General features: G+C 39.4%; 7 protein-coding genes and 3 long non-coding RNA genes across 22 annotated transcripts in view; 4 read left to right on the top strand and 6 right to left on the bottom strand.

Moving 5' to 3' along the window:
• Positions 1-5,710: 5,710 nt before the first annotated feature.
• Positions 5,711-10,563, bottom strand: LOC111857876 (uncharacterized). Of its 3 annotated transcripts, none has more exons than XR_002841459.2 (4): positions 9,678-10,563; positions 9,288-9,359; positions 9,061-9,196; positions 5,711-8,800 (listed from the first exon to the last, which is right to left on the bottom strand). It is a non-coding gene; the product is annotated as an uncharacterized lncRNA (long non-coding RNA). The 3 variants fall into 3 exon arrangements; XR_002841460.2 differs by having other exon boundaries at positions 5,711-8,797; XR_002841458.2 differs by having other exon boundaries at positions 5,711-9,196.
• A 4,907-nt stretch (positions 10,564-15,470) lies between these two features.
• On the bottom strand, positions 15,471-17,730 carry LOC111857926 (ras-related protein Rab-39B). Its single transcript, XM_023839182.2, has 2 exons — positions 17,372-17,730; positions 15,471-16,488 (listed from the first exon to the last, which is right to left on the bottom strand). The coding sequence occupies exons 1-2, from the start codon at positions 17,584-17,586 to the stop codon at positions 16,074-16,076; spliced, it is 630 nt and encodes a 209-aa protein (XP_023694950.1). The 5' UTR covers positions 17,587-17,730; the 3' UTR covers positions 15,471-16,073.
• Positions 17,731-20,181: 2,451 nt separating this feature from the next.
• Positions 20,182-29,084, bottom strand: fam167aa (family with sequence similarity 167 member Aa). Its single transcript, XM_023839183.1, has 3 exons — positions 28,786-29,084; positions 23,016-23,809; positions 20,182-21,582 (listed from the first exon to the last, which is right to left on the bottom strand). The coding sequence occupies exons 2-3, from the start codon at positions 23,376-23,378 to the stop codon at positions 21,319-21,321; spliced, it is 627 nt and encodes a 208-aa protein (XP_023694951.1). The 5' UTR covers positions 23,379-23,809; positions 28,786-29,084; the 3' UTR covers positions 20,182-21,318.
• A 4,718-nt stretch (positions 29,085-33,802) lies between these two features.
• Positions 33,803-40,598, top strand: clic5a (chloride intracellular channel 5a). Its single transcript, XM_023839327.2, has 6 exons — positions 33,803-34,045; positions 37,171-37,280; positions 37,421-37,546; positions 37,984-38,090; positions 38,467-38,633; positions 39,326-40,598. Exons 1-6 carry the CDS (start codon positions 33,983-33,985, stop codon positions 39,485-39,487), a joined length of 735 nt encoding a protein of 244 aa, XP_023695095.1. The 5' UTR covers positions 33,803-33,982; the 3' UTR covers positions 39,488-40,598.
• A 22,021-nt stretch (positions 40,599-62,619) lies between these two features.
• Positions 62,620-114,533, bottom strand: runx2a (RUNX family transcription factor 2a). 3 transcript variants are annotated; one of them, XM_023839149.2, is made up of 8 exons: positions 114,380-114,533; positions 114,057-114,181; positions 93,465-93,727; positions 91,351-91,507; positions 86,341-86,445; positions 74,147-74,323; positions 71,183-71,344; positions 62,620-66,658 (listed from the first exon to the last, which is right to left on the bottom strand). In XM_023839149.2, the coding sequence occupies exons 2-8, from the start codon at positions 114,112-114,114 to the stop codon at positions 66,165-66,167; spliced, it is 1,416 nt and encodes a 471-aa protein (XP_023694917.1). In that variant the 5' UTR covers positions 114,115-114,181; positions 114,380-114,533; the 3' UTR covers positions 62,620-66,164. The 3 variants fall into 3 exon arrangements, with proteins under 3 accessions (XP_023694917.1, XP_023694916.1, XP_072554931.1); XM_023839148.2 differs by lacking the exon at positions 114,380-114,533 and having other exon boundaries at positions 114,057-114,334; XM_072698830.1 differs by lacking the exon at positions 114,380-114,533 and having other exon boundaries at positions 66,536-66,620; positions 114,057-114,337.
• On the top strand, positions 93,628-179,740 carry supt3h (SPT3 homolog, SAGA and STAGA complex component). 8 transcript variants are annotated; one of them, XM_072698834.1, is made up of 12 exons: positions 93,628-93,766; positions 99,228-99,331; positions 141,497-141,581; positions 155,145-155,231; positions 155,715-155,808; positions 159,981-160,114; positions 166,749-166,824; positions 167,866-167,978; positions 168,530-168,640; positions 169,251-169,436; positions 170,467-170,577; positions 179,210-179,740. In XM_072698834.1, exons 2-12 carry the CDS (start codon positions 99,228-99,230, stop codon positions 179,249-179,251), a joined length of 1,143 nt encoding a protein of 380 aa, XP_072554935.1. In that variant the 5' UTR covers positions 93,628-93,766; the 3' UTR covers positions 179,252-179,740. The 8 variants fall into 8 exon arrangements, with proteins under 8 accessions (XP_072554935.1, XP_072554938.1, XP_072554934.1 ...); XM_072698833.1 differs by lacking the exon at positions 93,628-93,766 and adding an exon at positions 95,671-95,770; XM_072698835.1 differs by lacking the exon at positions 93,628-93,766 and adding an exon at positions 95,783-95,945.
• On the top strand, positions 113,027-119,811 carry LOC140578326 (uncharacterized). Its single transcript, XR_011982426.1, has 2 exons — positions 113,027-113,063; positions 116,819-119,811. It is a non-coding gene; the product is annotated as an uncharacterized lncRNA (long non-coding RNA).
• A 22,194-nt stretch (positions 179,741-201,934) lies between the features above and the next one.
• On the bottom strand, positions 201,935-213,309 carry cdc5l (CDC5 cell division cycle 5-like (S. pombe)). The gene is made up of 16 exons (XM_023839348.2): positions 213,128-213,309; positions 212,458-212,561; positions 211,496-211,657; positions 210,949-211,076; positions 210,329-210,428; positions 209,583-209,801; positions 208,936-209,080; positions 208,067-208,255; positions 207,770-207,918; positions 206,891-207,053; positions 206,590-206,754; positions 206,180-206,260; positions 205,823-206,065; positions 205,247-205,444; positions 203,020-203,232; positions 201,935-202,634 (listed from the first exon to the last, which is right to left on the bottom strand). Exons 1-16 carry the CDS (start codon positions 213,170-213,172, stop codon positions 202,527-202,529), a joined length of 2,412 nt encoding a protein of 803 aa, XP_023695116.1. The 5' UTR covers positions 213,173-213,309; the 3' UTR covers positions 201,935-202,526.
• Positions 213,283-215,292, top strand: LOC140578325 (uncharacterized). The gene is made up of 3 exons (XR_011982425.1): positions 213,283-213,466; positions 214,113-214,182; positions 214,493-215,292. It is a non-coding gene; the product is annotated as an uncharacterized lncRNA (long non-coding RNA).
• Positions 215,293-261,361: 46,069 nt separating this feature from the next.
• Positions 261,362-288,358, bottom strand: part of LOC111857877 (kelch-like protein 29) — a 115,654-nt gene continuing 88,657 nt past the window's right edge. For both annotated transcript variants that reach the window (XM_023839094.2, XM_023839093.2), the window contains exons 8-13: positions 287,232-287,430; positions 279,673-279,855; positions 278,858-279,038; positions 271,579-271,772; positions 265,209-265,353; positions 261,362-262,535 (exon numbers count right to left, since the gene is read on the bottom strand). In XM_023839094.2, coding sequence (XP_023694862.1) covers positions 262,352-262,535; positions 265,209-265,353; positions 271,579-271,772; positions 278,858-279,038; positions 279,673-279,855; positions 287,232-287,430 — 1,086 coding nt within the window. In that variant the 3' untranslated portion in view covers positions 261,362-262,351. The remainder of the gene's footprint in view (positions 262,536-265,208; positions 265,354-271,578; positions 271,773-278,857; positions 279,039-279,672; positions 279,856-287,231; positions 287,431-288,358) is intronic.

Here is a 288,358-nt window from a genome sequence, read left to right as displayed (position 1 = left end):
TTACTGCATTACTTTGCCCTTGTGCTGTTACTTAGTAATACTTTAGCTTTAATGTCACTCTATGTGTAATTTTGTGTGTGACTGATTAAACTGCTGGTTAGCTATGTTTTTAATTTAAAAACTTAAGTGTCTGCGTCATACTGTGAAATGAAGAAAAAAAGTGATCCATGTGTTCTTTGCCATTATTGGTTTTGAATTGTGCCAACGCATCAGCTAATATTTTCATCTACGCAAAGAATGGGTAGAAACGAAAAATTCCTGGCTGATGTTATGCACAGTTACTGTTTTTATTTTGTTGGTGTTGCTTTGCCAATAATGTGTACTTTCAGAGACCGCTAATGAGAACCAATTAAAACGAAACTTGTTCGTGTTCCTGACCTCCTGGTGCCTTTTCGTTAGTAGGTGCTTTGACCTTACGAAACCAGTTCAGCAAACAACAATGCCAGTATAGTTATTTCTGTAAAACCTACCAGTGCAGCAAGAGGAAAAATGTACATAAACGTATGTAACATAATGACATTAGAATATATTATGCTATTGTACGTTCCACTGTTATTATGGTATTATGGTAACTATGGTATTCCAATGTATGTAAAATGTTAATGTAACTGCACAGAAAAGTGAGCATTTCTGTGTAGGATTTTACGTAACAGTTCTCAGACTGACAAAAAGATTTGAAAAGCTAGCAAGGCAATACTGGACATCTGCTGCTATAATTAAATATAAATATTAAATATTAAAATATTCTCTTTCAGACCAGAATTTATAAAGATTAGAAAGCCCTAGTTCCAGTGTCTTTTATGTCATTTTAAAAATAGTTTTCAATTCTTTGTAACTTCCTGCCAGGAAAATGTTTAAGCAAAATTAGGGATGATTATTCATTGTTAACGTCTTATGAAGCAATTGTCTTGGATATTAACAGAAGATTCCTTAATAGAATGCATATATATTATCATGCTATTGATATTATCTTATTGATTTGGGCCCTTTCACCTTCATTTTTTTCCATTTCATTTTAGTCCGGATGTAACTTCATGATTTAATTGAAATGTATGGTGTGTAATTTTGTCTGTGTTAATGTTCACACTTCCATAATCTTGGGATGAAGGAGATTTAAAGTCTATAATCTGCTTTTAAGGTGTACGAGTCCAGCTAAATGCATTTTTAGTGCAAAGATGAGGTACATAACTCTTATAAGGTCTGAATCTATTACTTTGCACTAGAAGGTTCTTAATAATTAAGGTGAACATAATTTTATTTTGATGGATATTTGTTTTGTTTTGTTGACTAGAAGTTAAGCTGGAATTAGAGGGAATGTATTTTTCCATTTAGGCAACTGGTGCTTTTTAAACATATTCTACAAAGGTGCTACCAAATTTGAAATGAAGACATTGCTTGGATCTGTGTCCATTACAGCAATGCCAATTTTAGAATCTGAATAAAAATTTGCTAATTTGTCTTCTTCCTTTAAAAAGAGGTGCACCTCCTGATCACACATAGCAAAGCGATATCTGTTGTTTTCAACATACAGAAATGTTCATTTTATTATTGCAACCTAATTTAAAAATAGCGAATTCATTTCAATATGTATGTTCAGTATGTTCTCTTATAAAGCGTGTCTTAAAAACGAGGATTTGCTTCCATAAGATTTATTAGGTAATGGTTAGAGTATGGCAATGTTTGCGTTTGTTTATCTGCAATTGAGAAACATCAGCTGAGAAACATCAGCTGAAGTGGCCTGTTTACAAATGCATGTAACACACACACCTGAAACACCTGGATACTGTAACCCTCAGTTCTCCTCGTGTGTTATCCTACAGGTGTTTGTATTGTTATTCTTCCGCATTTGTCAACTTAATAAAAAATACAAATAAAATGCTAATTTAACACCCCTTAAAACATGTTAAACTGTCCTGGTTAAACAAAACCAAAGTGGCGAGTACAATAAGAAAGTTTTGAGGAGAAGCTTGAAGAAATAAAGATAAGAAATTATCTTTGCTCACCATCAGAGGCAATGCGGCGAAAATTAAAAATTTAAAAATTAATTAAGGTATAACTTGACTTAGGAGGTTTCTGACTGTTTGCCTCAACCTCATTTTACCATAGTCTCTGTTATTTCGATAGCGCGATTTAGGTGTTTTTCAGGAGCGCAACTATCGCGTTATAGGAGAACACACAATATACATATTTCATTAAAATATTAAAAAATATTCCTACTGTTGCTGTCTGGGGTATTTTTTAATATTTAATGTTTATTGTGTTAAACTTTGAATTGTCACTTGCCAGTACTTTGTTAACTGACTGAGTTTGTAATTTATAAAAATTAGATTACACTCCCAGCATAAAATTTCTGCATATATTTGTAATTTTTTATACTTTATTTGTATTTATAAGAAATTATAATTACACTTAATTGTAATACACTTCAGTTAAAGATTCAAAAAATGTTCACTTTAAAACCCTTTTTTTCTGATGTCCAGTATTGCTGTCTCTACGTATTTTTGGGAACAATATCAACAAGGTGCTACAACTGAACCTCATTTTTTATGTTTTTTGTTTTTAGGTGTAAAGAGAAATGTTATTAGAACTTCCATTGAAGCCTTATTATGAGAAAATGTGTTAGACTGTTTACCCCCAAAATTAAACAAAAACGAGTGACATTGTACATAAATAGTAGAGACAGTAGTTACTAAACAGTAGTAATTGTATACATATATGTACTGTATAGTGTTAACTAGTTATTTTATTTTTTATTAATTTCTAAAAAATACTTTTCTTAAGGTGTGTTTTGAAAAGTGTGTTGACATGCAAATGTGAATGGATGTGCAGAAGTATATGACTTTATACTAATGAAATACGGCATTTTGTTGCATTCCCAGAAAAACAAAAAGGTCTTTATGAACATGAAAAATGACATTTACCTTTAAGCACACATCGCAAAAGATTGTACCAGGTGTGTTGTCTGTTTTCATATAACCTGGCTATCAGATCTTTGTTTTGTTTGTTTTTTGTTAGGTTGTTCTTTGATATGTTTAATGGATGTGTATCTAACAAGGAATACATGCTGAGGATTGCTTAATGTTGTTTTAGCAACATCGTTGCTTAGCATTTTTGATGTTGTAGATTCTGGCTGTCTCTTGGGCTGTGTTGGCAATTGTATTAAAAGATTATGAGTATGAATTATAAATACAGTTCAATATCATAAGCATTGAATATATAACTACAGTTACTGCTTTCGCAGTTTTCACAAAAGGGAAAAAATATTTGTGGTAATTTATTATATTTGAGGGAAAGTAGACTTTTCAAAATGATTACTTAAGCATGTGGCAATGGACACTGTACTCTATCTGACAGGTACCATGGAAAACTATATATTTTTCAACCATAAAATGCACTTTCTCACCTTGATGCAAAGCCACAAGTCAAAACTATGCAACCTCTCAGTTTTACAATTATTTTGGAATATCTGCTTGACTCTCCGAGTGCAAGCATTGTCCATAAAACAGGCATTATTGATTTTCAGTTCCCATTCAAGGTGAGAGTGCTTAATGCATCTTAATGAGTCAAACACAAACTGAGGCAGGAGCACAGACAAAAATGTGTTTGGGGTTTCAGTCCATTTACTCAATTGTTTTGGCAAAGTTGTCTTATTGTTAGCAGTACGTTAGTATGTATGTCTTTATTGTCTCTGTGGAAGTTTGCACAATGGAAATTTTCCCCAAAATCCACATGACGGGCATATCAGACAATGAAGTACATCAACAGGTTTGCAGATAAAAATTTGTTAATGACGTGTTTTGTCATTTTACGTTTTTCTTAAGTTTTTTTCTTTGCATGTGTGACATTTTATTTATCTGTACTGTCACATTTTGTTTGCTTTAACCGTCATAAGAATTTGAAGAACCTTTAAATGACGCTCTTTAAAATAGACTTTAAAAATCTTGAAACATTTCCAATTAGTTCACACAAACCTAATAGGCTAAAGAACAATTGGTGAAATTCAAACTATTTATTTTTATTTTTACAGCGTATATACCCAGGTGTACAGCGCATTTGAATGACAGGTAATATGTCCATATTTACTTCTGACTTACATGTTCCTAGGTAGCTATTGAAATAACACACAAAAGAATGCGTGATTCATTACTGTCTTTCATTATTTAGAGTTTTAGGGGTTTTTTTCATTTCCTTTTATGATAGTCATTCCAGTTTTGAAAAAAAAATAACATGCAGCTTACATCACACGTTTGAATACCTTCATACTACGGATTTTGCATAGCTAGTGTGAACTCATGGTGTTTGTAAGACCTGATAGTATTATACCGGACAACTTTCCTTTCCATGTAGCTCTTTTTCGAGACTTAACAGTTACCAGCTTACTGTTTTTCATTCAGAATTTCTCTGGAAAAAAAAAAAACATTTTTGAGTGTTCCTTAGTCGCACCTACCTCATCTATGTCGTATGAATGTGCGTTTCTATGGGTATATAAAATCTCACAAGTTATGACCCACACTATAACATGTATTTACAGCACAGTCCCCCTTCTAACCATAAACAGCAATATAAACAAAATAAAAAGTCTCTGCGTATTCTTTCTACAGATGAATTAACTATACTGCACCAGCAATGCAACAGTTCACCTCTTGAGAAATAATTCCTCTCTAACCCCTCCTACTCCTCCCATATTATTTTGGATCCTCAGATATTTTTTGCTAATTAGCAATGTTGGCTATAAAAATATAGTATGCTATGAAATTATTGGCACTTAACCAGTAGTTGTACGTCTGTACGTCCATATTTGTACTTTCTCAATACATTTATGCATACCTCATTTTTTGATTTTTAAAAAACTATATTGGCATATAATTTGGCTTATATAGCTAATACCTGGTCCGTGCTGAACAATAACGCTTTTTAAATGAACTATTTCTGATAATTTGGCTTCAACGAGTAATTTGTGGAAGTACCATTTGTGTGTGTGTGTCTGTGTGACATTTTTGTAACGGACGCACACTGACAAAAGTAAACAGATGTTAAATCTCTAGACAGATGAAATGAGACATTAGTTTACCATTGATGAAAGCAGCAATAGTTTGCCATTGACATTACATGACGAAATGTAGAATGGCGAAGTTAAATAAAGTTTCCTAATAAGTTTTAAATGTAAATATTGTTTATGAAAAGATTTCACTGAAGACAACACAACTTTTTTTTTTACTTTAACTTTCTCAATGATGAATTAACTATTCTTAAAATTAACTAAAGTGATTCCCCTTCTTTCCATAAAGCTAGTTTTCCATTAAGGACTCCCAGATTACTGTGTGGCCATGTTTCATCTTCTGCCTTTGTTAGATTTATTCTGAAGAAGGTTATGAATCGCGTTTATGTCACAGTTCTATAAGTGACTCTTGATGAATACTGACATGTGAAACCCAGTAGAAAGTTCGAATTAGCTCAGCTGTGACACATCAAAGTGCTTAACTCAAAATCAGGATTTTATATAGCCAAATATAAGCTTTGTTTGTTTGTTTGTTTGACTGTGTGTGTGTGCGTGTGTGTGTGTACGCGCGCATGAGTTTGCCCTGTGTGCATACAAATATCATATAAAGGTCAAATGAACATATTTTTGTAATATATTAATGGCAGTACTTTCAGTGATAAAAGGTTTTATTTTCTGAGACCATACTTTGAAATACAAAACACTAGTAACTGTGTTGCAACATTTAACATTTAATAATCCACAAAAATACATTATTTTTCAAAGTTGGATGAGGAAGCTTTTCTGCGTGCATATTTAAAACAACAGGTCATACTACGTTTTACTCAGGCAACGTGTAAAATAGTTTCATGATCTTATAAGCATGGCCAGAATAGGCCTTGAGATGTGTCATATTTGGGAAAAAAAAGTTTTAGTTGAATTTTATTACTTTCTATGTTTAGTCTTTTGTCTTGATTTTTTTTCTCAATTTTTCCTGCCGTACTGTGAATCTTTTGATCATATCAATAATTTTCATCGATCCATCCAAAGTATTACTCATCATGTTGCATTGATTTAGAAGTTCTGAACTAATAAATAAAGAATTATTTTTGTTCCTGAAGATGGCATAAAATGTCATCCAGAACCTGTACAAATCAAACAAAAAATGTATATGTTGTGTTCAATATCTGGCGGTAAACAGATTGGATGTGTCTTTCTGATGTAACAAACGCATAATGTCAGTGTTTGATTGTTTTGAAATATCTTTACAATGTAAATCTAGTTAAGATGTTTGTGTAATCCTGCATGGTTAAGATGTATTTGGTGCAGAATTGTTGGTCTACAGTGGAAGGGGTGTTTATTTATTTATTTTCTTGGATTATTACCACTATTGTTATTTCATTTCATTAGGCAGGTCTGTTGTGCAATGGTCAGAAAATGTCACAATTTTCCCACAGAAAAAAAATATTTACATGTGTCTGAAACATCTATTATTTTGCATACTGAATTTCAACCATAAACGAAATATTTCAGTTGCATCAGATCAAAACGTAAAAAGGGAATCCAGACACATCCCACCAGTCTTTAATGGTCCAGAGGCTGCAAGTGATTTTTCCATTTTTTCCTGCAATGCAGGAATTTAAAATTCAATTAGTCTTATTCATTATTATGTTCTAACATACATGCTATGACATTTCCAGATTTAATAATTCCATGTCTATGTATGATTTTCTTTTTTCCCCTAAGTTTTATATAACAATATATGACTGTCTTCCCCATGGACTATAATGAATGTATTGAATGCATTAAAACATACACAATGGCCGGTGCAAAATTTATTTATATGTATATATGTTTCTTTGACATTGTATTGAAACTTCAAAAGTAATGTTTCATTTTTTCCCATTAATTAATTAATAATTACTGTATATTGTTTCAGGCAAACAAGCAAAGTCAATTGTTCCACAAAAAGTAGTTACTTCAGTATCAGTTATGAATTGGTCTGTTTTTATTATTATCTGTACTATGTCGGTTTCTGTAAGATTTAAACAACTTTATGGGTACATTTTCACGTGAATGATAACTAAAGAAAGGATAACTAAAGAAAGGATAACTAAAGAACAGACTATGTACAGGCTCATCTGCATAACAGAGTATTTATTTGAATTTTGTATGTTTACATTTTAGAGCATTACAATGTTGTGACTGATGTAAGCAAAATATATAAATGGTTCCTTTTTTAGAAAGAAATCTGTGTTGTCGGTTTTTTTCACACAATAAAAATCCCTATACTGTATATACTTGACATATCACCTTTTCACCACTAGTCTGGGTTATTTCCTGGGGTGTGCTGACAGCTGAAGCTCATTGACAGCAGAGTCAGTACAAAAACGGAGAGATGACAGATATCTGTAATGAGGCAATATAAAAAGTAGGTTGTTTGTATATCATGAGGTGTGCTGATGAAAATGTACTCGCAACATCCCATAAACACAAAGTGGAAACCGCTTATATTGATCATGGTTATAGTGATCAACTGCTTATACGGATCAAAAAGTTTGGGACAGAATCATTCCTGTACAAATACTGTTCAGATAATTAACTTATTGTAATCAAGTATTCTGCTTACAGTGTTCATTTTTAAACATGACAACATATGGAAAAAATTAAAACTACATTATTTTGTTTTTACTTTACTTTGATCGCCCTACTTTGCCTTGTCTGCTTCTGACTAGTTACGTGAGGCTAATGCTGCGCTCATAGAAAACACGGCAAGAAAAAGAAAATCATTGACTAATATAGACTCATCAAAACTTATGATAAACTGCCAAAACTGAGCCCACGAGATGCAGCAGCAAAACTACAATATAGGATATTTTATCTACAGTATAATATATTACTGTGTAGGCCTATTTGAATTATACACAGTTCAGTAATTTGAAAAGCGCTTGAAACAGCTGTACTGTATTCTGAATCAATAAAATTCAGTACATAGCAATGCTCTCCATTTTATTACCTTGTATTCATATAATAAATATTCAAATGTCAGTTAGATGGTAATCTGCCTGAGACATAAGTAAAAAGAAAAAAAATCGGTTAGAATTATCGCTATAAGTGTTTTCCCCTGTAAACGACTGGGTTGTTTCAGTTTTTTGGAGATGTTATTACATCCCTCACAAGCTCCACAACAATCATTATGCCCTCCTGACTGAGGCGGTATCCTTTAAGAAATTCAGCGCTCGTTTAATGTCTCTAAGACATTGCGACACGGATTGACAGTAGGCATTTCGCAACTGCTTCTGAATTGGTCTTAGTGACTTAGGAGTCCTCTCAATTACTTTTTAGTTCTCCCAGTCTTAGGTGCTACTTTTATGGCTAAGCGGCTTTGTGAATTGCTCTTAGTCAGAAATTTAGGAGTCCTCTTTTTAGGACTGACACAACCATAATTTTTAGGAGTTTCTCCTACATCGACAAGTTAAGAGCTACTTTTAGCCTTAAGATTCTTTTTCTCTTTTCAACAGGTCATGGAAGCAGATTATCTGTTTTGTTTTTTTCTTTTCTCCCTTTTTTTTTTCTTCTCCTCTCTCTCCCTCTCTCTCTCTTCCCCCCTTCTTCTCCTTTGTTTCCCCCCCCCCTCCCTCTCCTTCTTTTGAGGAAGTAAATAAAAATATAGAATACATAAATAAATAATAAAATAAATAAATAAATACAAATAAAGTAGTCCTCCACAGAGGGGGGATGGAGGAGGGAATAGAGAGAAAAAAAAAAAAAAAAAGATAAGGCTCCTTGGTGAATCTTGATCTCTCTTTTCAGTCATATCTGCTATGAACAGATAGGAAGTTAAAGGTCACCTGAAGGACACGGATGAAGTAACACAAGTGATAAATAAAGTAACACATTAACCAACCATGGTGTCTCACCAAAATCCATTTTCCCCTCTTACAACAGCTACTATTTTTATACATAAACTGAATACAGGAAGGATTTTATTGAAATATTTTTGTTTCTTTCAAATCTAAAACTGCCAGTGTCATCAAGTCAATCTCAGCATCAACTTCAGAGACAAATTGCTTTACACTTACTGTTTCGTCAGGGTGATCTTGAGTGCATGACACCTAGAGAACAGTGCAGGTCTAGTTAATTCACCTATTTGTGTTGGATCACTAAAGAGCTGTAGGTCACTTCATCTCCAGAGTCATTAAGCTGTCGTTCTTTTGACTGTAATGAGCAGAAAAGAAGGACGCTGCTGTGATACATAATTTCCCCAAATACTGTAAATCATATGAAGGACAAACGAAATTGTACTTACAGTCTTCGATGAGCGATTTGCCTTGATTACAGCAGTGCTGTCTGTAACTTCATTATCATGGTGTGTATCCATCTTAGCAAAAATATACAGTCACAGTTCAGAAAACAACACTGTTACAGCCATTGTCATTGACAGCCTTCTTCAGTAATGCTAATGAGTAAAACTGAACAGCAAGCAAAAAGATATCAGATCAGAAGTGATGGCAGTAAAAATAAAAATTAAATAAACTATTTTGAAAAAAAATAGTTGACTATTTTATATACATAGATATAATTGTATATTATTGTAAATAAAACTTTATTGTAATTTATTGTAATTACGTTATTGCAATTTATTGCAATAAAAATGGATTTGTTGACATCCATGTATCACAGTGTGATGTTAACTTACTCTGTTGCTTTTTCTTGTTCTTCTTTCTGTAATAAAGTTAATAGAATCATTCTACACAAATTCACACCAAAAAAAAAAAAAAAAAAAGATTCTTTGTGAATACAGGCCCAAGTATAGGTTTAAATTAACGCTATTATTGAGCGTGCAGTGCACTCTGCAATTTACACCAATCAATGCCTTTCGCACAAATCTGATTGGATGTGCGAGTGAATTTTTAAATTAAGCATCTGTGGTTTGGCTTTTTGGACTGGTTGAGTTTTCACTAGTTTTGCACTAAAACTATTGCACTGTATACAGACCCAAGACCCATTTATACAGGTTAATTCTAAATCTGATCATGGATCAGAATAGGAACTTGCTGGTTTTATAATGCTTACATTTCCAACTCTGCCCCGCGACCCTTTCAAAACTTACCATGACTCTAATTTTGGTCGTGACCCATGGGCTGCGAATCTCTGGCATAAGCTGTATCTCTCTTGGGACGTGTTGATGTACCTCTTGGATTCAATCCCTGACCAGCAAGGCACCCCTGAGATACCCTGAGCAATGTAAGGCCCCAAGCCCTGCTCCCCGGGCGCTGAATTAGCTGCCCCCTGCTATGTCACATTGTCACATATGGGTTAAATGCAGAGAATCCATTTCGTTGTTGTGCTGTGTGCTGTGGTGTATCAACAATGACAATTAATCACTAAATTCAAAATTCATTAGTCCCTCCTGCCTGCGGCTGGCTCCAGGCTGCGGACCTTATCAATGGTTCTGCTCTTTTTTCAGATTTTTTGTTTTTATATCGCACATTTGTTGAGAGTTACTCTGCCATGCCAAATGCATGCCCATCAGAAATCTGTCTATATGTACACTACCAGTCAAAAGTTTTTGCACACACTGAGATTCTCTACATTAGCAGGTTACTCACTTAACATTTACTAAAAACAGACTCAGTATATATATAGACATATAATTTTAACAATATTCTGTTCTGTTGCCTAATAAAAAACTTCTTGACATTTTTTTACTCTTGTCTGGTTGGCATTGATGTAATCCAAAAATAATTAAAAGTAATTAGTTGCATTACTTTTATTTTGAGATACTTAGATTACGTTACTGATTGCATTTTTCGACAGGTACCTAGTAACTGTACCGGAACACATTTTTTAAATAACTTACCCAACCCTGTTTATAATGAACTAATTAAGTATGATTGTGCAAACATAGCGATAGTCATAATCGCTGTGTTTTTTTTTAGCCTAGTCCAAATTTAGTAGGAAACAGGCCTTAAATACCAGAGGGAGACTAACTTGCAGAGTCTGTTTCCGCCTTTGCTCTGGTTCGCCACGCACTCAGAATATGTCTCAAATGAATTAGCATGTTGGACTTGTGTCCAGCAGCAGTTCGGTATACTCTCAGAAAAAGGGGTGAAAATTTGTACCTTTGCTTGTCACTGGGACTGTATCCTGAAGGGTCTCCAATTGTACCCTTAGCTGTAGGTAACAATACCTTTTAAGGTACAGAAATGGACTCTGAGGAACATTTCTGTACCATTGATGGTTCATTAATGCTGTTTCTACCTTTGGGATGTTCCTCAGATTCCATAAATTTCTGTACCTTTAAAGGTACCATTACAAAGGTACAGCCCCAGTGACTCCAAAGGTACCAATGTTTACCCTTTTTATGAGTGCATTCAGAAGTCAGTCAGCCAGTCTTAGTCTTATCAACTACTCTCTCTCGCTTTTTGGTGTTGGTGAAATTTAATTGGGAAACCAAAATGCTCCCAAACTGCTGATTATGACTGACTGTAATCAGCTCCATAACCAACTCACAAACCGTATTTGCACACTGTTTTTGGTGTTGAACATCTACTTCTGAATTTAGGTTTCATGCAAAGAAATGCATTGATTCATTAATTGTTCATTAAAGTAACATAATGGATGGCACACGATGAAAACCTAGCATTACATCCCTCATCAGGAAGTACGGATGATCCTGTCTGAACCTGCAAAACACCATTCCTCTTTTTGGCCCTCCTTCCATTGACAAGCTGAATAACAGCGAGTTAAATTCAACAGAGCATTCTAGGTGTTACCTAGTTGTTTTGATTTCTTGGGTCTAAACTCTGCAGCCTACTTCTCATTTAAGGAATGAATCCAGTGGATAATAGTATATGAATGCAGATGAATAACAGTTCATCAGCCCAGTGAATGTGTTTAATATAACTCTGCATCTTCAAAGAGGTTTTTGTACGTCATTGTTAACTTTTATCTGAAAAGAGAATTTTCAGGAATAATGTTCATTACAAATTTCACATTTTTAAATGTTATTCACATATAGTTTGACTTCCTCTGCCAGCCACTGGAGGAAGGGCTCCTCCTTTTAGTCTGGTTCCTCCCAAGGTTTCTTCCTTCTGTGGGGTTTTTCCTTGCCACTGTCGCCTCTGGCTTGCTCACTGGGGACTTTGGGTGATGTAGAGCGCTTTGAGACGATGTAATGCTGTGAAAATGCGCTGCATAAATAAAACTGAACTGAACTGAATAGTAAGATTTCAACCAAATTGCTGCAAAGTTTGGGTCATACTGTTATAAACGAAATATTATGAATTGCAAATTCATTGGTGGTTTTCAACAAGGCCCTTTCAATTACTGAGTTTCACTTCCAGAATCGAAACTTTATGCAGTGTTGTTAGGAAAACTGTAAGTAGGGCAGCTGGGAGTGGCCCTGGACTTGCTGACTATGTGGTGATTCATGGCAGATACACTGGAATTGCTGGTTGAGCACAGGCAGTATGTTTCCAGGGTGCAGTGGGGACTGGTGGAGAGAAGCCAGCAGGGATGGGATCCCAGGCACAAACAGGCACTGCACACTGGTTCTCTTCCTCATTTTGAAAGTGGTTTTAAAAGTTTAAAGTTTAGCATTAGCAATGCATTAGCATTAATGACATCAGACTTTTCATTATGGACTGAGGACTTTTGCACCACTATTTGTGAAATGGTTTCATTTTTTTTTCCTCGTAATAAAATCCTAGGCTGCTAATTGGATCAATTTAGTAGCAGATTTGTAGAGACCGAGCAGCAGATTTAATCTGCATTACAGAAAATCTTATCTATATTTGCCTACTGCAACACCGTTGTTTAGCTTTTCAGTAGGTACAGGTATGTCTTCTGCATATGATAATAAATATAATATTTAAAAAGTAAAAATAATTAAAAGACATTTATTTTGAATTGATCTCTCAGAAGGCTTGATATGCAAATGGTTGGTCACTAAATCTTTTACCTGTTTATTGTCACTTTTAATATGTGTAAAAACTGTATCTATGTAGATTAGCAGTTCTCTACGGACTCTAGATGGTGCTGTGATTTTATTGAATTGTGTGTTAGACCTTAGTAGAAACACCATTTTACCAATAATTATATATATACACTCACCTAAAGGATTATTAGGAACACCATACTAATACGGTGTTTGACCCCCTTTCGCCTTCAGAACTGCCTTAATTCTACGTGGCATTGATTGAACAAGGTGCTGAAAGCATTCTTTAGAAATGTTGGCCCATATTGATAGGATAGCATCTTGCAGTTGATGGAGATTTGTGGGATGCACATCCAGGGCACGAAGCTCCCGTTCCACCACATCCCAAAGATGCTCTATTGGGTTGAGACCTGGTGACTGTGGGGGCCATTTTAGTACAGTGAACTCATTGTCATGTTCAAGAAACCAATTTGAAATGATTCAAGCTTTGTGACATGGTGCATTATCCCGCTGGAAGTAGCCATCAGAGGATGGGTACATGGTGGTCATAAAGGGATGGACATGGTCAGAAACAATGCTCAGGTAGGCCGTGGCATTTAAACGATGCCCAATTGGCACTAAGGGGCCTAAAGTGTGCCAAGAAAACATCCCCCACACCATTACACCACCACCACCAGCCTGCACAGTGGTAACAAGGCATGATGGATCCATGTTCTCATTCTGTTTACGCCAAATTCTGACTCTACCATTTGAATGTCTCAACAGAAATTGAGACTCATCAGACCAGGCAACATTTTTCTAGTCTTCAACTGTCCAATTTTGGTGAGCTCATGCAAATTGTAGCCTCTTTTTCCTATTTGTACTGGAGATGAGTGGTACCCGATGGGGTCTTCTGCTGTTGTAGCCCATCCGCCTCAAGGTTGTGCGTGTTGTGGCTTCACAAATGCTTTGCTGCATACCTCAGTTGCAATGAGTGGTTATTTCAGTCAAAGTTGCTCTTCTATCAGCTTGAATCAGTCGGCCCATTCTCCTCTGACCTCTAGCATCAACAAGGCATTTTCGTCCACAGGACTGCCGCATACTGGATGTTTTTCCCTTTGCACACCATTCTTTGTAAACCCTAGAAATGGTTGTGCGTGAAAATCCCAGTAACTGAGCAGATTGTGAAATACTCAGACCGGCCCGTCTGGCACCAACAACCATGCCACACTCAAACTTGCTTAAATCACCTTTCTTTCCCATTCTGACAATCAGTTTGGAGTTCAGGAGATTGTCTTGACCAGGACCACACCCCTAAATACATTGAAGCAACTGCCATGTGATTGGTTGATTAGATAATTGCATTAATGAGAAATTGAACAGGTGTTCCTAATAATCCTTTAGGTGAGTGTATATATATATATTAGGGGTGTGCAAAGCAGCCGGTATTTGTATCTGTATTTGTATTTGTTGAGGGGGGAAAAGTATTTGTATTTGTATTCGAGTAAAATTCAAAATAGGCGTAAAAATCCAGTTTTTTTGCGTTGCACTTCTAATTTACGCTATAGTGTAAGTATTCTTTAATTATATCCATTATAATAATTATGGATATGCAGTAGACAGAGTAACTTAAACGTACCATATAACTCCTACAAGTGCATACAATTCGACACAACTACACAAGCATTGTTTTAACCTTTTTAACCAAACGTTAACATTACTCTGTCAACAGCCTATTGTCTAAATTAGCGAGCTAACAGAGCTACGTAAACAGAGCGAACATGATAGCACCTGATTGCAGACGTCAATAATGCAGCGTAATGGAATAATCTCCCGATCAAACTCTGCTTCCCGAAAGTTATAAACTGCCTCCGGAACCCAGTTAAGGTACAAAAATCTATTCAACAAAAATAGTGATACAGTTAAGTCTTTTTTCGCTCAGCCGAGCCTTCTCTGTTACTGTGTGGAGCAGCCTGTGTCAGTCACCTCTTTTACAACCCCCCCCCCCCGACTCCTGAACTCACTCACTCACTCACTCACTCATCCGGGCATGCACTGCGGTCTCAAGAGGAAACGCAGCTTTTTGATATAAAGTTTTTCTTGTTCCCGAATACAAATATTTTTTTAAGTATTTGTTCGAAATAAGTATTCGTAAAAAACACATTATTTGTGCCTTTCCGAATACCGTATTCGGGTTCGGCTCCACCCCTAATATATATACTGCTAAATATGATACTGTACATACACCAATATAAATAACACTTTCACCCATCCACCCATCCATCCCTCTCTATTCTAATCAGTCATCCTCATCATGGTCACGCACGGTCTGTTTCCTCCAACATTGGAATATAGAAGACGGAATAGCGCCACCGCGCCGCTTATCATGGTACTTTTCCTTCATCCAAATAAAAGCATTTAGAGTTCTCAAGCTGCGATCCGGTTGTTTGTCGCTCTGTCTGCGGTTTTCATTTACGATTTCACTGCGGTTTTTATTGACGATCGTTATTAACCCAACAGTCAGTTGCTATGAGTACATGTGTTCCTGTTGCACAGGCATTTAGCCAAATCTAGCCAAACAAGTTTATTGTTATTATGTTGTGACGGCTTCTCACTCACAATTGTATTACAAACGTTTTCGAAAAGGAAATCTTAAGTGGTAAATAGAGTTTTAACAGATGCTAAAAATGAAACAATTGTATTGTGATGAGTAAATTCTTTAAATCTTTTTGAAGATGACTGAAAACTATTTGGGAACATATTATCAGTGAAATTTGTGCAGATACGTAAGCCAAGCAGAGTTAAGCTACTTTTTTTCCTGGAATACTTTGGGCAGAATACAAAATGATGCAGACCAAAGCGAAAATAGTATTAACTATAAAAGTAACAAAATAAAATACATAGACAGGATTGCCAACTTTTTTCAGCTGGCTGGCGTGAGATTTGAAGGTCGAAACAATGCTGCACGCACATGCATTTTGAAGTATGTAACAGTTTTACTACCTTGTAAATAGTCCGTAGGGTTTGGTTTGCAAACCACCCCAGTGCTGTTGATGCAGGTAATTTTAAGTTTATAATGGAATAATATAGATTTGCTGTCAGATTTCTTGAAAGGGTGAGCGTCACGCTAGATGCGTGAGAGGTGGCAACCCTGTATAGATGCTGAGAAAACCATCAGGCACAACTCTTCTGCTGAATGATTTCCTCATCCTTCCAGAAAGGTAGTCCAATTGTCAGTCCTTGCCAGCCCTGGTCCAAGGGTATCTTTCCTTGGTTTAACCTTTTGTATATCACTCTGACGAGACTCTCAAACGACAAGCCAACGTTGACGTTCTCCTTGGATGAGACTTCGACGTAGCCGGCCATGTCCAGCTCCTTAGCCAGTGCCTCACCCTCGGCCCTTCTGACCTGCCGGCGAACCAGCAAGTCACTCTTGTGACCCACCAGCATGAAGACCATGGTGAATGGCTTGACGTAGTCCATTACTTCTCTGTGCCAGTTCCGTATATTCTTGAAGCTCTGGCGCTGGGAGATGTCAAACATCAGAATGCAACCCACTGAGTTCCTCATGTAGGACTTAGAAATAGACCTATAAAATCAAGTCAAGTCAGGTTTATTTCTACAGCACATTTTCAAACACCAAGGTCAATCAAAGTGATTTACAGAAAATGAATTGAGAAATAAAATGCATAGAGTTAAATGGACATAAAATATGACAATTAAAAATTAAAAGAAAAAGAACACAAAACATTTAAAAACATTAAAAGTGGGAAAGTGCCGGTTGCATAAATAATGTAAAAGAAGAGAATGTTTTTAGCAAGGACATAAAAGTAGTAACATTTGGGGCGTTTTTATGTTTTTATGTAACTATAACGAGGATGCTAATCTTAAATCTGCACATGAAAAACTACATTCGCATTTATATATTTTGCAGATGCTTTTGTCCAAAGTGATGTGAGAATCAAGCAAGTATCACAGTACAAACATATGGCTGTTAAGGTATGAACTAGGCCTAAGTGCAGCTGGGCTGAGCTACCAGACAATGTCTAATGTTGTACAACAGTGATTCCACTGTTGTCCCGTCCATGGTGGACCCAAGCCTTGTGCCCTGTGCTGCCCGAAATAGCCTTTAGGGGTCCCTGCAACCCTGACCAGTGTTTGGAAGATGGATGGATGGATTTATAAATTTGATATCATGATTTAATATAAAGCATTGGCTTTCTAATGCCAGAGGTGACCTTCCAAAGGTATGGGAAACATTAAGTGCAGGTGTGTGTGTGTATGTATACATATACATACATATATATAATTCATAGATGCACACCCCTAAATTGAAAAATGAGTGAAACAAAAAACTGTGCTGTGGTCTTTTAATTTTTTCCATGGCTGTGCTTATTAAATACTATATAAGAGTATATGTAGATAATATGTAGGTTATCGACAGCATGCTGCCAGACAGCTACAGTACTTACTGGAATCTCTCTTGCCCCGCTGTGTCCCAGAGAAGCAGCTTGATCAGGATACCAGGGTCAAAGTCAAGGTACTGGACTTTAAAATCAATTCCCAATGGACTCAAACTGGCCTCTTCAAACGTCCCTTCAGTATAGCGTTGTAGAAGAGATGATTTCCCCACTGCTGAATCACCAATGAGGACAATTCCGAACCTCAAGTTCCATTGTACTGCCATTGTACTTTAAGTCACTATTTTAAGTGCTTTTTTAACGCGTGGATCTGAACAGAGGAGTATTACCTGAGATGATCTCCAATATCTCTGGTGGTTGGTGTGCTCTGTCTGCCTTTTAAGCTTTTCTTTAGTCTGTAATGGCAAGTACTGACAAGACCAGTTAAACGTGAAAAAGCAGATATCCAAACAAAGCTTTCACTGTACCCGCCTCAATACTCTGCGTTATTCATTTGGATATATTGCATGCACAACTCCCTCCACAATTATTGGCACCCCTTGTAAAGGTTTGTAAAAAGGGTTAGAAAAAATCTACCTTTCAGTGAAGTAGCTTCATCTCACACTGAAAAAATTAGAAAAATCCAACCTTTCTTTGAAATAAATTTATTCAAAGGAAAACAAATCCTTCATCAAGAAATAATTATTTTTAACAAAAACACATGTGCCACTATTATTGGCACCCCTGGGAATTATAGTGAACAGCATGTAACTGAAGAATGTTTCCCCTGTAAATTGTACATCTTCTAGCTGATTGGAGTGAAAAGGAACCTTTAAGTTGTCATCCATGACTTCCTGATTAACTGGGGTACAAACATGAGGAGACACAGAGGCCAAATTCCCTTAGTCATCCATTAACATGGTAAAGATAAGAGAACATAAGAACCAAATGAGGGAGAAGTGTGTTGACCTTCATAAGTCAGGGAATGGGTATGAAAAATGGCAACTCGCATGAAAATGTCTATTTATACTGTTACAGAAATAATAAAAAAGTAGACAACTGGAATTGTTACAAAACAAGGATCACTGGTGGTGAATTACAAGACAAAGTAAAATCTTGGGGTTACCACGTCTCCGAAAAAAAACTGTCAGACACCACATTCATTCTAACGGATTATTTGGATGGAATGCCAGAACAAAAGCTTTCTTTGTCAGTTAGCCACAAACGTAAACACCTGGAGTTTGCAAAAGACTATTACAACTTTGACTGGAACCAAAATTCAATGGTCTGATGAAACAAAAATGGAGCTTTTTGGTAATAAACATTCAAGGTGGGTTTGGTGTAAAAAGAAGGATGGATATAATGAAAAGAACCTCATCCCAGCTGTAAAATATGCTGGAGGTTCTGTGATGTTGTGTGGCTGTTTTTCCACCAAAGGCCCTGGAAACTTTGTTATGGTACATGGCATTATAAACTCCATGAAATGTCAGGATATTTTAAATCAAAATTTTGCTGCCTGCGTCAGGAAACTAAAACTGGGCCGTCACTGGATCTTCCAGCAGGACAATCATCCTAAGCATCTGTCCAAATCAATGCAAAAATGGTTAGCTAATTAACAGAATCAAGCTTCTGCCATGGCCATCTCAGTCCTCTGACCTGAACCCCACTGAAAACCTGTGGCTGAGCTGAAGAGGAGAGTGCAGAACAGAGGGCCGAGGACCCTGGGTGATCTGGAGAGATTCTGTAAAGAGGAATGGTCTCAGATGCTCTGCTTGATATTCTCCAACTTTATAAAATGCTATAGGAGAAGACTCAGTGCTGTTATATTGGCAAAGGAAGGTTGTACAAAGTATTAAATGCAGGGGTGCCAATAATTGTGGCACATGTGTTTTTATTGAAAATAATTATTTCTTGACGAAGGATTTGTTTTTCTTTGAATAAATTTATTTTAAAGAAAGGTTGGATTTTTCTTATTTTTTCAGTGTGAGATGAAGCTACTTCACTGAAAGGTAGATTTTTTTCTAACCCTTTTTCTTACAAACATTTACAAGGGGTGCCAATTATTGTGGAGGGTGCTTTAATACACAAGCGAAGTAATTTTGCAATGGTATTGCAATATACTGAATTTTGTTTATTGCATCATTAATGTGAAAAGTAGGCTTCCTGTTGCATGGACCAATCAAAATAATTCTATAAATACTTTTAATGAATGAATACATCAAGGTATTTATTACTTTTGGTTTCTTTTGTGATATTTTCATTCTCTAGAATGAATTGTAAATGTAATGTGATTTTTTACTTTAAAACATTATTTGGATTTCTTGTTATTTTTTTCATGTTAATTTCTTCAGTAAGCTACTGTCCTGTTGCCTTTTTCACATCAGTAATAATGTAGGTTTTCTTATTGCTTCTATCCACAATCACAAGCTTCAATGTATTTCTTCAAATTTGTAACATAAGTGATTTGTTTCAATTCCCGAAGGTGACCCCCCCCCCCCCCCCACCACCACCAAAAATAATATACAGTTTTTGTCATATTTTCATTATACAACCATATTGTCACGCCCCGCTCCGTCCGCTCCCGATGTGTGCCACGCCCACCTCATTACCTCCTGTTTCGCCCTGATTGTTCTCACCTGTGGCTCGTTGTCCGTGGCTTGTCTTTTGTATTTAGTCCTCGTCTGAGTCAGTCTTCCCCAGACTCGTCATTAATGTTGCCTGTTGTGCTTCCCCGGTCCCGTCTTCCTCGAATAAACCCCATTCAACCCGACTTCCTGGCTCCGTTCCCCTGCTTCCCTGCTCGCCTCTCCGCAACCGTGACACATATGACTCATATCTAAAATTATTTTTTAAATGACGATAAACTCGATAATAGTTTAAAATAAAAATAAACAATGTAAATATTTATTGCATAAGCTCGTCGTGACATTGCTGATATTCTAATTCTGTAAATTCTGTAATTAAAACCAATACAACTAGATCAAACTGAAATGTTTATCCACACCAGGAACACTTTGCTGTGCTTTCCATAACATATACATCACGGTGTACCGTATGATATTACATATCGTAATATTTAATAATATTATATAAGATTTAATTAATCACATAAAAGCCCGAAACTTAAAAGAATAAGACATTTTAGTGCCACACCACTAAAATCAACCCTGCCACTACGCTTTGATACAATCACAAGTTCAGACACAATCATTGTCACACAGCATTAAGGCGTTTACTCACATCACATAACCACGCTGATAGCATGTTCTACATAATTCATAATTTCCAAGTGGCTGGCAAAGAGAGGTTAGCAGGGCCTACAGGTCTGGAATTTTCCAGAGTAATCAGTGTGTCACACATCAAGCTGGCACTTATGAAGCTGGGTGGGAGACCAGAACTACTAAACATTTTCCAGTGCATGTGGACCTACAAGAACATGCTGTGAAATCTACTGCTTGGTGGACAATTCTCCAGAGCACTGGTTCTCAAACTGTGGTATGCATACCACCAGTGGTATTCAGAGCGGCGCCAGGTGGTATACCAGAAGACCATGGTAATTTGTTGTGTGCACTGAAAAAACAAAATATCATAGCTACATGAATGCTGGCCTGGAGTGAAGCTCAAATCTTATCACAAATAAACTAATCCCTGACATTTCAAAGCTTTTGCATACCAAAGAAGCTCACCCCTCACACTGAAATGGTGTTTTTGTGTGTGCCAGTAGTACAGATTTCAGGTCCAGAGAGTAAAAATTCAGACCAAGATTTTGTTTCAACCAACCAGTTGAGAATAACGAGTCACAGTCACAGGGTGTTCAACTGGTTGGTTGAAACAAAATCTGGTTCTGGATTCATACTCTCTGGACCTGAAATCTCCACCTCACACATGCTCACACATATTGTATTCAGACTAAGAGAGTTGTTTAACCAAGTAGTACTTGGTCACGTTGATTTGATCCAAAGTGGTACATAGTCCAAAAACGTTTGAGAACCACTGCTCTAGGGCCGCTCTTTAGCACACTAGCAGAGAGAAAAGCGACGGGTGTTGATGTTCATCTTCGTGACGCCGATGACTTTGAGGGGCGCTGACAAGCTGAAGCCTGTGCCGACGGGGAAGTCGCAGAGCAGGTCCGATAGCTCGTCGCGCTCCTCCAGCTCGAACGTGGCGTCGTTAAGCATCTTCCGGTGGAGGCTGCACGTCTGCTCGATCTTCAGCTTGTTGATGTCACTGCGCAGGCGCATCAGCTGCCGGGCCAGCTGCTGGTCCTGTACTCGCATCTCCGTCTATGGCGTGAAACAACATCTACGTATCTCAAGCATGTTATTGAGGACCCTTAGGATTATGTCTATGGTTCCAAGCTTTGTAAAGGAATGGTTATCATAGCTATTATAGCTCAACAAATGGAGTTTTGCACTAACACAGTGGTTCTCAGTCCTGTTCCTGGTGTGTCCCCCCCCCCCCCCCCCCCCCCCCCCCGCTACAATGTTTTCACTCCAACCCTATCTTCCCAGGCTCAGATGGTCCTTAATAGGCTAATGATGAATGTGGCAGGTTGAAAGCAGCATGGGTTGGAATGAAAACATTCTGGCAGAGGGAATGTCAGGAATAGGATTGAGAACTATTGCACTAACAACACAAAGGTTGTGAGTTCAAATCCCAGGCAGCACACAAACTATAAGCTTCTACTGTTCAAATAAAATTGTCTGAAAATGAATTAAATGTATTCCTGGGGAAGTAATACAAATCCTGGGGGGCACTCCACGAAGCCGGACTTCTTTATTAGCCGGGTAACTTAAGCCAAATGTAAGGAATGTCACGTACCTCTCTTGCTATCGGGCAGTCTCCATGTTTGGCTTAAGTTATCCAGCTAACTGGGAAATCCTGGGAAGTCCTTGTGGAATAGCCCCCTGGTGAATAGTTCACCAAATAATCCATCGGTGCATTTTCCCTAACCAGTTACTCAAAGCAGTGTTTCAGTAAAACCCTGGAGCCACTCTCACAAACCACAGGCCCATGGGTGGAACTTCATTCTATATACAGCTCTGGAAAAAATTAAGACCACTCTACATTTTTAAACAAATGTGCATTTTTAAATTCTGGTTTAATCCTAGTTCTGCTGGCAGAAGGTTATGCTGAGCAGCAGGTTGCTTCCAGGTTCAAAATTTCTAAGCCAGAAATACACAAGAACAGCGTGAAGCAGGAAACACTTTCAATGACCAGCAACCTTCCAGGTAAAGGAAGGAAGTGATGTTTTATCTCCAGAGATGACTGTCAACATATCCGACAGTTTCGCATGAATTGGAGGATGACATCAAGTGACCTTCAAAAGGAATGGGGAAACATTAAGTGCAGGTGTGAAGTGCACTGCTAGGACAGTTCATATCAGGCTCCTAGAAGCAGGACTGAAGTCCCATAAAGCAAGGAAGAAGCTCTTCTTTAATGAGAAGCAGTTTGCAAGCTGCAGTTTGCAAAAAAATATATATTATTCACAGATGCACATCCATAAATTGAGAAATAAGTGAAACAAAAAAAACTGTGCTGTGGTCTCTTAATTTTTTTCTCCAGAGCTGTGAATATTAGAATCATCACATTTTTTAAAGTACATACAAACAAAGCATAATCTGTAGTAGATATAAAACTTTCAGAACTGGACCACAGTCACTCAACATTCCTTTAGTGTAGAAATCAGAACAAACTGTAGGTATTGGCTCCTTACCAGCTCCTTCTTGACCCAGATCAGAGCCTCTTCAATACTGCCAAACCCTCTCAGACCCCCTGAAGACAGACTGCCGTCCTGTATGATTGCCGAGCCGTAGAGCGGTCGTTTTGGCCACCTCAGGGATGACAGTGTCTTGTCCTTGGGCCCAGCCTGTTCTTCCTGACCTTTGAGGCCCTTCATGCTCTTAGCTTCCAGCTGAGCCCTCCACTCCAAATAAGAAGGTTTCCGTATATCCAACCTCAGCTTCTCTGTCAAAGCCTTCAGCTTTCTAAGGTGGTCGTCATGGACAACAGCAACATCCTCCTGGTCACTTTGACTTTTGTCCTTAGTATTGGTTTGCGGGGGTGACACTTTATCCATGGTCAATTTAAGAAAAAACACACCAAAGATCCCTAGAAAATTTCTGAGAATTCACTAATTGTCAATAAATCAGTAACTGTTATCCGTGGTAGTTCTGCCTTCCGGCATTTATTAATGAGATGTTTTAATTGACGTTAAGCTGACAAAACATGGAAATGGATTTCAAGACAGGGATCAATGTTCATCCTGTACTTTATTTGGCAGGTCTCACTAGTATTTAGCAGTTCATTTTGCGAAATAAAACTTGTTTCATTTCATTCAGAAATGAAATACTAGTCTGGATACAGGTAAGAGTGCATAATGGAAATCTAATTAAAGCCATTGTAGTTCATTGTGCTTATTGTGTTTTGTGATGTATTAGATATGATGTTCATCCAGAGAAAATAAAAAAGTCCAGACAATGAAGAGGATGTCCGTGTACCAAACCAGTTCTATAAAAGAGAAAAAGACATACATGAAACACTCTATCTTCCATTTTCCTGGATAGTAAAAGATTTAAAAAAAAAAACGTGTTCATGATTGTTCATGAAAAGACTTTTTTGTTGTCAGTTTGCAAGTTAATCATGAAAAGTTCATCCTTCATTCATCCTCGTTTTGAGTCTGCATTTAAAGTAAGTTTCAGTTCATGCTCCTTCAGCTCCTTTACTATAAGTGGAATGTAGAATTTCCTCTTATTCCTGTCCTATGTTAAGCCTGTTTTCCACAATGCATGCTTTGCTGCAGCAATATATTTGCTCATCATGAAACATTGTAGGATTCCTAACATCACAGGCTATTCACTCATGCTTCAGTTCTGACTACTGCATTATGGGAATCCAAGACCCAGTGCTGCTGCTAGTTGGCGCAACCATCTGTTGGCTTCCTATGAATCAAAACCTACAGTAAATGACACATTCTTAAAATTGATAATTCGTAAAACAGATAAAAATGAACATACAGCAAGCTAATAAAAACCTAAATTAACCAGGTGATTCGATAGTGAAAATAAATATAAAAATATACTAACTAGCCAATAACTTAATCCGTGCCTCAATCCAAATTTTTAGATGACATTGAAAGCGTAATTAATTCTCAGAAGCGTCAATTCACTAATCAGAAAAAAAATAACAAAACTGACCTAATCGTGATCATGTATCATAGCAAAACAGTAGCCTGCTCCCACCAAAATTTACATCCTTACTGTATATGAGCAGGCCGTTTCCACAACAACAAACATGACCAGATGCATCATCACTTTTACTCCTGAAAACTTCCTGGTCCAACAACTTCCTTAATTCCAGTGTGGCCGAGCAACGCAGGCCAAACATTGTGAAACCATCCGGTCTTCCCATCCAGACAATTGCTCAATTATTGCTCTTGACTCTTCCTCATAACTTTAAAATTATAATCATGTCTGTGGCACATTCAAGGTTTATTTTCGGGGTTATTCCGGAGACTGTCAGGCGGGACCCCAGCCATGTGTTTCCAAGTTTCTGCTACCCTGCTGGAAAATGATTATTGAATCTGGGACAACCATCTGCCTGCTAAACTGGGAACCCCAGGAGTGCCGGCATTTATAGCTTTCTTTTCCATTTGTCGCCTGGTGCATTTTCTGTCCAACCGAGATGGCACCCCACTCACTAAAGGATGCAGTTTGTAGGTGCCTGTGAACTACGTGGCCTTTTTAGGGGAAACAATATTAATGACAAGGAGCACTAATAGAGGGCATGTAGAAACAAAATAATGGATTCATTCTTTAGAGTGACTCCACACTATTCCAGGAAGATAGCTCACGCTGCAAAGAAACAATAGCTTCCAAAATGACACAGGTCTTTTAGTTTCTGTCATTAAGAAAAAGATCATTTATTAGACGAGTTCAAGGGGTGAAGTTTGTTTTCAACTAGTACATCTCTGCTTCTTCACTGACCTCACTGCTTCTTTGAAGCACAGTTCTGAGATATACTGATTTATATTTGAAGTTACCAAAGAGATACTTCAGAATGGTAATATGGCAGGTGTCCGAGTTTTATTCAGCAAATATTACTGCCATCCAAATTCAATAACACATTTACATTATGCATGCCATGTCATTTCTATATTTAAATGTCTGTCCAACACTTCATCCAACCATCCACACATCCATCCATATATCTCCCTTATATCCTCCCTCTATCCTGGTCAGCCTCATGGGAAAATTTAAACGTATTAACTTTATATATACTTCTGAAGGATACCTCACCGGTAAAAAAAACACAGCTGACTTTACAGACCTATAAACCAGTTTCATATGAATAATCTCTGTGTAGCTGTTGCCTTCCCAGTGATAAAGTTCAGCACTAATCACTCCCCCAGAATGGTCTCTATGGTGTTGGCAGGAGGCCTTGGAATCATAAGGCAGAAAGGTCACAAAGGTTTGTTTGTCACATTCCATACAAGCTATTGGTGTTACCTTGAGTGGGCACTCACAGCATCTACAAAATCACCTCTCTAGGGCTCATAGAATTTTCCAGCATTGCAACAGATGCATCCATAAGACGTGCTTCACCCAAGCTGGTTGGCGTCTCCAAATGAATAAAGGCCTCTACCCCATTTCATACGCAGAAGGTTGCTGACATGTCCAGTGTGGATCCAGTCATATCTTGTAGTGCTATTTTATCCCCACTCAAAAAATGCTTTCTGTTAGTTGAAAAAACCATGGAAACCATTATTTCCCTTGGAGACATCAATGATGATTTTCATAATGGGATATATTAACCTGATAGGAAGACTCCTACTGTTCATGGGGCAGCTTTGTTTGAGTGTGAGAATAAGTTTTACTCTCCAGCCTTTTTAACCAGATTGCATCAAAGCCTCTGAATTGCCTGAGAACATTTCTGTAAGTCCTTGTTTTCCACAGACCAAACCATAATTGTGCAATAAAAGGTTTTGGATTCTGATGAACAGTATAAAAACTCAGTCTTAACTTCCTTGATTTAGGGTAATCACCTAATCCATATCAGGAGGGACCCTATGAGCTACGACAGGTTTTTGTGTACTGCAAGTTCAACTATTTCAATTAAATGGACCCAGATTGAACTTAAGCACTGAACTCGTGCTGCGTGCTGATTGGTCAGTCTCCTATAATCATGAATGTATTACTAATGTTAATGTGAAACAGATGGATGAGTCTTTTAATCAAAGAAACAAACCAGTCAAAGCACAAGAAGAATTGAACTAATTAGCCAATCACAAGAGCCTTTGAGCTTTAAAGTAGTTTGTAAAACCTGAAGTAGCTCATAGTGTCCCTCTGACAAGGATTAGATCACACTACTTTGATTATGCAGGCTGAATGCCTAACTAGATAACAAGTACTAAGGCAAATTAATTAGAGGAGGAGGGAAGTGCAACATGTGTTCTCTACCTAGTTAATGAGAGTTAACAAATCTCCTCGACCGCCATGTCAACACTGCTCAAATACTACAAATACTTGCCACATTTTTGGTAGCTTTCTAATACAGCTTTAACATCTGGAATAGTTGAGAGGGCCAGTGTTACCTGAGACGTCATCCAAGTCTAGTTCAGTCTATAAGAAGAGCCGTTGTGTTTTATGAATTTATCATTCACTCTGGAAAATCCATTAGACTCTGAATTTGTTCAGCTGGAATAACATTTGGCGGAACTTGTACTATTGCTATAATACATAAGAATGCAGGGGCATATTCTTTTTCTGTTTGGAATGTCTGTTCATTTAATGATTATACATACGTCGTGGGTCTCGGGAAATTAGGGACATTGCATTTATTATTTTGTCAAATATCTATAACAAAAGCACTGATGAAGCACTGGTATATGATAAGCATGTTATATAAACTTAATGCTACAGATCTTTTCATGAGGCTGGGGAAGTTTTTATATCACTGACAGGCAGGGGGCGCTGTGAGGGGGGGGGGGGGGAGGTTAGGATGATTCCAAGTGCAAAATAATTGGAACAGAACTGGATTGGTCTGGGATGGGGGCCCAAAATCTCTAGAGACACCCCTGCTGACAGGTGCAAGCTTAAGTTCAGAGGGGACACAGTCCGGTGGCCCCGGGATCAGGGGGTCAGTAGGGCTGTTATTGGGGGGGCTTTTCAGCAGATACATGAAACTTGTACATCTGTCATCACCACTGTTATTGAACAGTAGACACAGCAGTACACATATTAAAATAAATACCTTCCCTCCCCCCACTCAAAACTAAAAGTTTGTTTGCATCTAGCTCACTTGCCAAAATATATAATAAATGTTATGCTTAACAGAGATATTTCATAGCATAGTCGGAGTCCAGCCAGGGGCACCTATACTTTCTGGGGCCCCTAGACTTTCTGGGGCCCCTGACAAATGTCATCCTGGATCCCCCTCTAAATTTTACATATGATTTTACATATTCAAGGACCCCTGTAAAGTGTTGGCCCCCCTGAATCTGCCAGGGTACCCATACCCCTACTATACCCTGAAGAACAGGTACCTCTTATTTAAACTCAGAATGCACTTTAAAGTTCAATGCCGTGGGAAACTAACATTATATCTAGGATATGTCTCGCAAAATAGGTAATTATATATTCTTTTTAAATGACAAACTACAGTGTGGGTTTATACATGATGCATGGCTATGAGAAACATTTTATACTTTTCTGAAACTTTGTCCCACATAAGTGAATGAAAAAAAATCTCTTGGGAGACAGGACCAAAGTACCTTTTCAAATTCCCGTCTGGAGTGAACTAATTAATCACATTACCTCGGTTAGATCCTTACCGCAGCAAGGAGCGATACCTCAAGTAAAGGCTTTATTTCGGGCCAAAGCATCCGGGAGACGCTACAATGCAGTATTTGTGCACAGGGCTACACTGCAAAGACCCGCTTCAAGGCCACGTAAGAGAGAGGTAATGTAGTCGGTGAATTGACGCCGAAACTCCCACGAACCGCATAACCTAAGCCGCCCCAGACGTCTTGCAGAATAAACGGAGACTGTAAGTGATAGGCTGAGACTAGCGTCTTGTTTGGTAGCCTACAGTTCACATAAACAGGACAGGCGTGCCATCTGGCGTGTAAGGCAGGACCAATATTTTTTAATAAATGATATGGAAATCCACAGTATTATAATTACAAATACATGCGCTGCTCACTACCAAAACGTAGCATTCAGCATTACAACATTTTGATTGCTTGACAACACATTACGTTCAAACATTATAAAATATGAAATATAAAATATATAAAATATTAAACGAATGCTTAACGATGGTCATTCAATGGCAATGATTCGTTAAACAGGAAGAATACGAGCCTATGCTTATTATTTTAACGCTAATAATTGTGTTGTTAAAACAAGTCATGCATTAATTCATTTTTTCCAGTGATTGGATAATGAACAGAAATGCAATGATAAAGTGCAAGTGCGCTGACTCACCTGTTTTTCGCTGATGCGCCCTTGATCCAGCTTTTCTTCGCCTCCGTATTAAAGACGCGCCTGATTTTCCTAATTGACTTAACAATCCATTATTTCATCCAACACGATTCGCATATCACGTTAGTGCATTGACTCTCCCCATTCAGAGGTAAATTTAATGCATAATTTTGTGCATCGGGGAAAAGAGGAGAGGGGGCGTTGTCAGGTGCCGGCTGCCCGCAGACGAAGCAGTGATGCGCCGCGAGTCTGCGAGCTTCGCCCGAATTGCTGCAATGTGCGACTCATCTAAGGATTTATTAGAGGACCAGACATATGGCACAGCAAGCAGTGGGTATTCACAGCGCAATGGCGCTGTCCTAAAGCCGTCCGATTTAATGGCTTTCTGATCATATACTGTTCATTCCATGTATATTTGTTTATTCAGCAAACGCATTTTACCTTCCTGTCGTACGGAAAATGCTGCAGTGTAGAATATTTGTTGCACAAGTCTGTTCTGGACAAGACTGCAGCCATGTAGTCAACAGTGGGTTGGGGGGGACCAAGGCCATAATTATAATATATATTGGGCGGGAGAGGGGGGGGCATTCTGAGCACGTCTGAATATCCCCCAATATATATTATTCTGGGATGAATCATTGTTCATTGCATATAGTTTTATTGTATGGAATTGAAAGCAGGGATATTGCTAGAGATTTTGGGCCCCATTTAAGCAATCCAGTTATGTTACAAATTTCCTAACTGCAGCCCCCCCCCCCCCCCCACTGCACCCACGGTTGGTAGTATTCATATCGTTTCCTATGAGTTTCTGGGGAATACAGGAAGAAAAAGATCATTGCTTTGAAAACGTGACATTATAACCACCTGACTTTTGAAAATCGACGAATGGTTATCTAAACAAGGACCTGTAGGAGTCCTGATTCTTTATTGATTGAATTTAGTTTCCATTTGGGCGTTTCAAAATAGAAGGTCAATCCGAGACGGCCAAGTCTGAAATCAATGGCAAAAGGGTAAATCAAAAGCGAGTTGGCTCTTTATTCTGACTCTTTTAAGTGAAGCTTGGGAACTGGTGTGGTCTGTTCACCTTAAACACAAGTGATTATACAGTGGGTGTAGGGGGCGCCATTCTGGTCAGAAAAAAATGCTATTTGCACATATTACGTTCATTGAAATTAAAAAGTACTGTAACATTATATTTGAAAATATGGATTGTGTTAATCATATCAATGTGTAGTAATAATTTAATCAGAATTTATGGGGGGTCTTTAAATTGAATGTATTTACTAATTTTTGTGTGGATGAATAACTGGTTGAGCTCTCTCACCTTGCACCCCCAGAAGAAGCTTAGCTTCATGTTAGAATGTCTCAAAGAAGAGAAGATGGAATGTGTGAAATAAGCATTCCGGTGTACCTGCACTTATACTTGTACAAATGGCAAATAAAGGATCATTTAATTTCATACTGCATCCTGGTGAAAGATGAAGAACACCACATGCCTGCTCAACGCAGTGCAATATCGTGAACCTCAAATATAACAAACTTCGTTTTATACTTTCTGTATGCGTGACTAATGTATTTTATTCTGGTTACATTTCTTTACATAAATGTACAGTATGTGCATGCATCGGTAGAAATTGCTGCTCATCTAATTGTACTAGTGCAACTGCGCATGTAGAATGAGCATAAAAATCCAGAGCTTCTCTTTTCTGTGTGCTGATCTCACTGTGATGTCAGAAGAGGAAGGTAACACTGCTACCTCACAGCTCCAAGGTTGGTGTTTGAATCCCCCTCTGCGCTCTGTGTGTGTGTGTGTGTGTCGGGGGGTGTATGTATATATTACATTGTGGGGACCAAATTTGTTTACAGTCCAGCCCCCACAGTATCACAATATTTATATTTTTTTTCATGTCTACGATATATAGCCTAGGCCAAATGTCCCCACAATGTGATAAAATCTGTTATTTTTATGTTGTGGGGACTATTTTTGGGGAAAAATGATTTTATTACTTACGATTACTTTATTTGCGGTTAAGGTTAGGGCTAGGTAGGGGTTATGGTTGCCATCCCATAGAAATGGATGGACGGTCCCCATAAAGATGTGAAGTGTGTGTTTGTGTGTGTGAAACATTGGCATGGTGTCACTGTGTCATGCGTGCTCCACCTGGGTACTCTGCTTTCCTCCTCCTCTCCGAAGATGTGCAGTTAGTCTAATTGGTGTGTCTGCTGCCTGTAGCTTGTGAGTGTATATATACCCTGCAGTGGGCGGGCAACCCGTCCAGGCTGCATGCCAGCCATTTGCTCCAGGCTGCAGGACGCTGCAAGCCTCTCTGTGTCTGCAAACCAGGTAAGGAATTGGAAAATTAATGAATGGTTGAGACCAAAGTCAGTCAGATTTATATTGGGTAGGGCTGATTGAAACTCTGATCGTATGCCAAATTATTCTTGGAATGCAGGGATGCGCAATGTCCTGGAAATATGCCGTTCCGCTATTCAGCAGCAGTAACATTAGCCAGCAACAAGCTTCACCACCACAACCCCGTCCTGTCCAGTTGGCAGCACCTTGGCTGGCAAACTGTACTGCTGGCATCACATCTTGGGGGGATTTTTAGTATCGTCATACCATCCTGACATTAACACGGTCCATACTGTGGTATACGGTATTTGAACTAAAATACCACACTCTACCCAAAATACCATACCTGTAAATATCGCGGTATACGGTGTTACCGTAAAGCCCGGCACACACCGGCTGTGTGGCGTTTGCATGTCGGCTGTGGAATGTTCATTTTCATTTCGGCGCCCATGTTAACAGGTTACAGAAACCGCACTGCCTGCCGGAGACACGTGTGTCAGATGCGACACACACCTCACAGCAGCGGCGAGTCATCTAGAGATTTGGCCTATTTTTCATACGTGAGGTCAGCGGTTCTCAGGGGAAATAGACAGCTACAAGATCTGTTGATAGTCAAACTGACGTCATACCAACATTACATAACTGACATCTTTCACTATACTTTCAACGTCTAGGCTATATATCATAGACGTATCTCTCGCTCTGAATAAGGGTAGACAAAAATCATGTGACTGCTTGCTGATTCAAACTGGTCAGCTTTATGGTCTGTGGATTTCTACACTAAACATTCTATTATTGACGGTCATTATCAAAGGTAAACTCAATGTAGAGAGACCAGGCTTGCAGTAGCAGAGCACAACAGTGAGACGAGCAGTGTGTCTGGGCCTGGTGCCCCCTGACCCCCTGCCTCTGGATGCTCTTCATCCTCCTCCATGTAATAAATATGCCTAAGGTGGGATGTCTGCTATCCATCCATCCATCCATCTTAAGAACATAAGAAATTTACAAACGAGAGGAGGCCATTCGACCCATCAAGCTTGTTTGGGGAGAACTTAGCTAATAGCTCAGAGTTGTTAAAATTGTATCTAGCTCTGATTTAAACGAACCCAGGGTTTTAGCTTCTGCTACACTAGTAGGAAGACTATTCCATACTCCAACTACACGCTGTGTAAAGAAGTGTTTTCTCAAATTCAGTTTAAAATGTTAAAATGTTTGGCTGAACAGCATCAAGATCTGTTAGAATCTTATATACCTGGATCATGTTCCCCCTTGATCTCCTTTGTGTGAGGCTGAACTGATCCAGCTCAGCTAACCTTCCATCATAAGACATTCCTCTAAGACCAGCAATCATCCTTGTAGCCCTACATTGAACCTTTTCCAAGGCAGCAATGTCCTTTTTAAGTCATCTAGAGATTCAGCCTGCTATGGATATACCAGATATGTAACTGCTTATCCTGTTCAGGGTCAAAGGGGATCCACAGCCTATGGGTGCAAGGCAGGGAGCAAACCAGGATGGGGTGCCAACCCATCACAGGACACACTCACACAGGCAATCTGGAAACTCAAGTCAACTTCAGTCTGTTTTTGAACTGTGGGGGAGACCAGAGTACCCATAGGAAAACCCACGATGACACAGGGAAAATGTGCAAGCTCCACACACATGAGAGACTCGAACCCTGGTCCCAGAGGTGTGAGGCGACAGCACCACCCACTGCACCAACATGTCACCCCCATGCTGCTATCAATTTATTGGAATTTAATTTTCCAATTAAGAAAATGGTTGATTGCCTACATGCACAAATTATTTATACAGCTATACTTAACATATTTAATTCCCTTACGTTGTACAATGTGTTGATGTATAAGATTAACTAAAAACCTACAAATATTTACCTACTGTACATTTGTCTATGACAAAGTCATGAAAAGATGTCTTGCAGGCCGGTAATTTGAGACCCCTGCTCTACAGAATCCAATGATAAGTGCTAAATATCCCTTGGTAATCACTCTAGTTTGACATTTGGGACTTCAGTGTTAAACAAGTTCAGATTTTAGCTCTCTAAGTATGTTTTTAAGGGTTTCAGAGCCAAACACCTAACCGAAGCTAAATTCATATAAAAAAAATTAGCAGTTATTGGTAGCTTCTGCTAAATTTTGTTGTGGTTTATCAGTTTAGCGTTATTGAATTAAACCTTGGAGTTAGCAGATTAGCGGTTATGGAAGCTAACTTTTCGGTTGGCTGTGCCCATCACTGTATATAGTATAAAGATCTTCCTAACATCACAATTAGAATGAGAATAGTATTATGCAGATATTTGAACTGATTATAGGAGAATGACTGACCTACTCCTATCTGGTTGAAATCACTCCCGGTGTTTTAGAGCCCAATGAGCTTGCAATGAAAAATCTGCGATGAGGGATTATGACGTCAGTCATGCGTAAGAGTTTGCCTACACTAACCTACAAAATCTACATTACTGTGTCCTCACCCATTCTTAAAAATGAATGTGCCATTAAACCAGCTTCGGAAGAGGCCACATGCACCACAGCTCAGGAGGCTGCAAGCTCCTCCTCTCCTCCACGTTTGACCTGCCAGGCATCCTTCCACCCTCCTGGATATTTTATTTCTTTCCCCTGACATCGAGTCCCCAAATGCACTGACAGCTGGGCTCCAGGTGAAGCGGCTACTGCTAGAGCTAATTTAAGCAATCATAGTGCTGCAAAAAGACAGGGATCGTCAGATTGCCTGGACAAAAGGAAACTTAGGATGTACGCAAAAGGGACAATAACGGACGAGACCTGACGCGCCACCGATCTTGGGACCGATAAAAGCCGGTAAAGTTAAGCATGGCAGACGACTCTTCCATAAACGGGGAGGACAAGGACCCTGATGTTGAGCTTTTTGTGAAGGTAAGACGAGTTTGCGTGTAACTCGTCAGTAACAAAATTAATCTATTTTAAAATGATGCATAACAGAAATGTTATAAAAGCCATCTGAGATCCCAGTGCGTTTTTATATTACCGCAAGAAACTTCTAGGTACTGAGCTTGCATCCCTCTGTTTAAAATAAGGCTCCCGTAACGTGACACTTGTGATAGAGTTACTATCACACCTTGCCCAGTGCCCGATTCCTGATGTTGTGTGAAGAATGAACGCCATTCATTGGAAGATGTCCGATGACTACAAGAACACAGGTCGCCATAAATTTTATATAATGAATAATTCTGATAGAATTATTCTTTTTCTTCATATTTCGATATTTAATCTAATTAAATATGAATCTTTTTATTAATTAAAGATGTATCTTTATTTCTACTCTGCGGGTTAAAGCTTTCACACAAGTTTAGAAAGTACCTCTATATACATTTTTTTCCCCGTATACTTTTTTTCGTTCCCACACACGTGACATAGAATAAGACGTTAAGTTTATGGTTTATTATCGTAATGGTTTTATAATTGTATATATATATCGTATCAATTTTGATAATGACTCGATCTGGAGGCAAGGGGCCATTCAAATTAAGACAGTATAAAATTTGTTAATTAAATGAAATACATGTCCAGGATGCTGGTCCTATTTGCAAACCAAAAGAGCTTGGCAGTTTAAGCACTGCTCAGTAACAAGTGTGATGACTTCTGCATGAAAATGGAATGATCGTAAATAATCAGTTTCAATTTATCCGTTTTGGAAGAGTAAACGTTTCTATGAAAATGGATGATTGTAATTGACTGGGTTATGATGAACAAGATCAGCTTAGTCGCCTTCAATTAACCACCCACATACCTGTTGACCTGCGTTTTTCTGCACCGTGGCTGTCCATCAGTTTGCAGTGGTAGTAGCTTATGTTTATTAAGGTGTTTGTGCGTTTGCGCAGCAGAGAATGTGAGTATGTAAAACGCCAATGCCTGATAACTCCGACTTGCAGTTGTCCTTTGTAATTCTTTGAAGCAAGTTTATATGACATTTGTGGACTGGTCTGTGACCTCATCAGTTCTACACTCCTGCCATGCACGATGACTATACAGTGTCCAGTTAAAAATAAATAAATAAATTAATTAAATAACAGTTACTCTCCAACGTGAATAGGCCTATGCCAATACTGTTTAAAGTCACCAATTTCTAGTCTTCCTTTGAAGGGCTCGGGGAATAAAGTTCTCTGTTTCTTCCCAATTTTTGTAAGTTTTGTGTTATAATTCCTTCTGGAATACTCACTAAAAACACTTCTAACTTCGTGTAAAAATGCAACATACAAAAAATGTAACTCCATGCCTATCTTAAAACCCAGTCTTCTCAGTGACATTTTAGTTATGTCAGTTAAACATATCCTGCCTTACCATTACACACTTGTCTGAATTCAGATGACCTCATAATAAACAAAGAGCAACACTTTGTAAATTTTTAGACAGCTTGAGAAGCATTTAGTTTCGTTGCCATGGCCCTAAAGCTAGTTTGAAATAGCACTGAACTTTGAGAGGTTCATAAGCTCTCCCGTACAACCTTGCTCTTTGAAAACTCTTACCTGTCCAGCAGCTAACATAGCAAGTAATGGAATTTTCATGAATAATTCAAGTGCTCTTCAGTCTTCAGTGACAGGATTAGATTTCCAAATTTATCCCTCGTAAAAATGTGATACCCTTTGATTAGTATGCAAATTTGCTTATGACTCATTGCACAAATAGAGTTTTTCTACGGCTTTATAGATATGTATCTCAAAAATAGCCCTGCATTTTTGTATACCATTTACATGTTAGTTTTAGCCTGTGTTGGGTTGGCAGCCCATCCTGGATTGTTCCCTGGCTTGTGCCCATGACTTCTGGGATAGGCTGCAGACCCACCACAACTCTGAATAGGAGAAGTGGTTACAGAGAATGGATGGATGGATATTTAAAAAAAAAAAACCTGCCTCTGAATGTGTGTGTTGTGAACTTACCTGCATGTAAGGGTACCATGTCGTTTGGTTTTGCAGAGCTAGCTTTACACATAATTGCCTTCCGTTCGATCCAGGGTGGTCACTTTCAGGTATTATGTGGATATTTTGGCAGTGAGGTTACGGTTGTTTCAACACTGAGCCCACACACCGGTGTAATCTAACACTCTCCTTGCACTGCTGTAGTCCTAGTGGACACATTTTATATCAATCTGGTCTCTTAATCCTGGATGTTTTTATCCATGCTGGTGAAATAATGCTTTCCATTCAAGCTTTCCATCGAATATTTTTTGTCAATGATGATAAAATTGATAGTTATTTCATGCAAGACAGGTCCGGAGACATCATTTATACTGCTAATTTCATTCTGTCCTTAAACGAGGGATTAAAGATGAATATTCTGAAATGATTAAATACATGCATAGAAAAAAATAGACGTCCCAGAAAAATATAGGTATATTTGTCTTCAATATTTACCTGTATCTTATCTTAGTTATATTTGTCTTATATAAATATAAAACCATTACTCATTAACTAGTATGTAGGTAAGAATCACTGGAGAATCACATAGGTTTACTATATGACCAAAAGTATGTTTACACCAGTTTGACCAGCATCTCATTCCAAAACCAAGGGTATTAATATGACGTTACTCCACCCTTTGTTACTATAAAGCCTGTACTCTTCTGGGAAGGTTTTCTGTTAGATGTTGGAACATTGCTGGTGGGATTTGCGGCCATTCAGGTTGGGTATGGATGTTGGCTCATCAGTTCTATTTCTGTGAGCTTGTGTGGCCGACCACTTCTCAGCAGAACTTACTCCCAGGAGTTTTTACCTGCACAATAATTTCACATGCTGTTGACCAGGACAGATCAAGCAATGAACTGACTTATTGAAAAGATGGCATTCAATGATGGTGCCAAGTGGAAAGTCACTGACCTCTGCTGTATGACCACCCATTCTGTTGCTGATGCTTGTTGAAGCAGACTGCATGATTGTGTGCTTAATTATGCACCTGTGTCGGCAATGGGTGTGGCTTAATTGGGCAATTCCTCTAATTAATAGGGGTCTTCACATAATATATATGTATGCTCATGTCTTTGTCAGGCAGGAATTGATGGAGAGAGTATTGGGAATTGTCCTTTTTCCCAACGCCTATTCATGATCCTGTGGCTCAAAGGTGTGGTCTTCAACATCACCACCATTGATATGAAGAGGTATGTCATAGTTCAGCCTTCAGGGCACACCGGGCTGTTTATTATGCATTGTGTTTTCAAAAAAACGAAGTCAGCCTGAGATGAAAAACACTGGTAGAAAAGGAGCTTCTCGGGCATCAATGCCTTTTTATCTTCTGCAGAAAACCACCTGATTTGAATAATCTGGCCCCAGGAACTAATCCACCATTCCTCACATTTAATGGAGAGGTCAAGACTGATATCAATAAGATTGAGGAGTTCCTTGAAGAAGTCCTAGCGCCTCCCAAGTATGTAAACCCAGGGGCGTCAGAAGCATTTTGAATGTAGGGGGGACACACTGGCATAAAACTAATATTTTATGTTAAATGTGGGGGGGTCCAAATGAATAATTACGAAATGTGAGGGGGACACATCCCCCTCAGATTTAAAGGCGGTGACGCCCATGAGTAAACCAACCAGAAATGTGTTTTGGCTGCTGTACTCTATACTCGCAATCAGAAGGTCATGGGTTTAAATCCAATGTCTACCAGAGTGTTACAATTGGGCCTTTAAGCAAGGTGCTTAAGCCCAGTTCTTCCAGAGACACTGGACTATGTATAATACTTCTTGTGTTTTGGTGGTGTGCTTCTTCAAAAACCTAAACCTAAAACTTGTACATCCCATTATACTTACCTGTCAAAAAACTCACCAGCAGACAAATAACTAAGCAATTATTTTTCTTTAGGTATCCTAAACTGGCCGCAAAGCAGAGGGAATCAAATATTGCTGGGAATGACATTTTTGCCAAATTTTCGGCATACATCAAGAACACAAAACCAGAGGCCAATGCTGGTTAGTAACGGGATAATATATGTCTCACTTTTCCCTATATCTTAATCTCTTCAAAATGTTCATGCAAATTGGATGCGAGGCTGTTTGAAATAGGAACTTTTAATTTAGTGGCTGTGTGTTTAAGTTCCCTCCTTTTCATGGTGCTTCCTGACAGTCACAGTCTGAGTGCCAAAGAAAATGTGAGCCTGACATTATTTACACATTATTTCCTTCATGCATTATAAATATTGAACGTTTAGTTCAATACGGCGTTGAGTCATTCCATCATGACCGTTTTCTGATTGTAAGCATCACGGAATATTTTAAAAATTATACTGCAACCAGTAATGTTACATGGCCAGATTTTGCACACTAGTAACCCAGTTGCACCACACAGCTCTGGAGAAGGGACTGGTCAAAGCTTTGAAGAAACTGGATGTCTACTTGAACACCCCCCTTCCTGATGAGGTCACAGAAGATACCAACAGCAGCCGGAGGTTTCTGGATGGGGATGACTTGACTCTGGCTGATTGCAACCTCCTGCCAAAACTACACATTGTTAAGGTGGATTAATGACTTTCACTAGTTACGTACTGTATACTATATTGCTGTAAGTGGGGTGGCTAGCACTGTACACCTCTGGGACCAGCGTTTGAGTCTCTGCCATGGCTCCATGTGTGTAGAGTTTGCAGGGTTTCCCTGTCTCGTCGTAGGGTGTCCTCCATGTGCTCTAGTTCCCCCCCACAGTCCAAATACATGCTGAGACTGATTGGAGTTACCGAATTGCCCATAGGTGTGCATGTGCGTGCGTGAATGGTGTGTGAGTGAATGGTGTATGAGTGAATTGTGGGAAAATGTGCCTTGCGATGGGTTCGCACCACACCATGGGTTGATCCCTTCTTTGCATTTAAAAACAGAGAGGCTAATAGCCAGCCTGATGTGACGAGGCAGTTCATTCCACAACCTGGGTGCAAGTACTGGATGGACATAATCTACCAACCCAACAGTCGATATCACATTATATAAAGCTTCATGCTTCTGTGTCAAAGCTAATAGCTTAAAATAAGATTAGTAGGGACAATTAATGTACATAAAAACAAATAATGTAGATAAAAATAAAACACCTAAACTTATTTTTAATTAGGCCAATTTTGAGACTATTCTTTTGAAAAACGTGTTCAATAGGAGAAGATAATTCTGCTTGTGCATTTTGAGTAGTCACATACTTAAATTCGTTTGCTTGCTTGTCGTTTAAGATTGTCGCTAAGAAGTACCGTGACTTTGACATCCCGGAGGACATGGCCGGAGTGCGGCGGTACCTACAGAACGCCTATGAACGAGAAGAGTTCATCAACACGTGTGCGGCGAACCAGGAGATGGAGCTGGCCTACGTGGATGTCGCAAAGCGGCTGGCTTAGTGAAGCCGCCTGGGACCGTGGCAGCAGCTGTCGCATTCCCATATCTAACATTAGACATTTTTATTTGTGGAACATGCAACGAATGAGATGTTCTATCACCCTTCCAGGCGACTCAAACAATACAGAGAGACCATAATAGAAATATTAGCTTACTAGATTTTTATTAGCTTATGACTCTGACCATTATAAGTGGTTGGAGGATAAGTTATAATACACAAAGAGCAGGTTTGCACAAATTTATTACACATCTTGTTGTTCATTCAAGGTTTTTATATAATGTGATGTATAGGGAAGACGATGCATGGACATTGAAAATATTTTGTTTAACTTTTTAGCGTGAACAATATTCCTGTATGTAAATGCACAGCAGGTTGAGTTGTTGTCTTACAGTTCCAGGGTTTGGGGTTCAAATCCAGACCCAAATTTATGCGTGTGCAGTCTCTCCATGTCGTGTGAGTTTTCTCTGGGTACTGTTATTTTTAAAGACACACACTAAGATAAATTGGCGCACGAGGGTGTGCACGCCCTCCGATGTACTCATCACATCTAGGGAGTACTGCTGCCTTCTGCCTTTTGCTTCCAGAGACAGGCTCCGCCCCCAATCCCCATCCAGGATAAGTGGACAGATTACAGCATGTAAATACTCTGATTGCAGCATGTAAATACTCTTTTAATTTGAATGTGTGATAGTACAAAATCTTCCTTTTCTCTGTAACATACATGCATACGTGCAAACTGGACAGCTGTTTGATTTAAAGATATGAATGGGATATAAAAATATTGAATTCTAGTAATCTGATTCTTTTATTGTTTTATTTTAATAGTGATACTTTGTATATAATTTGTGCACATAAATAAAAGAAAAGGAAGAGTGTGAATAATAGGGTAGAACGTATTGATTCTGAAATGTAAAGGAGTAAATTTAGAAAAAAAAGGCAGACAGCACAACCTGCTGGTAATCAATGGTATTTTATTCTTCAGATTGGAAATTAGGTATAACGATGGTCCAGTGGGGAGCACTGTTCCCTCATACCTCCAGGGTTGGGAATTTGAATCCCACCTCCAAGCTCTGTATCTGAAGTCTGCATGTTCTCCCATAGGGACATGGCTCTGCTGGCTAAGCCTCTATGCAAGATGAGGTGAAGAGGGAATTGGACAAACAGATGAAAATGGATGTTCTGTAATTAGTGCCTTTTCCTCTACATGGATTATTTTATTGTATTGTAGTTAAAAGACACAGTCACCACATTGTTTACTAAATTGGGCGTTTTTAAGCTATATTCAGACATAGACAATGTAATGTTTGATACCTACGTGAGAGGAATGTAGGATTTAAATAAACCTAAATTGCAACACGCATATGTATGGTCATGACTTGTTTTTGTCGTAATTAGAAAACTTGTCACGCAACCAGAATTTCTGATATTCAGATTACATGTAATCTATTCACGCCATGGGGTAAAATGGCAATTTTTTTTATATATGCATGGTGGCATGGGCTGGCCATCTAGTTCAAACTACATGTCATTGGCTCCACCTAGTGGTCACAGTCACAAAGTACGGTAGCCTTAACCAAAAAGCCGTAAGTTGGTTTGGAGGTAAGGCTGACCGCTGGCGTAGTGCCTAACACTGTTGCCTTACACCTCTGAGCCTGAAGTTCTCATGCATGATCTTCCTGTATCATCTCAGCCCAGTACTCTGATTTACCCCAGTCCAAAACACGCTAAAGTGATTTGGAGTTACCAAATTGTCCGTAGGTGTGCGTATGCGTGCCCTGCTAGGAGTCAGTGCCCCATCCTGGGTTATTCCCTGCCTTGCTCCCATAGCTTCCAGTATATGGCCTGGAAACCCAGTGATGGCTGGGTAAGACTGACCAAATTCGATTCCATCTTTTATATATTCATTTGTTCATTGATTTAAGACCGTACATTTATTAATCAAGTTTGCAAAAATTCAAGATGATATGCAAACAAATCACCTAATTACACTGATCCCCAGTTGACAAAACTGAAACAACATCCCGTGACAGTTACTTACTACTGAGATCATTAACAGATATTTGCTAATTCCCTTCTTAATCTTAACTAGTCCATGACAGGTTACATGTAGCTCTTACACAAATAAATCGATAACAAAAATATCTATATGAATAGCTTTTCAACCACAATAAAAGACAAATGTGTAACAACCAGCACAGGTTGTTTGTATTGAGTGCTTAATGTAATATTTTGAATCAGTCTTTGAATTCTATCCTGCCTCCCTTTGTCTATTTCTGTTGCGTAAATCCCGGTGTGGAAATAAACATTGTAGCTAAGGTATTGACACGGTTATTGGAATTATTCTGTACGCGCAGATTTTTGTAATACTCAACGCGCAAAGAAAAAAGCGAAAGTCAAACAAAATAAAATAAATACATAAAAATGGGCCAAGGCATCAAATGTTTCCTCCTATCCTGTGGCTTCTGTCAACAAGTCGTGGCTTTAATGCCTTTGACATGTGTTTATTTAGTTTGCTTCTGCTGTTGATTCTCCGTTGGATATTCTGGCTCTATTCTCCCACGTTGCATATTCCGCCCTGTTTTGCGTGTTATTAAGAAACACATTCCGCTTCATTGGGATGGAACTCAAGGGCCAGGCCGTTTTCATACTTCTGTTTAAGAAAAAAAAGTAAGCCGCTGTACCTGTACTTTGACGTTCTCTCTCTCCACAAAGCTGTGGGCTTTGTCCTTTATTATTGTTATTATTATTATTTTACATATGTCAAGAGGTGAATCGAGAAGTAATAAGTGTATCTTTTCACCTTTTTGTGTAATGCATCTCAAGAAGCTGTTGTGTTGTGTGTTGTGTTTCATCCAATATTCCATATATGTTACATTTTTTTATTCAGTATTTAGTTGCAGAACCTTTTTGTGATCCAGCTGCAAGGTTTCATAATGGCATATATTTCAGTTAAAGGGATTTTTTTCATAATCTTTTTCTGTACCTTTTTTGAAACCTGAAGTGTTGTAGTGACGCTGATGCTAAAAGCCATGTATCTCTTGGGTTAAATCTTTGAGGTCAATGGTTAAGTTAAGCCTTTGAGAAAGACTACAGTTGGGCACTGCCAATACATTCCTGAGTTTGTTTTTCAATGCCTCATGGCGTCTGCTTGAACTTCTTCACTGTAATCCTTTACAGTGTAATCTAAGGCATGTTTTGAAGTATTTCATAGTTTGTGGCTCAGATAGCACTGACATGCGATAATTTAATTGTTGTACATTGTCTAAATGTATTGAAATGTGTCTTTCCTGATATTTCAGCAACGTAGTGCCCAGGTTAAATGAGGTATAACACATCGGTTCTTCTCATCCTGTCGATGATGTGTTGTCCATGGAAATGTTTTTGAGAGCTATTCTAGTTTTCCTTTTACACAAAAGGTTTTAAGTACCTTTACCCCCTATCTGTTGGTTTAGATATTATGTTTACAGGCAATAATGAATCGTTTGATGTTTTAAAACTTCAGCAAGCTGTTTTTTGGTGGGTTATGGTGATATTTCCATGTCTTGGTCTGAAAGAACTTGATCATCATTACTCTTTGGATTAATTGTAGATTAAGTATAGCTTTTGTAGAATGCGAAGAACATGGGTGGAAAATTTGCAAGAAATTCCAGTTTTTTTTTTTAATCTAATGCAAGTCTGTGAAGCTTCCAGCCATTGATAGTTGTTCATGAACAGTTGTTCATAGACCTGCAGGGATAATCATGCATTTTATGTTTTACATTGTCTCTGACACAGACACATTCCTGACTAATTTCAATCATTTTATAGTTCAATCATTTTTAATTTCATTTTTAAAGGACACCTGCAGAGGTTTACTCCTGTTAGTGCAGTTGATGTGTGGATCCTGGGGAAAATCTAAAGCAGAATAATTTTTGTTGTTATTTAATTACTTTTTTTTTTTTTTTATTGCTATGTAGTAACAGCTCTGTGTTTTTAAAATGTTAAAATAAGCCAAACAATGTGCATTTTCTGATTGGCTCATGGCATTCTCTGTTTGGCTCATGGTAGTCTCTGATTGGCTCATGGCATTCTCTGACTGGCTCATTAAATTCTCTGATTGGCTCTTGACATTCTATGTTAAATGGCAGCTTTTTCAGTGAAATTCCAGGGGACATTAGTGGGACTCCTGTATTGTCACCAGCCAAGATGTCTATGGCATCCAGTTGCGCATGTACCGGTGAAGCGTGAACGATATTCACAGCATACAGGCTCCCACACATTATGAGGTGCTAATACTCAAAGAATAGGTGCTAAGCTGCTGTAGAAATGTGGACGCTAATGGCAAAGGTGTGTCTAAAGCCTGGCTGTCAGAATTAGAAACGTGCAGTTGACACAAGTTCGCGGATTTCGTAGGCAATGGGACATCCCAGGTGCGCTGCGCTATCCTCTAATTTGCATGCTCACGTTCTGCAAGTCTGCTCAGTAAACCAGCCCCCAGACGGAAAAGAAAAAAATAAAAATAATAATAAAAACTGACTCTGCAGAGTATGCAAGGCTGTAGGGACTCTTAAATACTCATGCTCTGTATCTGGGGGAAATTATAAATCAGTTCCACAAAACTATTCTAGCTGAGTTTCTGCAAATGTTCGTAACGCCCGCGTCCGGCGTCTACAGTTTGGCATGATAGTGGCCTCAAATTAAATTCATTGACTTTTTATTTTTTTATCCCGGAGAGAACACCCACGCGCATCTGTCAGGAATACCGGCGATTGTGAAACTTAACGAGGGCCAGTGGTGCCTTGGGTCCTCCCGGTTTGGCCGTAAATACCCGTACTGGCACGAGACGTAAAGCTAGCTAATGGAGTGACTGGCGTTCGAATCGCCCTTTGAATTGGAACGGCGGCGCTCGCCGTGGGGGGGATCAAACATTAATGTGGAGGAAAATGGCCGGGGAAATACCGCGTGATCAAAGTGTTTGCTTGCTGGTCCCTTCATAGAGCCGTTTTCAGTGGGAGATGTTGAAATTGATTTTGGCCGCGTCCCCGGTACAGTCCAGCTTAGTGCAGCCCTCCAGTTCAAATGGCAACCGGAGAATAACACTTGGGACCCAATTCCCATTCACAACGCTCCAGGGTATGGAAGGAAACAGCAAGAGAAATACCTTACAAAAAAAGCTCATGTCATATTTTCTGCCTGTGTGTTTGTAACACAGTCTTCTTATATGCAAAAGTGAATTGATTCTTATATCTTTTGATTAAAACTGATTTAATACCATAATTCTTTCTGAGGCTGGTAGAAGGGACTCGGAGTCATTTCCTGCAAGACTAGCTTCTTTTTTATTTTGTTCTGATTTATTAGAAATTGTAGCCCCAGGTCTGCTTTTTTTTCTATGAATCTGGCTTTTATAAGAACCATAGCAGGAATAGCATCTGAAGGCAGCTTTGTTTTAAGGTGAAACAGCCCCTTTCCTTCATTTTCAGTTGGTTTTTGCTCATGGTAGGCCTGTAGGAACTCAAATGTAGTCTAAGTTCTTTGTTTAATGGGCATCAGTTATCAGAATCTGCCTGACACTGTATACCTCCATTTCTTCTTCTCTGTCTTGATGAAAATGTGGACTGTCTGGCAGCGAGCTGGGAAGGAACAAAAATGTGAACTGTCTGGTGGGTCCCCAAGGATTGGGTTAAGGAACGCTGGCTTAAGTAAGCTGTACTGTGTCTGGGAGGGTGGATTTTTTGGTATAATGTTTGTTGATTACCGTAAGTTCTTTTATGTTGATGTTGTTGACATTCGGTGCAAATCTGATGCAAGAATGGCAAGGAAGCAAAGCTGGAGTAAAGACTGGCAAACGCAGCCATATAAAGCTTGATTTTCATACCTCTGTCCTAGACAAACTGAAAAGCCAATGTTTCAATTAGTTCATTAATGGATGTACTTAGGAACTTGTACTTTGTTTCTCAGTGTTCAGAGTTTCTGTGCCATCGCACAAATGAGGAGTGTATACAGGCAGTACCCAGGTTACAAATGAGATCTGTTCCCTAAGCCTGTCTTTAAGTCGAATGTGTAGTTAAATCAGGGCAGGTACATGTGGTCCTTATTTAGCATCAATTAGTCAAATGGTTTTCTTAGTATATAGCATATATTTTATCTTTCTTTGCATATAAAACCCTTCAGAAACACTTCCAAATATACCAATATACTAAAACTGCTTAACCATAATACAAAACATAATAATAATAATAATGATACAGTAATAATAAAAGTAGCCGACAAACCACTGAAGCCGCGGAATGTTTTAATGCAAACCATTTTATTTAACTCAAATTTTTGTGAAATAGGCTTTTTAGCAGTCTGTTTATAAGTATGACTGCCTGTATGTTTGGCGTGTGTGTGTATAGAGTGTTTGGACAAAATAAGAGAAACACCACATGAGAAAGGACTTTGATGAACTTTGAAGTACCTAAATCACATTTATGTAGCTATAAAGGTGAATCATATTCGGGTCAGTGCTAATGAGCCATATGCGGCAAATATAAAAGATGTCTGGGTTATTGTGGGGCATGACAAAGGAGGGATGATCCACATAGTGACTTGCAACAAAAGGGGTTCATTTAACAAAATAGAACACAAAGGGAGAATTGGAAAACAAAGGGTCCTGGAGAGGTCAAAACAAAACCGGTAAGACAGAAACTAAGGCAGGAAACAACACCAGGAACAACAATACCAAAGGTAGGGAGGAACACAACAAGTAACAATGACATGGGATAACTACAACTAATAATCATAGAGCAACACTGGGATACAGCCACAATGGACCACTGAGGAACAGAACAAGAGCAGGCACTTAAATACACTACAAACAAGAAGACGAAGGATAGGTGAAAACCATAACCAAATCAACCAATCACTGAGGATTTAGGGCAACAAGGAACAGGTGGGGTGTATTATAATTATCAGGCACTAGAGACTAAGATGCATTAGCAAACACTGAGGGCTATCTACACGAGGAGAGACTAGGAGCACAAGTAAAATAGAGCATAACTAAACAAGGCATTGGCAGGGTAACCGTTAACAAGGACACGCTCGACCCATTGAGTTACGTGACGGCCTGGGAGGCAGGGAAATACACTAGAGCAATACCAAATGGGATGGCCAGTGGGAATTACTGGTCAAACGGGGAAATGACACATGGGACAGGGCCAAATGGGCACAGATCCTGACAGTCTGGCAGTCAAACTTTGATATATGAGTTGTCAAATGTGCATGAGGCAAAAATAGGGTTCCAGAGAGGTCAGTAAGTGGGCATCTGAACTGCAGGTGCATCAGTCACAAAAACCGCTAAATTATTTCAAGGGGAATGGTCTCAAAAATCATGACAGCATATGACAAACAGGAACAAACTACAGTGGGAGCTAAACAGTGCCCGTTTATAGCTTCAAAAATGACCACAGAACTGATTTGGCACTTCTGTCACCCAGTCTGAACTAAAACTGTATATTGTGAGCATCAGAATGCTGCAATTTATGACAGGGCTACCATTTGAAACCACTTTTATCCAAGGTCACTGTGCAAAGATGTATAACCTGGTGTAAGGAGCACAAAACCTGGACCCGTGAGTGAAGAAAAAAAGTAACATGGTCTGAAGAGTCGTCTTTCATCATTCTTCCAACATCTGGGCAGGTTTATGTATGAAAAAAGCCAAAGGATGCCTTCAGCCCACAATATGTTTTGGTATCCCATGGGATTCATTAGGTCTGATGATTGTTCTCCGTGGTCTTATAACAGTCAAGGAATATAAGGACATTTAACAGGACCAAGTGGACCCTATGAGGCAAACACCTCGCTCACGATGTTCCTGTGCTCCAAGATGATAATGGCCCTTTACACACAGTGGTTTCATGAACATCAGGATGAAGTCAAATGCCTCCCATAGCCTCCTCATACAACAGATCTAAAGATCATTGAACCTTTATGGGAAGTTCTGGAGAACAGAATGCAACGTAGATTTGCAACTCGGTCATCCCTCAAATAGCTGGAGGCTTTTCTTCTTGAAGAATGGTCCATTATTCCAGTACACAGAGTTCAAGATTAGTAACAACATTATTCCAAGAAGCTGTTTTGAAGGAATGGGTGGCCATACTACTTATCAGGTTTTTGATATTAATATTTTGCTCTGCGTTTTTGTTATGCCCACAGTCTGTTTGTTTGTGTATTTTGCATTACATTTTATTTTGTGTATTCCTTTATTCAAAGTGATGTACCAATAAGAGAGCTTGGTGAGGAAGTCCCAGAAGCCATGGGGGTTTAGGGGCCTTGGCTCCGGGGCCCTGGCTCAGGGGCCCTGGCTCAGGGGCCCTACAGTGAAATCACTCTGCCAACCGCAGGATTTGGACCAACAACCTTCCAATCACAGACACAGCATCTTAACCCAGTGAGCCACACACCGCTTCCAAAAACCCAATTGGCCAGGATTATGACCGAGGCTTCCTGCATGGCAAGTGAGAAGTCTGGCACTAAACCAAAGTATTTTGGTTAGAAATCATTGTTTGCAAATACTGACAGTTAATCATGACTCATATTTTTAGCTAATATAAGATATTCGGGCATCTTACGGTTTTCACTACCTCAGCACCTCTACATGCTATAGGTCAATTGTCTAAAAGTATCCAAAGTGGAAACATTTTTACAAGGTCTTACTGGCTAAATTCATAATCATGGTATAAAAAGACTCCACCAATAACCCACCATTATCATCTCATTATGCAATAAACTTCAAGTTTGCTACTTCCGCAGTTTTAACCTCTGGTAAACATGGATTCTTTCCATATAATTCCAAGGGAAATATCTTGTCTCTGTTTAAACAAACACAAATATGCAAAACATATTTCATCACTATTATCATCATCCTATTACCACTGCTTTTCCTGGTGAGGGTCACAGTGTAAAATAAATGTATCTTTTAAAATTACTTTAATAAAAACCTGATACGTTTTTTTTTAACTATGTTGGAAACACATGGCTTTCTCTATAGGATCCTACAACAGCCTATAACTTATAAGAACGACGCAAAAAGTCAAAAAGTAATAATCGAATGAAAAATGGCATTAGCGTTTTTAATCAAGTTCTCTGTTTTTTTTCCCAGTTGTGATTTATGCATGTTACGTTCATTAGAGAGGAGAATAATGTTTCAGCAATATTATCCCAGTTAAGCGATCAGATTGGCAACGTCAACAGAGAAACACGAGCCTACTTCTGCGATGTTGGTGTACTGGTGCCGAGCCTCTGGGGTCTTAATTATTGGAGTTCCTGCAAAGGAAGCCTTTTCACCAAGTTGCTCAGTTCCAACACATTTCTTTCACTGGAAATTTAAACCATATGCATCGATGTCTGCAGACTCTATTCAGAGGAGTCTGTCAAACTTGCACTGGCCCCCGCTTCCTTGATTATTTAAGTGGGATTGCACCATTCGCTTCGCTGAAATGTCTGTGCCCGACTCTTTCAAGTCGCCGGCGGTCCACGCACTTCTCAGTATTGGGCTTTAATAAACACGGAAACAAAAAGATGTACATTTTAATAGGTCGTACTCGTACAATATAAGCCATTACACTTAGCACGAGAGATCACTTGAAAAGTACCGCTACTGTCATGACATATCCTCTTCTTAGGAATGAAAGAATATAATGATTACATAGTTAGGATATAGTAATATCCTAACGCTAGCAAATTTGGAAAAAATGACTTGCAGAAATGCCAGCAAATTATTTTCCGTATAATAATAGCTTGTGGGCAGTACAGTCACTCAGCAGGTAATTAAGCTAAAATAGTTCTAATCTGAACCCTTTGTGCTCTGTGCAATTTGCATGTCCTATTACGCTTTTCAGTCTGGGTGTCTCCATTTCCTCCCAATGACGTGGCGTTAAGGTGAATCTCTTACTCTGAATTTGGTTTAGCACGGTAATACCTGCGCACGTTTCCCGGTGACGGAGCAGCCAGCCTCCCATACAGCATGTACTGTAAGCCACATTAACCCAAATGCTGTCGATGACTTTTGACCCCGTATCAATAAGCAGCTGCGTGACATTGATGGATGGGTGGTACTGCTTTGCAGGGTTGCCAAATTGGCAGACTTTGTTGTAAATGTTATTTAATGTTTCAGTCGTCATGGCTCCTGAAAAAGTAGAGCTCTTGTTCAAGTTTCTGAACTCCCACACAGTACATAAACCATGCTTTTCTCTTTCTTGCTATAATCTCTCGTCTGATCTATAGCCACACTTGTGCTTCGCACATATCCATCTAGCAAGCAGCAAGATTCGTCGGGCCTTAGCACACTACATTTCCCACAGAGTTTATTTATGCTACTATAATTATGTATATATTGATTAAATCATGAATATTACAATCATTATTGTTAATAGTATATAATAATAATATAATAATAATAATAGTTTTATTTATATAACGCTTTTCATAAACTAAAGGACACTTTTCAATTCAACAAAAACACATTTAACAAGACACTACAAGTTACATATACTGTACAAGAAGACGAATAATATTCATTGAAGAAATGAATGTGTTTGTAACAGGAGCTTGAAATGGATAATAGATTTTTCCTCACAAACATGGAAAGCATGCATTCCAACGCAACCCATCGCAGATTATTATTATTATTATTATTATTATTATTATTATTATTATTATTATTATTATTATTATTCATAATATTATTATTGACATAACTGGTACGCAAGTACGCATTTACCTTTAAAAGCGATACATGCGGCAATCGATTGTTTCGATTTGCGTCGGCATGACAAAGAAATGATCATTTCCATTACATTTGCGGTATAGAGGTTAAAATACTGATATGACTTCTTGTCTTATCGACGCAAATGCACATGAAATACGTACGTATTCACGCTGTTACCAAAATCGATTGCCGCACGTATCGCTTTTAAAGGTGAATGCGTACCTGCGTACCAGTTATGTCAATCCCTGATTATTACATATGTCTCCCCTCAATCATTACCTTTTTAGCCACATAGCTCGGGACTCATGCAGTACTGTATTGCATATGGCAGTAACTCTGAATCATATTTCTATGTTCAAGCAGCAGGTTCCTGTGATCATGAAAAAATAGAGTTGAAATGGCTCAGCCACACATCTTTATCTTCAGCATAAACCCTGACAAGAAAATCTCTGGGTTTATATGAGTTTAATATTTTCTGAAACATCTGTGATTGCATCTGCAAGCAGACAATTTGTTGTGACATATCCAATTGTGGCAGTTTTATTTATTATTTGCGGTCTAAATTGAAGGTATTTTCATAGATGAATTAAAAATCTTTTTCTTGCTGAGGCAAGCAATAATTCATAAGCTTCTTCACTACGCTGCACAGCACTCCTCCATGTCATTCTACCGTACAGACAAAGAGTTCATGAAATATGAATTATATGATCCCCAGTGTTGAATTGACTTCTCATCTAGGCTGTACCCCAGCCTTGTGCCCAGCTGCCTGGGACCGGCTCCAGGGGCCTGTATCATGAAGCAGGATTTCTTGCTTAGCCAGACAACTTGTCAGATTTAAGGTAGTCTGGGCCATGACAGTCATTTACACAGTCAGTTTTAAATGGGTTACCACTGACAAGTTATCTGTCTACACAAGGAATGTGGCTTTGTGACGCAAAGCCCTGGTTCCCTGGCAAACCTGACCAGGATAAACAGAAGATGGATGGATGAATCATATAAGTTTACAGTATATACATATTGATCTGTATGAATTTGGAAAATTTCCCACTCCCTTTTCAGTCTTTTCGATCGGTTATCATTTAACTGTGCAATCCTTTTCAGATTACACAGTTATAGTTTTGTACTTGATATGTTGCTGTTTGACCTTTGCATAGACGTAATATACCCTGGGCTCACAAGTCAATTGTCACTACAATTCCCATTTGCTGACATGGTGTGCCACATCCAGTCAATGCTGGGCTTTTTCATGGGTCGGACCGTTTGGGTGGCAGACCGGAAGCCTCTTTCAGACTCGGTTGGTTGACATTTTGCACCTTGCTACTGCTAGGAACTAAGGCTGCCGCGCTTCCATGGAACACGTCACATAGTTCGTAGATATTCCATAGACAGAAAATGTGGGATCATGGTGCAGCGATCTCCTGTTAATATTTATTTTAATTATAAGCTCTTCTGATGACTTATCATGGGAGTGTACAATCTGTCGGTGTGTTAGCTGAGTTTCTGGCTGAGGTTTTAAAACAGCCCTTTTTTTAACCGCTTCAGATAGACTTCGCTCTTCAGAGACTGCAGAGGAGGTGTTTTACCGTAAAACTCCTTAAGAGCACTTTTAACAACATTAGTTTTGGCAAGGAAAAAGAAGTAACCGTTAAGCAGAGTTCCAGAGTAATGGAAAAAATTGTTTTTTAGATTCAGTTTTTTACCTTAGCTTGCATTTTTTTGTGTGTGTGTTTTCTTAAAATCATCTTTGAAAATTGCTTGGAAAGCTTTTGAATCCAGAACACAGACCTTTGCTTGGTCTTGAAGTTTTCTATAGGATTTCAAGTGATTTTTCTCCTGTATTGATCAGTCTAATATGCAAATGTATTCTTCTTGTTATTATCAATATTATTATGATACTGCATATTTCTTTTTCAGTGTCTCTTAGACCAGTGTTTCCCAACCCGGTCCTCAAGGACACACAGACAGTCCACATTTTTGCTCCCTACCGGGAGCTGGGAGGAAGCAAAAACATGGACTGTCTGTGTGTCCCTGGGGACCAGATTGGGAAACACTGGCTTAGACATCTTCATTAATTTTACAAACATAATGGAAACATTGCAGATATCGTAATATGCCAGTAAACAAATCAGAAGTTTCTTTTTGATAAACCCTCAGCAGTAATATTTCCCCTGGTCAGCGATAACTCATTTGGTTAAGGGTAGCGAAATTAGAAAAAAGCAGATTTCATCTTGCTCTGAACATACAGCTACACAAAACAGACCTGAGGTCCCAGAGAGTCTGAAATATATATTAATCAATGCATCTTTGAAACCGAGTTGCACATTTGAAACATCACAAGTAGTATGAACATCCTGATCTTGAAAAATTGCCATGTTGAAATGTTTTTGAGGCCCACACAGAAATCAAGGGATCCTGGGGAATAAAGGGAATCTTACATAAAATTCCACTCAAAAGGACCAACGATCTAATGAGCATTGAGAAAAGTCATTCAGGTGCTTTCAATTCATCGGTTGGTTTTAATTTGTCTCGATGGCCGAATCAACCACGTCTCCTTGAAGAACCTTAATAGTTCATCATCAGATTAGTATTTTGAAAAATGCCATATCGCATTTTATTTGCAATGTGCCATGCTCTGGTGCAGAGAGTCCTTATAAAGGCCAAGGATATGGGATGATCCACGGGAAGACAGTCTTACAGAAATGATCAGAAACATCGAGAATGATGCATTCCGTAATGCCAAGAAGCACATGCTTTCTATGAAGTGGCCATACATGTACTTAACATGATACACGTGCAGGCTGCCCCCCTGGTTTTTATACATGCCAGCATATGGTGCCCTGTTACAAAGGCTTAATGAAATCTTTCAGCACAGAATGGTTGAAGCTCTGATTTCCATAAAAGAACACAGAGAATGAAAATGATGGAAGCAGCGGATGTGGTTTTACGTGTCGATCTCCTGTGAAATGTGTTGTTTTTACAGTAGCCTCCTGTTCACACCAATAGATATTTTGTTACTTTACCTTTTATTTAAAAAATGAGGATTGGCTATACGTATTAAAAAATGGGTTAAAGTGTTCAACTTCAGTTCAACTGCGATGTACTGCCTATTCGGTTTTGTAGCATATTGTATAGATTTATTTATGGTAGCTTGTTTCTTTCAATGAAGAATCTACCTGTTGAGTACAGATCATTCTACCCTGAGTCAAACGGCGCACATTGTTTTGCTTACACATACGGGACATGTTGTATTAACCTTGGCTCCTGAAATAGGAAGTTCAGGTTTCTGATGAACAAATGGTGCTGGAATGACCTGAGATCAGATGAAGTTGAAAGGAAGATTAAGTAAATAAGATTTTCAAGGGGACAATAGGAATCCAAGCTCTCCACAATGTTTTGGGTTCTGCGGCCAATCAGTTTTCATAGTCTTGGAAGTTTGATCCAAGAAAGATTTTTTAATTAAAAAATACGCATTTCTCTTCTTATAACTAGTTTATTAAGTGACCAATCAAACTGACTTCCTATATAATGTTTGCTGTCGTATTTCAAAATAATGATCAAAATGAGTACAAATGATAGTCCTTAAGCCTATATTTAAAAAAAAGAAACTTTTTCATCAGATTAATCCTACACACACATAATCTAAAAGAACATCTAGGAGAAAGGGGTTTGTGTTTGGAAACCTTAGTATTTCCAGTGTTATACCTTTAGAAAGCAAGAAATTTTTCACTCAAAGTAAACAGCCTTAAATTACATCTTATCGTGAGATGAAAACATTGCATGTGCACATTTGAGGAAACTGTCAGACGCTTGTTTTCATTTTCAATATTTTCTGGCATAATCTTCCAGCTGAAGGTCTTCATAGACCTGGTATTTGATATTTTGGCATGTCATAAAACCGTTTTTATTATTTATTTGAAAGTCTAAGATTTACCAGTTTGGAAGTCCATTCCACGGTTTTGAATGTTCGATTTTATTTTAAATCGGTGTACAGTAATTTCATTTGGAACAACAAAAGACACGTTCTTTGTGATTTGCGAAGGATGTTGTTGATTTGTTGCATTAAGATTTCAGAGAGTTTTGTTTCTGATGCAGAACACAGTGTAATGTTACAGTTAATCACTGTTACTTTAGCATTAATGTGTCTCTGGATCTCCCGTAGGTACCAGATCTGTTTACTGTAAATAAATTGCAAACATTTTTATACACAGCACATGTGCAGCTCTATGTATATAAGTATATTTGATACACGTCATATTTCAGACAACAATGCTGCATTGTACACATGAATTTGCATGTATATGTATATATGATACATGTTTCCAAGACCCACGATGGTGTATAAACTGTATATACAATAATGCTAGAAGGCTAAAAGTGGGGAACGTGAACCTGGTCTTTTTTCCATGAATCCAGAATCGCTGCCGCCAGACAGACATTATGGTTGGGTTAGTATTATGGTTTATTTTCTAACTAAACACCGCAATAGCTCACCGTGTCATAACAGGGGATCTTCCCTTCATATGGAATGGTTTTGTTGAAAGGTTTGGCAGTGAAGGGATTGGAAGCAGGGAAAAAGCGGCAGCAAACTGGGAGCACTGGTATATGGAGTCAGTTACTGGTGCAGCCCCAGAGTATATATGGGTGCAGATTGGTGCCAGCTGTGAATTTGTTGGTTCTGTCAAAGGTCGGCGTGCAACGGAATGGGGTACAGTGGAGTTGAACTAAAGATAACTATAGAAAGCTGAAATTTCTACTGTTTTGTTTGGAACCACCAACAGTATGGGCATACAATGTGTGCTAGCAAAAAAGGTTTGAAACCACTAAATTGCACTTTTTAAAAACCTTTTACTTGAAATGTAATCATTTCGACTGTATTTTTGCCGTTTCGCCAAACAGTGTGTAAATTGTGGTTGCAAATGTGGCGCTGTAGTCGCGGGTTTCTGCTTTTTCGTACTGCAACATTGTCTCGGCTGGAGGGATGGCGACTCGCCAGCAATGGCAGCCCATAACTGGAGTCGTTTAGAGCGACTTGTGCTTTTAAGTGACCAATAAGGATACAGTTTTCACAACTTGTAACATGTCAGTGTTCCAACGGCACTGCATCTTTCCAATCTTTCAGTTTACAGTTCAATGGGAGGAGGTGAAAAGTTATTTTCTTGCCCCCCCCCCCCACCACCCCAAGCCTTTACACAGGCCAAAGTGAAAACCTTTGAATGCCAAGATTGTCTACCACGGGCTTTCATCTCGCGGAATCCACAGTCCCATCAAGCCTTCTTCCTTACACGCCCAGGTCCAAAATCACTCGAGCTCAGAAACTTCTGGATTTCATTTTTGCACATTCCAGTGTCCTTCTCCCAAGCCTCCAACTTGCTTTAAACTCTGTGCTTCCTGTCCCAAATTATCTGACAGGCTTGCTAAAAAGCTGCTCGATTTTTTCCTGCAGTGAAACCTGCGTTATTAGCTTTGGGCACGGGTCAAAGGTCAAGGCAGGTGCTCAAATTTCTATGTACTGTAGCTTCCAAAATCTAATCAAATAAATTTTTAAGGAAATGCCACAAGTTCCCCAAGTGATTTATTTATTTATTTTAATAGTTTTTGTTTCGTTCCAAGTGTTTTTCCTCTAACTGGGATATTCCAGAAAACAATAGTTGCCTTTTTAAAAGTTCAATGGTGTGATATTGTCTTATCGTTACAGGAACATAACGTGAACCAGAGTGGCACGAAGGATTAGCTTGTCTCAGACTTTCGTTTCCGTGGCTGGCCCGTTGCCGTCTAATATAAGGTCCGGCCTCACGCGGTGCCGTGTGGTGCGCACTTGGCATGGTGAGAAGGTGAATTTGAAGGGCTGCAGCCATGTCGGTGTCGTTCTTGGCGTGTGCGTGTACTGGGGCTCTGGCACTCACACATGTTCCAGTTTCCTCATCTTAGTGTTATAACAGATTTGCTTTTACCCTTCATTTGTGTTTCATCCAAGGAAAGTTTACACGTCTGATTCTATGCTCTCCTGCACTATGTCAGTTTGTCATAATAATGCATTTACACAACGGGATAATGAGCCTGGATAAGGTACACTGACAGGCAGTGACAAGGCCAGATAATCCCATTCATGGGCTTGATATGCCATGATGTACCAATATATTTCGTTTTAAGCATAATGGAATTAAATTTAAATTGTGTTATATACTGTAGGCCAGTTTAGTTACACATGCATTTGAATGCTAACATTAGATCAATGGGAAACACAGCATTTGTGTTTATCTTCGCAATTAGCTTTTAAAGCATTTGAATATTTGTTTCTTTCATTAAAAAAACAATCTCAATTATGTTAACAATCATACAAGTTTGTGGACTTATGTTCTAGAGAAGATGGAAGTCCCTTTTTTCACCTGCAGAGCACATCTTTATAATGAGTGGGATGTGGAATACAGATCCATTTATTAATAGGGAACCAAACACGTCAGTTGCTCTAACTGATTTCAACTGATATGACAAGCAAATCCAGAAACACTCATGAGGATGGACATATAGCTTAATTGTATTACTATAATTATGTGTGTTTGGGTCTTTTAAGTTTACCGATAATGGTTGAAAAGGGGTTGCACTGTTTTAGTGGGGGTCTCTGTGGTTAGCACTGTTGCCTCACCCCTGTAGGGCTGGGGGCTTGAATCCCAATCCTGCTCTCTCTGTGGCGTTTGCAGTGTCTCTGTTGTGTGGGTTTCCTCCAGTTGCCCTGGCATCTCGTCCGTGTCCCCCTGCCTCATGCCCTAGGCTGCCTAGGATAGGGCCCCCTGACAACCACAGACTGCAAAGACGATACAGGATAGATGGGTATTTCACAAGACTTTTGTGCAATGTTTGTATAAAATTGCTGATTTTACACAGAGCCAGAACATTTTACACACTCTTCCTGAACATTCACAAGAGTGCAACAGTTCTCATTTCCAACCAAACACAATGTGCAGAATACATCAATGCAGAATGCAAGATCTATACCCCCTGCTAAAATCAGTAGTAACTTATTTGTCTCCTCTTATGACATATTCATTATTTCTTAGTGCATAGTATAGTATAGTATAGTATAGTACAGCATAGTATAGTAATATCCTGTGATTCTTCTATCACTGACCTCCTCTACTCAGGTTATCTCTGGCCTTGTTTTTTTTCTATGTGAAAGGAGCTCAACAAAAACAAAAACCTAGAAAAGAAAAACCAATCAAGAATTCACTTTCTCTTAAGATCTGGAGCATTTCTGCATTCTGGTGCAGAGATATTCAGGGAACATTCTACCTAATGGAGAAACACACCTGTATTTAACCAAAGAGTTGATAACAGGTGCGCTGAATACCCCACTCGTTAAAAGAATTCTAATATATTAACAATAAAGACATCACATTAGAGGAAAGAAACAAAGCAACAGCTCTAGCTCAGATTAAAGTTTGACGAAAGTGTATATATCTGAAGACTAATGCTTCACATTCTCGTTCCTCATTATCAAATTCAAAAAACTCTCCTGGTCTAGACCGACCTCCATTGACCTTGTTTTCGTCTGACTTATCAATCAGGTATTAGGTTCTGCAAATTAAAGCTGACTCCTCTGACCTCCTGAAAGTCAAATGCAGTGTGCACCGCTAAGATTTCACCATTATATTCTCAATATTATTCACAGACAAGGAGCCATTATTTTCACTTATGCAGTTGACATGCAACTCATTGAAACCAGATGAAGGATTACCAACTTAGAAACTCAAACAGGCTGAAGGACGCTCTCTCATGTACACACATATGTGCACAAAAAGACATACATATATGGGCATAATATAACTAATGCAATTTTTTTATAATATATATATCTTACACATGCATTATTCTTTTCATGATGACTAGGCACACACCACTAAAGAAACTATGTGGTGATTAATTAGTTTCCTGTTTTATAACTGCCTTTTTATGGGAAATGAATTGCTAGAAAAATTAAAGGTTCACTGTTGTAGATTCTGGTTCATATTTCTTATGGTTTGTGAGTAACTAAGATATATAAATGAAATGAACGAAATGACCATATGAGGTAGCTAATGGAAATCTTAAAGGGTAAGAAGATGGTTAACGGCACAGACTAGGGTTTTCAAACCCTGGGAAAAATAGACTGAGAAGGGCCCGGGTATGAGTATAGTTCATAAGTCTTAAGCAGCCCACCTGGTCAGAAGTACTTTACATGAGATATAACGTCTGGCTGCATTTACGTGTCAAAACATTTCTTATTCCCCAGTGTTTCTGCAGTCACTGCAACTCGTTCTACAATGAAAAAGAAATCGGCTTTTGACCAAAGTTTTGAACAGGTCATCGAGCTACTGTTATCCCCGATTCTCTCCAGGCCCGAGAACATGTCTCAATATGCTTAGCTCCCCATTAAAAAACGTGGAAACTTCTAGACGGCTTTAACGCATGAGATGCCTCTGATTGGAAAAAGACATCGGACCCTCTGCTCAAAATCCTTCCACCGCCACACGCATATGGGCTTGCAGCAGGAGAAGAGATTAAACTCTCATGTTTTGGTTCGCTCTGAAACATCCACGGTTGCCTCCAGCGTGATGAAAAGGCTTCCGTGGATCCCGCTATCCAACGTAAACGAGAACATGGCGAGCCCTTGCCAGGAATGCCAGCGCGCCGTATTCACAGTTGCAGTCGAGCCACCGGGATCCTCCGCCAGTCCCCGGCTGTTTGAGTGGAGGACTTGCCAGAGGCGTCGCGGGCCGCCTCACACGAGGTCTCCCACAATCCTCCCCTTCCTTCAGACCGCAGTGCAGCTTCCTGCCAACGCGCTGTAAGTGTTTAGTGACTGCGGAGCTGCCGTCTGCCCTCTCCTGTGCGCTTCACACTTCATTTGTCCGGATCGCTCCCAGTGGCAGCAAATATTTCACTGGGACCAACTGCCAGGCTGGGTACGTAAATCAAGAATGGCGGGGGGGGGGGCAGGGTTTGAAGCGCTCGGGACAGCCCAGAGGGGGCACGGGGGGTCAATTTTTCTCGATCAGTGTCCCCCCCACCCCCTTCCCAAAAAAAAGAAAAAAATTTTTTAAATCAACTTCTAGAATTCTGCTACAGCAGATTATCCCTAGATGTGTGTCCAGCAGATTGCGTCTGGACGTGCGCCAAGCTGTTTGGGACAGCAGATTACAGATTGTAGCTGGCTGTGACCTTATTCAAGAAAAAGGGCTTAAGTATGAAAAACGGTCAACATTCGGTGAAACCCAAGCTCTCGTATTTCAACGGAGTAGAAAAATATAGGAAATGATGCATAAATCAGCATTCCTAAAATAAAGACTGAGAGGTGAAGGGAAAATACACAGGCTTCTTGTTAGTTTGGGCACGAAGGATCCCGGATTATTGGGAGGTGATAGAGCTGAAGAACTCGTCGAAGCTGAGTAACAAGTTGTACCTCGGTTTATTACATTGTGCATTTTCCTTAGCTTGCGTATTAATCAATTCATTTATACGGGTTCTAAGATTGGAATGTTTGATGACCATCAGTAAACTTTAAGAGTCACTCTGGGGTTAGTAATAAAAATGTTGCTCGTGTTGCAGAAATAAACACACTTTTAAAAGAATGTCAAGGATGCTGCCTGCTTACATGATTCATATTTTTTTGTAAATTATTAATAGTAATATTCATTTACTTTACAAATAAGCCTGCAATGTGTTTGGGGTTTCAAATTGTTTGACATATTCTGAGATTCTGAACTACTTTTCAAGGACCGAGCTGTACTCCAGCCGAACCACAAAGAGACGGTTTTCCATTGTAGAATGTTAGCCGTACAGTACCTGAGCCGTAACCACACCGACATGGCCTGGTTTCCTGGCCAAAGCATTACTAAACTGAGCTGGTGGCGTCACCTCCGTCAGGTTGGTCGAAAGGCACAGAGACATTAGTAGTATCACACATCGTGATATATCGATGCATCCCTCATAACTCGGAACTTGAAAATTTCCAGCCACCTACATGAAAACGTACTATAGAACAGCTGAACGGAATCATTCGTAATATGAATTTACGCAAGCTAATGCTAGCGTTTGATCCTAACATAACACAGTGGTTCTCACAGACATGCTAGCAGAAATTAGCACACAGTAAATCATGATGTACACCGTGTGAACAGTAAATAAGCATCTCTTTGGTTTTTACGTCACTGTTGCTCTCCAAATCGGGCAGCGCAGTTTCTTCGCCGACCCTTCTGCAGTGGAAAATTGAAGTGAGCGGGAACTGTTCTGTAACTAGTGCCTCTTTGTGGTATGGGTTGGGTGGAGCCTGGTTCCTGTCTGCCAGTGGAAAAGCACCATGGAATCGCATTCAGTAGGTTTCCAGTTCAAATCTTGTGGTTGTTAGATTGGTTTCACCATTGGGCCCTAGTACAAGGGTCTTTAACCCCAATTGCTCCAGGGACTGACTCTGTGTTCTCATTTGTATATCGCTTTGGATAAAAGCTTCTGCTAAACAAATAAATGGAATTATATATCCATCTATCCATCTGCACTGGATAAGTGCAGTGAGTCTATTAGATCAAGTATAAAGCAGAAGGATATGCCATAAAAGCTTAAGTGACAACAGAACAAATGTGAGATAAAATGTGTGATATCCAGACAGCAAAACATCATAGAATTTCAGCAATAAATTCTCATGCTGAGATGGATTTTTCACTGTGCATTAATATGAATTTCCCCTCTTCCCTAATGTCACTATCAGTGACTTTCTGTTGATGACAGTTTTACTGTTAGACAAAAAAAGCCTCGCAGCCAGTGCTCTGCGCTTTTCTGCTTGTGGCATTTAACAGCGATCACGAAAAGCCGTGGATGACTCTGGTGATACAAGCACCATGTTGTTTTCTGCTTCTTGTTAAAAGCAACTTCAATATATCTGTCTCATATTACATGATTATTTCCAGCCAAAGCTCGCCAGTGAGGAACAAAGTGGACAGGCGATGTGACACCGAAAAAGCCCTTTATTGTTTTTTCACAAAGTCAAGGCAAGATGAGACCAAAATGACGTCGGCTATGTCACTGACTGCTAAGGAACAAGAGGACAGCATCAATAAATCAATGGTGATGTAAGTGCTGCAGTGCTTTGAAAGTCATACTAAGTGTCTTGAGCAAAAATAATAAGCACAGGACACACAAACATTGCCATTTATTACTTGTTTTCTCCCCTTTGCTTTGTAATTGCAAATCTACATATATATTTCTATATCTATATAGAATGATGTGCCCAGAATAAACATTCAAGCAGGATGAAATGAGCAGACATATTCATATTTTTGTCCTCCTGGTTCGATTGACGGGGTAGAATTTTGAAACCCAGGTCAAATTTATCCACACCGCAGTGGCATGGAAATCACCTGAACACACACTGAATATTTTCTTTGGCTCTGCGAATGGTTGTAGAAATACAGCAGGCAGGCCTGGGTTAAGACGCTGACCTCTCCTACAGTAAGAGGAAGACAGAATGGAATGTTTTTCACAGTTACTCCATGCAGCAAATGTCAAAGTCCTACTGCAAATGCGGAAGCCATGCATTTTATAATTCTATAATTCGCCTAAATATCTTAACATAAATAATTCATACAGAAGTATGTAATCGACACATTTTTAAATTCGGAACAGTCATGGAGAAGAAAAGGAAATTCAAGTAGTCCTTCACCCAGCAGCCGCATTTTAGTTGTATAAGAATCAGACCATGAGCGCATTTGTACCTGTATGTATGTGCAGAATTTGTGCATCAGTGCTGTCCTATGAAAAGGACTTTCATACGGAGGTGGTACGGCGGCTCAGTGGGTAAAACCCTGGCCTCATACCTCTGTGGGTGGGATGGGCTTCCTCCAGTTTCCTGCTGCCATTAGGTGAATTGGTGTCTCTGAATTTCACATCTGTGTGAGCACTGGCACCGCGACCAGGGTGTACCCTGGACTCTTGCAGTATGCCGGTGTTTCCCAGTCGCAGACAGCCCATGTTTTTGCTTCCTAGTAACAATGTGGATTGCCTGGCAGGGAGCTTGGAGGGAGCAAAAATGTGGACTGTCTGTGGGTCCCTAGGGACTGGGTTGGGAAACGCCGCTCTATGCAGTCCGAGATTGGGTGCCCCCCCCCCCAAGATGAGTGATTGAAAGATGGATAGATATTCATACAAAATTTGAAGTTTAATAAGTGTTACTATAAATCCGAGGTGAGGTTTGTTTAACCACAACATTCAGTTAAGAAAACTGTGAATTAAATTATATCCTTATCTTTGGTACTACATTCAATATCCCTTTTTTGTCTTAGTTTTATTGTTTTGAAAAACATGATTTATTGTGTCTTGTATCCAATGCAACTGTTACAGCAACTCACTCTAGGATACTGGATTAATACACACACAAAATGTACGGGCGCATTTATAACAAAAATGCCATTTTTATTCTTGAAAAACAAATATTACAATCATGAGAAAATGTCCAGACAATCTCACTAACTGTTGCTCAATTGTTAGTCCCTTATAATCCAGAAAAAAGACATTCTCACAATCAACAAAGTTTTAAAGTCAATAAAACAAATGGAAACAACTGAAAACATATACAAATTCTGTACAGTATGTGCATGACAAGCAGTGAAGACTATGAAAAGAGTTTTGGGGAGAGTACAAAAAATGTACTTGTTTGTTTGTTTTACAGCAGTTTCACAAAAACAGAAAAACAGAATGCACTGCTATTGGATAGAACCCCCCCCACACACACAAAAAAAAGATACAGATGTTTTGCATGAAAGTATGACTGCGGAATAAGACGTACATTATTTATATCGACACAGATTTATAATACAAAGTTATGCTTGTGTGCTTACAGTTTAGTAAACATTTTGTAAACAATGTTCTTTTCACAGCCAAAAGAAACCTTTACATAGCAAAATACAATGAAAACATCCTGTCTTGAATGAGTTTACTCATTCATTTCTTGATACCAGATATTGTTCTTTAGCATTATAAAAACTCTGTTTGTTGGTGCACAAATGTCTGACGCCTAATATGTCACCCTCTTGCATTCAAGAAACACCTCTTTAGACCAATGTGGACATTGCAGAAATATTCTCAGATTATTGGAAAAACATATTGCTCTCTAGCCTAAGGCTGAATTAATAGCCATTCTGATGTTTATTGCTTTCATGTGCTATCATAAGTAAATGCTTTATTTCTGTGTAATTACATGCTGTAAATAGAATGGCATTTCTTCGTGCTGCATTTCAGAAGACATATGTATATTTAAATCACTTATATCTCTGTCAAACATATATGCTGTGCTGACTCTGAAGGTAAGCAGTTCTGACCCAGTGTAGGCCTTTTACCTACACGTAGTATTTCCTTCCTTTGCAACTTATTAAACGATCCAGATTCACTGCAAGATCACAGATAAATGTGTAAGGTACAGTTTTGTAGTGTTCTAGTACCTTGCTGTAATTATTTTGATTTAGATTATGTTCTCCAACAAAGCTTAAAACACACAATGTCTGACATCATACAATTCTGTATGCATGAGTGTGAATATCCCCTGATGGACAAGCATCCCAACCCCAGCTGCCCTGTGTTAAGCGGTTAGAGCAGTGTTTCGTAATCCGGTCCTCGGGGACCCATGGAGCAAAAACGTGAACTGGCTGAAAGGGAGTTGGGAGGGAGCAAAAACGTGGATTGGATTGGGAAACAGTGAGTTAGAAGATGGATGGAGAGATCTTAAAAGTGGGCAGATCCTGAATCTGAATTCTTTAATAAGGTCGTTGAAGGCTAATTTAAGATTTCATGCAGGTGTTTTTTTTCTTTGATAATGATGGTGTGTCCCCCCCCCCCCCCCCCCCCAGTGTGATGACACTTAGGGGATTAACAAGCCCTTAATGCATTTTAGATGGGCCCCCATTGCCTATGTGACCGACTTTTCCAGAAGCTTCTTCCGATTTAGATATTGAGCAAACAACTAGGATATGGAAGTGCTTCACGTGATACAGAAATACAAAAACTGTAATGAGATAAACCAGGGTGCTGCCTGCAGCCATATTAAATTACACTATACAGAACATCTCAAAAACAAGTGCTTAATATATGAATACAAAGACATATTTTCAAAGCCCTTGTCGCCAGCAATTTAACATCAGATTAAAAATATTGTACCTTTAATTTTAAATAGGTGACATTGTTTAATGGCTGCAACCTTTATGCAAATCTTGAAACTGGACTAATAGTAAGTGCACATGAATATATATATATATATGCAAACACATGAAGCTGGGCACCTATGTTTAGCATTGCAAATAAATAAAATGAAAATACAACATGAAGTAGTTTCTGCTTTTTCAAATTGTTCCTTCAAATTTCTTGAGGGGAGAAATGCCTTTGCATCAAATAAATAAAACATCTTTATAATAGTTTCATAGGTTTTAAACAATTTAGCTATAAAACAACACCCAGAGCATGTAAAAGAAAATTAATTTAAAATGTACCCTCTAGTATCTGAGACAAGTCAATCGGTCAAGAAACATGTTATGTACCGGAACCAACATAAAATAAACTTACCATCAGTTGAGAATACTTAAAAGTATCTGCTATGCCTCCTCTCTTACTCATAATCTGGCTACTCTTGCATGTGTACTGTAGCATGTGAGATATTTATTGATTTTAAATCATAATTTTAAGGGTGACACCCTGAATGGGTAATGTTTGCATTTGTTGCAAATGATGATGAAACTGAAACATAGCGCTTAAAATATTAATGCATTCATCATTGTCGCTATGCAATAAATTCAATATTTCATGAAACAAAAATAGTTTGGTTTCGGATTCTCATTGCATAGTCAATTGTAACTGAACTGCATTGTTGATACAAAACCTAAACACATAAAAAAATGTCTAATGTTCTAGACTTTCAGATGTACGCATTGCACCAACTGTTTAAAAAAAAAAACTATAAAATCAAACAGAAAAAACAAGAATTCCTGATGCCAGTGGCTGCCATTTGCTTACCCTCAGCACCAGGAAGTCAGTAACTCCATCCTGTTAATTTATATTCAGATTAGCCAACAATGACAATATATGCGCAGCCAAGCAGCTTTAAATACACAATTTCTTTGAAAGTTTTGTTTGACATTTTGTAATTTTTATATTTATAATGTTCTTAACTTAATACAAGAAAAAACAACATTTCTTTGGGTACTTAGAAAATAAAACTTAAATTTTAAATTATTAACTTAAGAGATCCTCCAAAAATATAATTCAGGTGTCAAAGAGTTCATTTCCACATACAATATATAATTTATGGCTTTATATTATACTGCTTTTCAGTAAGTCCCAAGTTTTAAGCAAACCATTTAACATATAAATTAAACAATAAAAGAGCAGAAACACTGACAGAACTTATTGCTGGTACCACTGAATATAACAGAACTTCTGTCACACGCATAAATATAAAAGAAGCAAAGACTATCTTTCAGTGTTATCGAATAATTCAATTGCTATAAAAACTATACTCATAAAAGAGCCCTATAAAAATATATGTTCATCGCAATGCATATGGAAGCTCTTTTTTTTGCCAGTTCAGTAATTCAAATGACCATCTTGCTTGCTCACTGATTCTGCAGTGGAATTTCAAAATATTTCAGTAATGCCTTTATTCCCATTAGGTCCTCCTTTACTGCTCAAAGAACATGTCCAAGATGAGTACCATGCTGGATAAATATCGAACGGAAGGATACCTGTACAATTTTAATTTGAATAAAAATTAATGTAGAAACATTAAATGATGCAGCGCACCTGCAAAAAGAAACATTATTTCCCATGAGTGTTTGTGCTTACAAAACATAAATAAAGAATAAGACACTGGTCTTTGACTTCTATCTATTGCTCTTCTCAATGGCAAAAATTGGTTAACCCCAAAAGCTGGATCTCAACGTGTTCAATATGGCCGCCACACGGACTCATCCATTCGCCCACTGGAATTTAGAATGGTCGGTGAACTACTGTGACTTCCATCTGCCTCCACCCCATCTGTCTGGTTGGGGAGGTTGGGGTTGATGAGAGAGCTGCCTGTCGAGGCACTGGTACAAGGAGGGAGCATCCGAGAGGGTGAGCGATCTCCTCCCGGCACCATGGAGAATTGGTATGACCCAGAGGATGTTCCGTAATAGAGATAGGGCGTACTGCTGGTCTGGAACGGCCCACTCTGGTTTTGAGTGGAGCCAGGGTAGGGCGGCGGCAGGTAAGTGTGGTAGTGGGTGGTAGTGGACATACCCAGAGACATCCCTGATGTGACTGGCGTCGGTGTGTAGGTGAAGGTGGCTGGGTAGTGCATTCTGGGACTTGGGAAGCGGCCCTCTGTTAGTGAGGAAAGGCCAGGAAACTGACGGTCAAACTGCCGGGGATCAGAGAACGGGCTAAGGTCAGAGGTACCTAAAATAAAATAAAATTAAAAAATTAGCTGAATTAATCTGATAAATCACATGTAAGTACTTTTTAAGTATTTTTGCTCAAAGGTAACATGAGTAATTAGACTGAAATTCATCCTTAATATGTCTACAGTATGATTTGTATGAAAAATTTGTGAGAAATAACAACGCAATTAAATATTATGAATATATCCATCCGTCCAAGTCAGGGTGAATCTGGAGCCAATCCCAAATACCCCAGGGCACGAGGCAGGGGAACACCCTGGTTGTGATGCCAGGTAATTGCAGTATTAGGTATTGAATGAATTTCATAATAAGTATTTTGTCAGTGCTCCAAATACAGACACATAGGCATAGCTATTAAATATCTAATGGCCAGATGTTCACTGCTTAAATTCACATGGGAACGAGACACGTGCAGAGAATAACATACATAACCTTTGTTTGTGTGATAATAGCTTAATTCGCTCATTCATTCCCAAAGTCATAGATTTTGAACTTCTGAGGGAAGATGATAAGGCCATTACACAGCTCTTCAGTGTTGACGTGTGACGTATAAGAGCTCACTTATTTTTTTACAAGGGGGACTTCCAACACGTACTGTAAGCTGTTTCATTCCTGTGTGCTCATCCACATGCTCTAACACAGACTCTCCCAAGCTGAAAAGAATATTTTCCATAATGTTCCTCATGACTTGGCTGCCAGTGAGTCACTTGGTAGCAAAGAGGAGTATCTAGGTTTCAGACTCCCTGAGCAGAGGAGATTTCTGCCGGTATCAAACTGACATGAACTAAAGGACTTCCACCATGAAGGACTGTGCCAGATTTCTGAAGAGCACTTCCAGATCATCGCTAACTTACTGCCATAGTTTAGGTTGGCTGTACATTGTGGCCAGAAACTTTGAGTCTCAGTTAAATCGTTTTTTGCTACTTTTTTGAAAATACGGACGATGACTTTTGTTTTACCGGTCAAATCCAACGACACGACGCAAGGGAAAGTCGTGAAAAGTTTAATATAAGCCAAAGAGCAGAGAAACTGAAAAATAAACAGGAAATAAAGATATAGAATCATGAGATATTTTTGTGAAAGGGCTGACCAAGCATAATATAATATTTTTTTACTGTTATAATAAAACGTTAGCTGTAAAAAAACATACTTAATTCCATATCTTTTAAAAAGAAAAAAAGTAAATGCTATAATATATATGTATGACCTCTGCAATTCTTTAGGAAGTTCTAATTAATTGTAATAAAATAAATCCATACATTTCTGTCTGTATGGACATGCAAGAGTGCACATTTGTATGAATACTGGAAAAAAGATAAATCAGGTTTCCCACATATGGAAACGGTTTAAGGAAAACCAGTTTCCATGAAACACATAACGAGGTAAGGTTAGGCTCAGATGTGGGTGCGTGTGTGCGATTAGCTGCAGGAACGGAGCGAGCGGCTCTTTCCGACCCATTGCTGGGTTCTTTAGAAATTAAGAAAAAAAAGGTATAACGAGAATGAGGCCTTTCAAACGACGGTGTGGAAACGGGAAACGACGACGCGGAGGGCCTTCTTTCGTGTAACGCCATCGCATCCCTGTCGTAAATCACAAGGCGTCTTCCATGTCACCGTGTCTGCTGCTGGAAATCTGAGGGGCCTCTGTTTATAAAGCCTGCAAGTGGCAGGTCGGCACGCATTCAATAACCATGTGTAGCCAATTAGGGCGTTTCGTGTGTTTGCTCCGTGAGATCTGCCTTTAAAAAAAACAAAAAAAAAAACAACAGGAAATAGTCCTCAAGGGATTCTGGAGGATGACTTTTTAAGAAAAGGGTCAAGGTGAATTATCTTCTGGAGAAAAAAATTACACATCTACAGAGTGCATGCAAATCACTCATATGTTGACAAAATGAGTTGTATAAAAAGTTCCTGTGCAGTCTACTTTGTGAGAAAATCCATATTTCTACAATAATTACCAAGTTGAATTGTGCTATATTTTATCTACCCGAGCCTTCGTTCCACTCAATTACATATTACTGCTGTTCTGAATTCAGCTGATTCCTTGCGCAACTTGTTTTACAATCACCATAAATATTTTTCATATCTGTGCCTTTCTTAGTTCTGTGGGTCTTTGCGATTCTTCTGTACTAGTGCTGATGTTTAGCTGTCTTGCTGGACCATGGATGGAGGATTCATGTGGATTCTGGGTGGGGGTGAGATTGCTACTTCAAATGCCAACATGTTCCACCCAGTGTTAAATCATCATATAGGAGCCTTGGAAATCTAAGTAAACCTAGGAGGCTATTCTGAGTTGAACTCTGTTTTCTGTCTGTATCTGATTCACTAAAGTCCCTAAATATCAGTCACATTTATTATTAAGTACCAGAGGGAAAGGAATGTCTCCTCAGTGCCTGTCAGATAAAGGCAGCTCCTCTTAATACATATTTTCATGTTTCTTCTATATTATAACCCACCAGCACTGAACTGCTCTGCTATCACAGGGGTGGGCAATCTTATCCAGAAAGGACTGTTGGGTATTTGGATTTACGCTGCAACTCCCAAATTATATTACCAATTAGAGGACGGATTGGCTGAAGAGTTGGGTTTGAACAGCTGACTTGAAAGTTATCCCAAAAACCTACACAAACAGTGGCTCTTTGAGGGCAAGATTGCCCACCCCTGGGCTATCACAAACAGGTAACTTCCCTAGAGGCTACAGCAATATGCATAAAATAGGGCTAGTAGATAAAACTGTTGCCTACTGTTGTCAAGCTCTTTGTACATGACAGCAATGGAACAATATGATTCAACAGGGGCTCTAGGCAACAGTAGAACCGGCCCATTTCCTCTAAAACGTCCATCCCAATCAGTATTTAATGTGTCAGACTCTTCAATGTAGAGCATGAGCGCTAGCTGCAGGCCGCTCATAATGAAATCCAACACGATGCTGGCCAGAACAACCACAGAGCTATTGCTGACTTCTCTGGACCTCAGGAAGCTACTGGTTCCAGTCACTTACTGGGATAACAGCAAAGAACTCTGTCCACAGAGCTGAACGGCCAGGACCCTTGTGCTTTTGCTCAACTCACTATACCAAATATCTTGAAAACAGGCAGAAGGTTCAAGATTGTCTTCTAATAGACATCTGCTCTTGAGGCATCATAAACTTTCATAACAACCTCTTCAGAAATGAGGATTATGACCTTCCTATACACTTGAGAACTTCGACGTGAGGGGTTTCAGCAGCGTTTCCCAATCCAGTCCTTGGTGACCCACAGACAGTCCAAGTTTTTGCTCCCTCTTAGCTCCTGGTAGGACTGTCTGGCAGGGAGCTCGGAGGGAGCAAAAATGTGGACCGGATGTGGATATCCGAGGACTGGATCAGGAAACACTGGGTTACAGTATAAGTCCCAGCAGCAAAGTTAAAAGGGGTTTAACTCAAGCTTGGGACATCTGCAAAAAATATGGAACTTGTGGCCAGATGATTATAACAGTTGTAATTGAGGGCAGTCACTGAGAGAAATTTGCCAAGCTCTTAAATATAGGCTACCTTCTTTTCCTGCTTCTCCAGAAGAAAAGGAATTGAACAAGTAAACACTCCTTTTCCTTAGTAGTTGGTTAATTCTTTAAATGTATTTCAATAAAGTCACTTATCAGTATTATGTGTCTATTATTAACTGTGTTGGGTGATTGTGTGGAATAGCAGAGATGGTACACTGTTTTGTAATGAAGACACTGAGAGCTACGGCTTAGCAGAAGGTCAGACTAAATTGTTGTAAAACTCTCTCAGAAGTACTTGAGCAATGTGGCGTCTCTGTCCAAAAAAAAAAAAGGGGAGGGGACATTAAGACCATGAAGTACATGCATCTCTTTGAGGAAAGAACAAAGCCTGAGGTTTCGGAGATGAAAGGGGGATGAAATCTAAACTAATCAATTCCAACAAGGCGGTTGGCTGTAGTTCAAAACTGCCAACAAGCAGCAACACTGCAAAGTAATTTAACCTTCCCCATTTGCTCTAGGCTCAAAGTAGAGAGGGAGGGTGTGGAGCGGGGGCGATGCGGGGGGAAAAAAGAATCATAAAATAACCTGGCACTGAATCAAACAGGTGTACAAAAGGAAACCTGTTCTAATGACTGCACTAGATCTTAAAACAATCTCTCAAATTAGTGCCTATTTAAAGACAGGCAAGTTCTGTGTCCTTTGGAGTATCCTGCACGACATGTACAGTTTACAAACACCAAACCCCTGTATACTTTAAGGACGTCGCATAGACGGAGTCCGATGGACTGAGCTAGCGCCGATTTGCCAGATTTCTTCATTAACTTCATTGGCAGATCTGACATTTCTTTCCTGGAGGAAGGTTGTTTTTAACAGCTTAGGATAATTGTGGTGCGGTTGCCTTTCCACCGTTTGACAGAAACACATTCTTTTGAATACTGGGGCTTTTGTCTTCTTAGTGGGGCCGGGTGGCGGGGGTTGTGTTTTGTGCAACCTCAGCATTAGATTAGGGCGCAGACAGCGCTGCCTGCTCTCGCCATTACCTGAGATTCGTCGCGGCACGTCGCTGATGGCAGGCAGTCCGGTGCCGCGGGTTGATGACAACGGTGCTGTGGAGTGGATGGAGGGTGAAGCCATCTGGCTGAGATAGGGGGGGTAGGACTGTTCATAGGACCAGGGGGGTGAGGATTGAGCTTGTCGGGCTTCTGTGAAGATAAGACCAAGGGAGGAACCAGTGAATATATAATTATAAACCTTAGGGTGGGTATTATGAAGTACCCCTGACTCATGCCCTGTGCCTTCTGGGATAGATTCCAAACTCACCATGACCCTGTACTGGGATAACCAATATGAAAGATGGATGGATGGATATAAATACTGTAGCATAAAGATTTACAATTATTTCTGTTTTCGATTTATATAAATGAAAGGAGTTTAGGTTAACAGATCTAGACGACTCTGGTAGGGCACGTCGACCTACGAAGCAGCGCTAATTTATTGCGCGCTTAATTTTATCGCTCCTCTGCCTGTGAACTTTGAATACATCGACGTGGCTATTCAGAAAACAAAAGAAGTTTGCATGCCATGGTGTAAATCACAAGTGCTCGGTGCGCACGTCTTGAAAGTGCTAAAGGGTTATTTACTTTTTGTATTAAGTGTCAATTAAAATGATCAAAGACAGCGCGTTTAAAATTAGAGCGTAGCTGAGAGGGAAGGTGGAGTGCTCCCAGGGTGGAGTGATGTCACGTGACAAACGCATTCATTCACTTCACCTGTGCCTCAGTACTAATCACCCTAAAATGGCCTTTGTTACTTCCTCTAAGAACGTGCTGCGACTGATGCTGTACCTGAAGCATTACTTCCCTACATCTTACTCCCAATTTATAACCATGCGTTTTTCATTAGGCTCTGTTTTGGGCCTGTTCTTCCCTGCTGTTTCATTAAGCAAGTCTCCAAAACAAAAACCCTAATAAGAACATAAGAACATAAGAACTATACAAACGAGAGGAGGCCATTCGGCCCATCGAGCTCGCTTGGGGAGAACTTAACTAATAGCTCAGAGTTGTTAAAATCTTATCTAGCTCTGATTTAAAGGAACCCAAGGATTCAGCTTGCACTACGTTATCAGGAAGACTATTCCATACTCTGACTACACGCTGTGTAAAGAAGTGCTTCCTTAAATCCAGTTTGAAATGTTCTCCCGCTAATTTCCACCTATGGCCACGAGTTCTTGTATTTGAACTAATGCTGAAGTAACTATTCGGTTGAACAGCATCCAAACCTGTTAGAATCTTATAGACCTGGATCATGTCCCCCCTCAGTCTCCTTTGCTTGAGGCTGAACAGATTTAGCTCAAATAACCTTTCCTCGTATGACATTCCTCTAAGACCAGGAATCATTCTTGTGGCCCTACGCTGCACCTTTTCTAAGGCCGCTATGTCCTTTTTAAGATATGGTGACCAAACCTGTACACAATATTCTAGGTGAGGTCTCACCAAGGAATTGTATAATCTTAGCATTACCTCCCTTGACTTAAACTCCACACACCTGGAGATGTACCCCAACATCCTATTGGCCTTTTTTATTGCTTCCCCACACTGGCGAGAATGAGACATGGAAGCATCAACATACACACCAAGGTCTTTCTCATAATCAGCTACCTTTATTTCAGTAGGTCCCATAAAATACCTGTACTTTATATTTCTGCTCCCTACATGGAGTACCTTACATTTGTCTATGTTAAATTTCATCTGCCAGGTGTCAGCCCAGTACAATCCCTCCATCCATCGTTATGTGAAACTGATTCCCTCACCCTCCATGTTTAGGGAAAGTTTTACAGCAGAACAAGATGAGTATCTTAGAATACTGTAACTACAAAGGTGCTTCGGTTATGCAGCTCCCCTTATCCTAATAATTTGATCGTGATACATTTTGGTTGATAGTTTTTTAAATGGACTGTTTAGTTTTACCGACGCTGTACTAACAGACACCGTAGCTGTAAAAGCGATGTGAGAAAGCCAAATGTAAAACATGTAACGCTGATAAATGGTGTGCAAACAACCTAAATCAGCTTTTACATTGTATCATATACAACTCGGCGCCCCCAATATGCAAATACAGCATGCAAACAGCCCCAGAGCCAATTCTGTTTCCTGTTTGTCTCCTACACTCATAAACAAAGTGCCTGCACTGACTGCATTCCTCTCTGAATCTGGCCTGAGAACGACAAATAGACACATTAATCATTTGAATAAAATACATTTGTATGTTTGCTTTCTGTTGCTTTTCCAGTCTGAATTACAGTTGCCAAAAACAGTTCTATGTAAAATGAAAAAAGGAGAAAGGTCAGAAAGTCATTGACGATTTTAATTTTTACCATACTTAGATGACCTACGCTTGGGTTACAGCTGTGTAAAAACAGGATTACAGCACTTCCGGGAATTGATCTTTTATGCTATTAAATTAGGTATTTAATATTACTGGTAAAATACTACACTAATAGCTAGCTAGTGTATTAGATAATCACGGTCAGACAAAACTGCAAGCTCACGTAACAGTAGTGATAATAATTCTGATGTGATTAATAATACTTTTTTTCTTCTTTACGATGTCACCTCAATAACTACTGACTTTATATAGGCTTCAGTGTGCGCTGAGTGCATAAATCCTCGCAATTGCTCCTAAAAGACCGACAGCGGTCATGGTGCCGATTGTGAAACCGAGGAAGTGGTTACTTTAAACAGATGCGTGTGACGGCCTGCTATCCCAGGCCGTACCACACCACACTCAGCCATATTCCAGACCACGCTTGACCTTAAAGGATCCCCCGAACTGACGTGGGCCAAAAGTTTAATTTAATGATCACTGTTACACCCATAAGCCTGTAAGTCTTTTTTTTAAAGGATGAGAAGTGGCCAAAATCAACCACAGCACCGTGTTTAAGAAAACTTTTTTGGGGGGGGGGACGTGCTGACAGTCCGCCATGTAAGCAACCATATCTCTCTTACCGGATATCTGAGTTTGTCCTTGAGGATTGAAGGGAGTAGGGGCGGCGTTGAGCGACGGACGGGGGCTTTGCGTTGGTACGGCACCCCTTATGGTCGTCTGCCTGAGACGCTCCAGCTCGCTAAGCCGCTCAGAAAACAAGCCTGGCTTTGGTGGGTCCTCCAGCTTCTGTCTGTGTCCTGCCCGGTCAAAAAGAAAACATCATTAAGAAATGGGTGAGATGGTTTAATACTGCATAGCTGTGCAATGATAAACACGCATCACAATAAGAATCTGTCGTATCGGTTGCTGTCGCTCAGGCTATTGGTAGCATGATGTCACAGTGTAAAAGCCTATGCATGCATGAATTTTTGTGTATGTGTGTATACCATTAAGGAATTTATATTTCAATATTAGAAAATGCTTTTGATGCTGAAAAAAATGACACGACCGTGGCAACAAAAAAAAAACCAGCAAAACATAAATAAATAAATAAACACAAGACAGAATTCCTTGACTTTGTTGAAATGACAGTAACTTCAAATCTGATTTCCAACCAAATTAATCAAATTAGTTACTGGCAAACCTCCAACACCTGAAGAGACCAAATATTTAAGAATTCTGTGTTGTTAGTTGTATTTACTGCATTTGGGAGGAGAAAATGGCTCCTGGTGACATCAGCTAAAAAATGTTTTTGGAAAAAAAAAAGTTTGGAATACAATGTAATTAATACATTTTCCTTTGGATGCATAGCCTAGACATAAACAAAATGAACATTTTTGAATGGGATCGCCGTAATTCCATTAATACAATCGCCTCCGCATAAATTTTAAACACTGTCTATAACAACAAATCATATACTTTGATCCACAACCTAAAATTTCCACTGCATTTTGAGACCTAAGCTTTCCCACATTTGGAAAAAGTATGTTCCTGGTGAAAATTTTCTCCTAAAGATCTTTCATGTGGCTAAACTGAAACAGAATCAAAAAGAAAAAAGAGAACAGAAAAGCATTTTTATCCCTGTAATGAAACAAATGCTTTATTTTATTATTCTGGATAATGTATATGTGTCTGTATAAATATGTTATGTGTGTCTATTCAGGGACGTTTTTCCAGCTTTGCAAACTAGGACTCCTGGTCTGTTTTGCTGTAGAAAAAGCTCATGCCAACGAAGCAAGCAGGTAAACATCTCTGTTAACGATGCTTTAGATGTTTAGCCAGAACTTCATACGTAAAACTGAAATCTGTCTAAATGGATGAACTGCTACCTATTTGAGACAGCAATTTTCTACGTAACACTAATAAAAAGCAACAGTAAACCACAGATGCCATGGAGCACAAATGATACCATAAATTCCACAGAAGCTCATAACCTCGTCTGTCCAACTTTTATATTCATTTGGGAGGAGAAAAGAAGGAAAATCAAGGCTCGAACTTCTGGGTCTTTTCATCACTGAAGCAGGTCTGTCTGTCTAAGTGATTCAGTTCTTCTACAGTATTTTAAATAACAAACAGAAGAAGAAGTGAAACAGGCTCTCTGAAGTTCACAGGCATCCAACTAGAAAGACTAGACAGGCAGCCATCAGCCCTGCAAAACCTGATAATGTTCAACAACTACTCCACACGGAAGTCAGGTGTACAAAAGAGTTTGGTGCAAAAGGACAATTGTAGATGCACCACAAAGGGTAAATCAGCCAGAAACACTTGAGCTCTTAAGAAATTGCACCAGCTTCCACTTTGCTAATTACTGTAGTGTCCAAGGGTGTAGGATTGGGTATGGATGGTAAGTACATGTGCCTACTACTACTGTGGGAGTGTGTGTACTTTCGAGGCTGATTTGGGCCCTACCAATGCTGAAACCAAGCCGAAAACACTTTACTTCATTAGTATTCATTATTCAGCAGTCATTATAATGCATTATAGATACCTTAATAATAATGATATAATAATAATAATTCTAATGAGATATATACCTTATAGATACCTTCATAATGCATTATAATGCATTCATAAATTATTGTACACACGGCTATAACTATTTAAATAAAGGCATAACACATTATAGCGATGTTTAATATGCATTATGAATGCTCTATGAAGCTCTCAGTTATAATCCACTGTAGATACCTTCATTAGTGCAGTACGAAGCATCCTTAATTTCTAAACTGCATAAATGCATATAATCCTTTATGAATGCAACATAATGCCTTATGAAGGTATGTATAATGAATTTATTTGACTGCTTTAAGTAAATATCAGCAGTGTGTGTATGTATGGCTTTCGAACCAGGGGATTCATTCATAATTTGACTGAATGAAACAACCCCCCCCCCCCAAAAAAAAAAACAGATTTGAATTTAAATTATTGAGCCCCCATAAAAAAATCTAATTATGTGCTTTTGTTTTCAAGCTAAAAATGATCTACAATATATAGTGCATTTAATTTTAGCTGTGGTTAGTGTATACGGCTTTAACAGTGGGTGTATGGTCTTTACTCAGTGAATGACTAATGACTGCTTAATCATTTAGTAATGGGTCTTTTTACAGAAATCCCCATGAAAGAGAGGTTTCAGAAGGAAAGTTATACTTGGTTTCTGTAAATATTGCTATTGGGTTTTAGATACACCGGCTTGCCACCTAATCGAGCCGTATATATTAATACCCATATCGGATATCAGAGCTAAGAAGTATCGGAATAACAAGCGAGTTCGCGTGCTTACTAATTCCCTGTAAAAATCAATACAAGTTACAGTCCATTACAGTAGCAAAATTTTATTAACATTTCTTTTTCATGTTGGTTTCATTTTTTATTCTTTTACATAAATGTTACTACTAAATCTCTGCTGCTACTATCTTGAAACATAATGCATGGCACTGGAAAAAAGAATACACATGCACAATAACACACAAACTGGATACTTACACGCCCAATGCCACTTGGTACGTTGTTCATTTGTTATGTTTGCACTATGTTTACTACTGTAAACAATGTACATTGTTACTTCATTGTCCAAGCACATTATCCCACTTATGTATCATAGTCCAGCCCCTAATCTAATCTTGTATATTCTTTTTAATTTAATTTTTATATGTTTCATATTTTTTAAATGTTATATCTTCCTGATTGCCTTAGCACATCAATGGTTATTTTTACTTTTAAATTCATATTGTTGGCTCTTCTTACTCTGCTTCTTTATTCTGCACCGTCCAGGAGTGACTTAGGTAAGACGTTTCACTGCATAACGTGTACGTGACAAACGATCCTGAATCTTGAACCCCATTTTATGACCTCATTAACAGTTCAGTAATTAAATAATTTGTATTTAACCAGTCCTTTATCATGTTCAAATAGCTATTTTTGAGTTTTAGGGATATTGTTGAGGGATTAAATGGTGCTTCCTGGATAGGCCTGGAAGGGATTATAATTTTCCTCCATAAGAAATAATGGAAATTGCAACCCCATATTGCACCCCCACTTTGACAGCTGTCTGAGGAATCCATTACACTCTGGTAACAGGATATAGGTATATATTCTATATCACATTTAAAAGACAGAAAATAAAGGCCAGAAATCCTCTTATCAATAGCTGCCCTAACCTCACCAAAATATACTAATTATACTAGTTTGCAAACTAGTTTCTCCATCTTTCATCAAAAAACCATAATAATTACCTATTCACAATGGAATAAAAAAACCATCACACATGTGCCAGTCTACATGACAAACAAGTGAAACATTACACCTATGAAAATTTCACGATACTAATTGATACTTAGTAACACAATATGCAAAAGACGAGTCAGTAACACTAAAAATATGCAGATTGCACATTTTGTTCTTTATGAAATTAAAAATATAATGTGGCATGTTTCCATAGCACATACTAAATTAACTTGTCTGAGACATCTAAATCTGGAGATGCTTCAGTAGATTTATACTAGAGATTTATAATATTCAGTCATTATGGGACTGAGAATATAATACAAGATACTATGAGATAATGATACGAGATGATGCGAGTCCCAGGTGCGCTGTATATTACTGTATATCGCTGTCAAGAAACATGCAACTACAAGAAGTGCGGAATGTCAAACTTTTTGAGTAAAGTGCCAAAAGAGTAAAATTACTGGTCATTGCCAATGGATGCGCATTAGACCTACATTATGAAGTTTAGTTTTCCATTAGCATACGTTCTGATGCAAAAATATATACTGGTTTCATTTCAGGGAGGCTTCACTTGAATCAAATGTTTAATAACTGCAAAGTTACAGCCCCATTCTGTGTGGGTGGCAAGAGGGCTATTGCAATCTTAACCGAACCACAACCATAACACAAGCATCAGACATGTTATGGCTAGACCAGGTGTTGATCCGGATCACATTAGTGCTCGGCATTCAAAGCCAAATCAGGAGACAGGTTCGAGCTGAGATACACACACAACTTGCGCAGTTCGCATTAAACGTAGTGCTTGCCGATAAATGTGAAACGTGAAGCGTCATGTGACCTAAATTGCAAAGCCTTGACAGGGACAAAACAGCAGTCCTTTCATATTACTATGCTGAAAGTGAAAATACCTTAGCAACATACATATATAACAATTTATAAACAAAGACACATGAACAGGGTAACTGTCGAAAGCTTCTGATTTATTGGTTTACTAGTCACAGAAGACTGAAATGAAACAGTGAACTACCTGAGTTTTTCTGTATAGCACTGTTATATGATACATGAGGGATTGAAAATGCGTGAAGGGGAGGCCTTGATCGACCACTGGGGGGTCTAAAGATGAGGAAAGGTGAGTGAGGGGAGAGAGAGAGAGAGAGAGAGAGAGAGAGAGACGGACTGTGGCCTGCAGCCAGAATCCTGTGTGGTCTGCATGTTCCAGGCATCAGAGAGCTAAATCCGGCCAGGAGAGGGCACACACAGCAGCCGCAGCCTCACCGATCCACTGCCCCCCCACCCCCCCGCAGGCAAACTGCCGTTGTGCAGACTGGAAACTTTTGTTTCCTGGAGTATCCATGGAAGAGCCATTTTCCAGAACGACAAGTTTAATTTTGATTTCTAAACAGGAATTTCACATGCTCATGTCTTTACCTTTTATAACTGTACATTCACTCAATTATTTTGTTGACTTTTTGTTTAGGACTAAAATCATACATTATCTGGGCCTGGAACTTAACAGTAGTAGTAACAACAACAACAATAATAATAATAATATGGTTATATTACTGACAGTCTCACAATAGCTGATGTTCTACACTGACACAGTAGCTTCAGTCCAGATTTCAGATGGAATGCAAATATTTTACTTCTTCACATTTTATATTTTACTTCTTCATAAACCAAGAGAAAAAAGGAATGCATTGGTATAAGCAATTTCCTCCAGAATAAAAAAAGTTTTCTGATTCTGATATACAGAGGATGAGGAAGGCATAAACTTTGGAATTCTTAATGCAAATGTACTGAAGAGGTAGGCAGGAGGGCCGGATGCAGATTCATAGAGGCATTTATGTTATTTTAAAAAGAAACAATGGAAACCTGTATTTTTATCACAAAACAAAATTTTGCAGCAATCTTCTGAACTAAATATGAAAAAAATATATAAAATTAAACTAATTCCTTTGTGATTCCAGTGGTTTGTCTTTAAGCATCTGTATTTACAAATAAAAATTTTAAATGGTGTTTGGCAAACAAAAGTCTTTGAGTATAACGCAATAGAGATGGGTGTGAGTTTATGGGTGTGTGAGGTGATTAAATTAGCTGCAACACAAATATATATTTTTTTTGTGCCTGACTCCTCTGACACTAATCTTTTGCTTGCATTGTTGCAATGTATTTGCATGCAAGTACCCCACCCCTATCTATTAATTAAAATAACCCCTATTAATGCTTCAGCTAATGACATCAGCATGAAACCAGATTTCCCCTGTAGTGTCATACCACATATAATCAGGGCCTTTCATTTATTGCACAGCGACAAAGGAAAACAATTCCTCCTTGTGCTAGAAATGGCAAAGGCCTTGTTAGCTGACACTGTTTATGCATTCTGGCAAAATGCGAGTATATAGATTCACTCCACATAGCTTTTTTTTTCTTTTCAATCTTTTTTTTCAGAAGCATGGAAGCAACGCAAAAGCTGTTTTATGCCAAATGCATGTGGCAACTGATGAGACAGGAGATATTCAGTTGCACCAAGACAAAAATATATATATATATATATCAACAGCATGACTTTTCCCTTAAACGTACAAGAACAATTGCGTTCAGAGGTTTATTTGGGGAACATAAACGAAAGTGGAAATCTAATCTCTGAGATTATAATAAAAGCACATAAAAAAAATTCACTGATTGCTGAGAGAACCAGCCGCATACAAGAAAACAATATGCTTTGTATCCCAGCTAAGCATACATGGGAGAAAGCTCACTTAGAAACGACCCAATAAGCACGGCTCCTCCTGAACTCGGAACTGTTACCAAGCAGAATATGTTACTCGACAACCACCAAAATAAATGGTCATTGAACTCTGACCCGGACTATCGTCGGTGTCTTGGCCTTTCATCAAGCTAATGTAAAAGTGCAGGATGATGGTTACCTCTCCAAACTCACTCTTAAACCTGAACAGGAGCTCACTCTCATCATGACCAAAGTCTAAATCTTTTCTTTTATCTCATCAAGACTTATTCAATAGAATAAAATAAATACTAATGGTGTTTCCTGGATTTCCGCTGTGTACCCTGGGTTTGCCCACAGACCAAAGACATGCAGCTAGTTTAAGTGACATTATTAAACCGCTGATAGTGTATGACTATGTGTGTTTGTACCCTGCAATGGACTGACATTCTATTGAGGGTGTATCCCAGCGATCTGCACTGTGCTAGCTGGGTTAGGCCCCAGACCTATCCACATCCCTGATCAAAATAAGTGCTTAGAAGATTGATGGATGGATGGATGGATGGATAATTCATAAGACTTGTAGCAAGTCGGGTGAGAATATTATTTCAGCCAGGCTGCATGAAAAAAATAAGTTATTGTGAAAAAGTTTTAGGCAGTCAAAGTTTAAATGATTAAAGCTATTTATCTTGGTAGTAAGCGTATATTTACTCAGAAAAAAACACAGTTTAACATTAGAACATATATGCAAATTAGTGAAATGGGAATTTCTTCAATTCTCCAAAAAGTTACTGATATCTTGCTGGATGGCTAGGTGAACACCCCTTCAGCTGCCAAACCTCTGCTCAGGGGCACCTCAGCCATTCCATGTATTTGTTCAATTTAAGCGCCAACTCACTTTATTAATTTAATTACTTAAAAAGACAAATTAGGAGGTATTGATTAGCCATACAAGGTGTGTTAGCAGTCGAGTCAAGAAACACATGGGTGTATTGGATGGTTGTTGCAAATTCTGGGGTGATTTTGGCGGAGGTTTTGAAATGGCTAAGCTACAGTAACACGCTTTTATGGACACCATACCTTAGTTTTACATTGACACTAAGATAAACATCATTTTCTCTGACTGCTTAAGACTTTTGCACAGCACTGTATATATGTAAATCAATCATTCAGATTCATTCTGCAGACACTTACGGACCTCAACATTTGTTCTTAACGTCTTCATGACCAACATACCCAGGATAGTATATAAGGGTTTCACTGGGGAAAATTGGCTAACAAAAAGGTTATAAAATTTGGCAAAACTGTCTGGGCCTATGGGTTAATGCCTCTGTGATCTGAGAGTGCCTGACTACTGTATGACTGTATACCGGCATGAAGATGCAGTTATTTCTGTGATGAATTACAGATCTTGGGCTTCTGCACTCCGCCCCCCCCCCCCCCCCCATTAATAAATTACTGTTTAAATCCAGAACAAGATGTGCCATAAACGAAGAAAAGAACAACAAAAGGAGATTATACTATTATAAAACATATACAAGCCCTTTTGATTCAGGGGATGATAGCTTTAGATTGTTTTTCTGAGATCATCTGGACGCATACACTCGCGGCCCTGTGTTCAGTCTGAAGGAATGCGTAAACAGGCAGTAGCTGCCTCACAGCAAGCTCGCATGAGGTTGCACAACGCAGATGCCTCCGCGTGTGTCATTTCCTGCTTGGCCACCTGCCTGGTTCCTAGCAACGGCAACAGAAGATCGGGGAGGTTTGGGCACATGATGCCTAGAGCTGACATTTTTTGACATCTTCCGCTAGTTTTAGTGTTTATGTCTGGTAATTTACCCGATTTATCTGCCAGTGCGTCCACTTGGCGCCTCAACGGGTTTGATTCTCCGCCGAAACATAACGGAGATGACAAAGCATTAAATAGGAGGGATTCCCATTGAGCGATGTGGGTGTCTGGAAAGTCTTCCGCCATTTCCTTCAGACAGATATGATGAATCAGAAGCGGGTTAGATCAAAAGCAGGGAATATCGGTGATTCCATGGGATCCTTTTAATCCAGTAATGAAGGATGAGCTCGGGCTAGTATGAAGCGACTCCAGTTCCTGGTGCCAGATGTGTTTATGGAGAGAAAAAAAAGTTGTTTGTGATGTGATAGCATTGATTCGGGAGCCAAAAACGGGAAAGGCAAATATATTTTATGAATAAGAAACATCTGGGAATAGGCCGAAGCCAGAGCAGTTGGCATGAAGCAATATCATAAAGCTTTTTATTCCTGTTCATATAAGCCCCATTAAAATGAGCTGATGGTAGCTCTACGATAGGCAGTGTAACTCTGGAACAATATTTTCATGGTCCATTGGGTGGAGAAGGCTGTAATTTCTGACTGGGAAGTGAGAAGGGAACAGATTTAACACCATAAATCCCTTCTTTTCATTTGCCGACATCATGGACGCCCTTCTACTATTCTAACAAAATCACACGATTTTGCTCTTTACCTACATTCTCTGTATGGATTTCTCCTTCACTGACCATCATCCACAGCCAGTTACTGATTTTTCATTTCTGTTAGCGTTTGATTCAAAACCTTGCAAAGACGATGCACTATGATGTGCTACGATAAATGGATACAGCAACAATCGAAAAATACCATAACAGCAAATTAGCAGCGACGTATCATTCTCTGCTCTGCCTCTTTTCCCAGGATGTTTTCAATTTTAATGGGAATATTTGCGGTTTGACTAACACACAGTACACATGGGACATAGAAAAGCAATAGATGCATATGTAGATGGATTATTTCAACAAGGATGAAATGTGCTTGACTTCCTCACACCATAATATTGATGATGACAATGCAGGCATATTTCTATGTATCCCTTTGGTTGCCATAAATAACCATATGATCGGCAAATCTTTTACTTTATGAATAAACCTCAGACATTTTCTGGGTGTTATTGGTGCTGGTATTTGTAGCAGGAGAATACCATCTGTTTGATTCAAGAATATATAGTTCATGCATGTTATTGTTTGACCTGATGTTTTTAACAGTTAACATACAAAACATGAAATGGTAAATTAAACGAAAGATAATCACAAAAAAATTGTGAACTAAAGGCAGATATTGAGAGACTAAATTGATATCCGGCTTGTATTTTAATGAAACATAGCTGAATAATACTTATATGTGTGGAACGAATTACCACTGGCTGCAAGAAAACTTCACCAAGTATGCAAATTCTTCACTTTGTGTGTACTGTCTCCTTAAGAGTCATATGAGCCACATCAACGTCAACAGCATTTGCCTAACATCGAAGTAATTCAAAATAAGAGTTAACGCTTTACGTGAACTATACCTTCTTAATGCCTTTATAATAAATTCGTAGAACATTCAGTGCACCTTCATAATGCATTCACAAAACATTCATAAGTAGCATATAAGTATACCTTAACATCCTAACATAGCTTAACAACTTTACTCCCATCAATAATAAACATTATATGATCAGAACAAACATTATAACTGTATAACATTTGTTATAAAAGCATATTAAAGCTGTTAAAATATGTTTAGATGTTATGGTACAGTATACCTTCAGTACATGCTGATTATGAATGTTCTATGAATGCATAATGAAGGAGCACTGAATGTTCCCTGAAAGCATTATGAAGCTACACTCAGTGTTCCCTGAAAGCATTATGAAGCTACACTCAGTGTTCCCTGAAAGCATTATGAAGCTACACTCAGTGTTCCCTGAAAGCATTATGAAGCTACACTCAGTGTTCCCTGAAAGCATTATGAAGCTACACTCAGTGTTCTGTGAAAGCATTATGAAGCTACACTCAGTGTTCCGTGAAAGCATTATGAAGCTACACTCAGTGTTCCCTGAAAGCATTATGAAGCTACACTCAGTGTTCCCTGAAAGCATTATGAAGCTACACTCAGTGTTCCCTGAAAGCATTATGAAGCTACACTCAGTGTTCCGTAAAAGCATTATGAAGCTACACTCAGTGTTCCGTGAAAGCATTATGAAGCTACACTCAGTGTTCTGTGAAAGCATTATGAAGCTACACTCAGTGTTCTGTGAAAGCATTATGAAGCTACACTCAGTGTTCTGTGAAAGCATTATGAAGCTACACTGAATGTTCTGTGAATGCATTATGAAGGTGCACTGAATGTTCCATGAATGCATTATGAATGTACTATGAAGGTACACTTAATGTAAAACGCTACCAAAAAGTACTCACAAGTGAATTCAGGTGATACACATGCTGTAGCAGGGGTAGAACTCCTGGTACATGAGTGTAAGGATGCCATAATATTTTAATATACCTTTTCACTTGCCTGTTGTTTGTTAAATATTTTTTGCAAATCATTAGTTCCATCTAATCAACATATTGAGGTCATAGTCTTGAGTAATTTTTTTTTGTTCTTCCTGCAGGAATGAGGATTAGGTTTTCAACTCATTTATTTACACATACAAATGCTTCAATGTGTACCCATGCATAAAACTGAATCCTTCCTAGCTAAAATAAATATTTAGCTAATATCACAGGCTATAAATCTAAAAGACAAGCACGCATTGTCTTAATTTGACATCAGCCTGCAAGCTTTAAGATAAAATCCCATACATACATAGATCCACAGATATTACTGTTATTTTTCTTATTTATGTGAGTGAGTGTATTTCTAAAGTAAGTTTTGAGTGAAATTTTCCTTCTGATTTCAACCATACTAAGCTGAATCTTTTTCATACTTTCGTGACCTTATTTTCAGTTAATACTATGTTTCAGGGTAAACATTTACAGTTCCAATGTGATACAGAGAATGTTTGCCGTCGTTGTATGACAAACGAAAAAGAATGTATGAGAATCGCATAAGCTCCTCAGTTCACAAAACAGATACGCAAAACGAATTGCGGACACGTTACAGGACGGGATGATGCGATATGGCTGCACAACACAGGACTCTGAATAAGATGCAGTTGCTGCTGTACATTTGTTGCATTTTTGTTACTATAACGTTTCATTTAGAAACATTTCAGAAATGTTGTCCAGAAAAAAATAATCTCTGGAGAGTGACTAATTACCGATCTAATGAAATAATCATCGCATAATCTGGATAATCCAAAAGCAGAATGTACTACATTAGGCCGGACAGCAAGGTATTGTAGAAGAATGTCGAAGAAAGCATTGAGAGACTGGGACACCTTGCATTATACATAGCAGGTAACTTTGGTTTAGAAAGTCTGAATGTTTGTTACCATCAGCACCACCTTATTGCCTGGTTCTAACTCCAGTGGAGACAACCCCCCCCCCCCCAAAAAAAAAAAAATGGATTAGGGAAGAATAAAGGGCTTAACAATTCACATTCTGTTGGCTTCTCCATCTAAGGGTGTGTAATGTAGTTTATGCATCATGTTTCACAATGAGCCTTTTCATTATTACTCTTTTTTGGTCTTTGTCATATTTGTAAATCATACAAGTTCAATGACGAACGGCATGTGTTACGGAAGAAGAACGTCCGCCTAGATCCGGGCGGCTTTCATTCCAGCCGTGTGCACTAACATGCTAAAACCTCCATAGTCACTCTGCCACCATTGGGCCCCCCAGTGTCCTGTTGCTAAATGTCTTGTGTTGTTTTCACAGTTCCCACATTTCATAACGCAAAAGAATGACACAGAACGTCATCGTAACAGGCATTCCCAGCTCTCAAATCCCAGATCCTCCCCTATGTGAACAATGCAGTAAGAATAACACTTTGCCGTTACTATTAAATGACACAGTTGATTGGGTGGTGGTGGTCGGGGGGGGTGTTACTCACGTCTCGGCTCACGTGGGCCATCCACTGTGACTTTAATGGCTCTGTGGTAGGTTGCCACCTGTGGTGGGTTTGTGAACACCGTGATCGTCAGAGTGAAGCTCTTTCCTGTAAACACAGAGGTTGAAAACCATATTAGCGCTATACTCAGCAGCATAGAAACAAACAAACAAACAAAATGGCAAGTAATGGTTACTGGAGTACTGAGGAATGAGTACTGTACAGTATGTACAGTGTAACTCTACTGTACAGTATATAAACCCTATTCCATGTAATAAGAATATCATGAGAAAACTCCACACACGAGAAGGAATTATATATCACTTGAGAAGAAAAGAAGCTAGAAAGTATTTTACAGCAAATATAGCATAGTATAGTATAGTATAGTACAACATACTGCAGTAACTGCATAGCAATAATAACAGCATTATTACTGTTATAGTGCCAGTAGATTTGTTATACTTTTTAAATGTTCCATCCATAAAGGACATACAATAAAAGGAAGAGCTTATCTTCCCATTCGAACCCGTTCCTGAAAACAGCCTCAAAGCTTCTATACCTGTTAAGTCAGCTCACATTTTACACATTATTATGTCATAAAACAAATACTTGCTGTGCATGTTTGTCTTTCAAGCTTGAAACCAAGAGCCTTGGCAAATAGCAGCTATGCCTTAATCAAACGTTAAAAAAATAAATAATAAAAATAATAATAAAAAGCTACAGCCAGTTTGCACATTGCTGTAGTGTGGGATCAGCTGGACTGTAGTGTTGATAATGATGAACAAATTTGGGGAGTGGAGTAAGCAGAAACAAGCACTTGCACTGGTTTCAGCTTCTCCTGGGTTAACCTTGTCTAGTGTGGGTGGAAGCCTTTTATAATCACAGTGTCCAGTTACAGTAAGCGAGCCATATGTCTTAAAAACCATGGGTACTAATCTAATTGTCTCACAGACTAAAACTTAAACAAAGTTACACCCATCAATGGTATGTCTGTGTCCACAATTGTTATTAAATGTACTCATCAAAAATATATTTTAGATGAGGTATCTTCTGTGTCCGTTCAGGTCTAGGTACGCAACATGTTTTTTTTTATTTTTTATCTGCAGCTGCGCTACTCGTACGTTGATTTACATTGGGTTAAATGGGGTATAGCTCCTAGGACCTTTTGATAACTTGGTGGGGCAGCTTACTCAGCAACTGTGCTAATCGGTGAAGTATGCGGACGGTCGGCCGTATCCCATGCTTGGGGCCGTAATCGCTTCCAGAGACAGGAAAAGGTGGGCGGACGCAGTGACTCAGTGAAACGAACAGCCCCACACATCTCAGCCCGTCTGTCAGCCGGCTCAGCTGTGCATACCGGACCGTGACTGTGCCTCTTGTCTGTTGCCATCTTGACTCAAAGTAACCGACCTAACAGGGCAATCGACAAAGCCGATTGCCACTATGCCACTATAATGCCGCTATGACCTGCTCAGCTTGCAATGCTGTAATTATACACACCCGCTCTGCCATTTTCAGAAACTATCCCTGTCAGCTATAAGCGGTATTAGTGACTTTTAACACATTTGTTTAGCTATAGTCTCAAAAGTAGTATTATGACCAATTGCCATAAAAATGTCTGAGTGTGGTCGATTGCTGTCATGTTCTCACACCTAACAGTTTACCGTGGGCTATTTTTTTCAATCGGCAGAATACATTTAGTCTTGTTGTCATACGGCTCTAAGCTTAAAGTGTTACAATGACCCTGCACTTCACTGGAAAAATAGCTTGCATGCAGGGCTATTCTGATCTTATTATGTGGTGCCAATAACATTCAGGGAGATCAGTAATGTTATAATGGCTCATTTAATTGCTACAGTTCATTTGAACAGTGAACCTGTCTAGCATGAAAAACAATAGTCCCTTTAGTACATCCCCCTCCCCTCTTGGTAATGCAGTATTCTGAGTTATTTGTGGTATCTAAATAGAATTATTCTTGGTATTTAATTGTTTAGTGAATCTCTGGCAAAGGCTCAAAGTATTGGCACTAAACATACTAAAGCTAAATTAATAGTTTTGTAGCTAGGTATTGTTTTCAAACTTTCAAAGACCTTATTTGGCAAATTACATCCCAAGGAGATTTGGAAATAAACATAATAAAGAGTATTTTGTTGCAACAGGTCCATAATGCTAGCATTCTGGTACTGTTGAACATTCCGGGTTCTGAATTCCGGGAACTGCCGGGAGAGGGCAGGGGAACATGAGTGTTCTTTAACTCTGCAACGCATGACTCAGTTCCAAGGATCTGACACATCAAGTCGGGGAACAAGTCAGGACTGAGCTCCCTTTGCCCGTCCTGCCTCTGGCATCATACTGCCTGGGATTCAACATATACAGCTGCCTTCAAAGGCTCGGAGAGTAATGGAGAGCTTGGGATCACAGGGAGTGGGTGGATCAGTTTTGGACATAACAGCTCTCATATCAAAAGAGCCATTCTTTATCTACTGTATGCATAAACACCATCTGCACATGCAGAATTAATTATTTTTGCTGACAGGCTATAGAGCCACTAAAACAGACTGTAGCAGTTTTTGATTGACGACTGGCTGTTGTTTACTGTTGACTACATTCACCTGATTTATACCTTTATGTGTGAACTGAGTCTACCTGTGTATCTTATTTATATACACTGCATGCTGTAGGTAGGCAAAAATGTAAGTGAAAAGATATATAAAGACTGCCGCAAACTACACACACACAAACACACACGGATGTGAGATAATTGCATAAATGCATTTTAAAATTTTTATATACTGTGTACGCTTTTATTTTGATACGCATTTGGATATGGATAAGATTGCATCATCTTGGAAAACTGTATAAAGGAAAACTTGGTGAAATACTAAAAGATCCTTAATTTATAGAATAAAGGGTGGCATAATGAGGTACATACTGTAAATAAAGTTTGTGTTTTTTTGTGTTATAACTGACGTAACAGATTCACAGATTCTGCTTACTATAATGTGTCGCTCTTTAGTTATTCCTGTTCTGGCATTTGTTGGCTTCACCGCTTCAGTCATTGTGCGATATTTTATGAGCCGTGATTTTGACCAAGTAATGCATTATAAAAATGGATGGTATTTCATTAGGCCAGCTGTCCATAGCCATCTTTTGCAGCTGTGGTCTGTACCCAACCTTAATGGATAGAGAGTCTTAACAGTTACGTTACAGTTACTGTTATTAGATGACTGAAGGGCATAGCCTTGAAAATCTAAATAGATCTAGCTTTAAATGCCTTTTAAAAAACATGCGTTTCTTTCAAATGAATACAATGTTATAGTTATCAGGTTTGATATAATGACATAAGGTTGGATAATTAGGATCTAGATAATGCCAGTAAAGAGAGACTGGGACTTCCCCCTCATGCTAAAAGGGCTGCTTGATTTAGAGGAAAATTTCAGGTCTAGTTCTATATATACATAGAGCTATTTGGATATCACTATATATACATATCCAAATGGCAAATGATCTGATGCATCTATTTATGTGCTTAGCTTGTATCCAGGGAAAATGGGACTGACATTAAGAACCTGTTTATAGAACCGCTTAGTTACTTTAAGGTACAAACCAGGGATTTGTGTGCCACTTAAAGGGCCAGTGTCCGTTTCGGAATATGAACTTAGAATGACGTTAATCATAACCAATAAACTAAATTTAGGAGATGATTTCACCACAATCTGATGTTTTGGAGCCATTTCGTTTCATGGGCCCCATGGCCCTTTATATGGTATATTCCCGTGCGGCACAGAGAATGACGCCACTACATACTTCATCGTAAGTAAACATAACTAAGTATACATAATATATGTAAGTATACGCTGGGCAAATGATAATGGTAAAATATTGATTAAAATGTCACCTGTAACTGGCTTGTATGCTCCTGCTCTCTAGAGGCACATAAGGCACAGTGAAGCTCACAAAAAAAGCCACATACGCTTATAAGATCATTCCTTATATTCTACAACAATATCTCATATCCTTCCATTCACACTTGCCATATGCTAATGTTACAAGAAGGTGTGAGTAGTATGTATACTGGAAGTATAACGGTAAGCTGGAGGTGCATAAATGGCTAAAATTTTGGCTTTCTTAATATAAAATCAACGCATATATTTGTACCAAGACCCTACTCAACTCCTATACAATATATATAAATACAACATCTACGCTTACCTTTCATTCTACAGCATTCACTCCAAAAATTACACCATAATACCATCCCAAAAAAAGATATGTAACTATACATTAGCAGATAATCAAGTCAAGTGATAGCTAATTTTATGTAACATAAGACTGCTTGAACTGCTGCATTGAGAAACCTAATACAGTCAGTAATATAGTATTATACCCCCGAGGCTTCAATTTTCCCAAGTTAGGTTAACTTTGAAGTTGAACAGAACAATGAATGGCCTGTAGAGGAGGTTACACATGTATCGTGCAACCTGTGTATTTCATTTAATTAAAATTATCAGATTATACATAAAAAAATTTCTGTTTAGTGTATAATCATTCTTCAGAATCTAGTATTTTTCATACTGTGATGGAGCATGTTGTGCTAATTCAAAGTTATTTCTATTGTATGTAAATATAGCATTAAAAATATATTTTTTGTTTCAAATCAATATATTACATATTTCCTGAAAGATTTCATCTTTATTTTTTGTCTTAAAATAACTTTGTTACATTAATAAATGCAATACATTTTGTTAAGAAAATGACATACTTATTAATCAATAAGAAAAAAATATAACTTCAATGGATATAATCAATGTGCAGATGAATGACACCAAATGAATCGATTTGCATGCGCATATATTTCTAAAGCTATTTGTATGTTAGCATTGTGTAACGTTAAACGTTAGCATAACATAAGAATATGAACTTAGACTTGAAGCTCAATGAAACTCCCAAAACGGCTTCTGTGTGGAACCCCAATTAACTGAGCCATGATCTCAAAATCAATAAACAACCTACCTCTTCCACTCCGCCCCACAAACCTGAGGTCATTAAAACGGGCCACTTGGTTCTTCATGACGGCTGAGGCATTCCGAAGCTCCGCTGAGTAGTTTTCATCATTTCCAGCCATTACTGTTACAACTGTCCCGTCTGGCACCTCTCCCAGTGCCACCACCTTCACAAAAAAGGCGTACATGCCACATGAAGAAAGATCAACACGTAAACACACACGCACACACACACACACGAATTTGGCTCAGCTTCTTTTATGTATTAAGCCCAGTGGAAAAACATACTGTTATGAGTTTGTTAAAGTAGATTTTGCATTATGAAAAGGAAAAGAAAAAAACTACTCATCTGCCAACTTTGAAACTTATTGATACATTTTGTTGCAACAAGCAGGAAATATCACATGTAAAACTCATAATGAATTTAGACATTTTATAAATGACACATATTTTACACATCATTATGTTGATGAATCCTCTTAAATATGTTATATACACTTATACATGAAAGACAGGATGAAAGATTACATAACAATACAAAACAGAAAATATATACATATTTTTTTTGTATCTGGCCTATATATTTAGCTGATGAACCATGCAATAGCATATTGAATGGGTTTTCAGTTTTACACAATGCAGAGCCATAACAGAGACCAGTAAAAGATATGTAAGACACATACTAGCAAGCTAAATCATTTAATAATTCAACTTTACAAAAATGCAGTCAAAGCCCCTTTAATTGTTATTAATACTCTGTCAAACAGGTGTTGGTGACTAGTCAAACTTACAATGTTTATTCATACTTTTACATCAAGCAATTACTGCAGCAATTAGGAGGCGGTATTTTGTTCATAAGACCAAAATGGTCTCAGTGGAATTCGGGTCGGTCAACAGGCTTCAGATTCAAGGTTTTTTTAAGTCCCTCAAGACCCTTGTAATAGTCTTCACTGATCTGTTTACGTAATTTGCCGGGATGGAGTCTATTTTGTGAACCAATTCAACGTAAAAATGCATATACTGGATAATCACCCTTTTGTCCATCATAAAGCACAGTTTGCATTCCTATTCACTGCAAAAGTACAGTTGAAAAGAGGCAAGATTTCTCTGTAAAATTTACCAAATAATGCCAAATTCACGGTTGATACCACAGGAACACTCCAAAAGTTTCTTTAAAATTCCCCATTACTCTTCATGTTAAAATTTTCTAATCCTCTCCTCAGTGCACAGCAGACAGCTGGAAAAGGTCTATGCCTCGAGTATAGTCTGAATACAAGTAGGCCTATGTAAGTATATAAAACGTATACGACAAACTAAACACATATGGAACACAAATTCATTAAATAATATATATATATTTGTTTATTAGGGCTATGTATCTATTCATTTTATAACCTATAACTTACAGTACATTGCCCAGGGCTAATTCTTTGTTCCAAGACGTAATGCGTTTAACCACTTTAATACTAAAGCTTTCATTATTGTTAATTTATATGTACATCACGAAGGCACATACAACAGCCGTACTTGATTAATTTATCACATGCAAGCTCATGAGAACTTGAGGACTGCTCCATCCTAGTGAAAAAGTTTCAAACACCGCCTTCCAGACATCACCCCTTGAGTTATTCAATAGCAATCTAGCTGTGAAAACAAGATGCGCATTTGTGTTTTGCTTGTAATAATAGTACCAGTTTTTCTATTATTTAGTCACCCGTGTGCAAATTATTAAAGATGCATGTGATCGTAGCTATGAATAGCGCGGCTTACTCGGATTTCAGGTGTCCCAACATTGCGGTAGGCATGTGAAGTAGGGCTTCTATTTTTAAACGCGGACTATGCATTTACCTGCATTAAAGCTAATTGGGTACCTTTATGTGGCATGCATTTCATTCAAACTCCTAATGGAAAGTCGCACCTAAAGTCATCAAATTTGTTACAGACCGGGCATTTACAAAAAAAGGAAAGAGAAAATAAGAAAAGTTTCCAAAAACGCAATCAAAATTAACATAACACAACATAGGTTAGCATTCAGTATTTTATTCAAAAAATAAAAATGTGGGTATGTTTGCTGAATAGGCAGGATATCAGTGCGTACCTCGAAATGAACCGTAAATAGCTTACCTTGAAGGCTACGGGCAGTGTTTTATTACACCTCCAGTGAGATGGCAGGACGGAGCAAAGGAAATTAGGGCTGTCAGTCCGGACAAGTTCTGCGGGGTGATCGGCGATGATTTCCACCATAGTGCGATTATCGTGCGGCCGGAGTCTGGGCATTGCTGGACTCGCCTCTTGTTGCCCTGTAGCAGAGCTCAAATCGTTCATTTTTCCAGGGACCGGCTGAAGACTACTAGACGGGGGACTGAACCTCCGGCTGGTGCTGGGATCTACGGGAATGCGCATCACAACACTATATATTAGTAAAGGTAAAGTAATTGAAAATATTGCAAAAAAAATCTGTTTTCCTTTAGCGGAGAGTCTCAGTCCCAGTAGACGACGCAAGAAATATTTCGTGCGCTTACGATAACAGGAGAGCGTTTCAGGACTGCGCAAAAATAAGGAATGTGTATCCTTTCAGTCGTACCCAGCAAAACGCGACTGTGAAGTACTCGCTTTCCGAGTAACATAATTCATATAAAGGCTGCTTTATAAGCTACCGACGCAGTTTGCGCCTTAATTCTAAAATAAACTGATTTTAAAATAGGTGTTCTAAATAGTATCTGAAAATAGCTCCAGAAAGGTTTCTGCCTTCGGTAACTTAATCGGCTGTTTTATCCAAAAAAGAAATCAGACTTTTCAATTGAGTGTTACGCGTAGAACTGCTGTGGAAAATCATTTAGTTTTCGAAATATCCTCTGTACACCTGGAATCCAATTGGCCTACAGCAAAAAAATATATATTTATATATATATCATAATAATAGAAAAAGTTCTTCCGATGAATCAATGGGTTATGCAAATTATCAAAAGCGCACTAAACTCTTTTACGTAAACATCATAAAGCTGTCCGGCTTGAAATTGTTTCGTAGTCAACCCCGCAAAAAAATGAGGCGCCTTTAGTACAGGGTTAAAAAATCATCCGAAGAATTGCGGTTGGTTGAATGAAGGTGGCGAAAAAACTCATGTTTTGTGTCCAAAGCGTGTGGTTAGTCTTTGGAGGCAGGGTCTTGTAGTGCTCTGGTTTTGTGGTTTATATATATACAGTACTAGGCGATCATTATGCTGATGAGGCGCAAGCACGTGGTGTCTGAGGGCAGTCATCATAGAGCATTTAAAATAAATAAGGGTGCGCCTGTCCTGAGAAGTTCTCATCAAATGTCTTATCTTACTTATGATATCTTAATCTCAAAATTTGACTTCCTACTACATAAAAATGTCAAATTAAATGACGTGTTATCCCTTATAACCTATTATTTAAAAAATGAAACCGGTCATAGATCTTATGAATAGCGTATCCTACGTAAACCAGCCGAAGAGTTACAAACACATATGAGAGTTTTGCGAACACCATTTAGAGTACAAAACACCAGGTACTTCATATTAAGTTATATTCATCGGAATTTCTGCGATCTGTTCTCTTTGAGGTAGTTCAGTGGAAATTAATGAATGATGAACCAAGTGTTTTCTATTAATTTCACAGGCAGGTTACAGCAGCACATGTTATAATTCTTTTGAAAAGTTTAAAGAATAATCCTCCTTAGTACAAGAACTCAAAGAAACAGCAGCCTAAAGCAGCCCAGAAGCGAGGAGAAATTAATGACTCACTTCCTTTAGTCTCAGTCTGGTTTACAAGAAAAGACAAGAAATATTTCCATTTGGTCGGATGGGTGAGCTGTCGCACAAGTACTGCGTTATTTATGTAAAATAACAGACGAGTTTCGAAGATGGAACAGAAAATAAAGTTACAAGAACATATATCTAGAACAATTATTAGTATTGTTGCTGTGATTATACACTACATTATTATAGTACAGTAATATAAATTCTTGTGAAATATTTGGCACTGATTATCGATACTTAGTATTTTTAAAGAACTGAATATTAGATGAGTCCATCGGGTGGATTTTAACGATCGAAGGACAGGGTTTATGATTATTAAGCATGGCATTTCAGAGAAATATATTCATAACCTACTGTGGCGCGTGAATAATAGTTGACAGTAACTCGCGCCAATTCAAAATTAACACAGACACGCAATTTCAGTACAAACTGCTCGGGGATAGTCCGCCGTCTTTAGAGGATGAACGTATTTCAGTGTGCGACAAAGAAAACGAACTACAGAGCACGCATTCTGAAGCCGAAAATAATGGTTACATAATGAATAAGAACTACAAAATCCAGAGGGCTAACCGCAGTGACGTCAATTACTGAGCCGCAGCTTCTGCATGTTCCAAGATTCAGTGGTAGATTTTTAAGAGGTATCGGACTAAGGTAAGATTGTTATAATATTGTGATATGGCAAGCTGGTGTTTGTCTGCAACCAAGACTTCAGTAATGTGAAACGCTGAATAGTTGCTTGTTAATATATGTGTAACATTTCTAGCCAAACAGCACTGTGCAATTGCAAGAGGAATATATGTAAGACCGAAGAATATGAAATACTCAGGTAATGCCCAGCCAGTCCCGAGACAGCGGTCACTGTACGCTTACTCATATAATCTGAAGTAAAATAAATTCTAATTACACCCTAAAGAGTCGGAATGAACGTAATATTGGCCTTCTGGTAATAGATAATTGAAAAGGAAAAACAAGCTAGGTCTGAAATGGTGAACTAACAGCGGAAGCGAACTCATTGAATAGTTTTTGGGCTACCGTTCATTTAGTCACCAACAATGTGAAGGATAACAGTGCACTTTTGGACAAACTTTGCTTTTCAAGGATGCATTGTAGAAAATCCGCCGGGTTTGTGACTCCTGTATGTTACGTTGGCAATCCTTATTCCAAATTCGCCCATAATAATACTTTATTTTTTTATTACTTTTCAGATAGCATTTTAAAATGTTTTATATGCACTTTCCATGAAAGTTTAATAATAGCCATTTAATATCTGAATTTGCAGGTAATGATTTACTACGAGCAGGTGATGGGATGATTGAAATGTGTATATATTGGGAACTCGTTTTTTCCCTTAGGGTTTAAATAAAAGTGGACAATTGAGGGTCCATTGTTTTCTCAAGGATTTTTTTTTTGTAAGGGAAAGTGCTATGTGTTGAATGGGGTTGTTTTAGAGGTAAGCCTATTGCTGTTATGGTTAGATTTTATTTTACTGAAAAATTATGAATCAAATGTGTGTAAGACATATAATATAGAATGCATTTTAGCTCAATTATGTAATTGTCTCTTTTTTCCTTCATCAGTCTTCAAGGAAGTGATATTTCAAGATAAGCCGGCACCAGATGTTTTAGCTTCTGTGCTAGGTACTTATTGGTTGATGACACATCTTTTAATGCAAACTGGCATCTGTAGAAAGAGAAATTAAGAGTTAAAGCTCCATTAAAGTGTGTAATTAAAGAGGAATATGCACTAAGTAGATACTGCACCCCAATTCTGCTCAATCAAGTTAAGTGCCGTTTTAAGCCTTTGCATGTTGAAGTAATCAGCTTGTCGCATGAGCTCATTTTATGAATATGGTGACCATCTGCCTTCTCAATCCAAACTGAAAATTTTGCCCAGCGAATGTGCGATTACAGGCAGCTATTAGATTTTATGTTCAGTGTTTTATTGAGTGCCATCCCGCGTTCACAGCATTTCCCCTTTTATGTCCATGAAAAGGGAATTGGGACACTTGCGTTTCAGCACTTTGAAGTATCAAAGGATGTTTTTCATCTCAGCCACGGAGCAAGATGCAGGGAGTCGGAGTCGCAGAGCAGGAGGGACTGGTTGTCCCAATTATGGTTTTGTTAGTGGTGCAAAAACTGGATGCCCACCTATCTGAGGTGATCTGGTAATCGGATAAGGGGCTTACCGTAGGAAGACAGTGGTTTCCAGTTCAGCAGAGCTAACAGTCATGGAACAGGTAATATTGTTCAAATACAGACGGCTGAGCGTAATCGTAAAAGTAACTTAATTTCCAAATGTAAATGTTTCTGTAGAGGTCAGTAGTGGGTCTTTGACTGCTTTTGTTTGGGCAGGTGGTACAGCATCCTGTTCTTACTTCCTGAAATCGGGTACCCATGAAATTGAAGGTCTGACTGCATGGTTTGAACTATAAGGTGTCTTGTTGAACATAACACGTATCTGTCTGTGTTCAGATATTTGTTGTCTGTCATTTGTATGATTTATTGTTGGCCTTAAGAGAATCAAAATGCTATTGAAATTAGATGGATGAATGAATGGATATAATTAATTGCAACTAGTGAAGAAACATGTAGATATAAAATCCATATATATTTAGACAGTGTTTGCTTCAAGATATTATTATTAATGTTTGTATGATATGATTCTGTTGAGCTTTTGTTGAAAAAAATTAGACAGGCATGCATTACGATCTGAATATAGTGATTATCTAAAGGATGTTGTAATGCAATGCTAAGTTTGACTCTGTGAGGACTTATGCAAGTGATGGCTTTTGGAAAATTGAATACAATCCACCCTTTGTTATGACGGTCATGCACGTTGTGACATTAAGAAAACATAGTTCTTAGTCATTCCGTTTCGGAATTCAGGCTGGATTATAATAGACTGTCGAGGCCTGTGCAAGAAGAATCGTTCAAAGGAGGGGGGAACCAGGTCTTTGCAATGGTTTACTTTTGCTTCTCCTGTTCTGAGAAGAACTCCACAAGGTGGGGGGGGGGAGTTAAAAAAACTAGTATACCCCTTAATACAGAATCCTGACTTGAACTTCCACATACTTCTAATATTATGGTGTGTAATTAACAAAAGAATGTATCTAAAATAAAATTTAAAAAAAACGTTGATAAATATGAAATGTTGAAAATTTTGTTGAAATTGGAAACTTTTAAAATTGTTTTGTTGTGGAGGACTGGTACCCTGAAATGAATGCCAATGGTACTGATAAACGATTAAAAGGAGAAAAAAAAACGTGTAAAACAGACTTATTGCGTCAAACACAGCAAATATGGCCCTGGTAAGAGTTTTAATGAGGTGTGTTTTCAGTATTAAAATGTATATGCATCTTGGAGTCCCTGCGTGTAAAATTTGTTTAATTGGGGTTCTCAAAAAATAAAAATATTTATTTAGTTTTGGGTCTGGATGCAATATGCTGAATACTTACATAAAACCAACCAAAGCCTGCAATTTGAAATAGTTTTTCCTGGATTTTGGCAAAGTGGGTAACTGAAGTCCGGCGCTATATATTTGAAAAACTGGACAGATTTATGGAAATAGAGCAATTTTTCTCCTTTTGGAATTGAGGGGGTGTGGTGATTTGTGCCCAAGTGTTATCAAGTGATCGGTGAGGCAGTTACCTAAATGGCTTGTTGGGTAAGTAGCAGAGGACTCAGCACACATTAAACATGTTAGAATCATCCCCCCCCCCCCCTCCACGCTGGATCATAAAACAAGATGATCTGATTTAGCAACTCAAGGGGGCATCTTTGTCACAATATTCCATAGAAGGCGTCGCCCAAATGCGGACTCTAATATGCATCTGCTTTTGTACAGCACATCAGCATTAATTAAAAAAAATATATATATAACAATAATCATCATCGGTATTCAGTAATAATGGTAACAATAAGCATCATCATCATCAGATTGATGCAAAAGATTGATTTGGGGTTTAAAGTGAAGTGCTTTTTCCAGCATGTGTTGAAAGCACTTGTATGAAGTAGTTTTGTTAATGTAAATGTTATGGGTGTCTTTTTTTTTTTTGTTTATAAATTTGTGTGGCGATTACTTGAGCACTCTTTTGGTATTTGTGTGACAGATGAGCACCAGTGCATCCAGTCTTGTGTCAGGCAGTGCCACCTTGAGTGCAGCAAGGGCTTCTGGGAAAGCCATAAGCTTCATCCCTGAACTGCAGAGCATGATGTAAGTACCAGCTTGTTTTCAATAACTGTCTCTCCCTTTCATGTGTCTGTATATATATTTATATACATCTATAATATTTATAAAACAGTCTGGGCGCTGGAGCTGGATGCCTTAAAGTAAAGTTCGGCATCGAAAGTTTATTGCACATAAATGAAATTGTAGGAAACCGTTTTGAATGTTTCATTTACGGGTTCCACATGTCTTTCCAAACATGTATGTTAAAAAAATGCGGGCGCCACCTCTGAAGATTATGCAAGAATATGTGCAACTGGTCTGCAACTGGTCCCCACCCCAACCCAACACACTCGCCCGACTCTCGTATTAGTGTTTACAGTGGTGTCAGCCATGATTGCTGAGATCGGGGGAGGATTGAGGGGGAGGTGGGGTTCGAGGCCGGTGGTCGTCTCTTTCCAGGAGGCAGATTTTGCCACATCAGAACCGGAGGCAGAGGGTTGTGTGGGTGTGGGTGGGGGCGGGGGGGATGGGTGTCACGCACGACTCTGAGTGCCATATGCTCTCAGGATATTTCAGACTCGCTGGTGCTTCAAAGTCCTTCAGGAATACATGATCTAAAGCATTGGCTGTGAGCGAGATCAGGAAGATAACAAAGTGCTTGGCGCCACGGTAACAGGCTCAGTAAAGAGCATGAGAGGAAAAGGGGCGGGGCTACAGCTCCTAATCAGGTGATGTGCTATTTGGACAAATTAGTGCAGGCTGACTAGTTTTTATTATTGCTTTAGCTCATGGGGCTCACGGAAGTAAGGATGTCTTAAGAATTTGCTTAATTATGATCTTAGACTTTAATATCCATTAAAGTTAGGATTTTTCAAATACGTTATAGTTATTTGCAAATGCATGCACCATTTCCATAAATTCCTCAAAATCCAAATTTTCCCATTAATGTATCATAATTGAGTTGTTTATATATTTTAAGTAAGCAATTATATAACAAAGTGAACAAGTGCTTTTTTGTATTATCCCTACAAACTTTGCTTTGTTGAAACGAGAAGTACATAAACGTAGGACTTTGGAATGAGTTTCATTTTACAGTCTTATATTTTGCAAGACACTTAATTATAGCTTTATGTGAGGAACATTTTGATGGACTCTTAGAGCCTTCCAATTTAAGAGATTAGTTTCCATCCTTGGCAGGCTTCGTCTAGCTCAAAATGATACAAAGAAATCCTATTCCTCACTTCATCTCAAAGGCCGCACAAATCTTCGCGGCTCCGAATTTGCCTATAATTTATCGTAAGTGTGTAATTATTGTTTTTCATTAGTTTGTTTGCGACATGTACTGTGATGGGAGAGGCGCCTTCGATCCGGCACTCGCCAAGCGTAGCCGTAATTTGTGGCGCGAAAACCTGGCGGACCCATTCCGGCGCGTGACGTTAAAAAAAAAAAAAAAAATGGGTATCGCTGCAAAAAGTCTACAGGAAACGACCACAGTTAAGGGAGAATGAAAGAACAGCAGTGACATTTTTTTATGAGGTTAAAAAAAAAAAAAGGTTTTTGGAGTATGTGTTTTTGATGATGTCTGCTTTCAGTGTGGTAGCTCTGCCAGGAAAACCAAGGAGGAAAATGTAAAGACAATTTCCTCCCGCTCTTATTGCCATGACTGTCTGCCGCCATTTGCCTTCATGGAGGTCCCTTAATTGAGATCACTTGTACTTATAAATAGCAGGAAATTTTGTGGCTCACAAGGGGGGTTGAAAGGGGAATGGAACTGTGGCCCATGCCCCTGAAACGAAAACAACCAAAAATGCTACTGTTTCTCTTTTTAACATCTAATTGTCTCCCTACGTTTTCAAACGCGGTGAGGTAGTAGCCCCCGGTGATGCAAACAGTATTGGAGAACTGGCTTCATTTCATGAGTTGTTATTGGGATTGTGTTGTCTATCTGTTTAGTGCTCCAGCGTATTTATTTGTGAAGAATCATCTTCCCCCACGTAGTAGCATTGTCAGAATTATCTAATACGTGATGCTACTGGTCTGGGTCAAGCAGACTGGAGTCACAACTACAAATTTTCAAAGATATTTGAATTAATTAAATAACCAAAGCTTGAATGGGATATATGTACAGCTGGTAGCCTGCAGGAAGGTGCCAGCGATTTTGCTTTTGTCAGCCCTGAATGAAATTATCAGAAGCTGCCGGGTGTCTGTTCTAGGTGCTCAAGGTGTCATGTGGCGGGGACGAAACCTGGGATTTTAGATGTGCGAGTCCGTCAGGGTCACGCCGAAGAGACGTGGAGATGATTGTCAGCCAATAGGTTTGTTTAAGATTGGGTCCGGCTTTTGAATTGGCTCTCAAAATCTCCTGATATGTAATATTCAAATATGCCCTGAAAAGTGCTTATTTTGGAATAGGGATCCTTGGACTACACACATAAGGTGCTAAAGATAATACAAGGACTCAGAGAAGTCCAACATTATGCTTTACACTTTTCCTTCCTCAGTTCCTACGTTCTCTCCCTTAAGCTGCCCGACCAATTGAAAAATATTTATAGTACATCTGTAGGACAAGGAACTCTGTAGACGTGAAGACTGTCAAGTATTATTTATGATCTGAGTTAAAGTAATATCAGGTTTATGGAGGGATAAATTTGCCAGTTTCATTTTACCTCTTGTAGTTTTCCTCTTGTCGTCATTTTTCCTCTTGCAAAAAGCAGAAATACTTACTGAAAGAGACTCCAGACTGACAGGTCTCTGTAGTACAATCCCCATAATATGTTAAAATGTTTAATTCCTATCCACTGTGTCCAAACAATCCACCAAAAAAATAAAAATGAGTAGAGACGGAGCAAACTGAGTTTGCGCTTATATTCAACCTGGACATTAATTGTTTAGTTTTAATTCGTTTTAATTTGCATTAATTGAACAGCATAAACAATATACAAAATAATTTGCTCATTATTTGATATTAAGCAATCAGTGTTTTGTTACAAAGCACGTTTAAGGAAATGGTCTTCATTCGAGATTCACAGGATTATGTGGCAGTGCTTTTTCTTATTATTTTGCTGCTGATTAAGAGGATCTCTTTAGCGCACATGAGGCAGAAGCGAGTGACGCCTTTCCGATACTTCGGAAGCACTGGGAGTCATTCGCAAACACGTGGCTTTAAATTGCAGTGTCCGTTTGTGTCTCGAAGCTGAACTCCAGGCTCCGTCTCCACTGTGGTTTCTTGGGGCCTGAATTCAGTCATATTCCGAGGCACTCCAGCGGATGCGTGTCTGCACAGTAACATAATTAATGCTGTAATGTACCTAATGTGTTGCTTTTGCTTATTTTTTTTTTATTTTCTTCTGTGCAAAGTGTTGACCAATTCTCAGCATCCTCCCACAGTTATTTTTTTAATATCTAAGACACAATTTGGCGGATGGATTAATAGACTTGGGGATATTTATTTGTGGCCTGGTGTAAGTGGTTTGGTATGTGGGAGGCCGCAATTTTCACATGAGGGGGCTTCTTGGGTTCAGGGGAGAGGGTACTCTCATTTTTTAACCTTTCTCATTGAGAAGGACGGCATGGAGCCTATTAAAGTGTCACCCTCACTGCAATAAGGGCAGTATTGACATGTAAAATTGATTTAGGCTTTAAGGCGTGAAGCAGTGCCAAAGCAGAGCAGAACTTAGAACATTTCTAAGGGGGGGTCCCAGTTATAGGTTGTTATGTGGGCTGTAAATTCAGTGCTCCCTGTACCAATCACTGGACGTTACTGCTCATGCAAATCAAAATGGTTCTAGAATAGAAATTTAGAAAAAGAGCATGCAATTGAATTGAGAAATGGGTAAAACATCTTTTTTTTGCAGTAAACTGTATACATGTATTTTATGTACATTGTGATCCACTATTAATTTTTTATTGTTACCCTTTTTTAATTTTAAAAATAGACAGGATTTGTTATCCTAACGCTGCCAAATGGTATTCACTATTGCACTATTTATTACTATCATTTGACTTTTCACAAGGGGCACAAGACCCATTTAAAATCAGAGCAAACTCTCATAAATTGAGAAATTCTGTGATGCCCATATCGTAATCAATGTACACGATCCGTCTGTGTTGCCACGTATTTAAGAGTTATAATAAAAAATGTTCTCTCTTCTCCAAGTTCTGTTTTATTTGCAGTAGTAACAGTGTTGCTTTCTATGTTTAAAAATGTATTTGTGCATCTTTCGATAAAAGACAGAGGCAAGATCACATGCAGATTTTATTTTGATCACCTGAGGTGGTGGGGTTTTCCTCCTGCAATCCAAAGAAGTGCATTTCTTTCCCTTGGTATGTCCTTGTGTATGTGTGTGTTTGTGCCCTCTGATGGACTTTAACACCGTCCCGGGTGTAACCCAGCCTTGCACCCACTGCTGTCTTGAATAGACCCCAGACCCCTCAGGGACACTGACTAGGGTAGGTAGCTAGAAGGTGGATGGAAATTTGCAAGGTTGTTTTCAGTTTTAAAGCCTGGTGCCTGAAGTAGAATGAGAATAGTTGGTCAGCATGTATTTTAATAATTTTGATGAATTCCTACAGTACTGTCTCGCAAATCAGTAACTCGGAAACTCATGCGCGGCATCTGTTGTTGGATTCCGCTTTGTGAGAATGTGTTGGTGGTCAGAGTTCGTGCCATTTTCTGTGTGCTTACCAGAGGATTCCTAGCTAGGATCCCACTGTGTGATAATTTTGCCAGTTGAATGTCACAGCAGTGGGTTTTTTTGGCATATTTGCTGAGGAACTGGACCAGACAGATCGTGCACTGGGAATGAAGGTAGCTACTGTACCAGCATCAGGCAGATGTCTGGATGTTAAGCTGATAGAAGAATGTAGTGCGTGCTGGTCACACTATGCGAAATTCTGCTGCACGCTACTCTGATACTCGATAACATTTAAAAAATCTTTTGGTTGACTAAGGTAAAATCTGTACAGTCCTCTAGTCATTGGAGGTTTAGAAACTAGGGCAGAGTCATTGTTCTGTTAAACTTCTGTTCTGTTAATTTTGTCACATATATGGTTGCATGCATGAGTAACTGACTTACACATTGCACATCTGTTTCAAAGTGCTGGCAAAAAACAATCAAATGATGTTCTATGCAACAGACCTCGTCACATAAGCATAAGTTATATTGCTAATCATGGATTCCAGTGGATTCCAGGTTTGTTAAAATACAGTAGACGTTTAGAAGTTACATTGGTTTTTATTATGTTTATGTTGCAGTGTTGTAAATATGGTAACAGGTAACGCATCGGTTGTGATTTGTTATTCTATATCCTTAACAAGCATGACCTCTTGCCCTTTTATTGTGCCATTAAGAAGGCACTTAGGCAAGTAGTTTAGCTGAAAATGAAAGGCTTGTAAACTAATGAACTGAATAAGTATGCAATATGCTAATTTCTGAATATATAATTGATAGCATAAAATTTCTACCATCAGCAGAATTAACTAAAATTTGTCAAGCATCATTGAAGCTTCAAGTAAAAGAGTGTTAATACCGTATTTGCCGTCTTGGATATCAGAAGGATATTGGATTGTGTGGGAGGTCTTTTGGCATGAAAGTCAACTTTTCAGCATCTTTTTTTGGGGGGGGGCTTGTGGTATGGTACCGAATTTGAAACCCTTCATTAGTGATATTCCCCCCCCACCACCAGGGGGTTTAAATATACTTGCATAAACGACATTTTATAAAGAATTTGTGTCGTCAGTAATTACAGGGCAATTATGGTAATGCTTTTCGTTGTATGCGCAGCCTTGGTATGTTTGGCTCTGCGTTGCATGCGATTCGCAGCGGGCTGTTCTGTGCCTTCCATTTTCAGCTTATTCGGCAATTATGGTGATGAGGGAAGCTGATAGGTTGGTGTTGAACTTGAAGCATAACCAGAACTTATACCATAACATTATATATTGAGAACAAAGAGAAAAGGGCTCTAGATCGGCGTGAAGAATACACCATTATTTACAAGGTGAAAATATAATTTTCTGTGCTTGGGTACTTAGTCATTGACCGCAATACCACTGTGTAATTGTGCTATATTTTATGACTCTTCATTAATGAAGAGTCTTTTTTTTTTTTTTTTTTTTTTTTTTAAATTTGTGTTCAAGTATGAGAATGGGCTGTCAATATGTGCCTTGTTAAATTTAGCAATTTTTTTGATACTTCTGTGATATTTTGTGCTTTATACTTCACTTTGTTTTTCGAATCTTTAACAGTATCAAGTAATGTTACAATGTTTGTCTGTATCTATTCATATATTCATTCAACAAGTCATTTTTTAATCATTTATTTAATTGATATATGTATATCTGATTTTATGTGGTTCCTGTTGCTATTTGAGAATTTACTGACTGAACTTCGGTCTAGCTCTAGATTGATCTGTCTGTCTGTCTGTATTTGTGTGTATATTTATGTGTGTTAGTTGATTAAGCGTCAGTGTCAATATACAGTAATTGTCCTATCAGGTCATTTTGAAACAGCCCTGTGGGTTTTCTCCCCCCAGTATGTTCCCAGTTGATGCTACTGTCTTTACGGCCACATAGCTATAGCATTTTTGAGCCTTTTCTCATTTTTAAAGGCCCCCTGAATGTTTTTGTAGAGTTCGGTTGAGAGTCAAATTGGAAACAAACAGCAATAATGAGCTGGCTCTCGGACTCTCTGGTTAACCAGACTGTAATTTGGGGCCCATGAAGAACGTCTCATCACCATTGAGTATTTGTTTACCAGAAAGTTAAACTCCACTGTTTCTGCTGAGGCTGCATGGTTCCAGAGGAGCTGCTTTAACCCGTAAATGTCTCCTACGAAATTTTCCAGGGATGGTGAAGTTGATGTTTAGCAAAGTACGCATGTTCTTCTTTCCCTGCATAACCACTTTTTTTGCATGTGTTTCGAACGGCTTTAATTTTAGCATGCTTAGTTATACTTCACATATTTGCCCATTTGCACAACTTTTTTTTTTTTTTGCTGTATTTTTTTTGGTCTTTTGTTCGTCTCTATATGTTGTTTTTAAATGTCTTCATATTTATTACTATTTCGTTGCTCTACAACCAATGAGACATCAAATAGCTTAAGATGACATTAAAGATGCTTTGACTTTGACTATATAAGGCTTTCCCCTGAAAATTATCCTTGTTTTTTAAATTTTAGTTTGAATCACCAAACTTTTAAATTGTTCATCGATAAAACTGAATGTATAGACTTTTAGACATATCACAGTATTTTGGACCTCAGCCATGAAATTTTTGCGTGACATAAGGATATGATAGAATAAATGTTTAGCGTTGATCAAGATTCTGGGGAAAAAAAAAAAAAAGGACCCAAAAGCAGTCACAATTTGAAGTCATTTTCATTTTTGTGAACAAGTAAACGAGTATGTGGACTATTTAATTGGTGAGTTACCTTTTAAATGCCAAAAAAAGGAAATAATTACTGTCAAGTCAATATAAATACCACACAGTTTTATTGTATAAACTTATCTGTCCTTCTTACACAAAGTAGTTTACCTCAACACTCCTTAACAAAGCGAAATCTTCAGGAACACTTGGATACCTATTTTGACACGTTTTTGACTCGTCCTTCGCTCTGCGTCTGTCTGGCTCTTTTTTGTTTCCCCCGTGATCATTTAACATTCTTCCATTTGTTATAAAATCATGTTTATTAATAAGGGCTGTAGCAAAGTTTGAGGAAACTACACAAGGAGCCAGACTCTCGTAGTGTTCAGTATTTGTCAGCAAAATGGCAGCCTCTGTGCGTACACACAGGATCTCTCGCTGCACACAAAGCGCCGTCTATTCATTTCACGAAAGCTATTCTTCTCTCTGTGAACTGCAGTTTTTGAGTTATTTACAAATCTGTCAGAAAAAAAGTACACGACACAAAGAATCCTTGGTTTCATTTAGTTTCTCAATGGTTTTTTTTTTCTCCACTGCTTTTTCTCTAGAGGGACAAAAGTTAAAATCAAAGAAGAAAGGTTTAATAGATACTGTTTGTTCCTTTGGTAGGCCTCCTATTAATTTTGCTATAGTTTTGTTAACTGGCAAAGAGAACCAGCAGATTAAGCAGTCCCACTACAGCCTTAAAAGACTTAAAGTTAGGGACAATAAAATAACAATAGAAGAATTTTAGCAGCTGTGACTGCTGTCATTTTGTTAATCAGAGCAGGAATGTAAGCAGTGTGTCTTTGGTGGCTGAAATCTTTTTTTTATTGTCACCAAAGCTCTCAACCTACGGCCTGAACTGTTATGAGGGACAAAGGGAAACAATGAGATTTGAAGTCTCAGTTTCCTTGGGCAAAGTAAAAGTAAGAATAGTATCTCCCTATCACCTTTTTTTCTGTTTGACAGAAATTATTTGCTGTGATTTTTTTTTTTGGTGGATGGGGTATATTTCTATATTAGAGTTGTTGTCTTTTAATTGTATTCTTGTGAGAAAGTGCTTGAAGAGAAGACAAATAATTCTCTTCCCCCTGGAGGTGACTTTTATCACTCAGGTTGATAACATGATCTAGAATTACTCACCGATTAGTTATTCCAAAATGTCTATGATCACGACGTCATGTAAAATGCCCCCCTCCCCCCGATTTTGATAAGCGTTTTTGCTTGCTTTGCGTGCCTGTGGATTTGAAGGATTTCTCACAGGTGTCATTGTGATTCAGGCCTGTCTGATGACAAATTCATATTAGTCTTTATCTGTAACATAAGTCTGTTAGCATGAAAAATAAGATTTCAAGATTGCTCTCTCTGCCAGATAGTCCACCTCTACCGCTGTGGTATTTTCACCTGTTGTACTCACACGGTGCCCAAAAATTGCAAATGGATATCTTTTTTACGTAGTGTCATCATCATCATGTTACCTTGAAAGGCTGAGAAGGCTTGCCTTGTCTTCGCAACAGCGTATTTGAGTTTTCTTTTCCCGTTAGGTACACACGAGATAATGCTGATTATCGTGGTTAGTGAGTCACTCTTCGATTTCCATTTGAGTTTGACTGCAATTGCGTGGTAATCACTTAATCACTTCCTCTGTTTCTTTACTTCACTGATGCTCCTAAATTAGGCCTAAGGGACTATGAGGCACCAATTAATGTTTAAGTTACGTGCACTGGATAAAGTCAGATGCAATATCATCAGATGACAGTGCATCCATTATTACAGTAATGGCTTTTAATTCTGAAATCTATAAGGTTTTGTAAAACATGTTCTTTTGCTATTATTTTCAAGCACTTATTTTATAGAAACTGCAATTTAAGGTCACAATATTGAAGCTCCAGATCAAACACTAATCAAAGTTCACTTGATATCCATGATGGCCAGTAACTTTTTTGTACCAGTTTGTTGTCTTTGCCCCTTTGTTTACCATTATCTGAAGGACCCAGAATTTGTACAAGTGGAACCTTTTAAGCAATGGCCCACTTCTACCTGAGACGGACAATACAAGCCACATTCAGTGGTATGTTTGTTTTGCAATGGTCACGGTTTCTCTTTGCAATCCATGTTTATCTTTATGCAAATTCAAAAAAGAGCCCATTTTACTTGCAAACATGCCAGGATGAACAAAGTTTAGCAATACCTGTCAAGTGAGCACCATTTCGCTACTGTTATGCAAATGATCTTAATTAGCTTAGTTTTTAAAACAGATTGAATGAATAGACTTTAATTTGTTTTATTTTAATTAGCTGATATCTAGGAAGGACGGCAACATTGAAATACTGATTTTTCAGCGCAGTATGGCTATTTTTGGGGGCAGATCTTGCTCCTTATGTTTTTACATTCGGGTATAGCTAATACCTTCTCTGTGTGTGAGTTTGTGTAGAATTATAAATATTTTCAGGACTGTGCCTCAAACCCAAGGATTTTCAGAATTCCTGTGAAGGTTAAATCAATAAGAATGAAATATTTGGGCCTGCTGCTCTGGGCAGCACAGGTAGCACCTTGTTTAGTGCTTGGATTGCTCCTATAGAGAGCCCCCCCCCCCAATTCAGTCCTAGATGTTTTTACCAGAAAATTCCAGAAGCACTTGACAGTTCTGAGGCACTGGCCTGGACCCCCCTATGTGTAAACTGTGGGCTTAGTTTGCGTTTGCTCTTCAGCTCCTGGGATTTGTGTATCTTAACTTAGGTTTAATTGACATAGAGTAATTACCTATTTTTGACCTTCCCGGCAAAAAAGAAATTTACAGTGACATGAGATGGTTTTAACAAGTGCGGTTTTAGCCTGTGATTTTTTTTTTTTTTTTTTTTTTTTGAGGTTTTCAGATGCTTTTCGGGACCACTCCAGTGAAGACACTTTTCACCAAAGGCTCAGACACGAGATCGTAATTTAAGGGTTGAGGTTTTTCTTGATGTCAAGCAAAGACAATTCACTTCCAGTCAGTTGGATATTAAGTCCTGTGCTGAACATGGAACTTTCTGTTTGGCCGACAGTAGTACTTAAAATATACTTTTATTAATATCTCACCCTCTTTTTAAATTTCTCTTTTTTTTATTGGTCTTCCAATTTTTTCTTAATCATGGTAAATTGATTAGGTGTATATTGATTGGATGGCAGTAACTCTGTCTAAGGAATATGAAGCAAGGGAATCCAATATATTGTACAACAAGTAAAGCGAACAGTTATGCCCTTAAAAATGTGCTGTAGACTGTAGATGAGCTATATTTGGTCTTGCATGTTGAAGGCAATACACCAACCTGTGTCCCATTTTACCCTGATATGATCTGAAGTAGCCTTTAAGCCGGGTGAAAGAGTCCACTGACACAGAGTGTGCGTGTGCGTGCGTGCGTGTGTGTAGCCCTCAGAATAAAGGCGTAACACAGATGAGCTTTGTTAGCATGCGACGTGCTAAAGGAAGCCCGGGCATCAGCTAGCCTTTTGATTTACAAGCTGCCGTTCGTTAATTGTCAGTGACTTTCTCTTTGTTACGTCTAACACTTGAATTCTTTTAAACATTCTTCGCAATTTCAAGGGATTTACTGCTGTTTTGTTGGTGGGTTTCCACGCTACAGGAGTTCTGTTTCTTCGCAATAGATTGCTATTTATTGTTTCCCAGTTGTTCAGTGTTTTGTTTGGCAGGATGCAGCCCTTGAGTGAAGTGGTAGATTATTTTAAGAAGCGCCTTCCAGATTCGCTCGGAACACCGGTGCCTCTGGTTCTGTCAAAGAACACGTTTGAAACGCATGCATGTTGTTGTTGTTTTTTTTAAAGGGGCAGCAGACCTATAATACATATGTCATAATAATAGCTTCCTTTATGTTATTCCTTTATAAATCAGTGTAATGAATATTAAGCTCCTTTTTCCTTTCCCATAAGAAGCCGAAATGGTTTGTTGAATGCCAATAAATGTTTAAAATGCATTTCTGAACCAGAAAAGGAACACCGTAGACATTGATGTGATTATTTTAGTTTTTATTTACTCTCGGGCTTGTTGGGTTTTGGGTTTTGCTTTTAAGGAAAGCAGAGAGGCTTTGGGAGTTGAGAGCCTTTTATTTGCAGGGTTTCTCACAAAGAATGTTTCCAAAGCAAACTGTTACAGGAAGGTGTTCCACTATAAGTATATAATAAGCATAGTCTTTAAATGAAGTTTCTGATTGGCTTAAAATGCGTCAGCATTTGAATTGTTGCCACTTATATCTGCGGGGAAACAGCTTTACTTATGAGAGTCGCATAGCTGCTTCGCATGAAATGAGCCTTAAAGGAACATTTCATTCCACCCTAGAATATCCCTAAAGGTTTTTTTTTTTTGTGAATGACTTCTGTTATTGTCTAGAAGCTGGGGCATGAGCCGTGTGTGATGCATTATAATCACTGGCTCTCAGATCCGCAGAAGTGAGAGGTGACCAATTCCGCTAGAATCGGTATCCACGGTATCATGAATTGCATGTTGAGAATTATATAGCTGAATGTTCCTATTGCCTAACCCCATCAATGACACCGATTTGGGGTACATCCCTACTCACTCTGATAAACAAGGAAAAATAATGCTGACATCCATTTCATATTATGGTGAAAGATATATGCATATTTGCACCATTTTTAAAAAAGGTTTCCTTTCTGACATTCTGATCTACATTTTAAAAGATCTACTTCTAAGCTGACTGGCATAAAAATGCACTCCTAAATACTCCTAAAGAAACACACGTCTTAAAATTTGAATAATTTTCTACAGTTTAAAGACTGTTTAAAACGTTTTAATATGCTTATATAAATATGCTTTCCCAGTCAAGTCAGTTTTGCAGGAGAACTAATTAAGTACTTGCTAGAAATAGATCTATTAGTATTCTGTTATTACTTGACTTTTTGTGCTATCATAACTTCTGTTTGAGGCTATAAATGTATTCAGGTAACTGCTTTGCTCACAAGATAAATTGTCATGACAAAGCTGAATATCTGCTGCTGTAACTAGTTAATAAAATATACACATAAACCAAGGTATTTAAAAAAGTGTGTTTTTAGAAATATTGGTTTGAGCTAGCAGATGTTAAATCTATCCTGAAGGATCATGAGCTTGGATGGATTTATACTCATTTGGCTATGTGCCTTTTTGTTGGGCCAGAGGTCCTGGGTAGTCAACCAGGATTGGTGAGCCAGGGGCAGGATTTGAGGCGTGAGCCACCTGAAGACCAGAGAGACGTGGCGTTTCTGCAGTTCTCAGCCTCTCATTGCCTTTTGTCGACAGGCCTGATTTTCCGTTTTATTGCGTTCTGCTTGGTTAACCTCTGGCCCGGCCCCTAAAAATGCCGGGACCTTGAAGGACGCGGCACGTTCTCCTCAACCTGGGCACACAGGTTAGCTTCCCTTTATTAATGTTGTTTTTCTTTTACGCAGTCGAGTTGTGATAGCAAATTAAAGGAATTAACCCGCGCGGCTCGACCACACTTCAGACCACCGGCGTTATAAATTAGAAGCACATGGACTTCAGAGTGAAAGAACAAGTTTGTAATTGATTAGCGATGGTTTAGGGTTCTTGGGAGCGTTTGTAGGACATCTGTACCCCCTCTTGCAGGATTGCAGATGTTATCAACGCTTTGAGTTCCCTAAGCCATAGGAATCTTAGGATTAGTTTATCTGTTCTTACCCTCATTGCCTTTACCATTCACAGTAATGTAATTTTTTGTAACAAAAAACACCATATTTTGATACTGAACAGGAGAGTGTTTTTGAAGTGATTCATAGTTGACAACTTCAAAATGCTGAACTTGGCAGTTTTCAAAATGTTTTTTTTGGAGAAGAAATTACATAGACTTAATGTAAATTACAGGGCTCATCGCTGTGACTAATATTGACTGTTATACAGTTAGACACAGGGATGTTAGTTGGCTGAAAAGTATTTAATGATCACATTCCATGGCCAAGAATGAAAGCCTTAAGGTCACAAACATCTAAACAATCGAAAATATTATGCTCTCGTTTTTTTTTTAAATTAACCAAGGTCATTTTTGTTTTTTTTCTACCCAAAGTATTGGCATTTTACCATTAAGTACCATTTAAAAAAATATATATATATATAATTAATGAACATGCAGAGTATGCATTAAAGCTTAAATGATTACTGGGGACAGGATTGTAGCATCTCTCAGCTACATTGTGGCTTCAGGATTTCAGTCAACATTTGGCAAGGACAACGATGACAAAAAAGGAGCAGCCAATTAAAAAGTAGAAGCAAAGTGGCAACCGTATGTTTTTACCTTCGTCGGCTTACTCGCGGTACAGCATAGGGAAAGACTCCTTAACGATGAAGGACACCATTGAACGAATGCTGTAAGTTCAATCATGGTTTATTTAAAGGGTCCCTTGCACATTAATGATCTTGCATGTTGCGAATGGAGCTTTGCTTATCTTAGGAGTGTCCAGAAAGGTCGAGAGAGTCTGAGCGTCATATTTTGTGGTGCACTATGAGTCTGGGGAACACGTCACACTCTGCGTTGATGTTATATTTCGTACTGTTCCACATTTCACTGTTCTTACATGTCGCTAATTTTACTTTTTCGTTTTCTGCCGCCGTCAAAAATGTTTTTTGATTAAATGTTTTTCTTTTTAATTCCGACGCGTAATGTCTGTTTTTGCATTTTAGATAAATAGTGTGTTCCTGTTTAAAAATGTGGTCTGTGAGATTTTCTCTACGTGTGAAAAGAGCTCTTTGCAGATGTACCTATCAGGGTGGAAATCTAAAATAAACCAGTTTGAAACGGCTTCCTGATTTTCGAGGTGCAGAGCATGTGTGTGAAAGCTGAAGGTTCAGTAGTAAGGTAATCTCCAAGTGGCCAATACTATAGCCGGGCATGTAAATACTGCAACACTACATAAAACACCAGTCTTGAGACTTTTACCAGACTATAATGTACAAATCCAACATGAAAAATCAAGCAATTCTTACATTCCTTCTATAAGAAACTTCTCCCCCCCCAGCACATCTTGTTTCAATGTAAATTCATGGATTGAAACGGAGCAAATGTTTATTCTTGCAAAATCTCTTGCTCACTTTTCATCGTTCTACAAATGTGGGTTTAAGTTGAACAAACATGTCATCTTCTGGGTACGACTGCAAGCGTAAACACATCGGATTGTAACGTTTTTGAATTGGGTTTTTGTTTTTGCCCCGCAGAACATTATGCCCTATAATTTTAAACAGTGAATATGACTTAAGAGAATTCAACGGCTGTTAAAAGTCTCCACACAATTTTGAGCTTACACTAAAATGAATCATATTGCACATTGAATTAAATATAAAAAAAAGGCTTTAAGTGAACTTACCCCAATAGAAGTTCTGTTGACATGGTGCCACTGAACTAAAAAGGCTGTTTGATGCCATAGTCACTTTTGGTGGTTCTTCAAAATGTTCTTGTCCCTTTGATTTTGATAACCCTTGAAGTTCTAAACTGTGAAGACAGACCATATTAGAGACAGGGTGTTTAGAAGGCATTCATGCAACACAGGCAGATGAAGATGAATTTTGCTGACATTCTGTACATCCTCAAGTAACAAGCAGGTTGCAGGAAGACTGCGTAACTACTTGTTACTGGTGTTTGCAGCGTGGATGGGTGTATTTAGTTGAGTTGTGGTTAGAAAGTACTTACGGACTTGTTCGGTCTCTGAGGCTGGAGTTGACCTGCGCGGATTAACCATTTACACACCGAGGTCTCCCTTCTGTCGTCGTGCAGAAAATCCTGCACCGCACTTGTGGTTCTGTGGTTGTTTGTGGGGCGAATGAAGCATTCACACAATCCAAAAACGCATTAGCTTTAAAACTCTCCTTTTTCCCTTCATGTGCTGTTACTGGAGAGGCTGGGTCATGTGCTCGTGACATCAGAGAACAGGAGTTTAGTGGGCCAGCCTCCTGTCTGTCTTCTTTCTCGACAGCGGTACAGCAGCTCTTCCTGGCACCCAGCTTGGTGGGGGTGGGGGGGGGGTGGGGGTGCATCTTTTTAATTTCTGTGAGTCATCAGAAGGGGTGTGCAAATGAATAAAACCTCAATCTCATTCACAGTCTGAGCGTATGGAAATCAGGGCTTTTTCTCCGATTCTCTTTTTGATCCTGGTCTTTTAATGTTACCGTTCCGGCTGCCGCCACTTATCCGGTTTGTTATCGTATCAGTGGAATTGTGGTCGGCAGCGGTGTCAGTGTAAAAATCTGAACAAAGGTGATGAGTTACAGAAAATCGCATCCCACAGCTGCATGAGTCTGCTTCAGATTTTCCGGCTAGATTAGTTTTTTATTTTTTATTTTTTAAATTTTATTTTAATTGTTGTCCTCCTCCTTTTGTAGCTCATCAGCCTCCGTCTCTTCTTACCCACCTTCTCCCTCTCTGCTGCGCTTCTGTTGCTTGTTATGGGAAGGGGCTGTTTCTCCGGCTTCTGCTGGCCAGGTCGCGGCTCTCTCCCCACTCCGTAACTGCCTTGCGGCAGAGGCGACAAGTCTGGGAGATCCCCAGATCCCACTCCCCCACCCCCCTTCCCATACGGGACGCCCTTCTCTCCCGCAAAAGTACCTTTTTGGAAGGGGCCGGCTCAGGCCCCCGCCGTCTTTTGAAGAACGAGAATTAGAAACTGTGATTCATCAGTCTGTTTCACACGCTACAAAGAAGCTGTTATTTGGCAGCTTGTCAGTTTCTGGCCTCACTTTTCTTTCCTTAAATCTTTCGACTGAAATATGTGTCAAGGTATTTCATTGCGTAATAGAGACTTTTCTTTTTGTCTGGTTCTTTTTTTTTTTTTTTTTTTAGTTACTGTTCAAACTCAGGACTTTTGAAGTTCTATGTTTATTTGGTCTGTAGTTTTTCTGCTGTGTGTAAATGTTAAAAAAACAAAAAAAAAAAAACAGTTACCCTCTCACATTTTGCAGTATGCTGTCCTACACGTAAATAACACTTAATATGGATTTGAAGAGGGACAACCCCCCCCCCCCCCCTTTTTTTAAACTTCAGCCATGTGGTTATGAGATGGTCAGCCAAATGTAAATGAATAATGACGATAATTGCAATTGAATTCCCTTCTTGTGACTCCCAGAGGACATCACCACAGTATATGCTTGGGGGGGGCTTTTGCCGCAAGTCCTCCATAATAATTATCGTTTCATTTTGCATGGCTCTCAGAATCCCGTTGAAGGCCCATCAGTAGTTTTTCCTCCAGATTCAGGGTGTTGTCAATTTAGGCTAATAACCGAACCCATATGTCTGCTTGACGGCCGTCCCATAAAGTCTGCACATGCTCAAAACACCGCACAGTTGAATCCGCGTTCGCGTCTCTTTGATCCGTCTCGGACTTAATGCATCATCCCCCCCCCCCTTTTATTTAGTGAGACCCTTTTGCTAGCTATTTCCTTTGGCATTGTGACATTTTTGTGACCCAATGTGACATTTTCGTCAATTCCGCTATTCCCTCTAGTAACTGACATAGAAGTAAAAACAAAAACGATAAGACGTTTTGTGGACAGTTTTTTCCCCCGTATTTTTCTTTGATATTTATTTTAGTTGTTACATAATTTAATATGCCTTTACTCCTTGAGATATACTCCTTGATTACCCTGATTGGCTTTGCTTATCTGTGATATTATGTAACTGAGAATTAAATGTAATAAACGGTTATAATTGAGCAGGCTAGACATTTAGTATTGTTTTTTTCACTTTCCATTGATTGTGATGGATTCAAATAACCAGTGACTAACAAGGTTTATAGCTGATTCAAAAATGGTCACATTAACTTGATTGAAACATGAATGAATGAAGACATAACTCATTAATTTTATTGATATTAAATATGCATGAAATCTTATTCAATATCTATTTTAACAATTTTTTAAATTTACATTTTACAATTACAACACCATTATTACAGAAACAATTTTGTCCTGATGATTTGTATTATTGCATTTTAAAAAAAATATTTTGTTCTACAGCTAAAGATGTGATTTTGATTTTTTTTTTTCTTAACCGTATACTATATGCAAAACCTTTATTTAATCCAAGAAATGAAAATGAAATGCACATGTTTTCATTCAGATTTTTTTTTTCTTTCAGTATACCACGGAGTACTTGCTGTTTAAAAAAAATGACCTCCATCATTTCCTCAAGGCTTTTCTGTTTTTGTCGTCTTTTTTCTTTTTGAAGTCGAGATGGATATAAAATCATGGAAACTTCAGCTCCAGTGGCTGCAGAGGATGTGGCTCTGCTAAAACAGGAACGTTTTCACCCACAATGCAACATTCGGTGAACTGCCACTTCATAAAGTGAACTGTGAACATGCATGTTTTTAATGAAATTTTTCAAATCTATGCTGCTGGATTCTGCCTTTACATATTAGTCCGAGTAACCGTCATAAGCATCACTCTCTGTCTAATGCCCACTGACATCATTAGCATTTGAAATTTAAATAGGGAGTTGCTGGATGTTAGTTCCTGCATTTATTGTTGCTGTGACTGTTTTTCCTATTCCAACTAATATACAGTTTTAAGTCTTAATGATAATATAATAGTATATATGTAATTTATTAAAATCACTTTAGGGGGAAAAGTAATATCCTGCACCTAATGATTTTAAAATATCTACAAAAATGGCCTCGTCTCACTTAGTTAGTCTGTGTTTGATGTCGATCATGGTGATCAGCAGTCTGTGAGAGGGATGCGCATAGACCTCGCGGTGCCGTAAATGGGTCACGTCGCTTGTGCGCGAGCAGCGGCTTTCTCAGCTACTGAGTTTCTTGGTGGTCTGTGCCTGAATCCAGGCCTTGGTGAGTCTGACAGGTGATACCCGAATATGCCCTCGCCCATTCCGCTGGCTTGAGCAGACTCCTCTATGCCAACCTCAGACCACCAACCGAGTGGACTTTAAAACTACATCTTTTCATGTCTTTTCACGGAGGGTGGTAATAATTATTTTTAATAACTCTTGATTTGACTTTCCTACACGATTTCATAGAGGACTTGAATGTCGGTAAACGAACTGGGTTGTTTTTACTGTGTGTCTTCTAGTATATAATTAGTACATGCTTTAAAATTCGAATAGCCTCAAATGGAAAAATCTATACATCTGAAGAGTTAATATAACTAGGGGGCTGCTGTCATTTTGACATTGTATGCACTTTACTTTCCACTGTTGTTTCGTACAGAATATATTCTGCAGTTTTTCCATATATAATTTCAATAAACATTAATATCTGTGGTTCCCCATCTACGCAACAGTGGATTATATTATTGCTGATGAATTTTAGTAAAGCAGTACTAGATTTTAGCAGCAAAATAATCCTGTTTGGAAATAAAATGTATAAACTAGCCTGCAAGGCATTATGGGTGTTTTAGCAGAGTGCAAGGCTGTTTAGATTGTGGGTACATACATAGTTTTCTATGGCATATTTGAAATGAAAATATATTCTTGCCTTAGTCTGTATATGTATTTCAGGAATTGCTCCCAATTTCTTTCTTGTGGTATTAAAGCTGTTTTTCTTTTTTCCCCAGAAAAGTAATACTGATCTTTCTGGAACAAACACTCAAGCTTAAGTGGTATCCTTGCAAACACTTTTAAAAATAGCCCTGGGATTTTACGAAATTTTGCAACGTGCTAATTTGATTGATTACTAGACAAAAATATTCCAGTATGATTTTGTGAAATGCTTTGCTTTGGTTGCCGACCGCTGAAAATTGAATTCTTTTTTGGAATTTTTTTCCCCCGGTCGATCATGGGTGGTGTACAAGCTAAATTCGCCCCTAGCAACACTGAAGCTGGACCGCTGCTCGCAGATGTATGCGATGATTTTCAAGGTTATGGTCAGGAGTTTGTTTCATTTGCTACTAAGAAATTCTGAGGGAAATGCCCCCATGTTTATATGTTTACTTTACATATATTACTTTCTCTGGCCACCCAGTGCTGTGTCACTGTGGCTTTGGCCCACATTTTGAAGGCTTGGGTCTCTGAAAGCCATTTTTCCGTTCTTATTTTTGCCTACCTTTTGGCCTCATGTTGGTAATGCGGAAATCCTGTGCCGACGCTCCAGTGCATGAACATGCTGTTCTTGTTGTGTGGGAGGATGAGTCTGCACAGTGAGGTACACTGGAGAACCTCGTTACACTTCATGATTCTGGTCATTCTCTGCTCTCTTTGGCATCGCAAGTAACATCGATTTGAAGAATGGACACCTTGTCACTCTTCTGACCTTTATCGTGAGCTGCCCACCTTCCTAGCATTCGTCTGTGGAGGGGCGATGACTCTGGCGCATCTTGATAAAGTCCCATGACTCATTGCCGGCCATGCATAACAATGCATTAAATGTATAGCGGTGTGAGTGCAGCATGTTGGAAACACCGCATGACAGCACCTTTTGTGACAACATAAAAGCACCCATTAGTGCCTTGCGGGACGCTGAGACTCCTGAAGCTGCGCCATAAGTGAGAAACAACCCTGCTTTTTGTGCCCGGTGTATACGATCCCTCTGATTCATTTCTTAATCATAGTCTAGTGTGCGATTCATAATTCAGCTGGTCGTCGCAACCTGAAAGTGGGGGGGAAACAATGTTGCCATTATGCTCTTCAAAATGGAGTTTAGTCTCGTAAGAACTCAGCATCCCTGATAAATGCTGGCAGCCCTCTTGAAAAACAAGCCGTTGTAAGGCTGAGAGCAACAATGGAGGAACAACGGCGACATTGTCAGACAGCCTCTGTGGTTTTATTTGGAAGGCTTTTATGTCAGTTTGTTGGCACACTCCAATGATTTTGCTATAGCTGTTGGGGTCACTTGCCTTTAAGATGTTTGTAATACAATAAAAGTTTGGCAGACAAAGTTTCAGAAATTTTGAAATTGTTTAAAAATAGGTATTTTTCTTCCAGTTCAACTCTGGACGCGGTTCACGTTTGTTATATATAGACAAAACCATCCCTCTGTTAATTCGTTTTGAAGACCAGCCCTTTAGAAATATCTGTGTATTATTCTGCTGTTTCTGGATGGGTAAAACAAACAGTATGTGAAACAAACAGTATGTGAAAGGATTAATAAGACTAATAAAACTTTTCCTATTTTTCAAGTTGGAACTTTTGTGTGATTTTGTTTAACGTTTTGAAAAAAAAATCACAAAAAAGACATCAGTGCTTACATTTGAAAAACAAGTTGTCCATATATATTTATAGCAACTTGCTTAACTTCTGTATCTTAGTTTCTGGGATTTCTTTTTGGAATACTTGGAAATACTTTGTGTTTCAGCTAGATTATATACTTATATTTGCTTAGTGATCATCTTTGATATGTGACTAGTTTAATGTTAATTTAGGCAAGTAAACATTTGGATGATACTTTTCATGGAGTACTTGCATGATTGTTTTCCTTGATTGGATTGTATTAGAAATTGAGACTGTATACATCATAGCTGGAGTTTAGTAACTGTGCGGCACTTTAAAATGTGCGTGACATTTAACCTGCATTGAAAATAATAGTATGTCTTGAAAAAGAAGCCTGTAACGACAGGTTGAATACGACTGTCATTTATGGTTATTTAGAAACGTAATAAAATAAATTTTATTAATTTTCTGTATATATATAAAAAAAACATTCAAAAGGCAATAGTTTGTTGGTTATAGATTGAGTAATCTGGAAGAATGTTAAAAAAAAACAGGGAACAGAAAGATTAGTTTTATTATTCAAGTTTTAACCGCTGAAATGCTACCAGCAGTGTGTGATAGCAAATCCTTTCTGCCTTGTTTCAGTTTAATCACTTCCAGTGATTAGTTTTAATTGCTGTGTTTAAAAAGAAAAACCTGTCACGATTTCAATTCCCTTTAATCACATTTATTCATGAAAAAGGATGCTTGCTTGTTGTTTTCCCGAACTTCCTTTCACTTAATAACGCACTTGATGCTTTTCTCAATTGCACTGCTTTGCACGAACATCGTTTAGCATTTGTTGTTCAGTTGGTTGTGCTCCTTGATCTTTTCCTGCCTTTTAGTTGTGGTTGTGGATGTTTTCAGAATGCAACGGCAAAATGGACCTATAAAATATTTCAAGGAATTACTCTGCTCTATTTTTAATTAATTCAATCATTTGCTTTGGAACTCAGTTGCTGACTGGTTTCTATGTTTACGTGTATGTTTTTCAGTATGTCGGCTGGTCTGGACAGAGACTCTGCAGGGCTTGCAAAATGTCTAAATCCCTGTTATCCTGAAATGAATTTTGACTAGTCCAAATTTAAAAGGGCTGATAATAAAAAACATAGAAGCATCCTGCTGAGAATTCTTATCATTTCAGGTTTGGCAAACCAGCCACTATGTACAGTATGACAGGCAACATTTACTGCCACCAACAGTGAATCTGGAACACAGCAGTCTGTTAGCATCATGAACATCAAAAGGGGAGTAAAAAGTAACCACTCCCAAGTCTCTGCACCCGCATATCCTGGGAGAAATCCATCAACAATTTGCCATTAAAACACACATGTGTGAGCAAATCAGATTTGTTATAAAAAAAAAGCAACATGCACAGTACTGTAACATTAATATTACATCACAGAGCAACGTAATTGCTTAGTGTTACCATTACAAGATGTATTTAACCATGAATACCCCAAAATGTTTCATCAACACTTTTTTGCTTCCTGCCGGAAATTAAACATTTAGTCGCTTTAATTTGCTTCAGTGTTACCCACGACATTTAAAAAAAAAAACAGATCATTTATGATGTCCTCATATCAGACAACAAGGTAATGCACCAAGATGGCGATGAGAAGTGCCTCCAATAAACAAAGGTTTTAAGCAAACACTTCCCAGTGGACAAACCATCATCATGATAAAAAAAAAAAACTCAGTGGGCAAAGTTTTTCCTCCAAATAGCGGGTTAAAATGGCAGAAAAGGTGAATAAAGGAGGGAATGTTATTTTACTTAGGGGATAGTTTCTGATAGCCCCATCGGACCGGGTGTTGTTACATTCTGGTAGCCCGACAGGAAAACTTGGTGAAAACTTGTCCTGGTAGGTCGGGCTAGCGATTTTGTGAGTCCAGCTCTGAGGATGGATATTAGAGCTCTGATGTTAAGTTGTTTAGTTTAACTTGGCATAGCTGGATGGAATTTCTCATACTTCACAGACCCATCAGCTATTAGTTCTTTTTATTTTATCCAGTCATATCACATTGATGTATATATATATATTTTATAACAAATAGAGTGCATTTGGAACTTAGAAAATATGCTTTTAAATTCTGACATTCCTTTTTATTGGAAATGTCTTTTATGGTTAATTACTCATGGTTTTAATGATAATTTTTATTTTTGTCGATTTCCCCTCTGCTGCTGTTATTATTGACCTGATTCCTCACTTGTTAATAAAACTCTTAGATAAATAATTTATATAGTAAGATCACCAGTGTGAGTTTTAGGAGTTTGTTTATGCTTTTAGCTGACCACAGTTATATTACTTAATGCACAAGTAATTTCTTAATAGCTTCTTTTATTGCCTCAAGCATTTTAAATCTTTCTACAGTACATTCTGGAAAATGTATTTACTTGAGACTTTTACATTTTCATCACAATTTACTTGTTTTTCTGATGCATGTACAAATTGAATTGCAAGCCCATCATTGCATAATTCTGTTAAACTGGTGAAAGACAATGTAATTTTCTTAAAAGTAGAACTTGACTGATATATTGGTTGCTGATGAATGCATGCCTCTTACGTTTACGATTAGAAAATTAGCCGTATCACTGTAGAAAATGCTGCATACAATATTCTTCCTGAGTTATAATTTACTCTTATCCTATATGTCTGTAATCATGTTCAAAGGCATACATAATATATCAGTTTTTAGTGATCAGCAGGGAATGGAAAAATTGTATTACACCACTCAAAAAAGATATTGCACATTTAATTTGCTCATGCTTGTGAGTTCAACAGTTTTTGTAAGATAAGGTAGCTTGTTTTAAATTTTACAGATTGACAATCATATCAGAAAATAAAGCACTGTTATATTGGTGTATAATAATGATCTTTTGGTGTAAAATCTGTTGGTGTAAAGTATTTGGCAGAATAAAATTTGTATTAGTTGATATTGGTTTAGCAGACAGCTACTTAAAATACTGGATACAAAGATATATAGGCCAGTTGTACAGTAAGTTAAAACATCAATATCTTTTCTCATGTTGGCTGCCATTAGCAGATTAGTTGTATTATTATTGTGAGGTGTCCTTGTTGCATTGTAGCCCTTAATGAACTAAGAACAGTGTCTATATAGACTTCATTATGTTCATGGCAAGGATTTGGCCTGAGAAATTGAGAGGCTTGGTTGTGGAGATACGATCTTGAGGTTATGGTGATGCATCCAGGCTGGGATAGTTGCCTGATATGACATCACTTGGAAAGAGAGCCTCAGATATGAAGCAATTATGGTATTGTGTTCTGGCAGTATAACGTTGAGATGGAAAAGACCTGTACCGTTATAAATTGTCTGATCTTTATATAAGTTTTTGCAATTGATTATCTGTTAAAATAATTTTCGTTTTAGAAATCATTTGATTGATCACTTGATTTTATTGGTTCAAATTAAATCATTCACTGGTTTAATTTCGTTGGCATCCACACATGCACTGGTTTGCAGCAGCCTGTGCTATTTGCAGTGATTGGTCCAATCAATGTGTGACTCTCCATGTTGCATAGTAGGAACAAACTGGTAGGTCAAGGCTGTTATGTTACTGTAGACTGTGAGGCTGAACTGAGACAACCATTATCTGTAGGCCAGTTTTGCAGATCCTGGGTACTCTTGACAGAGATCCATACCAAGTTTGAGTCTAAGATTTTCCTTGCAATTCAGAACCACTTTACACTGATAAGAAACAAAATAAGCTATTTAAGTAACGTCAATTTCTCTCTTACAGGTTTTATCTTGCGTGTAAACATAGCTTAACTCTAGATTTGCCTTTCTTTCGCATTCTTTGCCTGAAGTACTCGTTTCAACACTCTGACTGTACTGCTCTTAAAAGTGTTTTTTTAACCCAAATTTTAAAATATTAATTATGTAAGAAATTCCGCTGTAATTACTGTTGTTTTCCAGTGCTAATTTCTGTTCATTTTTACTTTAATCTTTAAATCTTAAAATTTCCCCTATCTATAACGTATTTATTACCACCTCTGGCGGCATGCAGTTGATACAGCGTTTAGTACAACAACTTCTGCAAAACAAGAAAGGAGGCACCCCTCAGCTCAAAATATTTACTTTTAAAATTCGTGCTGTTTTTAAGGTCTTGCAGAATTCGCCAGTCCCCTTCACATGCGGCTTCTGTATTTGTTTCCAGTGGCCCTGTGTTGTGTCTTTTGAAGTCATATTTAGGGACTGTTTTGCTGCTGTTATAGCAAGGACACTTAATACAACATCAGGAGTCTGAGGCGAATTAAGAAACTTACTGGAAGGCAAAGTCCCCTGTAAACACATGGTGTGTGTGTGTGTGTGTGTGTACCTCTAGACCCTCCTTAAATGAACAGAATGTATTTTGGGGTTTAGACAATCAAGGGAAGTAATTCTACCTCGTCTTGCATGTCAAAAGTGATGCTTAGCACAGTAAACTTAATTTCTGGATGGAGAAAATCAATGCATGCCAGTTTGATACCCTTAAAAGAACAAGAATATCAGTCTGATTTTGGGAATAGTCATACAGCTTGGAAACTTTCTAACAAGGTACCACAGCTTATCTGCATTATATGTGATCGCAGACCATTCTCTTATTCTGCCAGTGCATCGTCTAACAATATAAAGGCACTTAATATGCTGAATGTTTTTTTTTTTTGTCTGACTGATGCAAACAAGTGATCCAAAATCTGGACTGTCCAGATCCTGGAGTCAGTCAGAGTAAACTTTCGCAACAAAACGAGGTAGCTAGTACAGAACGAAAAGCTACCCATAAATAGGAACTTATAAGAGATTAATATTGAATAGCAACTTTTTGATTACATTTTTAGCCTATCACTATGAATTTGGGATGGGGAAAAATAATGTAATAGCGTATAAAAATAGGACTATGATTATTGCATTCATTTTATTTTGAGAGGAAACACTTTCTGGGTCTTTGCCTCCACATTATTTTGTATGTGACTGTTTGTATGACCAGTGAGCTGCACAAGTTTGCCGTTCACTCTATTTATACTCATTGAATATTGCCATTGGCCCTAACTCATTTAATACTTGGGCTTGAATTTGCATGAGGTTGCTTTAAGAAGGACCACACTTGGATGTAATTTAGGTCTTTCTGTCTGCTTTCAGCAGAGTCTGGCAGTACTTGGAGGTTTTGGCACGTTTTCAGTGTTTTCAGAAGCAGCCTTCGCCCGAGCCCAGCTACGGTAAATGTATTGGGCCCGAGAAATGCTCGCTGTTAATAAAAGCAAATAGTGGCTTTGAGACTGCAGGATAACTAAAAACGATCAAATGGTCTCCAGGCTGCTAATGTTCTCCTTTGAACTCTGAAGACGTAGCCGGCTATTTTATGTCAATTGGCAGATACATTATATGTATAATTCAGTAACGTACAATCATCAGAACTGGTCTGTCTATGCTGATCTCAAGAGTGAGGTCCAGACAGACCTTGGATCTCTTTGTCAGAGCTCTGGAGTGTCAGATAACCTCTCTGGAAATATTTAGGATTTCAGATTACCCACTTTTTACGCACAGCTTTGGGGATTAATCTCTGTGCACATGTGACCAAAGCGTGCAGCAGCAGTATTGATGCTTTTCTTTTTGGGTTAACTGAATATTCATGCTTTTTTGATATGCAGGTGTATTGAAGTGACATGATGGAGGTAGTCTGGGTTATCTTATTCTCCTGAGGAGACAGCGATATGCGACGAATGAAATGCGTCGATTAACTAGGTGGCCAAATTGAAGAATGTCTTCGAACATAACAGCTGGGGTACATTTGTTTTATATTGGCTTTCAGCAGAATGGTAACGAATGACAATGCTTGTGTTACATTCAAGACAAACTTGGTGCTTCATGGTGCATGACACTCTTTTATATTATTTATTACTGCATTTGTGACGTATTTTAAAACACAGGATATTTCCATGAGGAGTGATGTTCTGTTGTCATACTGGCTTTTCAGATTGACTCCCTTTGGAAAAGAAAAGGTATATATGTTTGCAATAATTTCCATTAGAGCTTTTGTGAAGTCAAATCAAGATTTTTTTTTTTCCCTTTTGGTCATAGTTGAATCATCACTATAATTGAATGTTTTGGCAGGTTTTCATTGGCTTCCACACATACATTTATTACTTGTGGAAACGTATTGAAGCCACTTGCGGCATGTTTGCCAATGGCTTTATCTCGCTTACCTGACAATCTGGCGGAACAGGAACTTGATCATCACCCACAGTGAATGGAGCAGAACTGTAACTTTGTGATGTCATGGATAATTTTTCAAATTGAAACTATATGGAAAATTTGCTTAATTTTAACCAGTTTTATTAAGTGTATTTCATACAATGCGTTATGACTAGTTGAAATTTTAAAACTACAGTTGCCCCACCCCCACCTCATCATTTATACCCCCAGAGCTCTGGCCAGGTTACGCAGTTCTTGTCCTTGCAGTAGCCCAGGTCAGTGTGATGTTTGGGATTATTCTCTACTTTGAGCAGTTGGCTCTACTTGTTCCCCATATTTTACGGAACTGCGCAAAACATTTCTGGTTCTAAGATTGAAAAATAATACCTGACTCAAGATTCATGTAAGAGGTAAAACATGTCACTGGGGGGGTCTCCATATTGAAGAACATCTTAAAAGGTCCAGTTCAATTTCAACACTGCGTGTAACCAGGGAAATCGATAGCTAAAGTAATGTATAAACAAAGATGTGCTCACTGGCCATTACTACCACATTACTGTTACTTTAAATGTTTTTTGTTTAATGTTCTAAGTCATTTTTCTGAGAATTCACATTACTGGTTTTCACTTTTATTACAGACCCAGGGAGTGGTAGAGTAAAAAGGTCAAAATTAAGTGTTTTTTTAAGCTACTGGTGTCAAAACTGTGGATTGGCCTTGACCTGCAGGCTGTGTTACACACAGTGTTTTGCAGATTCATTCAAGAGAACAATATCGGAAGTCTATACTGTATTAATTTGTCAATCAATCATTCCATCCATCTTCCATGATTTGTTGCCCACACAGTATAGGAAGACAGGAATTGGTACCTTGCATGGGATGGCAGCCCATCGCTGGGCTCCCTCACAAACTTAGGTCAGTTTGGTGGCTATTGAGAGAACATGGGGAGAACCTCTAAAATCCAGAGAGATACATGGAGTTCTGGGTGGGATTCCAACCCCATAACCCCGGAGGTGTGAGGCCGCAGTGTAAAACCACCCAGCCGGCCTCCCTAACCAAAATAGGATAAAGTCATTAAAATTCTTCTTCGAAGTCTTAGCTGTAATTTAGAGTAACGAATCAGCTACTGCTCACCGAGCTTCTGCGGTTTATCGAAACTTATCATTAGCTAAGGTGACCCTGGACTCTTCCATGAGAGGTCTGTGGTGAGCCGTAGTGCTTCTGGCTACTGGCCTGAACTGCAGCTAAATATTGCTATTAAATATTTGCCTTGTTTGGAAAAAAGTTCTGGCGTATTGATATTGGAATAGTTTAAGACGCTATGGAAAAACCTGGCATTCAGCCAGTTCTTGGGATTCAAATTTTTTTTCATTTTTTTTTTTTTTTAAATGCATATATTTCTTGTACCTAATACTCTAAATCCGGTGGTCCGATAAAAGGATTGAGCCCCCGGGAACATATGAAAGTGCTGGCAGTCAGAAAGTGCGTGAGTCACATCTTTATGATTTCTGGTGAAATGAAATTAAATGAAATGCATGTCTTTTAAGTTTTAAAGAAATGGGTGATTGGGACATGAGATATCATTTAGGAATATTTTCTTTAATTCACTGTTTCTGTTGGAATGTTGATCTCTACTCACTGGTTTTTCATTTGTTGATCAAATGCATGGTATGTTTTAATACCATGCAAAATCACGTGTTAATGTACGTGATTTTTCATGGTTCAGTTTTGGTGTCGCTTTTTATCTTCCCACCTTCCGTCCAACCTGCTTGTGTTTCTGCGTACTTGCTGGTGGCATCTGTAGGTCACCAGGGTTTTTTTTTTGATCGCCATCGTCACAGCTGTGTATCCCCATTTAATGCATTTTGCATTTTATTTATTTAGTGGGCATTTTTATCCAAAGGGATGTACATTTTTGAAAAAGCATGATCTGGCAAGTCCCTATTGCATGTAGGGTTAATAACACACAGTGAAATCACTCTGCTGACCCTAGGATTTGAACTGGTGACCATCCAATCACAGCCACACCGTCCTAACACACTGATCCACACGCCGATCCCAAGGTGCCTCGATCCGCTTGCTGGATTCTTACCTGCCGTGTTCCAGTGGACTTGATTTCAGCCCCTCTTCACCATAAATTGCCGTTTCCCTTTAGCCATTCTTCATCATCTACATTAGTGCCTCCAGATCCTCTGTTGCCACCATCATCGCCTAGCGGTAATCTTCTCTAACATTAGCGTCTCCATATTCTTCAGGCTGCACTCAACAGCTGCGAAAGTCTATTTTGCTGTGCCTTTAACAATATTTCTTTCTTAATAGAAAACAGCACATGATTTACTTTCATTTTTTTTCCTTTTATAGCACAAATGATGATGAGGGCTTGGTATATTCTGGTGGGGAAATCATCTATCTTATCAAAATAAAAACCCTCAATTTTTATTTTGTCGTATGAAAATCAAGATTCCTACTTTGCATACTGTTTCAGTTTCTAGTTTTTCCATCTGTAAACAGAGCCTGTGATTTTGTTTATGACCATGGATTCATAGAAAATATTGAGGATTACTTATTTGTTTAGGGAGCATGTATTAAAATATTTTTTGGGGAAGTAGATGGTGATGTGATGATTAGGGGAGGATAAATATTTCTGTGTTTTGAATATTATGACCTAGCTAATAGTTTGGGGCGGAAAAGTCTAATGACTGCTTAGCAGGTTTTGAACTTGGGTCAGGTAATATATAGGGAATCTCTCTTTGATGCATATTTGAGGTTTCTATTTTGGTCACTGTTTACTACACCAGGGTTTCTTTTAATTTATAATTTAATCGGATTCTGCAGTTCTAATTTATTCATTTACAGAGTTCGAGCCATTGGACATTTGTTAACAGAAAACAGAAAAGTATTTATACCTAAAATAAAAGTGGCAAAAAATGTTGCAATATGTATCCCTGTCGGTCCAAGGAATGCACTTAAGCTGGTTATTGTTTTTGGTGAAAGCTTCAGATATTTTAATTACACAGTTAGGCACAGTATTTTTCAGGCCAGGAATCTTAATTAGATGGAAGATGGTGGCTTGTTTTCACAGTCCCATGGAACCCAGTGTAGTCTTTTGGCCTTTGTTACAATTGAAATTGTCTCTAAGTTGCCGATATATGCATTTTTGGTCTATACATTATAACTGTAACACCCATGAACTGCAGATGATTGGTCATATGACATAAAAATAAATTTACGTTGCAGGTTTTTTTTTCCCCCAGTGAATCAGAATAATATTCAGTGATATGAAGTTTTTAAATATAATATACATTTATATCTCCTATTATTCATTGTTAACTGTTAATTATGTAGCCTGGACAGCTGACGAAATTGGTCCTTATGCTGAATACTGTTAAAAGATCCCACGGTTTTTTAATGAAATTAAAATTAAATGAGTTTGGCTTCAGTTAATTGTGTTTAGTATAACCGTCACCATGACGTGTTGTTGTTTATCGTGTCCAATAAAAGATGTCAATATTGTTGAGTGCAGTGAAGAATGACTCCACTCACATTAAACATTTTCTCTGTTTTTTTTAAAGCAGTCTTTGTTTTATACACAAATGTAGCCAAGAAATTCAGTGTTGTGTGAAAAAATTTGGTATTGTTTAATACATTGTTTGGTATTGTTTAACCCTAATTACTGAAGGACAGGTAGTGTGCATGGCCAAGGAAGTAAAGCGATTCCTGCTAAGCATGCTCTTTCCAAGATTCTTCTGAATCTTTCAGAAATCGCCTACATAATGCTGAAATTGACCTTGAGCGATCAGCTGAAATCTTTGTAGCTAGCTATCTTGAATCGTCCTACAAAAGCTTAGGCATTCTCCATTTGCTTTCATAGTAGACAAATGATTGCATTATGCAAATATAAACAAGGGCCGGCTTCCTTCCAGCAATCAAGTGCAGAATAAGCTCATTTATTGTAAAGGATTTCGCCTTTGTTCATCATCCCAGAACAGGGAATGGAAGCTGGAGGAAAAAAAAACAGTATTGGCTATTCAGTGTAAGATACTGAATTTTAGCGTGGAATTTTCTTGGTTTGGTTTTCTGAGACTATATGAAGAGTAAAATAGCTTGAATGGGCCTCTGATTGTTGTATTTTTGAATAATGAATGTACAGTAGAAATTCAACATGTGTTTGGGATTTTTGAAGAGAAATGTTTTGTCCCCTGCCTGGGATACACTGATCCGCTATCCAGGGTGTTCCCTGTCTTATGCTCTGTACGTTCCAAGATCGTAATCGCCGCTGAGGGGGGTAGCTGAAAAATGAATATTGGAAATGAATGAAAAAAGGAAGGATTGGATGAATGAATGAGCAGATGTTCTTAAATACCTCTGTTGGCTGTTTCTTGGTGGTTCCATTTGGCCTCTTGGTATCACATGAGCATTGATGCATTCTAAGACCCCCTCATTTACATTGAATACTCTCATTTTGTCTACATTCTGGTCTTGCCTTTATGATCTGAGTGTGATTTGAGTGTGAATATATGGTCGGTGGGAAGTTGCTTCTGAAGTTTTCCTAGTAGCTGTGCAGAGTATGTGAAGCTAGTAGCTGTCTAGTTTTGCTGGGAACCTATCCTCCAAACAGAATATTTCTTATGAAGTTTTACCTAAATGTCTAAGTGGACTCCTTGAAGTAATACATCTAGTATTACTCCTTGAAGTAATACTTCAAAATCTCTTGAAATGGAATGTGGATATAGAGATACAGCTAAATTTTATCACGGGGAAACCCCACTACCCGCTGGGCAAATTTTCTTGTTACGATTTAAAATAGCGTTGCTTTTGAAAATACCATCAAAATACCGCACACTGCAGTGTAATGAAAAATTATGAAAAATTAGATATTGCCTCAACCTGATTTTAATAACTTAATTAGACAACACGTACAGTGACATTTTGGACATCACAATAGTAATAAGCAGGAATTAAAATGATGATCATGTCTTGGGTAGATGTGCTTGCAGTTTTTCTAGCTGTTGAAAAAACTATACATGCAGACAGAAAGCTAGTAATTTCCTTTTATAAACCAAGATAAATCAGTAGTAATTCAGGTGTAGTCAAACAAGTATTATGCATGTTTTCCTAGATCAGTAAAAAGTTTAATGATTTATTTTTCCCTTGATAGTTTCCCATGTTGCTCGGTTTAACTTTCACACCCCCACGTTTGTCTAGAATCAAGGAATCTGCGCACATCTGTTTCTCAAATAATGACGTATCACTCTAAACAGAAGGTGGGCTGCCTTGAATTTTTGCTGATGAAAAGGAGCAAAATAATAAAAATATCAGCCTTCTACTTACTGTAATTGGTAATCTTGGTAATGCATAGGAGTCCTTATTGTTGGGGAAAAGGAGCAAGTTTCTATATGGTCACTGTTATGGGTTTGTGGTTTTTAATAATTTTTCCTGGAGGTTTGACTTTCCTAAACTGTCTAGTCCATTAAGCTTGATCCATTTGTGTTGTAACACCCTATCATATATGTCATTTTTTTTCTATGCTGTCTGATGAACCGTTGATCTCTGGGGCTACCATCTCCATCCCTATGGTCTCCTTTGCGCTTCACATACTCTGCACAGCTACTGCACTTGTATTCAGACATTTCCGTGGCTGATTATTGTTCTCCAGAAGCCTGTTTTTCCCCTCATAAACAATTCCCACTCCTTGCATGTGTCACCCATTCCCCTGTTTGGTCCCATAAACACTTTTTTGTATGAGTATTTACTTTAATATGACGAATTGTTCCAAATAAATACGTAACTCCTCTTTAATGGTAATTTCACATCTGTCTTTAGGACCGGCTGTTAACGTTTTTTCACCCCTATTTTTGGCGTTGTGATTACAGTAACTGCTGATATACGTAATTGTCCTTTTTTTTCTTGTTAAACACAATTTAAATGGATTTTAATTAGCCAGGAGCATTTTAAAATGCAAAAATTGAGTATATACTCAATAAACTAGTTAATCTTTTGTCTTAATTATGATTGTACCGCTCTTTGTTGGCAATAAATCTTAAGCAGGATTGTGCAGTAGTGTGTCTTGTGTTGGCCATCTCCACTGTTCACTGAAAGAATTAAAAATGCTTTTACAGTGGTGCTTCCCAATCCAGTTCTCAGGGACCCACAGCCGGTCCCCGTTTTTGCTCCCTCCGAGCTCCTTGCCAGACAGTTCACATTTTTGCTCCCGACCGGGACCTGGGAGGGAGCAAAAACGTGGACTGCTGTGGGTCCCTGAGAAGTGGATTGGGAAGCACTGCACTACAGCATTTCCTAGAGAAGCTTGTAATGTGAGGGCTGCTGGGATTTGAACCCCAGGTCTCTCACTTCTTCAATCAGACACAATTCATAATGTTCTGAAGCTCAATGAGGTAGCAAATTCGCCGCCAATTTCCATGTCCCTCATAAAATGCTGAAGTGTGCATTTGCTATTTAGATTTGCCGTATTTGGAGTAGGTTTTACTATTTGTGGTTTCAGATCCAACCAAACATTGTTGCTATGGTCTAAGGAATAAATGTCAAACAGCTGTACTCTAGTATTTTTAGAGTTTTTTCTGCTTTATTTGAGTGTTGGTTTTGCCTACCCAAACTTCTCTATCTGGTCTTGAATTGCTCTCTATTATTGTATTTCTGGTCACACCAATAATAATTAGTATTACTGTAGTTTTATTGCTGTTGTAATTAGTATTGTTTATTGTTTTAGGCTTTGAGTGATTGATTCAATATTAAAACTGACATTGTGAATACACACACTTGCGATGTTAAAACTTCTAGGACTCTCACAATATTTAGGTGAGAGTGATTAAGGAAACATTGTTTTATGCATCTTTGTTTGTTTGATGCCCTTTAAAATTCTTTCAGCATATATGTGTGAAGTTTGCGTTCCATTTTAGTTCTTGAATATATTTCTTTAAATCTGAAGCCAGTTCAGTTTGCGATTTTGGCGTAAACCGCGAAGCCCTGACTGGGCTTGAAACTATAGTAGAAGCAGCGCTGTACTTTCAGAAGAAGGTTACAACCATCTGATGCCATTGATGCACTGGACCGTTCTGTAGCCTTGGCTCACAGAGAAATGTGGCCACTTGATTTTAGTCACATCATTCCATAATAGGTTGGTTTCCACGTTGGCGAAGATGCTGGCCGCATGACAAGGAGGTTACCACGATACTCTGGACGCATGGGCTGGTGCCCGCCCCCGGATTTTACTGACTCACAGAAGCAAGTCAGCGTGGCCCCTGCGCATATGGAATCACTCTGGAGGACACAGGAACAGGGGGACGGTTTGGATAAATTTATAAATGGGTGTTCTCTCAATACACAAACTTTTGGTGCATGGAACAAACAAAAAAAGCACATTGTGGTCTCAGATGGTAGCAATTCCTTCTATGGAAAAATCCGCTGATGATTAGTTAATCAAGTGCGTTTGATTAGCTACACCTGGCTGCTACTTACCCTCTTAATTCCTATGGAAGCAGTAAGGGTGCACTTCATTTTTCACACACTGCTTCTGCATTTTGGCTTCGTTTTAGTTAAATAATGACATGGTGTACTATGTCGTGTGTTGCTGTTCATCTGAGGTTGTGTTTACCTAATTTTAAGACCGGATGATTTTCTTGCGATGATGTCCTGATGCGTAAAACCTTAGAATTGACAATTGACTTTCTTTTTCACATGAATGTTTATATATTGTGCAAGTAAGAAACTTTTTGATTGTAAGGATCATCTTGACATCTGCTGTATCACTTTCATTTGTTTGTTTGTTTTATTTATTTATTTGACTTTTCAAGGTTGGGGACACCAGATTGTCCACGCTTTCTCTCCCACCCAGCTCCCTGCCAGACAGTCCACGTTTTTGCCCCCTTGGGAGCAGGAAGGGGACAAAAACTTGGACTGTCTTGGAGTCCCTTAGGACTGGGATGAGAAACACTGCCTTAAATTTTCCAATACCATGCTGTCCTAGTATATTATACAAAATACTTTATTACTATCCTGATCTCTGCTTCTGCCGACCAGATCGCAGTTAAAGCTTGGGTCACTTCAATTGTCCACGCATTCATTATTATTTATTTTTTTAATTCTTTATTATTATTATTATTATTATTATTATTATTTTATTACGTTGTTAACCATTGTTCTCTGAGTTCGCAACTGTTTTCAAGACGGCGGTTGTATTGCATTTCAGAGGCAGGTTATTTGCATAACCGATCGACAAAGAAAGCATTTCAAATCCCACCCCAAAGTACCAATAAAGTACCCCACTGGCCCTTTTGCTATATCTGTTTTGGTTGCCCTAACTGAATGGCCATTTGAATGTTTCCTTTCTGTTGTCAGACATTTATATGCCGGTCCTGGATCAATCGTGATTGGCACAGTCATGTTTTGTTGTGTTTCCCTTTCCACTTTGAGTGTAATATACGTTTACATTTGAGGAAAAACAAATCATTGCAGAGAATCGTGATCTCAATTCTAAGCAAAAAAAAATTATGATTCACATCAGGTGAGGATCAGTCCAGTCTTTACAGACACATGTGTCTGCTTAATCTGGAGTATAAAAGTGCAGGCAGAAAATGGTTTGGCTGTACTTAGTATGTATACAGAGGGATTGAGCTAAATAATTGTTTCTCACAGCATGTCCAGAAATTGGCTTGCACAGTGTTTTCTCCTATTGGATGCGGTCAGATCAAATAAGTCCATTGTCGATATGATGAGGCAGCAGTATGTGCCATTTGTGGTCAGCCTTTGCAAATGTCATACGAGCACCTTTTGTCGTATGTCTTTGTTAGGTAAAGCGCTGTACTCAAATATAGAGGATGTATGGCTGGCATTAGCAAATTTTATTGCGAGTCTTTCATCCTGTTCGTGGTACCAGCCAGGTGCTGAGCCACCTGCGGCTTAGGATGTGGTTTTACTTGGGTCTTATTTTCCGACACTGGGGAAGCAGGCTGACTCTGACTATGCAAAGAGAAGGGGGCGGGGCCTCGCTGTCGCCTTGTCAGAGTGCCCTGACCTTCCCCAGTCTCTCCAAACTTGTCATCTTATACTCTCAGCCACCCGCACCATGTCTTGAAGAATGACCGGCTTCTCTCATATGCCCGTCTTCTGCTGTCTGGCTAAGCACCCAGAGGTTCAGGATCCATCCAAGGAGCAGTGTGCCTCTCTGCTGGTGGTCGGAAGGGCGCAAGTTCGAATTCCATCCTCGGCAGAATGGTTATATGTCCGTTGGGTCCTTGAGCAAGGCCCTTAATGAAATGCTTCGGGCAGGTGCTGGATAACTGGCCTGAACCTATGCTTGGATCCCCAAGCTTCTCTCTCAGCTGTACATATGTGTCTCTCAAAGGAGTGCATGCTTGGATATGTGAGAAGTAGCATGGCAGTGTAGCTATACTACCATACTTGTGCAAATGGCAAATTTGAAAAAAAAAAGACATCAGTCATCAGCCAGCCAATCACCCAGCCAACTGCCTATCCTGTTCCCTCAGTCTGCACTGTCACTACGCTGCACCTTCCGACTGGTCCGTGTCGCATCTGTGGTTCTGATGAGGCTGAGATGGAACCATGTCCAAGCAAGAGGTTTTCCTCACTGAAACACTCTTGCAGCACTGGGAAGCACGTTGCGTATTTTCCTGACATAACTGCTCTCAGATCAGAACTGCGATCTATATGACTGTGCATCATTACAGAAATATGTCAGCTTCCTGCTGCACCAATAAAGACGTCAGACAAAAAAAAAGACAGCCATTTTGGTAACAATGTGAGGGCAAACCCATAAGGTTTGGGTCAGGGATCGGGCATCCGGATCTGCGTACGAGAGAATTAGGGCCTTGTTCTTTATATGATTCATAATCAGTCAGGTGAATTGAACGAACGTGCAGTACTGCAGTATTTAGAAGAATTTTTGTATCTTTGTGCAGTTTTCATGCTGTGATTGTTTCCTGAGCACCCAATGGAAGATTGCACTCAATAAATCCCTTCAGAGGTGGGGAAATTTTACATATGTTAACTTCGTTGCAATTGCAGCACAAAAAAACATTATGCTTATACTCTACCCATCAACCAGTACATAGAATGGTATTGATAAAATATGGCAGACTTGTATTCTACATTATCCATGAACATAACCAAGGTTACTTGGTCTATCGTACTTATTTTAGATATTAGAATAGATTTTGATGCTGTAAATCCATCCACTACACTTCTAGGTGTACTCCAAATCTTTTCTAATTTCTTTACAAAACTTGCTCCCAACTGAACCTAAATGTTTGCATCCTTGACATTGTGTTGCTAAGGTCAGGGGAGGTTTCCAGAAGCAAGGGCTTAATTCTCTCCATTTTTAATTGCGCACAGTCGATTAATTAAAACTAAGCACATTCCTTGGTTTACAAGGATCATTTTGGAAGACTGCCTTCATTATGGGGGGAAAATATGGTTAACGAACTTTAGAGCTAGTGGGACTGGCATGGGGGGGGGGGGGGGGCTCTGGGTGGCTCCTCTAAATGCTTCAGTAACAGAAGCTGTGGTCGATTTTAAAATGCTGTTTGTGCGTATTTTCAAAATTACGGACACCAACCATATCCTGTTATTGAATGAATGCTATTTTTACAGCATTGTGACTGGGCCGAGGGCAGCTCTGCAATTCACCTTCCCAAGATCCCACTCGAAGGATGTGATTTAGCCGAATGTTTACTCATACGTCGTAGTGTTAGCGTTACCTTATTAGCGGCATTGCCTCTGTGGCACGAGCGGTTTCTGGGCGTGGCTTCCTAAGTGCACACTAATTTTGCCATTTACTGTGGTCTTGTGTTGGTGCAACACAGCCTTGATGTCGGTTTGGAGTTTGCTATGGTATTTTTAAACAGCCCAGTTCACTGTTGTGCTGGGATCCGTTTGTGGTCATATTTTGCACATTAATGTACATTATAATTGGGACAGTTGACCTCTGATGTTTCCCAAGTATTAGTAGACCTAATTATCGCTGTGGGAAAAGTGACAAGTTGTGATCTCCCACATAAACCATTTTATATTTAGCGTGGTTGATTAGAAATCCATTTATACAGATTAATGTGATCAAAACACACCTGAGTTTCTTAAAGATAATATCTTTGGTCTGTAGCATTTCTTTTCACTCAATTTTGCAAAATACCATCATTTTGCTTCTTTGTTCTGGACTGTCAACCAAAAGTAGGATGTTGATGTGTAAGATTAAGATTTTCATTTAGGATTTTAGGCAGAATGCTTTTAATAGAACCCTTTTGATCATCCTTATGCAAATCACCTAGGCTTGGTCAAAGTGTGCTTGAATGGTACAGCGTGATTCTTGTTAACAGATGTTGTTCCAAAAATTCAGAGACTGATTTTCTCCCTAAGTAGGAGTGATATGCAGTTTGTATGGAACATGAATAGGGAATAAATAAAGTAATATTTCTCAATTTCTGCTTCAGTGATTAAAGACTGTATAAATGATATTTCAGTAAAAATGACACTTATTAATTACATTTATTTATGCTACATTTAGCCTCCTCATTAATTTCATGTGGGAGGAATATTGGAACCAAAATTATTTTTGCCTTTTAAGTTTACATATGGGGGAAAACATTGTACAACAATAGTGTATAAAGCCTTTTTGACAGCATTCATTGGGTGTCGTTAGGTCTGATCACTCGGGGCTATAGTCCCGATTATTTTAGGCCCAATGCCAATCTTCCATAAAAATAATAATAATAATAGTCAAAACTCAGGTAAACTTGACTTGGCCCCTGATTTTTTTCAATAGCTAGAAACGACCCTGCTACACTCCATTTATAGTTTTTTTTTTTTTTTTATGTAAAAAATGTTTTCATGTAGTGTTTATTTTTACTTACTCAGCTTGCCATATTTTTTTATAGCAGTGCTATTAGTCATTTAAATATAGTTGTATTTGTTTTATCTGTTGGTTCCAGGTAGTGTTACATGGTAAAAAGCTTAGAGATTAAAACCAGTTACATATGTGTGCTTTTTTATAGGATATAATTGCATGGTTTAAATGAAAGGTTTTAGCGTTAAATAGAGAAACCATGTAATGTCGTATTATTTTTTTCAAAAAATCAAAAGGTCTCAAAACATTTTCAATGTGCTTGTCTCATTGCTGTCTCTAGTTTGATTGCTGCTATGCCAGATTATGAAGCATATCATCTAAATGTTAAAAATGGCTATAATTTCAAAAGAAAAAAAAACAAACTATTGTTTGTTTTGGCTTTTGTTCCCCATACCATCTTTGCTGTTAGCTTTTGCCACTTTTGTTAGAATAATAAAGTGGACAATTCTGAGTTAGACCATGTTCTGTTCAGCTCCACCCTGTTGATGCAACAGCACATTAGCCTGGAAACTGTAAAGGCAGCTCATTTGGTGACACACATTGCAGATACATTCTGGAATGGAAATATACTAGGTTAGGAGAGTAAAAATAAATTTTCAGCTTAATTGGGGGCATCGTTAAGGAGAGTCACCTGAAATTTGCTGTTTACATGAACCATGCTGTATGATGATGATTGCTAGAATAATTTTTTTTTGATGCTGAACATACCATGTTTTTGAAAATATCTATGTATATATATTATATAAATTTTACACACAAATGTGTATATCCGTATATGTATTGTAGTCTGGTTTATCGCAGTATGTATGATACATTTATTTGAGTGCGTGTATATATTGTGTGCCTGCATATCCCATGAAAAGTTGTCGTAGAAGTAAGGCGAGACCCATGGGTACTTGTGTGGGGTGCACCATATGTGCACAATTATATTCCTGTTTATTGCAGTATGTATGTGATACATTTTATTGTTTCTTTCCATTCTTTCTAATTGCATTTATCAAAGACTTTGATGGGGCTCTGAAACAGAGTTTCCTTTAGCCCTATAAACTGAACTTTATTTTGAAGGCTTTGTTGAGACTACAGGAAAACCTTTTCCTTATTTTTCAGAGAGGGAAAAATGATTGATCATTGTCCAGTCAACTAGTTCTAGAAAGACTGTTGTCTCGATAGTTTCCTGGTCAGAACTGAAGTTCTTTGTGACTAAACAAATGGAACGACTTATGTAACTGGATTAAATTATAGATTTTCCTCTGGAAGTGATTTAGATCTGTTACATTGAAATCTATTTATGTGAAGAACAAAAACGAAACTGGGATGTAATAAAAGATAATTGACAGGATTATGGGGGTGATCTCTGTGTTCAGCTGTAAAGTGTATCTTTCATTTAGTTGTATTTTTCCAGTTAATTTTATTTACAAGAATAGTTAGATTCTACTAGATGGTCACATCTGTGTTCATCCAGTCTACTGCTGAGAAAATGGTTGTAAAAAAATATATTTTATTATAAGGCATGTGTAATTATTAAATTAGATTGCTCAGTGGTGGGACTGTGAATTATAACAGAAGTACAAAAACATTTTGTTGGGCAATAAAAATAGTCACTAGGTCATTTTAGAGAAACGATAAATCGTAAACAGAGGCAAACAGGCACCATCTTATCAGCCCATGTGCTTGACAGGTTTTCCCTATAGGATTAATCTCCTCCTGCATGCAAGACTTTGGTGGCTGCATTAAAAATGGATTAAGCTGGTCCTGTTTCCTTTGTTTAGTGCTACGCGTAGCTTGAAGGGCAGTGTTCAGCAGGAGCTTGTTGGGAAGTGATTCTGTCTTGTATGCGGTTCCTGAGTATTTGGGTCAGCCGGTGTTAAAAGACTCTAATAGATCCAGATGCATGCGATGGCTTTCTTTCATGTATAGAAAACGTTTACTTGCTTGCTGAATTGTTTTAACTTTTTTTTTTTTTTAAACATAATTCATATTTGAGTGTGCAACATTATTTATTATAGATAGACCATTTTCAGGAAGAAAAATAAAATGGTTAAATATTAAAATGTTTTTTATTTCCCCTAATGCTGGTGTAGACTTATTTTTTTTATTGGTATAGATGTAAGATTTGGAACCAAATTTTCATTTTATTTTAGAATTAATTTAAGGGACACATGATGAATTAATAAATACTCTTGGCATAATGCTCTGGGTCCGGGTTATTTTATGAGTATTTTACTTAAGCGTAAGCTTCAAGTAAAACTGTTTAAATACCACATCCCACAAAGTAGCAAAATGAAAAACTGGTTTAATGTTTAAAAAAAAAAAACTGTAAAGCTTTTCAGGAGAATTACATTCAGGCTGTTTTCCCTGAAGTGCTTGTCTCTAGGAATGCCAGGAACTGTCAATGAACCGTCAAGTTGGTTTTCAGGCATTTTTTTTTTATTTTTAATTATTGATGTGTTCTGATACCCTCAGTGTCATCAATGTCAGAGGAAAGTGTCTGTGGCCTTGCTGTGGTTTTAGTTTCTATTGGATGCAACCACTGCACCCATAACTAAGCCCTCACACTGTGAGTAAGCTTGGCATGGTAAATGTGGGAAAAGTCTTTTAAAAAAAAAAAAAAGCTGATTACAAAGAAGAAAAAGGGGCGCAAGGTGGAAGAGATATTACAGATGTGGATTTGGGACCGTAGAGAGTCTTGTGGTTTGGGTTCTAGTAGAGGCCTCTGTGTACTGTGTAAAGGATATGACTTTAAATGTAAGCAGGGATTTACAAAACTGGTGTGCAAGTACACATTCGCCATATAAAGAGATACGAGAGGCAACTTGTTGTCGTCGCAGCGAAAATTCATGCTTTATATGCATTCACACTGTTATGACAAGAAATGCATTTTAACCTTTATACAACAAATGAAGTGCACATTTCCCCATATAAAATGCACGGTAATTTATTGTGATTACAGCTGAAATGCACATACAATGAGTACGCATCTGCGCCTCACACATCACTTTATATGACTGGTGCGTATTTGTGTACCGGTTATGTGCACACCTGAATATAAGTGCTAATATAAAAATATATTGTGACTTGTCCTATCAAAGCCTAAGCTGAATGAAAAAATTAGCAAAATTATTAAATGTAGAATCTGTGTTGGAAAAGTGGATGATGCTCACTCATTTATTTTTGAAATCATTACCCCCAAAATAACGTTTCTCAGTAGTTTCAATGATGTGGCCAAATTTAAATTTCAGTTTATAGGGATGAATCTCCTCTCCTTTAAATTCTCTGATAAATTCTGTGTAAGAGAAAGGACTTAACACTGAAAATGGTTCTTTTGTGTATTCAGGCAGAAGCGGTTTTGGGTTTGCGCTCCACTTTACACATTCTTTAATTCCAGAACCAGAGCTTGTGTTTACAGTGCTTGTTTAGATCGCATTTTGCCCATTGACCACTGTGTCTGTCTAAATTGGAATTGCTAGATTTTCATGTATCTTCCAGTTTCATTTAATATAAATCATATTGGCAATATTGATGATTTTGCCTATTTTTGTGTGTTTTTCAGGTTTGCTTTGGGAGATACTCGCAGACCCCTGCATGAAACTGCAGCTTTGGTGGAGGACATCGTACACACTCAGCTTGTCAATTTGGTAAATAACGCAAATATACATTACAAACCCTGGCAATATTAACCTTAGTTTTTGTACATTTTTCTTGCTTGGCAATCGAATGCTCGTTGCCTTAATACTGTAGGGTGTGTCACACCATGGCTGCTGCGCTCAGAGAAAGCGTACGCTGCTCATTGAGTTGGTGTCCAGTTCAGCTGTACGTGGTGACGTTAGAACTCTGTTGGGGACTGTTGTGTGTCCCTGCTCACAAAGCGGAACAGTCACGCAGATTGTCTAGGTCTCTTTAAATAACAGCACGCAACCGTATATGAAGCAAACCGCGTACAACAGTTAAGCCTGATAAATAATTCAGCATATCCCCATCTATCGGAAAACAATGAAGATTGAAACTGCATGGACTTGTTTATGAAGTGAATGTCTACATAGTTGTAATGCGAATAATAACATCTTTATTTATGTAGCACTTCTTTTTACTTGTACAACATACAAATTGCTCAAATTACCAAAATTATCAAAAAGCAATTCGCTCATGTGTCAGATGAGTATGAATATATGCGTTTTCATGTGACATAAAACTGAAAATATTTAACAGAAAACTCTTTTTTTTCTACTGTTGTTGCATTAGTTCGATTAACTTTATAAAACTATGGACTGAATTTGAATAATTCCCTGTTTCAGGCATGTACTGTACATGGGGTTCTGTCCATTACAAGAACAGTATCTCAAAAAGTCATTAAAATGTCATACCAATCTACGCTATATGGCCAGTCTGTTCCATGGGGCCACCCGACTCTTTCCTCATGTCAAGTACTTTCCAGCTACTTCAGGGAGAATTATCTGTCCGAGGTCAAGTAGGAGGCTGCAACACATGTAGCTTGTTTAACCTTTGACCCTAAAGCATATCATGTGCCCTTGCTTGAAGGAAATCATCTCTTTATCATTTTGACCTCTAACATGTGGGAAGGTGGACTTCTTCTCTGAGAGTGGAGACCTTGTGTGTTACACAGGAGAGCAATAATGGTTTAACACTAATATAATATTTGTATTTCCTTCTCAAACTGTTTTCCCCCTCTTACTCAGCATGATTCTTGATGTGAAACTTGTTTATGGTGTTTTTTCACCTTCATAAAAACATCTCTGTGGCTTTTACGTGATTGTATCTCAGGCAGACTTCAGCTCCACGGAAACGGGGGCTTCCATTGACCACAGGCCGTATGAAATGTTTTTCCTGCTCAGCCTGTGGCTGAATTGCATCATGAAACGAAAGTGCCTTGTGTAGCAGGGCGAACCGCCCAGCCAAATGACACACGAACAGCTGAACACAGACCTTCAGCATTTCTCACTGGAACTCACTGGACATATAGAAGCTCATAATCAAACATATTTATTGCTATTCAGTGTCAGTATCAGGCAGTATTTGCAAAACTTGTAAAGACTACTAAAGCGCTATTAATTATTAATACTAATCATTGCCCTTAACTTACTCAGTACGCATAATTTTGTGTAGAACTTGAGACAATATCTATGCATTGTTAGCAAATATAACCTGCTTTTGGTCTATGCAGTGTTTTTTCCCTCCACTTATACTCCACTGCCATCTGTTTCCTGATATTAAAACATTTAACAGCTGCTTTTCTGGCTAAGAAAGAAGTCACCATCCGTATATCACATGCGGAAGTGGACTCTCTTGTCTTGTTCACTTAATGTATGAATGTTAACTGTCATCTGGCCACCCTATATATCCTGACAGTAGTGGCCAGCTCTAGACAGATTTATAGTAGTGTTATTTCCAGTCAGATGTCGAAAGGGGGGAGAGTACTTCTAAAAATCATTCTGGGCCCCACTTGCCAAACGCTGGAAAGCTGGAAAGGCTGAAATAATTTACGATCTGTTCCCCACCGATGAATAACTGTTGCATGTCGATACTGCGGTTATGCACGGTACACATTGACGTTTTATCGTAATGCTACATTTTGTAGTGTTTTTAATATGTTAATGTTTGATAGAGCAAGTTAGACCTCTGTGATGTATTATTAATAACAGTAATGCAGACTGCAAAAATGCATTTATCGATATTGAAATTTCTGTGCACAGTGTATTTGAACTTTTACTTGAATATTTTTTTTTTTTTAACTGTATCTCCAGTATGTGTAAAGCATCGGGTCAGGGATAGTGTATCGAAAGACAAAAAAATATCCTTCAATGCATATATATATAAATGTCATCTACATTTTATATATTTAGTCTTAATCCTGTCACATCATGGTCTAAACAAATAATTCTTGAACAAGTTTAGAATAATTTGTTGAAATAATGTTTGTCATTGATTATATTTATTTTTCGTTCGATCCATTCCTGAAAGGTATTTATTTATACGCAAATGTAAGTGCGTGGCATTTTGGACCGGTAAGTATTAAACAGAGCATGATGGTGATAACCTTAAATTAATTCCTTGTTTCCTCTCCCTGAGTTTATTATTCTTAGCTTAGGCCAGGTGTAGTCGTGCTGAGTCTACTATAATTGTGTGCATGCTACTTAGGCGAAGACCGCAGTGGTAATAAACCGAATTACACAATAAATTCTTCCCAGATGGCCTGCAAACGTATCTCCCTGTCCTGTCGGCCTGTGTTCAAAGTGTGTCCCGGTTTGCTTAGGTCCACACACACACACACACACACACACACACGCGCACACACATGGTCACATAGCGCATGGCGATTTTGAATGTTTGGGTTAGCCAAAAGATTGTTTCCATCTTGCAGTCCGCCAGATTTTAGACCATTCCTTTACTTCCTCTACCAGCACAGTTATGGACTGTGTTGCGTAGCTGTGTTTTGATAACCCCTTAATTGATGTACAGTTCAGGAAGCTGTTGAGGATCGACTGTGGATGACAACTGTGGCCATTGCTTACTTCATTTTGTATTTGCATAGATATTCTAGTAAATGCAAATACTAAATTATCAAACTTCCTTTAATATTTACATGACATTAATGGTGTAAGGTAACTGGGGTCTACATTAAAGTGCCAAATTGAACCTCAATTTTATCTCTCTGCTGATATGTGTAAACTCTCCTTAAAAGTAGCTGCCCCTGAGGGTGCTCCATCAAACAGAAGATGAAGAAATCAATCAAAAACCACAGCGATGGCAGAGAAATGGAGAACTGAACTCTGTCCCGATCTCCAAAGCATTCATTTTCATTTAAGTAAAATATGAGAATGGCAGTGTGGAGTAATGGTTTGTTGCAGCGGAGGTTTTGGGTTTCTGTGCACCGCTGCAGGTCAACTCCACGCTAAGCCTTCAGTTCATGCTAATCTTGCAGAACATTGACTATGAAAATGTCTTCGTCCAGGTTCTTGTTGGAACCCCAGCCCTACCACTCAGTTCAGAGAAGCCTCATGCCACGGGCCCCAGTCACCGTTGTGCTTCTCCGCAGTTCTCTCACAGATTTCCACACACCGTGCCGACGGGGTGCAATTCGGGGAGGGAGACGGAGTTAATCCGCGGTAGTCGGTGAGCGTGCCGCACAAAGGCTTCTTGGGAACCCCTGCGCTGGGAGGGATCACCGCACGCTCCAGGGTCCTCACATCCAGGGGAGCGGGTTGGAGCGCGCACACACACACACACACACACACACACGCACGCGCACACACACGCACGCACCCAAGCCTGTGTGGCAGTGTGCAAAACCACACAACGACGCGTGGTCCTCATATTGGAACCAGCTGCCTTGAAAACCCCTGGCTCAAGGTTTACGATGTGCCCGGTTCACCAATTCACGCTTGGAAAACACAGAGTAATTATAGTAATAAACGTCTTAGCCGTGTGAATAGATTCGAAGGATTATCATCCATCTTCTGACAATTCATCTAGGACAGGGTTGGGAGTTTGAACGGATTACCCTCATGATTAAATGCATGGCTGACGTTTGTTTAGTTACTTGTTCACTTATCTGTCTTCGGTATTAGCCTTACATTTGTGTGGTATGTTATGAGCAGATGCTGAAATTGGGTTTTGAAACACTTCTAGGTAGAGGAAAGGGAAGGAGGGCTCCACCTCTACGGTGTGGCGTGGTCCTGATCTCAGTTTGACAAAGCGCCGTCTTCTGGTCAGCCATGATTCACATCGGCGTACACGCCCTTACATCTTATTCTTCCAACAAAGGCAGCACACCATATTGTTACACTAATCCCGGTGTTGTGAAATTCCTCTGGTGCCTCACAGCAACAGGTACCTCTTCGATTGTTTTGCGTTCAGTGTGCGTTCCATAAATTGCCATATACCACCGTCAGGGTAATTATTTTTGAAAAGAATAGTTGTGATGGAAAATATATTTTATTGACTCCCGGTACATGATTTATGCCGTATGAAAATATCAAAATATTGATTGAAATATTGTCAAAATATTTTTTATACCTAGATAATGTGATGCAACAGCCTTATAGATGCTCCTGTAAAAGGGCACGGAGTTAGTTACTTGCAGCTAACAGTACACTGTGTTTTCTGCTGTACATACAGTGCTGTGATAAAGTATTCCCTCTGTTTTTTCTTACTCATAACACTTATCTCATAACACTTGTATAACACTTGTTGATCTCCAAACAAATTTAGGACAATATAAAGGACGAAACCCGAAACACGGTTTCATCGAAAAAAAGTCAGTTACTTTGTCACATGGGTGAATTATTTTCCTTCAATAATCCAAAAATTTTGTTTTGCATTTACGGTACTCAGGTTGTCCTTTGTATTATACTAAACTTGTTTGTTGATTGGACACGATTACATGTTATGGATAAGCAAAAAAGTGAGAATTAGCGCTTTGTCCCCGCACTGTATATGATGATCATAGGTACAGCACCTTCCACCTGGGCTTGAACTTTCTAATCACAGATCCATGTTCTTCACTCTCTAGATGCATTGCTTTTGTAAGTGTGACAGGTAGTTAGATCACCATAGACTGTTGCTGAGAGAATTGGGAAGTGTTCAGTATAACCAGTGACAACAATATGCAGTGTGCAGACTGCAATAGTCTGTTCTTGTACTATAAAAGACAATTCCTTCCAGACACCTCTGCAAAAAAAAAAAAAAAAAAGATGATTCTCTAGGTAGCTTGTGGGTTGGAAGAAATGAGTAAATCCTTCATGAGATCATTATACTGACACCTAGTGTTCATTCTTGTCATTACTTCAGTGGTATCACTCGTTAATTCTAGTGTCCTATTATAGGTAGATTATGATTTTAGGGTCTTCCCACTGGATTCTTCAGCTTGTAGAGGTTAAGAGGCACAGATGTGGCATAAGTGTTTCTTATGTGAGATTCTGTAGATAGAAATTAATACAATTAATTTTAGCAATTATCTCTTTTAATTCTTTGGAGGGTTAATTGATATCTCAAAGTGTCAGTTAAAGATTTATCAAATGTTTAGGGAAGCGCACTTATAATTGAAAGATTGGTTTGAATCCCCGACCAGCAAGGCACCCCTGAGGTACCCTGAGCAAGGTACCGCCCCCAAGCCCTGCTCTCCGGGCGCTGAATTAGCTGCCCCCTGCTATGTCACATTGTCACATATGGGTTAAATGCAGAAGACACATTTCATTGTTGTGCACTGTGTGCTGTGGTGTGTCAACAATGACAATCACTAAATTAAATTAAATTAATTGTTGCAGTAATCTTAAACAAAATGTAATCATGAATGTTTATAACATCAATGTAAATCAGTTGTAATAGTTTTAGTGACTTCAATATTAATATCAATATTCAATGTCAATAGTTTACTGATAGATTTGAATTATTGCTGTTTCCGGTCAGCAAATACAGTTAAAAATCTGCAGCATGGTCAGTTTCTTGATTTAAAAATCACACATTCTGGAATTTGAAGCACAATCTTCTGGCCAGAATTTAATTTTTTAACCATAGTGTAACCATTTCATTGAATATAGCTACCTATTTGTCACCAAAAATTTTTATATTTTCCTTTATTTTTGCCCTTTGGATTGATAAACTTAACTAACTAAGCTTGAGTCATATTTGTGTTCGGCTGCTCTTATGGTATAGAGGATTGGTGTTGCCTGGGTGAAACTGACACGCTCTGTACAGTTGGTGCATTCTCGGTCGACTGCCCATGTGCAGGCCACATGAGCGTGAAACCCGCTGCAAAAAGGCATCATTGTGCTGCGTTCTGTCAGTGCATTATTACACGTAATTGTTCTCAACGTTAATCGGCCCTATTCTGAGCAAGTTGTATATTCTCAGGTATCAACGCTGCTGGTTCCCTTTTCACTGAGTAAAACAACACTGGCCTGTTAGCCTTAAGCTGACATTTAATGCTTCGCTGCTCTGGAACGGTCGCCAGAATTAGAGTTCGAATACTGTTTAGACCACAGCGAATGATTGAGTTTATCACTGTTTATTAATAAAACGACATGTTATGCATCAGGTGCTGGTTGTATCTGGACATTGGCTGGCCCTGAATGCTTTTGATTTCAGTGCAGTTCTAAAGTGCAGACTTCAGTTTGATTGACTGCTTACATGGCCTTGTGTTAGACTAAAACCCAAACATCGCACAAAGGGGAAAAAAAGCATTTTCATGACAAGCTACCATTGAATGACTTTGCTGGACTTGCCTTCTTTTCTGAGAATGCCAGGTGCAGAAATTGGCTTGTTTAATTTACCAAGTCTACTTTATTTGGTTCATAGCTACTATTTATGCATGGCCACACATGGTTCGCTGCATGTAACACTATAGTATAAACTCAAATTTTTTTTTGCTTTGTTTTGTTTTTTTTGTTTTTTTTTTTATAAAAAAAAAAGATTAAAATGCTTTCATTGTTATTTCAATTCCTACTCAAAAATTGCCATTTATGTTTTGCTATTTTTTGGGGGTTCTGTGACATAATGCTTGTCAAAAAAGGACCTTTTCTCTGTTGTCTGTTTAGACTTGAGAAATGTCGAATTAGGAAGATCCTTGTCTGATGGACGTAAAGATGCTTTGTAATATCCCCAATAGAACAGCTTCCTAGGTCAGGTCAGGACACTGAAAAGAATATGGTCACCTTGTCTCCTTGCTGTTTCTCTTTTAACATCATGATACACAGATGGTGGTGTTTTAGACAAAAATCCCTTTGTTTTACATCTGATTTTGCAGCTGATTTTATTATTACTAAAATTTTACTCCTTTTCCTTCATTTCCTGTATAATCTGATTTATCTGGCGACTGTCTTTAATGTTCTAATTCTGTGATGCTCTTCTTCCAATAAGTTTAATTATCCTTCTCATTTGTATATTTTCCGGAACTGCTTATTGCATACAGGTTCACGGTGTGGTCTGAGGAAGCACAGGGCACAAGGCAGGGGATGGCCTGGATAAAGGTTGCATGGGATCCACAGTCGCATACTATGGGGTGCTGAGGGACACCAGTTCACTTAGCCCGTCAGAGGTGCCTGCAACACCTGGCAGAAACATCCAAATGCAGGGAGAACATACCAGCAAAACACGCAATTTGGCTTGTAGTCAAGCCCATGTCACAGGTGGGTGTGAAGATACAGTGTCACACTCTGAGCTTCCACTCCAAGTTTAATTAAAACTGATCCCTTTTCCATTTCCTAATTAGTATAAATACTAGTCCAGTAAGAATGGATTCATTTAGCATGTCCCTGGTTGCGTCAGCCTGAATCGAGTGTTCAAGAGACGAGACTAAAGGTGATTTGATCAGACTGATCTTTTAGAAAACACCATTCAGATAATTAATTCATCTAGGCTGAGTGTAATGGCTCAAAATATAAGCCTGTCTATGGAAAAATACATATATATAATTTATCTTGCCCCAGTCTTTATATTCTGGTAACAAATGTTTGAAACGTGTGAAAGCCTGAGTTTCGTGGCTCTTATGTTTTACTCTGAGATTGACAAAAGCAGATCTGCGGTACAGGGTCATGTTCCCATTTCGGAGTTAACAGCTTTCATTTCACCTGATCGTTAAGGCTGCCACTTTTAGAAATGCCAGTAACGTTAGACTGGCAGCCGCAGCTCTGTCTAGGTGTCCTGGTGCACATCTCTACGTAAGGCTCTCGTTTCCCCGATGTTGTACTGATGCCGCATCTGACGGGAAGCTCATTGTTTTGGATCCTCCCCTGTACAGCTATCAGGGACTTTGTGTTTCGGAAAACAGTGATAACACCCCTCGCCAAACTGCATCATTAAAGCCTCAAACACGGGGAAAATATTTTGTCTCTGCATGTGGTTTCACATTCCAGATTATTGTGGCAATGATACTGTTTTGTTTTTATTTTTTGATTATAAAATGCAAACCTTTTTTTCTTTCTTGATACTTGGCATTTTGGCTTTTCTCCAGCTTGTCTCAGCATGCATCCAGAGCTGGTCTGATTCAGACAGACTTTTTCATGCCATTAAATCTTTACTTTCACCATGGTATAACTTCTCGATTATGGGCAGCACGGTGGCACAGTGGTTGGAGTTACCAGATTGCCCGTAGTTGTGCCTGGGTCAGTGGATGGTATGTGAGTGGGCCGTGCGATGGGTTGGCGCCCCATCCTGGGTTGTGGATGGTGAATGGAAGGATGGAACATCTTGATCATTGAAACTGATTGCCTGCCATGTAGACGAGCATGCACACCTTCAGTAAACTTAAAAAAAAACTTTATACACTTATGTTTTGTGTTCCTGTTCTTAGTGATTTATTTATTTTTTTGGCAATTTTCAGAAGGCTGAAAATTCTTTATATTTTAATGGGGCGTCAAGTGTTTTTGGCTCAAGTTCTTTGAAATGAAAGTGACCAAATTCATTTCATTGCTTTTTTAAAAAATGGAAGAAATATAGGTTTATATCTAAATATCGGTAGGTTTATAGGTAAATATCAGTTAAAGCTGATGTTGTTTCTGCACTTCTAGTAAATACCCTCACTGATGTTCGACAAAGTCTGTGAGCTGCATTTCCCTCAGCAGGTGGCATACATTTTACTGAGACGACTTTAGGCCTCATGTGCTCTCTAGAATGTATAATTCAGTAATTTAGGAATATACAGACGCTCCCCGGGTTACGGTGAGGTTAGGTTCTGATAACCTTCTTAAAATATCTTACAATCTTAAAAATATCGTAAGGCGAAAATGCATTTTGATACGGTACACCTAACCTAACAATCATCATAGCTGAGCCTAGCCTAGCCTACCTTAAATATAATTAGAAGACTTACAGTAGCCTACAATTGGCCAAAATCATTATCACAAAGCCAATTTTATAATAAAGTGTTGAAAATCTCATGTAATTTATTGAATAATGTACAGAAAGTGAAAAACAGAATGGAACTGGAATACCCATCGTAAAGTGGAAACATGGCAACACGGACCATCGTAACCCAGGGAGCGTCTGTAATTCAATTAATGTCACTTTATATTAGATTCTTCACAGTTGCCTGGAAGAATGAACTTTGCTTCTCATGCTGGGCAGTTTTTATCTTGCTTTTTCTTTTTTTAATCGTGGAATAGCCGTGTCCCCCCTCATTTAAACAGAATCAGTGTAATTGATCTGCACATGAAGATTGTGGAATTACCCTTTACCTTCTCCTCCGCTTTCTTCAGCATAATTAAATAATGGATTTCATTTCAAAACTTCGCAGTAGCCGCAAAGAAGAAATTGACCTGTTTGTTTTTCTTCGCTGCCCTTCTGAAGCTTGAAAGTCATTTTTATTTTCTTTCCCCCCCCCCTCCACTAACATGACAAGAACCAGCACATTGAAACCACTGTCCCTTGGAAGTGTGTCATACTGTGGAGGAAAAATGCTTTCGGTTAGTGTCACAGAGTGGTAAATCTCCCTCAGCACTAAACACCTGCTATTTCACTCAGTCATCGGACTCATTTCACTTCATAATCACTTCAGTCGTTTCCCAAAAGCAAATTGTGAAATACAAAAAAATCTGCTTTTGACGTTGTGAATAATATTTTATAGGGAAAAACAAAAGTCTTCATGGTTTACAGTGATTCGAATGACTGCAATTAATTTAGATTTTAGATTTTATTTTTTGCGAAGCACGGTTATCTGGGAAAATGTTTTAACTTTTCAAATACGAAATTAAGTTTTGAAAATGTAATTATTTAGCTAGACTATTAGATTAGGTAATCGTGTTGTGTAACAATCCTCCACCCTTAAAACTTTGTCCATGTAATAAATTACCATATGTATAATGTTCTTTAGTTAATGTGAATTTAGTTAGAATTGGGAATACAAATTGGATTTTCTGGAAGTGCAATGAGGAGCATTTGTGAATCTGCATCATCTTCCCACTGTCTGCACTCATTATCACCGTGTGTTTTGTGGACACTGAAGCATCAACTGCAAAATGAAAAGGGAAAAACACAACCCCGGATTTCTTAGAATTATTCAACGGGTTTGATAGCTCAAGCATTCCAGAAATGGTAAAACAGACCTTCGTCCGGAGGCAAACAGCGGGTCTGCTCAGAATAGCCTGCAGTGATAGCTGTATATCCCATTTGCTAAACCCATGCTCTGTAAACAAGCTGTGTTCCTTATATTTTTACTCAAGTTGGTTTATTCTCTGTTCAAAGTAATCGGAAAATTAGAATTAGTAGTGCTTCCAGAGCCGAATATTAGTAATCACATTAATTTACATTACTGTAATTTATTTCACCCAATCACAAGCCATCTGCCATCACCTGTAAAGAGCTGATTCTCCTCAGTTGTACAAACCTGACTGTCAGGAGGCAGAATTACATTTTTTATTTTTTTTTTGGCAAAATACGTGCAGCTTAACTAGCTCGCTATGAGATGGAGTGCAGGCAGAGTAGTATGGGTGTGGTGAGTAGACTGCATGGCTGGACAAAGATACCTTAAAGCTGGGAAGTCTGTCTCACTCTGACAAGCTAACTAGCTAGCTGTGAGAACCAACAGAAGGGTTACTCTGGTACAAATGGTGGATACTTTTGAAGATAATGAGAGTAATGTGTCACGACACACAGGGCCTGGAGTACTGTGGTGTATGGGGCTTTGTAGTCGCTGGCCAGTCAGACTGCCCACGCTGACCCCTGTCTACTACCTAAAGCACCTACGATGTGCATGCGGGTGTCATGACTGGACCTTGGAGCAGTGGAAAAAGGGTTGCCAGGTCCAACGAATCCTGTGTTCTGTTGCATCATTTCAGTAGTCTGGTATGTGTCAAGCATCTGTGGGATGCGTTGAACCAACAAGTCCAATCTGCGACTGCATAGACCCACACAAGCGGTGCTTCCTGCATTGTGTCGTGACACATTACGTCTGTGATCATCATCAAAATTATCAGTCATTTCTGCCATAGCCCTTCTTTTGATTCGTACCCGAAGGGAAAGCCTTCATGCTCCCCCCGCATTGATGTGTTCTGCCCACTCAGCATCCTGCCAGTGGTTCGTGGTCCTTCTCTCCCGGCACCACTCTCAGTAGATACCTAACATGGTTCACCATGAGCACCCCACAAGCCTCACTGTTTCAGAGATGCTCCCACACAGTCGTCTGACTATTAGTCAAAGTTACTCAGATTATTATCGCTGCCTATTTCTTCTGGCTTAGTTTACCGGCCAATATATCACCAATGAAATGCACTATTTTTACAAGATAGATAATTTATCACTTCACATGGGGGTGGACATAATGTTTTGGCTCATTGGTGTATATCCCAGAGCTAAAAAAGCCCTTTCAGAATTATTCTGTCAATCAAATTTATATCTATATAAACATATCTAAGCTGAAAGACATGTTGATATGATGTAAAAGCAGTATTCATGTGATTTAAAGTAAGGGTAGTTTTCTTTTTTAATGTGTTATGTTACTGTATATGTTTACTGTATGTAAATGTCACATGTTTCTGCTGGGTATGATGTCATTGTTATACCAGAAAAATAACAAAATCACCTCTGTGTTACTTGGGCTGTTACTTTTGTTGTTTACATTGCCGTGACTTGACCATGGCTAACCATGGTCTGTATTGCTCATCAAGCCATTTATTTATGTGAGCCCCTGCACCTCTCCATAAGGCCTTGTCTCTGCAGATGGTGTTTTGAACCAGCAGTGCCATTTTTGTAATGTTTGTTTTAAACTATTTAGTGTGATAAAATTGCCGGATTTGTTTGGACTTGCTTAACTTCCCCATACCTCCCCCCCCCCGTTTTTTTTCCTCTGCGTTTATTTCTGTTCTACATAAAAACAAGCCTTGCGCAGCTCTCACTATTGCTACTTTAAATGACCTGCACCTAAACGCGCATGATTGTGTGACATCGTGCTCAGCCTAGCCGCATTTAGGCCCAGTCGACTCCTTGATAGTTGTATGTTTGTAATGTGCTATTTGCCTGACTTGCACATAGCTTTGGATGAAGGCATCTGTTAAACAAAGGAAATATACTGTAGATGCCTCGTGATGACTTAAAAAGGCCCTGAAAAGTTAGCCTACTCTATATCGTTAACCCTGTCAAGTTCTAGTTAACCTAACCTGGGGTTTGTGTAGAACAAGCAGGGTTAAGCATCCAGTGAAAAGCTTGCAGAAAGTTAACACTGTGATCTTTCTGTAGGAAAGAAGTTGCTTAATTTTTAGGCATCCATTGCATTCAGATCTTTGGGAGGACAGGTATCATTTTGCAAGGAAGGCGAAAGTGATAAATGAGGTCCGTCAACTCTTATGAAATAAAATAATTGCAGAGCTCAGTTGAGAAGACATTTGTTTTTTCTTCTGTCCTAACTGCAGGTTAAGAGCGTTGTTTCCATACGATCTCAACATCATTATTGGTACAGCTTAATTCTGGGGGGAAAAAGGAAAAAAATACAAATACTTTTTAAAATAATGCAGGTTCTAGCTTCAGAGACTGTGAACCGACGGGAATCCATAATGCGTGTGGAGCCTGGAAGATGGATAGAACACCTAAGAACCAGAGAAGCTAGCTGTTCCTGAGTGAGCCTTTCACGGCAGGAGTCTGGTGATTGTAGCCACTGACATCTGGGTTTTTTATTTTTTTTAGCGCCATTATCTCGAACCTTGGACGCGGATAGCGGCGGCTCGGCCTGCCTGTTAGCCGGGTTCCACTGCCACACTTGATTATCAGAGACGCGTAATGGTTTTGTAACCGTTAGTCCATTGCAGAGGAAGCATGTCTCCGGCTTAGCATAATGATTTATGGGCCACATCCCATGCCAAGTAAACAGTAGCCAAGATGAAAAGGAATGCAACTTTTTTGCCCCCTCCACCACCTCTTAAAGAATATTAATAACAACCATTGTTGTTTTAGCAAATCTATCCAGGACACACTGTACCGACACGAGAGTTGAAGACGAGTGTCAAACACGCATAAGTGATTCGGAAGCCAAGACGGGAGCAAGACGAGTAATTATATTTGATCAATATTTTCTTACTTCAAAAAACACGTTATAAAGGAAAATACACTCAGTCCATTTTGCCCATATCCGTCAAAAGCAGTTGCCATTGAAAAATTATCAAAAAATAAACCTCACTAAACAAAATAGTTATTTGTTAGCTTCTGAACAAATGAGCCTTCTGGATTATATGTATTTTCTCTGTTTGCTTGTATTCTAGCTCCAGCAAGCAGCGGAGGTGTCACTCGTGAGAGGAGCGAGGGTCATCTCTGCTGAAGATATTCTGTTTCTGATGCGCAAAGACAAGGTGAGCACAGCTTCACACACGTTAGACACCTAGCATCATTCGTGCGTATGCATGCATTGTTTGAGTGATGCGGATATGTGTGCCGTCCTGTTTTGTGTGTCCAGGAGCACCCCTGTTTTGTGTGTCCAGGAGCACCCCACCCAGTGCGTTTATTTGAAGTGTGTTACATGTCAGCTTACAGTTTGTAACATTCACGGTCTTAGTTTTTTTTTTTCTTTATTCTTAGGTAGACGTGAAAATAAAACAACCATGCATTTGAATGTCCAAAAATTAGATCCTTGTTGTTTGGTTTGGTTGTTTTTAATCTGGAGTCTGTGTTGTTTAATTGTATTCCCTCTTTTATGTTTTATAATACAGTATGTATTTAGAATTTAATTGTTAATACTACCCTGAATTTTGTAGTAGTTTCCAGTAAGTAGTTTGGATGGTTTATTGGGTATGATTTATCCGTTTATATTGTTACAACTCTTTTCTTTATGCTAGAAAAAAGTGCGACGTCTGCTGAAGTACATGCAGTTCAGAGACTATAAGTCGAAAATACTCAAGACCATCGATGACGACGATCTGCTTGATACCGGTATGTGTTTCAAGTATGTTTAATTGAAAAGGGCTTGAACAATTGTCTTATGGATTTTTTTGCCCCCCACACACCAGAGCATCAGTATTTTTCTCTGATCCTCAAAGATGCGTGCTTCAAATCTGCGTTCAACATGCTGAAAGCAGAGCACTGTGCCATATTTTTCTATATAAATCGTATGCTAAGGTTGGAAAATGTGTGTTTTAATGTTCTGCCAATACATTAATACTTAAACACTGCAATCATTTGAAGATCGTTGCGATCTCTGAATCCCAAATTTTCTGCCATTGTATCCATGTGCCAGTGCAGTCATTTTTTCCAGTCTGTCTATCAGGCCTCCTTGCAATCATCTTCTGAAGAACTTTATATATAAAAAAAGCCCTCATGAATAGTTTTTCACCGTGTCTCTTTCGGACGATGATACATAGTGACCTGCGATGCCGCTGACGTCATTTCATGCGCCAGTCTGCTTCTGTAACGCAGACGGAAGCTTTAGGGAAACTTTCCAGTTTTTGTATAATGATCCACCGCAATAAATTGTTGATCGCACAGAAATTAAGACAAGAACAGAGTTGGAAAAAAAAAAAAGTTCAAAAATTAGTTATGATGAATCTCTGGGATATTTGCCTCTTGTCCCACTGAAACCTGAGCTATGGAATAATGTTAAATGCAGTGTTTAAAAGGAACAGTCTGGACGTCTGTTGCAACGGAGACTGTATGTCTGTGCATAATTTAGTTTTTTTCTTATTTTTCAGAAGAGATCGTACACAGGCAGGCTGGGAAAAAAATTGATGCGTTGCCTAAATTTGCTTTAATATCAGACACTCAACAGAATAAATGTACGTTGATTAGCATGACTACTTACATTAAGAAAATAGAACTGGAGAAAGTTTAGAAGTTGACCATTTTGTAACTTTTATGTTTTTATAGTGGTCTTGCTTATAAGATGTTATGATATCCATAGAAGAAATGCATTAATATTCTTTGCTTTAACATTACCCGCGTAATGATATTTATTGTTGCTTACTACTGCTTATTGCTTACTACCAAGGATGAGGAAATTAATTTAAAAAAAAAAAGTGTTTTAAAGCTGGTAGAATTGCAGTAATTTCCGTGGTGGGTAGTGTGCAGAGTTGAGTGACTGTTAAATCCCTTATTAGGATTTTGCAGATACAGACGAAGTGTGATTTAAAAAAAAAAAGCAAATGATACAGACACTGCAGAGAATTTGAGTCTGTGATTAGTGTCTGTCGTCATCCAACGGAAGGTGCAGAACAGCAGCTGCTTTGCAGGCTGTTGCTCTGCCTGGGGCTGCTCTGTCACTTCTTGTCCTGTGGCTTTATGTGAGTAGCAGAATGCCCCAGAGATGCATCTATCATGGGCTTCAGCCATGTGACTGCACTGGAAGGGTTTCACCTGTCGCGGGCTGCAGCCATGTGACTGCACTGGAAGGGGTTTCACCTGTCGCTTCACCTGTCATGGGCTGCAGCCATGTGACTGCACTGGAAGGGATTCACCTGTCGCTTCACCTGTCATGGGCTGCAGCCATGTGACTGCACTGGAAGGGATTCACCTGTCGCTTCATCTGTCATGGGCTGCAGCCATGTGACTGCACTGGAAGGGATTCACCTGTCGCTTCATCTGTCATGGGCTGCAGCCATGTGACTGCACTGGAAGGGATTCACCTGTCGCTTCATCTGTCACGGGCTGCAGCCATGCGACTGTACTGGAAGGGATTCACCTGTCGCTTCATCTGTCATGGGCTGCAGCCATGCGACTGTACTGGAAGGGTGTCACGTGTTTCTTCACCTGTCACAGGCTGCAGCCTTGCAACTGCACTGGGAGGGTTTCACCTGTTGCTTCATCTGTCATGAGCTGCAGCCATGCGACTGCAATATAAGGGTTTCACCAGTGGTTTCGTGTAGAAAAACCCTCTTTGAAAACCATAGCATTGCGGTCAGTCCACTTCCATACATTTCTATGCCAAATAACAAAATTAACTGCTTTCAAAATCAGCACTGTTTCACTGTGGATAGTCATAAGTCCAGTGATTTATTGGTTACACCACAATGTAAATTTTGATGTGTGCAATATATAGGTTGTAGGACTTGTATACTTAGGTGCTAGCCAAACTTCACCCTGGATGTCTGTTGTTTAATTATCACAAAATCTTTTCAATATCAATACAGTCCTGCAATGTGATATCAATAAGGCTTAATTATATAAAATATATGAATGCCCATGACCCAGACCAGGACAAATGGTTGGACGATGGGTAGATAGATGGGTGGATTATGGAATAGAATGGACTACTCATATGCAATATTATTTGCAATATTTCTATTGATGTTTTAGAAAGATGTCAAGTTGCATTGGACTTGGATAGCTACCATCAGTCTGCAGTGGGATCTGGGTCTGCTTGGCATACATATCTCCTTTCTATAGTATAAAGGTAAAGCATTTTTTAAGAACTTTGGTCTAATGCCCGAGATGACGCAGTTCCTCCACCCATCCGAGAAACAAAGTCCTTGTGTTTCTGTACACATTGAAAGTAGAAAGACTTCATTTCCATGGAATGTGGTGTTCAAAATGTGCATCTTGCTTCGTCTGTTTATATGATCGAATTAAAACGAAGTTCTTCTCTACTGCAGATTAGCGTTGTTTATTATTTAAGCTAACCGAAATTTTCGGAGCTCTCTTATCCATGTAAACACCCCACTGCATTCAATGTCAAGTTTAGGATGCGCTAAAAACAATAGCAAAGGACTAATTATGTATAACAAAATATTTGTGTAATTTTGAAAGGTTCCGTTTGTACTGACTGGCATTTTGTACCATTTTGATTTAATTGCCCTGTTTACACACAGAATCCGTAATTACAGTCCTTGTCAAGGTTGTGTCATCTGACATCAACCAGATTTGAAAGCTACAGAAGTAGTTATTAAGGTGCCATAAATTCTCTGTCTGATGATTTTATTCTTGAGGAATTGCTGCAGCACGCATGTAATTTGCTGCCAGAAACCACTTTCTTCTTAGTCTTATAAGGCTTTTTTCAATACGTTCTCTAGGTAAATAAAATGACCTTGAGAAATGGTTCTTTGTACAGTAATAAGTCAAACAGTGCATCACTAACATATAGAGAAACATTTTGAGGGATTTTGGTTTAAGGCAGGAGATGCTGCTTTTTTTGTGGGATTAGGAGTGAGACAGTATGGAGAATCGCTTTTCATGCTTGTGCTGTGAAGTTCCGTGGCTTGATTGCTATCATATACAGTAAAATCTAAAGCAATGAATAATACATGAATCTTTTCTCTCATTCATGCAAAAGCATTTTAATGCAGTTATTTTTGAGCATAATAAACTTAAGCCTTGCAACAAAATATGGATCACAAAAAAAAAAACGATTAGTTGTGTCTTGACCTTTGGCCTTCAAATCAGCAAGTTCTAATCTCCAGTTTAAGGAAGTTTGTCACATTTTACCCTGATAAGTACAGTAGTGATTCTGTACTCATCTAAGCCCAGCTGTACTGATGCTCAAAGTTTTAGATGTGACATCCCATTTTCAGTCTGAAGCTGTGACTACTGGTTACAATGTTTGTGTACAGAAAACCAAGTTATCTGTCTGGTTTTGCCACACAGTGATTGAATGGCGGCTTGAACTGTGATTGACCTGCATAGTTTTAAAGATTGTCTTATGTGGTGTTACAACAATACATAATTTAATCCCCACATAGAGAAAGATACTCTGAGAATAGTCATTTCTAGTTAACTAGAAACCTGCCATTTGTAAATTGGAAGGAGCCAGTTGAATTTCTTGTTGATTATTTTCTTGTCTAAGCAAAACCTAGTGTATATATATATATGATATAATGTATGTAGTTTAATCTTTGATTGATCCGTTCTGATTTGTCTTCCGTTCATATATATGATTTATATATATATAAATAAATTCATCAGCTGGTTAATTAAACTTTGAATTTCTCTGAAAAATGACATGGGTTGACAACAGAAAAGTGGGTTAACCCTTAAATATGTTTGCATAACGTCGGTGTATGTGGGGGGTCTCTGCAAGCAGGCCCATCAGGGGTAGGTGTAAACACGCACAGCTGCCTTACAGATGTGTGCAGACTTTCTTTTTTGTTCCCCCTCTTCCTGTCTGCACCCACATATAGACAAATTCAGCAGCAGCAATAACAAAAGACAGAAGCTCGTCCAGGATTTCCTGAGCTCTATCGACCAGACGGGGGACTTCTTGGCCCTGATGGACGAGGATGATCTGGATGATGTGAAACAGGAACGGCTTGAGGTGGGTGCAAGGCCTGTGACTGGACGCAGCATTTAAAAGATTTATAAGAGCAAAGGCTTAATTTTGTGGTTTTGTGGCTTTGTGATTCATAATGCCCTCCCTCCGACTTATTTAATTTGTATCTAAGACCCTGTTAAATCAGGTGTTGAAATTGTTTTATTGACCACAGATCTACCTCATGCAACTGTCAGGGTAGCTTAAAGCAATATAATTATTTTAATTGCGTCACTGTGACCCTAACCCTCCCTTAGGGGGCGCTGTGTGGCTCAGCAGGCTAAGCCTCTGGGCCTATGAACAGAAGGTCACCGGTTCAAGCCCTGCCTCGGCAGTCATGTGTGTGGGCCTTTAAGCAAGGCCCTTAGTGCCCAGCTGCCTTGGTGCAGCAAGGTGGCCTTTTGCTGTGACCCCCAAGCTTACATTCACCTGCATGGAGCGCAAGAGGGGGCAAAGTAAAATAAGAATTTCCCCGTGAGGATTAATAAAGTGTGTGTGTGCGTGTGTGTAAATATGTACACATACTAAAGTCCCACATCCCAAAAAAAAATCACACTGCTATTTGTCTACTCCGAGCTGAAGGTTCTTCAGTACACAGTCATCCCCACATGTATGTAGTTTAATCTTTGATTGATCCGTTCTGATTTGTCTTCCGTTCAGCACAGAATCTGCTTCTGTACTGAATTGCCCCTGCCTGTTCTGCCCTGTCCTCATACGCTTAAGACCAGTGGCAGATCCTGACAAGGGCAAGGTGGGCAGATGCCCAGAGTGCTGTTTTCTGAGGGGGCACTCCTTGGTTGACAACTGTTATCGTCGACAACATTTCTCAGGGGGGGTGGTCACTATTAGTAAGTATTGCCTAGGGCACCACATAGGCCTATTCCATGCATCAGGGGCAACAGCCCAGCCCTCCAAAATAAACTGCTGACACACAGGCACGTAACAGACTCCATGCAGTATTTATTTCACCAGCCACTACTGGCAAATCAGCCAGTGCAGATCTGAACCGTGACCTAGGCTGCAGTCTCTGCCTGGCATTCAGCTTCAACGGGCTCAATCATCCAGGAGCCACAGCGCCACCTATCTACATGAACCTTTCTCTGTTACGACTGTATGACAAACAAAGGTCTCAGTAATGAAATATGTAGGCTGCTAACTATTATTCAGCCTGCTGTAGTGGTGTGGAATCATGGTAGCAGTATGCAAAGCTTGTGGCGCAGAGCATTACAACCAAATCCTCAATAGCCTGTATCAATAACCACAGAACATCTGAATCAGAATGGAAATGTTCTCAGCACAGATATTTACTTGTAAAACAAAAACATTTTTTGTTTTAATAAAATCCTGATCGGAATGAATATAAAAAGTTCAGCAGAATCCTTTTTGTCCCAAAAAACCGCTTTTAACTTTCCAGTCAGAAGATGTAATTACTGTTTTCATTCAGAATCTTGGAATGGCCCAAAAAAGTGAAAATAATTTTACATATTTCCATGAGACATCATACGTCCGATTTCTATTAAAACAAAGTCTCATACATTCTGGATGTAGCCCAGAAATGCTTGGGTTTTCCCCAGATTTGTTCTTTGTGAGTATTTTAATGGGTATGTTTTAGCTATCAGTGGAATCTTCAGGGGGTGAAGCACTTCATCCTTCTTGGCCTCCCGTTTTGTCTTTGCTAACACTGCCAATTGGTCAAATGTTTGCTCACACACCCAAATTTCCCTAAATTCTCTCTACTCTCTTTCTCTCTCTCTGTTTGCCTTAATACCAGCTTCTTTGATATTACTGCTAGGCTTTAAAGTCCATAGTTGTTTCCCTCCCTATAGTCAGAACATAAATGAGATTATTGAATTAAACTTCAAATGTACTTTTATGTGTTTTGTGTTATTTTTATTCCACTTGTAATTACCTAATTCTTAATGTCATTAATGATAATTGGTTGATGACGTAAGCAGATTTTTAGTTAGTTTAGTTTTTCCCTTTGTAAAGAATTACGAAAGAGCCGTTGTTTTATAACAGTCATTATTAGGGCTGAGAATCGGCTTGGACCACGCGATTTGATTAGATTTTGATTCTCAAGTGCCCAACTTGCTTCAGTTTCGATTTGATTCAATTTACCTTTAAAACACATTCACTTATGTGCGATCAAACCAGATTTGTTGTAATAACAGCAACACTAGACACAATGCTGTAGCTTTGACATTGCAGCACAGAGCAATGTAATCGCTTAAGTTACCATTACATGGTAACAATAAGATAAAGATAATCATTATATAATTAATAAATAATACGCGTGAAATGTATACTTGTACTAACCCGTTAACACACAGAAATATTTCATCCACACCTTTTTCCTCTGCATTTGTACCCGGCCTGAAATAAAGCAATTCAACTTCCAGACTTAGTTCCTTTGCTTCAATGTTACCTACAACTTTTGAAAAACCAGATTAGCAATATCCTCATAATGGACAGTGTTTCTCTATATACCATCTGCTTTTATTTAGTTTTTATTTATTTTGTATTTATATAATTTTATATAACGTCATTTCACATTACTGTATGCAATGTACTGAATACCAGACCTGACCTGACTTGTCTTGACTTGCATTGCATTCACATGCTCGGAGTACTCCGTTACTGTGACTGACAATGCACCAAGATGGCGGTGTAAAGTGATTGCACAATAGCATTGCAACCCTGCCATAGGTCTGAGAGAAAATAGTTCCACCTATTTGATAAGAGAACTGATACAAGTAAAATTCAGCAAAAATATTTTCAGTTGCGGGGAAAAGGCCTAAATGAAAAAGATCGGTCTTGTGATTTTGTGAATCGATAGTGAATCATCAAAACCAGTAACCTCAATCAGTAAATCAATATTTTTGCCCTTCCCTGGTCATTGTGAACCTTATTTTAATTATCTGCATTCATTTGAAATGCATGGTGAATTCACCTCATCCATATGATTCATGCTGTTTTTCCTAAATCTCAGAACATACCTTTTCCTGTTCCTGAAATAGATGCAGCTGATGTCTCACTGCTTCAACAGACGGTCTTAATTAACTTTATCCATTTTATGTATTATCAAGAATAATATTAATAATTGGAAAAATAGACGTTTACCAGAAGAACTTGCATGTCTCGGTGGAAACTGTCCTCTTGGGAGTAATCACTGTAGCACTGGCTACTTGTTATATTGTTGTTATATTTTTAGGCATGTAATACAGTAATGAATTGTAGTGGCAGCGACAGCAGAGTAATTAGATTCCCATCTTCTGTTTACAATATCGGATGAATGGGAATTGTTTTCCAGCTTATGGCGGCCTTACATTTCAGGCCTGAAGAATCATTTTTATTGCTGCGGATTAGACAAGGATGGGCTTTTGTCAGCAGTTTGGACTCTGTTTCCTCAGGCAAACCATCAATCTTTCCTTGGACGCAGTAAGATCTCAGACAGTCTGTTATTTTCTGCGACTTTCTCCGCCGTGTTCAGATGGAAATGTTTAGAAGGCTCTTTGTCATCCTGTGTGGGACCGGCATTGTGTTTGCTGTAACGCCATGTTGACAGCGAGTCTTGAATGGATGCTATTCTGGGACTTCTGGGAATATATATTTTACAGACACCCGCAAAACGGCACACGGCTCCAGCCCCCCCCCCCCCCCCCCCCCCCCCTTATTTTTGGCATTAATCACAGGCGAGAATTGTAGGGCACATCCCAGGCTGAATACTAACGAGGGTAAGGAACCTGCATCCAGAAGAGGAACAGGCCACCGCCACCATCGTCATGCCGTGTAAATGTGCGAGAGAGAAAGAGGCAACCTTAACACTAGCCGATTAAATGCAAATAAAGAATATGTCGTGGGACGAGCCAGTTTGTAGCTTTTCTTTTTTGCCTTAGTTTTGTATTCTCCCGAGAGCCAAAAGTTCCTCAATTGCATTTCAGTGCTTAAAAGATTTATTTGATCCTAGAATGAGGAGGAAAAAATCTCACGGGCTTCCTTTCTTGGTCATCAAGAACTTCTTTAAAATGGGACATTCTTTGCTGAGGTATTTAATCGTTGGGAAGAGCTCTTAGTTTGAATCTCTGCGATGCACAGTCTAGGCACCCATCAAATTATAGATTTTATTTTATTGTTTGTTCAGTGTTTGGGCAGACTTTGTAGAAAAGTTCAATGGCAAAAGACTACTTCTTCATTGGAGTAAAGGACATGAAATATCCCAGATTTATAGCTATCCTGAATTTAAATATTATCACTATGCTATACATGCATTAAGAAGAAACCAGCTGCAAGAAGGTAACAGGATTACCACCAGTAGTAGCCTGCTCAGCTATTTTCCCAGTATCGGTAATATAATCCTGGTCTTGGGAAAAGTAATATTTTTAAACGCTCTATCATATTTAGCTCAGTTTAACCTATAAATTATTTAAGTACTTTTTAAAGGGTTTAAGGTCACATTCTTCTGTATTGTTGCACTACTTAATAATAATAATAATAACAATAAATTAGTAGTTGATCTTGCCCAGATGGTGACCAATAAACAGAAATACAGATAAAACACTAACATCCATCCATTCATACTGCTTATCTAGTGCAGAATTGTATTGCGAAACACTAAGAAAAATATGTAAAAGTGACAGTGATGGTTTGAATTACTATGCTGTAGGTGGTGATTTTGCTGTTGCAGCGAAGCTTGTGTTTCTCAGAAGAATTTAAAAATAAAACTCCATGACTGTGAGTTTTGGAATAGGACAGTAGCAGGTCATGCTTCCTAAGGAAATTATTCGTAAATCTTAATGCTTTATTTTTTGTGGCTACCAGTAAGATATTCCTTAGGTTACAGAGTTACAAAAGGAAAAATGAAAACCTCTCAGAAAAACCCTGTATGGACCGCAACACGAGTCTTCGGTATAATCTTTTGTTTTGTTAACATCGTAACCCAAAATCTCGCATTTATCATCATAATTGCTCAAGAGAAAATGTAACGGCTGAACTTCATTTTTTTTTATTATGATTTTTTGAAAAGGAGTTAGCTGGTAGACAATTTTTGACGTCATTCTTCTATCACCCAGATTGCAGATGAAAAGTTCAATCGATAGCTTCTCTCTACGATAGGTGTGCCCCTGTTTTTCACCCTGTTTAACTGAAACCCATAATCTTCTGCTCAGCACTGGTTAAATTGCCAGACTTCAGTATCGTCTTAATGTTTTTATAGGAGAAAAAGATTTAGGTATTAAGCTGTCCAATGCTCACGTGTAAAACAGTGATTAGTGCTGTTCACATGGCACCTGACCTCTTACCCCTCGATCACCTATCTGTAATTCCAGTGCGCTTCAGCAGTCTGACAGATGATGTGTTGCTTGTTGTTTAAAACCTGTTGCTGCGTCTGCGCCTAGCTAGAGGTCTGGACCCTAGCAAAGTGCTAATACTACTCTAAATATTATGCTCTTCACAAACATGTAGGTGTGAGAAATGGCCACTATTGTTCAACTTGCATCAAAATTGGCAGTGTACAGTATATTAAGCTTTTTAAATTAAGTAGTTTATTTTTGCATGGCTAAGATGGATGTTGCCGTAATAAGTTTAAAGGTGTTCGCGTAATTTATTTTTTATTGTCTTGTAGTCGGACTGAGATCTAAGGGCCAGTGCTGATCCCTATCTGCCTGTTGGTTCCTCCCGTGCCACACTTGTCATAGCTGGAATCCTGGGGACTTGAGTGTGACTTGAGTGGTCCTGTTTTTATCCGGGATGGGGGGGGCACTGATAAAAGTGATATGCCCTGGGGTGTTTTCAGTGCAAATGCGAACTCGCTAACTGATCAATTTGGCAGCATATGCCCCAAACGGGACTAGAGACCAGGAACGATCCGGGTGCCACCAGGGGTGCTGTGACATTGATAGCCCAGATCCCACAATCTTCTTATCTTAAAATACGACCTGCTTCGCTTCGAGGTGTCACTGCCACTCTTGCTGGTAAAGGGGTGCGTTTCGACAGACGCTTCCGCTGGACTCCATTTAGCTGCACCAGGCAGCAAATGTTAGGTTTCAAGTTCCCTGGTCGCCTTGTCGTTAATGCTGCTTGTTATGGTTCTATTCAGGTTTTAGTGGAATTTCCGTAAAATTTCCTCTTTCATTTGCTACTCTTTTAATTGTAAAGTGTGCATTTATTGCAAATTTTTTTAAGCGTGTTTTCATTTGGAACTGTTTTGATGTTGATTTGTATGTTGATGCATAATGTCCCAGTGCCAATGTGTCCATCCATTGTGACATAAGGTGTCAGTTTGTTGTAATATAGCCCAGTACATCCCAGTAATCGTCACACATCTGTGCAGTTATAAATTATATCTTTATGGATAAATTCTTCCATTGTAATTGTATTGAGTGTCATACATTATTAATAGGTAGGTGACTAAAATATTGCATTCCCGACAAATGCTTATTACATGCTTGTATTGGGTAATATCCATTTATTAAATGACAATCATGCATGCTTAGATGTGTTTTACGTTTTCAAAGCAGAAGACCTGTTTTAATATAATGACATTTTGTTCTTATAAGTATCCCAAAACACTACCTGTCTCTTGAGGTTTTCAATGTGATTATGATCATATAATTTTGGTTGCCCCCCCCCCCCCAACATGCAGAGAATTGAAAGGCAGACCAGGATGATGGAACCCGCTCAGTATAGCGAATTCTGCGAAAGTCGGCAGCTCAGCTTCTGTAAGTATTCTGCCAGACAGGAAAAGTTTGCATCAAATTACACTTTGCGTCAAATTACTTTTATAGTTTTTGCAAATATATGTAGACTTTAATTCATTAAAATATATAAAGTGTATAGCTGTCAATTTAAACCGGATTCCAGTGCTGTATAGAATGAGGACCCTGGAGACGAAAGTATGGTAACATCTGGGCTGTTGGATGGATTATCATGCATCAGCACGAAGCCCAGCGTGAATATCTCAGCTGAGCTATAGCGCCGGATGCGTTCCTGAGAGGGCCTCGTCTGGAGCCTGGCCGGGGCGCCGTGGCACAGCCACGCCGGGCCACATAGCCGCATTCCTGCCGTAATGGTGCGCTGACAAACCTAGTGCCTCGCCAGTCCGTCCGTGGGAGGTGCCGACCCGCCGATGGGATGTAAATTTCCGAGTCTGATCACGCGGCCCCCTGCTCTCCTCCTGTGGGAGACTTTACACACGGCATCCGTGCCGAAGGTCAGAGATTAATAACACAGTTAAAAGGAAGCGCAAGTACTTAAAAAAAACACATTGTCTGCTCTGATCCACCAACGGAAACTGGAATTACAGTTTCAGTCGTTACCCTCGGCTAGAGGGGAAAGGTCATGTCAGCATATAATATGCTAATACTTTCGAATTATGCGTCATGTGTGATGAACCTTTAGAGATAAGGAAATTTTATGGCTTTTTAAAATTTTTCCATTGGATACCAGTAGCTGCCTGTGCTTTTTTTCTCGTGCTTTGGTTGGTGTTTTAACGTTGGCTTTCGATAATCGTTACCCGTTGAATTGTTTTTTGAAAGGTAGTGCTTGTTTTAAGTACAGTTTGATATTATTGCATGTCGCTGTAAAACCATCTTATAAATCCCAGGTCTGCTTTTGGTCGTTCTGAAATTTGATTATACCCTGTAGCAACCATACAGAGTAATTGTACACAATAACATTGTAGAGAGTAACATTGTACACAATACTGATAGTTCTGTTTTCTGGCCATTTCTCATGAAGAATTCTACTTTGTGGGTTTTCAGCCAAAAAAGCTTCCAAATTCCGTGAATGGCTGGACTGCAGTAGCATGGAGGTGAAGCCCAACGTGGTTTCCATGGAAATCCTGTCATATTTGGCATACGAGACTGTGGCTCAGGTAAAACCACATTATGGCTGCCCCTGCTGAACCCTGGGGGGGACCCCATACAGTCACGGTCCTTTAATTTCCTCTGTGAACTTAAAAGGTTAATTTGAGGTTAGTTGTGCTTACCAGTGATTCCTAATGACATGGAAAAGAAGTTAAGAAAATCTGAAGGATTGGGGAGGGGCTAATTTGATAATATTTTGATATTAAAGGATAATATTTTGACAGGGAAAGCACAAAAGCATCTTGGTAATCTAATTTTTGTTAGAAAAGTAAACCATGAAATAAAATCACAATATTGTGGAAGGAATTACTGATATACAGTATATTTTTGAGGAACTGATCATGATACTTCACAAATATACCTTTTTTTTTTTTCTCTTGGCAAGCATACCTTCTTTTACTGAATCAGTTTGTTATATTTTGAGAATTTTGAATTTCCCAGAAGTCTGTTGCCCTACTTGAAACCGCCGTTATGTCAAAAGCATCACTGGGATAAACACTGGGAGCATGTATAATGAATCTACACGTTTTGTCCTCCTGTTTCTCATCTCCTGTTTCAGTTGGTAGACCTGGCACTGCTGGTTAAACAAGACATGACCCCTAAAACTGGAGACCCATTCAGCCATGCCATTTCGGCCACCTTCATCCAGTACCACAATCCCACAGCCGAGGTATTGCCACCCTCTCCCCGGTCTTCCGAGTCGCTTGTCTGGATGGCATCATGCATTATTCAACATGCGCGTCCCCTGGAAAATATTAAATCCCCACTGTTTACAGCCCAGCCAAGCTTGCGGTAGGTGGTGGTGTGTTGCGGGAACTCTTCTTTCGGGGTTCTTCGCTGTCACTGAAACCGTAAAACCGCTTCTTTCTTCCCTGGGTCAAATCGAGTCAAGGCCGCTGTGGGTTGAGGTCCTTTCGAGTTCTGTGGCCAGAACCCCAAGGCTGTTTCTCATCCAGACTGTGTAGGATTGGTCTTAGTGTCCCCAAGACGAGTACGATCTGTAGGTTGCCGTGGCCGATTGACCCTGCGGGTTCCAGAACAGTTGGAGATTGTGTCCTGGTGGTTTGTACTAAAGGCAGTTTCTCTGAGGTTTAAAATTTCTTTTTACTATTATGACCAAGCCCATTGTTTTGTAAACCGGATAATTGAGAGCCGCCTCTCTTTTTTGTGAATCTGCTCCCAGACCTTGTCTGGTTTTTCGTCAATGTGGTCCATGAGGTTATAAAGATGGGGGAAAGAAATCAAAAATCATTGGAGTGATCGATTGACTGATTGTGTAGTGTCTTCACCAGGGGCAGTCTGTCACTGTGAAGAGCAACCCAGATTCCCCAGAAAATACCCCCCCATCCACCCCCAACGCGCCACTCACTGGTGGCCACCAGGGAAAACTCTTCTCCATGGCCCAAGGCAATGGGGGACTGGTCCAAGATGGGAGCAGCAAAGTCAAGCAAAGGAAACGTAAAAAGGTTCAGAATCCATCAATACAATCTCGTCCTTCAATATGAACTTCTCATTTGTGTGACCACCTACAGTATGTGTGCTCGCTTTATAACTATGATGTTACTTTTTGATGACCACGTGTTATTTTAAACTTTTTAAACTGTTTTTATTTTAATGTCTTATCTAAAATCGCTGACTTGCATACTGATGCTTATTTATCGTTAAATAAGGTACAATATCGGTTTACATTTTCTCATTCTGTTAGGTAACGAAAGCGCTTCCACAGTTTAGAAACTTCACGCAGTGGGACTCATTTATTAATTGATTACAGTCTTAGATGTATGTAATGTAATAAACTAAGAGAGAATTAACTTTTCTGTTTAAATTATCAAAGTGGAATAGCTTAATCAAATTACGTCGCCGTAGACGTCATCTTGACTGCTCTCGGAGGAGGTGACTGCTCTAGTTGCCCAGATGTTTATCTGCGCTGACCCGATTCTGACAGGGCTAACTTGTGCAGTCACATATGGGTTAGATACTTTGGTTCCACTTCCTTGTGATACCCTATATGTAAGCAGTGCCCAGGCTCCATAATTATTACTTTCTTTATCAGAAGAGTTTTTTTTTCCCCTGCAGTATGTTTAGAAGGATATTATTATCTGAACATTACCCGATGTTTTCCGGATGTGAGTTAGCTAATAATTAGGAAATAACGGCAATGCTTGATATCACAGGAATTTAGCATATTGTGCTTCTTTCTTCTCCCTTCAATATATGCAAATTTAAACTCATGCATAATTCTGTGCGGACAGCACACTTGATCCTTTTTTCATCATTGCAGACTTTTTTTTTTTGCACATTTAGCCCGTCTGCTAACATGTGCACGCTCACGGTCCAGTTGCCGTTTCTTGCACACGCTCCCATGCATAAGTCTGGTTGTGTGTGTGTGTGTGTGTGTGTGTGTGTGTGTGCGCGCGCGACTGAGGGACCCCCTCGCGCAGAGCAGAGGGCTGTGTTTTTGATTTAGGAACCATCTCTGGTGTTTGTCTGTTGCAGAGCGCGGCAGCCTGCGGTATGGAGGCAGAAAGTGGTGCCATCCAGCCTGCCCACATCAGAGAAGCTATCCGGCGCTACAGCCATAAGACTGGCCCACTCTCCCCCTTCTCAGTACGTAATAACAGAGCTGTAAAAAAAAAAAAAAAAGGTTATATTTATAATCTTACTGAACCCCATTTTAAAGTGGTCGAACTCTAGCATATTTGAATTGTTGAGAGCAATTTGTGGTTAGTGTAATTTTCTGCATAAAACTGGCATAATGCTATTAGACGGATTTCTGTTTGTCTTGGAAAAGCACGAGATTTATTTATATATTAACTTTTTTTTTCTTTTAATATTCACAATTACAAATTGCATTTAAGTTTCATTTGATTAGCACAATGTGTAATTTTTATGGAACACATTTGATTGATTGTCGTGCCAGTTAGCATTCCTCATCTCACCTGTTTATAACGATTTACCAAATTGTCCTAGAGTAATCCTCCATATGGCTGGGGAAATAATCTGTTATTCTGCATTGTCTCATATTAGTTAAATCTGATGCTGCGACGGTTTAGATAATCTTGAACAAATTCTGCCCACCTTGTTTGATTTTCCCAGCCGCATTAAAGGCGATTTGCGGATTATGCGGAATAGGTACGACATTCATCAGTGGTGTGGATAGGTGAATGTCTGTAACAGTCTAGAATAAGATCTTATTTGTTCAGGTGAGATGGCTAACTGAAGCGTGACACACAGGATTGGGATAAAGGAAAGGAGACTTTCTTTGGGGATATCGCTAACGAAACTGGGAGGAACGCTATGTAAACATAGCCATGTTGGCCTCAGTACAAGGGGAACACAAGAAAGGAAAGGGGATTTCTGCTTGTGGAAAAGACTATACTGGAGTAAACTTGTGTTTGGGCTTAGCAATTTAGCACAGGCTGGGTAACTAGAAAGCTGGTTAATTAGCTCGTCAGACTGTTGTTGTCCTTAATGAGTAGTTTACAGAAGTACACTAAATAAAATCATCCAGGTGATAAGTAATTCTGGAATTCCACTACTTGAGACCTGGAGCAAAGAAGTGGAACTACTGTTGAATTGTTTTTTCCATTGTTTTTATCATTGATGGTAGGAAGGAAGTAGTGACAAAAATGTGGGTATTAGTTATATGCCTGATTGAACAGTAGAGTGGGATTGGTGTGGTAACACTGTCAGAGGTCTTAGGGAATGAGTTGTGGGAAAACAGAAGTGCCAAAAAATCTTGTAGCTGAGCTATCATGTGAATAAGTCATTTACAGATAAGATGCACAAAAAAAAAGAACCTACGACACGCAGTTAATGGCATTTCTTAAGGTGCAAAGGTTGATGTAGTTTTAAATGAGTTTTAAAGCATAGCGGTTTATCAGCGGGGAAGACGAAGAGGCAGCACTGGGCAGCAGCAACACTGAAGGGTGGAGAAAGCGGTGGATGATAGCAGGAGGTCTGTGGGGAGCTGAGCTGGCAGCTGCCGGTACTTTGGGTGCTGGGCAGGAAACGAGCAGGGAAATCTGGGCACCAGCTGATACATCCAGTGGCTCATATGAAGTCTGTGTGTGTCTGTTTTTTTTTTAACTGGTGTAATTGATGTGTAAAGAGAGTTATGTGCTGGCTAGTTTAAGCGTAGATATTTTTGTAGCAGGGTGGCACACTGGCATAGAGTTGGAGGTCCGCGTCTTACCTGTACTCTATTTGAGAGGCATCTTCTCTCTGTGTTGGGTGAGTCACTTCCAGGTCCTCTGATTCCTCCTACAGTCCAAAGACTAATGCAAGGAGGGCAAGGTTAAGTGGCCCTGAGTTGCCCATGGCATGTGAATGTGTGTGAGTGTTTGTTCGTGCCCTGTGAAGGACTGGCATCCTGTCCAGGGTGTCCCCCAGCCCTGTGCCCTGTGATGGACTGGCATCCCATCCAGAGTGTACCCCGTGTGCTGGCTGATAGCTTCCAGGCACAGGAGTAGCAATGAAATGAGTATAAATTTCCAAAAATGTAAGTATTAAATGTCACACATTTAACTATACTTAGTAATTTGGTATGACTGTAATTGTGCTGAAAATACAATTTTAATTTCTCCTCTCAGCTGAGTAAATTTTTATAAGAAATCTCAGGGATAATTAACAGGGAAGACTGCAAGAGTCAATTATGAATAGACACAGAACGATTTGTTTAATAACAGTATAGCAAGGAATCCTCATGGCAGCAAGTGGATTAGTTAAATTAGCTTATATACAGTTCATTATTATCTGTTTCGTCAGGCTAAACAGAAGACAGAGTACAGATGTAACACATTTCACCCCAGTTACACGTTTTTTGTGTGTGATTAAAAAGCCCATTCTGTGTGTGTGGAACTGTGAAATGTGGCGGTAAAGCAAATATAAATGTGCAATATTTTAATTATTATAAAGCAATATTACATCACTATTATAAAGCACTAAGACATGACTGGTAATATTCCATGTCTTTGGAAAACCAAGTGTGTAATAAGTGGTGTTAATAGATATGAGTGTTTCATATTGGCCACAAATGCTGTGTGTCTAACCGTATTTGTGGTTTCCGTTGCCTCAGTTAACATGGCTTTTATTGCCAGTGACGCCAAGAGCCGGAGTGGTATTTTGAGTGTTTATTGCCTTCCGTTCTTCATATCTTAATTCCTTGTGTTACTCAGAGAGAGGAGAAAGTAAAAAAGGACCCATATATGGTTGATCTTGCCTTATAAATATCCCCTCTAGCGATTAGCTGTGGTGTCCTTGACCGAGAAAATTAGCTCAATGGTTGCTTTCTAACTTGCCACTCAAAACATCCTTCCCGGGATTTTATTTATTTTTTTCCGGTTCTGATGTTTTTCTTCTGAACCTTGGTGTTAATCTATGAATGGATTTTCCAGACACACAGGCCATCAAGACTTTAATATGAATGGAGATAGAACTTTTGGCAACCGTAGGAGGCCTCGTTTTTTCCCACAATGTGGTGTATACAGTATGTCTATTTTCAACAATTATTAAACAGAGGTTCTGCCTCCAGGCTACAATAAATTATTACGTTGAATGGACCAAAAGTAGACCAAAAGGAACATTTTTTTTCTCTTTTCTAAAATTCTGTAATCGCCCAGAGAAAGCCAACTTTAGTTATAAAAAAAAAAAAAGGAAATACTGTTTTTTATATCAGTGTCATATGCACTGAATTTTCCATTTAATAACCTGCTTACATTCTGTACACCTCCAGGCATCATTAATGTATCCGTGGTCCTTATTTACCATAGAATTTTCCACGCCGTTACATCAACTCATTCTACAGAAAAAAACAAAAGAGCTTTGCTATGCTAATAATATGTTTCGTTGATGTTGATGCCGAAAGCAGACGGACATGTCATCTTCCCCACCACTGTCAATAAGGCATTTCCTCACCATAAGACATTATAGTCATTCTACACCCCCGTTACTCTGAGGAGCTGGAAATTTCATGTTTAAAATAAGTTCTCAAGTCACTGTTGGCGTAAGTAGTGACGTGAGAGAGAGCCTTAGCATGTGGCTAGAGGGATTTACTGTGCTCTTGTCAGTCACTGCCCAATTTAACCCAATGGGAAATAACAAAGTAACCAAGGAGAATAGGTTAAACCAATGACTGATTGACGGCACGCGATAATTCCACCCGCTGTGGATTTCAGAACCTTGGGTCTCCCCTCTCTGGCTGTAAAAGCTTCTTCATCGCTTGGCAACCTGACCATCGATAGTATCAGAAGAGTTAGTCATTTCTGACGTGACATAACGTGAAGTTGTGACATTGGCGTCACGCTCTATGTCATGGACGGTTAGAGAAATGTGTTGAGCATCACATTGCTTCTGCCATAAGCTTCTGTGGTTTTGTATATCATGTTCATGACAGAGTAAAAGAATTAGACAGTCAATGATATTTAAATGATCTTCATTTTGGTGTAAAACTATGATGTCTGTCAAAGTGTGTCAGCTTAGCCATTTCTAAACACGTCCTTATATTTGTAGTAACCATCCAATACACCAATGTATTTTTTCACTTGACCGTGTTTGGTTATTCAATACCATTAAGTTATTTGACTAATTGTGTTAAATTTCACATCAGCACAATTAATTAACAAATACATGGAATGGCTGAGGTGCCCCTGAGGAGAGATTTCATCTCGCCATCCAAATAGATATGAGAAACTTTAGAAAACGAGATTATTTTTTTGTGTTACTGTAAATTTGAAAATGTTGTAATGCTCATTTTTTTCTTGAGCAAATCTTTCTACCTGGATAAATGGTCTTAAACCTTTTCTTTGACTGCCTAAAACTCCTGCCCAATTCTGTACATTCTTGGCAGCAGTTACAAGCCATCGTGACGTGACATGGACATACAACACGTTTATGACAGCGCCATGAATGTATTACCTGCGACGATATGCATTATTTATTTTGATACTTCATCAGTGGATATCTCATACTTCCTCAGGGGGCAATTTTTTAAACTAAACGTAATTCACAGCCATGTGAAAGACAGTATAGTTAATGGAGAGCTCCTGACCCTAAGCTCCGATTGGCTGGTCCTGGATCAGTTCCAGAAGGACCCCAGACTACTGGTGTCTCTCCCCTTCGTCGTGTTTATCCCCGTCGGTTGTCAGTGGAAGCTGGCAGTCTGCTCTCCGAGTGAAACGTGACTCCCGCACACATGCCTCACTGACTCTCATCCGCACATCTGGTAGTCTGCAACCCCCCCCCCCCTTCATGAATATGCAGGAACGTGAACCGTGTTTATTTCCATTATCACCGCCGCATAAGTGCATTTCCATGCCAGTTTTCCACAGTCGTCTTCTCTCTTTGGTATTTGGATGAGCCGCTCAAACATTTTTACTGCATGTTATCCTCTTAATGCCCCCACCCCTGCCAAACTCGTTCTTACCCCCCCCCCCCCTCCCCACCCCATAGACTTCTGTCTTTGATTGATCGTGCCAGGATGTCAGTTCCTGTTTCCTACATAGCTACACAGCTTTTGTCTGTCCTGTTGCCCAAGTCAGAGATTAATATAAACTACATATTTTAGTGAAAGCAGTAATACTGTCAATGTGCATCATACTGCGTAGATGAGTCACTGAAACATGCATTTAATTTTATTTTATTCTAATCGTTATCGTTCCTGGTTTTATAGTTCAAGGCAGTTGACCAGATGATTATCTTATGCATATAAAGCAGAAGAATAAAGATGCCACACCTTTACCAAACCAACCCAGCACACTCGCCGTTAATTTAGTGATTTTGGCCATAATGAATAAGTACTCGATTTTTTTATTGTACGACAAAGATACATATTATATACAATACACATCTTTGGATGCAAGGTTGTAGTTTTGTATTGTTACCGTAGGTCTTGACATAATACAAACAAGCATGTTCTCATTTTAAGTTTATTTGGAATCATATCCAGATTCCTCTGTTTTGCATCACATTTTTCATATTTAGCAGAAGTTTTATCCAAAATGACATTCAATTGAGAAGACTTGGTCAGATAGTCCCTTTGGAGGCTTCAGGCCCTGCTCAAGGGCCTACGGTGAAACCAGGCCATCTCAGCCTGTGACCTGCCAATCGCAGATGCAGCACTGTAATTCACTGTAATTCACTCAGCCCCTCAGAGTAAAGGTTTTAAGGCACTTGACCTCCGAAAGGTTTAAAACAGAGGCGCTTTGTATGGGACGCACTATGTGTAAGATCGTAGGATTTCAATCTTGGTGTCCGTGCCCCCTTTCCCGTGTGCTCTTGCTCGCCACATGGGGGGTGGCACAGTGGCCCCCTTCAGTGATAAGCATCTTTCTTCTAGGCCTCACTGGTTTCTTCCTCCCTCCCTGCTTCCTGTCAGTGATGCAACGCACTTCTGTCTTTATCACATGAACAGATTTTCGGGGGTTGAGGTTCCCACCAACATCTTTTCATTTGGCTCAGATTGACAGTACCTTTAAAGATATTGATTTAACATTTTACATTAATAATACATAGAGTGCACTGCGTTTATAATACTTGTATGTCATTGTCCTGCCATTTCATTTGCAACAGCCATGTCCCATGCTGAAGAATCCAAGAGCATTACAAACAAACAGCAGCTTAAAAACAGTGTTACCTTGTCATCTTGTTTGTTCTATAACTGCACTGACTAATGAGGCTTTGTATTGTGATGTGTTCTAAATACACTTTACATGCAGCTTGAGAGGTGCATGTAGCATGTAGAGGTAGTAAGACCCAGCTGCTGCCACAGTATCCTCTTTATTGTGCTGTTTTTGTGAGGAAATCTGGCGTTGTGTTGTCGTCCCCCCCCCCACCCCCAACGCCCCATTGTCCCCCCGCAGCCATTGAGCAATAGTTTAATGACAGCACACCAAAGCGTCCTACCCGTCTCTTCAGAGTCGCCGATTTCCAGGTTATTCCTGGCCTGCCCGCAGCACCTAATGGGCGTTACTGTGGGTGGCGCAGTGAAACTCCCACTGCATGCTGGTTTGAGACTTTGTGGCTGTTCACAGTGTTAAATTCTCTTTTGATTTCTTTTGTCTTGGGGGTGGGGGTTCCACATTTCCTTGTAATGGATAACTGTACAAAAAACGAAGAAGATGGGAAAGTCTAATGAACATGCACGGATATAACCTTATACAGCTACAGCCAGTTTTGTGCAGTGACGTTTAGTGACGTTTTTGCAGTGATGCATCTTTAATCTGTATTTTTTTTTCCTCTATTAATTCGCATGAATCCAGCTTGATGTTTCTGATGTGGATGTAGTCAGTGTCCGGGCTTTTCCTCTCGGTTTTTCCATCTACGAGCCGCTCGGTGTTGACCCGCCAGCTGTATTTTCAGCCTTGATCTGCTGCTGTTTGTACATCAGTGGTCAGCAACGGTCTAAGAATCCCATAACAATTCCCCATCATCCACATTGTGGTTCCCAGGATAGCCCCTGAACCCTCGACCTCACCGTATAACGTATGTGTTTGGGTGGGTAGCTGCATGCGACGGTGGATGCTTGGATCGTCATTAAATAAATTATGAAAAAATAGACATAGCTTACGCTAAAATCGGCCAACACCATATTTCCGCCTAATTGAAAGCTGCTGCTGTTTTATGTCGTATCCTTGTGTCATTCTGTGTCGCGGTCCTCTGTTTTTTCGACTGGGGCACCCTTTGATCTCAGGGGCCTCTCCAGCGAGTGTGTTCCTGCATTCCCTATTGTAGCGCCACTTGAAAGCTCAGCCTTCATTTGCAGATGTGCGATGTATTTTAGGAAAATGTATTTGAGGATAGTTTCTGCTTCCTCTGCGGAAAGAATTGCACATATGAGAGTAATTTGTTTTTTTTTTTTTTTTCTTTTTCCTCTCGCAAAGTATAAATAATTAATGTCGGGGGGGGGCAGGGGTGGGGGGGGTTAATGTGACTGTAGTCTAAATTAAAATATATCCCTGAACAAGGAGGGGACTGTTCCTCGAGACAGATCCCTGTTGCTTCCTGTGAAAAATCCACATATTATAAACTTAGCAAGGCAGAAATTCAGTTTTGTGCCTTTCTGTTTGTTTTATTTGTCTGGGTGGAAAAGTGCTTCTCACCGCGTTCTTCCTAAACTCTTACACTGTGTTTTTAAGAGGATGTCCTGCAAATTTGATGATGTAAGATAACAGCATGTTTGCAATTAAATGTGGTCATTATCTTGAGAACGGGTATTTGTTTTTCATTTATATGGGTAGTATATAAACACTTCTGGTATAAATATTTTTTTGTAGGCATGCATAAATCGCACTTGGTGAAGGATGTGGTGGTTCCATGATAATTTTACTGGTTTTTACCATTTCTTCCTTTCTAACGAAAACTATGAAACTTACACTATTTCTACCAAAATATTGATATTCACTTTTTCAAATCTATGCACATAAAACTGGTACTCAGAACAACTGTAAAATCGCTGGGCATTCTTGCTGTTCCAGCACAAATGTGATTTTACAAAATTGTACATTAAGCAATGGTTCAGTCTTCCTGAAAACTATTCTAACTGTTTAGTTAGCTCTGTCTTTTTGTGCTTTAAAGCAATTAATTGCTGTCGGGTTTCTCTATTGTTAATGTTTTTCCATAATCTCTGCTGTAGTTGCATTACGATTCTAGTCTTACAGTACAGATCCCATTTCAAGTACTGTTGGTATTTGTTTAGTTCTGTATCTGATTTGATGAAGGGGGGAAAAAATCACAGAACTGGCATCACAGCAGTCAGATTTAGAGGTTAACCACAGATGATTGCATCACTGCTCCCAAACTACACCAAGGTACAGGCTGGATAAGCAGCCAGTGGAAATGGAAGGACAGACTGATAGATGGACCAGAGTAATGACCAGCGCTCCCAAAGATGACTTGTCTCACCTCATTATACATTTTTCCCCATTTTATATATCTGCCTCCAACTTTAAAATATGTAAATGTTTAACATGCATGAGTACAAGCCACATGTTAACCACATTTGCACTCCCCCCCCCCCCCCCCACCCACTGCCAAAAATCGCTGCTAATCAATAGAGTGGCCGATTATAGCTCTCGCCACCAGAAATGTTCAGATGAAACACGAAATGTGACTTTCCAGCCAGAGTTGTCTACAAATCCGGAAAAAACGGCCCTGCCTCTTGCCTCTGTGGGGCTCAAGTGATAATTGGTAGCAGATTTTCATCCTCCCTCTCTCTCTCTCTCTCCCCCCCCCCCCCCGACAGAGTGTCTACCGTAGGAACGGAATGACTTTCCTGGCCTGCTGACTGCAGCGGACAAAGTGTGGGGGGGGGGGGCGCGGTCCTGCAGGACAGCGTGCCCAGAGGCTCTGCCCCAAGAAGGTTTCGTTTACTTCCCTGTCCCCTTTCATCCCGCCATCAGAGGACGAATGCGTGGTAGAGCGGCCTGAAGCCTCCCTGTTTGTCCTCTCTTCTCTATCTGCCTCTCCCTTGTTCTTTAGCAGGCCTGCTCTCGGGTTAATTGAGGAAGGAAGTGTCGGAGCCCCGCGTGGGTTGGCAGGAATGCGGCCCACGACGGCGTCCTCCGCTGGGCTCTGAATTCCCGCAGTTGGCAGCCCTTCAATGCCGCTGGCAGATGAAGCCTTTTTCAGTTTGAGGGACCCTTTGGCAGTTTAGTGCTTGTCGCAGGAACCCATTCAGCCGCCTGTTAAGGGGGGACTTCATAATAGCTGACGTGCTGCAACAAGGAACTTTTTTTTCATTTCACGTGGCAGCGATTGAGTTAATGTGAGTTAGCGTGTTTCAGAAACCCAGAACCAAAAATTATTCTTTTATTGTTCTGATTGAATGATGCAAATTAGGAAACTTCTGTCTTTTCTTTAGTTTTGTTATTTTTAAATATTCTTGCAGCTGTATTAGTTTTGGGAGTTCGATATGTAATTTTTTATGGAACATTGTCATATAAGCACACATAAAAATGTACCCTTTTGGTCACATATGGATGGTTACATGCAGACACATAATACCTGTAAACAGTCAACAAAGTCTGCAGAAGTTCTGTGTGTAATAACGTTGCATGTGACATTGACCAAACCACATTAATTATTTTTTGTATACCTAACCTTGGGTTCCCTGTTTGAGTTTACGCAGCACTCTCTGATACTTATTGTGAATCGTGTCTTTGTGTATTCTTACATTTGTAGTGTTGAAAATGATGATAAAATGACAGAGATGAACAATTCACCACCCATTCAATAAATTTCTGGTGGAATATGTAACCGGCTTTTGAGGTTACTCAAGTATGTGTTATATTTTCAGTTTTAGCTTAAAATGTCATTAAAAGAGATGTGTAATTATTCATATTGTCAATGTCCTTTAATCATCCTTCAGCTTTGACATTGAACTTTTTCTTTACAGAATATACCTCCAGATGTATATATAATTTGATCGTTTTTCTTATTATAGAACTAGCTGGATTTCATGCAGTTAAATGAAAACTCATCACCTGATAGTAGTTAGTCTGATTCGGGACCTCTTTTGGAAAGCCAGTATTTTATTCCCCTAGGCTATTTATGATACACAATAATTGCACTTGATTTATGACAAAAAGCACTAGTTTGGCCCTATTGTGAGAAGGCGGATCAGTTTCACAAACCGGACAATTAAATTCTCAGTGTTTTTCATTCATTCTGTGACATTCATGCAAGACATTATGTAAGCGGCCGACGCCACAATTAAACATTCTAGGCACTTGTTTCATTTTCTCACGCTACATGGAGAGACATAGATAGGAGCAGAGAATTTTGAAGCTCCAGTTTGTTCTATGAAGCCATTTTTTTATTAGCAGATTAAAACATTTGTTACTTTTTCGACCAAAATCCTCAGTTGTCTGACTCACTAAAAACATTTTATGCTGTATTTCACTCTAAGGATTTTTCCAGTAAGACTTTCTGAAAGTTGAATCACTGTTTCTTTGAATAAGAAAATTGCAGACTTAAAATACATTGGAAGAAAGTGAATTCATTTCCAATTTACTTTAAATATGTAGAAGAGAAAGACCTCAATGTAAATAAAGCATCTGATTACCTAATTTTCCTGTTTTACTGTGGTTCCAAAAATAAAACCCCCAACTTTGAGGTTTTTTTTGCAGTCTTAAGATATCAAATATAACTTTTCAAAAATGGCTTCAAGTTCAGTTTTAATTTTTTTTTCCCCCTCACTGCATAGATATTTGCTTTCTACCTAGAAAACTAGCGGCTTCTCATTGTCGGGATTCAAAAGCCTCTTGTGTATTTAGGACAATGTCCTTATGTGTCAAACAGTAAAATAACATTGTTAAGCTGAGTTAGAGTTTGCTATAATCTAGTATGAATAATGCTGCTAAGTTTAGCTTTGCATTTAAAGGTTTGTATGGGTGACATGGTGGCCCAGTGGTCTGTGCTACCTCATATTTCCAGGGTTAGAGGTTTGAATGTCACCGGTGAGTCTTTGCAGTTTGTATCTATATCACGTGGGTTTTCTTCAGGTACTGCAGTTGCCTCATACAATCCAAAAACATGCACTTAGGCAAATCAGCATCTCTTCATCTCTTGTCTGTAATATGCGAGTATGAGTGTATGCATTTAAGTGCCCTGCAATGGACTGACATCTCAAACAGGAGGGCCCCAGCCATGCGTCTGTGCTGCCTGGGATAGGCTCTGAGACCCCTACACCCAGCAGTTAGAAGATGGATAGATGGATGGATGGATTAATAGGTTGGTAACCTTTTTTTTCTTTAAAGAAATATCGAAAAGCCCTTTCGCAAGAGTAAGAAAAAGTTTTCAATTAATTTGTTTAATTTTATTTACGTGTAGAGTGTTGTTTATGAGCAGTCCTTGAGTACTAAAGATCCATAACAGATACTCCACCTAGTGGTGGTGGAGTAAAACCAAAAGGGGGCAAAAAGATGAGACTTGGATAGTGGGATTGTGTGTAGACAGGTTGTATTTCTGTTTGCTGTTGTTTATTATTTAACTTTAACGTTTTAAAGTTTATGAAGCTTGACCAGTGGAAGAAAAATGATAATTCTCCAGTGGCATATTGACTGAATGTGAATCTTTCGCAAAAATTAAATTTTTCGTAAATATGTACATTTTAATCGGCCATCTCTTGGTCCCGTTCATTTGCATGCAGATGTGCTTGATCATTCTTTCTGTCCAGCCAAGTGTCCAGCAGTCTCTGCTGTATCTCCTGGGGCTTTTAAAACATCTTGCATAATGTCTGCCTGCTCCCATTCATAACAGTATTCGCGAGTATTTGGCCAACCGACCTGAAAAGTCCGTGTCTGAAGGGGGTATGTCTGTTAGTGACTTACTGGGTCCTAATCAGGGCCACACTTTCCCAGGAGTCATGGATTCCCTTAAGGGAGTGATTCTGAATGTCACTGAAGCACAGAGGATGAGATATACCCAGAAAGCTGATAGAAAGTGACATAATTTATGAGTGAAGGCGTCCATGTGCCCCCATCACCACCGATAACATTAAAGCTCTAAAACATCGTTTCTAAAGAAATTTGTTCTCGTAGATAAGATTCATATACTTGTGCGTGGTTAGTGAGAGTAGACATTTTCAGATATGGCACTTATTTGCATCGTTTCCTCCTAAGGTAACTCTAGGCTGGAATCTACTACATCTGAGTTTTGGTAGCTTCATGCTGAGTTTCCAGCTTTGTTCAGGGGGGGTAAGAATGTTTCTATTACAACAATATGGTAGTTTATGAAATGAGCTGCAGCACAGTCTGGAAGCAGATCTGACAGTCTAACGTCTTGACAGATATTGGAATAGATTAGAGATGATGTTCACGTAACAAGCTTGACCTGTTTTGCACGCACACGGTGCTGATGTTAATTGGGCAGTGAGTGGAGCGTACATGCAGCGACTGTTACTGCATGTCTTCTGTGCCGTCGAGCCGTTTAATCTCCTGCAGTTCTTAACTATGTTTTATTAGTTCTCAAAGCCATGCTGTACCGTCCAGCAGTGGCTCTTGGTTTAACTTCAGGACCTACATTTTTTCTTGGTCGTCAAGTCACAACCCAGATTTTAAAAATGTCAAACCAAATTTATTTCACAAAAAAAGCTCTGCAGTAATGGTGAATACACCATAGATCAGTAACAGTAGCACAATGCTTTCATACACTATTAAAAACAGAAAGTCAGAGGTTAGAAATATATATATATTTTTAACCACATACCCTGTGACCCAATGAAAATAGTCCTTGACCTACTTTTTGCTGTGACCCACCAATTGATAAATAGTGGGTAACAGGGTGCTTGAAAGGCACTGGGCATTCATTCTTCCAGGATCTTGCAATGGGCTCTGTTAGCGGAATAGAAGTTGGCACCAAGCGGAGATCCAGTGACACATCATGTCAACGTCTTGCTCACCAAAAGCCACGGTCGCCCTCTGCCCTCTACCTGATGGAGCGATGCCAGTCATCGACCAGCAGGGCAGAAATCCCAGTTGCATTTGGCTAATGATTTGAGCTGACCCAGACTTGAACCGCGGTGTGGATTGGGGGGGGGGGGGATCACTTGGGAGTCTACGTGAGCCTTTTGAAGGCTGCTTGGGGGGTGGGATCCACTGTTAGCAGCAGTTTTGCTCTCGTGCCGCACATATGTGTTAGTTTACGGCGGAATTCTCCTTTCACGTCACCGGCGTGAGTGCGGTTGGTAATTTCTTGCATTAAATATTCAAATGGCTTGGCCATGCTGTATCAGAGATGCAACATGCCCCAGTAACTCCGAAAGCACGCCTATAATATTAAGCATTCCAACATGAAAAGAGAGATGGGGGGAAAAAATGGCAGCATGAATTGCTTTAATGCAACAAAACCCAATTACAGGTACTGAAGAGAGGAGAGCTTATAAACCACAAAGATGAAAAATGCCATCTGCTGTATGGTTTCACTATGGAGGTGTATTCCATTAGGACACACAAATGCGCCAAACCTGTTGCCTTTCAACCATATTCTCTCCAACATTTTACTCTATCCTAGAAAGCAAATCCTGCTTGCACCCAACACTGATATGAATAAATGCCCTTTATTTACACTAAAATATGTTATAATGTGTTTAACTGCATTTGCTCTGTTTATCACTGTTTATTACGTTTTTAATTCTGCTTAAGCACAGTTTGTTTGCTGTACAGACGCAGCTCACTGCTTTGAAAAGCATGCAGAACAATCCCCCCCCCCGACATGAAGATATCTTTGTTTTTCTTTTTTCCTTCCTTTTTTTTGTCTGAGACCCAGCGAGAGCAGGACACACATGATCTTTGTTTTCGGCGAATATTGTCTCTGCCTTTTCCCTCCAGGGCTGCTTTTCCCTCTGTCCTGCCGTCATTAGTGGACTTTGACGCTCCTCTGTCTGCTCGTGGGGTCAGGGTGACACTGCGCACACTTAGTGCATGCTGACAGTTGTGAGCAAACAAAACAGAAGGGAAGAAGCTTGTGAAAATAAATGTCCGAGGGGGGGGGGGAGAGGTTGACTAAAGAATTGCCAGTCTGGGTGTTCCTCAGGATATCTCCCATAATCCTCCTGTTAAAATTTCTTCCTAATAATGTTATCAAGTGGATGGTTTTAGCCAAGTCGGTATTTTTTCAGAATACCTTTTTGACACAATGCGGTAATAGGCATATGCATTTCAATAGGCATACAAATATACGTTTAAGGTTTTCTACCCTTGAAAATTTATATTAATGGTAAATATAATTTAAAAAGCAGACCATTAGCTTAAAAATGTTAAAGTAATAAAATCATTAGTGTTTTTTTTAAGTTATTAATCTGTCCTTTGTTTTATATTTAAGAATAACAATAATGATCTTCAGAGATTTTAGCAGCTGAAATTTTAATCCTTACCCTCCTTGTCCCCTCATATCGAGAGACTGAATCATTTTAAGACCAAATTCTTTACATTTGAGCTGACTTGCGACGAGGTGAGAGTCCGAGATTAATCAATCCTCCATTTGTGTCATTAAAACGCTGCCCTAACAAACCAGGTGACCAAGTAACCCAACCCTCATCTCCACCTACAGATGTATATGCATTCAGCCATTGTTTCCATTGAAGCTTCTTGAAGCTACATTTTTATCCAAATCACACGCTGCTATCAGGCAGCGGGTTGGGACTCGGCGACATTGTGATTTGGGCCCTTGAGCAAGACCCCTAACCCCAATTGCTCCAGGCACTAACCCTGTGCTTTGATCCTCCCTTGTACATCGTGCTGGACAAAAATCTCTGCTAAATAAATAAACGTCAACTGACTTTATAATAAATAAGCAAAGTTCAAGGAAACTGTGACTACACAGCATGACTGAATAACAAGGGAGTTCATCACCCCCCCCCCCCCCTGCCATTTTAGTATGCTTGGTAAGGAAGGATCCTCCAAACTCTTTTGAGTTGCCTTAATCATAGAGAAATAATTCATATGCCAAATTAGACTGCTGCTTCTCTGTTATATATAAGCTGCAGTATCTGCTACACGTTCTGCTTTATTCATAAACAGTTTCACTCTTTCTGTCTCTCAGATAGCAAGACTGAATGGGGAGCTTTGCACAAGGAGATTTCTTTCTGTCTGGAAGGACGGCAATTAAAATATAGACAGTGCGGGCAATAAAAGTGGAGACAGATGCTGTCTTCTTACGACGAGAGCATGGCGCGGAGTGATGAAGTACACCCCCTGAGTGCGTCGCAGACGGCGTTCCCTTTGAGGAAGGATCTTTGGCAGAGATGCGGATGCGTGATTTATGGGACCTTGAGCGCAGTCAAGAATGTTCTGGATGTCCTGCAGCTACAGTACGACACGCATGCAAACATTGAATATTTCATTCACGTAACGTCCACATATGAAACGGCTTAGCCACTAGTCACCGTGCAGGGATGTAGACAACTCATCATATCACTGTGCCGAATATATATATAAAAAGTCCTACAGCACTGGCAGGTCTGTATGTAAAAGCTATTCAGAGTCTTTCATAAATTCCAAATGACCAAATTTGCCATATATTTATTGCAGATCTTATTCCGAAATTTCTGTGATAAATGTTGCATTTGACAAATGCTGTTATTCAAAGGCCGTAATTGTTATTGGAGAAAGCTGAGCAAAAAGTGAAGGTTAGTAGGCTGTCTGTTAAAAATATGGGGGGGGGAAGCATCACCGCCTGTGTAATCAGTGCTCTTAGTCTTACGGATTTCTTTTGATTAGTCCTTTTGTGAGGTTCTGCTTTAGTTTTTACTCCATATGAAAGTGTAGGAAGATGAAAATCAGAATTACTGTAGTTCATTATTTTTTTATCAAAACACTGATTTGTGATTGAGTAGATACAATAAATTAAGTCTGGAGAGACTTATGAATGGATTGGTTGACAGTACATGTGGAGGCTTCTACACTAGCAGTGCTGTGCTCTGCAGATGTTCCAGTCCAGTTCATTTACCCGACGTGGGCACAGTTTCTCATAACTTCACCCTAGAAAGGAACATAGCAACATGAATCCTGGAAATAACTTTTCACACCACAGTGACAAAGTCAACCTCTGTCTGCAACTCCAGGAAGTGTAGCAGAGCATAGTTTGAAAGACTGTACAAAAAACAGTCAGGACCCGACAGAATGGACAAACCGAACTGCCAGTAAATAGACTTAAAAAAAAAAAGATTTCTTACAGTACTGTGCAAATGTCTTAGGCCCAAACTGATATTTATATGATGACATTATGCCTGTAAGTGTGTCACCTTAGCCATTTCAAAACATCTACTAAAATCACCACAGCATTTGCAGCAACTGTCCAATACACCCAAGTATTTTTTTTTGACTCAAACACTACCTCACCTTGTTTGGCTGATCAATACCCAATTGAGTTATTTAACAGATCAAGTTAATGAATTAATAGGGCTGATGGAGAAATTTACTTAAATTAAATACTCTACATTATTTTAGAATGGCTGAGGTGCCCTTAAGGAGAGGTTTCGGAACCAAAGCATAGTTTGTCTACACATGCAACAAGATATCAGTAACTTTTTGGAGAACAGACAAAATTCTTGTTTATTTTTTATTATGTCAGTTAATTTGCATATGAAATTATTGCATTTTATACAGTTACTACCAAGATAGCCTTGAAAACTGTCTTCGATTCCCTGTAACTTTTGCACAGTGCTGTATATGTGGTTTGAGCCAAGAACCCAGCTGTCATAAATGTGTTATTTCTGCACATATATATTAAGTCAATATAATTTTTTTTAACACCTATGTCTAAAAAATCCAGAACCAACTTTATAGAAGTAAGCATTAAGACTAAAATTATTTGAGAAATCATATTGCATTTGCTGCTATAAATTATTCAGCAGTTTGTGGCGTAAACAAGGCTGTAATAAACTGAAGGCACAGACTCTTTGCAGTGACTTTCATTTTTTCTCATTGGCATGGAAACATGCAGGCTTGCAATATTAAACGCAGTTATGGTTTATGTTATGATATGGCAGCATGTAGAGCTGCTCTGGTCAACAGAGTCCATGGAAGTAAGGAAGTAAGGTCTGCGCACCTCTGGTCACAGGATGTGGCCGTAAAGGGCTTTCTATAGGTACTCCTGAGTAAAACTGACAGCAACTCTGAGGGTCCTACTGTCAAATTCTGTGATAGATCATATCTGAAGTGAGATGTTAAAAGTGCTTTTTTAAAGGTTAAATTGTATATATTTGCCTAAATTACTGAATAAATAAGGCTTACAGAAAGATTGATACTTCTTATATTCTTGTATCCATTATTACATTATTTCACACTACAAAGTTTATACTTTAATTTAGTCTGTAAATGCTAAAACGCATCCACTCTGCCAAAAGTCAAGGAGATTTCTACTGATAGGGAATTATGGAATTTTAAGTATGATTCTCCACATGTGTTGGAAGATTTTACAGTCATGACTCAAGATGGTTAGAACTCATTAATCATACTAGCATTTTATTTTTGTTCTGCATTTTTCATTGTATTTACTTTTAGTTGTTGCGTCAAGTTGTGACTGCTGCGTTTCATTATCTGTGATACCTGACAACTATGATCGGTGGCATGTCCATTTGGGTGCTCGCTTCTTCTGGTGGCAGATATCCAGTTTGTAAGTAATGCTGCAAATTCTGTACAGTGTTATTTGTACAGTAAGTAATGCTGTGAATACTGTACAGTGTTATTTGTAAGTAATGCTGTGAAAACTGTACAGTATTTGTAGGTAATGTTGCGAATACTGTACAGTATTATTTATAAATAATGCTGCAAATCACAGTATTATTTGTTCTTTTTTGTTTTCTTTTCCTTGCCGAATGAGCTTAACAGTTGAGATTATGGGTAAAGTAAGAAGTGTCACATTGTGAACGTCCAGAGCTGGAAATATGCAGGGTAGATATGAAGAGTTCATATGGGTTCACATTATTTGAAAATTAATATTAAAGTGAGGATGGTATTGTTTTTCTTTTCTTTTCTTTTCTTTTTTTTGTTTTTTTTTTTGCTGCTGCTAGGCGGTTTCATCCTCTTTTTGTGCTTGGCTTGGCATTTAAAATGGCACTTCAATATATGACACCTCCTGGAAGTGTAGTTTGGCTAACAGAAGTTAGCCAAGGAGTGCGTCGCGTAGCATGTAACACCCACAGCTGTCACTGCACCTGGGTGACTTGCCGTTGACAAGAAACAGATGGCGTACGTGGGAAGGGGGGAAAAAAATGGCATCACTCTTGCTTCAAACAGGTGATCCTTGAAGGAAGCGTATTTATCTTTGTTTGAGAAACTTCACAATGTGGGTCTTCTGACAGATTCTAGAATGCAGGTTTTGTCTTGACGTAGGATGAGATAGGGGAGGATGCTCACGCCGCAATCCTGTTCCGCCGTCATCTGCTGCTTTAAATGAGTAATAAATGACTAATGACTAGTAAATAAGAAAATGACATAAAACAGCAGAGCAGTCAGGCCAACTCATTCCATTAATTTTTGGACTGTTTCAGTTGTCCTTAAATCCTTCATACGAGAGTAACTACTTGTTTTTGATTGATCTGAAATGCATCATATAGTCTGTTCCTGTACTTGTTTCATAACTCTTCCAGGCCTGTCACCTGAAAGTTTTGCTCGAGAAGAATAAAGGAGAATAAATCCCAGAGTGTTTTCAGTTTACTGCGATAAGGATGTTGCCTTAGATATACCAAAACTTCTGTGTGTGCTTATTTTTAGCTTCATTGTTTGGATTCCATTTCAAATTCAAGGCTTTTAGCTTTGCATACTGAACATACGATCATAGCCTCACTGGTGTGCAAATTAAAGGCCCAATACACCCTGATCCGAAGAAGCCTTTTTTTATGCGTTTAGCTGAAGCTAAATTTAAGAACGATATGATGATCATAAGGAAATGGACACAACAGTTTGATCCTCAACCCAGTTTTTTGAACAACCAAAAATAAAAAAGAGCAAATTTCTCTAGTTGGTAGAGTTACCATGTAACACAATAAAACTTACCAGACTGTTACACTGACAGCATAATATCACTTGCTGATTGGGCAACACCCAGACCAGAGAATTTTGAATAATGAAGTAAATGCTCACCTGCCCCAACCAATAGGACGACGCTGCAACCGGCAAAGTGTTCTGGTGACTGATAATGCCTCAGAAGGCCGACCCGCATGGCAACTGTAAGATAACTGTGCATCGCTTGTGTCCAACTTCTGGGCCGTGTGCTTCCAAACCGCTTGGCGCAGACTGTGTCGGGGGGGGGGGGGAGGGGGACAAGTAGACCCTGCCTCAGCTGCTTTGATGGCCCGTCGAGGAACCTACACCTCGGCCGCATGGAAACCAATTGCAGCATAAACGTTAAGTGTGTCTCCCTTGCCAAACACAGTTTAGCTGTGTTTATGGCTGACAGAGGGGTGGAAACTGCTTTAATCTGTTTCCAATATGTGCCATAATTAATACGATCAGACGCGTTTTATGTCTTCTCATTGAAATATTATCTCTAAATGATGTAGCAGAAGGTGAACTGAACAGAGATTGTAGTATTCTGTATAATTTATGTGAATGAACTGCAGTTAAGTACAGTATACTGTAGATGGGAATACATTAATTGTAGCTTCCAGTCTCTAGCCAGGATAGGAGTAACGGTCTGATCACCTTTTCTTGGTCTGAAGGACCACTGATATAAATACCACCTCTATGCTATGCCTAATTGGTATTGCAAGAGGTACAATGATGATACAAGGCAATTTCACCAAATGCTTTTAAAGTTAAGTAAATAGTGATGCCATATTGAATTGTATTCTGGAGGTGCTTCTTTACCATAAATCTTCATTATGACTTAGTATAATAGCTACGTGGATGTTTAGACCTTTATTTTTTTAACAGTTGACCTGAGAAAAGTGCAGTTGTTGAAGGGGCGGGTAATTTGACAATGACACAAGATATATAAGACTTAAAATATTGCCATTTGAAATATAAACGTAGGTTATCCTTCACTGAGTGGAAAGGAATTCTGCAGTAAATCTCACCACAGTGCATTGTGGGGTTCCTATCCAACCTCAGTCATTTGTCAACCAGCGTTACTATTTGAATTCAGATTTTTGCGCGTGCTTATTTGTTTGCTATAAATAAGCTTTACTAAAATGCGACTCATTCAACAACATCTGATAGTTTGTCTGATAGCTTATCTACCTGTTTGTTTGAGATCTGTGGTCAGAAATTGTAAATCACTTGTAAAATAAACCTAAATTGATTGTTATACTGTAGCTCTGGCCCCAGAGAAGGTGAAACAACATCCCCATCTTCTGGAGGGAGGTTGTAATCTAGGACTTAGTTAATTAGTGGAATACTTGCTTCAGTTCGCGTAGCCTGCAGAAAAGGGTTTAAACAGGTAGTTTGATGTTCCATGCATAAAATTTCAAACTTATGTGCATAGGATCTGTGTACTTTATAAGACATGTTTAATTCCAGAACATAAAATTTCATAATCAGTTCATAATCATGATATTTTTAATAATAGCAATAGATACTTTATTGTCCCTGTGGGTAAAATAGATTTTATGCCTCCCTCAGCTTGCTCTTTGTAGAGTAAGTTGTTTGTGAAGGGCAGCCACCTGGAGTAGCACCCAGGGAGCTGGGGGTTAAGGGTCTTGCTCAAGGAGCCGCAGATGTGCTGAGGCTGGGTTTGAACCAGCGACCTTCTGATTACAGGTTCAGCCCACTGAGCCACACGCTGCCTCCAATCCCCCATGAAGAGGGAATAGTTCTTAATTTTTTAAGAATATTCTGATTACTTATAACTGACATTTGACACAAGTACATTTTTCACCGCAGACTTCCGCATTGATTTAGTAACATCTCAAAGTTGGTCCAGGCTATAGGGGCTTTTAATTTGGACGCCCTGTATTGATTGTGAGCCTGACACTAATAAGTTGACAGAAGTACTTGCAGCAGTATATGATTTTTGTAAGGCTGGTCAGGCAGATGTTGTGAGTGGCTTTGCACGGCTGGATGGTGAAAGGTGAGACTGGCAGGGCTGGAGCCTGGCGCAGCGCTCATGCCAGGATGCCCTCCTCCTGACCCTGGAAAAGGCACAGGGAGCGAAAGGGGAATCTGTCAAAGGGCCGCTTTACCTGTGCGGCCGAACAGCAAATGAATCCAGTGTACCACAGATGGGGGGGGGGGGGTCGTCTCCCAGCGGGAACATCTACAGCCAAGACTGAAGCCGTTCAGAATGGTTTTTGGAAAATCACCAAGGTCTTTCTTGTTTATTTATTTATTTATCTTGCGTTTTAACCTCTCGGGGCGCTCTGTGAATGGAAAAAGGGGGAATTTCAAATTTTAGCTCACCTTTTGAACCCACTGAAGCGTAATTGCCGACATAAGTTAGCCGCAGTGGCGTTGCACGGCAAAGATCTAATTATAGACCCCAGTCACACACATGTTTATGTATAACCATAAATCCATATGGCCGAATTGTAAATCAAGTTCAGACAGGACCCAACGCAAAGTGGAAGGTCTTGTTAGTCGGTAGTGGTCTCTGCTGGTAGCTGGTGGGCTTGCTTTGTGCTTCTTTAGGAGTCCAACTGTAACCAAGGCAACTATGTAATCATTTCTTATGGAAAGTTGAACGAAACCTTAAGGCATGGACGAGGGTTACAGTATGGTCTATATCTGTTTTAAAGGTTTAAGAGTTCTCTGCGGGAAATTGGCAGCATAATGAAATACCGAAAAAAGGATGATTTATAGCTTTTTATATTTTATCAGCTATCTAGCCTTAGTATACTCACATGGATGAGTGTTTCCATCACAAGCTGTATGGTTGAATCAAGAAAATAATTTATCAGGTTACTTTCCTGTGCCCAAGCATTTATTAAAGTGGCTGCTTACTCCAGTGTTTTACATTTATTTTGTAAATGATATTCTGGGTGTATACCTTTTTGTTCACAGCTGTATTTTACATCTTCCTCACCATTAGATGTGCTGTGTGGCTGGTTAGAGTCAATATATTATATATTAGGATGAGGAGAATCTTATAAGTGATCCGGGCAGCAACGTTAAAGTTTGCTGGCACCGTTTGAGGCAGCCCTCTCTGCATTTCTCATCAGCGTTTAACGGTTAACCGTCAGATTGTTTCATTTAAACGCTGTCGCCAACAATACAGGTGAATCGTCTGACGTGCAGAATTAAAACGACGTCAAAGAAACATTTGTCAACTTCCTTTCTGGCTCAGGCCTGTGTACAAATTTTGCACCAGTTCACATCGGTCACTGTCTGGTGGTTTCACGCATATACTGGCTGGCATTATTGTTTGCGATCTTGGCTGACAGTGTGGTACATGGAACTGTTAGATTCTCCCATCCAGCCTAGGCTGTAACTGGTTAAGAAATGTATATACTGTATCTGCTAGTGAATTGGTAGCTACTCTTAGAATATATGACCTCGGTTGTGAAACTTCTGTGTCTGTAGTCGAGTCAGTGGCTACTCTTAGAATATATGGCCTAGTTGGTTGTGAAACGTCTAGGTCTGTAGCTGAGCCGGTAGCTACTTTTAGAATATAGCCTATCCTGTAATTACCATCTGCAAGTTTCAATGGCACCGTTACAGAGACCTGATTTCCTCCGTTTAGCTTTGTTTGTTGCTCATCTATCCGAAACCGAGCGTGCGTGAGGTTGCCATGATGGCTGAAACACGGACGGCTGGCATTTTCCCTGACACCTCCCAGTGAACCCGAATATCAGAAACCACAACCCCTGCGTCTGCGGAACAGTCAAAAGAGCCCCGAGAAACGGGGAACCAAGAGCCAGCCTCTGTCATCATTCCCAGGCTGATTGTATTGTTTAAAAACACGGTTGGGACTCTGAGCGGCTTTAAAACTTTTTTTTTCTTTATAATAACGTATAAAGAATAATATGAAAGTCAGACAGAAACTGAAAATGCGGATCCTAGTATTATAGCATGAAACATTTACTTTTACCAACAAAAAAATAACGTAGTAGTTAAACCCCCATGATCTGCACATATTGTATATTCTTATATTCATTTTAAATTAAACACAGAAAATTGTTTCGGAGCAGAAATGAAATGTTTAGCATGTAGCATTTGGATTTGATAAACCGCATGCTCCCTTGGCTGCCGCTGTCTGGCAGCTAGAACCGGAGCAGCATTTACTCCCTTGTTATGGCTAAACCCAGAAAAAAAAAGAAAAGGCGAATCATTCTCATTCAGCTGTGGCATATTTGGAAGCTTGGAAGCAAAGCAGAGAACAGACATTTAAATCTGTTCTGCTCTTCTGTAAATTACAGGCCTGCATTTTTAATTTCCTCTCCACATAATATGTTATTCATTGGTATCCAAACTAAACATTGGCCCTTTGGCTTGAAAAACAAACTCCCCTCTTTTCACAGTTTTTTTCCCTTTCTTTTTTAAAACCTGTCAGAAATATAATTAAACGTATATATTAATCCATTTTTTTAATATAAATATTCATCCATTTTTATATATGTATAATTTGATGTCTGGAAAACTGTCTGCCATTTGACTGATGATGGCGTTTTTCGTTTCGAGTATTTTTGTGGTGTGTTAAATGCCATACCATAAACAAGTACCCATTACATATTCATGAATAATCATTTATAAGAAGCATAAATTCAATGTAGCGGTTGTAGAAAGAACCTAATAGTTAAATAAATAGATTTATTTCTAAATATAGCTGCTGATGATGATAATATGATTTTAATATTGATTTTATTATGATGAACTATTATTATCATTTTTAATAAATATCAATTCCCTTTTATCAGTCTAGTTTATACTTACAAAATGATTTACGTAGTGTATGATTAGCTAAAATCATTACTAATTTATCTGGGTAATGAACTAACAATGGACTTTCAGTGTAATCAAACCATGCCAGAGTTTTGAGGAATTTCTCATCTGTCTGACTGCATGTTGCTCATGATGTAAGTAAATATTATTGTGTATATGTTTAATGAACATGCATAAAGTGTTATAGGGCAGTTCAGATGTTTTAAACCAGAGTATGATCCTGGTCCAAAAGCGCAATTCAGGAGTGGGGAAATCCCAGGATTTCAGGGCGGGAGTCTGTGTTAGTTTTACATCTCACAACCTCAAGGGTGGAACTATCCAGCAATAGCCTCTGTTGTCTTTGGACCAAATCATTATTATAATAATCTGTTTAGCTAATGACTTTGTCAAAAGCAGCTTTACAGTGGCAGGATATTTTGCTGAAGATCGGGAAGCTCGGCCCTTCTTATGTCCCACGCTACCTTCAGAACTGTATTATTAGCTGAGTGCTGTACAGTGACTCCCTCCGTAGCCATGGTAACCTGGCTGGCCATTCACAGCACCTTCTAAGGATGTGACCGGTACCCAGGGGAGGGACCCAGGTTTCCAGGTTTTTTTGTTCCCCCCCCCCCCCCCCCAACTATCCTTGTGTGGTAATGTCATGGGGTGGATTAAGTTCCCTAGCCCCCCTCGCCATGCACGCCACCAGTAGATTGATCAACAGCTGAACGCCTCCATTTTTCTCGTAGAATGTCTGGGGCCCCTGATTTTACTGGGGCCCTAAGCTGGTAGCCTCTCCATTAATCTGCCCCCCAGTACTGTCTGGGTGGTGGTGAAAAATGGGAAATAAACCAATCTGTCCTGAATCTTCCTAGTTATATTGTGAGGTGCCTCCTTGGAGGGTACAATCTATATAAATAGCCACTATTATATCGATCAGCTTTTTATTACTAGACACGGTTAAAAATGGCAATAGATCTTTAACAGCTGTTTAATTTGTGACAGATCTGTGATTGAATGAATAAAAAAAAATAAATGAAGTTAATGTTTACATAGTAATCGCTACTGTGATATCGTTTTATAAAGGACTTTATATTGCTCGTTAAAGAGGGATTTGCACTGTGAAGATTAAATCACAGAAGGGGAAAGTTATTTGTTCTTTGTCAGCATTCCGTTGGAAGAAGCACAAAAGCACATTTCTCTAGCGGAATTTATTTGCAAGAAATGAATGTATATTGTTACATTTTCTGCATAGCAAAGAATCTTTTTTTCTGTTTCATATTCTGTCCCCAGAGAATATGGAACCACACCAGTGATCAGTCACAGAGAGGTTGTGTGGGGTGAAAAAAACATAAGAATCGTTAAAAGCATTTCACATAAATCCCAGCGACTCCACTTGCAATTACAGGCGCTCAAATTCAATTCCAGAAACAGTTTGAATTATTCTATTTGACAAAAGATTTCCATCCAGAGTTATTTAGCTGCATATGGAATGAGGCAAATGCAGTACATTTGATTTGTAACAAGATACTTTCTCCCTTGAGGGTATTGTAATAATACATCAGCTAACAGTCGAGACTTCATTGTGCACTTTTTTGTTTTGTTTTTTTTTTAAAAACCTCCACTGAAGAATTTACAATGGGATAAACAGATCACTGGCAGACTTGAACTGTAAAAAGCACAAAGTCTGAGGAAAAAGAACAGTTAGGGGAGAAAAATCCCTTTGATTTTAAAGGTCAAACCCTGGGATGCCGGCAAGGGATATTCTGCGACAGCACATTAACACTGCAAGTGTTCAGTTTAGTCTCACTGAGAGAACAGTTCACAGACATACTTCTCCCACACAACATACTGCTGTATTCTTATAATATACCAGCATGTTTTGGATTTGACGCGAGGCCCTGTAACCTTACACTAACTTTGGCTTTGGAGAATATTGGTCACCCATGATACAAAATTAAGGTTTTTCTCCTGCCCTGATTTTTTTCGCTGGCATGGTAAATATGTTATTTCAACCTTCTGAAACACCAGTGTCATTGATTGATTGATTGATTTATTTATTTATTTAAACTCTGCACATATTATCCTGTTTCTGTCAGTGTTCTGCAGTATGTTCTACAAAAATGTCACACAACACTCTATCCCCAAACCACCCTGGTTCCTTTTCATCCTTTGCCAGCCTTTTTGAGGATCGAGTTTTCAGTGAAAATATTATCCTCTGGTCCTCGCGCTGTTAATATGAATGAGAAACTTTCACTCATATCTGTATCACGAGTCCCTTGTAATCTGGAAGTAGATTCCTCATGTTCTTTAACACTGCAAGCCAGATGAAGGTCCCACCTTCTAATGTTTTGAATAGTGAAATGTAACAATAATGCTGTGGTTTCCATTATATATGTAGAAACTAGAATAAATAAAGTACATTATATGTATGTATGCATGTGTATGTGTGTGTATACATTGATTGATATACACACACATACATACATATATGCATGCATACAAACATACATACACACAATCTCACACCACTAAATTGTACATATTGCTGTAGTGGAGTGCAGGACCAGTGCTAACATCGTACGACATCTGGGGCTTATCCCCGATTCTCAAAATGAGAGTGTGGTTCTTAAAACAAATCATTTGGGGCTCGTTCAGATTCATTCGGGGCTTCAGCCAGGAAGGTCCCAGCCTTGTGACGCCTCTGGTGGAGTGATTTAGACAGGGGTCCCTCAGAAACGTGTAATTAGTCGCCGTCGATACGCTCTGAAGTGCTCATATCCTGTTGTGACTTCCTGTTTACACTGTTTATTCATGCTAGTGTGGGTCTGATGGATAAAGGAAGCAAAGGATAGATCCGTCTTATCGATTAAAGCTTTCATTTCCTGCCGGCAAATGTACAATTTCCTTTCTGTACAGCCTAATGATGGATGATGTCACTCAAATGAACTTGGGATTATATTTTGTTTCCAGGCCAGTAAGTCGTTGCGTCCTTCAGCAAAAAAAAAAATAAATAAAAATGAAAAGAAATGGAGAATGTACCTCTTTCAGAGCAATATGTTTAAACACATGACTCAGAGGGTAATTGCTGAGAGCAGCAAACACAGCCAGAAATGTATAATACTGAAACTTTGAAGTTGCAGACATTTACTGGGCATTTACGGACATTTACTGGCCATTTACGGACATTTACGGACAATATCCCCCTCCCCTTACATGGGTATGATCTCTCGATTTCCGTCACCTTTAGATAATGTTTGACCTTTGCACGTATCTTCTTCATGACCATGAAATATTTTTACTTGCATATATTATTATTATTATTATTATTATAATTTTATTTATTTGCGCCAGCGTAATACCGAGAGCTGCGGTACTTGCACTTCATTGAAGCCATGTTGACAGCCATTGACTGTAAAGTATTTTCCCTCACTTAATGTTCAGTTGGTATTATTTTTCATATTCATTGAGCACCTTATATCAGATTCTTTTCAGTAATTGCATCACAATAATTTTTATTTGAATTTTTAATTTAACTTTGCATTCTGCTGTCATGGATACACTCTGAGGTGTTTTTTTTAATTATTATTTTTTTTATTTCATTCGGTGTTTTTGCTACTTGGTGTTTCTCCAGCTATGTTCATTCCTAGTGTGCCTTTGCTAAAAACCCGGCTCTACAATGGCATGATTGACTTTTTCTTCCGCCCCACCGCGTCCTTGAATGAACTTTAAAACCCACATTTTGGATCACAAATTCTTCTGTTCCTTATGAAAAAAAATGTTAACGGCCGTCCCTATACAAAAATCACATTGAGAAGTGACTGGCCAATTTACGAGGAGGTAGGTGGCCGCTGTTTCATATCTCACACGCAGTTTTTAAGACGAGTAATATCAAATAGCTAAATAGCACTTAGAGGTTACGACAACATCAGGTAAACAAAGTGTGGTGGTTGTGCTGTGATCTGAGAGCTTAGTGATTTCCAGGCCGCGTTAAACCGTGTTCTTTCATCTTTGACATCCTGGCTTCACAACTACTGAAAAATTTATTATTCTGCACTGCTGTTTATGGTGATTTAAATTACACTGCCAAAGCGGGAAGCTAGCTGAAGCGGGGAAGGTAGTAGCTAAAAATATTTAGCTGGTTGACATCCAACGTTCCTACAGTATAAACCGGAATGTGTTAGCAGAAATAAAATTAGCGTGGTATCTAAACACTGAAATGTACCGTTCGACTGTATGTGATCCAGTGTCAAGCCAACCTAAAGCCTTCGTTTCCGTTTCACCTGCTGCTTGCTTGGCACCGCCTGTAAATCATCGTGTGTTAAAACAGCGGCAAAACAAATGCATGTCTGTGGAAGGCATTTATATGGTGTTTAATGGAACTTTTTTGGAGGGCTGTATTGCGTTTGAGAATGACGTACGTATGTCTTACAATACATTATCTCCTTTTATTGCTGTTGTATTTTTCTTTATTATTATTATTATTATTATTATTATTATTATTAATAATAATAATAATAATAATAAATGTGTTTTTAAAACTAAACTTGAGGGTGAAGAAAATAAAAATTAGGCAGGAGATGGAAAAAAAAAAAAAGCAAGACCTGCAATCTGCCACCTTAGTCTTTCCTCCTGACATTTAACTAGACATGGGCAGTGGGTAGATGAATAGAGAGGAATCCAGCCATCTAATGATGCTTCTGTAGCCACTGGTCACATGACCCAGAACCTTGTGACCCAGCCAGCAGCCTATAGACTCGCTTTTGCAGCTACAGGGAATGCTTTGTTAACCCAGTTACTAGACACGAAGGGCGCTTATAAATAACGTAAAAGTGACACTGGTTTATATTTAGTGGCAAATGCTGGGCAGTTTGATTTAATATTCCGCTGAGATGCGTTCAGTGATTCGGTTAGGGTGATTGGTACTTTGTCATCAGTTGCGGTAAATGAAATCCTCTTTGCCGACCTGCATTTCTATTTGTGATCTCCAGCAGGTATAATATTACCCACTAAATATAGCCCTTTTGGAGCAGCCAGGAGTTTTATTTATAATATGCAAAATGTTTTTTTTTCCGCCCTTCTCCCTCAGTGACTTAAAAATATATACAAGTGTGCTGTAGATAAGAAATTCTCTAGATAAATAGCAGATTATTAGAGTATAGGAGCAAATTTATCAGTCTTTCTCCGTTCGTTTCACTTTTCATCACATGATGCATTCTCCACGATGCATCAGGGACTTTTACACACAAAACAACAAGGATTTCTGCTTGGTACCATCATGTTTTGGGTTTAATATAAGACCATGTAACCTTTGTTTTAGTGAATTTGGACAATATTGGCTTCCTGAGTTACTAAATTAATTTTCTTGTAATAGTGCTAAACTGAATGATTTATCTTTTTACACAATACTTGCCATTTTTGTTCTTTCTTAAAGTGTTCAATATATGTGCTGCCTTTGCCTTGTCTTTTTTGCAAACTTGTGGACAGTACCTATATCGCTGGATGCATTGATTTCCACATGTATAGTAATGCCCTCTTGTAAAAGTTGGAAAATGTATTTTTTTTCTGCTTATTCAAGGATTTGGGGGCTTAAACTCGCACTTCCAGTTTGGCTGGATTGTTGGATTACGGTCTAATGACATCTAGGTTTTATGGGCTATGGCATGAACCAGGCCAAAAGTTACATGTCATTAAGACAAAACGGAGCAAAGCAAAGGGAACCGGCAGGAGCCGCTCGTAATATTTAACGCTTGCAGGAAATGGTTCACAGAAGGAAGAGTGTTTTGGCCCCAACAGAAACTATCTCGGTTTAATCAGCCGATGCACAAACCCATAGCCCATAAATAATCCCCTCCTCTGTGGTGGACAGACGGGCGACGCCGCGCTGCTACATTCGACTCTCCCATCGAGAAAAATAAACCCTCAGAAGATCTAGTGCCAAGTGTGTAAAAGGCGCTTTTAATGGCTCCGACAGTTAGAGGATAGCAAACCTCTTGATCGCTGCCATTTCCCCCTTCAAGACCTCGAAAAGCCTCAGGGGTTCACCAGTGCGGAACCGGTGTATCCTGACTGCCATTTGAATGAATGTCATCATAGTTTTTTTTTTCTTTTTCTTAATGCTGTTTCAAACTGTCATTTTACTTTTTTTTTGGGGGGGGGGGGGACTCCCTCTTCTGCCAAATCCCTGATAATGGTGCTTCCTCTCTCATTCTCCTTTACTGCGGATGATTTTTTGCTGAATCGCTGATAAATTAATCACATGCCGTGACTAATGACTTCGCTTTCCCCCCCCACTTTAACCCTCAGTAGATAAAAGAACGCAGTTTATATGAGCAGAGATCGCCATCTCGCAGCACGTCTGACTAGCCCGTCCCCAATAGGAGAGCTTTGTGTGGACGTAGGACGCCAATCAATCCGCCAGATGCTAACGTGCTAGTGATTCACCTCCGTCGCCCTGAACGAACGACTGGAGCGCTGCCACCTTCTTTCGGCTCAGAGGGGGGGCTCTGTCTGCTGGTCGGCGGCTTGGCGCTCGGGCCCCTATTGCTCATTATCTCACAAAGCATCCTCTGTGCTTCTTAAGTATGCCAGCTGTGGGGGGGGGCGGCGGCTGCAGCCTGATCCCACCATGAGTGCTCTCTTCTTTGCCGGAGAGGGGACAGGGTGGAGGGTGACACCGGTGTCACGTCGATGCCGAGTGGCCTGACCCCCTGTGGTGTCACCAGAGCTGGTGCTGAAGTGCCGATCAAGATGACCCTCCACCGCAGTGACCACACTTCACTGCAATGACCACACTTCACAGCCATCACAAATGCATTAGTGGGTCTTTTGCCAATAGCAGCAACGAAGCCCAACCGAGCAAACATGGTCCCTAAATTCATTTGTGTTGTGATGCTACAGTGCTTTATGTGAAATTGTACATGTATGAGATTAAAACATGACAGTTTAAATGTATAAAAAAACTGACTGAGTGCTCGTAACTGGAAGCATTCCCTGATCTGAGAGGCAAAGGTGAGGTGACACCGGTGTCATTGACATTAGGTAACTATTCCTAAGGGTCCTGACCCCAAAACCAGTTGACAGCACTGTGTGGGTTCAGTTGGTCCTCTCCTGGAGTGAGAATCGCTGACATCATAAATCCCACAGGTTTTTAGCCCATAAGATGGGGCACTGAGAGGGTGGTATGGTGGTGCAGTGGTTAGCACTGTTGTCTCACACCCCTGAGACCTTGGTTTGAATCCCCACCAGGGATCTGTGTTCAGAGCTTGTGATCTCCTTCATGTTTTCTCCAGGTACTGCAGCACTTCAGTCTCATCCTATCCACCCACAGGCAATTTGGTGATGCCAATTCAGCTCCGCATGTTTTTGGGTGGGAAGCTGGAGTACTGCAGCACCTGGAGGAAACACAACTGACAAATGCAAGCTCCACACCAAGAACCCTGGTGGAGATTTGAAGGTCCCAGAGACAACAGTGCTAACCATTGTACCACCACACCACCTCCCTACCGCTGTCCTATCTTATAGGCTAAATACACGCAGAGATTTATTGGTATTACCAAATTGGATTGGACTCAGACTTTTAAGCCCGGTTTCTGCCCCTATTCTGAATTATATCTCACTTTGGATAAAAGCTGCTGCTAAACATCATACATTAGACAAAGGACACTGGGCAAGTCAAATACCATTTATTTCCCAGATGTCATCAATACATTCCAGGTTCAGGATATGAAAGCAAATAAACAACATGTTTTAAAAGGGGAAAAAAAAAACTTCAGGTCATAACTAAAATTTGAGTTATACGTTTGACACTTGCAGACGGCAGGAATGACAGATCTGAGGCGGAGGCCACACAGTAGGCTGGGAACTTCCACAGAGAGGATATGCAAAACAAGTCCCGGGTTTTAAAAAAAAAAGGTTTATCATACAGAATCAGCTCAAAGGTATGTCAAACCATCTAGCGAAACACTTTCACATGTTCCTCCTAAGACTACGGTAAGAGTATTGGTATGCGCCTAATTCAACATGTAGACTATCATGCCGTGTAAAATAGCTGGTTGAAGAAAAACGACCATCTCTACAAATCGACAGATACTCAGCGGGGAAATGTGCGGAATTGATTCCGAAGCGATGGATGATCAGGGTCCAAAAGTGGTAGGTTTTTTGTTGAAGCATTTCATTACAGCCACAATGCCAACGCTGAAGGGAGACTGTCTGGGAACGGCCAGCGCAGAACAAGGGCCTCGGCGGATCTGAAGTCCTATTTTAAAACTTGGAAGACAGAAGGGTCTCCTTCTCCAGGAGCAGGTCTGCAAAGCTCTGTTGGAGTTCCCTCTCTCTCTCCTGCTGTCTCTGCACGTCCTCCCGGAGAGCCTGACAAAGAAAATAAACACAGGGAACGTCATTCGTCCTCTTCTCTTCCTCCTTTTTTGCTGACAGAGCCCACACGCTCTCGGCGTAGAAGGAGCGGAGCGGTGGGCCAGGCAGCCATACTCATCTTGCGAAACGTCTCGAATGCTGACGGGTCAATTTTCGCCTGGTATTTATTATGTCTATGCTGAACTTGGCCTACGTCTGACAAATTCGGCCCATTTCCACAATCCGCCCACTCTCACTTTATCAGTATCTTAGGTGATCTCTACTTGCACCTTTCCCAGAAGCCCCTGGGAATACGTGCCCACAGCAGAAGTAGTAGAATTAGCGAGCGGCCAACAGATGTGTGGTAAACACCGAAAGGCGTAAGTCGGTGGTTGCTCACTTCCTGCCTGCGTGGGATGGCCAGGTCCTCCTGCTTCTTCAGCTCCTGGAAGGTGCGGAGCTCCACCACGGCCTGCTCCACCTGGTCTCCCAGGTCACTCAGCTGCTTCACCAGCCCCATGGCCCTGGACTGGTAGCCTCCCAACAGGATCTTCAGCTTCTTCTCCATCTTTGCTGCTCTCTTGGCTTCTGCTGTCATATGGCCTCGGTTTATCTATAGGCAAGGAAAACGTGTAACGCTCCAGGTTAGTAGGTTGGTAAATAAAATCCATCCATCATACCTACTTGTCCTACCCAGGATCATGAGGGGTGAGGGGTGGGGGGAGGGCACAGAACCCCTTGCAGAAGCTATGGGCACAATCCTTACTGCGGCAAGACAACAGCTCCCAAAGTTGTATGAATTCCCCGTCCAGGAAATACAGTGATTAATAACAGCGCCGACATGCACTTGCACTTAAAACTCCAAAGAAAGTAGCAGAACAGAGCTTACAGTATGACATACAAACAAGAGAAAAGGACACCAGTTAAATACAACCAGGTTCTTTCATTGTTATCTGTATATTCATTTTTGGGGTTGGTCTAGAAGTCAGACAAAATTAATTAAATCAATTCCATAACTGGTCGTCATATAAAATCAGAGCAGATACCAAATGCCTTTGCATTATTCTGTTAATAGCGGTGGAGAAACTAGTACAGTTTATCTAAATAGTTTCAAAGTTGGATGTACAAACTATTCTGAAAAATTTCAAAAGCTGCCACTGTAATATTCTGCAAAGAGTAGCAATTCAGAAGCAAGGAGGAGATCAGGAGCACAGATAGAGGGGAAAACAGCCACAATAATTACCCCTATGCATGACTGACTTTCAAATACTATAACTTTACAACTACCTGTGACTTATGAAAGAACAGCCAGTTAAAACAAAAATATGAACTGGAAAAAAAAGAAGTATGCAGTTCCAACATTAATACATGAAAGCCCAAACATAATGCACCTTTTTTCCCCCCCAGTGTTGGGGGGGGGGGGGGGGGGGGGAGCAAGCAAGCATTTCCCATAATGGGCCTGTTTTCTTACTGGAATTGTTGCCCCCTACGAGTATTCCGGTAAGGAATGGTCAGTTTCACCAACAACATGCTAACGGGCTGCCTCAAAGCTTCGGTGTCCTTGAAAACAGAAAATCAAGCGTATGATAGAGAGCTTGGGGCTGGGAAATGGTGTCCTGGCCATAAAACAAACCATTTGTTTTCCTGTAATCCCAGCAAAATAAGGTACTCTTAGACCGCCCACCGCCCAGAAGGCCTCGCCTGAGCTGTTAATGCTATTGGCCATAACCTCTGTACCTCTCTTGTGGTTGTGCTGGTCTATCAGAGGTTAGTACAGGAAGGCCCCCCAGCACAGACACCCCTAACACCCACAACTCCTTAAATGCAGGGGGCTGTGGTCCACATAAATGTGGCATTCTGCTGCCACGACAAAAAGTGCTGCTAACCACCCCCCCGAATAAAGTGGTGGCAGCCCCTCCGGGCCCTCAGCGCATGCCGCTGCCCAAATCCACCCACCCGTGTGCCCCCCTGCCGGCTCCGCCACGTTTCCGAAGGGGGGGCGACTGCGTAAATACAGTCCTAGAGGCCTTCCGGCATCTCCAGCCAAGGAACGTCACACAAATGCATCCTTTGTGACTCATCCCCTCGATTAACTGAAGGTTCTGGTTCCCCCGGAACGAAACGATACAGCAGCACTTTCAGGATTCGCGTTTTACACCGTGTAGAACGACATAAGCTGCAGAGAATAAGTATTACAAAACTACATTGTTTATAGTTAACATTTTCATCTGGTAATCCAAACATCTCATCAACACCCTGTACCGAATATTATTAGCAATATTCTCATCCATATTCCATGATTACTTGAATATAAAAACTTGCATATGATTAACAATGGTTGTATTACAGCACTATGTAAATTTCATTACATAAAGGATACTGTATTGTTATAGTACTGTAATCAATAACACATCAAAAAAATAGCAGGAATTTTATATTTGTATTAATACTGATGCATCTTCAACTAGCCTTTGCTCAAATTTAAGATGTTCTGCATCTTACTGAAAATAAGTATCCTAATAATCACAAATTAATCAATGCTGCCCCCTACAGGACAAACTTAGAATGACAACCAGCATTTAAAAATGCAGAGTATCCCTTTCCATTCATTCCATTCCAACTCTTACCTCCAGCTTCTTCTCCAGAGACTCGATCCTATCCTTCTTGCTGGCCAGGTTGGCTCTCGTGTAGCGGCCCTGCCCGGCTAGGTAGAGGACCTGGCTGTAGCACTCCTCCCACACCTGGTTGTAGGCCTCGATGGATAGGTCACCGTGGCCCATACCATGCTTGACGACCTCCATCTCCTGAGCCAGAAGCTCCACCGCCTGGCAGGCAAAGATAGCAGACCAGGTTGTCAATCAATCAGGTTGTCGCTCAGTTGACATATAAGCAATACCTGATGCTCGGGGGGGGGGGGGGGGGGAAGAGACACATAATATTTGGCTATAAATTAGTGATAGTACCATTGACATCCACAAAGGTAAGCATCATCTTGGTATTTGATGAATAAAGTTAAAATAACTTGATTACTAACATCATTTAATTACTAGCTACTTGTAACATAATTTATTAAAAGTGCTTATTATGTCCTTTTGCAAGATATCTTTACTAGGCATGAATGGAGTCATTCTGAAACTGTTTGAAAGCATCCTTTCATAAGCTGAAGGTCACGTCGCATAACATTCGCCTCACGCCGGGCTGACCTTTCGGAGGTCCTCCTCAGAGACCTTCTCGTAAGCGTATTTCTCCAGGTACGCCATGTGCTCGGCGTTGCTGGAGCCCGAGCCGGCAGCCTTGCCCTTCTTGAGCAGGGCGTCTGCGTAGGGGTGGTGCAGGCTGTCGTAGTGGAGCATGGTGATCATCTCGCGTTTGATGAGCTCCTCAGCCTGCTGAAGCTCCGTTAGTGGAGGCTCGATGTTCAGAGGCCTCAGAATCGTCTCGTTGACCTTGTTTTCATATGAGTATGCAAGAATTAGGTACAATCAGAAGCATTATAAAACAAAACACCGGCATGTGCACGCAGTATAATTAACGTCAATTAACGTAATAGCCAAACTCACGTCGGAAGGCCTTGGGAAATCCCTCTGTACGGGAATGTGCCTCTGTTTCAGCTCCTTCTCACGCTCAGCGTCTCTCACAGCCTATTAAAGCACAGGATACTGTAAGCTCCTCGCTCATTAGGATTCACTCAAGGAAACAAGGTACACAAAGATATTTAACATAGAAATTTTATCTCAAGGAAGCTACTTAATAAAACCCTAATTGCATGCATCAGCAAAGAGCTAGTTTAATAGTTAAAAGAACACAAAAACACACAATGGAAAAAAAAAAATCCCTGTAACGAAGAAAAGATAATTGCATTTTTGGAGTTTGCACGTTAAGTTATAGCAGTTAATTAAATCCCCCCCAATGAAACTCCACTATGCTCATATGGCAGGTTACATTTAAAAACCCAACGAACAAACCCGACCTGTTTGCGGAGCTCGATTTCGGCGGCGTCCTCCACAAAGCTCTCATCCACATCCTGCTCTTCCAATCCCTTCTCTGCGTTCTCCGGCAGCACGATCTCAAAGTCGTTCTTGGGCAGGGGTAATGCCATCAGGCCCAGCTTCAGCTGTTCCCGGGACTCTTTTTGCTGTGGGACATTTTAGTATGAGTAACATTTACCAAGGACTTTCAAGTTCAGCGAATAGAGTTTGACCTCAAGAGTCTTGGAGTCAACAACCTCAATCTCAATAGGTTGATACTAGGCGCTGGCCCATCACACTCACCAGATGTTTGGAGTACGCTGGATCAGAGTAGTCTATTGTCCCATCCTCTGCATTGATATTTAGTTTGTCTCGTAACGGAGTCCTCAGAGGTGTAACTCCTATGGTAGATTTGGGCGTGAGCCCCCCCTGTGGGGTCATGCCTTCTGATGGATGACTTGGGGTTCTTTTTCAAAACACAACAAAACAAATGGATTTATTCAGACAATGCAATAATGACACCTATTATAACCAATCCCATTTAGTGATTACTTTGGTTGAAGACCATTCGCAAATGCGACATTAAACTAAATAAATTATTTTCCAACCAATACGTGCATTTTGACCAAATTTCATACATTTGAGAATGTACCCCGGAGAGAGAAATATTTTTAAGTAGAACATACAAAATGCTGGTAAAAATATCCACTTCATGAAGGATAAAATAAATGAAGTACGGACAGCTGCAGTAAAGTTAGAAGCAGTCAGGGTCACGCCTGGGCTACCGTGATATTCACTTAGCGACTGTTTTACTTAATGACTTGGCAACTGCAATGGAAATCAGTCGCTAAACGAGGATTAGCTGTGCTTGAGTACCAGATAAAGCCCAGAAATATATTCTGCTCTATGAAGGCAAAACACAGTAACTATGCTGACACAGAGGGAAAAAAAGATGCTTTGCCTTAGTTTTAGTGTGGATTTCACAGTAAATGATTTTCCAACCATTTTCTTCCAAACCGGGCATTGTTGAATTAAGACTGCGTTTCGAGAACAGAACCTAAGAGACCCGAATTCAGTCATAACTGATTTTGATGAAACATGCAGTTGCTGTGTTTTGCCTTCGCGGGGCAGTATTTCACATGCTGTTAACACACTCGCACTATATTCATAGCAAACACGTACCGGAAAGGCGTAGCGAGGACCGTGTTTGGCGTCTGTACCACCTGCCTCTGGGGGGTGACCCCAGAGAAGTCGCTCTCATGGAGGGGGGTGTTTAAGCCACCTTTGAGGGGCGTGTCCACGTTTGTTAGGGCCATCAGATTCTGGGCTTCCTGTTGGAAACGTCACATTGCGGTATTTATGTATAGCCCTATAGGAAACTGCCATGTTTGAAGTCATCGTTGCATAGCAAGATTATACTTAATATTATCAGTGATTGTGGAAAAGGAATGTCTGAGCAGGGAAGGAGGCTGAACTGACTTGGAGAATCTTGTCCTGCGCTGCCGGGGTCTTGGGTGTGCGGAGGGCCATGGTATTGTTGGTGACATTGTACTCTGACAGCAGTGCACTGGATGCCGAGTTGGTGATTCCAGACTCTTCCGCGGTCTGCCGGGCGACCTCGCTGGCCTGGCCCAGCTTCACCACCTCCTCCAGCTCCGAGTCGGAGATCTGAGTTCAAGCACATGCCCGTACGGAATAGTCAGCCAACTTTTCACCAACACATCTACACCAGCTGTCGCTGACGTGGAATAAAAGATCTTCAAACTCAAGGTCTACCAAGGCATAGAGGCATGGTTAGTAGGATGCCCAGTACTTAACCTGAAGGTTTAAAGTTCAAACCCAGAACAAAAATTCACACAAGTTTAGGTCGGTGAGTTTCCCCCTTTGGGTTAGGACTCTGTGGCCTTGAACAGAAGGCTGCCAGTTTAAATCCCAAGGCTGGCAGAGTGATTTCACCATTGGGCCCTTGAGCGAGGCCCTTAACCCTAATTTCTCTGGGGAAATTCTCTGATCCTGCTCTCTGATCCTCACTTGTATGCTGTGTTGGACAAAAGCCTCTGCTATATAAGTGTAATGTAAAGAGTGTAAGCAATGTCACACTGTATTTCACACAGCCAGCACTCAGGATTATGGGGTTTCACCTTCATCAAGGTGCCCGTTCTTGTACCGGCAGGACATTCTGCACATTGTCCTTTGGATTATTTTATTCATTCATTCATATATATATATATACAGATATAGACATAAAAAGACACGTTTGTATGAGTAAATGTATATAATGGCATGCAGACTACATTCAGACGCATTAAAAAATAACCGCACAAAGACCTCTTGCATATTCAGCTCACCTGCGGAGCGGGAAGGACCAGCTTGCTCCTCTTCTTTGTGAACTCCGACACCCCGCTAGTCTGCAGGATGGCTGACGGGAGGTCGGATTCCTTCTTTTTCTTCATCTTCTGCTTGTCCTTTTTACGGTCCCTTTCTTCCCTCTCACTAAGGCGGGGAAGTGAGGATGACATCATCAAGGGCCAAGGTCACCGCATGATGTTTATATATCAGCTTACTAAAACGGTTCGTCTTGGTAAACATTCATCTCGGTAATCACCACGTACTTGCCACACACAAAATCCTTCTCAGAACTGAAATATTCTGTAATTTTCCATTAGATATCTTCCACATGCAAATCTCCTGCCAGTCTCATAACTGCCACTGTTTAAAAATAACATTAAGTACCATACGCCACATTTACTTAGCAAACACTTTTATCTAAAGCAATTTACATTTTCAGAAAGCATGGTCAATCAGTGACTAGAGAAACTGGGACTAAGGATCTTTGTCAAGGACCTAAAAATAACATCATTCTCCTGACTGTGGGATTTGAACCAGCGACCTGCCACTCACAGACACGGCATGCTTACTCTCTGAGCCACACATAGACACTGCACTCCTTTCTTGATTCTTTGATGTCTAGTTTCCCCATCGCATGCTCACTCACCTCCTGAGCTCCCCGTCCAAGTGCTGCTGCCGGAGCCTCTTGAAGTTGGGCTCCAGAGCGTCATAATTCTCCATGGAGGTGTCGTAGAAGCCGAGCGCTGGCTTCTTCTCGAAGGGGATCTCTGCGTTGTAGTCCACGCCCCTCTTCTTCTTCCTCTTCTTCTGGATGTCGATCCCGGCGGCCCGCAGCTCACGCCGCTTCTGGAGGGCAGCCAGGCGCCTGTGGAGGAGAACGTGGCAGATCCCTCAAGATCCCCCAGAAACCTAACAGTGCGCAGACCTGAATGAGCATCACCGATGGTCCCAGCACGGCTCACAAACGACGAACTTAATAGTTATTGAGCAGGTCGGCCGGGAACGGCATAAAACGAGGTAAAGACATTAATTATCCAGAACCCTGAGCTGTGACCCTCAAGCTATGGAGAGCAAGATGGGGTAGGCAAAGAGAAGAATTCCGACATACCAGTACTTGTGCAAATATAGGATTTATGGTATGAGGGGTTGTGCCGACTTAAGTCAATTTCACTTTCTCGGATTTTTGGTGGGGGGCAGTGAAGCTTGTCTATGGTACCACATGGGTTTTAACTGGTATTGAATATAAGCAACTGATTATGAAAATAACATCCAATATTTTATTATGCAAAATGCTTCCCCAGTACCAACACAAACATCACATGTTAATATCTCTGTGGTACACATCTTTGAATTTTCATTACAAGACTCCCTCATTAACACCCACAGACAGACCTGGCCTCTTCCAGCTGCTTCTCTCTGGCTTTCCGCTTGGCCTTTTTGCCCTGGGTGTTGGCCAAGCGAGCTCTGGCCTCTGACAGCATCTCCAGCTCATCTGAACAGCCAAAACAGATTGATTCAGACAGAGGACGGGTGCTCAAGATCGCAAGGCGAGCAACGCGATCTGTACCATTCAAGCATAACAGACCATCTTGCACATCACATTCAACGCTAACAAAATGAGAACACGCGGGAACATTCATTAACATGTTTTGGATAATGTGCCATATATCTAAGGAAAAAGAAAAAGGACTAATATTAAATCAACCGCATGAAACAGTACAGGTCCAAACATGTCAATATGTCTGTTTAAAATTATTAATAATCAACTGGTTTGAAAATAATCAGAGGTGGAAAGTTCAGGTCTAGAAGGTACAAATACAAAACAAGGTTTTGTTTCAACCAAACAGCTGTGCATAAAGTGTCATAGCGACAGGCTACTCAACTGATTGGTTGTAACAAAACCTTGGTCCAGATTTGTACTTTCTAGACCTGAACTTTCCACCTCTTTAATAATACATTAATCATATGTGAATTTCCAGATTCAAGTCAGTGTAACACTGCAGCGGATTTGCCTTCATCCATATCCACAGGATCGGGCCTGGCCGGCTTGGTCTCTGGGTTGGGATCGATCTCGCCGGGTTTGAGCTTGCGAGGGTCATCTGTCCCGTCTTCCTCATTGTCCCTCTGGGCGGCTTTGTCTCTGAAACAGACCACGAATCTCATCGGCACACGTCGAAATAACCACTTAACCTTCTCAATATATCCATTAATCATCCAAAAGGAGATAAATGTTTAGAGAGCCTGCAGACTGAAAAGAAACCATGGCTGGATTGTGCTTCAAGTAGAATCTTGGACAGTAAACTACACCTTATGAAAAGATCAGAAGACATGGGTAAAGAACTTAAAATTCTTAAAAGAACTTTTAAAACCATTTCAAGATGATGTGTTCCCTTCATCTGGCCTTGACTAGAAGATTCAACCATTTTAAAAGGGCCCAGGACTGTAAAATCCTGCAGTTCTTAAACATCAACAAGGATGCCTGATGAGCAATGGGTGGGAATATGACATTCAGCACGAGCACCTACTGTGTCTTTAAATAGCAAATTAAGCTACACTCACAAAAGAAACTCATAGTGTTCCAAGCACTGGGCAGCGGTCCTCCCAATTATAGGGGCGATGGTCCTCCACTGAGTGGGCATCAACTTCGCCAAGTGAAGCAGCTTCTCCTCTTCTTCGCGGGACCATTCTGTCTTCTTGATGCTGGGGTCAAGCCACTCGTACCTGGAACACAACACAACAATTTAACATCACGGTCAACCCTTACAACTCAAACAACAGATATATATTAGTATATAGATCAGTATATGTACATGTATTACATCGATTACACAAACAGGTACTTTATTCAGATATACGAAAGATTGGAACTGCAATTTTATCCTGAATTAGATCTAGAATAAATACTAAAAATGCTATTTGACTTCATTTACATAGTAAACACTTGAGATACAAAGTAGCTGAGATACTGGGGGCTACGGGAAATAAAGACCAATAAAAGATTTAAATTGCTAGTTTCAGCTACTTAATGACTATTTTGGAAATCAAATTTTTCTGTCCTAGTGTGTGAGGAGGACTGCAAGCTAATGAACCTCTGTTGTGGTCTCATCAGCCACTAAGCGCTGGCAAAATAAGTCTGATAGTTTTTTCTTGATTTTTTTTTCTACTTTGATTCTATAATGGTTTTACTTTCCCAAAGAGACTACTCAGCCAGTATTAGACAGATACACTCTTTATTTGATAGAGTAAAATGGCTGATATCAGGTATGGTCCAAGAAATATTTCATGCATTTAAGTACGATTATTTAAGTGGGTAATATTTGGGTTTTATTAAAACAAACAGCGGATACCCTCCTCCCTTCCCCGGAACTCAACCTGACAGACTGCCCTTGATAATTTCCTTCACCAACACGCTACCTGTATACCCAGATATGTGCAATCACTGATTGATACAGAACCTCATGTGAATTACAACTGCAGGACACACTCCAAAAAGCCCGTATGCGCTATTAAAACACACTTACCATCTGGCTTTACACTGTTTGGCTGACTTTCTGTGCAGAAGCGACGCAATTCGCGACCACTGGTTTTTGCCATATTTCATAACAGCCGCCTTAAGGATTTCATCCTAGAAAACATTTGTGCATGGAGACAAATACTGATGAAACGTAATATGTTTAATAGCATAAACAATAGACCATAGAAGAGCCTGAGAAACAACATTAGTGTCATGACCATTCTGAAGAATCGCGTCTACCGGAACGACGTAAAATTAATGAAGTGCGGGGACAAGTAATAGCTGTTAAGGTAATGAGCATATTAACCATAACTGCAAAAATTATACGATTATCAGGTTTCCAACTGAGAACCCAAATGAATCACGCTTCAACAGAAGTAATTAACAGCTTGCTGAAAAGCAAAAGAACAAATGAGTGATAATGCAGCTAAAGGAAAACGTTGCTGTAGTGAGATTGACAGATAGCTCATGAACGCAACTTAGCAAACGGCACATTAAATAAAGTAACTGAACACATTAAACGCAGCAATCAGATGTTTTTAAAGACACACGATAAGTTAGATACACAAGCAGAGTGGCAATAGCTTCTCATCGTTTAGCTAGTTAGCCAGTTAGCATACTCGGCCAATGTGATTAAAGCAGGTGTTGTACAAAAGCGATCGAAAGGATGCACATACCTCGGTGTTCCTCCAGACACCCCCCTTGATCATAATCCGCGGCATTTTGAAAGGGTTATTTCACACTTCACAATGCTATAGCAAAAAGATAAACTGCATTAGCATAAGAAAAATGAACACTCCGACGCTTCAGTACAACGTTGCCAGGAGGATTTTGGGCCTACATGTGAACCGGAAGAACACCAGCTGAAACGGAACTTAAACCTGCCTTCTGCCATAGTTGTAGTCTATTTACTTCTTCCTGTAGTTTATGGATCAAATTCACTGAACTAAATAGTCCATGCAGGAATGAAAACAATCAAAGGCTACCCCTGAGAAGAGGACACCTTTTTCAAATTCGTAAGTTTAGAAATGAGCACGATGTTGTAACTAAATTAAGCACAGTGAGTTAATTTACTTATTTGAAAATAAATACAGTGCTTAACTATTCTGCTCATTGAGTACTTTGTGTATTTTATGGAAATTGTTTTCATTTATCAGAAAACACACATGCGTCTAATTTTATGTTGATAACTGAATAATGTTCAAATTCCTTAACAATTATTAAAAGTCACCAAAATAATTTATAGGCGTTGCTACCATTTACCATGACCTTATATAAAGTTTTTAAAAAGCCATTAGTGTACTACAGAATATGCCACTAGATGGTGATAAAACAATCCAGTGCGGTCCATTCTACTTCGTTAAATGATTTACCCAACTAGATTATGCTGTGACTCATCAATCGACTGTTTTTAAATACAGTTTGTCATTCATACTTTTTTATTGAATTATTCAGTTGAGGTGCGAAAGTCCTGCATGGACTATTTATAACTCGCGGCAGAAAATTGATCGGAGAAAGTTAAATAACAGCAGGACAGCCCCGTCAATGGGAGATTTCACGTAAACTGTAAGAAAGCTCTTAAGTGGGAGAGCTTTCTTACAAAGTAAGTAAGTCTGTACAATGGAATATTTCTAATTTAGGATCTTTCTCTTTCTTCTCCAGAATCAGGTATCATTCTTTTGACAAGGAGGATCATTGAAAGACACGTGTCGTTGAACAGCATGTGTTGAAGGCATGTGTATATCCCCCCCAGTAATTATGTAATATGGTTTAACCTGCTTTTATTTTATTAACAAAGCCCGTTCTGTGTATAGCCATAGGATGTTCTTCAACTGGCGTTCCGTGCATCTGCTACAGCGATCGCTGACAAATATATGACACTGAGTCAGGACTGTACGTTCCGTTTCTGGAAGCTCGTACAGAAAATAAGAGTGCGGGTCTCATATGTCCTGGTTTCAAAGCAGATACAGAAACAGAATATGTATTCTAAAAAGAAAAAAAAAAGGGGTAGTAGTTAAGGTATCCTTTTCCCCTTCTTTTAGCCCATGTCTGATCCCGGGAGGACCGCCAACTTCAGACAGAGCGCACATCTGGCCGCAGCTGCCTACCCGCATGTTAGTCTGTCCCAGCCAAAGAACACCTAAGGTCTCCGGAGGTAAACTAGAACCAACAAAATCTCACACTTAACAAACCCCCGGCGCTCACAGCACCCGTTCTGTCAATGACAAGCGATGGCACGCAGCCACATGTGCATACGCTTGAACAGGCATGACGCACAAATGCAGTGAAACTGTACTGACACTGCGCTAGAGAGGCGTGCTGATAGCATATTTATATGCATGGCGCTGAGTCGCATATCGAAACGTGCATTCAGATTTATGCATGCAGCTCAGCTTCAGCAATGGAAGATGTGCTCATTAACAATGTTCATGTTGATATCCAGCTGGCTCCTCGTGCGCTGTGGCCTATGTTGGCCGTTAATGAACAAGTTAGAGTGGAAATTAACCACGAAGTGAAAGGCCCTTTGTTTTCAGTGTAGGGGAGACCGGGGACAATTGTTTATTTTTTTTTTTCATTGTTATAAAAATGACACAACGCCAAGGAACCTGAGAAAATTGTGCCTTTGGGCTTTAAATGTGACAGGGAGTTATTGCGCATTATCGAGAAATTCACATCTGTGATCTGACATTTTAAAAAATGTGTTACTGTATAACTCCTTTCTGCATCTAACCCGTTCAACAATTGTTGCCGGTGTTCTGTCGAGTTGAGCTACTTTGTCGAGTTAGGCTACCGTAGTGCTCATCGATAGTCCTAACCATAACCCTTACCCTAACCCCTAAAATAGCAAAAATATGGTAATGAGCCCTGAAAATTTTCAGGCTGACATTTTTATGTTAACATTTTAAGGAATATTCAGTTTAATCTTTTTTTTTTAGCATTTTTTTTTGCGTTTTTTGTACAAAGGAATAAAATTACATTTATTATTATTGTTATATAAAACAGAAATTTCATATTACTTTTAACACTTTCTGTGTTATAAATCATTGTTCAGCTGTACCTTGTACTTCATATTATAACTAATTTTGGAAGTTCTTGAACAATACACTGCCATTGACTATAAAATTCAGTGTTATTCACCATTATCCTGCACCGTTCGCAGGCAGAATAAAAATGGATATGCAAAACATTGTTCGGGCTTTGCTATAATTCAGATTCTTTTAGCTCAAGCCGCTAGTTCAGAAAACAAAGTGGAAGAAATTGCCCAGACAAATGTATATTAATAAGCTTGACCTTGGAAGTCCTTTAAAACCCTCTTAGTTCTCACTGTATGCAGTGGATCTTTTGCTGCTGCAGAGCAGCTGCTGAGGAATTTGAAAAATTCACATTTAAGAGCTTAATCCTTTTCTCATAATTGAAAGCGGTAAGAAAACATGAGTGAAACATGGTGCTGTCAAAGTTCAAATACCGCATTTCTGTTAAAAGCCTTAAAGATTTATAACCACAGTTGTTTCCTATTTTTCCACATCCCATGACAAATACTATAATGCAGCCTAATTCTTGCCCAAGAAATATTGTTGAAGTATTATTTGTAAATAAGTGCATCTTGATCTCAGCTGATGTGTAACTTTCTAATTGTTATCTGTGTGAAACATTTTATTTTATTATAGCAAGTTAGAAATTATTCCAGATTATAAATATGGCTGTATAATCATACAGTATTATGCAAGTACATTATTGAAGATTAGTTTGCATAGCTTATAATTTTATGCATTTATATATGTATTTATCTGCAGTAGCAGGTAACTCAGTGAAACAGTATTTCCTCTCAGGGATATATTTTCTTTCTTTGTTACCAGTCCTGCCCCTTAAGCAGTACACCGTGGGTGCCTTAGGGTGTGTCAGCACTTAACATTTTAAACACCAGGCCTGATGAAGTAAAGAGCACGACGGCCCTCGCTTTCCCTTACTGTCAATGCCTTTATATTGTTTGATCAGTAGCGCCCGTCGCGTAATTACATCAGAGATGCCACATGAGAAGACAAGGCCTTTCGCGAGTTCTGACAGGCTCGTCTCCCAGGCAGCTAAGCTTGGCGGGGACTTCATTCCACTTAATAAAGATGTGCTGTGCCTCACGGATCGCTGACAGATCCTACGCAGGCCGCAGCTGCACAAGACCAATTTATTATTTATTTACTATCCGGCATCTTCCAATCTGGGGCTTAATAAAGAACGAAATTGGGGGTGGGGGGGGGGGAACAAAATAGAAACGGCCCAAATGAGGTCAGTGCCAGATATCTGTTTGGTCTTTTAGGAGAAAGTGGAACAAAATTCATTAGGTCTAAGAAAGATCTTTATAACTGCATCCCTGTTGAGACGGCATTTGTTTGTCTTCCTGTTTATGGACGAGGTCATTTGTCTTTGCCGCAGAGGTTTAAACTCTGAGATATGGATGAGGAGCCAATATCCTGGTTTACATTCTGGTGCCTTGATCAGGTTTAAGCAGGATCATTTCTCGGGGATAGGTAATTACTCTGGACAGAATAGGCTTTTTCTTCGGCGAATGTATGTACAGATAAAGTATCTTCTGGGCCAATTTTAACTGGCATCTAAAAAAGGACTTTCCAGCATCTTATGTGTCAGACATTAAAATGTATCTATTATAATACTGTAACTGTCATGCCCTCTGCAGTGCCTTGGAAAAAAATTGCACTTGGTAATAACATTTTGTTAGAATATACTTTTCCACATATTTGCATTCAAAATACCAAAACGCAAAAAGAAACATCTAAAGTTACCAAAACAACACTGTTTTGCTAACTTTAGAAAATGTAATAAAATGTTCTATTAAACTTGCCTGTTGGCCTAATATTAGTCTATTTTTATAATTCTTACTTTGAAACACGTTTGTGAGTTTGACACTAAGTGCGCAGAATAATCACAGGCTGGGGTACATTTCACTCAGGTGACAATTTTCTATTTATTCCGTTGCATAAATAGGGACAACATGACGCAAGCAATGCATTACTTTGAGTTCTTAGATCTTTGGCAGGACATTATTTTTCTTCAGGAATTACAAAACCCTACAACTACATTGTTTCCCATTGTATGAAACTTGTGCTCAAGCTAAGATGGCTTGTGTTCTTTTGTTTTGATTCTTTACATTATTTATTAGCACATTCTGTCCATGCTTTACCATGTCACATGGTTCTGTTTGCTATCTCATATAGATCCAGTCTTGAACATAGACTACTGCAGGTCTATTCAACTCTGGATCTCCGTTCCAAATCCAGGCCTTGTTTTCAGTTCTCCCAGGTAGTTAGTTTAATAATTACTGATTCTGATTGGCCAGAGGCTTCACACCTGGCTCTCTGGTGAAGGAAGGCTGGGAAATGAGCAGTGCTCAGTCCTTGAGGACCAAGAGCTGCATAGCCCTGGCTTACAGTCTTGCTGTTTTACCATTATGATATAGTCTGTCTGGCATATTCAGGGTCTTTGCCAGGACCTCTCTCTTGCTGCACTGTAGATGTTTCTCCAGAAGCAAAGCTCGGAGCAGCCATTAAAAGAACTAAAACAATTTCAGTATCCTATCTTATTATTTTTCAGTTAATTTAGATACTGGGTTTAATATGAATAAAGACTTGCATTTTCCTGTGCCTGTCAATAATTAATTAATAATTCCTATGCCATCTCTGCTTTCTTAAAGTAAAGGGTCATCCATTTTGTGTAGCTACCTATTAAATTCAGGCTCACAGTGAGGCAATGACCATCCAGGATGTGCTGTCAAGATACACAGTAACTATGAGCAATTTAGGGTCGCTAATTCGACTATTGATAAGGCAGGAAGAAGCCAGAGTACTTGGAGTAAACGCACTTAAAGACAGGCAGAACGTACATACGCCACACGCGGAGCCAGAGGTAGGATTTGCATCCCAACCCTGTTGCTGTGCAGATACAGTCAAGTGTAGTTTAATGATGGGATCCATTCTGAGAAATGCGTCGTTAGGCGATTTTGTCGTGTGTGGACATCACAAAGTGAGCAAACTTACACAAACCTAGACCATATAGCCTACACGCCTAGGCTACAGTAAACTTATTTTTATAAGTAGAAAGAGTACACTCTCAAATAACGATAAAGCACAGTATGGTGAGTACATAAACAGTAACATAATTCTTTATTATCATCAGCTATTATTATTATTATCGTACTGTATGACACAGTAGGGTTGTTTACATCAGCATTACCACAAACACGTGAGTAAAGCATTACGCTATGACGTTACGTCAGGTACAGTATGCCCTCCCTAGGCAACAGGAATTTTTCACTTCTGTTATAATCTTGCTGGACCACCATTGTATATTCGCTCCATGCCGAAACATCGTTATGTGGCGCATGACTGTACAATGTTATCAACCAAGTCGTAAGATTCTTTCATAAACACTTGAATTAAATTGCATGTAACACCCCCACCGTGTCTGTATTTTCACTTAATTCTTAAACCGTTCAACTCATTTGACTACATGAGCTCGCCAAATAAAGCTAATATGATTCATACAAGAGATGCAAATATTTCCTGCCCTCAACCCTCCAGTGTGCCCTTGACTTTATCACCTGGCACAATGCACACAGGTTAGCCACTTGTCTGACCACACAAATCATTATTTATTGTGACTATAGTCTCTTGTTTTTTTTCTGTTTTTATAGAACGATTTGACTCAAATTGCATGACATTTTATACTCTAGGTGTTTGCCATTTATATAGATGAAAAGCTGCTGTTTATTAGTGTTTGATATAGTAAAGGCAACACACTCAAATGTCATTTGACTGTCAAATCAAGCATCCTTATTCCTCAGGTTCAGATTCAGACACTGGATAGATAAATATGTCATTTTGTATGTGATCTATAAAAAACTCAGTAATAAAGCTTGTGTGGTATAGATGATATGTACTTGCTGTTATTCAGGAAATCGAAAAATATGACATTAGCATCATACATATTATATGTTATAATACACTGTGCCCTACAATAGACTGCTTTGTGCCTATTGCATCCTGGGATAGATTTGATGTTCACTGCAACCCTGTACTGGATAAGACTGATAGAAGGACCTTATAATATTTGTTGCTTCTTTTTCGTAGCTGTCCTCAAGATGAACTTAGCTTAGTCATCGCAGTAGGTGTTGCATGCATGCTGCGTGTCTGACTGCCTGACTTGGCAAGTAGCCACAACAGTTTTATTCTATACCGTGCATTGAGATATCTTCGCCCAGAACTCTTCCCTCAACTGCCTGCCAAAGTGCTTTTTAATCGCGCTTCATGCAGAACCTTGCAAATCAGGAGCTCACTGGTCCCATGAGAGTGTCCAAGCTTCCCTTAAGCTACAATAATGAAGGTGTTGTCTTGCCGGCGGGGCAGCGAGACGGGGCTGTGCCTTTGGTCACAAATCTCACTCCCGGATTGTCTACACTGCCCTTTATTCTTTGGACGCCAAAGAACACGTTCTTTGGGGCAAAAGAAGTACTTTTATGGGCTGAAGATACTTGTTTGTCTTTTGTTTATTCCATAGCTTGCTTGGAATTTCTCCAGCACTAGGCACGCATAGCTGGTTTTGCATTTCATAGAGCCATATCTGGGCAATAGACGCATCTGTCAGCAAGCCCGCAAGCATTTCCTCTCCCTGACGGAGTTTATTCTTTAAACCTCCATCTCCTCAACTGAAAAGCGCCATTAAGCATGTAATGCATAAACAGTAATTGTTGCCAAGCTAGTTTTAATTAAGCGCATTATTAACGTGTGAAGAAAAATTGAATGGGCTATATTATAAGGATGTCTATTATCAGTCGCGATTATTATCGGTTTTTAGAGCAAAGGTTAAATATGCACTTAGGTAGGGGTTGTAAATTTGAGTTGTCTTGAAGTACAGGGAATGTTGTTTTACAGTCTTCCTTTGCTCCTAATTTCTTTATTATTATTAGAGTAATTAATTTGGTAGTAAGTCATCGTACCCTGGTGTATCAAATGTAAATGACATGTTAATTCAGAAGATAGCCATAAAGTTGTCGTACTGTGGCTCTCAAGGACTGGAGTTTCTAAGACCAGGCACTGAGGGGATCTGCATCAGCGGGTAGCATGTTCTGCAAGGAAATAGGCTTCCGATGAAAAGGTTCAAATCCCATGAAATGGCCTTTTGGTGTTTCCTTAAGCAATGTACTTAACCTCCGCATTCAATTTACATAATGTTTCCATATATTATGCAAATGTTGGAAATATGAAATCTTGTAGAAAGTAAACACATCCCAGTGTCTGATTATTTGTGTTTGTTTCTAAGCAGGAATATGCACATATAAAGTTATACTATTCTAAAAATTATTTAAATGAAGCACATGACATAAAGTAATTAGGTAATGAATCTATTTTTCCAAATAAGTCAAACTAATACTGTACATATTAAATGCTGAAAAATCTCACGTCAACCACATTTGCAAACCAGTTTCTGACTGGTTAGCATACATGTCTGTAACTTAAAAGTGACAAATGAATTTCAGTTTCACAGTTGGCTCTGTCCCTGACAAACTCTCCAAACTTTGCAGTAAGAGTAAGTTTAATGGGCTTCCCATAAGGGGTTTGTCGTTAGCAAGAGAGGGAATTTAAAGATGACAGGCGGCTAAACCTTGCTTAGTGCTTGGATTAGCTCTGAAGCCTTGCATATTCATTTAGTACACTCTCTAATCAAGAAGCAAAACATCATAAATGAGATTGTGAGCCAAGCACAACCATTATCAATGATAATGAGGGTCCTTTCTCTTGGCAATTCCTTTACTGTTATTTTTTCCAGATAAAATGCCAGGATCTTCTGACAGTTCCTTTAAAGAAACTAGGATTTCCATTAGTTGGGCAAATTACTCAATTACCACCAGAGGCAAGACTTTTCCCCTTTTCCTCCCCAAGCTGAAGATGCATTTTTTATTTTATTTTAATTTTTTTGCAAAGCTAGAAGCGGACAACCAGATGTATTCTTCTGTAGTCCTGGCAACAAGGAGAATTGAATCATTTAGTAAATTAGCCCATATGCTAAATATACTGTAGCTTTATATACACACATACATACACATATATGTCTATACATAGAACTACACAGCTGGTTGGTTCTTATGTGTAAGATTAAAAGCCTTAAATTCTCCATACTGCAACTCTCCTGAGGTCAAATTCTTCGAACAGCAATAAAGCAAGAATTAAATAGAGAGAAATTACATCCCTGTGATGTCAGTATGTTCAGCTGAATCGCTCATATCAGTACCGCCCTACCGAAGACTGTCTGCACCTATTGAAAAAGGCCACACTATTGGGTGTTTGCTGGAGAGTATCCCAGACATGAATACCTATTTTTCAACAACATAATTTAGAGTTGCTTACTTTTCCTCTTCCATTTTTCTGAGAAAGAGATGCACATGTTCGATGCATCGTCTCCTTCTTCTCCTCCTTCCCCAGGGTGCCGTGCCATATATCCTTTGTCCTGATTTCACACGCCTGATCGCCAAGAATGACTCATCTGTGGCTTCATTTGTAAAAGTTACACGTCTAATTTTCGTGCGTGGCTTAGTGGTATACCACACCATCCCTGAGATCGGAAGGTCACCAGCTCAAATCCCTGGGTCAGCAGCGTGATGTCACCATTGGGCCCCTGAGCGCGGCCCTTAACCCCAGTTGCTCCAGGGACTCGCTGACCCTGCTGTCTCAATAAAAATTCTTTGGATAAAACTGCCTGCCAAAAAAATTAAATGGAAATACATATCATGTCAACACTTCAGCCATTTATTACATGAGCAAAAATTATACTGTGTGGACTGTTTATTATCTATATATAGGATTTCAGAACAGGGTGTGCCGTATCTTCTTACAGCTCTTTGTGTTTTTCCTGGACTCTTTATTCTAAGTAGATCCCTGACAAAAGAATGTCCTCCAGCGCTCAGGGGGATTTCAGTCTCTAGCACTGCAATGTTTCCCAGTGCAGTCATCCATCACCAAACAATAATAAAGACCTAATTTTAAGGAAAACCATGGTTTTTGTCTTATGTTTTTTTTCTGCTTGTGTGGTTCCTGAGGTGTCAGAGAACATCATTTGAGATCTTTCTTGGCTATTCTGCCTCAGTTTCATCTAATCGATTTCAAGTTGTAGATTCCTGTATGAATATCGTATGATGAAATTTGGCTTCTTGACACTGGGATTCGCTATTAATACATAACTCTATGAATTTTTCATGAATGTCAAAAATGTGTAGCATTGCCATGTAAACATATTGTGAAATACATCGCATTTCTTGCCTTTCTTTTTGGTAAATACAAACAAGGTTAGTTTCATTGCCATTATTATTTTATTGTTTTATGAAGACTTTCTGTAAAAAATGCAAAAGAGGTTTCCTTTATTGAAAATTGCCCCTTTCACTTCAACCATAGCCAATTTGTGCTGATTCTGCCATTAATCCTTCTCTCATTGGTGCATCAGCGTTTTCCAGTAATGGCCAATTACCTGATGTGTTGAGTCGCACTGACTTTAGCGTGCAGATCTCGAAGCCTACCCCAACCAGCTGCTGGAGAGGCAGCCTCAACACACACGCCTGAGCACACGTGCGGATTCTCATGCCTCGGCACAAATGGGGCTTCTTATCTTGTGCATGCAGCTTTTTCGGACTCTGACGTGTTCGCCAAGTCAGTCTGGGGGCCAAGAAGCAACTGGCAGCACCCCAGGGGTGGCTGAGAACTTTCAACATAAATACAAAGAACAACCCCCCCCCCCCCGTGACCAGGAACACAGCTTCACCTCCTTTGCCTGTTACTCCGTTGACCATCTGGGCCAAAAATAAATAAAGAAGCTCTTTTGAAGCTGGAGGGTTTAGCCCATTTAAAAGCGATAAGGGAATCTTTGTGAACAAAGCTTTGTGCAAGTAATTACTAGTTGTTGAGAGATTATCAGCCTGCATTTCACGTTTAATTTTCCCTACACATACAGTATAATGATAGCCTTTATTGTATTACTTCCTGCACTTGTTAGGACTTTGCATAATAATGTGCCTCGTTTAATACTTTTGCCAGGGTCCTTTTGGAACTCTGATGTGCTGATATTATGTTGGGTCGTTGTTTTCTTCTGCGTCGCATTCAGCTCATCCTTCGAATTAATGCATCAGTGGCCACGGAAGCCGCTTCGCGTCGGCTAAGGGGGCGAATGCACCCTGTTTCGGGCTCTGTGAAGGGCTGTAACAAACAGAGTTGATCCCAGCGTTTAATAAAGGAGCTCAGCTCACAAAGTGCCACGGCATAATTAAAACTCTACAAGCGCTATGACAGCGGATGATAAATGAGGCCGAGAGGCGAGCAGGATATCAGTTACTTACCAACGGAAGGGAAGGGAGCACTCAATACGGACGGTGATGTGAATTTTAGCCCATATGCTGTGTATTTTAAGCCTAAATGTTGCATCTGATATGCTGCTGTGGCGCAGTATTAAAATGCATTGTGTCATCAGTAATGTGCACATGCATACAGGGATTCAATGGACCATAAGTGCAACATGGCAACCCGCTAGATGCTTTTGCCCAGAAAACATGGCAGATGAGTGCATAAGGTGAATACATAATTGGTCATTATTTAATAGAATAGTGATATTTTACTCCTCCCCATGGGGAAATTGGGCAGATTTTATATATTGCATCCAGCTCTGTATGAGACGCACAGGTAACGTTGGTGTTTATCACCACTCAAATGTGGTTTGTGGGGACTTGGAGATTCTGGGGGGGCACTTGTTAGCCAAAGTAACTTTTATATATATATATATAAATAAAAGTTACTATAAATAGATATGGTATATATGGTATATATATTATATATATAATAAACACATACACAAAAGTTTCAGGGTCAGACTGCAAGATGGCATGGGATTTGAACCAGCAACCGTCTGATCACAGGAACCTGCAGAGCAACACACCACCAGACACAAACTACTGCTGATGTATGAAACATAAACCATCTTGTAATTTCTGATACCCATTCATACCAGAACCAAGAGCTTGCATCGCCTTTCTGTCCGCCCTGCTCTAATATTGCATTTACTGCTACTGTAGATGATTCTTGGGAAAGGTAGCAGACATTAAAGTGCTTCATTCTTAAATCAAGGTATTCTGCTCAATAACCAGTAAATATCCAATCTGCTAATCTGCCAGGGGTAAACAAATGTATGCTTAGATGTTTTTGTGTGTTTCTTTGGTCCTTCTGTTTTAGGGATATGAAATTAGTTCAGATGCATCATATTTTATGCATTTTAATAATCACAACATGATTACTCAGTTGAAATGCCATGTGTTTTTTTTCCTGATTTCTGTGTGGGCTTAGTTACTCAATTTGCCATGAACTTAGAGTAATTAGATATGCAAGTGAATTCTTCTGCATATTTTAAAACTAATTTTTTATTTTTTTTTTCTTGGCCGTGTCTGCATTTTCCACCATGTTGTGCCTTGGGACACCTCTTCCACTGCTTCACCTGCAATACTCTTCACTGCCACATGGAGGTGTATTGCCCTCCTGAGACTTTTATTGTCTCATCTTGCACGCAAAAATATTTTATCAGTTGGGACAACAATGCAACCTTTCTTTGCCAAGATATATGGCACAAATGCATGAAATAGGTTAAATATTGTTTTCACTTTGGTCTAATTTACTTACGTATAATAGTGTGTTGTGTATAGGTTATTGTATTAGTAAGTTGTGTGAATAACAGATGAACATCGCTGGTTTATTATTTCAAATAGCTCTATGTGTTTTTAATGTTTATTTGATTTCATCACTGACAACAATGAATATGACTTCCTACTAAAATGAAGATATAAATAACTAAAGTAAACATTTTCTTCACTTAGTATGAATTTAATTGAATATCGTAGCACATTAGAAATAGTCAGTGTTTGTTTTATCATCCTGTTTCTATGTTGTTTTTTTCATTTATTACTGAAAATTGTCATGCTGGTTGCTTTCTGATATTTTTATTTTTAGCAGCACTATTCTCTTTTATAGCTTTTAAATGTTTTATCTTCCTATATTTGGTATATCAAAAAGTTAGATTGATTTTCAAGGTCTCTTCCTCCCTGCAGTGAAAACAGAGTCTAGGGACTAGGCTGTGTGTGTGTGTGTGTGTGTGTGTGTGTGTGTGCTATGTGTGTGTTTGTGTGTGTGTGTGCTATGTGTGTGTTTGTGTGTGTGTGTGCTATGTGTGTGTTTGTGTGTGTGTGTGTTCATTGGCAGGGAGAATGTTGGTGTTTGTGTACTGTCTGCCACAATAAAAATAAAAATGAAACAATATGTTTCCACACAACTGCAGAGATTTAAGTTGTCACTGATTTGGGAAATTGGGCAAAAGGAAGCAAAAATATTAGCCTTGGAAGAAACATTTGTAATGTTTTATTATTTATCATGTTTCCTTTAATGAAAAGTAACTGGGAAATAAAATAATGATGATACTAATTAGATAAGCCAAACTAATACATATTTCCTACTAACCAATTGCATTAAACCTAAATTTGCTTTATACAGTCCTTAAATTGTTTGCAACCTTTTTTCCATTAGTGCAATGGCCTAATAACTGTATATTAATTGGTTTATGGATTTTAATATTCAGGTTCATTTTGTACCTTTTTAGGTAAAGAAAACTGTTATTTTTATATGTTGATGTTTTAAGTTACATTTACATTTAAATTACTCTGGAAAAAAAGTAACATGAAAATATGTTCTGGTGCAAAAGCCTTATAAATCAACCACTAAGTTGTAGGGTAGTACAGGCAGCCTTGCAGGGGTCTTCTAGAAGCTTCCATTAAAAACAAATCCTTCTCAGTTCAGCAGCCAGGACATTGTATTCTTTTGTTCTGCTTCTAATGAAATCCTTCTAAGCCTGACAAAGCATTTATTGTGCCACACAACAGCCAATCAGCATCAAGGTCCGAATGTATTTCCTTAGCAAACATGCCTTATTAGCTGTTGGCTGACAATAAAGATACATTTTTACACGGGTAAAATAAACACAAAATCAATTATATCCAAAGTTTTGCCTCCATTATCACTACAAAAAATAGGAATAACTCAGTTTTCGCCATGTGACAGATTTTATTTAGATCACAGTATACATTAAATGGCAGTCTGCTCATGTATTAAATTCTAAACATATAGTTAAATGTGGAAATTTCATCCCAGTCATGCCGTCAATTCCCGTATGAATCTATTTTTCCATATTGTGGCTGAGAAATGCCGAGACGGTTTACCCACTGGCTCCCTGCGGTAGAGACCTGTGTCTGGCATCTTCAGTATCCAACTTTCCCTGGGATCAATTTTAGCCCGTAAATGGATATTGGACCTTACAACAGAAATGTGCCAGTGACAGGAGCTCATACAAGCAGCTATGGTGATAAAGACAATGTGATAATAAAAATGATTAGGACATTGGCTAACAGAGATAATTGGGATCCATGATTGGAGTTATCAATAAGAATGCTGTCAGAGTTGACAATTAATAAAATTGATCTATTATTTAAAAAGAATGTTCATATTCTGAAACATCAAACTCATGCTTTAACTCATGTTTTAGTTGTTTAAACAAATAAAATCAACGACTTTCTAACATTCGTTAATCTATTCTGATTAATTTAGATAATACATAGATCAGAGAACATAAATAAAGATTTAATTGGTTATGTTTGCTTTTAGTCGTTAATTTCATTGTTGTTTCTTTCAATCCAGTATAGTTTATTCGGTAACGGTTTACGTTAACTGCACCTTCATTATGCATCCATAGAACATTCAGTGCACCTTCATAATGCATTCATAGAACATTCAGTGCACCTTCATAATGCATTCATAGAACCTTCATAAGAAGCATGTAAGTACAGTATACCTTAATATCCTAACATGCCTTAATAGCTTAAATGTACATAAATCATAAACATTATATGATTATAACAAGCATTATAATCTTATAATATTATGTTCTTAAGTAAAACAGGGAAATGCTGTTTGACCTTAATATTTTTATAGTGTCGCATTTCCTTGACAAAACTGAAAAAGGGAACTTGAACTGCTGTCAGAATTGTTGTCGTTAGTGGTGAGTTAAAATCAATAGTGTGTTGAGGAGGAAAAAAGTCAACATTTAAAGGGTGAGTAATTGATGTCTTCTATTACATGTGTTCTGTTAAAGAACTGCAGACAAGTCAAGATTTATGGATGCATAAGGACAAAACTAAGAAGCATACAAATGTGAATTCTGCTATCTAACTAGTCAAAGTACCATAATCATAGGATAAATATCACATGATTTATTTAGATTAATAATACAAACAGTTCGGATTTTAGATTAGAGCATAGTTGATGGTTAGAGATCCATGGTTTGTAATAATTTCCTGTTTTTTTTGTCTTTCAGAGTAGTCTGTTTAAGGCTTTAGAATCCAGTGTAGAAACTGCAGTCTCTGTTTACAAGACCTTCTTCTACTATAATGCAGCTGAACTTACTCTACACTGGTCTTATTATTTAAAAATCGGTTATACAGATCGTATTAATTTCACTCAAATGTCACGTTTAATGGTTTTCTCAGTGAAAAACATTCCTTGTATTGAAACACAGTGCGCTTAATGTAGCAAAGCAAATCCTGTCAACATGTGACCACATCATTCTGCAACATCTAGGCCAATAAATTCCATCCATCTTCTAACCGTTTTCCTAGTCAGGGTCACAGACGGCTTGGAGCCTATCCCAGGTAGCATAGGGCACAAGGCCAGGGTACACCCTGAGCAGGATGGCCCAATAAATTATAACAGAAAATACCTGCTTTAAAATTCAGGACAGCCTCAAGTAAATACCTCTTTATAAAGAAAATGCTGGTCACAGAACAGCATAATTCCACTGCATTCCAATGGGTTTAGCCTCTTATTAAAATATTTATCATTTCTCATAAAAAATAAACAGGTGCAGGTTTGGCGTGGTGGAGATCATTAATAGCCATAAACCATTTGCAAACATCAATCCCTGAAATCAGATTTTTATCATGCTGGCGTGTTCTGTATTGAAAATTGCCTAACTGTAGTGCCATGACATTGAATATTATAATCATAACATTAGTCAATATGTTAGCAAGTCTGAGCTACAGAAACGTAAGTAGCTTGTTTGGGGTCTTTTGAATAACATGCAGACGACAGAAGTTCACTAAAGCAGCAACAGAAACTATATAGCATCCAATGTCATTATTATCTTATAGTTAGAAACACAATGATGGAAATCATTAATCAGACACTGATGAATATGCCTGTAAACCTAGACGATATGAAATAGAAATAATTACGACTAATATTATATTACCATTATTTCTGAGTACATTAGAGAAGCTAGCAGACTTCTGTTGGCTCTGAACAGTGGATGATTGTGTGCAGATGGCCATTGTTAGCATGATAGGTCTTTGAAAAGGAGCACTGTAAAACTCGTTTGTTTGGTGAGCCTGGGTCACCCATTACAGTAGAGACAAAGGAGATTCTTTGTCCTCGTCGACTGCCGAATGCTGGTGAACCCATTTTACACCGACAGATGGTCGGAGACACCGTCACAGATTAGTTAAAAAAACAGGGCATCTACTAGAGTTATATAATCCGATGCTGAATGCTTCACAATTTACTTGTTCAAAACTGCTTATGATATTATGTTGAAAATGATATTATTTAGTGGAAAGACCTATGAAGGGACGTAGTTATACATAAAAGCATTTTTTTTTCAGTTATATAATCAATCTTTTGCTTTTTTATCTCCAATGATGACTTCATTAATACAATGTAAAGACAAGGTTTTGTTTGAACAAATTCTCTTTCTCGAACATGTTCAGAAAAATGGCCATTTACCTGGCAAATATTCATCTGTTTACCTTTTTGCTTTCATAATATCTTGAACTGAGCAAATCTTTCATTATACCCCTGATCCATAGCAAATATAAATAACCTCTGAGTTTCCACATATGTCTTGAAAAAGAGATTTTTACTTGGTAGGTGAGTAATTACCGCGGACCGTTACCTTACTGTTAAAATGAACAAGAAAACCAGGTTCTTTCCAGTTCTAGATTTCTCAGGACCAGAGTGTGATCACAGTACGTCATAATCATAAGTCTGGGAAATAAATTGTCAGATGAAACTGTTAGTCACCGAGCTACGGTAAAAACTGAAATGGAATAAAACGAAAACAGCCCACCAAATTACTCAACTTGCCATCTTTCTCCCTCCGATTTCAGTTTGACAAAAAAACAAAAGGCATTGAAAAGTTATCGTCGTTTACGGCACATTGATTTTTTTTTTCCATAACCGGCATAAGGCGATAATTTCTGCTTTATATTCATCAGAATTTCTTGCTTCCCTAATTATATTCATTAAAATCAGATGGTTGCCAGCATGTATCATTTACTATGCCATTGTTTTACGTGCTCCCTCATTTAAATTTAAGAGTTACTTGTTGTGTGGCTGTGGGTGAAAGTGAACACACTTGCAGACAATCAGGGATAATTATGTCACAGAGCTATACTACATTAACGGGATCGTAAGGCAGACGTGAATTATGAAGCCACATCTAGGTGAAGTTTCTTTTTTTATAACTTTACCACCTCTAAATATTAATCAGCCTGTCTGTATTTCTTCTGCATTGCCAGTACCATCTGTGATAGCACGTTACCCATGCCAGGCTGACAGAAAGACAAAAAAATAAATAAATAAATAAACTGTCATGCTCTGTCTAACGTTTATTGTGTCATTTGTTTCAAGGCCGAGGTCGACCTTTCTACCCAAGGCGGCCGCGTGTCGCAGAGAGCAGTAAATTTGCACAGGTGGGGTGCGAGAATCGCTTTGCTGCGTATGTGTGAATCCACCGGAAGTGGAAGGTAGCTCTCATGCTACGTAGGATAAACAGTTCGCTAACTCTTACAGAAGTGATTTCGCTATGAAGCTACTCTGACTGCGACTCCCAAGATTCCTAAGCCCCGCCTCCCATTTACTGTCCTGTTTACTTAACAATAGGGAGGAGTTCTTTGCGCAAGGTTGTCTTGGCGATGACAGCTTCGAATGCCGCAGACCGTGCGATGGGAAGTGCCGCGATCTGTCTGGCCAGTTTGATTAGCGGGCTGGCGGGCAGCTTACTGCTGGACCTCCCGGCTGGCAGCTTGGCAGAGTCGGCCTCGTCGATTTCCCCGCCGAAAGCCCCCCTCCCCTCCTCTCCCCTACCCCCACCCCACCCCACACCACTCACTTCACGGAACAGTACCCATCACGCCTGCAAACATTCTGTCCTTTTCCCGTCGATCTTGCACCTCCAGCCTCCCCCTGTCACAGCTCTGGCGGGCGACAGCCTCAACCGAGAGGCAGCCGCGGCTGCTGAGATTTCCACGGTGCTGTCACTGAGCGAATGCGGTATCTCGGGGGGGGGAATAAACGGTATTGGAGACAAAATGATGTAATGTATGATCTCTATCGGTGCTCTTCGACAAAGTACTTAGCCTGAATTTACCCATTCAGGCATGGGGCTGCTTGAAATGGCCAAAAATGATCCAACTGCTTTAGAAGAGACTGTCAGCTCTGGATTTAAACATTATAGCTGATCAATGATGGAAATTTATTATAGAATATCCCTTTGAGACACCTCATATGTGCTAATTTGTCTTGAACTTGTGAATACATCTGCGTTACAGCAAGTGCACTGAATACCTCACTACCATACAGTACAGCAGTTTCTTCTCTTTCTAAAACTTCCACCCCTTTATATTTCTATATTTACGTCAGAAATTCACTATAGCTGACAGCAACACCATATTATGCTACATAACAAGTTCCTTCTAGTCTGCAGAAAATCTGCTTTTGCATCCCTTCGATTGCTTTGAGTTCTCAGCAGTTTAAAAGGTTTTCTGCGCCTATGCCGTACCAATTTGTTCCTTATATAAGTTTCTTGCGACACAATGCATAGAGACGTGCTTCAGCTGGCGCCGTTTATGTCGGCGTCCTATGAAACTCAGAAAGTCAGCAGGAATTCCCACTACAACTTCTTGATAACTATAGATTTTGGAAGAAGCCAGACATCTTCCATCACATCTGTCTGCAATAAACAAGACCCTGCCTTCATTCCTTGATATATAAGAGCTGATAATGTTCAACCTTCTAGAGATACTCTGAAGTCCTCCAAAGGATATACTTTCGTCCTCTGAAAAAGGCTTTGTATATCGTGTACTTAGTTCCAGAAGGGTTTGACAGTTTTGCTTGAACATTGCCAATGGAACACAGCACAAACCGGATCTCTGAAGGAAGTTCATGGCATTTTAATGTTCCATCTTCTGGGGCTTTTGTTAGTTCTTGTGTAAAGTGCAAGAACTTGCATGTGAAACTCATGGTTAAATTGCTAATGTGTACTTTTAATCTGATACAAAGTAATGGCAATGAACTTTGACAACCAGCCTAACTTTTCTTGAAGTTCCGTCCCTGAGCGTCGCAGCTCTTGGCTGCTATATCGCCACCATTTTGCGTCTGCTTTGAATCATTTCTCTGCGCACAGTATGGTGCGTGTGACTGACCTCGAAAGGAACGGCAGTTCCTGTAGGAACAATCATATCTGTGGGTGTTAAGTGCATGATTCATAACCCAAACAAGTCATATTTTTCAGAACATGGATTGAAAAGATCAAATATAACATTAATTTACTCATTAACTGAGGTACAAAACATATACTTCTACGTAAGCAGACTTTTTTTTTTTTAAATCCACCACAGGCCTACAATTAAAAAAGAAACTACTTCTGTAATTAGACAAATTTGAATTTAATGACAAATTCTCCTTATTGCATTGTGCTGGCAGATAATTAGGTGGCTGTAAATACTATCCGTCTTGTTCTGTCATTTACTTGCTGCCGTCAACGTGTGAGCATTTCACAGTGGGATGTAGACAAAAGCTGGAAAAGTTTGTGCAGCTAACGCTTTGATACATTAACGCTGGAGAGTGTCCAAAAGAAAATCCCTTCATGCACATGCTGCTGGAAGTCAATCAAAAGCACACGGTACTTTTCAAACACTGATAAACAGCACACTCTACCTGCTCTCAGCAGAGAGAATTTGTTTGGAATCAAGATTCACTCGTGTCTGCCAGTTTCCCTCACAAAGAGGATTTGTACAGCCCCGTAACGTATTTTACATAACCTTGTTTAAACGTCTTAATTCTCCTCATGACGCAAAAAAACTCAAGTGCAGATAGAAACGATTATGCTTATTTTCTTATTTAAACTCTATTTTTTAGCTGCTTACAGTAATGGAACACAGCCATAAACTTTTCTGTTTTTCTTTGGAGAGACAACCCCGTGCTTAATCACACCGATTGTCTCTTTTGGCATGGAAGGTTTTTTTCCCCACAATGTTCGTGAAAATATTGAAGTTTTTGAAAACTTCACACCCCTATTCAGTCCAGATGGATTAAGTGTTGCCATAAAGAAAGTTATCAAGCTGTACATATAATATCATAAATTAATTTTCTTTCACAGCTTTAGCTATTTATTACAAGAAGCACATCTAAAATAGACAATTTTAATAATTTATTAATGATTTTATAGTCATAATATAAACTGTAGTTTATATTATGAGGGTTTAAACAACTTGGAGAAAAATAGCGAAATGGAATAGGCCTATTGTGTGTGCAGAGGTACACATTTGGCACATCTGAGTGGTAAACAACGCCCAGCATAAAGCTGTATGGAGTACGGCATATGGTGTTGTCGAGTACATGACACACACAGTTCCCGACACTGCTGGGAAAGGTGTATCTGGCCAAGTTTAGCTCGTAATGATGCCCAGTGAACAGCAATCCAAATCCTGCAGATGGGTCTAACAGTCATAGGAATTGTGGGGCCCAGTTAGAAGCCATTTGAACAAGTCGTCCTTGAGAATAAGGCCAGTCAAAGCCAGTCCTGACGGGACACAACGTCCGCGGGCTTTTTGATTTCAATCAGACAGTATAAGCTCTGTTTTCCGTAATAAAGCACATTTTTCATGTTTGGGCTCAGGGGGGCGTTACGGTTTGCTCGGCAAAACTAAATAAATAAATAAAAACATCTGCCAAAGCAAGTATGTCACCTGCTAGAAATCAGCGGCAAAAATCAGCATTTCATAAACGATAATGAACAGCGTGCAAACACCGTCAGACCTTGAAGATATTTGTTTCTTGCACGTGTTAGTATGTGTGTGCGAGTTAAATTTAGACATAAACTTAGAATCCGATTTGAAAGCCATGCTGTATCCTTCTGGACAGAGCCAACATATTGGACGGCTTTTATTCGCTTTTTCTGAAGAGTTCCCTTCACTGAATCTTGTACAGTTCACTTTAATTGCCAAGCATAAAGTCTGGCTACCTACCTGCAGTGACACCCCCACCCCTTCCCCCCCACCCCGGTATCTGAAAAAGCAATATTCTGGCCAGAACTCCCTAACGGGGGAAAAAAACATAAAATTAAATAGAACATCTGAACTCCGTCCATTTGAGGTTATTGTTACATTCCTCATCATTAAAGGAACATTAGCGGTTAGCATAGCCAGGTGTTTGCCGCATAGGCACATTAAAGGGGCTCTTTATCGATCTTACTCGTGAGCGTACTGAAGGTGCCCCACGCTAAAGCGGCAGCCTCAACATGAGCGATAGCCCCCTAAAATATCCAGGACTGCAAGAAATGGAAGAGAAGCCAACTTACCTGTCAAAGTTTGTGGCAGGGGAGCTGTTTAACAGCTTTATGTAACAGCCTGGCCAAAGGAACAAGGGTTTAGGTGAAAAAAGACATATATATATACAGTATATATACACCATTATAAAAATATACTAAAAGGACATCATTCCCTCTTTATATAGTCACATATACATGTGTATGTTTACTAAAGTTTTGCAGTGATTGTTGCACAACGGGGAAAAATGTTTTTTGGTTAGTTGCTGTAATGTTTAAGTGAATTAGCAGCTCTAAAATTCCCATTGTCTGTGTGTGGGGGTCATGTTTGTGATAAAAATGTTATTCTGACGTTGGGACCACTGTTTTGGAATGTGGAAACTCTTGATGTATAAAATTCTATGAGTGCATTCAAAACACTAATGGTTACTTATGGTTAAGGTTAGGGCTGGGTAGGGGTTAAGGTTGTCATTGCTGGGATTAGGGTTTTGCCCATAGAAATGAATGGTTGGTCCCCACAAAGATATGAATACAAACATGTGTGTGTGTGCGTGTGTGCATGTGTGTGCGTGTGCGTATGCGTGTGCGTGTGCACGCTCCCCCCACAATGGTATCTCATTCTGCATGCACCCCTACATGCGCCCCAGGCCCTACACCACTATGTGATCCCATAGAGGAGAAATTTATTATATTTGATTTTGAGCTTACTTTAGTTACAAAACTTTAAAAACTGCTACTGAAATATTAACTACATAAAATACCTTCTGTTTGGGTTCACATTTTCCTAAGAAATTGTTTTATTTTTTGATCAATAGTACCAAAACACTTTTATATCGATTTTAGCCTCACAATACGTTATTAAATATCTGAAACTTCGGATTTCGTCAAACAGTGTACTGACTTCGTAGGGCCTACTTCGGCGTTTTTCAGAGTTTACCATAACGTGTGACAAAGGAGGGTTTTCTCTGTTTATGTTTTAACCTAAGAACAGGCAAATATTGAATGCGGTTCAAGAGGTCTTTATTCCCAGACAATGCTCCATTTTTCAGGACTATCAGCAGACAAGCGCTAACCGTGACTTTAGCTTCCCCGATGACAAACTCCAAACACGCCTCAAGTTATTCAAGAGCAGGCAGTCATTCCCGTGCTAATTCCCGAAATTATTCTTTATAGATTGCCCACAAAATTAAAAACTATGGTGCCCCGCAAATGATTATTTGACTTATGTTCATTTGCTTGCGCCTCTTTTCTTCAATACGCCCCAGTGCGTTCTTGCACACCTCGGCAGCTAGTAAAACAAATCCTCATTCCCTGGCATCATTATTGCGTGTGGAACCAAGATGCATTGCAATCATTAGAAAGGGGCTTTGTGTTTTTCTAGAATTCCCTGCGCCTTATCCATAGCCGTAATAGAACAATACTTCGTCAATTCACATGCATTATTAAGTAGCTGGATATGATGACTCAATTTCTAGATTCCTTTTTCCCTCCACTGTATTTTATAATACATTTTATAACACAATAGGTCACAGAAACTCAGATTCAGAAACTTTAATGGTCAAAGGCTTTTAAAGTCCAAAGCGATCTTCTTGGTATGTGTTTGTGTGTTCGGTGATGTGCAGTTGCTCCTTACCTATTAGCGTGTTCCTTGGAGTCCATCTGGAATATTAACTGCCCTCATCCTTCACAAAATAGCTTGGCTGCTCTCTGTATTGGCAGCCCTCACAATGAACACCAGACACCTGAGCACAACTCTGAATAATCACTTGATTTTGCAAGGTGACATTTAAAAATGAGATCTCAATTCTAAAGAGCATCAACAAGCTATGGACAAAAGAACGATATCCAGAATCGAGAGGCTGTAAAATGTGATGTATATTCATTCTCAGTTTTTAGTTTACCACAATGACAAAGTCAGCCTTTATGTCCCTATCAAGACCTCCTATTCAGGCTGTGTATGTCTCCAAAGGAAATTAATTAATAAATTTGTGACACAATGGTGTTATATTACCTCTTACTGTCATAAGAAAAAGATTACCTTGAAGTTTTTGAACCATATCGTCCTAGAGAGTACTACTATTTATAGTAGTAATCATTTTAGAAGTAATTTGAAAAATTATATGTGAGACTCAGGGGGGACGTGGATGTTCCGCGGGAAGAGAACGCCCCAAGAGCAGGATCATTGCTCCTGGTCTCTCTCTCTTCCTAATAAGGGAGAACTTACTCTATATCTGTGACAACTGATGTAGAGGTGAGAGGAGGGGCCTGTTCCCTGACCCCACCCAACCCCCACAACAGCCGTACCGTACCCTCACTGTATGAACTAAAAATGAGGACATTCATGTAACCAATGTGGGAGATATATATTATATATATATACTGTATATACACACACACACACATATATATACATTTATGTGTGTGTGTGTGTATATGTATATATGTTTATATAGGATGTACATTTCATTTGTAAGAAAGAAAAATGAAAAATGTCACTGTCTTACTAAACAACAAACGTTATTCTGAAAACTTCTGTTTGAAAATTGCAAATCTGCTGATGGCCAAGTGGAACGTTTTGTGTTATTTAGAGTAAATGGGGCCTGTTCTTCACTGTACATTTTTTTTAATGTAAAATTCATGGGGTTCCAATCAGGTCACCGTCTCTGCAACAATTTGCAGTGCTGATTGCAGATTTTCCATTCCACTTTGCAATTTATAATTAGCCCTGTGAATAGTGAAGTTCCAGTAGAACACATGGCCGGGTCAGATAATCCTAACCCAGAGCAGCACAACCAAACAAACTATACCATTCCATATCATTTATATATGTATTTTTTTAACAATTTATATATTTTTATAACATCATGACTATGTGAATTCACATTCTATCTATCTATCTATCTATCTATCTATCTATCTGTCTATCTATCTATCTATCATTTTGTGGCAAAAAGATGAACATCCTGATGATGCTATTTATGTATTAATTTATTTCTTAAGCAAACGTGCCTGTTCCCTCCCTGGTCCGCAGTCCCACATACATTTTTCTCTCTATGCTGCTGTAAATGCAGTTTAACATAATTGAATTATAATGATTGTTTATTTAGTGTATATAGTACATAGCTGCATTAAAAAAATTGAACCTTATTTAGATTTAGTCTATTTGTATATATAAAATATAAGTAAATTTTCAAAATAATAGTGTCCTTTCTCAGTAAATTAATGACTGGTCCCAGTGATAAAAAGTTCAGAAAAAGTGGTGATAATTATTGATTTCCTCCCGCTGCTCCCCCGCAATTTACTTACTGAGTGAAGTTTGGGATAATCCTCACTCAGAGCTCCGCCTCTCTCTTTGGCCATCCAGAGTAGGAAGCAGAGTAGCTCCTTGGATTAGTTCAATCGAATCACAGCTACTTGTCTCCCAGGGTGTGTCTCGGCCCTGTTAACGGCTAAGAACAGGCATGCTGGAATTTCAGTCAACCTTAAATCCTCCAAACGTGGCAAATGCTTCAGCTGAAATAACGGGCATTTCATTTTTTGGTTCACCTTTCAGCACCTTGCCAGCAGACTTATTCACTTGCTCGCGGTCCAACCTTGTTGATCCTTGCCTGCTTTCACGCTGCTATTCTTGTTCTAATGTATCATTTCTGATTGTGCGTGACGGGGGTCCAGCACAATGTAATTGATTCCTTGGGTGGAAATGGGGAGGTGGGGGTGGGGGGGGTGGGGGTGGGGGGGGTGGGGGTAGGGTGGTGGTCTTAAACGAGCACAAGATCCGGCATGCTGTAGTGTGGCAGAGGAATGGACACATTGGTCACATTGTGACCAATCTATACATATTTGTTACAACCAGTGCTGGTCAAAGCTCATGACGCAGCCGGGCAAACTTCATCTCCTGTTTGCGGGGGGCTTGGAGGGGGGTGAAAAGAAATGTTGTTGACTGGGGGGGAGGGGTGGTGATGGTAAAAGTCGTCGACCTATGGGAGGTGGCAAAGCTGAAAGTTGTTCACCGGAGGAATTCGTCAACAGTTCGCTAAGCGACTCCCCCGCAGAATACACCACTCTGGGCAATCGCCCATCTTACTCGTGCCAGGATCTGCCCCTGCTGACAATACAGCAATATACCAGCTACAACAGAGATTTTTACTTGGACAGCTGGTGCCTTTTCCCTGTATTTATGGAAAAAAAAACAAGTTTCTCTCTCCGTTACCCCTGGACACCAGTCACCTACTCCCATGTGACCTGCCACGGTTTCATCTCTATTCGTTCATTTCCACTAACCAAATGTATGTAGTTTATATTTAAATAACGTTTTTGAATTCTGCAATAGTTAAATAACTTGTGAAAACAGATCATGGCAACAAATATCTAAATTTAAAAACACAGTTATTACAGAATATGAAGTAATAGCTTTAGTCTGACAGCGAGGCCTGCAGAGGACAGTTTCAGCGGTAAGAGAATAACCAGCCAGGGAGGCCAAGAATATCCCAGAGGAACCTGGCTTCAGCGGCCGAAAGACTACTCCCTCCCACGGTAAAGACCTACACGATGACAGCTCAGTTCTGTACCGTTGCTGTTCCTGAGGCTCGGGTAACCAGGTTCAGCCGTGCCACGGAACAGTTCGTAAAACTAGCCAGGACCAGCAAGGGTAGGAAAAAGATGAGAAGGATGGCATACACACACAGCACACAAACCGCGGGCCTCTGGAGAGGAACACTGCCTGGGGAGGTGTCCTTCAGCACAGCACTTGACCGGCAGCCTCGCTTGGCAATGGCATTCGGCCAAAATTAAACACAGCTGAGGACTCTTCCGCTCTGATTGTGGAACACTGTCTAGGAGAGAGTGCAAAGGACTGGGAAGGAGGGGTTGGATACAGCTCCTGCCAGCTAACTACTATCTCTTGATCTATAGACGAAAGCCACTCAGATGGGAGCAGGTGAGAAAGCAGCAGAGGGTGCAGACAGATAGCATTTATCTGCTAACTTTAGGTAGCGGTGCCAGGAGCATTTCAGCCTTTAGGTTTCCCTAGCGATTGTTGAATAAAACGGCTGACCCGGTCCTGTAACACCAGAGTTGCGCTCAGACGCAGGTTAGATGTCGCACCTGGCCCTCTCAATGGCAACGTCAATGGTCAGCATCACCAACAGTCACTTCGACATCACTTCCTCTGTGCCATCTTTGTAATGTTCACTTTACGGCATTAAAATAGTAAAAAACCATGGATCACTTATTGATTTTATTCATACGTGTATCCATTGTAATCGTATACATCTTACTAGCTATTGCATGAGCAGGTGCTACTCTATGTGTAAATTGGCCAAGTTAGTTTGGATATCTGAAGAATTCAAAGATGACTTTGTCACTGTTTCCTTGGTGCTGTCTTTGTAATATTTACCTGAATATTTATCTGCATTAAACAATAATAACATGGATGACTCATTCATTTTATTCATATGCATTTTATTCAGAAACATCTACAGTAACTAGCTATTGTAGTGGCAGGTGCTATGTGTAAATTAGCCAACTTAGTTTTGATATCTGAAATATTCGAAGATGCTTTTCTTGCTCCTCACTTCTGTCTTTTTTTTCCTTATATTTTGCCTCCAGCAGCTTCTTGCTCTGAAACATGGCCATTTATTTAGAAACCAGTATTGTACCATCTGCAACAGGCCTACAGGCATCACATGTACGTGATTTATGATTGCATGCCCCAAATAATAAAGGGACCAGCTGAACAGAGTGACTGCAGCAGTCATTGATTTTCCTGTGCAGTTCACAAAGGCCTCAGTAAATAATATCCAACAATACGCCCTACGAAATGGGCTCTTCTTCTTTTGATTTTCCAAAGAACGTATTCACCACCTACACGGCTAACTTGGTTAATTTCCTTTGATGTAAGTTTTCGAAACATACAGAGATTTCTGCCGCTTCAGGAATTTTCCTTTAAGGGTTACAAATGCATGTTACTCAATACAACTGATGCAATGTTGCTTTGTAAACGTCTGTTATTTCTTTGCTCCTATATCCGGAACTGTACAGTCTGGTTATGTAGGGATTTATTTGGTTGGAAGGGGGGCAAGATTTTCTGTGGTCTCCATACTGGACAAAAACAGCTCCGACCAAGAGCAGATGCTAAGCCATTTTCATGAGCCCTTTAAAACATCTATGAGTAGAGGCTTCATTATATAAATATATCACATACACAACCAAATAAGATTTTGCTGGAGAATGTTAAATTCAATGCTGTACCCAATAAGAAACACAAGTGCAGGTAAAATGAAACAAAGTAGGTTCTCCTTTGTATCTTCAGTTTATTTCATTTTTTTTTTTTTTACTCACAGAAAATGTCCCTATTAGTGGTGCGACTTCATGCAGCAATGTCTTAATAATCTGATTATAACAACTTAAGGATGGAGACAATTAATTAACAAAGAGATTCTGTCACTGCTTATGTCAAATTTTGTATTACATCTAAATTCATTTACTCTTTTCTATCAAAGTGACAAATATCTAGTTGGAATATATAACTTAATAAGTATAGAAATTGGATGCTACATTGGCTTCTTTCTTCCAGGGTAGCTGATTGGAATACCTCCAGCGCACCGTTTGTGTGGTTTGCATATTCTTTCCATGTTAGACTTCTTCCAGACATTCCAAAGACATTCAGTTGCATTATCTGACATCTCAGGCCCCTGTGCTGTCTGGGATAGACTCCAGGTGATGTTTACCAACATACAGTATGTGGTTAGAAGATCGATTGAAGAACAATTGAAATATTCAACAATGACAAGCAATGGCTTTGGTTATTCAATGTTTGTTATAAAGATAGGTCAACTCTTATGCATTCATTTAATATGCAACTCAGTTCAACTTTATTGGTATAGCTCATTTTCACATCATTACGTCGTCTCAAAGAGCAAGCCAGAGGCGACAGTGGCAAGGAAAACCTCCCCAGGAGGAAGTAACCTTGGGAGGAACCAGACTCAAAAGGGGGGGGGGCTACCCTCCTCGGCCCGGCAGAGGAAGTCGGAAATAAAGTCCTGATTTAATACCTATGTACTTTTGTTTTGAAGTTTTTAAGGTCAGGGTGAGCCTGGAGCCCATCCTAAGAAGCAGAGGATTGGGAACCAGGCTGGGAGCAGCCAATGCGGGACGCCAGTGTATCGCAGAGCCAGTGCGGGACGCCAGTGTATCGCAGAGCTCGAACACGCTATGGATATTTTAGTGGCACCAATTCACATTACACAAACTTAGAAAGAATAAATTCCACACAGAGTGAATTTGAGATGGAATTCACACCCCAATCAAGGAAGTATAAGACCAGACAAGCCACCGTGACGCCCATAATTCATTCTACCGTTTGATGTTAAATGCAAAGGATATGAAAGCTGAAACAACACAAGGCAAGCATATTAAGGATGGCTTTTAAGGATGGATTGACTGATTTAATCATCTAAACTTATTATTACCTATTTTTTAATAAAATTATTTTACATTGATGACCAAAAGACAGCAACCTGCAAATGTCACGTCGGCAGCCCCATGCTTTGCTGGGGTGTGACATCACAATAAAAAAGATGACAGCAGAAGGGTGGAATCAGGAAAACTGCAGTTATTCAGCTGAAAGAGCTTCCATTTTCATACGAAGTAGAATGGCTGCACTGCTACATTATTCACTGCACATATCTGAATTAAAAGCAATAGGTTGTGAAACGTCAGTTTCTCATTTTAGGGTAAACTGAAAAAAGAAATTATGCATATATATTGATGCTGCACATAGGAAGTTAAATTATATGGAAAAAAACACAGTAACAAATCTTTACCAGTTAAGAAAGCATTGGTATTCATTCCAATTGCCTAATGGACATTAGCATAATTGGATTTCAGTCATATTCAACTGTGAGACAAGTCTTAGCGATTTTACTTGCTTGCAGTGACCTGGAAATCTTTAAATTAAAACTGTGTAAAATAAGGAACATTCTTGCCAATTTAAAAGTCATTGGACAGACTGGGGGATAAAAGGAAATTATATATGCACATAGATGTGTGTGTTTGAGTATGTGTGTGCATTCCAGGTATACATTACATTGTGGGGTGCAAATATCCCCACAATATGATAAAAATCTGTTATTTTGATGTTGTACGGACCATCTTTTTGGTCCCCACAAGGGGAAATTCCGTGACTGCAATCAAAAAATTAAAAATATCAAAAGACTTGTATTTTGTTTGGTTACTTATGGTTAAGGTTGGGCAGGGGTTAAGGATGTCATTGTTGGGATTAGGGTTTTACCCATAGAAATAAATGGATGGTCCCCACAAAAATATGAGTACAGGTCTGTGTGTGTGTGTTTCTAACTTTCTTAAATAGTACAGAAGAGAATTTATTTCCATCTTCCATGTCATTTATCTGGCAGACACTGGTAATGAATCTGATTGTTAATCCAGACAGTGGACAGTGAATTGCAGTGAAGACTGAAAAGAGATTGGAAACATAAATGCTTTACCTGTTTTATCAAGTAAATGGTGCAATCTATGAATGGAGTAGTATTGAAAAAAGTAAAAACCATCTGAAGTATTTAATAGTAATTCACATTGGAGTCAAAATGGAAAATCTCACTTGAAGCAGAACACATCTTTACACGGTCCATTTGTCCTCATTTTTAAGTTTTGTGTCCAAAAGTGGTCGACCTGGTTCTGCCCCGTTTATATCCCTAAGACAGTCCGGGGCCATGTCCTTTGTCTGAGTATATAAAAAGGAACATCTCACATGCTTCGCAAACCCCCAAGCTTCATTCTCATCCACACTCCCTGCCGGTGTCCCACAATGCAATGCTAGGCATGAAAGCAGAAGCCACAGGTAAACAAAGAGAGCTGAGCAGGGTGTAGACAGACTTCGTCTGCATGGAAAGTAAACAAACAAGGATGAAAGACAACGGAGGATTGAGAGGAGAGGGGCTGGGGCTGGGGCTGGGTCACCCCCCCCCCCCCCCCACTTTCCCTTAAGCAAGGTGAGGTCAGCAATTTGTCTCACAGAGGATTCCATCCATTTGGGAAGTCATTTCAGAGGCGTGCACATTTGATTGGCTCCCATCTATTCTTCCCAGGTCTTTTACTGAAAGAAAACTGCTGACCGTTTTACACAACTCAGTTTTTCCGGAACCTTCCCAAAGTTGTATGAGAGGCGGGGCTCTGGGTAAGTCTGACATCCCAGAAATAAATGAATGCGTCTGGCAATCAAAAACACATCTCCGAAGGCATTTTTCCCATTCAAAGGATATAAAGAAAAGCTAGTGATGCAGACCACCCAAAGTGATGCCTTCTTTGTTTACAAATTCTTCAGGGAGATCAAATGAAATTTCTTACATTTTGATGCCACTCGAAAGCAGCTGAGATTATTTCAGGATTCGTGGAAATATGTTAAATTTGACACCTTTAGCCTTTTCCCTGTACCTACAACAATGTGAGCACAAAATAATAAAGTGAGTTATATATTAATAATGATAATAGCCATCATACTGATAGTCATTAAGTAAATTGTGCCTGATCACTTCCATAGGTTGTACTGCATAAATAAAAATCTATTACTCAATCCTTGAACCTTAATGTTCTGGTGAAGATTAAAAGGAATCTGCCCTATCCTTACATTACGTTGTGAGATTGCTGTTGTTAAGATATGTTCCTATCCAGTTATGTTTTGTCGTACTTGGATGAAAACTGCCAGGAAATATATATGGTCGCACGACTGACTGATTCCTGAAACTAAGGTCAGGAATCAGACAAAAACGCTGAAAGAAAGTAACAGTTTATGCCTGAAAGTTCATTTTGTATTTTTAGCAGCACGCATTGCAGTTCTTCTCTGTCTCGCCGTCTCTTATCTCTTTTTGTGTAATGGGGAGGTCGGGCATCCAGTCAGTCAAAAACTCAAAGACAGTACAGCAGAAACGGCTATGATTGGACCCCAAGGGGTGCAGAGTCCGTTTCATGGGGAAGGTTGCGTTGGACTTTTGGCTGTTGAGGTACCGGGTCCCTTCAATCCATTGTAGTTAACAACAATTTACACAGAACAAAGATAAAAAAGATTATAAAAAAAAAAAAAAAAAAAAAAAACCTTTTCCTAGCAAAGACTTCTGACTTTTTAATTTCGCCAGTGACATACTGTAATTTCCATCTACCGAATGTAGAACTTCAGATATAGTGAACATGAAACTGAACATCCTGCTACTGAAACCTAGGAAATAATGGTATGTAGAAAATGCAAAAAAAACAGAAAAAAATGAAAACTCATAGGCCATAAAAGAAACCAACAGCGATAGTCGACACGAACAAATGACAGTTATTTAATCAGAGTGAATCCAGTTTCACTGATGTGATAGATTTCTGGAGTGAGTGGGATACATCACCACAGCCCTTCAAAGATATGCAATGTCTGAAAATGAATGATTCAACTGCTAGATTATTAGACGTGTAGTTTTAATACCACTTATCCAGAACGAATTTACATTCACGTTACATAAATTTGGGTCAATTCCAGGTAAATTAAATAGCCATTTGTCCTGCATATTAATCGCGGGTGACAATGTACACAGGAGGGAAGTGGTGATCAGTGGAATTCTCGTTCATCAAAGTGGTTGGAAATTTTGTTGACTGCCTGAAGCTCCCATAGATACCTGCACAGGGAAAAACAACCTGAAGGTGCTGCAGGATGATCAGGCGCCATATGGACGGCTGTAAAGATGACCTGGAAAGTGACCTGAAACCTGGGGAGGCCTGGAGGTTCACCTATGGAAACTGGAGGCCGTACAGAAGATGGTGGATTACCTGCGGGGGCCTGGCTGGATCAACATCTGGAGGAGAGCCAGGAGAAAATCACAGAGACCCGGGCTAGGAGCAGGGCCTGATGCAGCAGAATACCTGCGCTTCTTTTGCTTTTCATTTCAGGTGTCGAACCTTTTGAGATAATATTGTCTATAATTCATGGATGCATCTTGAGCCCCTTGGACAGCAGTGGCCTTTCTAGGATTCACAGATTTTATAAAATGGAAGAAATGAATCCAAAATAGCTTATTGCAAAGGCAGTGAAATATTTATGTGACAATTTAAGTGATGATCGTGCGGTTGAGGCATCTATTTGGGGAAAACTATGCAAACTCTTTGAATCAGAGATACTGAATGTTGTAAGCTGTGAATGATTATTTTATTTGTCTAGATGTCTAGTTTATAAGCTAAAATATTGCTCCATGCACATAAAAACAGAAGTGGACCCAAGATGAATCTTAAAGCCAGTGGAAAAAAGGGGGAAATTAAGCAGTAATAATTCTTTACTCTGCAATGTTCGATAGTAAGACTTCTCTGGTTAAAGCAATTGTATTTATTGCAAAGCATGATGGGAAAGGCAATTACTGAGTAAGAATGAAAAATTTAACTTAAATCGGCAAGGCTCGTGTATCAGAAATCTTTCAGTATCAGCTCCATTGGAAACAAGATGTAATCTTAATTTCCCAAAAAGAAAAAGATTTGGGTGAAAACACTGATTTCGGATCCATTTTCTCTCTGGATGACATCGGTTTATCAGATATAAGGTTTGGACAAAGGGTGTGAATGTATTACCGGAAAGCACAGACGGCATCTTGCGGATGCTGTGTGGGACAACGAGAGGGTGGTTTTGTGCATACAGAGGCATTGTGGGCTCATGCATAGCTTAGCCTTTTATGTTTGCCAGCATGGTCGGTCTCCCAAGGGGCTAAAACCTTGGCTTTACAGCCCTAGTCGGTGGGTAGGGATCACACAAGCTGCAGAAGCAGCTGGCAGAGAATGTCTTCGCCACCTGTGGACCTGGATCACAGGCCCTCATCCAAAGCCAGACCCTCTCAAACATTACTGAACACCTCAGCTTAATATCAGTCGGTTGTCAAATGTAAACAGACAGCAAATCCGACAGAGCAATATTTAACAGGTTAATCTGGTGACAGTTGTTTAGTTTGATGCTTCACGCTCTTTTTTTTGTTTTTTGTTGTTGTTCTAAAGCAGTAGTGTTATACTGTGTAGGACTTACGAAATGTTTTAACTCAAGAAAAAAGTAATTGGATTTAAAGGTCAGGATTCATTTTGTTCATTTTTACTTGGATGGGAATCCGATTATTCTGTTGCAAAGAGCAAAATAACTGATATTTAAAAAGCCTCCTGAGGGCATTTTGGAGAATGGTACTGTGAACGTCAAAGCCATCATGGATACAATTCAGCTGGAACTGCACTTAAGCATTCTGTGAGATGTTTTGTCTGTTTGTCTGGAAATTTGCACATTGCAGCAGTTAGCAAAATGTAAACTATCAGTAAAAATCACACACACACAGATTAGGTATCTATGTCTTTGTGGGGCTCTTCACTGATTTCTGTGGGCATAACCCTAATCTCCAATCCCCACTATGACAACCTTAACCCCTACCCAGCCCTAACCTTAATCATAAGTAACGAAACAAAATACAAGATATTTGTCATTGTTAGTTTTTTGATTGTAGTTTTATACAGCTGAATTTCTCCTTGTGGGGACTAAAAAATGTCCTCATAAGGTCATTTGGCCCCCACAGTGTAATATACAGACAACCCAACCCCTCCCACCCACCCCAGCAACCGTCCCACCCACACACACACACAATCCTGTCTGTTATGAAGTTAAAGGGCTATTGTGGCACAGTAATGTGTCACAGGACATAGGGCATCGAGCCCTGTCATGTTTAGGGCTGCGTAGCCACTGAGCATCCTGGCCGTCCACATGATGCAACAGAAAACATGACTCATCAGACCAAGCCACCTTCTTCCACAGCTTCAAGGTGCAGGTCTGACATTCAGACACTGTGCCCATTGTAGATGCCTTCGGCAGCGAATAAGGGTTAGCATGAGCAGTCCGACAGGCCTCTGGCTACTGTGTTTTAGATCCCAGACACCATTTTAGTCTACATTGTGGACTTGTAGTGAAAAATTATCACAATATCTTAGCTTACATTACCAGTCAAAAGTATTGGCACATACTGAGTTTTTCTACATTTACTTAACATTTACTGAAAATGCACTCAGTGTTCTTTGCTAACAAATAAATTTACAGTATTTTCACCATTTGAGTACCTTTATTAGCAAGAAAATATCTTATCATTGATTCATCATCTCCTCTAGCAGTTATAACAGCAGAGAAAATTCAAGGTATTCTTTCTACTAGGGACATTTGTGCTGTTGTTTTGTGAGATGAAAAGGACAGCCTAGAATCTGCATACGCCATCACCATACAGTATAACCAGTAAATAGGATGCCAGGCATACACTGTTACATGTCCTTGCCATGCCCTTGCCATGTCATATATATATATATATATTTTTTTATTTTTTTTTTCTTTTCTCATCGCAAAAGAAACTTCTTCATTTAAAAGTTTGAACTGCCAGTCAAAGAAAAAGTAAAGACATAAGGTACTGGTTTCGCCTTACGGAGGGGGTCTAAAATTGCTCCACTTGGAAGTCGACTGAAGATAATTGTGTGTGTACTGGTGAGAGTCCGCTGAATCGCCATCTCCATCAACCCAGCAGTAGTCCAGCTCTTGGTTTTGGAATGTGAAGAGTAAAAGTGCATTCCAAGAAATTCTAAAACAAAAACAACACACCCAACAGCTTTTAAGAGCAGAATTAACAACTCCAGTCCCCACAAGGAAGAGGTATTTACTTAATCAGCCACAGGATATCGTCACATATATAAACTCAGCTGTGTAGTGCTTCCTCTGCTTTGAGCTAATTCCTTCCCAAGCCAATGAAGAAAGCAATGATATTAACCCAGTGAAAGGATACTGAGGCCATACACACTGCTTCTCCTCTACTACGCATCTGCCAAAGGCTTAGCGCCTAGTGTGTCGGATGCTACTCCGGCACCAGTCCCAGTCGCTTCATGGGATACCCCTTTTCTCAAATCCGCAAGTATTCATCCGCTTATTACATTTGAACACAATTACTTGCTAATTTCTACAGAATTCTTAATAAAGAGCATCGATTCCCAACCCTCGCCAAGTCAATAAACCGCAGCATTTTGAATGCAATCGAAAACATTTGCATTACGGAGGACGGATAATCTCCGGAATATCGAAAGATCAAACAGTTCAGAATCTACCCTTCCTCATGATTCATATTAGGAAGACACACATATGCTAAGCCGTTTAAAATCAAGCAAATTGGATATTATGGCTGACTTTTGACTATATTGCTATCAGTCTATCGAAGTGTTACTTCCCTGGCTCTCGCAGAGACCACCAGCAGAGTTGCTGTGATGGATGGGCTAAGAGTGTTACTGTGGGTGGCAATTCCCCCACCTGCCAGTTGCGGTCACTGAGTGAACAACAGTGTGTGCTAAAGAGACAATCAGACATTTTTCCCTGTGGCTTTGGGGCAGTAAATGTAAGTGAGTGGCAGCAGAGGGAGGTGAGGCCAGTAGGGTTCTCTCCATACAGGTTACAGTGGCCATGGACTTGTTTTTAATGCACAATGAAGGTCAGGTTTCTCAGCACATCAAGAGCTACGGGGTTTAAAGGTCCTCTGGCCCTCCTTTCTTAACCTGCATCACAAGATTTTAGCTCATCCTGTTTTAATGGACCTTTAAATACCTTCAGAGAGAGGGGGGGGAAAAAAAGGTGGAGAATATTGCTTTAGCTGGCGTTGACCTTTTCTGCAGTCATGAAAAAGTGTGGAAGTATAAAATTATAAGCACATAAAGCCTCAAAAGTATCAGGAAGACAATATTCCTGAATATTTTATGTTTTAATGCCTCAGACATTTGGTTTAGAATCTTACAAGTGAAATTTTCCATTCAGGTAGAGTATTATGGACCATGCCATGCATCATTGTTAAACTGCATAATAATATTTATGACTAAAAATCTGTTTCTTTTGAGACTCGGCAGTCCTGAACAAAAGGGAAAGTTAATTCCTGTCTGAGAGGCCAAGGCTAAAAAGAGATTTCCTGCCTTTTGGACGGAGGAGAATCAGGCATCCTTGATGGGGCACTGGGTTTAATCAAGTGTGGAATGTAAGACAGTTCTGTTCCCCTGACAACCTCGCATGTTCGCACCAAGGTTTTGAACTTAATCGAAACTGTTATCAGAATCTGCTGGAGAGAGACTGGCTGGGGTTTTAAATAGTTTACAGGGTAAAAAGACAAGGGATGTTCTAGCATTATAAATGGGATGGAGTATCCTTGTCCCACTATAAGCTACATTAGTCAATCAAAAATTATTGTAAAATGAACAAGCAGCTGTAGATAGTGTGGTAAGAGTAGATTCCATGGTTATTGTACAGGAATATTCTGAGGGCTAACATTAAGGTTCAAATGATAAATGAATGAATGAATGAATGAATGAATGAATGAATGACTTTATTGTCATTACACAGCCGCAGACCAGTGCACTATTCTACAGCACAGTTGTTTTTCTAGGTTGAATCTCAGGCTGAAATTAAGTTTCAAATACTGATCAGTCAATCAGGTGGAGATTAGTTATGTGATAAGAACTCATGAAAGAGGAGGCCTGTGTGTCCATGGAGTGGAAGAGAGGGTTGACTCATTGGTATAACAGTGGCCATGAAGAGAGGAAGAAAGGAATGTGAGAGAAGACAGAAGTGGATCTCAGTGGGAACCTTCTGCTCACACAGAACCTCAGATCACCTGGTAGGACGTGCCTGAGAAAAACATGGTAAAGCAGAACAGAACAGCACCTGTGATATTTAGTCAACAGATGTGGCATAGGTTAGAAAGGCAAAAGGATGTTGTTCTATCAAAATGAAAATTTCATAAGGGATGACTATTTCAGTAGCTTGTCCAGCTTTGATATTTGATTGGTGTACATCACACACTTCATTGTGAAAAAAAGAAGTAACGTTGATTCATTAAGCACACAATATCTTTGTATTTTAGGGAGAAGGGATGGAAAATGAACAATTTTTCAGTTTTAAAAATTGCGATGATCCAGAGTATACTTTTGAAGGATGGTGCAACTTTGCTTACTTGAAAAATATGGGTAAGGATTCAGTAGTAGGAAAACTGGTTTAGAAAAGAGGAGAATAGGATGGAATTGGGTGATAGGTAGAATAATGCAGCAGAAACAGCTTAATGGTGCACAAAGTTATCAGGGAGATGGTAGGTGGTGGCAGAGACACATGAAAGGTTAAGGATAGTTTTTACATCAGTTTCCATAAGTTATGAGCACTTAAGTACTAAACTAAGCAAACTATTACTATAGCTGTCAATTTAGCCATTTCTCTCAGTACTGAAGATTTTAATAGTTTAAAGAGAGAAAGACCAGCACACCATCAGGACCAGATCACAGAATTATTGATGCATTCAGTAGAAATCCTCTTAATTAGATTTAGTGCTAAACACAAGTAGTCATAGGTCTGCCCGGCCACAAGAGGGCAACCTCTGAACTTTGACTTTATACCACCATGGACAGGAGGCCACAAGGCCACACCCACTAATTAATCCCCAGAGGGATGCTCCTGGTGTAAAAAAACTGAGGTCAGTAGATCTCCTTCAAGAGTCCTGGTCCCTGCCTTTATAAAAAGACATAAAAAGAACCAAGATTGTTTTTGATTTTGTATTGTCTGTATTGTCGTTATCTGGGCATCTTTTCTTTGGCATATTCCTTCAGTATATTCCTTTGCATCTCTGCTCCCTCTGTCTTTTCAGAGCATTGAATACTCAGCTTTTTGACCTTCTTTTAATAATCTACTAAGACCTGTCTCTCATTTCTCAACGGGTCTGAGGCTCAACCAATAGGGCTGGAGAATTCCTGTAAGTACCAGACATTTTGGGATACATTAGAATTGGCCTTGGCAGATGTCGATATTAGGAAAGTAGTTTTGAACAACATGAAAATGAAGACTTATTTCTCCTGTAGGACATATTGAACTTATTATCTAATGCAAGGGTCTCTAACTCCGGTCCTGGAGAGCTACTATCCAGTAGGTTTTCTATCCTACCTGGCTTCTGATGAGCCACACCTGTTCTCAGGTAAATACCAGGACCAGATGTGGATCATCAGAAGCCAAGTGGGACAGAAAACCTACTGGATAGTAGCTCTCCAGGACCGGAATTGGAGACCCCTGGTCTAATGTAATCTTTTAGATCAGGGGTGGCCAATCTTATCCGCAAAGGGCCGGTGTCATACCTGTCAAGTTTTGGATTTGAAAATAAAGGAAATTTTCCGGCACCCACCGCGAGCCATCCCACCACCCCAACCAAGCTCCAGTATCCCTTACATTTTAAGACAGGTGTACAAGAAATCTAAAATAACCACTTGTCATTTACATTTTATTTTCATTACACATTTTCTTTTAATTTCTCATGTTCATTCATGTGACTCTCTGGCATTCACTAATGACTTATTATACAGATTTGTTGCAGACTTTGTATCCTTGTTGAAGTCGTCACAGAAGGTGAAAGTAACGTTGTTTTTGGCACACAGCATTGCCATTTTAACCTCCGCATTTATGACCTGGTTAATGTTGTAAATGACCTGCAGACTACTGCAGCTGGCAGTTCTCGCGAGGCTACTGACAGTTCAGTTTGGAGAGGCAGAGGAATTTTTAAAAAATTATATTATAATACGAGAGATTTATGGAAAAATACTAATACGGGAGGACGGCGGGAAAGAGGGGTAAAATATGGTAGTTTCCCGGCCAAAACAGGAGACTTGACAGCTATGGCCGGTGTGTATGTGGGTTTTCACTGCAACTCCCTAATTAGATTACTAATTAGAGGACTGATTGGCTGAAGAGTCCTCACACCTGGGTTTGAACAGCTGACCTAAAGGTTATCCCGAAAACCTGCATACACACCGGCCCTTTGCGGATAAGATTGGCCACCCCTGTTTTAGATCATCTCTACATATAGCTTATGAGCTGACATAGTCCTGGATGGTGACGGCTCATATCACAAAAACATAACTGTTTGCACAACATAAAGCTCAACAGGAAAAAACAGTACTGAGCATGTGAGGGAAACATGAGATAGAAAGAATAATGCCTGGGTGGTACCAGTATACCCACCATGTATTTCATTTAGTTACAAAAATGTATGATTCATCACTTCAGAGCATATTAAAGGGAAACAGTCTTAGGACAAGTCAGATTAAGTGCCCCCAGTTAGTAAAATAGCACTAAAATCTTAGTTTAGTAGCTAAATGGTCTATAAATCACACTACGACAAAATAATCAACGATAAAAGATGTGGTACTTAGCTAGCTAGTTAACGTGGTTCTCTTTTTAGGGTATACTTCGTTAGCTAAACATAAATGCCAGCAGTCATATCACAGTTACCATGTAATACTTTACTAAATTAAAAGAAATGGCTTACCTTCTAGGAAATCCCTCAGCAATAAAATATTTTTTTCTCATATCTGTCTCGTTTGATATTTCATATAACGAATGAGGCACAGTTCATTTCTGGGATATTGCACATATTTGGCATGGCACATTAGTATAGAGGGTAGCACAATTTCGTCAGTGCTTCAGGGTTAGAGGTTTGAACCCTGCTTTCCGTGTGTGGAATTTAGATGTTCGCCTCCTCTTAAGTGGTTTTCCTCCAGATGTTGTGGTTTTCTCCCATGGTTGAAAGACATGCCTTGTGGTCCGGCCCTAGATAAATTGTTGGAAGACGGCTGTGCGGTTTATAAACATTCTGATGTGAAGTGCACTCAACCTGTTCAGACGTAATCAAGACTTTGCTCTTTTTTCTCCCCACTGGTCAGGTAATTATGCATCTAATCAGACCGTTAATTTGCAGCTTTGCAAGTCAATCATGTTTTATTAATGCAATTTAATTAGTGCCTATGGTTGACGAGTTGCTTCTATGTGAAATGCTCATTGCTGCCATTGATTTAAATTAATTCTTAATAAATGCATTAATAATATGGACATGCCTTGACTTACAAATGAATTGTGTGCCATTAGGTTCCCTACTAAAATATCTTTTTTTTTTTCCCCATAAATGATCTAAACAAAGAAAATTAATTTCCAGGCTGCAGGTTAGAGCAATCCAGGCTGTTGCGAGCCACAGGGCATGCCAGAAATTTATTTTTGGTCAGATGGCTCACACACCTCACCAGCTGTACTGGGAATCTCTGTTGCCATTCAGTAATCCCCTGCCTTCCATGACAGACTGCTGTATTTATACTCCATGGTAACCGCGAGAAGCAGACACTTACAGTCAGTGTACGGCCCTGACAGATGACTCCCCGAAACAGACAAGTACACCCACATGTGAAGACTGAAATTTGACATGCACACTAATTTTTAAAAAGTTATTCATAGATTCTTTTTTTTGGTTTTATGTTTTTATAAGCTCTATTTGGAGTCAGCAGCATAATAAACTGCATAGATCTGCATCAATTAATGCAATTAATAAAATTAGTCCCGGCATAGAGCAAAGGAAAAAGCCAGGTCCGCATTCTCACATCAGTTTAGCTTTAAATTGGGTTTATTGTGACAGCTGCTAAATATAGATTCCAGATTCCAGTGCTCAAACAGGGTAAAGACACACACCAGTTGGACAGTTTTGCATTTTAAATATGTAGTGTTCATAATGTCTGTAGTCAGCTTTTAAACCCCAACTTTAAAGGAAATACCTCACCAGAATCAAACGTTACCGCGTTCTTTGATGTCTACCACTGAAAACAAGCCTAATAGCACATAATTTGTCTAATTTCTGATGCTGATATTTCGCATCAGGCATGTTGCCAGGCTAAATGTAATTTTTTCAAATTACATTTTAATTTTTTTTCCCTTTTATAGTCATTATCTCCTGTTTTTGTCACAGCAGAGTAAAGTGGATTTTTTTTTTGAAGATAGTAGAGATTTATATTTTTTTGTATAACGTAGACCCAAAAGATTTATTACCAGGAAGAGTTGGTCAATCAGACCAATATGGTAATAGCTTACCATAGGTTTCCACTAGGAAATTTCACTCACTGTGATGTGGTGTATTGCAGTGCTATGTTGCACTGCTAGTGCCATATTATGGATTACTATAAAAATATCTTCTACCAAACAGGCTTATTTATACCCAGTCAATCTTGTCGTAACAGACCTGACAACTGTTAACACTTGATAACTGATTCTGAACTTTTCCCTACTATTTTTTAATGAAAACTACATATTTTTCATTTTTTAATTTAAAATATTTGTTCTCAAAATAATTTCATTCTTCAGCATCACTATTCATATTTATGATAGAAATAAACTTCAAGTATTAAAGCATAAGCCTTTAGATCAATATGTCTTGACACTTAGGAAACATATTCAAGTGTGTTCAAATCTGCTATCTACTTATTTGCCCAAGTATTCAAAATGAAAAGTATTTAATTTTCTGTGATAGATCAGCATGTACAACTATGCACTTTTTAATACTACAGTAGATATACTGAAATATACTCCCATGAGCACAAACATTATGAGCACCTCCACGTGAAGCATACTGGTTGTCCAACACCCTGTTGGCAGTTCATGGTTCTTCCATCCTCGGAACGCACTCAGTAGGTGCTCACCACGGCTGACCGTGAGCGCCCCACAAGCCTTGCCAGTTCAGAGATGCTCTGACCCAGTTGTCTGGCCATAATGACTTGGCCCTTGTCCAGGTCACTCAGATCTTTATCCCTGCCCAAGACGAGTAGAAGTACCAAATGTTAGCTTGCAATCTAATACATCACAGACCTTGACATGCACCGTTTTTAAGAGGCAGTCAACATTATTAGCTTCACATGGGAGTGTTTTGGCTCATCAGTGAATAACTATTAAACAAGGCATATGGACCAAACTCACGTGCAGCTGATAGAAAAAGAAATGGATTTTAGAACTTCTCAGTAACATACATTTTTTTAAATATACAGTGACATCTGGAAAGAGTTCTTTTTTGATTTTAGATTCATATTAACTGGTTGATTGCTTTAGTAGACTTCACCCTACACTCTAGGCTCCCTGAGGCGGATTCGTAAAGATAGCATATCGTGCAGTTTTCTTTTCTGTAAATTGGATTTTTTTTTTTGTTTGAAATTTAAAATAATAATAAACTGCCTGCGTCAGGCATGAACATCTACTATTCAAATGACACCCGTATTGTCACATCCGAGGCAAATATGGTGTTATTTTTCTATATACAGTATGTCAGAAACGGGAAACTAACTGAAATTGAAGCACAAAAAATATATATAATAAGGATAGGCCACTTGGATGATGTTTGCACGATTAAAACTTTTAAAATGAATTCAAAGATTTTGTTAGAACAATAAATCCTGTGTTGACTCTGGGCAAGTATTACAATAAAACATCAGTCTTATCCCCCATCAATGTTTTTTAATGTTTTAGTATAATTAGTTAGTTTATCAAAACTGCTATAAATTTCTTGAATGTTCCCAATTGCAGTGATGCTAATTTATCACACTGGTTAAGACCGGCTAAAGCACTGTGTAGTCTTACTTTTCAAAAAACATTATTTATTTCAACTGTACATTTTTTGTATTTTCCTTTATTGAAATGTAGGGCACTAGCTGTTTCGCAACAAAGACTCTGTAACGCACGATTCAATAATTTCCTGCACACTCTGCGACATCCGCATGCAGATAATTCAGCAGATAATGTATAATAATTTACAATGGTGTTTCATCTGTTTTCTATCATTACAGCCGGGATGATTATTACATTATGTTGGTATAACATGACCTCCTTTTAAAGAACACATGCTTCCCCGTGTAATAACATTATTTTGCAGGACTGCATAATGGCTTTCAAAATGTGCCATGCATTCTTGCCAAGCTTGTCCGCAGATCTGAAAAAAAAGTGTCTTTTCCATCATTTACCATTTCACCAGTATATCTAATTCCTTTTTAAAGTCTCTAGGGAAGAAACATGTTTTTATTTATGATCTACATTTTTTATTTATGTATTATGAAAAATTTCTTGATTCCTGGCTCATGAACTACGTTTTTTTTTTTTTAAATACTACAGCACAAAGGCTGTTGTAATAAAGATTCAGTTTGTCAGTGTGTATTATGAGCTCAGACTTACCTTTGAAGCACCGATGGGAAATATTCAAACCTACAGTATGACTTTACATTTCAGTTTTGTTCTATGATGTCAAAAGATAATCATGATATTGTTGTTGGACGTCTTCACTTCAATAGTGATCTTCTAGCCCATTTTCATTATGCGGATATTTTTAAGCAGATATTTTTATCCAAAGCGAATCACAAGTGAGTGGTAAGTTTAAAAGTCATTCTTGACAATCTTTACCCCTGTATAGACAGTGATAAAAATACTTCTCTACTGTATATAAGAAGCGTGTCTGACATTTAGCCTAAGAAGGTATATATTGAGCGTTTTCTTGACAACCAGAAGAACTTTTACTGTTCTGAGGGTGAGGGAATGCTTGTCCCACCACAACAGAACTTTAGCCCCAAAATTCAACTTAACTCAATTCAAATTTTATATAGAGCCTTTCACAACAGTGTCGCCCCAGGGCACTTTACATGGGAGTGCAGGGTTCTTCAACTCTGGACCTCGATTCCAAATCCAGGCCGTGTTTTCAGTTCTCCCAGGTAGTTGTTTAATAATTACTGATTCTGATTGGTCAGAGGCTTCACACCTGACTGACAGGTAAAGGAAGGCTGGAAAACCAGCAGTGCTCGGACCTCGAGGACCGTGAGTTGAATAACCCTGTGATACAGCATCATTAAGAGAGAACAATACAAAAACAGCGTAAAGGAGATGAGATAAATAAAGCCAGATGACAATGGAGGAAAAGAACGAAAAAGCTCCCAAGTAGGAAGAAAAGAAAAACTCTGGGCCCAAGGTTAACTGGCTGCCCGACTCCCCCCCCCCCCCCCGGGCATAACATTATAAAAATTAGACAACAGTCCTGCATCCCAATTTTGGGAACGGAAGGAGTCTTACTGGAGTATTGTGCCTCGGAAGCAAAATACTTCTGATTGTTTGGCAGGCGTATCATTCATCAAAACGACAAAAAAACCTTAGCGTGATTCCCAAGTTGGTGACCAAAGGATGGTTGAATAGGTCTGTTCTAACACATGCAAGTTTTGGGAGGTCAAACATAACAGAGTCATGACTTATGCCAGAAACCTAGCTACAAAGCAGGAAAAACATGACGACCTGGACCGGCAGCAGAGCTAACGGTGGGCGCTAAGGCTAATACTCCGGATGATGCAGAGACGACACCTGCGACAGATGAAGCTCCTGCCCAATATCACGGACGATGGTGGTGCTTTCTAATGACACCACAATTAAGTTGTTAAGGGGATTGTGGCAGAGTGGCACTGGCCAGGTGGTGGAGTGTCTCCATTTTCCGTAATTGAGTCACAGATTACAGGCCGCTCTCCATGCAGAGATACTGGCAAGATGCAATTTAATTCAGTAGGAAACCGGAGTTTTGGAGGGGTATAGCTGCACGTCATTATCGTAATAGTGGCATAAAACGTCATGAAAGGAGACAATGGAGCCAGTGTGTGTCTATAATCTGCTTAGACTCATTGGTACTAAGGTTCTCTCTTATCCTATTAAAATCTTGCTATCTGAAATGGAAGCCATTTTTACCAGCTGGGGCTGATCTAAACTGCCAAAAAACTAAATGTGTGACCATATTTTTGGTCGCTGGCGCCCAGTGGTTCCTCTCTGTTTACTCTGCAGATTCAGACTGGATTGCTGCAGAGAATCGAGTCCAAAGACAGGAACGAACACTGAGAAAACATTTATTCACAGCCTGTTTTATCTCCATTGCTTTCTTTTCCAAATTAAGAGTAAGCCACGATAATTAAAAAAAAATATATAAAAAAAATGTTGATCAGCAGTCGGTACTAAAATATTCAGTGATTCAATTTCATTCAAATTTAAAATTAACGTGTAATTATTTCCTTAAAATGATCCCCATTTCCAATTCTAAGTACATTCATTTATGGCTTTTTAGAAAATTAAGATTTATGTAACGCTCAAAAAAAAACATTTTCCCAAACAGATCTGTGCCGATAATACAATTAATCCCAGTATCACAATTCTATTTTTCTTGATTTTGCATTGACACTTTGAGGACTTGTACTGGTATTTATTTATATGCCTATTCATACCCATCGCTACAGTTCAGCTGGTATGAATGCAGTACCTGCTTAATGCTTATAAATAGAGGCAGCAATGAAAGGCCAGTACATCTCACACGGCTCCTTTTATAGCGGATCGAGTCTGTTACCATGCATGCTGGCACTCCGCTTGCTGCGCGTTTGCCAAAGAGGAGATGCGACCACCCCCTGCATCATTCAGATCGGACATGAGGACACACTCTGGCTTTATTAAGAAGCCAGAGTCTCCTGAGATATGAGACATGGTTTGTACGCTGTGCTTCGCCGGAATAAAATATTCCGGAAACACAACAAACCTTCGCGCACATCAGTGCAGGCATCGCCCTGAGGCATTCTCACAGGCCACAAAAAGCACTGACCCATCGCAGGCAAGACTCAATGCAGAGCTCACCACAAAATTAAACCAGAACACAAAAGAGTGCTGCTGTTTGGCTCAGGTCATGGGGTCTGTGACCAGAAGGTTGCTGGTTCAAATCCTAAGACTGGCAGAAAGATTTCGCCATAGGGCCCTAGAGCAAGGCGTTTAACTGCTAACAGCTTGAACCGGCTTGCTCAAGAAAGATATTGCTTTTGATAAAAAAAGGGGGGGGGGGGGGGACATGTAGCAGAAATCAGTGGAGCAATTCATTTTATGTGAAAAGATGTGCGACCTTAGTTTTGTGGAGAACAATGATTTCAGAAGCATTTTAATCACATTGGAACCCTGGTATGACATTCTTTCCCAGCGCATTATCACATACTGTATATAGCTGTTCCAAAATTGCACAGATCTTCCTTCTAAATCAGGGACCTCCAGAGTGACAAATTCCACATCAGAATAACCTCTCACTTCATTTCAGAAGAGCAGAAATTGGTTACATTAACATATTTAGCAGACACATTTAACTAAAGTGACATAATTGAGAAAGAAGACTCAACCTGCTCCTAGAGCAATTTAGAGATAAGGGTCATGCTCAAGGACCCAATGCTGAAACCACTCTACCCATAATAAAACTTGAACCTGCAACCTCCCAGTCAACAGGTAGGACGCCCTACGCTGCTGAGCCATACCTAGCAAAGTGCAAATAAGAGTCACATGTGTGAGTCACACTGGCACTGGCCCTGTCAATTTTCAAGAGCGTACTTGAAGGACGGAACATTGCAGGAGGAGAAGATGTACTTCCTACAGAAACTGTCCAATGTACAATTACATAAACCGGACATGTTAGTCAGTTAAGGCTTTGCCTATAAATAATTTTGTCAATTTTTGTCATTGGAGCATTTGCTCCTTGTCAATTTTGGGATGAACCATCTATGCTGAGGTGGAAGCAAAAAATAGTCCAATCATCCATCATCTAGCTGTTCACCCTGGTCAGGGCTGCAGGAAAGACCTGGACCCTATCCTGAGGCCACGACGCCGGAGTGCACATAGGACTTCATGCAATTCCAAAATAATCCATCCATCCATCTTCTAAACTGCCCGCATGGTCAGGGCTGCAGACAGGCTTGGAGCCTCTCCCAGGCAGCGTAGGGAGCAAAGCTGTGGTACGCTTTGTACGGGATGCAATTGCAAATAATATTCAGTTTATATTTCATGCACACTTGTATTCATAGATGACATCTATTTTGTCCATTTCAGCAAACTGGATATTTCTATTTATATAAATATTTAACACATATAATTGGGCTCCAACATAAAAGTGTAAAACTATCCGTAGAGTAAATGGAGTGAAAAACTGTAATTAGCAAGGAAAACACTGCTTCTTATTTGTCTTCTTTGGGTTTTTTTTGGACTCATTACCTTCTTGCACATCCATCAAATGTCTTGTACACTCCAGTGATCTTTAGTCTGCAGCCGTCTACAAAGAGAAAATAAAATGAAATGCAGAGACACAAAGAAGTGACAACGGCACCTTTGAAGGAGGTTTTGGAGAAATGTAGCAGAGGACTCGGGCTAAATGACTGTCAACAGGCCCCTTTCCTCTGTATTTCTACATTATTTTAGCACTACAGATGCCTGGACACTTCCAACACACTCCTGAAGTTGCATCTTTTACCCAGGCAAGTGTGCCAATCAATAAGGCAGTAAGGTTACGAATTGAAGATTATAGAGAAAGATTAAACAGATTTACTAAACCAGAGAGGGCTTTATGAATCTGGGAAGAAGAAAAAAAAAAAAAAAAAAAAAAAAAAAAAAAAAAAAAAAAACTCACATGCACTGGAGTAAAATAACATCAATACATTGACGATTATACAGTCGGTAATGTATAATGGATTTTATAGTGATTTGAATTAATAAACCAATCTGCGCAATTATGTTCTATAAAAAATAAAGCAAATGATGCCATAGTTACATGAGAACAACACTGCCACTGAGAAGAATATAAATTATTTTGGGGGGGATTGAGTGGTTGCAAAATTATAACGGAATGCTGTCCATAAAGCATAAAGCCTTTGCAAAGCATGTCATCAAAATAAGAAGAACAGTACCTTTATGGAGCAGGCTAATGGGTCTTTTTATGCATAGATATGTCATGATAAATTCTGGTGAAATTCTGCTGGCATATATATGCATCTCACACACATGTACATTAAAATTACTAGTTATTTTATATGAAAGCATAACCTATACATGCTGCATCACAATCACATTTGTATCACAGAATGATGTAACTTTCACAAAACTAAAACCCCATTTCTCCTTGGGTAGAAATACTTATTGGTGGAGTAAAGCTGATATATGCAGTGTACTTACCGGACTTGCATTTACATTGCTTTGGACAAAAGTGTCTATTGATTAAATAAATGTACATGTTGTGTAGAGGCTATTGTGTGTATGTGTGTGTGTGTGTGTGTAATGACCCATGATTAATGGCAATGAAATCAGTGTTCCAATACCCAAACAGATTGCTTTGTTTATCCGTTACCTCAGTCGCTCCAAGTCTAGCTTGCAGTGTCCATTAGTCTATAAAGACAGTCGCCGATTATCAGGAATTCCAGGAATCGGTGCAGTTTAAATAAAGAGCCGACAAAGTTAATTGCATGTTAGGTACTATTGTTGTAATTAAGGGCAGTTGTCACAGACAATTTTTTTTAATAACATATCCTTTTTTTTTACCTAAAAACATTTATACATCTTCAGAGTTCCTAAAATAAACATTTTCTCCATCCCTAATATACAAAGCCCAACCTCATACACATTTCATACCGATTTTGTTTTTACTCAACAGGATAGGAAAAACAACAAAGATATACTAAAAGAAACACAAAATTAAGACAATCTTTGGGGCCTCAAGTTAATTGTGCTTTTCCTGGGTGTAGAGATTGCTCCACTTATTAAATAGTTCATTTTAAGTACATAATCTTCTTTCAAAATCTCCACCATTGCTCTGTTTTTATCTTACAATGTCGCCGATTTCCTGAAGCCAGAATTCCAAACACCATCACTCGTTGCACAATCATATTGCTGGAAATTGCTTTCTTGTCATTGAGTTCACGTTTGCATTACACTGCGAGCTAGCATTTTGCATTTCCTCTGAAGTTACTCTTAAGGTTTCCCTTTTTTTGTTGAATCCGAATTAGTTTACAGAAGCTCCTGCTCTGGCATTTGCAGACCTACCCTTTCCCAAAGCCACAGCGAGGACTTTAATTTGCGCAACTTTTCTTTGTCATTAAAATTATGCTACAATTGTAAAAAGAACGATAAACAGTCCAGTCCGAATAAAATAAAATAAAACAAATTAAATGGCAGAAGCAGAGGTGGTCATTGGGGGGGGGGGGGGTCTGTCTTTCCATCCAACTGACTTAAATTGAATGTAGCTCCACTTTCGAACACCCAGTCTCCCCGCCTCTGGGCAGGTTAAGTTACATTATGTTACATAACTCAAGGCACTGGGCCCTGGATTGGCCTAATGGCAAAGATTAGCTCCCACGCGTCCATGTAGGTGGAGGGGGGGGCAGGGATGAGGGAGGACAAGTTCCACTGGAGGCATCCCGAGACGATCCCGAGAGAGTCGACTCCGGCCCCATCAGCCGCTCTGGATGTACTTCTTGATGACCACGCAGCCGTGCCGGAAGAGCGGGCATGGCATGTTCTGCAGGAGCGTCCACGAGTTGGTGCAGGGGTCGAAGGCTTCCATATTCCCCAGCGCCGGGCCCTCGCTGCTCACGATGCCTCCCGTGGTGTGTATCTTCCCGTCGAGGACGACAGCGCTACAGGAAATGGCGAACACCCAATTGTGATGTGAGGTGATGCAACACACATAAAATCACGAACATTTTAGACTCTCTGTATGGGAATTCTCCGGTGTCCATGTATCTGAAAGTTTATTTCAGTTCACATACTGACATGTGAATTTTAGAGCTAAGGAAATATCCGCTGTCAGTAGTGTGCTCTCAAAAAAGATGAATGAGTTCCTTCATATGGATTTTTTTAAGCACCAAAAATACTTTGGCTTATTGGAGACGAGAAAAAAAAATAGAGGAGATTCGCTTACAGACCATTACATAAGACCAAACAAACAAACAAGGTCCGTGTTTACAAAATCGAATCAAAACCAGTGTTGCAGCACTGTAATCTAACATTGATTTAAATCACAGCAATACATATTTTTTGAATTAGTTATTATTCCACGAGGGATCTGAGTCTGGAACGCACACCGAATTGGATGCCACATAATAAATGAAAAGATAAATAGCGCCAACTCCTCTACAAGCTTATTATGAATGGAGGGAGCACTGCCCAGGCTGGATTATCAAGGGCGGTGCATCTACCACGCATCCATAGGCTAAGCAAGCGAGGACTAATCACTGGACTGAGGGACTGGCACGTAGCCTTGGCTGGAGATAAACATGCCAAATGAAGTAGACGCGTTGAGGGGACCTTGTCGACGGTGCTGTCAGAGGGATCGACACGCAGTTGCCACGCAAAGACAAACCCTGTAGGGTGATTAGGAGGACTTCTCTCCAGTTGCCAAAACGGCACAAAAAATATAGATGGTAAATACGCGATAACAAATGCAACCCCGCGCGGTGGGGATAGCCTCTGAAACAAGATGGAACACCATAGCCTGCTGAGACTTGATCTCATTAGCGAAAACGGACACTCGCCCTGATAGGAAAGGTCCTGGTTGGTCGTATTTCTGCAGCGTTTGGATTTAACATTGTAGAGGTATAAAAGGATTGTAACAAGGTAAGGCACCTGACAAAAAGTCAGCCATTATTAGTGTCATCGTGTGGGATGTCGTATAAGGGTATGTTGTTGAGAATAATAATAGTAATAATAAAAACTGTCTTGCCCTCTCTTTAATGTGCACAGATAACCAAACTAAAGCGGCCTCTTCCATTCAGGAGCTGTTTGTACTGTATCAGCTTCTAAGGAGAAGTCGTCAAGTTCTCTCCTCGTGAAGAGAAGGACTGGCAATCCTAGGGCCTGGCGCAACGTGAGCTGCTTTCAGAGCCTTCTTCAGAGTGCCGTCATCTGAACCTCAGTATGCCTCTGGCGTCGTTATTTGGTTCAGATCATAAACTCACTTGATCCAAAGCAAAAGGGGAAAAAAAAAATAAAAAATAAAAAATGAGGAAGCCGGTGTTCTCAAACTTCAAGTATTAACTGGGGACCGAATGGGAATTACTTTCATAAGAAATGTGCGCTTTGGGGAGTTCTTGCCATTGCAAAACAAACATCAGATATTCAAGAATAGCAGTTAGAATTCTTGTCAGTGCTAGAATGAAAAGATCAGCGGGATGCCTTAGGACCTGAATCTGCCAATGACAGTTAATGCAATGTGACACCTCCATCCCAGCAACAGCCTATCAGTAAGGACTTGCTAGAGAATTAAATAATTAGTTTCTCAGCTGTGCTTTTCTAGTACTGTCCTTCACAATGGGAGGTACTGGCTAATGCATAATTGAAGGAAATGCAGCTTTACTTATGAGCTCATAGACTCCTAGACTGTAGATATATCATATAGTTTTTGTCTTGGTTTCAGAGGCTATTAGATGTAAAAAGTCTTTGTTTAAAAAAGGAAGTTGCTTAAAGTTCCTGAATAAGTGCAGAAATCAATTATGTATGTCAGATGGATTATATCGGTATCAGTCTATATAAAACTCTGGAAGAAACTCATTCTCATTGCAAAGCTGAATGTTGAATCTAACTTTCATAGCTAAAAATTAAAGAACAATATGCTATACAGTACAGGTAGCTGAAATTGTTAGATTGTGTTTTTATCGGTCTGGGACAATGTATTCCTGTTCAATATAGATCGCAGGATATTACAGTTTCCGGAATAAGATTGATCAATCTTTTAATATACCATATGCAATGCAATTATTTTTATATACAGTCATGATTATCCTATAGATAAATTATGTATCTTTTTAAAATGTATGTATGCAATGGGTTTCATTAGTTAAGTACCAGGATATTTTTGTTAAGACAGTACAGTCTACATTCCTTATTCCACACTAAAACCACATCAGGATAAAAGTCAATGAAAAAGTAAAGGTAAATAAAATAAAATAAAAAAAAAAACACCCAAAATGTGTGATATTTTGAAGAGCTTAAACAGGATCTTGGGCAGACTGTGGGGGGGAAGGAGGAACGTATGTTGATTCTTAGCACTTAGCACTTGTGAAATTCCACTTTAGCAAGTCATGTTTTTATAACCTCGGATCAAAGCTGAAGCAAACCAGAACACATGCCATATTTGACACTGACACCCACAGTGAGAGTGAGGGCTTGAAAACGTAGTCTGGCGCCTCCTACAGTATAATGGAGTAAAAATAACTTCCTGGGGTGCCAGAGTCATCAAATCACATGCCTGCAAACCCGGCATCTTCTGCGGCTAACAGTCATAACTGATCACTCGGAAAATAGCCCCTTACCTGCAGAACTGCCTTGAATGGTTCATACTGGGCCCTGCTTTGATGTTGCCCTTTTCTGGGTCATAGATCGTGGTTGCTCTTGCATAGGCTCCGCCCAGAATGAAGATGAAGCCGTTCAGCGTGACAGCAGGGGCAAACTTGTTATCTGTTCAAAGCAGACATGGAGAAAGAGGTTTCGGCGGAATGTCGACTTTTTCCACGGAGGACTTAGAGACGTGCTCTTTTTCTGCAGAGGAATTTGTCATTAAAGTGATTATGCCACAGTCCAAAACACATGTTACAAAGATAAGCGCAAACACAGTTCTAGGGAAAATTTTTGAATGCCAGGATATTTGCTCAGTGAACAGTAATCTTGAATGACATAAAGCTACTTGATTATTTAAACCGATAAGAACTAAGCAACTGACTGTTTAAAATATAAAGTTTTAAGATTTTTATTTTTTTTTTTTTAAAAAGAAAAACACAGAACAAAGTGAATTTAATGCAGCTCTATGGTGTTTACTCTGGGTGTGTGTGGGTGGGGGGGGGGGGGGTAACATTTACAGATATCTGTGATTTTCAATTGGATTAGAATAGTTAAAATTTATGTGTAAGAAATAAAAATTGTCACATTGCAGACTGGCTTTAATTTTGTTTAAATAAGACATTACTGCATCTTGTGTAGGAATAATTCTTCATCTACAAAAATATTATCCCATCCCATCTACAGGGTGGGAAATGAAATTATGCAATTAAGATTTAAATAGTGTTTTGATGCAAAGTTTTATCCCTCGCCTGAGTAATCAGGTACACACAGGGGACTGGATTAAAAATAATAATAAATTACTGCCGGTGTCACAATTTATTATTATTATGTTAGTATAAAAGTGAAAATATTATTTGTATAACTGTACGCAGTTGTTTCTTGCATTTGATTATTTGTACTAGGTAAGATGTTCGGGGCATACAGGAACATTTGCTGTGTGTCTTGGGATAGACTTTAGGCTCAACATGACCCAGTACTGGATAAGTAAATGAAGGATGGATGGATGGATGGATGGATGGATGGATGAAAGATACCTATAGGTGATATTGCAACTGCTAATCTGTCTTGAAAAGTGTATGTCCTGGATTTAAGAATGAGTCTTGGACTTCCCTTAGTATTACAAACATCTCAGGAGCAGCTTGCAATGTTGGTCCATGGTACGCTATTGACGGACCCCGCTTTTCCTTAAAATACAATTATCTGTGCCTGACAGCACGGTTCAATCACATCAGAGCTGCACCCGAAGCTATGAACAAGGGCAAAAAAATACAAAAACACTAAAAGTCAGAAGTCACCATCGGTCATTGAGACATCTATACGTTCCTCAGGGAGAAAGAGCAGTTCAGAGCAAGAACATTAAGCACCCAAGTGATTCTTCTACATTTACACAAAAGGGGGGTGGGGGGGGAGGTCATCAATAATTTATACTTGCATGACAAAAAAAATCACTGTAGTCCTTCATAGTATCCATAAATACTGTATCTTCCTCATTTCTTTGCTTTGTCAGACACTTAAATCTACAAACCAGGGGAGATTGAAACTGAATTTGAAGTACCTTTTAACTTAATACTACTTCACATAAAATACATTGTACATAACACCACACTGTCACATATTTTTTACGCCTCTGGTTTCCGTATTTCCTGACATTTCTTGCTCTGATGACAATTTTATTTTCAGCATTTATTCTTAAAAAAGTATATCTATATAGCTAGAAGGAAATGCAAGGTGCAACCATTTCATTCCTGCAGAAACTATGAAATAAAGTTGCACTTAATTTCACACTTTGTAATAAAATTACTTTAAATATTATTATTGTTATAGTTGAACAGTTCCAAATTCCACAGTAGAGGACCTCACTGAGGACAGAGTAAGAACCTTGGTAGATTCTGGACCAGAACCCAATTTCATATCAGACAAGTGTGGCTGTGATTTTAAGACATCTAGGTCTAAGGCCAGAGACCTACTGTAATCTGTCCAAGAGTTCTCAAACTGAGAGCCTGGTTGTTAAAACATCGGAGCCACAGAAATCATTTGGGGCTCGTTCAGATTCATTTGGGGCTTCAGTCAGACAATATTACTGCATTGCTAAACTGCAGACAGCTTAGCCAAAAACTAAACAGCTAGAATTACTTTTATTTTTAAGTGAATTTTACAAAAGTCCCAGACTCATACCATTTAGTACACAAAAAAATGGCTTGATTTTTTTGGCGAATATTTGATAGACATCAGTAGCTTCCCAGCTACTGGGCCAACAGAGAAGACAAGAGCAAAAGACCGGAGATCTGCATCCTCCAAAAGAAGCCTTACAGAACTTACAGAATGGTGCAATGTGTAAACACAAGCATTCCATTTTTTATTCTCCGTAACTGCTTATGCAATACAGCAGTGTTTCCCAATCTGGTCCTCAGGAACCCACAGCCGGTCCACATTTTTGCTCCCTCCGAGCTCCAGCAAAAACATGGTCTGTCTGTGGGTCCACAAGGACTAGATTGAGAAACACTGCAATACAGGATCACAGTGAGCCTTATCTTATCCGAAACATCACACGGCATGAGGCATGGGACACTCCGGAACAGATGCCTGCCCATCAAAGGACAGTAATGAGCTAATAAACCACATGACACAGAGCCTAGTGGCAAAAAGACTACCGTTATTGTAGGAACAAAAAAGAGAGACAAAAAAGGCATCCCAGTCTCAGTCTGTCTGCACTGTTACAGTAAATGAATAAGCAAACAAAATTTAAAACAAAAACTGATTTCATGACGATTTCAGCTACATCTAGTATAAAACAATGATGCATAACAATCTTTTGTTAATGTACTAATGGAGAGTTGTTTTATTTCAAATGATCCTCACAAGCAACAGTTAACTGTGTGTTAGTACAACAAGACAGTAGCCATCTATTAATTAAGCAAGAACTTTATCAAGTATATAAAATCATAATCAATCTGCTCCCCCACCGTTCAATTCCCTGGTTCAAATATGAAAAAATTACTATATCATTCCCAACCTGCCCCGGGAGAAGAACATGGATCTTTTGCTTGATCTAATTTCCTGCATCTGGCTTTAATCTCTGCGACTACACTTCACAAACTCCTCCGTCTCTGATCTTTGATGCATTGTACCCTTCTCTCCAGCACCCGCACTGGGACCAGTATCAGGAAGAGGCCCCTCATCTGAGGGGGCTTGTATGAAGAACAAACAGGAGGTCTCTGGGAACGTTCTCAGCATACATTTTGCGGGACGCAGCCAGACCCCCCACCCTCACTTAGATTGCGGAGCGTCAGTCTGCCGACCTGAGCAGGTGCAGCTGCAGCTGCAGGTAGGAATCAACAAAAAGACCAATAAACACTTTACTTCAACTGATCCATTTTAAAGACACCAATCATCTTGTAGTCTGCATTTGGTGTTATTTTTAGTGAATCACTATAAGTGCTGACAGTTTCCAGGAGTGGCTGAATATCTAGATATCATTCGTTTTGATAAGGAAGATGGCGGTGAATTAAAATTAAACTGCTTCTTCAAGTGACCCTGCGGTTAAAGGCACAAAGGAAGAGCAGTCGGAATTTGGTGCAAATGGACATTAAAGGGGGCTTGTTTACCGCGGGTCGCCCACAAACTGTGAAACAAATTATTCGCAGGTCGTGCAGCGAAATCAGCTTTCGTCGCTCACGCCATCTCGCCGGCATGTAACGTGTGCATCGAATTGTTGTCATACTTCCCTATAAAGACCAGCATCCCCTTGATCCTGCGCTACTTTCCCCCCTAGCCTGTGATGACAGCTCATTTATACAGTAGGAAAGCAACATATACGACTGACTATACGAACGTGGAGGAAAAGAAAGGAGGGTCACTGGGGGGAGCCGACTGAGCGCATGTGATGACAAAGGGCATGGAAAAAGGCGGACAGCAACAGGATATGAGAGAACTGAAATACGGCACAAACACGTAGAACGGAGATGACATGGATTCTTTTGCTTAGTCAAAAACACTGACCTTCTACATTTATTTCAGAGGTGTCAAAGATGTAAATACACAATTTGCTATTTTGCCATGGCGAATGGTTGGGTGTGAAAATCAATCGCACCATCCGGATTCAATTCCGTTCCAATCACTGATCTAGAAGCGTCGAGGAATCCATTCAAAACACAAGTGAGAGGTCATTCCTGGTGCCTAAAGGAAAAGCATTTCACTCCACCAGGCCTCCACCTTCTCCATTCCAGCCAATATCACCTCACAAACTCCATCTTCACCTTGCCTCCCAGTCCCTATCATGCAGGTCTTTATCATCTTCACCATAGTGCTTATCTAATTTGAGGACCTGAGGTAAACACAGAATCTCTGAGGATAATAGGTAAACAAGGCCATGTTGTCATAATCACTAATGCTGTAAAAATAATCAAAAAGTAATGAAGCTGTGGTCCAGATGTTTACTGAATCACACTGCCCTTGTAGATTGTGAATCATACACAGCACTGTACAAAAGATTGAGGTTACCAAAGAAAATAATGTTTAAATTATCTTTATGTTAGTGTAATTTACGTCTATAAGGGTGTGCTAACTTGTCCATTTCAAAACCTCTCCTCAAGTTACCCCAGTATTTACAGTAACCGTTTAATATACCCATGTCTTTAATGACTGGACCACAAGTATACCATGTTTGTCTAATCAATATCTAGACAAGTTATTTAATTAATGAACACAGAGAATGGCTGGGGTGCCCCTGAGGAGAGGTTTGGAAACCGAAACAGTCTAGCCAGCCAACAAGATGTGTAACAAGTATCAGCTATTTCTTTATTGCATTACTGTTCATTTGCATACAGTATGCATGTATCCCATGCTTTATCAATATTCACTTTATGCCACTTTGCTTTTGCTTTTGTTTTCACTAACCGAAAAATATCCAAAGAGGATTTTCGTTTTTACAAAAAAAAAAAAAACATGGAAAAATCAACAAATGCAAAATGCTATTTTCATCAGCAAATCGATTACAGATACAGTATAGTTATGTACCGCAAAACAACATTTCATCGGCAGACCGCAGATGCGATGCTGGTCCCATAAGATAACAGAGCTGTAAAAGGTGCAAATAAATTAAACACTTGAGCAAAAAAGTAGAAAGATCCTGAGTAGGTGCTTACCACACCCATACCCGCCCCCCCCCGTCCTATCAATACATTTACAGCAGGGGTCTCCAACTCCGGTCCTGAAGATCTACTACCCAGTAGGTTTTCTATCCTACTTTGCTTCTGATGAGCCACACCTGTTCCTGGTATTCACCTGAGAACAGGTGTGGCTCATCAGAAGCCAGGTATGATAGAAAGGCTACTGGACAGTAGCTCTCAAGGACCGGAGTTGGAGACCCCTGATTTACAGTATCCATCACACACACACACACACACACACGTAGGGTAAACATATCCTTATGGGGACCGCTCATTCATTTCAATGGGAAAAATGCTAACATTAGCTATGACAACCTTAAGGGTGTCATGTTGGGATTAGGGTTTTGTCCATAGAAATGAATAGATGCTCCCCACAAAGATATGAATACAACCGTGTGTGTGTGTGTGAGAGAGAGTGTGTGTGTGTGAGAGAGAGAGAGCGGGTTTACCTATCCTTATGGGGACATAATGTCCTTTTTCATTTACTGTATGGGGACCGGTTTCCTGGTCCCCATAAGGGAAAACTCTATTTTATAAAAATCGGTGACTGCTATGTAAAAACTAAAAATGCAAAAACTCTTGTATTTTGTTAGGTTACTTATGGTTATGGTTAGGGCAGGGTAGGGGTTAACCCCTACCCAGCCCTAACCTTAACCGTAAGTAACCAAACTAAATTTGGGACTTTTGGCACTTTTAGTTTTTTGATTGCAGTCACAGGTCTTTGTGGGGACCTGAAAAATGGTCCCCACAATGTAATATAAACATAATCCACACACACACAGACACACACACAATTATGAATTCTGCATTCTGTTTTCAAAATGGTAAGTCAGTGGACTAATTCCAAATGCCTTAATTACCCAGTTACGCTGAGAGGGCACACAACATAAGTTGATGTCTGATTTTATAAAGTGGGAGTTTTTAAGTGATCCGCTTCCCAAACATGAATATTTTTCTAAGGCCAGCGGCTCCAGTAGTGGTAGAAGATCAAAAGGCCAATTCCTTAACTAAGGCCCCTGAAATGTTTCCTATTTTAAAGCAACGGTAATTGCCACAGTAAAAGATTTGGCTTAAATTAACTAACTAAACAAACTGAAAAATGGTGCCATTTAAGAAATGACTGAAATAGTCTGAGATTTTAATATAAAAAATGTGAGATCTTATTCCAAGGTCTTACCAATCATCGGTGACTCTATGAAGCTCCACGTATTTGTTTGAGGTATGAAAGACTGTAGGACGCCTGCTGACCGACCTGCTTCGTTCACCCCACCGAACACGTAGATCCGGCCCCCACACACCGTAGCTGCCGCTGAATAGACCGGTTTGGGCAACGGAGAAACAGTCTCCCATTGGTTCGTGATGGTGTCATACCTGAAATAAAAATAATGTTTTGCTTACTAATCAAAAAGTTTCGCTCCGAGGTTTGCTAAGAGTTCCACCCCCCACCCTCGATGTTTATATAAATATTCATGAATCCAGGATGCAATAGCTTTAAAACATTTCTATTTTTACCTGTGCATTCCTTTCGAATTACAAACAGGTAAAGTTGGGGGCGGGGGGGGTCACACCCTGAGTATTTCATTCATCATAGTTAAACGAGATTCACAACACACCCGAACCTAATCTCTGAGTGGATTGTTTAGAGGATTAACACAATTGCACCAAAGATGAATCTTCCTTAACGTATCCAACAGGAGATACCCGCAGGTTGGAGCTGAAGTGATTGTGCAATATGATATCTGATGAGCCTTTGATTAAGGGCTGTGTGACCCAGATTCTAAATCCAGATTCAGAAGGGCTACAGGGACTGCGAGAGTGGCTGCTTTGGCTGCCTGCTGAGTGACGGCAAATTGGACAGGGAATGAGAATGAGGCGGATTCGCTAATGTGGACTGAAAACCCCAATTTTGCCGCAACATACAAGTCCCCTTATCAGTCAAATCGAAGCAAGCCAATCAGCTGGAATAGTGACATGATAGCGCAATTAAATATATGATATTAACATTTATTATAAATTAATTGCCTGCTAAACGAATAATTACGTGATTTTGGAGTTTGTGTGGAACATCTACCTTTGAGAAAGCGTTACATATCCTGCAACATTCATTGGTTCAAACCCTCACGCAGAAGCCATTGTGTTAATTGATAAAACTTATATGATTAGCTAACTGACCTCACTTTTAATACAATAGTTTAGCTACAAAACTGTTACATTTATTGTTATTGTAATTCCATGTAGCTTAGTTGCTATGCATATATTCCTGCTTAAACCTCCACAAAGTAATCACCATTTTGCTTGCTCATCATTATTAGCCTTCATGTGAGTTTTGAGGCCAAACACGAATATGTTCAATATGTATACCTATGCTGTGTGCATGTAAAGTGCTATATATTGTTCAGCTTACCTTCACATTTAATGTGGTTTCTATACAAAATAATATTTGAAACTCGGGGACATTTTCACAATTATAGGACTAATTTTCGGGTTGAGAACTAGATGCATCTAAAATGTAATCAGAGATGCATTCTGAATTGTTGACCCATCACAGTAACGTTGACATCAGGAAATGGCACAAACTCACTGAAAATAATGGTACCAGCCAAATGCACTTGATCATGTAGTGCATGTGAGCCAACGGCAGGCACCTGCAGGGCGGCGGTGAAAACACATTGCACGTGGCTGAAGCAAGACATGTTGATCTCCCAGCATGACTCCTGTGTACAGATGGCAATGAGGCTAGCCTTAAAAAGGCATGCTGAGACTGACAATATGAAACCGATGCTGAAACTCACGATCTCATTTACAGACATTAGACGTCTAACAGGTCGTAAATAAGTCGACCGGGTGGCTGAACATAATTTTTTTTATGGATCTTTATGGATTTCAGAGGAAAGGGGCATAGATTATACACAGGACGAGAACATCTGGAAGCAGAACTGCTGCAGGGTGCCATGGTTCTCTTCTGCGCCCAGTGAACTTTAAAAAGATATTCTAGTGGTTCTTGCGTTCCACCATTTTGGAATCTTTACTCAATGTCGGTCCAATAACCATTAACAAAATCACCAGAGGTGGAAAGTTCAGCTCCAGAAAGCAGAAATCCAGACCAAGATTTTGTCTCAACAAGCAGTTGAGTATAAAGTCACAGTCACAAAGTAGTCAACTGGTTGGTTGAAACAAAACCTTGGTCTGGATTTGTACTTTCTGGACCAGATCTTTCCACCTCTGCAAAATGTGCATGAGATGTCACTGCATATGGGTTCAAAGGGAAAATACATTTTGGAAGAATGAGAAATATTAGTTTATTATTATTATTTTTCGTTTTAGAGACCAGATAACATCACATGTATAGCTTTAGATACTGTTTGACACAGAATCATCGACAGCGGAGCGGGGAGCACTCAGCTGGTTAAATTCAAAGTATCGCTGCACTTCCCATGGGAAATGTACCATGACACAACTGGTATTTAAGACCTCAGTAACCTGCTGTGAGCTCGATGTGGCAATTCCCTGCCAGGGCTGTCAAGACTTTGCATGGTTAAGGCTGGCTGAACTGTCAACACGCAAGCCGCCTTCCCATTGCCCAAGGTTTATTAATGCTGTGTTTCAGTGACTATGATTCAGGAATATGATCTGTGGTTTTACTGATGACACTTTATACCAGATTTTCACAACAGCAACAATACAATGAATCAAATAAAGATCATTCTGACCTGCTGCAAGTTTTAATTATAATGTACAATGTTCCAGCATGCTAATGGATTTTCTAATTAGCTTCTCATAACTGTTTCCTGAGGCTGAAACGTTTTTAAATACACAAGTTAAATTATAAACAAACAGATAAGAAATATTTTGTTAAGCAGGAGTAAATTGCTTTCCGACTTGACAATTCCCTATCTGTAGCCAATTCGAAACTACAGAATTTTGGACCGCGGGACAGAGCAATCAGTTTGTGTTTGCTCTGTTATTGGACAAACAATGGGAGCGAATGTTGGCTGAAGATAATCATGGAAGCTGAGTTTCAAAAGTTCCTACAGAGCTGAATGAGCAAACACAATGGCTTCCCATTCACTGCAACTTTTTAAGGTAGTTCCGCCACATTCTATGGAAAACACATCCCCAACAGTGGCAGAATACAGGGTTCTGACCACAAGCTTTCGGTGCAGTTATTTAATTATGTATCAACATTTGCACCTTTAATGCCAAAGGTTTAGATACAATACATCCACATCACTGACCATTCTTTCATATTCATCTCATGCACTAATGTCCAGTATTATAAGAAACTTGTCGTTTGTCTTTAATCCTGTTCACTAATTTATAAGAACAATCAAGATAAAGTATTTTTTCTGCGTAACAAAAATAGGAAATTTTGAACAGTTAACGTCACTCACTTATTAAACTGATCAACATGGTAAATAAACCAGTGTTTCATTCCACTAGAGAACTCACTAGAAAGGCTCATACTGGAACTTGTCATTTATGACCAAAAGTCAAATTTTCTTAATCCTGTGGTGTCACCAAAAATAAAAGAAATTTGAAAAAAAAAAAAAAAAAAAAACACAAAACCTGTACTCAATATGATCAATTTACTAAAAAAACAAAAAAACAATGTTTCATTCCATTAGAGGACACTAGGCCTGTATATGCACTTGATGTTTGGTCATAAATTACATGCCAGAGTGTAACCAACAACATAAAATAATCTACTTCTTGTATCTCTACAAATAATATCAACGATTGAACAAAGACTGCTGTTTTTTTAAACATAATAAGAAATCCAACACATTGTCATTACAAAAAAAATAAAATACAAACCGGTTAAAATGGTAGACAGAGAAGAGGAAGGCATTTCAGGAAAGTCTAAGATGCAATAAAGGAGAGCTAATTTTAAATCTCCAGGTGTCCTAAGGAAGAGGAACAGGAATCAGCCAGATGAAAGCCCAGCAGGCAGTCAAGTTTTTAAAGTTCCCTAATCCCATGAAGTACTGGATTAGCCCGATGTGGCTCCCGCGCACAGCGAGAGATTAATATCCGCGCCGAACGGAGAGGAACGAGATTTCTTTGCAAATGGACTGAAAGAAAAGACATCAAAGATCATTTTCATATGTGTATGGAATGCCAGGTAAAGAGAAGGAAGAGAGATTCATCCCACATTTGTCGATGATGAGAATAAGAGTTTATATAATGGAAAAATCTACAGGAAAAGAAAGTCTAAGAATAATTTAGAGAAATGGTCGATTTGATTATTGCCTTTAAGGTCAATAGAGGTGACCTGATTCTTAGGATTTCATTATTGTTATTGGAACAAAAATTGATTATGGCCAGCATGCATGCATGCAACATTTCAAAACGGTAATCAAATCTATAAAAAACAACAAAGCAAACTTTTAATCAACGTGCGACTTTCGTAATAAAGGTAACGATGATTTGCTGTGCCAGCAGTATTTGGAAATTATTTTCATTCATTGAAATTACTAAAGCCTGTCAGAAATCTAGCTTTAAGAAACTAATATACAGCTTAATATTAAAGTGGAAAATGTTGGGAGAAAGGAAAACTTCAGAGAAGATGGATAATGGACCTCAAAATAGGAGTTAGGGCAAGAGGCTAGAACTGTGAGATCTGTCAATAGGCCGAGCGAGAAAGCAACCACAGCTTGGCAAAGAAGCCTCTCGCTATGCAACATTAGGCACAGTCGACCTTAAGGAAAGCCTGACTCACCGGAACTCAAAGCAAAGAACAAAAACAAGCTACTGATATACAGTGACACCCTTATATCATCGCAGAAGTATTTCTTTAAAAAAATGCTGCAATGTCTACCGTGAAGAGTCATACCCATGCATGCATTGTTTGCATTGTCCTCCTTGTGCATTGTCCTCTTTGTATAATACAGAGAACGGTACGTGCGGCAGATCCAGCCTAGTTTCTAGCATCTCTGTAGCATTTCATCAATATGAGAGTCAGGGTTTGGGTAAATTTTCTATACTGTACTTCCTTCCCGTCTGCATCTGTGTACCACCAACTGTTCCAATTATAAATTCCTATATTACAGAACTGTTTGTTCAAAATGGCCGAAAGATTGCACAAAGCTTCGTGTGTATTACTTAATTATATATGTATGTGTCCATTTTAATGCATGCCCTAATTATTGGAGTTCTGTTTACATCTTGCTTTGTTGGTGAACGAAGTTTTACAAAAGTGTGAAACCAGATCACTATAAAAATGCATAGAAACTGAATCGTGACTGTTAAATACTCCTTCTTTATCTATCTGACATTACACTGCTTATATTTTTATTTCTGCCACATTGTCTCCCCCCCTCCCTCTCTTTCTCTCTCTCATCTACTCATCTAAGCTTTCCAAGTATTCCTTTGCGTGACAAATCTGTAACCGAGCGAAAGATGGATATCACGGAATGCACCCAGTCACTTCCTGGGAAAGACCAACAATTCCCGATTCGCTCAAAAGGATGAAGTCAGATATCTGTCCGAACCCTGAAGCCCACGTTCGTAAATCCCCAAAAATAAGCACATGTAAAACACAAAAAAAAAACCCACCAAACATCTACAGCACTACTTCATGGTTTCAATCCACAATCAAGCTGAAAAATGTGTGCTCATGTCATCTTCTATCATATATTCTTCATACTGATCACATTCTCCTATAATTACTTTCATTGTTAAAGGCCTGTTCTCCCAGACCTTCAGAAGAGGAACAAGCATTAGAGATTAAGTCCTTCTCACTGAAGATGAGGCAAAACCGTGTTAGCGTGGTCAATAAAATGTAAGCAATAAGCAACATAGGACCATCGCCTGCACAATGAGGCGGTGCTGAGGACAAGTCTGGCGGTCACACATGACGTTTATGCTAAAGCTTGGCTCAGTCGCTCTCCTTGAGCCGCAACCCGCATTCTTGACCCTGTTACAGATTCTGAAAGGGATGGGCCGGCAGTGAAGCGGATCTCCCTGCCAGACAGCAAGGTGCCAACCGTGCCTAATGTGGTCCAACTTACACGTCGATGGACCTCTCCCCCCTCCTAGAGGTCCCAGCGGCGCCATCTGTCATGTTTGGCCCCGGGGGCAGGAAACGAGGCTCCCAACAAGGACACGATCAGAGGCGGTCAAGCTTTCAGCTCCGCTTGAAGCCTTGTCTGTTCTGGACACGGGCTCGAGGCGCCCAGGTAAGACTTACGATATCAGAGACCTTTGAAATTGAGTCAGGGAACAGCGACTGCACAGAATTCCAGGTTGGGGTTGACGGGGGGAGGGCTTAATACTTCCAGGCCATCCCCACTGTACCTTGGACAGCTTTTGCCCCAGGTGTGTGGGTAATCGCCTCCATGTCGCAAGAGTGTTGGCTTCAATTTCTGCAGTTCCCCTCCCGCTGGGAGGAGATGCCATCCAACGTTCCCGGCCCCAGTTGTCACACAGAGAAGCTCTTAGCAATGAAACATAGGGGCTCGCCTCTCTGACCTAAGCGATGGACCAGTCGCTACACTCCAGCTTCAGTCCTCTGTAGGGCCTGATAGGCTGATCTGATTCTCCTTAGTCTTTTAAAAACACCGAAACCAAAGGAGACCAACTAAGCACATGTTATCTAGGTTCTCCAAACACCACCCCTTCCCAAATGAAGTTTGAACTGTGATCGTCCCAGAGACGCTTTATACCCTTGCAAATGCAGTCAAATGTACAATATAAGCCTCGTAGAAGCCACATTCCATTCTAGTACTGCTAACATTTCTTGCATGGGGAGTAGGTACCAGGATACCAAGAGACATCTGTGCAGGCTGCTGACTCATGCAACTAAGCTCACTAATCAGCCATTATGGCTTTCATGATGTCGCACAGCCAATCATTCAATAAAGGCAACCACTCTACCAATCAGAAATAATCACATTAGCAGGCATAATGTACTGAAAAACAACACATACCGCACACAGAACAGTGCCGATAACAGCAATCATCTATCCAGATGAGGGTTTCAGTCACAGCAGAAACTCATTAATATATAATGGTTGCACTCGCTTGCACCATGTATATTGTCGTTGCACTTTGTTTTGCACTATACTCTCAGAAAAAAGGGTATCAGTCTGTACCTCTGTGTGTCACTGGGGCTTTTAAGGTATAGATATGGACTCCTCAAGGTACTGTACAAACAATGTTAATGTTCCTCCCCCAATGGTACAAAAATATTCCTCAAACTCCAATTCTGTACCATAAAAGTTACAATTAGCTACAGGTAAGGGTATGATTGGCAGACCCTTGAGGGTACAGCCCCAGTGACAAGCAAAGGTATAAAATGGTATCCTTTTTTCTGAGCGTGTATATGTATGTTTGTCTGTACTCTACATACCTTTCTGCTGTATGCACAGTGATTTCCAACTGGGATCAATAAAGTCGATCTTCTCGTTATTTGAATATAAACTCAAGGGAGCAAGAATGAGCAGACTTGACTTTACCTTTCCACATGATCCAGGTTCCCCGCCAACCCAAGTCCTCCAAGGGTGTAGAGTTTCCCATCATACACCACGCTGTTGTGTCTATATCGAGGGACTGTCATCCGGGACACCAGGTTCCAATTATCCAGCAGCGACATGTAACACCACACATCTGACAGCAGAACTCCAGATTCCATGCCACCTACACAGAAAGATGATCCATATGTTAATAAGTTGTGAAATCCACCCTCCCCTCACACGTTCTAAAAAAAATAAAAAACAAAAATGTTGGGTCACTGTCAGGTTCAGTTTCATCACAAAGCCTTGAGAGATCAACTTCACATGAATTAAAACTGGATCATCTAATCTAATGCATCTATGGTGGGGGAAAAAAAAGAAGAGAATGAGGCAAGTTGCGAGTTTTAACTAAATAATAGTTTACGTTATAATGGCCGGAATTAAATCATGGAGCTATACCTGACGTTAATTAGGACATTTGATTTTTGCTGCTTATATTAGAATGCAATTTATTCATTAATACGACTATTGAGATACATCAGATTTATGTCTCACCTTACAAGCAAATGTAAGTGTGCACACTGCAAAAAACACAGAAAAACCAGCACAAACAATACATAATAATATAGATAGATAAATAATAAAATGAATACAAAAACAGCCTTAAACAGGGAGACAGGATGGGGAAAATTAAAATCATTTTTATCCATAGAACTAAAGCGCATGGTTGAGATGCACTATAATGTGAGCTAACTGGTAGCCCAGCAGGGGGCAAAAGACCTGAAACTGACACACCCAAGGCACATACACTGGCATACCTGACAGATAGATATTATCACCCGCTGAAATCACACTGAAGAACTCGCGGTCATAGAAAGGCAAGCTGGCCAGGGGGTACCATTTGTTGTTCTGGGGGTTGAAGCACGTGACGGCGGTCAACGAGCGCTGGTTCATCCCAATGGCCTGCCGTCCGCCCACCAATACGATCACTTCTGCCACACCTGGGGAAGAGAGAGAGAGAGAGAGAGAGAGAGAGAGATAGAGAGAGATAGAGAGAGAGAGAGAGAGAGAGAGATCAGGGCAGTAGGAGCTAACGTGTGCTATGAGGTCGAGGTTTTAGGTGGAACATGGAACAGCCAACGATCATAACTATGGGACAGTGAAAAATGTGGCGAGTCCAGAAAAACTGTAATCTGCATGATACAATATTTGCTTTGAGTTATACGTCCTCATAATTTTTCAAAGCAGTATGAGGTGCTCTGAGCATAAAATGATTAACTTGGCTTTAAACAGCTTATTTTTATAACCTCGTGGACAAAGATATAAAATATTTTATAAAAAAAAAAAACATGCAACAAATTAAAATATTACTTAATTTTGGAGTTACGGCAGTTAAGTCTCCGCCATCTGTTCTCCTGCAGCATCTAAATACAGAGTGCATGTAGTCCATAAATAAAATGTGATTCCATTTAGTTTGGTCTGTTTTTCCTTAAAAAATAAATCATCTGGAACATTGGTTGTACAATGGTACACTGAGCAGATTGCTAATAAAATCCATCTATCCATCTTCCAAACACTTATCCTAGTCAGGCTCGAGTGGAGGGGGGGTGCTGGCTGGAGCTCAGGCTGGGACACACCTTGGAAGGCAGGCCAGTCCATTGCAGGACTCAAACACACATTCACACGCACAATTAAAATACAGCAATTTACAGACACAAATTAGCCTAGCTGCATGTTCTTTGACTGTAGAAGGAAAATGAAGTACTCAGAGGAAACGAGCAGAAACAGGGAACACCTTAACCCCTACTGAGCCCTAACGTTAACCATAAGTAAACAAAATACAAGACTTGTGACATTTTTACTTTCTTGATTGCATTCACAGATTATTATTCAGTTGAGGTTATCCAAATGGGGACCTAAAAATTTCCCCAATAGTAAGGAGGTTTCAGGTTTTACCACACTATCTATGCAAACCCACACACGCAAGCAGGTGGAAGGACCCTTTCTGCAGGATTTCCCTGAGAGTTTGGCCCGTTTATCCAGAGTATTTTTTTCTTAAAGCGCAAGAAATGCATTTGACTTGTCTAGTAAGGGGGGTATTGAGAGCATCACAAGGCTGAGTTCCTGTGCTACAGAAACTATTACTTTCGATTCTCCGGTTGATACCAAGCTCACAAAGCTCAGAGCTCGGCTGCCGTTTCCTAACATTTCCACAGCTGAGCAGGATTTACATGTTTTTTGTTAAACTTGCATTATTTGACTCAAACCAAAGGATGGCATGGCAGCCATTGAGTGCATGAGGGATGGCAAATTCATAGAATAGAATAGTGGTACTTTATTCATCCAGTGTCTTTTCACTTATCCAGTCTGGCATTCCGTGTAACACAGATATATGTTCGGGTAACAACAAATTTTGGGGTCACAGTTCAGGGTTAGGCCACTGTGGCCCAACGGCAGCATTATACTCTCTCAGCCCCAGGATCTGAACCAGCAAACGTCTGATCACAGGCACAGTGACCTGCAGTAACCCAGACAGCCGCACACTGCCCACCAGTCCACCATTTCCGAGCCTGCATCTGACTGAAGTCAGGAACCAATCAGAGGAAATTTAGAGGTATCTGTTAGCAGTTCTACCAATCACAGGAGTCCATTGTGTGTCCATCTCTCCCCTGAACAATCCGTGGACTGCATGTGTTCTCTCACTCTCACCTCTCGTTTTGCTCTGTTTCTTTGGTCAGGCAGGTAACGTAAAATAGCACCGCTGAATTTCCCCGAAATGCCCAAGAGGAATTTTCCCACGGATTTACAAGGCGTAATAAAGAAATAATTACAGCTGCGATACACAAAACAAAGCATTCCAGGAAACAATCTATTCCAAAGCCTAAAAAGGCAATAATGCCTTTCCTCCAAGGTCTAACAAATTGGGCTGTAAATGAAGTTTTACAATGAAGAAACGAAGAAACAATCTTGATTCATGGGGAAAAACTCAAGTGCTACAAGTGACACCTACATATGGGACTTAACCTGGCTTACTTTGACCCAGTAGAGACACTGCCCCTCTGCTGATTGCGAGTCTGCTCACGTAGCCTGTTCAGTGAGGGCACCCATCTATGCATCAATCTTCCATAACTAGTTATCCGGTGCAGCGTCACAGGAAAACACACGGGTCACAAGTCAGAGGACGCCCTGGACGCAACGCCAGCCAGACCCATCACTGACGGCACACATACATCATCACATAATATGGCCGATTCAGATGTACCAATTCCCTTAAGGATGTGACCCCAGGAGGAACAGAATCAGGTTTATTTGGCCAAGTATGTTCACACATACAGGGAATTTGTCTGTGGTTGTCAAAGGCAGTCATACATATACAGTACATACATGCAGTAAAGACAAGACAATGGTCACAAACTGATACTGAACATTAGCACCCATCCACACACACACACACACACACACACACACACACACACACACACACACACACACATTTACATTTACAGCATTTGGCAGACGCCCTTAGCCAGAGCGACTTAGATAAGTGCTTTAAGACTCTACAATGAAATTTTCCCGATACTAGCTCAATAAAACCAAGGCTATGAATACCATCGATCTAACACACACACACACACACACACACACACACGCACACACACACACACACACACAGGTGCGGGAATCAGGCTTTCAGCCCAGGGGGGCGTAAGGCCACAATGCTATGCACTGAGCTGTGGTTTCACTCAGAAAGCAATTAATTAAAAAATAATAATAAAAAAGGACCCCCCCCCCCAAACAGACATCATGCAGCAGCACCCGCTTAAGTAGCCGAGCTGAGAAGACACACTGAGTTATGGTGAGCTGCTAGAGGCTGCAGACTTGACTGTAGGCCATGTTCCCCCCGCAGAGCGCAGTATCACTGGAGTGTATCCGTAACTCAAGGGCATGAACTGCCATTCACGTCCCACTTACTGCCTGACACTTCTATTATGGGATACTATTTAATTCCACCAGTGGAGTTAGAAAAAAAAAAAACCCTAACACTAGTCTTACAATGTCAAACACTGGTACTAATCTCCCCTCGTACATTGTTGACAAAATACCGGCTAGAAAGAGAGACTTATCACTCCTAGATAACACCTGAGGCTGTGAGGGTTATGATGGAATCTAGTAATTAGACCCCTAGTCGTATTACACGTCTGGGGTCTCTGCTCAGGAAAAGCCCGGATCTGAGAAGCGACCTGTATGATTCCGATGAGGTGACACCTTGGAGGTCACAAGCAGAGTGAGCCACCACCTCTGAGTTTTATTCTATCAGCTACAAAAAAATACAAAACAAAACAAATAATGAATAACGGTTCGGAGAACAGCAAATCCCCTAAATCAATTCTCTCAAGAGTCACTTTCATATCTAATTCAAAGTATCTACTCTGGAAAACGGTATCAGTTAAATTACCTAGAACCTATTCAGTTCTTATTTCACTATATTTCTTGCTCTAGAGTTCGAAATCTGAATTTGTATGTGAATTAAAATCAGCATGAATTCGCTTTATGAATGATTTTTCATACTTAAGCAGACTTGCATTTGTTACAGTAATATGTATGAGCAAAAGAATTATACAGACTTGATTATTATTATTTTTATTCTTAAAGGAACAAACACGCTTGCCCCCATACAGTTAAACTTGCTTGCAGAACAGAGGACTGTCTTTCCATCAAGAAATAAAACCCTCCTGTTTTGAAGTATTCAAAGATCTCAAGTTTCAAACACTGCTTGTTGGTTCTGAAAAAAACTCCCATACCAGATCATATACAGTAGGCAACAAATTGCTTTTGTTTGTTACAGCACTCATATGTTAAAATGATTTTTATAACATACTTAAAATGTGTTGCTCTAATGATTTCAATAGTCTCAACTGATCTGCTAGAAATGTGATCAATATTTATTATTGACATTATTCACATCAGCGTAGGACAGATACATATACATCTGCGTGGTTCATGATGCAGCTTAAGTGTTGTGTAAACATGCTAAAATGTTTAAATAGGTTTAAAAAAACCAGTGAAACATTTGGCAAAAATATGCATCTATATAGAGATTTTCATTGCTGGCTGTTACCATGTGGTATACATAATTCATAGATCTATAAACATTTTGTCCATCGTATTGCTCAACTTCACATTTTTTTGTCTTGCAAAAATCATCTCAGAGTTACCGTGGTGAAGAGTGTCAGCCCAACTCCTTCATGCATGACGCAGATGTGGGCCCGCATATGCATTTAAATTGTGACCAGTGAGTGACATTTTTTTGGCCCAGATTTTTTGGAAAGAGAAGTTCTTCCAAGTTTTCAATAGGTAAGCAAAATTGCACTTCACTACAGCAGGTGCTCCATCATAACCAGCTACCTCATGGGCATCTGTTAAGCTTCCTGAGAAGATATCTGGGAATGCAGCTATTTGGAGAGGACTTTAAAGCATGGCCACCATTTTAGACGTGATGTGGAGAAAGAACTAAAGTTTAAAAAAAAAAAAAAAACATGCAAAAAAAAGTAGCTTTCTTTGTTTTATATTCAGGTCCTGCAAGGAAGGATATCTTTTATGTATTTTTGTCGATAAGTAGAATTTATTTCTTTTTTGGCAGTTTAACATTTGCACAGCGTAAGCTAAATTCTCATAACTTGTACCTCAAGGACCTGACTACACTGCTGCTGTAATTTACAGAATTATCAGCGCGCAAATGTTAAAACTGTGATCTTTAAGCCGTATGCTCATTTATAGCCAGCAGGAGACACAGAGGTATGAGAAGTAAGCGAGAAGACAGATTTAGCAGTAATGAATGATGTTTAGCCATGCATTTCAACTGAGGATGAGAGGTACCCCTGTGCACAGAGGACCTCCAGGTATGACAGAGCTTTGACTATTCGCCGCTGCATCATTAGGAGAGGAACGCCTGGGACAAGTCATGACGTCCTGCTAGGCTTGGCTTTCCAGCACCACAGGGGACAATAGGCAGGCAGAAAATACCCTTTGTCCTACAGTTTGTGCTTTTGAACCCACCATATCTTTTCAGGCTGACCTTGTTCCGAAATTTGTTTTTTTTTTGTTTTTTTAGATAACATCTCTTTGCTTGAGAGATTTATCCACCCAAATCAGATGGCTGCTCTGTGCTTGTCTCCAAAAAAAAAAAAAAAAAAAAACCTAACTATATCTCCTGCCCACATTTTAAGTTTGAGGGCAAACAACACAAAAAAATCTCCTCTAAATCTAGCTTCAGGCTACAGCACACCCCACCGCACATTTCAAACTGTAAGGTTATGACCCTGACAGTCACCAGACTGTGCTCCAGATGGTCAATGCAAAACTCAAAAAGAAAAAAAAAAACAATCCACCAACGCTAAAATATCTTACTTCCCAGCAGATGCACAAACACTATTTTTTTCAATATGTAGGAAAAAAAATACAAGAAATTCTTTATTATTAATGCATTTAACTGAAAACCCTTGAGCGTCAGCCACAGAAAAACCCTTAAAGTCAAGAGATAAATTATGCATTTTACACAACATCTATTCCCCCCCCCCCCCCACTCCTTTTGCAATCAAAACATTATAGCTACTTCTAAACCTGCAATCGCAGCATTATAGCAAAACTTATATGTTGTTCCTTTGACTCACAAAACTTCCTTAGTAAACTGTCGACTGCATCAAACTTAGTTTAAAAAGAACATTTGTATAATGGATAATCTTGATTATTTGTTAGAAAGAAAGCAATATGCAGCAAGCATGTTACTACTTTATTTTAATATCGTCTTCAAGGAAACAAACATCGAGCTGCATTTGCTAATATCATGGTTAGCCATCAGCTCAGCGGGTAATTTGTAAATTGGCATCATAAAACCTAAACTGCTGGCTAACATATTCATCCTGATAGTCTCATTTCAAGGATATTACAGCTATGTGGTTATGACTATATGAAGAATTCTATTGTTAAGTCAGGAAATTTAATTTACATATTACTACCACAGGTATTAAAAGAAATTAAGATGTATTTGACTGACTTATTGAACTATGTGTGTGTATATACATATGTGTGTGTGTGTGTGTGTGTGGTCCAGGTGTACCTTACCTTGTGGAGACCAAATGTCCACACAATGTGATGAATACACATTTTAGAAAAATCTGTGACTGCAATTAAAAAACTAAAAATGCAAAAACTCTTGTATTTTGTTTGGTTACTTATGGTTATGGTTAGGACTGGGGAAGGTTTAAGGTTGTCATAGTTAGTATTAGCATTTTTCCCCATAGAAATGAATGAGCGGTCCCCAAAAAGATAGGATTACACAACTGTGTGTGTGTGTGTGTGTGTGTGTGCGCGTGTGTATATATGATATGCTGTACAATGAACTCACCCATTTAGCTATAATGATATATATGTTTTATTATTTTTTTCTGTGCTGCTGTTCAGTTCAATGTCCCTGCAAATTTCGCCTTAGGGAAAATGTTCAACGTTAAAATTTCAAATCCGAAACTTTATTTTTGCGTTTTTTTCTTTTAAAGGGCTCTGGACCTCAGGGGGATGCAGGTACTCTGACATGAGAAGCCACATCCTGCAGGTCGGGACCCGATTTTCACTGTTCGGATTAATTGGGGATGATTTGGGTCAAGGGGGTGCAATGGCGGTTAGCATCATCTGTCATCTCCTTTACTGCGAACGAGCCACCCCAATTAAAATCCTCCCAGACTGAAGCTGCATGGCTGACCCCAGAGATCGTCTGAGTAAATATTCTTTCGCATCTTGTGAATTAGTTATGTAAAGCGTTCATGCCTTGAACTTCTCATGGGGGGGGTAATAATGGCTTGTTTTTACGTTTATTTTAAAACACCTGGTTGCTGTTCATTAAGTATATTAAGCGAATCTCATTTCCAACAATTACACCAAGGTTACCTTGTTACCACAGAACAAGGGAGGGTGCGGCACTCTGTGTTGGAGTCACCACGGATGCGAAATAAAACTTCATAACACGACCACCTTTTGAAAAATGACACCTTCGTTTGTGATATCAGGCCCACGGTTGTCGCTACAGTCAACAATAAGATTTCATAGGAAGCTGTCAGGGTCACATACGTCTCAAATTAGCATTTGCCGTCTCGGTTTACAGTTACCTGGCTACGATGCAGACTTATTACAAAACGACGGGTGGCTAAAGGAGTTTGTTTGTCGTGGCGGCAAGACCTTATTATGTATACACTGACATTTGGCTGAAGAATTCAAATCAATAAGCAGAAGATGCGGAATGGGGAAGCAAAATAAAGCCAAAGTAGCTACTGAATATGTAAAGACTGCTGCTGCTGGGTTACAGGCCGGTAGGGGAGGACCGTACCTGCGGAGAGCCGCGGCCGAGTCCTGGGCGTCTGCATCTCCTGGCGGGCGTGAGGCAGCATGTGATAGCGCTTGGCCTCGTTGACCAGGTCGCGGCACGCTTCCGAGGATTTTATCAGGTCCTCGTTATCCACGACGTTCAGGAGATAACTGGGGTGAATGAAAGGCAAACGCACCACGGCCAGCAGTTCGGAAACATGCTGAGAAAGTAAGAGGGAGAGTTGAGAGAAGGAGAGAGAGGAGGGGAGAATGTCATTGTCTGGTGTGGAGAATGGGCACACATACAATAGTGTATATTACAAATACACAGCAGCCATGTTTAACATCAATCAGACCATGCATTCGCGTGGTGCCCACGAGGTTTGCCCCCCCCCCCCCCTGTTGAAAGTGCTTGATAAACTGAAGGATTAGGGGACAAAAAACACACCCTCAGTTTGATCCTACACAGCAGTGTCACTTTTAAAACATGGTTTTGCATGGTCATAAAACTGCACTAATCTTTTAATAGCAGATTTATTATTACTGTAGTATTGTTTAAACTGTCAAATTACCAGTTATGGAACTTCAAGGGTAGTAGACTCATTTAATTACACCTTACAGGCAGTAAGTATTAATCTATATTCATCAATATTACCAGATTACTTTAAAAGAAAAAAGTCTTTTGTCTGAATGCCCACATAACATCTCAAAAAATATATTATATATGCGCACACATAATAATTTAAAAAATGCTGGCATATTAGTGAAAAACTACCTGGACTGTACATCCCACGATGCGGAATGAATATTGTGCATTACATGCATATTAACCACAAAGAAACCAGGCAGCACCACCACATCATTTATTCATTAGTTTAATAACGTGTAATGCATCTTGACTGGCTCTACTAGGTTTCTGCAGAATTAATCAAAGAAAGACCAATTATTTCAAATAGCTCAAGAACTATGAACCTGTTACTGTATTTAACAAATACCTCCTGTGGCCTTTTATTCTTAAAAGGCCTGCATTCCACACGAATGTGGGCTCTACAATGGGCTGGTAGCCCGTCCAGAGTGCCCCCTGCCTTGTGCCCTGTGCTTCCTGGGATAGAGGCCAAGCTCACCATGATCCTCTACTGCAGCGTTTCC

This window comes from Paramormyrops kingsleyae, chromosome 14, assembly GCF_048594095.1.
Source record: "Paramormyrops kingsleyae isolate MSU_618 chromosome 14, PKINGS_0.4, whole genome shotgun sequence".
Taxonomy (NCBI): domain Eukaryota; kingdom Metazoa; phylum Chordata; class Actinopteri; order Osteoglossiformes; family Mormyridae; genus Paramormyrops; species Paramormyrops kingsleyae.
The sequence above is the reverse complement of the archived record's forward strand: the minus strand, read 5'-3'. Positions and strand labels throughout refer to the sequence as shown.

Coding starts and splice junctions, on each gene's coding strand:
- clic5a (XM_023839327.2), top strand. CDS start 33,983: ATGGCAGACGACTCTTCCATAAACGGGGAGGACAAGGACCCTGATGTT. Junction 37,281..37,420: donor ACCACCATTGATATGAAGAG/GTATGTCATAGT, acceptor TATCTTCTGCAG/AAAACCACCTGATTTGAATA. Junction 37,547..37,983: donor GAAGTCCTAGCGCCTCCCAA/GTATGTAAACCC, acceptor ATTTTTCTTTAG/GTATCCTAAACTGGCCGCAA.
- supt3h (XM_072698834.1), top strand. CDS start 99,228: ATGAGCACCAGTGCATCCAGTCTTGTGTCAGGCAGTGCCACCTTGAGT. Junction 141,582..155,144: donor ACACTCAGCTTGTCAATTTG/GTAAATAACGCA, acceptor CTTGTATTCTAG/CTCCAGCAAGCAGCGGAGGT. Junction 170,578..179,209: donor GCCCACTCTCCCCCTTCTCA/GTACGTAATAAC, acceptor CCCCCCCGACAG/AGTGTCTACCGTAGGAACGG.
- LOC111857926 (XM_023839182.2), bottom strand. CDS start 17,586: ATGGCAGTACAATGGAACTTGAGGTTCGGAATTGTCCTCATTGGTGAT. Junction 16,489..17,371: donor GCGGGGCAAGAGAGATTCCA/GTAAGTACTGTA, acceptor TTGATTTTATAG/GTCTATTTCTAAGTCCTACA.
- cdc5l (XM_023839348.2), bottom strand. CDS start 213,172: ATGCCGCGGATTATGATCAAGGGGGGTGTCTGGAGGAACACCGAG. Junction 211,077..211,495: donor GAACACTATGAGTTTCTTTT/GTGAGTGTAGCT, acceptor GGTCTGTTTCAG/AGACAAAGCCGCCCAGAGGG. Junction 207,919..208,066: donor CGCAGGACAAGATTCTCCAA/GTCAGTTCAGCC, acceptor CGTTTCCAACAG/GAAGCCCAGAATCTGATGGC.
- fam167aa (XM_023839183.1), bottom strand. CDS start 23,378: ATGGATAAAGTGTCACCCCCGCAAACCAATACTAAGGACAAAAGTCAA. Junction 21,583..23,015: donor TCTGGGTCAAGAAGGAGCTG/GTAAGGAGCCAA, acceptor TTCACGCCATAG/ACGGAGATGCGAGTACAGGA.
- runx2a (XM_023839148.2), bottom strand. CDS start 114,225: ATGCCTTCTAAACACCCTGTCTCTAATATGGTCTGTCTTCACAGTTTA. Junction 71,345..74,146: donor AGGACAAACTCAGATATCCG/GTAAGAGAGATA, acceptor TTATCTTCACAG/AAGCCCGACAAGCTCAATCC. Junction 66,659..71,182: donor CGTGCCGCGACGAATCTCAG/GTAATGGCGAGA, acceptor ATTTTATTTTAG/GTACCTCTGACCTTAGCCCG.